This window comes from Drosophila serrata, unplaced genomic scaffold (assembly GCF_035046125.1).
Source record: "Drosophila serrata isolate PLE 108 unplaced genomic scaffold, ASM3504612v1 contig_276, whole genome shotgun sequence".
Taxonomy (NCBI): Eukaryota; Metazoa; Arthropoda; class Insecta; order Diptera; family Drosophilidae; genus Drosophila; species Drosophila serrata.
In genome coordinates, this window is record NW_028257174.1 from 7,567,075 (window position 1) to 7,793,881 (window position 226,807).

The 226,807-nt window shown below is 42.1% G+C and overlaps 26 protein-coding genes, 10 long non-coding RNA genes, 1 other non-coding gene and 13 pseudogenes across 153 annotated transcripts; 39 read left to right on the top strand and 11 right to left on the bottom strand.

Annotated features, from left to right (window-relative positions):
* Positions 1 to 2,676: 2,676 nt before the first annotated feature.
* Positions 2,677 to 3,206, bottom strand: LOC147643290 (uncharacterized). The gene is made up of 2 exons (XR_015272382.1): positions 3,082 to 3,206; positions 2,677 to 3,003 (listed from the first exon to the last, which is right to left on the bottom strand). It is a non-coding gene; the product is annotated as an uncharacterized LOC147643290 (long non-coding RNA).
* A 1,738-nt stretch (positions 3,207 to 4,944) lies between these two features.
* On the top strand, positions 4,945 to 10,241 carry fne (ELAV like RNA binding protein found in neurons). 4 transcript variants are annotated; one of them, XM_086835975.1, is made up of 6 exons: positions 4,945 to 6,386; positions 7,222 to 7,266; positions 7,341 to 7,598; positions 7,675 to 7,918; positions 8,481 to 8,525; positions 9,265 to 10,241. In XM_086835975.1, exons 1-6 carry the CDS (start codon positions 6,188 to 6,190, stop codon positions 9,587 to 9,589), a joined length of 1,116 nt encoding a protein of 371 aa, XP_086692101.1. In that variant the 5' UTR covers positions 4,945 to 6,187; the 3' UTR covers positions 9,590 to 10,241. The 4 variants fall into 4 exon arrangements, with proteins under 4 accessions (XP_086692101.1, XP_086692102.1, XP_020804969.1 ...); XM_086835976.1 differs by having other exon boundaries at positions 4,945 to 6,377; XM_020949310.2 differs by lacking the exon at positions 8,481 to 8,525.
* A 4,949-nt stretch (positions 10,242 to 15,190) lies between these two features.
* On the bottom strand, positions 15,191 to 37,678 carry hec (calcitonin receptor hector). Of its 3 annotated transcripts, none has more exons than XM_086835979.1 (10): positions 37,478 to 37,678; positions 19,795 to 20,061; positions 18,880 to 19,225; positions 17,628 to 17,718; positions 17,470 to 17,561; positions 17,256 to 17,382; positions 16,885 to 16,986; positions 16,560 to 16,678; positions 16,429 to 16,502; positions 15,191 to 16,367 (listed from the first exon to the last, which is right to left on the bottom strand). In XM_086835979.1, exons 2-10 carry the CDS (start codon positions 20,048 to 20,050, stop codon positions 15,988 to 15,990), a joined length of 1,587 nt encoding a protein of 528 aa, XP_086692105.1. In that variant the 5' UTR covers positions 20,051 to 20,061; positions 37,478 to 37,678; the 3' UTR covers positions 15,191 to 15,987. The 3 variants fall into 3 exon arrangements, with proteins under 3 accessions (XP_086692105.1, XP_086692104.1, XP_086692106.1); XM_086835978.1 differs by lacking the exon at positions 37,478 to 37,678 and adding an exon at positions 23,917 to 24,155; XM_086835980.1 differs by lacking the exon at positions 37,478 to 37,678 and adding an exon at positions 24,051 to 24,150.
* LOC110181545 (uncharacterized) lies at positions 26,074 to 27,569 on the top strand. The gene is made up of 3 exons (XM_020949328.2): positions 26,074 to 26,364; positions 26,510 to 27,444; positions 27,507 to 27,569. Exons 1-3 carry the CDS (start codon positions 26,076 to 26,078, stop codon positions 27,513 to 27,515), a joined length of 1,233 nt encoding a protein of 410 aa, XP_020804987.2. The 5' UTR covers positions 26,074 to 26,075; the 3' UTR covers positions 27,516 to 27,569.
* A 1,181-nt stretch (positions 37,679 to 38,859) lies between the features above and the next one.
* Positions 38,860 to 40,891, top strand: LOC110181975 (disheveled-associated activator of morphogenesis 2-like; annotated as a pseudogene). The gene is made up of 7 exons (XR_015272387.1): positions 38,860 to 39,217; positions 39,283 to 39,485; positions 39,553 to 39,697; positions 39,738 to 39,875; positions 39,941 to 40,104; positions 40,168 to 40,539; positions 40,813 to 40,891. The product of XR_015272387.1 is annotated as a disheveled-associated activator of morphogenesis 2-like (transcript).
* LOC110181656 (disheveled-associated activator of morphogenesis 2-like) lies at positions 40,884 to 42,896 on the top strand (annotated as a pseudogene). Its single transcript, XR_015272385.1, has 7 exons — positions 40,884 to 41,165; positions 41,231 to 41,433; positions 41,501 to 41,645; positions 41,686 to 41,838; positions 41,904 to 42,067; positions 42,131 to 42,502; positions 42,777 to 42,896. The product of XR_015272385.1 is annotated as a disheveled-associated activator of morphogenesis 2-like (transcript).
* Positions 42,558 to 44,845, top strand: LOC110181572 (disheveled-associated activator of morphogenesis 2-like; annotated as a pseudogene).
* Positions 44,846 to 45,412: 567 nt separating this feature from the next.
* LOC110181649 (uncharacterized) lies at positions 45,413 to 45,729 on the top strand. Its single transcript, XR_015272388.1, has 2 exons — positions 45,413 to 45,543; positions 45,599 to 45,729. It is a non-coding gene; the product is annotated as an uncharacterized LOC110181649 (long non-coding RNA).
* A 124-nt stretch (positions 45,730 to 45,853) lies between these two features.
* On the top strand, positions 45,854 to 48,365 carry LOC110181636 (disheveled-associated activator of morphogenesis 2-like; annotated as a pseudogene).
* Positions 48,366 to 48,406: 41 nt separating this feature from the next.
* LOC110181973 (disheveled-associated activator of morphogenesis 2-like) lies at positions 48,407 to 51,607 on the top strand (annotated as a pseudogene). Its single transcript, XR_015272209.1, has 11 exons — positions 48,407 to 48,432; positions 48,611 to 48,819; positions 48,915 to 48,992; positions 49,058 to 49,260; positions 49,328 to 49,472; positions 49,513 to 49,665; positions 49,731 to 49,894; positions 49,958 to 50,329; positions 50,604 to 50,956; positions 51,022 to 51,421; positions 51,477 to 51,607. The product of XR_015272209.1 is annotated as a disheveled-associated activator of morphogenesis 2-like (transcript).
* Positions 50,385 to 50,803, top strand: LOC110182102 (uncharacterized; annotated as a pseudogene).
* On the top strand, positions 50,941 to 52,357 carry LOC110176764 (disheveled-associated activator of morphogenesis 2-like; annotated as a pseudogene).
* Positions 52,321 to 55,522, top strand: LOC110181974 (disheveled-associated activator of morphogenesis 2-like; annotated as a pseudogene). Its single transcript, XR_015272210.1, has 11 exons — positions 52,321 to 52,346; positions 52,526 to 52,734; positions 52,830 to 52,907; positions 52,973 to 53,175; positions 53,243 to 53,387; positions 53,428 to 53,580; positions 53,646 to 53,809; positions 53,873 to 54,244; positions 54,519 to 54,871; positions 54,937 to 55,336; positions 55,392 to 55,522. The product of XR_015272210.1 is annotated as a disheveled-associated activator of morphogenesis 2-like (transcript).
* A 238-nt stretch (positions 55,523 to 55,760) lies between these two features.
* Positions 55,761 to 56,288, top strand: LOC147643291 (uncharacterized). Its single transcript, XR_015272389.1, has one exon. It is a non-coding gene; the product is annotated as an uncharacterized LOC147643291 (long non-coding RNA).
* LOC110176765 (disheveled-associated activator of morphogenesis 2-like) lies at positions 56,249 to 58,236 on the top strand (annotated as a pseudogene). Its single transcript, XR_015272211.1, has 8 exons — positions 56,249 to 56,261; positions 56,468 to 56,647; positions 56,743 to 56,820; positions 56,886 to 57,088; positions 57,156 to 57,300; positions 57,341 to 57,493; positions 57,559 to 57,722; positions 57,786 to 58,236. The product of XR_015272211.1 is annotated as a disheveled-associated activator of morphogenesis 2-like (transcript).
* Positions 58,237 to 58,272: 36 nt separating this feature from the next.
* LOC147643292 (disheveled-associated activator of morphogenesis 1-like) lies at positions 58,273 to 59,120 on the top strand. The gene is made up of 2 exons (XM_086835982.1): positions 58,273 to 58,686; positions 58,752 to 59,120. Exons 1-2 carry the CDS (start codon positions 58,614 to 58,616, stop codon positions 58,964 to 58,966), a joined length of 288 nt encoding a protein of 95 aa, XP_086692108.1. The 5' UTR covers positions 58,273 to 58,613; the 3' UTR covers positions 58,967 to 59,120.
* Positions 59,121 to 59,352: 232 nt separating this feature from the next.
* On the top strand, positions 59,353 to 60,080 carry LOC147643293 (uncharacterized). The gene has a single exon (XR_015272391.1). It is a non-coding gene; the product is annotated as an uncharacterized LOC147643293 (long non-coding RNA).
* Positions 60,071 to 62,052, top strand: LOC110176768 (disheveled-associated activator of morphogenesis 2-like; annotated as a pseudogene). The gene is made up of 8 exons (XR_015272212.1): positions 60,071 to 60,076; positions 60,223 to 60,463; positions 60,559 to 60,636; positions 60,702 to 60,904; positions 60,972 to 61,116; positions 61,157 to 61,309; positions 61,375 to 61,538; positions 61,602 to 62,052. The product of XR_015272212.1 is annotated as a disheveled-associated activator of morphogenesis 2-like (transcript).
* A 30-nt stretch (positions 62,053 to 62,082) lies between these two features.
* LOC147643294 (disheveled-associated activator of morphogenesis 1-like) lies at positions 62,083 to 62,936 on the top strand. Its single transcript, XM_086835981.1, has 2 exons — positions 62,083 to 62,502; positions 62,568 to 62,936. Exons 1-2 carry the CDS (start codon positions 62,430 to 62,432, stop codon positions 62,780 to 62,782), a joined length of 288 nt encoding a protein of 95 aa, XP_086692107.1. The 5' UTR covers positions 62,083 to 62,429; the 3' UTR covers positions 62,783 to 62,936.
* Positions 62,937 to 63,168: 232 nt separating this feature from the next.
* Positions 63,169 to 63,896, top strand: LOC147643295 (uncharacterized). Its single transcript, XR_015272390.1, has one exon. It is a non-coding gene; the product is annotated as an uncharacterized LOC147643295 (long non-coding RNA).
* Positions 63,897 to 64,046: 150 nt separating this feature from the next.
* On the top strand, positions 64,047 to 64,732 carry LOC147643296 (disheveled-associated activator of morphogenesis 1-like). Its single transcript, XM_086835217.1, has 2 exons — positions 64,047 to 64,452; positions 64,518 to 64,732. The coding sequence occupies exons 1-2, from the start codon at positions 64,380 to 64,382 to the stop codon at positions 64,730 to 64,732; spliced, it is 288 nt and encodes a 95-aa protein (XP_086691343.1). The 5' UTR covers positions 64,047 to 64,379.
* A 54-nt stretch (positions 64,733 to 64,786) lies between these two features.
* LOC110182081 (uncharacterized) lies at positions 64,787 to 65,103 on the top strand. Its single transcript, XR_015272392.1, has 2 exons — positions 64,787 to 64,917; positions 64,973 to 65,103. It is a non-coding gene; the product is annotated as an uncharacterized LOC110182081 (long non-coding RNA).
* A 124-nt stretch (positions 65,104 to 65,227) lies between these two features.
* Positions 65,228 to 68,028, top strand: LOC110176758 (disheveled-associated activator of morphogenesis 2-like; annotated as a pseudogene).
* A 217-nt stretch (positions 68,029 to 68,245) lies between these two features.
* Positions 68,246 to 70,055, top strand: LOC110176767 (disheveled-associated activator of morphogenesis 2-like; annotated as a pseudogene).
* Positions 70,048 to 72,080, top strand: LOC110176766 (disheveled-associated activator of morphogenesis 1-like; annotated as a pseudogene). Its single transcript, XR_015272213.1, has 7 exons — positions 70,048 to 70,281; positions 70,347 to 70,549; positions 70,617 to 70,761; positions 70,802 to 70,954; positions 71,020 to 71,498; positions 71,578 to 71,677; positions 71,956 to 72,080. The product of XR_015272213.1 is annotated as a disheveled-associated activator of morphogenesis 1-like (transcript).
* LOC110182101 (disheveled-associated activator of morphogenesis 1-like) lies at positions 71,548 to 73,477 on the top strand. The gene is made up of 7 exons (XM_086835218.1): positions 71,548 to 71,682; positions 71,956 to 72,308; positions 72,374 to 72,576; positions 72,644 to 72,744; positions 72,829 to 72,981; positions 73,089 to 73,210; positions 73,293 to 73,477. The coding sequence occupies exons 2-7, from the start codon at positions 72,236 to 72,238 to the stop codon at positions 73,475 to 73,477; spliced, it is 837 nt and encodes a 278-aa protein (XP_086691344.1). The 5' UTR covers positions 71,548 to 71,682; positions 71,956 to 72,235.
* A 1,005-nt stretch (positions 73,478 to 74,482) lies between these two features.
* LOC110182001 (uncharacterized) lies at positions 74,483 to 76,618 on the top strand. 2 transcript variants are annotated; one of them, XM_086836086.1, is made up of 4 exons: positions 74,483 to 74,732; positions 74,805 to 75,333; positions 75,395 to 76,186; positions 76,245 to 76,618. In XM_086836086.1, the coding sequence occupies exons 3-4, from the start codon at positions 75,900 to 75,902 to the stop codon at positions 76,486 to 76,488; spliced, it is 531 nt and encodes a 176-aa protein (XP_086692212.1). In that variant the 5' UTR covers positions 74,483 to 74,732; positions 74,805 to 75,333; positions 75,395 to 75,899; the 3' UTR covers positions 76,489 to 76,618. The 2 variants fall into 2 exon arrangements, with proteins under 2 accessions (XP_086692212.1, XP_086692213.1); XM_086836087.1 differs by having other exon boundaries at positions 74,826 to 75,333.
* A 586-nt stretch (positions 76,619 to 77,204) lies between these two features.
* LOC110181862 (uncharacterized) lies at positions 77,205 to 78,352 on the bottom strand. The gene is made up of 2 exons (XR_015272396.1): positions 78,132 to 78,352; positions 77,205 to 78,047 (listed from the first exon to the last, which is right to left on the bottom strand). It is a non-coding gene; the product is annotated as an uncharacterized LOC110181862 (long non-coding RNA).
* On the top strand, positions 78,206 to 78,682 carry LOC147643297 (uncharacterized). Its single transcript, XR_015272397.1, has 2 exons — positions 78,206 to 78,444; positions 78,512 to 78,682. It is a non-coding gene; the product is annotated as an uncharacterized LOC147643297 (long non-coding RNA).
* A 1,164-nt stretch (positions 78,683 to 79,846) lies between these two features.
* On the top strand, positions 79,847 to 83,181 carry Mur11Da (Mucin related 11Da). Of its 2 annotated transcripts, none has more exons than XM_020949796.2 (5): positions 79,847 to 80,542; positions 80,724 to 81,243; positions 81,329 to 81,775; positions 81,941 to 82,737; positions 82,801 to 83,181. In XM_020949796.2, exons 2-5 carry the CDS (start codon positions 80,994 to 80,996, stop codon positions 83,095 to 83,097), a joined length of 1,791 nt encoding a protein of 596 aa, XP_020805455.2. In that variant the 5' UTR covers positions 79,847 to 80,542; positions 80,724 to 80,993; the 3' UTR covers positions 83,098 to 83,181. The 2 variants fall into 2 exon arrangements, with proteins under 2 accessions (XP_020805455.2, XP_020805457.1); XM_020949798.2 differs by having other exon boundaries at positions 79,945 to 80,542; positions 81,393 to 81,775.
* A 738-nt stretch (positions 83,182 to 83,919) lies between these two features.
* Positions 83,920 to 86,978, top strand: LOC110181726 (uncharacterized). Its single transcript, XM_020949584.2, has 3 exons — positions 83,920 to 84,175; positions 84,241 to 84,399; positions 84,608 to 86,978. Exons 1-3 carry the CDS (start codon positions 83,929 to 83,931, stop codon positions 86,920 to 86,922), a joined length of 2,721 nt encoding a protein of 906 aa, XP_020805243.2. The 5' UTR covers positions 83,920 to 83,928; the 3' UTR covers positions 86,923 to 86,978.
* LOC110181727 (uncharacterized) lies at positions 86,933 to 87,790 on the bottom strand. Its single transcript, XM_020949585.2, has 2 exons — positions 87,654 to 87,790; positions 86,933 to 87,599 (listed from the first exon to the last, which is right to left on the bottom strand). The coding sequence occupies exons 1-2, from the start codon at positions 87,672 to 87,674 to the stop codon at positions 87,099 to 87,101; spliced, it is 522 nt and encodes a 173-aa protein (XP_020805244.2). The 5' UTR covers positions 87,675 to 87,790; the 3' UTR covers positions 86,933 to 87,098.
* Positions 87,791 to 92,567: 4,777 nt separating this feature from the next.
* On the top strand, positions 92,568 to 123,278 carry chas (chascon). 4 transcript variants are annotated; one of them, XM_086835991.1, is made up of 8 exons: positions 92,568 to 92,798; positions 96,353 to 96,521; positions 103,451 to 103,532; positions 108,198 to 108,367; positions 108,539 to 108,817; positions 117,859 to 118,417; positions 119,178 to 121,218; positions 121,281 to 123,278. In XM_086835991.1, exons 2-8 carry the CDS (start codon positions 96,462 to 96,464, stop codon positions 122,383 to 122,385), a joined length of 4,296 nt encoding a protein of 1,431 aa, XP_086692117.1. In that variant the 5' UTR covers positions 92,568 to 92,798; positions 96,353 to 96,461; the 3' UTR covers positions 122,386 to 123,278. The 4 variants fall into 4 exon arrangements, with proteins under 4 accessions (XP_086692117.1, XP_020805495.2, XP_086692118.1 ...); XM_020949836.2 differs by lacking the exons at positions 92,568 to 92,798; positions 96,353 to 96,521 and adding exons at positions 97,236 to 97,296; positions 97,515 to 97,680 and having other exon boundaries at positions 102,522 to 103,532; XM_086835992.1 differs by lacking the exons at positions 92,568 to 92,798; positions 96,353 to 96,521; positions 103,451 to 103,532; positions 108,198 to 108,367; positions 108,539 to 108,817 and adding an exon at positions 110,717 to 111,300.
* Positions 123,279 to 124,508: 1,230 nt separating this feature from the next.
* Positions 124,509 to 128,285, top strand: LOC110182086 (O-acyltransferase like protein). Its single transcript, XM_020950067.2, has 4 exons — positions 124,509 to 125,019; positions 125,938 to 126,661; positions 126,730 to 127,666; positions 127,859 to 128,285. The coding sequence occupies exons 1-4, from the start codon at positions 124,818 to 124,820 to the stop codon at positions 128,045 to 128,047; spliced, it is 2,052 nt and encodes a 683-aa protein (XP_020805726.2). The 5' UTR covers positions 124,509 to 124,817; the 3' UTR covers positions 128,048 to 128,285.
* Positions 128,286 to 128,472: 187 nt separating this feature from the next.
* On the bottom strand, positions 128,473 to 140,915 carry beta-Spec (spectrin beta chain). 8 transcript variants are annotated; one of them, XM_020950064.2, is made up of 8 exons: positions 140,708 to 140,907; positions 130,682 to 136,965; positions 130,420 to 130,616; positions 130,175 to 130,343; positions 129,829 to 129,879; positions 129,551 to 129,657; positions 128,847 to 129,013; positions 128,473 to 128,782 (listed from the first exon to the last, which is right to left on the bottom strand). In XM_020950064.2, exons 2-8 carry the CDS (start codon positions 136,728 to 136,730, stop codon positions 128,596 to 128,598), a joined length of 6,927 nt encoding a protein of 2,308 aa, XP_020805723.1. In that variant the 5' UTR covers positions 136,731 to 136,965; positions 140,708 to 140,907; the 3' UTR covers positions 128,473 to 128,595. The 8 variants fall into 8 exon arrangements, with proteins under 8 accessions (XP_020805723.1, XP_086692110.1, XP_086692111.1 ...); XM_086835984.1 differs by having other exon boundaries at positions 140,303 to 140,812; XM_086835985.1 differs by lacking the exon at positions 140,708 to 140,907 and adding an exon at positions 140,478 to 140,593.
* Positions 140,916 to 141,568: 653 nt separating this feature from the next.
* Positions 141,569 to 145,667, top strand: IntS2 (integrator complex subunit 2). The gene is made up of 3 exons (XM_020949522.2): positions 141,569 to 142,833; positions 142,954 to 144,617; positions 144,681 to 145,667. Exons 1-3 carry the CDS (start codon positions 142,015 to 142,017, stop codon positions 145,537 to 145,539), a joined length of 3,342 nt encoding a protein of 1,113 aa, XP_020805181.1. The 5' UTR covers positions 141,569 to 142,014; the 3' UTR covers positions 145,540 to 145,667.
* A 328-nt stretch (positions 145,668 to 145,995) lies between these two features.
* On the top strand, positions 145,996 to 160,832 carry RhoGAPp190 (Rho GTPase-activating protein 190). Of its 37 annotated transcripts, none has more exons than XM_086835995.1 (16): positions 146,002 to 146,616; positions 148,296 to 149,588; positions 149,714 to 150,405; positions 150,810 to 151,392; positions 151,490 to 151,668; positions 151,739 to 151,981; positions 152,039 to 152,104; positions 152,643 to 152,768; positions 154,035 to 154,079; positions 155,399 to 155,902; positions 156,501 to 156,743; positions 156,941 to 156,996; positions 157,059 to 157,452; positions 157,546 to 157,677; positions 157,745 to 157,889; positions 157,954 to 160,832. In XM_086835995.1, exons 2-16 carry the CDS (start codon positions 148,306 to 148,308, stop codon positions 158,150 to 158,152), a joined length of 4,890 nt encoding a protein of 1,629 aa, XP_086692121.1. In that variant the 5' UTR covers positions 146,002 to 146,616; positions 148,296 to 148,305; the 3' UTR covers positions 158,153 to 160,832. The 37 variants fall into 37 exon arrangements, 36 of the variants coding, with proteins under 36 accessions (XP_020805172.1, XP_020805175.1, XP_086692121.1 ...); XM_086835993.1 differs by having other exon boundaries at positions 146,011 to 146,159; XM_086835998.1 differs by having other exon boundaries at positions 146,011 to 146,159; positions 156,501 to 156,734.
* Positions 160,833 to 160,973: 141 nt separating this feature from the next.
* On the bottom strand, positions 160,974 to 163,851 carry LOC110181739 (putative ATP-dependent RNA helicase DDX10). The gene is made up of 2 exons (XM_020949599.2): positions 163,269 to 163,851; positions 160,974 to 163,208 (listed from the first exon to the last, which is right to left on the bottom strand). The coding sequence occupies exons 1-2, from the start codon at positions 163,692 to 163,694 to the stop codon at positions 161,127 to 161,129; spliced, it is 2,508 nt and encodes an 835-aa protein (XP_020805258.1). The 5' UTR covers positions 163,695 to 163,851; the 3' UTR covers positions 160,974 to 161,126.
* Positions 163,852 to 164,885: 1,034 nt separating this feature from the next.
* On the top strand, positions 164,886 to 172,654 carry sol (calpain 15 small optic lobes). Of its 6 annotated transcripts, none has more exons than XM_020949574.2 (9): positions 164,886 to 165,514; positions 166,648 to 167,336; positions 167,565 to 168,546; positions 168,941 to 169,176; positions 169,240 to 170,822; positions 170,882 to 171,388; positions 171,461 to 171,727; positions 171,794 to 171,936; positions 172,001 to 172,654. In XM_020949574.2, exons 1-9 carry the CDS (start codon positions 165,258 to 165,260, stop codon positions 172,176 to 172,178), a joined length of 4,842 nt encoding a protein of 1,613 aa, XP_020805233.2. In that variant the 5' UTR covers positions 164,886 to 165,257; the 3' UTR covers positions 172,179 to 172,654. The 6 variants fall into 6 exon arrangements, with proteins under 6 accessions (XP_020805233.2, XP_020805232.2, XP_020805234.1 ...); XM_086835988.1 differs by lacking the exon at positions 164,886 to 165,514 and adding an exon at positions 166,152 to 166,368 and having other exon boundaries at positions 166,453 to 167,336; XM_086835989.1 differs by lacking the exon at positions 164,886 to 165,514 and adding an exon at positions 166,164 to 166,411.
* Positions 172,655 to 173,315: 661 nt separating this feature from the next.
* Septin1 (Septin 1) lies at positions 173,316 to 176,308 on the bottom strand. The gene is made up of 5 exons (XM_020949606.2): positions 176,186 to 176,308; positions 175,275 to 175,467; positions 174,947 to 175,205; positions 174,515 to 174,880; positions 173,316 to 174,454 (listed from the first exon to the last, which is right to left on the bottom strand). The coding sequence occupies exons 1-5, from the start codon at positions 176,201 to 176,203 to the stop codon at positions 174,214 to 174,216; spliced, it is 1,077 nt and encodes a 358-aa protein (XP_020805265.1). The 5' UTR covers positions 176,204 to 176,308; the 3' UTR covers positions 173,316 to 174,213.
* On the top strand, positions 175,462 to 184,497 carry waw (Translation factor waclaw). 3 transcript variants are annotated; one of them, XM_086836074.1, is made up of 4 exons: positions 175,462 to 176,390; positions 176,489 to 177,029; positions 177,110 to 178,707; positions 183,563 to 184,497. In XM_086836074.1, the coding sequence occupies exons 2-3, from the start codon at positions 176,589 to 176,591 to the stop codon at positions 178,655 to 178,657; spliced, it is 1,989 nt and encodes a 662-aa protein (XP_086692200.1). In that variant the 5' UTR covers positions 175,462 to 176,390; positions 176,489 to 176,588; the 3' UTR covers positions 178,658 to 178,707; positions 183,563 to 184,497. The 3 variants fall into 3 exon arrangements, with proteins under 3 accessions (XP_086692200.1, XP_020805201.2, XP_020805200.2); XM_020949542.2 differs by lacking the exon at positions 183,563 to 184,497 and adding an exon at positions 178,759 to 179,072; XM_020949541.2 differs by lacking the exon at positions 175,462 to 176,390 and having other exon boundaries at positions 176,473 to 177,029.
* Positions 179,352 to 181,333, bottom strand: LOC147643298 (uncharacterized). Its single transcript, XR_015272400.1, has 2 exons — positions 180,800 to 181,333; positions 179,352 to 180,741 (listed from the first exon to the last, which is right to left on the bottom strand). It is a non-coding gene; the product is annotated as an uncharacterized LOC147643298 (long non-coding RNA).
* bbx (bobby sox) lies at positions 181,573 to 187,209 on the top strand. Its single transcript, XM_020949540.2, has 4 exons — positions 181,573 to 181,960; positions 183,563 to 184,836; positions 184,908 to 184,989; positions 185,052 to 187,209. Exons 2-4 carry the CDS (start codon positions 183,644 to 183,646, stop codon positions 186,429 to 186,431), a joined length of 2,655 nt encoding a protein of 884 aa, XP_020805199.2. The 5' UTR covers positions 181,573 to 181,960; positions 183,563 to 183,643; the 3' UTR covers positions 186,432 to 187,209.
* Positions 187,210 to 188,473: 1,264 nt separating this feature from the next.
* Positions 188,474 to 200,842, top strand: slgA (proline dehydrogenase slgA). Of its 50 annotated transcripts, none has more exons than XM_020949474.2 (13): positions 188,708 to 188,983; positions 189,206 to 189,282; positions 190,712 to 191,340; positions 195,069 to 195,190; positions 196,339 to 196,425; positions 196,498 to 196,688; positions 197,533 to 197,568; positions 198,041 to 198,105; positions 198,181 to 198,359; positions 198,420 to 198,594; positions 198,669 to 199,022; positions 199,090 to 199,267; positions 199,345 to 200,842. In XM_020949474.2, exons 3-13 carry the CDS (start codon positions 190,867 to 190,869, stop codon positions 199,548 to 199,550), a joined length of 2,067 nt encoding a protein of 688 aa, XP_020805133.1. In that variant the 5' UTR covers positions 188,708 to 188,983; positions 189,206 to 189,282; positions 190,712 to 190,866; the 3' UTR covers positions 199,551 to 200,842. The 50 variants fall into 50 exon arrangements, with proteins under 50 accessions (XP_086692180.1, XP_086692167.1, XP_086692179.1 ...); XM_086836030.1 differs by lacking the exon at positions 195,069 to 195,190 and adding an exon at positions 195,466 to 195,587; XM_020949475.2 differs by having other exon boundaries at positions 188,757 to 188,983; positions 189,224 to 189,282.
* On the bottom strand, positions 200,100 to 201,159 carry LOC147643299 (uncharacterized). The gene is made up of 2 exons (XR_015272398.1): positions 200,926 to 201,159; positions 200,100 to 200,768 (listed from the first exon to the last, which is right to left on the bottom strand). It is a non-coding gene; the product is annotated as an uncharacterized LOC147643299 (long non-coding RNA).
* Positions 201,160 to 201,698: 539 nt separating this feature from the next.
* Positions 201,699 to 203,991, bottom strand: Ddx56 (putative ATP-dependent RNA helicase DDX56). Its single transcript, XM_020949609.2, has 4 exons — positions 203,805 to 203,991; positions 202,984 to 203,738; positions 202,344 to 202,778; positions 201,699 to 202,281 (listed from the first exon to the last, which is right to left on the bottom strand). Exons 1-4 carry the CDS (start codon positions 203,868 to 203,870, stop codon positions 201,840 to 201,842), a joined length of 1,698 nt encoding a protein of 565 aa, XP_020805268.2. The 5' UTR covers positions 203,871 to 203,991; the 3' UTR covers positions 201,699 to 201,839.
* LOC147643300 (small nucleolar RNA Z30a) lies at positions 202,852 to 202,943 on the bottom strand. Its single transcript, XR_015272497.1, has one exon. It is a non-coding gene; the product is annotated as a small nucleolar RNA Z30a (small nucleolar RNA).
* Positions 203,992 to 204,024: 33 nt separating the features above from the next.
* LOC110181700 (uncharacterized) lies at positions 204,025 to 207,015 on the top strand. The gene has a single exon (XM_020949543.2). It carries the CDS (start codon positions 204,299 to 204,301, stop codon positions 205,883 to 205,885), a length of 1,587 nt encoding a protein of 528 aa, XP_020805202.2. The 5' UTR covers positions 204,025 to 204,298; the 3' UTR covers positions 205,886 to 207,015.
* mst (misato mitochondrial distribution and morphology regulator) lies at positions 206,319 to 209,289 on the top strand. The gene is made up of 3 exons (XM_020949662.2): positions 206,319 to 207,457; positions 207,513 to 208,242; positions 208,298 to 209,289. Exons 1-3 carry the CDS (start codon positions 207,377 to 207,379, stop codon positions 209,209 to 209,211), a joined length of 1,725 nt encoding a protein of 574 aa, XP_020805321.2. The 5' UTR covers positions 206,319 to 207,376; the 3' UTR covers positions 209,212 to 209,289.
* On the top strand, positions 206,444 to 207,015 carry Mpv17 (Mitochondrial inner membrane protein MPV17). Its single transcript, XM_020949545.2, has one exon. It carries the CDS (start codon positions 206,444 to 206,446, stop codon positions 206,984 to 206,986), a length of 543 nt encoding a protein of 180 aa, XP_020805204.2. The 3' UTR covers positions 206,987 to 207,015.
* Positions 209,290 to 226,807: the final 17,518 nt, after the last annotated feature.

Genomic DNA, 226,807 nt, shown 5'->3' on the forward strand with positions numbered 1-226,807 from the left:
TAGATTTCTGAAAGGCTAAGCCTCGTCCGTTTATGTTTTTAACAAGTTGGCTCTGTTTGTTATTTCTTCATAAAAGTTTTTAATAAACTCTTGGTGGCTAATATCGCTGTAATATCAATTCAATATATTATATTATATATATATTTTTTGTTCATGTTTCCTCTGAACACAAACAAAAACATTGCCTAATTTTTGGGGTAGAGCGAGTCCTTCTCCATTATCTCAGCCTGATATAATTTGCATCACTCACATTGAGTCAAGCTCTCTAGCCCTATCCTTCAGCCTCCACCAAACAAGGAACACTGTAAGAAATTTGGATACTTATGATAAATATTTGTGGTCTTGAAATAAATAATCGATATTTTAAATATTCGGAATTATATTTTTCATAATAATAAATCCTTCTTTGAGTCTAGAGAACATACATACAAAGTCTTGGAAAAATTGGTATAAAATATTACTAAATGGATATGGCTTTAATAATAATTTTTTTTTGTAGTGCAAGGACTCTTCCGTCTCGTTGCCACGTTTTCGTTGCACCCCGCCCGTGTGTGTGGCTCTCTCGCTGCCTTTTCTCTATGTGGGTTGCTCTCGGCTCTTGCTCTCGCTCTCCAAAAGAAAAAGGGTGTGTACCGGCAAGGACTAGCGGTGAAGCGAGATGGTCATATCCGCGAACCTAACGAGAAAGGGAGATAGTGTTTGCCAGGACATTAGGGGTGGCTCTGGATACGGCAGAGCACAGCGGCTAGGCACGGCTCTTTTTTTTTCGTTTCGCCGGATCGCTCCATCTCTGTTGCACGCATCGTCGCTTTTGTGGGGGGAGCCGGCGACAAGGATGCAAGGATATAGCTGCCGCCGCGGCAAAAGAAGGATATATGGCCAAGGCCTGGAATTGTGCGGCCGCACTCGATTCAGTCGTACGTGTTCGTTCGTTGCTTTCGTTCGGTTTTGATTCCATTCGGTTGTGTTTCTCGTTCGAGAACATTCATTTATAATTTTTTACTCCTCTGCACCGGCTTTTGTGTTGTATATATACTTCTATATATGTATGTTCAGTTACGAATTTCGTTGTGTTCTCGGTTGGTTTTTTACCCAAAACTAGCAAAAACTTAAAAACTAACGAACTAACTGACAAGCTAGGAACCAAAACAACAAAGCAATAAACTGTGCAATTTCCCGGGACTTCGACTTCGTCTTCGACCTCGACTTCGTGCAATATCTTTCTTATAGATTTATATTAGAAGAACAATTGAAAAAGTCGGCAAATCAAATCTTGAGTCCTCCTCACTAGTCAAAAGAAAAAACCCAAAGGAACCCATTTTCTTTCGCATTTTTTTCAAGTGTGTGCCACGAGTGTCTGACTATAAGCCATACGCCTCTATATCCTATATAGTTTGGGTATATATATATCTATCTATACATATATATATATATATATATATATATATATATATAGTTGGGAGGTCCTTTTAGACAAAGGAGCGTGCAAGCAGGACAGCAAACAACAGAGAAGGAAAATCAGCAGCAGGAGAAGCAGAAGCGAGAGCGAGAGCCAGCTAGCGAGTCGATGCGAAAGTTTACTTTTTGTGCAATCAATATATACATCTACACATCTACATCTATATAATATATAAAGTACCCGTATCCCTTCCTCCGCTGTATAACAGTGCCACTACTCGACCGATTTTTTGATTCCGTAGCCGCATCCGTAGCCGTATCCAGCGCACGTAAGTTGTAATGCCATGATCTAATCGGTCTTATCACATTGTCTCCCCTCAAGTACAACATTTATTTATTTTTGACTTGGACACCAAGAAAAAAGCCGAATGGCGGAAAGTAAATCGATAAAATTTCCATGACATTTATTTGTTTTTCCTTTGGCTGGCAATTACAAGGACTCCCTCACAAGCTATTTCAGGAATAGAATAAATTGTATGGCGAATAAGCTTTGCAGGCGGTGTTTACTTATATCTAGATATATCTATATAGAAAATCTGCCCAAGAATAGTTCAAAGTTACCTCAAAACTATTTTAAAACCAAAGAAAGCTTGTTTATTTCCCTATGAAGTGTTTCAAACCTCATAATGCAGTTCAGATAAGTTTAAGAACTAAAAAACTGAAGATAAGGGAAGACGATATTTTAGTATTACAAATAGGAAATAAAGTGTTGTAAAAATTTAATCATTTGCAATTTAATGGTATTGGAAAACACCCAATGGGTATGCCAATAAAAATACAAAACACAAGAAAACAAAAACGCATTTGCCGTATGTGCCAGTGGGAACCTCCTCATATCCTGAGATGCACGCGTATCCTGACCCTCCTCAAGGACCTCGACGACACACATTCGCAAATGAGGTCACAGATATCGGCGCAAGAGTGTCAATTACACATTTTTTCTCGCTTCTCCTTTTGGCCGTCTTCGTCTTTTGACACACACACATATATATATATATATATATACATAGGCAGCAGGGGGTTAAGGGAGAGGCCTGGGGCTTAAGGGGGTTGCTGGTGCAATTAAAAGGATGTCCCCGCCGCAGATCCTGCAGCCTTTCGGGCGTGCACTGCCCCACCTCATTGCAATTTCACAACGTTTCCTTTTCTTTTGCGGCACCTTTTGTGCCCAGCAGGTCTTACCTTGGTACACAGTAAGAAAAGAGAAAGCAGTTTGTGTTTCTTTAAGGCATCCCTTAGTGATTCATTAGGGAAAGTATAAAGTATTTGTATTTATGAGTATTTTTTGTGTATCTTTTTCTTCCACAAAAAAATGGCTTTGTATGTGTGGAAAAGGTGGAAGGCATCAGTGGATTTCCTTAGAAGGGACGTCTACTCGACGATGGGCTGCACATCCTCGGGCTGCACCTCTTCGGGCTGAACCTCGACTCCCTCGACCTCCTCCTCTAAATCGTCAAAACTATCCTCTACGACAATAACATACATTTCCAATGGAGCGGAAGAGGTCATCATCTGGTTAGAGGTCAGGTCGTTGATGGTCTGCATCTGTGCTTACAAATATAAAAATATTAATATAAAGTACAACACGAGTACATATTTCAGTTAAATACTAAGCAAACTTACGGCTGACAATGGAGAATAATTATTTTTATTTAAAAGTTAAAACGATTTGTTCGAGAATTGGTAGAGGAAAGAAAATTTTCTTTGACAGTTGGACAAAAACAAAAAGTTTAAGAGTGTGTCTTTAGTAATTTTTTTCAAAATATTAAATACTGTAATTGAGTATTTTTTTTGTCCTTTTTCCAAAAATACAAGATAAGGTCAGTCTTTGCCTTTTTTAAGTTTTAAGTTTTCTAGCAAAAAAAAAAAAAAATTGTTTACAAATAAGTCTCATGTCTGGTTTTGCTAAGTGCATTTGCCTTTACTGGAACTTTTCTGACACCTTTTCCTTCAACTGGGTTCAATGAACGCAGGAACAGCTGTTGGGTAGGGACTAGGACCAAGGACCAAGGACCGCCTTTGACTTGCCATGATCCTGGCATAGGCCACAAAAAGGCAAGCGTAGTGGGAAAATGTGGCAGGGATACGGGCGGAAAACTGGAAAAACCCCAAACGGGAACACAAAACACACATACAGGAGGGTTCAATGACCGAATGGGACAGGACATTATGGCAGGACCGGACGGTTTGTTTGTTTTTCGCGTCAGGTTTTTACCCTATTTTCAATGCAGTCCTTTTCACACACCAACACACAGGGCACAGGATCTAGGAAGTCCTCTTCTTGCCCTTTTGCAACCCCTAAACGAATGAATTTCCAATTAGAAGCATTTCAAAAATTAACACAAGCTTGGAATAGGAGATTCCAAGTCAACAAAAAATGATTTTTTTAAATGTAAAAATAACTTTTTGTATAAAATTCGTATCCTTCTTTTTAAATATACGAAGAAACCTAGCAATTTCTACAGAAAAATCTTTTAAAAAATTTAAAATAACCATTTAAAAGTTATAAGAATTTCGCAAATGTTTGCTTTTATTCTTAAAACCTTCCCTTTTGTTGTTTAGCTAGACATAAGTTACTATTTGACACGTATATTCTTTTTGTTTTGCTTAATGCGATTTGGTTTCTCCGATTTCCTTGCCAATTTCCAGCATTTCCATTGTTAGCAGCAAACGATTCCGAGGGAGGTTGAGGAAGCAGCACTAAATGTCGCTTATGCGGGGTTAGCATCCTTCGATTCATATCATATATCAAGCTATTACACATGGGATTTTGTGTCGTACAGCTATTTAATTAAATTCCAAGTCATTAGGCGACATTGAGAGAATATGTGTGCATATATACATATGTATTTTTTAAAAAGGCTAAGCAAAAAAATACAGCCGGATCCCATTGTTGTTTGATAAACAGATTTTCGGCATTGACTTACCCTTGTATCTGTGTGGGTTTAAGGGGTGCTCCTGCTCCTGTTCCTGTTCCTGTTCCTGTTCCTGTTCCTGCTTCTCCTTTTGCTGCTGAAGGTTTCAATTGTAGCAACTGTGGTGGTGACTGGCGTCATTACTCCGGGGAGCGAATCGTGTGTAAAATGCGCTTATCAAGCATTTTTTCTTTGGTGCTTATCAGAGTTTGTTCTCCATAAGGTGACAATCCTGGATATAGACAAAGTTAACGATATGTCAGCACTATTTAGTTGATTAGTCGATAAAATACATCCTTACTAGCGATAGATTTGCTCAAAAGTATCGTATTTAAAAAATAGAACTACACTTTTGAATTAGATTTAAGTGCGATTTGTCAGATAATTCTATAGTATGAAATAACGCTGAGAATATTGTAATTAAGGAGTTATTATTTTAGTAGCTTTCAATCAATGTTAAAAGGATAAATCCACAAAAATCTGAGAACAAATTTTGTCCAAATTTATAATTTAAATATAAATTAATAATATATTTTAAAAGAAGTATAATTTTTTCTCTTTTCCGTTACAGATTGAGTGAAATAGAGCGAGCAATCGAACAGCCATCATTTATCAGAAAAAGATACGGATCCTTGGAGGACACGAGGGAGATTTTTAAAATTGCAAAGAAATAGAGGAAAACCGAAGACGAGGAAAGAGGTAATGAGTAAAGGAGTTAAGAAGAAGGAGAAGCAAACAAAAAACCAAACACCACCAAATAAAACCAACTACTATTAATTTAAAACAAACATTAACGAATAATCATATTCAAGCGGTATATATACAAGAGGTTAACGGATAACTCAACTAACAATATATATATATGTATATGTATATATATATACGATATATGAATGTATATTGGAAAACCAAAGCTAAGTTCCACTAAAAGAAGTAAACAACCAAAAACAAAAACCATCGCAAATTTAGTAAAAGTATAAAATAAATAAGGAGAAAATTATTGCTAACTTTTTGCATTTTTGCAATTTTATAAAAAAAATTATAAAGAAAACGAAAACAGAAAAAAACAAAACCCAAGAACTACAACTATAAATCTCACAATAAAGATTTACTAAAAACAAAGAAACATTAAACATTCCGAGAAAAGAAACACCCATTTAGCAAAATTTACTCTTTTATCTAAAAAGAAAACAAAAAAGGAAGACAAACACAAAAACAAAAACATAAAATCAAAGAGAAAAATCCTAATTCAAGCATAAATTAAATTTTAAACGTTTTAGACCAGAGAAAACGATCTAAACTTATAACTTAAATAAAAAGCAAATACATTTTTTCGCGATCGTAGTGGATCTAAAACCCAACATAAACAAAAATTAAGAAAGGAATTCGCGAAGGGACTTGTGCAAAGCAACTAGATCCTCATTAAAAAATATTTAAAAATATATAAAAACGATAAGGAGCAGGTCCTTGTAACCAACCGAGCAGTGAGATTAAATACTAAAAAAACATACAAAAGAAAACCCAACCCAACCGACGCGACGGAGCTGTCAGGACCACAACCAGAGCCAGGATCGGTACAGGAGCTGGAGCAGCAGTTAGACCAGGAGCTGGATCGGCAGCTGGAACTGGAGCTGGAGCAGGAACTGCAGCAAGAGCTGGCGCAGGACCAGGACCAGGAGCAGGAGCAGGAGCTGGAGCAGGCGCAAGTGCAGGACCAGGACCAGGACCAAGACCAGGACCAGGACCCTGAGCAGCAGCAGCAGCAGCAGCAACAGCAAGAGCAAGAGCAGGAGCAGGAACAGGACAAGATCAGGATGACCAACGCCATGGATATTGTAAAGAATGGCAGTGCCAATGGGTCCGTCGACGGCAGCAATGATGAGTCGCGCACCAATTTGATTGTCAACTATCTGCCGCAAACCATGACGCAGGAGGAGATGCGATCGCTCTTCTCCAGCATCGGTGAGCTCGAGAGTTGCAAACTGGTGCGTGATAAAGTCTCAGGTAATTTGGGTAAATATTGACCAATTTTATTCCTAGTTACTACTGCCACTACTACTATTTTTTCTTTCTGTACCATATTAATGTTTCTGTTTTCATAGTTGATCGATATTTTAACATTGCATAGCCTTAAAATTGTAGAGTCTATAATAAATTCAATTCTAATAATGATTAAAAGTACAATAGATAAAAATACATAAACTATCAATATTTTACAATTAAATGCAATATTTTTTGTTATTCAAAACAAGCATATATTAAAAATATAATAATATATATTTGATTTATCATATTAAGTGGAATATTCCAAAGTATTATTCTTTTAGTCAAAAGCTTAAAACATAGTGAAGGAGTCATTTTCGATCTATAATAATAATCTATATATATTCTTGATCAGCATTAACAGGCGAATCTTTCTAGGCATGTAGGAAAGAAAAATTGTTTTTTTGCAATTTTTTCGAAAATTTATAAGGGGTTACATCGCTAAAATTGTAAAAAAAATACATTTTTTATGGAGTATGCAGTTTTTTACCCTTGTAAAAAATAACACAGTACAGCTTTCGGTTCTAAATTTAATGCTTTTTTGGCTTAGTTATGAGATTTAAAAAATTGTGATGTGTCGAAAAAATTGAGAATATTTTAAGATTAGTTATGATCAATTTCCCATACGATCTTTTAATTCAATTGCAAACTTAAAGGGCATATAAACTTTAAATTCTTCACTCGCTGTAGATCCTAATTTTTAAATATATCACACAAGATTTATTTGATATTCAATACAAAATCATTAACAAGGTTTGCTTTCTTCACTAATAACCTAAATTTCTTTTTCATCCCTTTATTGCAGTCTTACCAGCATCGCTGACGGCTCTCAATCCGGCACTGCAGCAAGGTAAGAGTAAGCACACAATTCACCCCCCGAAAAACCATTAATTAATTACTAATTATTATAAATAATTAATATAGGCCAGAGCCTGGGCTATGGCTTTGTTAACTACGTGCGGGCCGAGGATGCTGAGAAGGCTGTGAACACCCTGAACGGTTTGCGTTTGCAGAATAAGGTTATTAAAGTATCATACGCCCGTCCAAGCTCAGAATCTATTAAGGGTGCTAATTTATATGTATCGGGTCTTCCGAAAAATCTATCACAACCAGACTTGGAGGGGATGTTTGCATCGTTCGGCAAAATAATAACATCTCGTATACTCTGTGATAATATTTCTGGTGAGCTTGAAAGACTAACATAATTTAATATAATTGTTTCTTATTTAATGTGTACATTTTATATATATTATATTAGGTCTATCGAAGGGCGTCGGCTTTATACGCTTCGATCAGCGCAATGAGGCCGAGCGGGCCATCCAGGAGTTGAATGGCAAGACACCCAAGGGCTATGCCGAGCCGATCACTGTGAAGTTTGCTAATAATCCCAGCAATAGCGCCAAGGCCCAGATAGCCCCGCCCCTGACCGCCTACTTGACTCCGCAGGCGGCGGCGGCCACCAGGAGACTGGCCGGAGCTCTACCCTCCGCCGGTCGCATAAGGTTTGTCTATATATAATTTGGTTAACCCTTTCATGTTTAGAAATAAGAAGTTGTGCGAGCTATAAGGTAGATAATATATCTAATTATATGTCCGTCTGAGAATGTCGAACCTTACTTTGAATTTTAATAATAAATTTTAATTGATTTAATGAGAGAAATTATAATTAAAAGAAAATTTATGACACTCGCTAGCACTAAGATGCTGGAGCGGAGGAAAGTATGCTATGGTTTTGACGAGCTTATACTTGCTCGCTTTGTCGTCCGATTTTATTTTCAATATCTCAGGATTTTTCTTAACTTTTTGTTCTCTTGCTTTGTGAATAAAATTAAATCAGTATTTATATGTATTTATAATAAGTACTAATTTTACTAAAAAGAAATATATAACTTCATCTTCTACTTTGATTCTGTTGGTATGTGTACGTATCCTTTGCTGTTCTGTTTTGACTAATTTAATTGTATTTAATTGTATCCAAACCATATTTTGGTTCTCTTCTTTTTTGTCCTTCTTTTTTGAAAAACAAAAAAACAAACAAAAAACACATTTTGTCATCATTTTTAGCTTTGGAAAGAGTCCCATGTTAGCGATTAACAAGGGCCTAAGAAGGTGAATTTTTCTTTAACTTTAATTATTTGACACGCTCCATATTCTTTGACAACATATTATATATTATATATGCAAACTGTTGTTTTATTCATTTACCATATATTTAATTTGACTGAATTCTGAAGAATATATATATATATATATATATATATATATATATATATATATAAGTGTCTATCGTTAATGTTTAAACATATAACTCACATTTGTGTATAGTTCAATTCCTTAAATTAGTATTTCCAAAACTATTTGGCTTAATGTTGATTTTGTTTGCATGTGAGAGTTATGTATTTAGTATAATTTATTTATTTATTTCTTTTAAGTATCCTTAAAGTATCCTCCTAAATCTTCCCCCATTTTAAATTATTTCATGTATATTTTATATTTATTATCCTTCGATTCTTAGTTTGTTGATTAACACGATTATATGTTTGTCTTGCCTTCAATCTGTTTAACAATTAAATTAAATACTAAATGCATTTTAATTTCTAAATAAAGGAAAGACATTTGTTTTTTTGTTTCTGTGTACTAAGCATGTACCTCATAAATAATACAAACAAATAAAACCCCCAGAGATAATCAAGCTTACCATCTCTAGATAAGTATAAAAAAGGAGGGGACTGTACCTTACCTAAAATGGGGAAAGAGAGTACCCGTTAAAAAATCACATTGATGTAAATAAAGAAAGTGCCCCAAGTACGATTTATTAATTATATTCTTTTGATACATTTCCCAATAGATACTCACCGCTGGCCGGGGATCTGTTGGCCAATTCGATCCTGCCCGGAAACGCAATGACCGGATCCGGATGGTGCATATTCGTGTACAACCTGGCACCGGAAACCGAAGAGAATGTCCTGTGGCAGCTATTCGGTCCCTTCGGGGCCGTGCAATCGGTGAAGGTGATCCGTGATCTGCAGACCAGCAAGTGCAAGGGATTCGGCTTTGTAACCATGACCAATTACGATGAGGCCGTAGTGGCTATCCAGTCCCTCAACGGCTACACCCTGGGCAACCGAGTGCTTCAGGTCAGCTTTAAGACCAACAAGACCAAGACCACTTAGGCACCACCGCCATTCGGGAGGATGGTTCAGCGACCTCTACAATACTCCATGATCTGTATGATTTGATGACACTAGTCTAGTTCTACTACCGACGAAACGAAACGAAACGAAAGACGATACGATACGAGATTGATTTGCTAAACGCGTTGTAGTCAAAATTGCACATTAATTAACGACGAGTGGGAGGAGTTAGCGGGATTTGAAGATCAGGGGTCAGGGATTTTGAATCGCCTGAATAGGCAGCGATTTCTATCTTTTTGAGTAATTCGCTTAATTGGTAATTGATAATATGTGAACTTTAAATGAAACAATCACTGCATATTTATAAACTTCTGCTCAAGCGATTTGAATGACCTTCCAGATTTTTATGCGCTAAATGAAATTATTATGATTGTAATTCTAACGAAATCTTAGTGAAAATTGATTTATGTTTTCCTATACAATTTATTTTTATTAACTTAAACCTAAACCAAAAACAAAGCTTAAATGAGGCAACCAGAAAAACACACACAACTGCAACTAATGGCAAATTTAGAAAAAAAAGAAACAAGACAACTGTCTATAAATTGACAAAAATGAAATGAATATTGAAAACAAAAACAAAACAAAAAACGAAAAACGAATGAATTAAAACAACAAAAAAACGCAAAAATATGAATGAAGATGAAGAGATAGAAGATGAAGAACGAGATAGAAAGAGAAAAGATTAAAAGAAAATGATCTAAGTCGCAATATATAGTAACTATGTTTTTTTTTAACTTATGAATATGTAATTCAATTCCATTATATTCAATTAAACAGAGTATTTAAAGAAGCTAACCAAATGATTTAATGTCTATTGATTTAAGCTAAACCCAAACAATTTACAAAACATTAATATCTCTCTCTCTCAGCTTACCTTAGTACTTATTATAATAAATATGCATAAATATATTGTATTGTATTGTATTTTGTGTTCGTTTTGCAAAGATGACCTAACCATTACCATTACCTTACCTTACATTAATTCTAGTGCTCGAATTTGTATTCAGCTCTTATATTTAATTCGATTCGCATTGATTGCCACTCGAAGACGAATCGAAGCGATGCGAAAAATCGATGTTAAAGCCGCGATACATCCTCCAAAAAAACGCAACAAGATCAAGAGAACAAATGAAACAATGGCACCAAAGCTCACACTCGCAGACAAAGAGATTATCCACATACTTATGTAGTTTATTATACATTTTATTAAACACCTAAACATAAATACATAATTATTAATCCTTCTTTCCGTCGTCTAAGAGGGGGAGGATGAGTGTATACTCAATATTCGTATTCGCATTCGTATTCGTCAAGTGCAAACCAAAGTAATCACGAAAACCAAGAAAACTTATTATATTATATTAAATTATATATTATTATGCCTACTTATTATTCCATTTTTATAATTATTATAACTTATTAAACGCAACCAAGTAAAACCACAAAAAAAGACAAAAAACGACAGTAATAACTACAACTAAAAATATATATTTATTATTAAATAAATGTGTGACTTATTCCAAAAACTATGCAAAAAAAGAAGAAAAAAAAAACACAAAAAACTAAAACACAAAAATTTGTTTTCTTATTTTTCCCTCACTCACACACACACACACATACCCATAGCCACAACCATCTGATAAATTGGCAATATTGCAGGCAAAGCGCTTGCACAGTTGAAGTGAAGCATTATTGGATCGGATCAAAGACATATATCCAAAAATATGGCAAAAACTATGGGAACTTCAGCCTTGAAAGTCATAACAAACACACAAACACACAAACACACCCAGAACACACAACAACAGCACTCGCATTTATACAACAAAAGATATATTTGAGAATACAAACCAAGTTTGAACTAAGTTTTACGCATATATATAACTATACATATATCTAACCAGACGAACTATGTATATCAACTCGAACCAAGAGAGCAGCCTAGTTGCCCTTTTTTATTCGATTTTCCATTTAAATACTCTATAGTTTATGCCCAAGATCATTTTAGTAGCGTCTACTAACTAACAGTCAATGTGTGTGTGTCTGTAGTTTAACTGACGAAAGCCGAAGAATATTTTTTAAAAGCGTAACCCCTTCTTTTTGTTGGCGAATTTAGTGTGCTTATGGGGTCAGGCCACATCTACATGGCAACCATGGCTAAAAGGCTAAAAATACTACTATAAAAAAATATATAAAATAACAAAACAAGAAAATCAATAAACAAAAGTAATACTTTGGATTAGGGAAAACAAGAAGAAAATGTCAAAAACTCAAGCTAAATGTTGAGAGAGTTGCGAGCGCAAATTGAAAACACCAAATTTTTAAATATAAATGATGTAAAATTTTTTAAACAAAGATTTATAGTAAAATTTATTAAAATATATATAAATATATTATATATATATACATATGTGTATGTATAACGATATATACAAGTACACAAGTATAAGAGAATCAAGAAACCACTACGGAATCACAAGAAAAAATTAAATGAATATGAGCAAAGTGAAATGTGAAATACATTAAAAAAATACCTAAAATTTACCTAGAAACGAATTTCAGCGAAATAACGATAGAACCGGAAGTTTCACCAGCTCAAGTCAGCATTAACCGAAGCAGCAACATGCAGTTTCTGTTTCCGGTGGCAAGCAGGTGAAGCAGTAATGATAGTGGCCCAGTATTGAGGCCAATTCAATAGCTGACTCGATAATGATTCGTTTCAATCGACTTCCTGGCGACTAGTTAACCTACTCAATACTCAATATGGTATATGGTATAATCACGTAATCAAGTAATATCCGTAAAATAAACGCCGCAGCGCAGCTGCGCCTGCGCATGTGTGTCTCGTCATTCACAAAAGCAATATGAAAATGTGGCGCGAGTTGGCTGTTTTGGTCCCATATGCTATCTAACCTATATATATATATATGTTTATATATATATGTGTAAAGATCGGAGGGAGGCGAATGCAGTTGTACAAATCGCAACTCAGCGACTCGGTCACATTCACATTCACGGAGCTGGCACGCATAAGTGCCATCACACAAGCTCCGCCACTTACAATTTACAATTTACAAAAAACACAATTTAAGAAAAATATGCAAAAAAAAATACGAAACAAAAAAAAATACCCAAAGAGAATCACCCGTATTACCCAAAGCATATTCGTAACGTCTTTCGTTGCCCTTGAATAGAGTTCAAGCTGAATTAAATAAGAAACTTACAAAGATATCGATCCACAGCACAGCAACACACACACTTTGAAAGCCCACACACCATAATCAAATCTAAACGATCAGTTCAGATCCGAGAGGAGGTTATTCCATAAATGAATGTGCAATATAACAAAAAAAAAAAAAAAAAACATAAAAAACAACTAAAACTCAACCCAGCAATGAAAATCATCAACTACGCATGAAATGCATTTAACAATTAAATACAACAAATACATATTTATATATATATATGTACATATAGGTATATATGTACGTATGTATATATAAATATAGGCAGATATATGTCTACTTATATGGTCAGGATAGCCCCTATAAACAGAGCAACACCAAAAAAAAAAAAAAAATGAAAAATTTGGGCCTAAAGTGCGAGAAAAACGAAGCGAATTAACAACGCCTCCCGAAGCTACACCCCAAAACCAAAAACCGAAAAAAAAACATAAACTTCCAAACATTTTTATCGATATACACTTAAAATCTAGACACGTAAGGCGATTTCATCGATAGCAATATAAGCTGAAGACAAGGGCGAAAGTGCATGCAAATTAGCGAATATATATATATATATATATATATATATATGAAACTTCAATTTAGTTTATAAGCATCGACAAAATGCGACAAAATAATGCAAATTATGAACAAAAATACGAAAAGACAAACGCCAAAAGCGAGATATTGAAGGCAAAGGACACGGTAAGCAGTGAAAGCAGTTGAAGCCACACCGGAAGATGGCCTGCTTCCTTCCAAGCAGTGACAGCAGTCGATAGACTTTTTACAAGCAGTTGACAGCAGCAAGAAAATTTCTTTAAAAAAAAGTGTTGTATAACTTGCTTTTAAAACAAGCAAATAGGTTTAAAAGAATATAAAACTAAAAACTGCAACAATAAGGAGACAAATTAAAAAACCAACAAAACTAATATACGTAGCCGCTTTGTCAGACGGAACGCGCCCAAACCAAACTAAGTAACTAAGTAAACAAAAACAAAACTTTGCAAGAATATTTAAATCATATGCATAACGGCTTATATATATATATATATATACATATATATATAAGCCAACTATATATAGATATATATATATATAGATATATATATATAAATATATATATATATAGATATATATATATAAATATATATATATATATATATATATATGTGAGCGTGTGCAAGATCTCGATGATGTAAAAAAAAAACAAAACAAAAAAAATCATTAAAATCGGAACTCAAACTTTAAACTTAATTAATTAATTATCCATTTGATTGTGTATGCTAATTATGATTGTCTATAGCGTATCGTACAGATATACATACATATATACTTTTTGTGACAAGGTCCAAGGTCAGCACCTAATTATGCATTACCTTGTATTGGTATTTACCCAATTAGTTTAACCATATACCGCATACTTACTTACCTTACTTTAAATGTGCTTACTTACATTTACTCACTTTTCGATATTGTATTCGTAGCCCCCTTGAGTAGAACTATTTAAACTTATTTGTACACCCCAACAAAGGAGAAAATATTAAAATAAACTACATAAAACCTCACACACATCCTCCTACACCCTACACTCCGACAACCAAGAAAATAAAACTCACAACAGCCGCCCAGCAGCTAAACAAAAAATGCTCTAACTTAACATATTCCATACCATATAAGGTATTTATATATTTAAGTTTTCAAATAAATCTACAGAGTGTTTCGATAATTTAATCACATTCGAACTCAACAGGATAGAAAAAGGAACACTCTGTGAATTTATTCAGGACTCGAGTACATATTTATGGACTTGAATGTATTTACCATAAATATAGCTAACAACTAACAAGCACACGAAACAAAAGACACTCACACCCACACACACACCCACACACATACACCCACACAGTGAAGAAACGATACTGAGGTGACACAAATTTAGATGCATATTATTATATAACTTATATTGAAAAAAAAAAAAAAAACCAAAAGCGACAAGCGATGAAAACGTAAATTTTACTATACTCGTACATATAAATTATATAAATGTATGTAAATTATTATTATATTTGTATTTTATTGTACGTATTAGTTTTGTTCTACGCTCTTTTGCTCTTTCATAAATGAAAATCCAAACATAAAAAAAAACGAAATCCAAACGAAAATCGATAACAAAACCAAAAACCAAATAAAATAAAATAAAAAGCCGGCAAGCAATGGTATACAAAATAAAATATGACAAAACGAGACAAACAAACTAAAAAAAATCTACAAAAAAATGAAATAAAATTGAATTAAAAATTTACCAAAAAAATAACCGATTTGTTTTAATTTGGTGAGAGGAAAACACTTTAGATTGCAGTTAACATGGTTTATTTTCTACACAAGTGCATTTAAATATCATAAATATATGTATATCATAATATATTATATGCTTTTATAAGATAGCTAAAAAAAACATCTACTGTTTCAGAACATTTCACATATATTTGGGTATCTTTATCAGTATATATATTTATATATTTTCGAGATAGTTTTTAGTAGACTGGAGTACGTATGTTTGTTGTACTTGGTAAATCTTTTTTCAGTTGGACGCATATTTGGCAAAGACTGAAAGAACACCTGAATTCGGTATCTTTATAATTTTGTTTAAATCTCATCAATTTTTACTCTGGATATGGTGGTATATTTAGGGATAGCTTTTTGAAACCTATCATTTATACAGGTAAATTCTTTGGGCCGCACTTACTGGTTGTACATAAATACGCTTGTAACATTTAATAACCCTTATATATAGACGTTAACTTTATAATATGTTTCGACAGATCCTAACTTCCATAGGTTTTCATCAAGTTTTCTTAAATATTCTTCAGAAGTAGAAATTAAAGAATGCATAGAATTAAATGCATTAAAGCCTTGAAGTTCGGAAGTACTTTTGTTACCTTTAAAGCCATTCTTTGGGAATTATTCAAGCTGAGATGAATGGATTCAATTAACATTTGGGTGAGTATATTTTCACGGGCTTACTTTGCTTATATTTTCAGGAAGTTAACAATACAAAATAAACAATAAAAAAAGAAAAACTCAATAGCTTTTCAAAATCTTTGCTCTGCTATGCGGTCAAGATTTCGATCGATCCTTGAGCGATACACTTTAAACGCCCAGCTCTCGGCTGGGCGTGGTGGTGGCCATCTGTCCAGTATTACTCCCGGCCGGCGGAGGAGCCACCACACTAGGCAACCACTTGTTAAGCAGCGTACGAATGGCAAAAGTCACATCGTGATTAGCGAAACAGAACAGGAAGGATACTACAAAGCCTTGAAGGCTGACCAGAACAACTGAGAGCAGCTGATAGAAGCGATCCAGCTGGGTTCCGGCATCCGGACGATAGGGGAGCAGGAAGTGCTGAAGTCCAAAGAGCGGCACCAAGATGATAGTGGCACGCACTGCCTTCCGGATGGCCAAGGGAGCAGGTTGTGCCGACTGTGGATGAAGTTTACGCACAATCACCCGGAGGACATTGATAAGGAAAACTAAATTTGATAGGGAAATTCAATGTTAAGATCGAAAACCAATGATATTTTTAATACTTACTAAAGCTGGCCAGCAATGAGAGGGTTATTGGCACCGAAAAGATCCACAGGTAGAGGCTATCATTGATCCAGCAGCTAAGTAATTCAATAAGATAATATTAATTAATAATTATCAAAATTGAGGACACTCACTGTTCATTGTCCGAGTCGCTGAAATGTCTGGACAGGCCATAGACAATGGCAAAGTGTATGGGTAAAAACCAACTGATGATGATGAACCAGCGCATCACAATTGTATCCTTGACAAAGACCTAAAGGTAGAAGGAAAACGACAAACGAGTCCTTGACAATATGACGGAAAGCAGTTTGCCAAAGATACGACTGGGCTGGCTCTCACATAAATTGGAGGGCGAGAACAAATCACATCTGCCATGCACAACACTCGGTCGTAAAGTATGCAAAATTGCCACGAGACCAAAAGGAGCGCTACAGGGAACCTTGCCTGCCATCGACTTACCACAACGAGGACCAAATGCAGGTGCAGTCCCTCGCAGAACATCCAGAAATAATTGACCAACATGAAATAGTGCACCACTAGGTGTAATCCGATGCACCAGAGCTGAAAGCATTTCGTAACGTGAACATGAGAAGGTGGTTAGGCAAATGGCATTATCACACCTTGACAAAAAACAGCATGGAAGGTTATTTGGTAAATGCACTTCGCAAAAAAATATATCATTTGGATGGGTTTTCATTACTGTTAATGTAATATAAGAAATTCGTACTCATTTCATATAGGGATTCTCTTCAAATTTGATTTATTTATGAAGTTATTTAAATATTTTTTTAATACTATTGGCCTAGTTTTTTTCTCCCTGCACAACTCACCGGATTGTCGGCTATGATTTCGGGTCGTTCCACAACCAGACGGTACCACAAAATCCAGGCCACACAGGTGAAGGCCAGCGAGGCGAACAAGTGCACATGAATCCGGATGCGGGTGCAGCGCAGAGATCTACAAAATGGAAAGACAGGAAAACCAGTCGCATTTCCAGTTACATTTCCACTTGCAGTGGCATTTTGCAGCTTCCTAAACACTTACTTGAAGCCCAGGAAGATGAGAATCGATACAAGGAGGGCCAGAAGGGAGAGGGCATAGCCCTTTACATACAACTCGTTGATAAACTGACGGAACTGCGGTGGCAACTTTTTTGATTAATGTTCCATTGCAAACCTCTTAGCTGTCAGCAAAGCACTTACCTCGAGGTCCTCGTAATCCACGCAGTTGGTGTAATTGGACCACGTCTGATTGCTCATTGGATGACGGAACCAGGAGCCATTTTCCAGACAGCTGCAGATAAAGAATAAAAGATAATTGTGACTGACTAAGTGCAAGTAAAAACAAGAAAGGAAGCTAACTTCGGCACGCCGAAGTTTATATACCCTTGCAGATAGAACTTCTATGACTTGGAATCCCAACAATATAAATTATATTTATTTGTGTTTAAAAACAATGAAGTAATACCTGCTTTCATTTCATTCACCTATACATATTATATTTGCAGTTTTACATTCGCAGATTTGCATTTTTCCTCTACATCTAACAATCGTTTGTATGGCACCTATATGATATAGTCGTCCGATTTTCATGAAATTTGACACAAAATTTAAGACTAATATAAAATGGCAATACCTCAAATTTGATGAAAATCAGCTGAAAAAGTTATTTAATTGTATTAATTTCCCGATCGTTCCTATGGGAGCTATATGATATAGTAGTCCGATTTTCATAAAATTTTATACAACATTGTAGAGTATAGTAAAATGGCTATATCTATATATAATTATATATATATATATTTGATCAAATTCTGTTGAAAACTGAAATTGTTATAATTTTTTTTGTAAAAATTACCCGATCATTCCTATGGCAGCTATATGATATAGTCGTCCGATCCGGCCCGTTCCGACATATATACGAGTGAGACTATATAGAAGGCTAACTATAAAGTTTCATTCAGATAGCTTCAAAACTGAGAGATTAGTTTGCTTAGAAACGGACAGACGGACAGACGGACAGACGGACAGAAGGACAGACGGACATGGCTAGATCGACTCGGCTGTAGATCCTGATCAAGAATATAAATACTTTATATGGTCGGAGGTGCCTCCTTCACTGCGTTGCAAACTTCTGACTGAAATTATAATACCCTGCAAGGGTATAAAAAGATTCTAAGCCTAACACGAGAGGAGTTAACAAAAACCCAACTAAATTGCCAGAATATCGTTTGCAAAATATATATACAATTTAAGCAGAAATATTAATCATAAAATACATTGAATTAAATAAGCATAATATTTCCGTATGAATGCTTAAATAAATGAATTAATGAATGCTAATCTGAAGCTGAAATGCACTAAATAAATCGTATCTAAAACCTAAAAAATCTCCAGCCTTAGTCAATTCCCTCGAGAGAGGTTAATGCTGTGCCATTTTGGGCATTTAACTCACGTCTTGTGGGCCAGAAATTTGCTGTTGAATCCCTCAACGAAATCGGGACAATATTGACTCAGCACGGTGCCGGCCGGGGTCCTCGGCCAGCAGAGATATCCGTCAAAGTTCAGGGGACAGAAGAGTCGCTCCCCGGCACTGCGATTGTTGGTGGTGGTGACCTCGTGGTGCTCGCTCTCCTGCTGATTTGTGGCCATTGTGACGCTGAGAACGGTGGCCAGCAGCTCCTCCTTCTCCGCCAGCTCCACATCCACATTCCGCATGTCGATGGCACCCTCATTCAACACAGCGTTCTCCAGATATCGCGGCACGGGACTGAAGTTCTCTGGCAATTCTGACTCGTAGTCTGTGCACGTCGAGAAATTACAATATTATTCATAGGGGTTTCTTATGTAATTTGTGAAGCCGGTTTAAGTGCACCCTATTAGTCAGTAATTTAAAGGGCACAATTTTGATGATTTAAAAGGATTATATGTGCTCTGATTGGATCTATTTATTTTCTACAAAACAACTATATTTTAGATTTTAAGCAGACAGGAAGGGTTTTAGTTTTGTTGTAATTATAATGGTTATTCAAATTATTATTACTTTAAAGTGATTACTAATGTTACTTAGTACTACTGTTGTATGTGTCTGAGTTATTGGCAAAATAATAATGTAGCATTATTCATTGTTTAAATAAGTTCCAGAAAAAAACAATTTAAAATATTTGTTATTTAAAATCATTAATTATTTAAAAAGCACACCCCTCTTTTCGATAATCAAATGCATAAATTAGTATCAGATTTGCCAAGTTTTATTAAAACTTCTCCTTTCTGTGCATTGGATGTTTTCATATTTTCTCTATGAACGCTCGTGATATGTGGCATGTGGCATGTGGCAAATCACGTATCCGCCATGGTGGCCGCCACTCACCTGTTGCTGCCGCCCCATCAACTGACACTGACGGGTCGTCGTATGTGTCGTTTTGGTATCGGTACACGCACTCGGCATACAAATGCCTTAAAAATATGCGCAGATTATCCTGCGCCTGGGTCTGCGAGGACGACTGCTGGGATCCCGACGCCTTTGCCATGGCCATTGCCACATTTTCTAAACCCAAACCTGAATCTAAATCCAAGTCTGAAGCGGTTGTCCCCATCGTTGGTGGTGTATCCTCAATGCTCGCCATGGGAGAGTGTACTGCAAAAAATCGGTATGTTTTGCATAAAATATTGTTTACTTTCTATACCCTATGCAGGGTATTATAATTTTACAACGAAGTGAAGAAGTCATTTCCGACCCAATAAATCATATATACTCTTGATCAGCATCAACAGGTAAATAGGGAAAGGACACATGTTATATCGTTAAAATTTTCAAAAATTTATCAATCTTTTAAATTTTAAATTTGTTACGGATATTTTTTAATCTAACAAAAACTAGCGGAGAAATGTGTTCCAAATTAAAATTAATGGATTTATGCCAAAGTTATGAATTGCTTAAGCATTGATGTTTTCAATAAAGTATTCATATTAAATATCTAAACTTTATAAATATAGTAGTCCGATTTTCATAAAATTGTATATTAACATATAATGACTATATTCAATAAAGTATTCATATTAAATATCTAAACTATATAAATATAGTAGTCCGATTTTCATAAAATTGTATATTAACATATAATAACTATATATCAAATTTGATGAAAATCTGTTGATAACTGGAAAAGCTAAAATCTTTTTCTTTAAACTTTCCGATCGTTCCTATGGCAGCTATATATTTATATATACATAGTCCACAGATTCGCCACGCTCCGACTTATATACTAGTTAAATTATATAGAAGAATAACACCGTAGTTTTATTAATTTATTCTTAAATTGGTTCAAAACAAGTCTCGCACATCTGTGCATATGATTCCCAACTAGTTTTAACATCCCCGGAACGAAGTGACTGCTGCTGGCCAAGTATCAGAAATGAGTTGTGTTACAAAATTTGCAAGTCATTGTTTATTAGTGTTCAGAGTTAGTAACTGATCATACATACTTATTGGTCATAGATACCTTCTGATCTTAGTTACTTACTGGGCAAAGATACTTACTGTTCAGAGGTGCTTACTGGTCATAGATACTTACTGCTCAAAGTTACTTAATGGTCATAGATACTTACTGATCACAGTTAATTACTGATTATAGTTACTTAATGTTTAGAGTTATTTACTAATCATAGTTACTTACTGTTAATAGATACTTACTGATCATAGTCATTTAATGATCATACTTACTTACTGCTCATATTTACTTAATGCTTATAGTTACTTCATGTTCATAGTTTCTTTATGTTCATTGATACTTATTGATCATAGTTACTTACTGGGAAAACTCTTCAAGATATAAATATTTTTAAGATGCTATGCAAATTATTCTCGAAACTATGTTCATTTTGGCTCAGTGTTTTGAGCCAGCGGAATAGGGATAGCGATAGGGAATTGAAGTCGCTTGTGGCTGTCCATTCGTGTGTGCATTGCTAATTTGGTTAGGCTTCAAAGAGTTCAGTTTAACTAAGGCGAGCTGCTGCGTGCCTGAGTTTGGTTGATAGCTCGGTAAAAGGTGTAGGGTGTAGGGAGGAAAAAAAAAACTCCGACACAGTCCTTTTTGGAACCCCAAACGTCAAGCACGGTCCACGAATGGGGACCCTATCCTCTCATATATATATATTACATATGTAAGTGCACCTCCACTAGTCATACGTTATAAATCAGTTTATAGTCTAATTAATGGCGGTGCTTAAATGTGGAGGGGAAAACTTAATTGCATTTCGTCACAAAGGGAAAGCAAATGCCACGGGCAAACTGAAATGAAATGCATGGCGCATCGATCGAATATACTATATCCCCTACAGAGGGAAGCACAGAGCGAGGGAGCACATGTGGCACGGGATGAGCTGCAAAGTTCTTGCCTAACTTGGTTATATTTTTAATCAAAACTCATTTCGCTTGATTGAGTTTCAACAAAAGCCCAGAAGCACATACATAATACACAGACAGAGAAGGAGGTGGATTTACCATGCCGTGGAACAAACTTTAATTTGCGGTATTAATCTATTATACGGCATTGGACAGTTTTCATGATGGAAATGTGCGCTGGCTAAAACATCTTGCCTGTTATTTATTTTTGCAAGTGTCTCGGCCAGGCAATTAGTCCAGGTAAGCAGGAAAAACCTTAGAAGGTCAGAGGAAAGCATGAGAATGAAGTTTGTTTTTGTTGGACGTCGCTCGAATGCCAGGATACTCTGGGATAAGTAAATGTTGGATTAGTTTTGGTGTAATTTTAGAGTAGGTTTTGAAATAGCTTTATGAGAGGAGTATTGTTGGAATTCTTTGATAAAAGAGTAGAGCTAATGTTACTTTGGTTTTAGGTAAAAATATTAGTAAAGCCTTGTGAGAATATTATTGAAGAGTTGCCGTATTTTTAAAATGGTTTATTTTGAAATTTTAAAACGGCTGGAAATAATTTTAGTGGTTTTTGATATTAATTTAAATAGTTTATTGCATTACTGTTTTAAATTAAAACCTAATTTCTTTAAAGCTATCAAGGCGTTGTACAATTTCCATGACGAAAATTGCGCTGTCCCAACATGCTTACACGTTATTTATATTTGCAAGTGTCTTGGCCAGGTAATTAGCCCAGGAAAGGAGGCAGGGAAGCACAGGAAGGTGGAAAAAAAGGGAATGTGGGCAAGTTTTGTTGGCCATCAATTCAAAATGCCGCCGGACCCGGACTCCTGTCGTGTCTTCTGCAGCCCTAATGAGCATTAATTGCATTTATATGAGTCCTTTATGGGCGAGTCCTGTGGCCACTGTTAAATTAAATTCATTGCAATGTTTTCCCTTTATCATCTGTCTCCTTCCTCGAGGCGTGCTTTGAGATAATAGATAATACATACAATGGTAATTGAATTTACATTTGCCCGGAGGATTCATGCTTATTCAACTACATATTCCATTTGTCATGTCATCTTTATCAGTGCGTTGCATAATCACAAAATACTGATAATGAAAGGAATCCTTAAAGTCTCAAGTCCTTGTCATAGTTATGCAGATGCTGGGTTAGGGAGGACGATGGTCTGTCTGTCTGTTGTTTGAAGCATCCATAAAACACAAATAATTGGAAAACGTTTGCTTGCATAAATTATGCTTGAAATTGAAATTTATTGTCAACAATTGGGAGAAAGGAACGAGAACTCTGGTCGCAGGACCCCCGCTGCACAGGATACAAATGGCCAATCAATTTGGGGGCGGGGGGAAAGGACCCAGAGGGGATGTGCTGGCGGAGGAATAATTATATGTACACATGCTGAATATTGATGATGAATTGTTTTGTCTGCCGAGCCGAAAAAAAAAAACCCATCAATGCGGTTAATGATGCTGCTCCTGCTGGTGGCAGCTTTTTTGCTCCCAACCGGAAACGGAAATGCCACACACTCACGCCTAATGGAAAATGCCAATGTGTAATACTTGTAATATTGTATTATTTTCGGTTTTTGTTTCGTCTATTTTAGTCCTGCCTCTCTGTGCAATTATCATAATAAATGACAGAGTCGGAGTCCACGCAAATAATGCAATTATGTACGCCGACTGGCCATGAATACCCTCGGAAGCTGGATTATCCCAAAAGTTGCTAGCCTTGCGAAATTATTGCACCCATTTCCTGACAATCACTGTAGTGTTTTGTGCCGTGTACCGCAAAACTTTTCGCATAAACCCCCAGCCCAGTGAGTGAGAGAGAGTACTCGTAATTAGATGGTCATCAACAGAAACAGTAGCAGAGCCAGGAATCTAATTAATTAATTTGTGTTCGCTACGCCACTATATAATTCAGTTGTTTACTTGATTGAATTGCCTGCAAATGAACGGCGGGTCTCGTGCGGCGTCTAAATTATGCGAAAATATTTTCGGAAATATTTTCAGAAATATTTTCCAGAACATAAGTATATATTTTGCACCTGATATTCACATCATTCTGTGATGAGAAGTTCACAACAGATCGCTTACATTGAGTGCCTCGCATTAGGTTCATTCACTCGCTGGCCATTCATTTAAATTGTTCAATTTGAAAAGAATCACGTACTTTAACAAGACCAAAACAATGTATTGAGAACGCACGCAAAAAAGAAACATACGCGTACCGTTATCAAGCGGTAAAAGCTGCCGCTTTTCACTTCTCGCTTTTCACTCCGCTTTTCTGTCCGCTTTTCACTCCGCTCGGCTCTGCGTTCCGCTGCCAAGTGGCCAGGCATCCGGCAAAAAGAGCCTGCCCTTGCTCTCGCATTTTCCCATTTTCCGAAACCCAGCCAGCCACCCATATTACACTGAGAGAATTTCGAGGTTTTACTAAACAAAACAAAGGCATCTCAAGAAATTTAATAAATTATCTTTAAATTACTTTATATGCATATCGCTCTAAAGATACTGTTATGTACCTTTAAACTTTATAAATTTATTTATTTACCTTTGCATATTTATTTATTAAACTATAAATACTTATTTATTTAATATTAAATATTTATTGTAAAAGATTTAAATTATTTGACAGAATACGTTACAATGATAACTATTTGACTTCTAAGTAAAATAAATAACTTTTATAGCTTTATTTGTAGTTTGCAAGTACAAACTGGGTTTGACTTTTTTCTCAGTGCATTCGCACTGCTTGCTATCACTCATGCCCCCCCCCCCCTCTTGTCCAGACACTGCTTGAGCAGCAACAAGTTGTTTGGCTGGCCTGCTTTCCTTTGTGGTGTTCGCTCGTAAATGTTCTATGTGGTGGGCGTATTGTATGTATAACAGTTGGCTTAAGGATGGCGAGGGGGCGTGGCTACGCTTCCACAGATGGGACACAAGAATTGTTTGGTTTCAAATGTAGTTGGTGAAATTACCTTAACCCAAGGCAGAAGCACAGCGAGATTTAAATGTTACATATTTCTGTTGTACAACAATTTAATAGAGTGTATACAAAAGTATAATTATTTTAGATAGAAAAAGGTTTTATTAATATTTATATTAACTAAATTCCCCAAGTATAGTGAATTTCCCATTACTTGGATTTATCTTAAAGGGTTAAGACAAAAAGAGGACCCACAAAGATGCGAGTGTTTTGCTTACTTTGAAACTGAATTTAGGGACATTTGATGCGGTTGCAGGTGAAGTTGATTTTATTATACGCCTTTGCCTTTAAGATCGGCTTTACTGCGTGATATGTACAAATATATAAAGTATGTATATATAATATACATACTTTTCTGTTACTTGTTTCCACTACCCTTCGATTTCTCAATTCATGCAAACTTTCGCCAGCCATCCAATTTCATAAAATTTATTCCTGAATTTCTTATGTCCTGCATAGCGAATGTTTATACGCGTCCAGTTGCGTAACGAGAATAAATATTTTATGCTACACTGGCTCTGGCTCCCGGTTGCCCTATCCCCAGTTTTTCCTGTTTCCTCTCAAGCATTTTCCTCTTCGGAAGAAATTGGCATCGACTTGGCACTTGTGCTGTGTGACTCGGCGAGAATTTAATATAAAATGCATTTTGCAATTAGCAGCGTTTTGAGGTCTCAAATTCCTGGGTATTAAGTCGGAAATTCAAAGCAAAATAAAGGGAAATGCTTTGGTAAAATCCTTTTTAATTTCTTTCGTTGTACTGGGAAATATATTTATTTAAACTCAGGAGAATATTAGTTAGATCCACAATTATAGTTATGTTGCACACATGTGCTTTAATTTTCTTAGACTTATAGTAGCCACTTTTTGAGCCATACTTCAAAGAACCTCCAGTAATCGCAGAGAGACAAGGAAAAGATATAGCCATTATCACCGACTGACTTCTATCTAAATAAAGTTTAAACACAATCTGGCTCCAGAACGTAAAGAGAGCGCTTAAGGTGCTAGTGCAAGTGTTTAGGCCACGGCCAAGACAACAAGTTTTTTATTAGGTAATAGCACAGCGCATGGCACACATCGTCAAGTGCCACGTTTCGGTTTGATAACAGAGAGAGCGGTCTTAAAGAATAAACATATTAAATAATTATGTAGGAAAAAAAATATGAAATAATGATGTAAAGTCCGCTATCACCTGCACGTTCGGCGTGGCCGTTCGCTGACCCATAAAAGCTGGGATCGCTGTGGACAGAGGCATCAGTGCATTGGCAACATGGTTCCCTTCCAGTCTCAGTCACACTCCACCTTCGCTCCGCTCCTGGCTCTTGTCCTGGCCTTGGTCTTTGGAGGAGTTCAGGTCCGCGGCGACTATGACTGGTACGGTGATATTCCGTACTCCAGCTCCGATCTTGATTATATCTACACCGATGTCAACTACGATACAATGTGCGCGCCGAGCGGATATGGGACATGTGCCACCGATGGCTACAGTTATACCCTGTTTTCGAGCAAGTGCCTCCTGGACTCGCAGAATCTCAAGCAGCTGTTTGCCGGCAAGAAGGGTGAGTTCGTAGTAGATTTCAAGTCCTTGGATACATAGCCCCTAGGAAGTAGGTAACAGTTTTTGGTCGGGGTATTCTATGGTCGCTACTAATATTTGTAATTCATTACTTTCTCTATATAATTTGTGTGAATTTATTTTTCTAGAACTAATTGAGGTGGATCTGAAGCACTGCTCCTCGTATTCCTCGCCCTCGTATGGACCTCCTCGAGGCTATGATTCGAAGGGCAGCACCTCAGCCCAAGGATATTATTCTCCTGCAGCTGCTCCTCCTTTTCAGTATTCCTCGCCTTTAGCCCAAAATTCGTATGCCTATGCAGTGGCCAGTGGTCCTTATGGCGCCAAGGCTAGCGCCGAGGCTCCTGGGCCGCAGCCAGTTGCTCCTGCTTCCTATTCGGTGTCTTACTCTGCTCTCTCGTCCTACCCTTCGGCTCCTTCTTCGTATCCTGTTTCTTATCCTTCTGCACCGGCTTCCAATCCTTTGGTTCCTGCTTCATACCCTTCATATCCCTCTGCTCCTTCGGCTCCCTCTTCGTATCCCTCGTATCCCAAACCAGTTCTGGTTTACTCGAGTGGCATAAACGCCTATGCCGCAGCATATAGTCCTTATAGGACCACTACCCAGGCGCCATCTAACGGAACCACAGTATCATCGGCCACCACAGCCACCACAAAGGCCAGAGGATATCCTGCTTATCCTGTATATCCGACGACAACTGCAGCAACTACTGTGTCCACCGCTGCACCAACTACTGCGTCCACCGCTGCACCAACTACTGCGTCCACCGCTGCACCAACTACTGCGTCCACCGCTGCACCAACTACTGCATCCACTCCTGCACCAACTACTGTATCCACCGCTGCACCAACTACTGCATCCACTCCTGCACCAACTACTGTATCCACCGCTGCACCAACTACTGCATCTACACCTGCACCAACTACTCCATCTACCTCTGCTGCAACGACTGAAGCAACATCTGCTGCAACGACTGAAGCAACAACTGCTGCATCAACTGCTGCAACATCAGCTGCAACTACTGATGCAACTACTGCAACAACTACCACAGAAGCACCCACTGTAAGCATACCCCCTTGAAGACCCAACCAAACCCTCACCATAACCTTTCTCTTTTTCCACAGGGCGGTTAAGGAATCCCCAAGATGAACACCTCAACTGGAAAATTTATCAACAACATCACCAGAAATTAGTACAGAAAACTAAAACCTATCCAGAAAAACCACCTTAAAGATCCCGATCCCATAGCTTAAAGACATCACCACAACAAAATCATAATTCCAAATCGAGCAATATGTAGTGTATCACTTGTAGTATCTTTGGCCAACAATAAATAAAGCAATCAGTACAGCACATAAACAAGTTAGGTCGATCGCATCTGGCCCTCCAGTTTTTTTTTTTTTTTTGTTTTCAATTTTTTGCTGCTTCCAGCTATTTAGCTGGGGAAAACCAGGCGGAAAAAGGGAAAGAAAAGTACTAATAAACTGATTTTTCAAGGGCTTCTGGTTTACAAGAAAATTTGCAATCGCTACAAGTTAAACATATATATGTATATATATATTTTTTTTAATGATAACAAAAGAGAACATGATTATGTAGAGTGTAGAAAAGAGGGAACATTGTAGCAGTTCCACAAAAAGTTCAAAGCAAAAAAATATAGTTTGATGATATAGAAATAAAAAATTATTGAGAGATAATAAAAAATAACAAAATACAAGAAAATAAATAATAATATACTTAATTAGAAATATATTTAATTTAAGAACTAGAAAGTATACTTTTTAGAAAGTCAAAGTTTGTATACCTTTGCAGTTAAAAATTTGATATATCATAACTCTGCCAAAAATGCATCAATTTCAATTCGGAAAACAGTTTTGTGCTAGTTTTTATTACCTTAAAAAACTACATATTAAATTTGATATTTAAAAAAATTACGATTTATGAAAATGTTCACGATGTAACCCCTTTGCTTTTGAACATTTTTTTTAACGGAGATATCTCCGTTCCCCTGTTTATGCTGATCAAGAATATATATACTTTATGGGGTCGGAAATGACTTGTTCACCTAAAATTTTGTAAAATGTAAGAAGGAAGGAATAAAATTTATTTAGAGCATGTTTTATATAGAACTAAATGTTATCCCATGTAATTTAACTAATAATAATTACAAAAGGCTTTATTCAAGTATTTTTTACAATAAATTATAGAAATAGCATAAAGAACATATATTTTATATATAAACAAGAAAGGAAGCTAACTTCGGCACGCCGAAGTTTATATACCCTTGCAGATAGAACTTCTATGAATAGGAATCCATACAATATAAATTATATATATTTGTGTTAAAAAACAATGAAGTAATACCTGCATTCATTTCATTCACCTATACATATTATATTTCGATTTTCATGAAATTTGACACAAAATTTAAGACTAATATAAAATGGCTATACCTCAAATTTGATGAAAATCTGTTGAAAACCGAAAAAGTTATAATTTTTAATTTTATTAATTTCTCTATCGTTCCTATGGGAGCTATATGATATAGTAGTCCGATTTTCATAAAATTTTATGCAAATTGTAGAGTATAGTAAAATGGCTATATCTCAAATTTGATCCAATTCTATTGAAAACTGAAAAAGTTAAAATTTGTTTGTAAAAATTTTCCCATCATTCCTATGGCAGCTTTATGATATAGTCGTCCGATCCGGCCCGTTCCGACATATATACGAGTGAGAGTATATAGAAGGTTAACTACAAAGTTTCATTCAGATAGCTTCAAAACTGAGAGACTAGTTTGCGTAGAAACGGACAGACGGACAGACGGACAGACGGACAGAAGGACAGAAGGACAGAAGGACAGACGGACAGACGGACATGGCTAGATCGACTCGGCTGTTGATCCTGATCAAGAATATATATACTTTATATAGTCGGAGGTGCCTCCTTCACTGCGTTGCAAACTTCTGACTGAAATTATAATACCCTGCAAGGGTATAAAATGGACAAATTTAAGCTTCAAGTTCGATATGCAAACAGACTGAAATCCGACATTAATACTGTGATTTTATTGTACAGCAAACAGCTTTAATTTCGGAAATGCGTAACTGTTAGGGATAACATTTATTCCACATGATGTTAGTGTTGTGTGTGTGTGTGTGTGTGTCCCTGGGTGTGTGTACCACTTATCAGCGCCTCTCGAAAAAAACACACACGCGAACAGGTGTTTGGCATTGTTTGCGCGCTGCATAATTTTAGCTGCGGCTTAATAGATTTTTTTCACCCTGTTTTGTTTAAACAGTTTTCCGGTTTTGTGCTCATGCTTATCTGTTGACAATAAAACGGCATTAAAAGCGCTGGAAAAATGGCGGGTCGGAAATCGGGGAAAAACAATGGAGGCCTGGGACTGGGAAGGGGGTTCTCGGGCGAAAGGCGGAGCAGCGGAAACGGAAATTAACAAATGCCCCAGGCAGCACTTGGCATGCCAAACAACAACCGCTTCGGCTAAAATAGCCATTTATATTCAAATTGTCTTAACTTGGCTCAGATTTTTGCCCACAAGCTTACCATATTTTTTTGTGTCTTCTACTCGTTGTCTTTATTTTGACAGTATTCGAAACGAAGGAGAAAAAATATGCCTTAGAGGGCAGCCTTTGCACAGTCAAATGTTTAATGAGGAAATGTGTTTAATTAAATGATAAACATTTAATTTGGGTTTCCCAGTTTGCCCACGAGACTTTGTTTACTTTTTTCACTGGGACTGAAATGAAGGTTGTTTTGTTTGGGAGAATTTTTGAAGGAAAGTTGGTTTAATGAGTTAAGACATTCTATAAACAATTATATAGCATATGTATAGGGCTTAAAGTTGCTGTGACAGTTTCCTGACAGTTTCTTGGCCACATTTGCTTAGAGATATTTTCTTATACATTTTGCTGCTAATCTCTGTCAGACTTTAAAATAAAACTGAGACATACAAAAAGAAAGAAAGACTTCTCCTCAGCATTATCTAATATTTTTCATTTATCACACAGTTTATGGTTAATTTTTTTGTGTAGCTAAATTTACAGGTGTTTTTCGACTGCAACCGGGAGTGATGATAAATCGTCTGGGTCTTATCACTTTAGCATTAATCATGCAAAGGGAAAGCGACAGCTGAAGGGGTCTTTTTTGGAATCTTGAAAACTTTTTGAGGCCACAAGCCGTTCGCCATTCTGCAGCGTGTTCTGCATATTTTGTTTAAAATAATTTGTAAAATTTAATTTATTTGATTTGATTTACACCGCCAGCACCCGGCACTCCTAGAACCCATGAGCAATGTTATTTTTTGCTCCAGCAACTGCTGTTTTTTCGCTTTGCTCATTAAAAGTTCGTTGAATGGTAAATGAGTACGAAAAGTGCTGACCGAGACGTAAGGCAAAAAAAAACTGAAACGAATATAAAAAAAATTTTAAATTAAAAAAAGAAAAAGACGACGTTGAAAAAAGAAGAAACCAGCTCAATTGAATGAACTCTTTTCTTTGGCACGAGGCGCCGTTTGGAAAATTTGCGGATAAAGCTGAAAGTGGAACTTGAAAGACAGCTGTCCCCGGAAAAATTCCTCAATCCCCAGCTCCCTCTCTATCCCATTGGCAGGGGATCCTAAGCCAATTATTGACATTCTATGGCAGCTCGCATAAATCAAAATTTGCACAGGGAACTTTGGAATATAAAGGAGAGCCCGGAACAAGTTGCTGCAAAAGCTGCTGTGAGCTCCTCCTGCTGCCTTCGATTGCCCGTACTTAAGATGGTTTGGCGGATTTTAATACAGGGTGAACGCCAAGAAAGAGAGGGTTTATTCGGTCTTAACTTGAACAATAATATACTAAGTTTAAAATATGTTTAATTTGCATTTTTATTTTACCACAAAATGCAAAATCGAATCATTAATTAATACAATTGCTGACTCAGTATATTTCTTATATTATTTGACAATAATTTTTTTTTTACTGTTTTTTACTGTTGCATACTATTGGTTTATTTTGAATTTAATACAATTTATACACTCCAGAGAATTCAGCAATTAATTAATTAATTGATATTAATCATAATTTCATATTTTTGTGTTATTTAAGTTTTATATTTTGTTATTCAAGTCAGGAAAGGATTCTTCCTACCATTTATAAATTTGGTAAAATGAAAACAAAAGTTTTTAAATAGGTTTTAAGCAAGAAATATATAGTTTGATAAAACTAGCCAGGTAATAATTAAATCCTCTAATCTAAAATCTTAGTTTAAAGTGCAAAAATGTATATTTGACAATAACTATTATTATACTTTTCCCAAAAACAGTATCTTTTTGGTCGTAAATGCCACTTGAATATATGAGGACTCTCCCTTTTACGGGAGTTGCTCCTCTGTTTTTTTTATTATTTTAATAAATTTGAAGCGGGACAAGATTTGTGGTGGCTTAGTCGTGAGCAAATATTTTATTTAGATTTTCGGATGCCACGGTGCCACGCCTACGCGGCATAAATCAAATAGCGCTATGCATGCTTTGATTTTCATCTCCCTTCCAAATATTTTTTGTTGGATTTTTTCTTTCCCTCCCTTTTTTATTTTTTTGTATTTTTTTGTATTTATTCTGTTGCCCCTGGAATTGATATTTATGGCCGTGAAATCGGCTTATAACATTAGCCTACGGGTTGTGTACGGCAAAGGCTATTTATCCATCGAATTGTTTACAATTGATGGAATCGAAAATCGCCACGAAATCAGATCGCACTTAACAGACAAGAACAATGTGTTGGTTATTTTTATTGGATTTAATTGCGGCAATATCTACCTGAACTCTCTGAGATAATGCCTCCATATTCCATGTTATTCTCTCGCCTCTCTGCCGGAAGCCAAAGCTCTAAGGCGTACACAATTAATGCAAAATTTATAGATGTCCGACAGCCCTCAGTCTCTCATCCAATATTCATAGATTTCCTATTAATTAGCCACCTGTCGATTAATCAAGATTAAGCCTGCTTTATTACCTCAGGTGAAATAATCGACTTGTTTTTATAAATAGCTTTCTGAAGCGGTATTTTTATGCACAATTAATTAATTAATTAATTAATTAAGCGGTGGCATCTCTCACATAACTTCATGGCAGTGTATTTGGAAAGGGTATTATGATGAGATATATGCAAGAATTAATAAATTTGTACTTTTTATGGATAATAACAAAAAAGCTTTTACTTATTAGGAAAAATAAATACAAAATTGAATCGCAAAAATTTTTTATTGTTAATTAAAGTTGGATTTGCATTTGCTTTTATTGAGAAATTTCCTTTGTACCGAAGAAAATCTAAAATGTTTGCATTTTTAAACTCATATTAATTAATATTTTAATATGGTAATTTTGTTGGTAAAATCAAAGTTTCAAATATCCATAACTAAGCCAAAAACTCATTTATTTTAATTCGGAAATCAGTTCTGCGTTAGTTTTTATTGGGATAATAAATCTAAATATTAAATTAAGAATTTTAGAAAATTTCGATTTTTGAAAATTTTAACGATGTAACCCCTTTCCTGTTTTTAAAAAATTGCGAAATTAGAACGTTTCCTGATGCTGATCAATAATGTACATATATGGTTTATAGGGTCGGAAATTACTCCTTCACATAGTTTTAAGCTTCTGAATAAAATTATTATACCATTTTTAATCCATTTTAACTATATATTTATGTAACAATTTTGTCGAAAACTCAAAGTTTAAAAAACTCATAACTAGCCCAAAAATGCATTAATTTTAAATCGGAAAGCGTTTCTATGTTAGTTCTTATTAGCTTAACAAGTCAAATAAAAATGTAAACAAATTGAAATTTTTGAACATTTTAAAGATTTAGCCCCTTTCCTTTTTAAAAAAATTTGAACATTTTTGAACATTTTTTTTTCTGCCGGACATGGCTAGTTTGATTCGTCTGATGATGCAGATCAACAATTTATTAATTTTAGGGTCGGAAATGGCCTCTTCACTTCAATTTTGTATAATACCCAGGAAGGGTTAGAAGAGAGAAAATTAATTAAGAGCATATTTTATATAAAACTAGTACTTGATAAAACGCTTACTTGGCACAACTAAATTTAATTAATACTAAAATATATATGAAAAAAAACTTCTGTGTAATTATTTAGCAAATTTATATTCAGTTTTATGATGCCTTTTTGATGTGTCACTTGTGATTATAAAATATATTGTGACAGTCCGCAGTAATATTAGCCGGTGTCCAGCAATTGTTGTTTATTCGCTTCAACGAATATTGGTTATTAATGGCTTGCGATCCCCTCTTGGGGTCCCCTCTCCCCCCATCAGCAATCCAACATTAAAATATACATATATTTTTTAAATGTACAAGGCTAATGGCCAAGGCGAGCGGCCATTGAATATGTTTGCAAAATTAATCAAAAACGTCGCTGACAGCTCAGGGAGCGTCGCCATGAAAATAAATTAAAAATACATAAAGCGCTCAATTACGAAATTTGGTACATTTAATTTGGTACATTTGTGCAGGCGGCACAAAGACCAGACCAGAAAACCAGCAAAAAAATAAAAAATAAAGAAAATATGAACGAGAAATGGCAGTGGCAACATCAGTGGCAACAGTAACACCCGGCAGCAATAGAAGCAGTCTGTCTACACTGGGAATTATTTTGGGCTTTATTATTTAGAAACATTTTTGAAAGTGGCAGCTAACTAACTTATTACCATAATCTACGTATAACAATAAACTTATAAATAAATAAGAGCCAAAAGTCAAGGAAACATGTAATGGAATTAAAAAACACATATAAATACTGGCCGAAAGTATAATAAATAAATAATAATATAATTAATTAAATACTTTCAGACCCATAAAAACGATCTGAAATCCATTTAAATTAATACAATAATGTCGCTTTAAAACACAATGGGTAATTATATTTTTACTGTAAAGTTCTTGATATATATTTCTATTAGTTCACCTTTTCGAGTGAAGCCTGTACATTAGATATATGGTTAATTTATAGCTATTCTAACCTTTGGTACGAGTGTACACTGGACAAAGGAGAATAGTAGTCACTGAAATGGAATCCAATTTCCATGTATATTTTTTCATTCGGTGTCATTTTCTTTTTGTTTTCCGCTGTTTTTTGTTGTTGTTATTTCACTTTTTGGTGTCTACTGTTCTGGGGTCGGCATAAAAATTTAATATGCGCCCCGAAGTCGACTGCAATAAAATGCTGAACTTAGTGTAGTGGCGCAAGTAACTTCAATGTGAATCATAAACCATGATCCAAGGCCTACCCCCAGTCCAAATTATGTTGTAAAAGTGCCGAAAAACAAGCTAATGGCACGACACTTGAGATCCCATTTTCCCGCACATTTTTCTCGACCAAAAACAAAAAATAAAGAACAGAAAACAGAGAACAAACAGAGACACTCGCCGCTTCATTAGTCGAAGCGGTCACTCTAAGAGCCCATGGCTTTTCATAGCTTTTCCATGGGGTTTTCCTCTAGAGAGAGGGATGTTTCCAAAGGCCATATAAGCAGCTTCAGAACAAAAGCATATGCCATATGCAAACTGGTTTTTGGGGCTTGCTTTTCCCACCCAAAATCAGTCATAATTTATTTTTGGGCTTATCGGATGACAACTCCAAAAGGAGAAATTTCAAATTGGGGAAAGCCTTTTGAGGACGATAAAGTCTCCTTAAAGTGTAGATTAAAGTGGATATCAAATGGAATGTTGCCTATTTATTAAAAAAAAAAAATATTTATCAAAAAGTATATTTATACCTTTGCAGGGTATTAAACGAAAAAGTTATTTCCGGCCCTATAAATCATATATATTCTTGATCTGCATCAACAGCTGAATCCATTTAGCCATTTAAAAAAAAAGGAAAGGTGTGTTACATCGTTAAAATTTTTAAAATTTGTGAAAATTTAAAGTTTTTACTGAGTATGCAGACTTATTAGCCTAGCAAAAACTAACATAGGAAAGCTTTCCGAAGTGAAATTAAAGTATTTTTGGCTGAGTAATGATGATTTGATTGATCAATGTTCAAGGGTAAAAAACATTGCTTCCCGAAGTTAGCATCTTTTTCCTTTCTTTTTTATAAGAATTTGTTCTTCGAAAAATTAGAAAATAACAGGGATAATATATAAAAGGTCAAAATAAACTAAATCCGATAGATGTTTCTTGAGACATCGAAAAATTTTGATTAACAATTACAATACAAAATTAAAATGAATCTAAAAGCGGTGAATCAGTCCTGCAGTCCTTGAAACTCTTTAGTATTTATGCTCTTTTAAATTTTTATTTTTTATAAAATTAAGTGTATACCCACCTTCACTTTATCTTAAGTTTATAAAAGATTAATTCCCTTTTCTTTTTTTTTTATCTATACATCATTAATTTCTTTTCTCGATGCATTTCTCTTTCTGTTATTTTCCGAAAATTGTCATTTTACCTTTCGACCACTGCGGTGGCTGGTCATTAGATAAGTGAAAAACAGCAGTTTACATTTTGGCGGTACATGGCGACACTTGTAAGTCCTTTAATGAGAACCTGTCATCGGTGTATTTGCGGTCACAGTCGTTGTTGGGTGTTAGCTGTCATGCACACAAAGTGCTGCCCTGTTTTCCCACCCCTCTTTTGCCCATTTCCCTTTTCCGTTTTCCCCGTTTTCCGACTCGCTACCATTTAGCGCCCTTTGACCCATCGCAAGTCCTGCGATTACTTGTGTGTGTTTATTTTGCAGCAGTGTAAGCACGACCACTAACTAATGAGCTCTTCCCACTGATACCCAGATATTTTGGTGGAAGCGGGGTTATTTAGGATAAAGATATATCAAAGATATATTATAGAGATTCTTAAAGGGTTGAGGAGTAATGACAAAACATTCTTTAAATAATGCATGCTACACTTTGGGAATCTTTAAATAATATAAAAGTTTAGCCAAGGACACTGCAGTATCAATTTAATTGGAGCTTAAGTTGTGCTAGAACGTTGAAATCTTTGAACAATTTTGTATAGTAGGCCACAAATATTTGTATATTCATTAATTTATTTATCTATAGCTAACAATTAGCTCTAATTTAAGATCTTACTGAGGATTAAGGACCATAACAGCATAGGCCCTCGGCTCATGGCTTAAATAAATGAATATATTTATAAAATAACAAAAAAAAAGCACTTGATTTACTTTGTTCTTTAAGTTCTTTAAACTCTTTCAGCGTCTATTTATTATTGAGTCACTCCACAAGACATAAGTCAGATGCAAATACATCTTGAAGTCAGTGAAGGAAATGGGGTGGGCAAAGTGGTGGTTACTTTGTGGCTGCTGCTGCTGCTAGTTGGCTCATTTGTCTTTGGCGATTGCAATTGTTTCGTTACACAATCGCCGGTCGTTGCGGGGAAATATTGTATTGGGGTCTTAGCGTTAAGCTGGGCTGTAACTGTAACATATGCCAGCAGGATGTGCAGACGACAGGACACACAGGACACAGAGGACACAAGGACCACGCAGCAGTTCACAGGACATGCTGAGGCTGCTAATTGAATCAGAAACCGCAGCATGAAATCAACTACAAGGCACAAACAACCGCAGTCCACACGGCGTATACGCAATACGAGGGACAACCCAGAGATGCGACGGACAGCGAAATGTGAAATTAGAAAAGGGACTAGCTATATTTTAGAGCCGTTAGGGGTGGGGTGTGAACAGCGAAAGGATTGACCAGATTCATAAATCCCCACAGGACAGAAGGATGGAGCGACGATGATGCCTTTGACAGCGCCATTGGGGGAGAAGTAATACAAAATATATAAGCAAATCGCCTTGAAATGTGCGGCATAAAAAGCAAGACATACATTTATGAGCTGCCTAAATAAATCATTCGCTCGCATTGACCCCACTCTCACTGTGTCTCTTTGTCGTCTGTGTTTATTTTGGATAAAACAGCGGATAAAACAACGGATATTTTGTCCTTAAGTAAAGAATAACAAAAGTCAAGAAGAAGCTAGAAACAACGCACAGCGGATGCCGAATGATGCTTGCAATTAAGTCTAATTTAATGAACTCTGTTTACCTCAACTGTGTGTGGCACTGACAGTCGTCGGCCATATGCCCAATATTCGTTGTATATACTCGCTTTATATTTAAGGGATCAAAGTTCACCTTCGATAAAGCGGAAGCACAAAAAAATTAGCGATCACTCTCACAAAAACCAGCAGAATTTCCCGAATCTACCGACGATTCGACCGTTCGCCACAGCAACCGGTTGGCAAGTGAAGTGCGTTTCCTAAATTTAAACGAGTCAAGAAGCTTCGTTACTTGGCAGAATTCAAAATGTGTTGTCCTGGCAAGCAGTGCACCACTTATGCTGCATGGCGCACTGCTTGATGGGTTACTTGGCCTACTGCATAGAAAAACTGTTATACAAGCGGGCTATACTGGCCAATATTTTAGTTAATAACAATATAAGTTAAATGCAAATAATTATAAGTTAAAACAGAATGTACTGCACAAACTTTTAGAATAAAATTTATAAATAGCTAGAAAAAGAAGCAATAGTATATACAAAGCCCAGAACATGAAAGCCAAAAAGTTGAATTGAAATTGAAATTATACAATAAAATTTAAAGTAAAGTTAGGCTAGGAATTAAATTAAATTAAAATTTATAAACTTATTCAAATAGATATACAATTGACTTTTTTAAACAAGAACGTTTTCTTGCTTTATTATTAATTATTTATGTATTATTAAAATCATAAAGCATCTTTTCGGCTGAAAAAATTGGCAACAGCGAGTCGGTCGAAAATAAAGCACTCTCTTAGGGCCCCCTATATTGAGCTTTCGACAGTGCTTCCCAAACTGTTTATATTGGTACTAAATCATTAAGCCAGTGTACTCCAAACTATGCTCTTCAGCGTGAGAGTATGCTATGCATTGGCCCTTCCACCTGACAATTAATTCAGCCCAAAAGATGCACCAATATATAAACAGACAATCCAACCACTCCTTCATATTTTTTGCATTGCCCACTTTCGCGTGGCAAAACATTTTGTGTCAATATTAAATCTTAGCATATTGTTTCGGGCTACAGAACGAAGCTGCACTATTTCCACAAAATTACAAAACAAAAATTTATGGTTATTATTATTATAATTGCCATCTTATATTATATTTAAAATTGAACTCAAATTTGCCAGTTCAAATAATATGTTTTATTTATGTTTATGTTGTAAATCATAAATTGTTGTGTTGTATTTGTTGCTGCAGCTGCTACTAATGAGTTGTTGTTTTTGTAGGCAATATCATGGCTTCAACCTAGAATAGCACCTTTGTCAACCTTATCGATTACCTATATTTTTGTGGTGTGACCAACTCACCTTTCCTTACTTATACTTGGAGGTGTGACCATATCAATTATCACAAGATTTTTGTAGTGTGGCCAGCTAATTTTCACTAATACTATCGAAAAGTGAAAGCCATTTTTATAGATCTGTAGCACCGCTTGCTTAGTGAGCAGCAGGAGCCGGCCCGTCTCGAGTATCTGGTCGCCGAGGGCAGGCATACCCGATGCACAGAAGGTGGCCGGTCTGACTGGCTGCAATGGAGCTGTGTAGCCACCGCCGCCGCCGCCGCCGCCCTCGGCCATGGTCAATGCCACACCGCCACCACCACGAAAATGGCGCCGGCCATAATGCCGCCACCACCAAAATGGCGCCGGCCATAATGCCGCCACCGCCAAAATGGCACCGGCCATGATGCCACCACCATCGCCGGGTGCACCGCCTTCGCCACCGTGGATGACGCCAGCAATGGGTGAGTACAGAGTTAAGTCAAGCCAAGGAGCGCCACATAAATTAATTTATATCCTTTGCCTGCAGATCCTGTGTCACCCAAGGTGGAACTGCCAAAGAATAACGTGCCACAGCCCACGAATCCATTAAAGAGCATCAAATGGTCCAAGCTGCCGGATGCCAAGCTCCAGGGCACCGTCGGGAGCGAGCTTGACGAGAGCAAGCTGTATAACATGGATTTGGAGTCGATAAACAAGCTCTTGTCGGCTTATCAAAAGAATGGGGTATCGGTGAGTGTCTAGGGGAGATTCCACTGAAAGACCTTCCTTTATTTAATGCTCTCTTCTCTTTCCACAGGCCACCGATAGCTCCGATGAGGATCTGCGGGCAACTGGCGGCAAGCCAGCCAAGCAGAAGGTGCTCTCAGTGATCGATGGACGCCGGCCCAGAACTGCACCGTCCTGCTCAGCAAGCTGAAGATGAGCGAGTAGGAGTTGCTTTAGTCACGTCCTGGTTCCAAATACTAATCTCTTCTCTTCTAGGGCCATTTTCTCGATGGACAGCAACGAGCAGCTGCTAAAGTTTACGCCCGTGGTGGAGAAACATGCACTGTTGGATGAGCATAAAGAGGATATTGAGTCACTGGCCCGCGCCGATCGCTTCCTTTACGAAATATCAAAGTGGGTTTGAAGGGCATCGAAGAGATTTGGCAGTCACTAAACTATTTGTTCTTTTGTCCTGGCAGGATTCCCCACTACGAGTAAAGGCTGAAGAGTCTCCACTACAGGAAGCGCTTTATGCCGACGGTCAACGATCTTATACACCGCATCGCCAGTGTAATAGAGGCGTACCGCGTAGTGGCTAGTTCCCGACGTCTGCGAAAGCTCCTTGAGCTGATTCTGGCTATGGGTAATCTATGCATTCACTTTTTCATTTATTTCCACTATTTAAGTGCATTCCTAAATACTACAGACAACTACATGAACCGCAGGGCGCGTGGCCGACACCAAGTCCAGTGCCGCCAAGGGCACCACCCTGCTGCAATATCTCGTCCAGGTAATCGAGAGTAAATTCAAGGATCCACTGGAGCTGGAGGATCACATTCCGCATGCCCGTGAGGCTTCCAAGGTGTCGCTGGGCGAGATGGACATGGACATGGACATCCAGATGCTGCTCACCGGCCTGGCGGATGTGGCACGCAAAATCGAGTTCAATCGAACTTTGCCCTTCATGCGGGAGTTCCACGCCTCGGCATCGGTCCACTTTGCGGAGCTGGAGGACAAGTTCCAGGACATGAAGACCCGCTTCGATCACGCCGTGCGTCTGTTCGGCGAGGATGGTTAGGTATGTTAATAATAATAATAATAAGGTCGACGATCAGCTGACATGGAGCCGCCATATGCAGCATGGAGGTGTGACCAGCTAAGGTTCACTACTTTAATATCGAAAAATTAGTGTCGTTTTTCATAACTTTTTTGTAGTGTGACCAGCTAATGTTCACTACTTTAATATCGAAAAATTAGTGTTGTTTTTCATAACTTCTTTGTGCTGTGACCAGCTATTTTTTTTTACTACTATTATCGAAAAGTGACAGTTATTTTTCACAACTTTTTGTAGATCGGTATCATCGGTTGCTTATTGAGCAGCAGAAGCGGGCCCGTCTCGAGCATCTGGTCACCGAGGGCAGCATACCCGATACCCAGAAGGTGGCCGGTCTGACTGGCTGCAATGGAGCTGTGTAGCCGCCGCCGCCGCCGCCGCCCTCGGCCATGGTCATGGCCATATCGCCGCCACCACCAAAGTGGCGCCGGCCATAATGCCGCCATCACCAAAATGGCGCCGGCCATAATGCCGCCACCGCCAAAATGGCGCCGGCCATAATGCCGCCACCGCCAAAATGGCGCCGGCCATGATGCCACCACCACCGCCGGGTGCACTGCCTTCGCCACCGTGGATGACGCCAGCAATGGGTGAGTACAGAGTTAAGTTAAGCCAAGGAGCGCCACATAAATTAATTTATATCCTTTGCCTGCAGATCCTGTGTCACCCAAGGTGGAACTGCCAAAGAATAACGTGCCACAGCCCACGAATCCATTAAAGAGCATCAAATGGTCCAAGCTGCCGGATGCCAAGCTCCAGGGCACCGTCGGGAGCGAGCTTGACGAAAGCAAGCTGTATAACATGGATTTGGAGTCGATAAACAAGCTCTTGTCGGCTTATCAAAAGAATGGGGTATCGGTGAGTGTCTAGGGGAGATTCCACTGAAAGACCTTCATTTATTTAATGCTCTCTTCTCTTTCCACAGGCCACCGATAGCTCCGATGAGGATCTGCGGGCAACTGGCGGCAAGCCAGCCAAGCAGAAGGTGCTCTCAGTGATCGATGGACGCCGGCCCAGAACTGCACCGTCCTGCTCAGCAAGCTGAAGATGAGCGAGTAGGAGTTGCTTTAGTCACGTCCTGGTTCCAAATACTAATCTCTTCTCTTCTAGGGCCATTTTCTCGATGGACAGCAACGAGCAGCTGACACTCGACATCTTGGAGCAGCTTACGCCCGCGGTGGAGGAACATGCACTTTTGGATGAGCATAAAGAGGATATTGAGTCACTGGCCCGCGCCGATCGCTTCCTTTACGAAATATCAAAGTGGGTTTGAAGGGCATCGAAGAGATTTGGCAGTCACTAAACTATTTGTTCTTTTGTCTTGGCAGGATTCCCCACTACGAGTAAAGGCTGAAGAGTCTCCACTACAGGAAGCGCTTTATGCCGACGGTCAACGATCTTATACACCGCATCGCCAGTGTAATAGAGGCGTACCGCGTAGTGGCTAGTTCCCGACGTCTGCGAAAGCTCCTTGAGCTGATTCTGGCTATGGGTAATCTATGCATTCACTTTTTCATTTATTTTCACTATTTAAGTGCATTCTTAAATACTACAGACAACTACATGAACCGCAGGGCGCGTGGCCGACACCAAGTCCAGTGCCGCTAAGGGCACCACCCTGCTGCAATATCTCGTCCAGGTAATCGAGAGTAAATTCAAGGATCCACTGGAGCTGGAGGATCACATTCCGCATGCCCGTGAGGCTTCCAAGGTGTCGCTGGGCGAGATGGACATGGACATGGACATCCAGATGCTGCTCACCGGCCTGGCGGATGTGGCACGCAAAATCGAGTTCAATCGAACTTTGCCCTTCATGCGGGAGTTCCACACCTCGGCATCGGTCCACTTTGCGGAGCTGGAGGACAAGTTCCAGGACATGAAGACCCGCTTCGATCACGCCGTGCGTCTGTTCGGCGAGGATGGTTAGGTATGTTAATAATAATAATAATAAGGTCGACGATCAGCTGACATGGAGCCGCCATATGCAGCATGGAGGTGTGACCAGCTAAGGTTCACTACTTTAATATCGAAAAATTAGTGTCGTTTTTCATATCTTTTTTGTAGTGTGACCAGCTAATGTTCACTACTTTAATATCGAAAAATTAGTGTTGTTTTTCATAACTTTTTTGTGCTGTGACCAGCTATTTTTTTTTTACTACTATTATCGAAAAGTGACAGTTATTTTTCACAACTTTTTGTAGATCGGTATCATCGGTTGCTTATTGAGCAGCAGAAGCGGGCCCGTCTCGAGCATCTGGTCACCGAGGGCAGCATACCCGATGCCCAGAAGGTGGCCGGTCTGACTGGCTCCAATGGAGCTGTGTAGCCACCGCCGCCGCCGCCGCCCTCGGCCATGGTCATGGCCATATCGCCGCCACCACCAAAATGGCGCCGGCCATAATGCCGCCACCACCAAAATGGCGCCGGCCATAATGCCGCCACCGCCAAAATGGCGCCGGCCATAATGCCGCCACCGCCAAAATGGCGCCGGCCATGATGCCACCACCACCGCCGGGTGCACTGCCTTCGCCACCGTAGATGACGCCAGCAATGGGTGAGTACAGAGTTAAGTTAAGCCAAGGAGCGCCACATAAATTAATTTCTATCCTTTGCCTGCAGATCCTGTGTCACCCAAGGTGGAACTGCCAAAGAATAACGTGCCACAGCCCACGAATCCATTAAAGAGCATCAAATGGTCCAAGCTGCCGGATGCCAAGCTCCAGGGCACCGTCGGGAGCGAGCTTGACGAGAGCAAGCTGTATAACATGGATTTGGAGTCGATAAACAAGCTCTTGTCGGCTTATCAAAAGAATGGGGTATCGGTGAGTGTCTAGGGGAGATTCCACTGAAAGACCTTCCTTTATTTAATGCTCTCTTCTCTTTCCACAGGCCACCGATAGCTCCGATGAGGATCTGCGGGCAACTGGCGGCAAGCCAGCCAAGCAGAAGGTGCTCTCAGTGATCGATGGACGCCGGCCCAGAACTGCACCGTCCTGCTCAGCAAGCTGAAGATGAGCGAGTAGGAGTTGCTTTAGTCACGTCCTGGTTCCAAATACTAATCTCTTCTCTTCTAGGGCCATTTTCTCGATGGACAGCAACGAGCAGCTGCTAAAGTTTACGCCCGTGGTGGAGAAACATGCACTGTTGGATGAGCATAAAGAGGATATTGAGTCACTGGCCCGCGCCGATCGCTTCCTTTACGAAATATCAAAGTGGGTTTGAAGGGCATCGAAGAGATTTGGCAGTCACTAAACTATTTGTTCTTTTGTCCTGGCAGGATTCCCCACTACGAGTAAAGGCTGAAGAGTCTCCACTACAGGAAGCGCTTTATGCCGACGGTCAACGATCTTATACACCGCATCGCCAGTGTAATAGAGGCGTACCGCGTAGTGGCTAGTTCCCGACGTCTGCGAAAGCTCCTTGAGCTGATTCTGGCTATGGGTAATCTATGCATTCACTTTTTCATTTATTTTCACTATTTAAGTGCATTCTTAAATACTACAGACAACTACATGAACCGCAGGGCGCGTGGCCGACACCAAGTCCAGTGCCGCTAAGGGCACCACCCTGCTGCAATATCTCGTCCAGGTAATCGAGAGTAAATTCAAGGATCCACTGGAGCTGGAGGATCACATTCCGCATGCCCGTGAGGCTTCCAAGGTGTCGCTGGGCGAGATGGACATGGACATGGACATCCAGATGCTGCTCACCGGCCTGGCGGATGTGGCACGCAAAATCGAGTTCAATCGAACTTTGCCCTTCATGCGGGAGTTCCACACCTCGGCATCGGTCCACTTTGCGGAGCTGGAGGACAAGTTCCAGGACATGAAGACCCGCTTCGATCACGCCGTGCGTCTGTTCGGCGAGGATGGTTAGGTATGTTAATAATAATAATAATAAGGTCGACGATCAGCTGACATGGAGCCGCCATATGCAGCATGGAGGTGTGACCAGCTAAGGTTCACTACTTTAATATCGAAAAATTAGTGTCGTTTTTCATAACTTTTTTGTAGTGTGACCAGCTAATGTTCACTACTTTAATATCGAAAAATTAGTGTTGTTTTTCATAACTTTTTTGTGCTGTGACCAGCTATTTTTTTTTTACTACTATTATCGAAAAGTGACAGTTATTTTTCACAACTTTTTGTAGATCGGTATCATCGGTTGCTTATTGAGCAGCAGAAGCGGGCCCGTCTCGAGCATCTGGTCACCGAGGGCAGCATACCCGATGCCCAGAAGGTGGCCGGTCTGACTGGCTCCAATGGAGCTGTGTAGCCACCGCCGCCGCCGCCGCCCTCGGCCATGGTCATGGCCATATCGCCGCCACCACCAAAATGGCGCCGGCCATAATGCCGCCACCACCAAAATGGCGCCGGCCATAATGCCGCCACCGCCAAAATGGCGCCGGCCATAATGCCGCCACCGCCAAAATGGCGCCGGCCATGATGCCACCACCACCGCCGGGTGCACTGCCTTCGCCACCGTAGATGACGCCAGCAATGGGTGAGTACAGAGTTAAGTTAAGCCAAGGAGCGCCACATAAATTAATTTCTATCCTTTGCCTGCAGATCCTGTGTCACCCAAGGTGGAACTGCCAAAGAATAACGTGCCACAGCCCACGAATCCATTAAAGAGCATCAAATGGTCCAAGCTGCCGGATGCCAAGCTCCAGGGCACCGTCGGGAGCGAGCTTGACGAGAGCAAGCTGTATAACATGGATTTGGAGTCGATAAACAAGCTCTTGTCGGCTTATCAAAAGAATGGGGTATCGGTGAGTGTCTAGGGGAGATTCCACTGAAAGACCTTCCTTTATTTAATGCTCTCTTCTCTTTCCACAGGCCACCGATAGCTCCGATGAGGATCTGCGGGCAACTGGCGGCAAGCCAGCCAAGCAGAAGGTGCTCTCAGTGATCGATGGACGCCGGCCCAGAACTGCACCGTCCTGCTCAGCAAGCTGAAGATGAGCGAGTAGGAGTTGCTTTAGTCACGTCCTGGTTCCAAATACTAATCTCTTCTCTTCTAGGGCCATTTTCTCGATGGACAGCAACGAGCAGCTGCTAAAGTTTACGCCCGTGGTGGAGAAACATGCACTGTTGGATGAGCATAAAGAGGATATTGAGTCACTGGCCCGCGCCGATCGCTTCCTTTACGAAATATCAAAGTGGGTTTGAAGGGCATCGAAGAGATTTGGCAGTCACTAAACTATTTGTTCTTTTGTCCTGGCAGGATTCCCCACTACGAGTAAAGGCTGAAGAGTCTCCACTACAGGAAGCGCTTTATGCCGACGGTCAACGATCTTATACACCGCATCGCCAGTGTAATAGAGGCGTACCGCGTAGTGGCTAGTTCCCGACGTCTGCGAAAGCTCCTTGAGCTGATTCTGGCTATGGGTAATCTATGCATTCACTTTTTCATTTATTTTCACTATTTAAGTGCATTCTTAAATACTACAGACAACTACATGAACCGCAGGGCGCGTGGCCGACACCAAGTCCAGTGCCGCTAAGGGCACCACCCTGCTGCAATATCTCGTCCAGGTAATCGAGAGTAAATTCAAGGATCCACTGGAGCTGGAGGATCACATTCCGCATGCCCGTGAGGCTTCCAAGGTGTCGCTGGGCGAGATGGACATGGACATGGACATCCAGATGCTGCTCACCGGCCTGGCGGATGTGGCACGCAAAATCGAGTTCAATCGAACTTTGCCCTTCATGCGGGAGTTCCACACCTCGGCATCGGTCCACTTTGCGGAGCTGGAGGACAAGTTCCAGGACATGAAGACCCGCTTCGATCACGCCGTGCGTCTGTTCGGCGAGGATGGTTAGGTATGTTAATAATAATAATAATAAGGTCGACGATCAGCTGACATGGAGCCGCCATATGCAGCATGGAGGTGTGACCAGCTAAGGTTCACTACTTTAATATCGAAAAATTAGTGTCGTTTTTCATATCTTTTTTGTAGTGTGACCAGCTAATGTTCACTACTTTAATATCGAAAAATTAGTGTTGTTTTTCATAACTTTTTTGTGCTGTGACCAGCTATTTTTTTTTTACTACTATTATCGAAAAGTGACAGTTATTTTTCACAACTTTTTGTAGATCGGTATCATCGGTTGCTTATTGAGCAGCAGAAGCGGGCCCGTCTCGAGCATCTGGTCACCGAGGGCAGCATACCCGATGCCCAGAAGGTGGCCGGTCTGACTGGCTCCAATGGAGCTGTGTAGCCACCGCCGCCGCCGCCGCCCTCGGCCATGGTCATGGCCATATCGCCGCCACCACCAAAATGGCGCCGGCCATAATGCCGCCACCACCAAAATGGCGCCGGCCATAATGCCGCCACCGCCAAAATGGCGCCGGCCATAATGCCGCCACCGCCAAAATGGCGCCGGCCATGATGCCACCACCACCGCCGGGTGCACTGCCTTCGCCACCGTAGATGACGCCAGCAATGGGTGAGTACAGAGTTAAGTTAAGCCAAGGAGCGCCACATAAATTAATTTCTATCCTTTGCCTGCAGATCCTGTGTCACCCAAGGTGGAACTGCCAAAGAATAACGTGCCACAGCCCACGAATCCATTAAAGAGCATCAAATGGTCCAAGCTGCCGGATGCCAAGCTCCAGGGCACCGTCGGGAGCGAGCTTGACGAGAGCAAGCTGTATAACATGGATTTGGAGTCGATAAACAAGCTCTTGTCGGCTTATCAAAAGAATGGGGTATCGGTGAGTGTCTAGGGGAGATTCCACTGAAAGACCTTCCTTTATTTAATGCTCTCTTCTCTTTCCACAGGCCACCGATAGCTCCGATGAGGATCTGCGGGCAACTGGCGGCAAGCCAGCCAAGCAGAAGGTGCTCTCAGTGATCGATGGACGCCGGCCCAGAACTGCACCGTCCTGCTCAGCAAGCTGAAGATGAGCGAGTAGGAGTTGCTTTAGTCACGTCCTGGTTCCAAATACTAATCTCTTCTCTTCTAGGGCCATTTTCTCGATGGACAGCAACGAGCAGCTGACACTCGACATCTTGGAGCAGCTTACGCCCGCGGTGGAGGAACATGCACTTTTGGATGAGCATAAAGAGGATATTGAGTCACTGGCCCGCGCCGATCGCTTCCTTTACGAAATATCAAAGTGGGTTTGAAGGGCATCGAAGAGATTTGGCAGTCACTAAACTATTTGTTCTTTTGTCTTGGCAGGATTCCCCACTACGAGTAAAGGCTGAAGAGTCTCCACTACAGGAAGCGCTTTATGCCGACGGTCAACGATCTTATACACCGCATCGCCAGTGTAATAGAGGCGTACCGCGTAGTGGCTAGTTCCCGACGTCTGCGAAAGCTCCTTGAGCTGATTCTGGCTATGGGTAATCTATGCATTCACTTTTTCATTTATTTTCACTATTTAAGTGCATTCTTAAATACTACAGACAACTACATGAACCGCAGGGCGCGTGGCCGACACCAAGTCCAGTGCCGCCAAGGGCACCACCCTGCTGCAATATCTCGTCCAGGTAATCGAGAGTAAATTCAAGGATCCACTGGAGCTGGAGGATCACATTCCGCATGCCCGTGAGGCTTCCAAGGTGTCGCTGGGCGAGATGGACATGGACATGGACATCCAGATGCTGCTCACCGGCCTGGCGGATGTGGCACGCAAAATCGAGTTCAATCGAACTTTGCCCTTCATGCGGGAGTTCCACGCCTCGGCATCGGTCCACTTTGCGGAGCTGGAGGACAAGTTCCAGGACATGAAGACCCGCTTCGATCACGCCGTGCGTCTGTTCGGCGAGGATGGTTAGGTATGTTAATAATAATAATAATAAGGTCGACGATCAGCTGACATGGAGCCGCCATATGCAGCATGGAGGTGTGACCAGCTAAGGTTCACTACTTTAATATCGAAAAATTAGTGTCGTTTTTCATAACTTTTTGTAGTGTGACCAGCTAATGTTCACTACTTTAATATCGAAAAATTAGTGTTGTTTTTCATAACTTCTTTGTGCTGTGACCAGCTATTTTTTTTTTTTACTACTATTATCGAAAAGTGACAGTTATTTTTCACAACTTTTTGTAGATCGGTATCATCGGTTGCTTATTGAGCAGCAGAAGCGGGCCCGTCTCGAGCATCTGGTCACCGAGGGCAGCATACCCGATGCCCAGAAGGTGGCCGGTCTGACTGGCTGCAATGGAGCTGTGCAGCCACCGCCGCCGCCGCCGCCCTCGGCCATGGTCATGGCCATATCGCCGCCACCACCAAAATGGCGCCGGCCATAATGCCGCCACCACCAAAATGGCGCCGGCCATAATGCCGCCACCGCCAAAATGGCGCCGGCCATAATGCCGCCACCGCCAAAATGGCGCCGGCCATGATGCCACCACCACCGCCGGGTGCACTGCCTTCGCCACCGTGGATGACGCCAGCAATGGGTGAGTACAGAGTTAAGTTAAGCCAAGGAGCGCCACATAAATTAATTTATATCCTTTGCCTGCAGATCCTGTGTCACCCAAGGTGGAACTGCCAAAGAATAACGTGCCACAGCCCACGAATCCATTAAAGAGCATCAAATGGTCCAAGCTGCCGGATGCCAAGCTCCAGGGCACCGTCGGGAGCGAGCTTGACGAGAGCAAGCTGTATAAAATGGATTTGGAGTCGATAAACAAGCTCTTGTCGGCTTATCAAAAGAATGGGGTATCGGTGAGTGTCTAGGGGAGATTCCACTGAAAGACCTTCCTTTATTTAATGCTCTCTTCTCTTTCCACAGGCCACCGATAGCTCCGATGAGGATCTGCGGGCAACTGGCGGCAAGCCAGCCAAGCAGAAGGTGCTCTCAGTGATCGATGGACGCCGGCCCAGAACTGCACCGTCCTGCTCAGCAAGCTGAAGATGAGCGAGTAGGAGTTGCTTTAGTCACGTCCTGGTTCCAAATACTAATCTCTTCTCTTCTAGGGCCATTTTCTCGATGGACAGCAACGAGCAGCTGACACTCGACATCTTGGAGCAGCTTACGCCCGCGGTGGAGGAACATGCACTTTTGGATGAGCATAAAGAGGATATTGAGTCACTGGCCCGCGCCGATCGCTTCCTTTACGAAATATCAAAGTGGGTTTGAAGGGCATCGAAGAGATTTGGCAGTCACTAAACTATTTGTTCTTTTGTCTTGGCAGGATTCCCCACTACGAGTAAAGGCTGAAGAGTCTCCACTACAGGAAGCGCTTTATGCCGACGGTCAACGATCTTATACACCGCATCGCCAGTGTAATAGAGGCGTACCGCGTAGTGGCTAGTTCCCGACGTCTGCGAAAGCTCCTTGAGCTGATTCTGGCTATGGGTAATCTATGCATTCACTTTTTCATTTATTTTCACTATTTAAGTGCATTCTTAAATACTACAGACAACTACATGAACCGCAGGGCGCGTGGCCGACACCAAGTCCAGTGCCGCCAAGGGCACCACCCTGCTGCAATATCTCGTCCAGGTAATCGAGAGTAAATTCAAGGATCCACTGGAGCTGGAGGATCACATTCCGCATGCCCGTGAGGCTTCCAAGGTGTCGCTGGGCGAGATGGACATGGACATGGACATCCAGATGCTGCTCACCGGCCTGGCGGATGTGGCACGCAAAATCGAGTTCAATCGAACTTTGCCCTTCATGCGGGAGTTCCACGCCTCGGCATCGGTCCACTTTGCGGAGCTGGAGGACAAGTTCCAGGACATGAAGACCCGCTTCGATCACGCCGTGCGTCTGTTCGGCGAGGATGGTTAGGTATGTTAATAATAATAATAATAAGGTCGACGATCAGCTGACATGGAGCCGCCATATGCAGCATGGAGGTGTGACCAGCTAAGGTTCACTACTTTAATATCGAAAAATTAGTGTCGTTTTTCATAACTTTTTTGTAGTGTGACCAGCTAATGTTCACTACTTTAATATCGAAAAATTAGTGTTGTTTTTCATAACTTTTTTGTGCTGTGACCAGCTATTTTTTTTTTACTACTATTATCGAAAAGTGACAGTTATTTTTCACAACTTTTTGTAGATCGGTATCATCGGTTGCTTATTGAGCAGCAGAAGCGGGCCCGTCTCGAGCATCTGGTCACCGAGGGCAGCATACCCGATGCCCAGAAGGTGGCCGGTCTGACTGGCTCCAATGGAGCTGTGTAGCCACCGCCGCCGCCGCCGCCCTCGGCCATGGTCATGGCCATATCGCCGCCACCACCAAAATGGCGCCGGCCATAATGCCGCCACCACCAAAATGGCGCCGGCCATAATGCCGCCACCGCCAAAATGGCGCCGGCCATAATGCCGCCACCGCCAAAATGGCGCCGGCCATGATGCCACCACCACCGCCGGGTGCACTGCCTTCGCCACCGTAGATGACGCCAGCAATGGGTGAGTACAGAGTTAAGTTAAGCCAAGGAGCGCCACATAAATTAATTTCTATCCTTTGCCTGCAGATCCTGTGTCACCCAAGGTGGAACTGCCAAAGAATAACGTGCCACAGCCCACGAATCCATTAAAGAGCATCAAATGGTCCAAGCTGCCGGATGCCAAGCTCCAGGGCACCGTCGGGAGCGAGCTTGACGAGAGCAAGCTGTATAACATGGATTTGGAGTCGATAAACAAGCTCTTGTCGGCTTATCAAAAGAATGGGGTATCGGTGAGTGTCTAGGGGAGATTCCACTGAAAGACCTTCCTTTATTTAATGCTCTCTTCTCTTTCCACAGGCCACCGATAGCTCCGATGAGGATCTGCGGGCAACTGGCGGCAAGCCAGCCAAGCAGAAGGTGCTCTCAGTGATCGATGGACGCCGGCCCAGAACTGCACCGTCCTGCTCAGCAAGCTGAAGATGAGCGAGTAGGAGTTGCTTTAGTCACGTCCTGGTTCCAAATACTAATCTCTTCTCTTCTAGGGCCATTTTCTCGATGGACAGCAACGAGCAGCTGCTAAAGTTTACGCCCGTGGTGGAGAAACATGCACTGTTGGATGAGCATAAAGAGGATATTGAGTCACTGGCCCGCGCCGATCGCTTCCTTTACGAAATATCAAAGTGGGTTTGAAGGGCATCGAAGAGATTTGGCAGTCACTAAACTATTTGTTCTTTTGTCTTGGCAGGATTCCCCACTACGAGTAAAGGCTGAAGAGTCTCCACTACAGGAAGCGCTTTATGCCGACGGTCAACGATCTTATACACCGCATCGCCAGTGTAATAGAGGCGTACCGCGTAGTGGCTAGTTCCCGACGTCTGCGAAAGCTCCTTGAGCTGATTCTGGCTATGGGTAATCTATGCATTCACTTTTTCATTTATTTTCACTATTTAAGTGCATTCTTAAATACTACAGACAACTACATGAACCGCAGGGCGCGTGGCCGACACCAAGTCCAGTGCCGCCAAGGGCACCACCCTGCTGCAATATCTCGTCCAGGTAATCGAGAGTAAATTCAAGGATCCACTGGAGCTGGAGGATCACATTCCGCATGCCCGTGAGGCTTCCAAGGTGTCGCTGGGCGAGATGGACATGGACATGGACATCCAGATGCTGCTCACCGGCCTGGCGGATGTGGCACGCAAAATCGAGTTCAATCGAACTTTGCCCTTCATGCGGGAGTTCCACGCCTCGGCATCGGTCCACTTTGCGGAGCTGGAGGACAAGTTCCAGGACATGAAGACCCGCTTCGATCACGCCGTGCGTCTGTTCGGCGAGGATGGTTAGGTATGTTAATAATAATAATAATAAGGTCGACGATCAGCTGACATGGAGCCGCCATATGCAGCATGGAGGTGTGACCAGCTAAGGTTCACTACTTTAATATCGAAAAATTAGTGTCGTTTTTCATAACTTTTTTGTAGTGTGACCAGCTAATGTTCACTACTTTAATATCGAAAAATTAGTGTTGTTTTTCATAACTTCTTTGTGCTGTGACCAGCTATTTTTTTTTTTTACTACTATTATCGAAAAGTGACAGTTATTTTTCACAACTTTTTGTAGATCGGTATCATCGGTTGCTTATTGAGCAGCAGAAGCGGGCCCGTCTCGAGCATCTGGTCACCGAGGGCAGCATACCCGATGCCCAGAAGGTGGCCGGTCTGACTGGCTGCAATGGAGCTGTGCAGCCACCGCCGCCGCCGCCGCCCTCGGCCATGGTCATGGCCATATCGCCGCCACCACCAAAATGGCGCCGGCCATAATGCCGCCACCACCAAAATGGCGCCGGCCATAATGCCGCCACCGCCAAAATGGCGCCGGCCATAATGCCGCCACCGCCAAAATGGCGCCGGCCATGATGCCACCACCACCGCCGGGTGCACTGCCTTCGCCACCGTGGATGACGCCAGCAATGGGTGAGTACAGAGTTAAGTTAAGCCAAGGAGCGCCACATAAATTAATTTATATCCTTTGCCTGCAGATCCTGTGTCACCCAAGGTGGAACTGCCAAAGAATAACGTGCCACAGCCCACGAATCCATTAAAGAGCATCAAATGGTCCAAGCTGCCGGATGCCAAGCTCCAGGGCACCGTCGGGAGCGAGCTTGACGAGAGCAAGCTGTATAAAATGGATTTGGAGTCGATAAACAAGCTCTTGTCGGCTTATCAAAAGAATGGGGTATCGGTGAGTGTCTAGGGGAGATTCCACTGAAAGACCTTCCTTTATTTAATGCTCTCTTCTCTTTCCACAGGCCACCGATAGCTCCGATGAGGATCTGCGGGCAACTGGCGGCAAGCCAGCCAAGCAGAAGGTGCTCTCAGTGATCGATGGACGCCGGCCCAGAACTGCACCGTCCTGCTCAGCAAGCTGAAGATGAGCGAGTAGGAGTTGCTTTAGTCACGTCCTGGTTCCAAATACTAATCTCTTCTCTTCTAGGGCCATTTTCTCGATGGACAGCAACGAGCAGCTGACACTCGACATCTTGGAGCAGCTTACGCCCGCGGTGGAGGAACATGCACTTTTGGATGAGCATAAAGAGGATATTGAGTCACTGGCCCGCGCCGATCGCTTCCTTTACGAAATATCAAAGTGGGTTTGAAGGGCATCGAAGAGATTTGGCAGTCACTAAACTATTTGTTCTTTTGTCTTGGCAGGATTCCCCACTACGAGTAAAGGCTGAAGAGTCTCCACTACAGGAAGCGCTTTATGCCGACGGTCAACGATCTTATACACCGCATCGCCAGTGTAATAGAGGCGTACCGCGTAGTGGCTAGTTCCCGACGTCTGCGAAAGCTCCTTGAGCTGATTCTGGCTATGGGTAATCTATGCATTCACTTTTTCATTTATTTTCACTATTTAAGTGCATTCTTAAATACTACAGACAACTACATGAACCGCAGGGCGCGTGGCCGACACCAAGTCCAGTGCCGCCAAGGGCACCACCCTGCTGCAATATCTCGTCCAGGTAATCGAGAGTAAATTCAAGGATCCACTGGAGCTGGAGGATCACATTCCGCATGCCCGTGAGGCTTCCAAGGTGTCGCTGGGCGAGATGGACATGGACATGGACATCCAGATGCTGCTCACCGGCCTGGCGGATGTGGCACGCAAAATCGAGTTCAATCGAACTTTGCCCTTCATGCGGGAGTTCCACGCCTCGGCATCGGTCCACTTTGCGGAGCTGGAGGACAAGTTCCAGGACATGAAGACCCGCTTCGATCACGCCGTGCGTCTGTTCGGCGAGGATGGTTAGGTATGTTAATAATAATAATAATAAGGTCGACGATCAGCTGACATGGAGCCGCCATATGCAGCATGGAGGTGTGACCAGCTAAGGTTCACTACTTTAATATCGAAAAATTAGTGTCGTTTTTCATAACTTTTTTGTAGTGTGACCAGCTAATGTTCACTACTTTAATATCGAAAAATTAGTGTTGTTTTTCATAACTTTTTTGTGCTGTGACCAGCTATTTTTTTTTTACTACTATTATCGAAAAGTGACAGTTATTTTTCACAACTTTTTGTAGATCGGTATCATCGGTTGCTTATTGAGCAGCAGAAGCGGGCCCGTCTCGAGCATCTGGTCACCGAGGGCAGCATACCCGATGCCCAGAAGGTGGCCGGTCTGACTGGCTCCAATGGAGCTGTGTAGCCACCGCCGCCGCCGCCGCCCTCGGCCATGGTCATGGCCATATCGCCGCCACCACCAAAATGGCGCCGGCCATAATGCCGCCACCACCAAAATGGCGCCGGCCATAATGCCGCCACCGCCAAAATGGCGCCGGCCATAATGCCGCCACCGCCAAAATGGCGCCGGCCATGATGCCACCACCACCGCCGGGTGCACTGCCTTCGCCACCGTAGATGACGCCAGCAATGGGTGAGTACAGAGTTAAGTTAAGCCAAGGAGCGCCACATAAATTAATTTCTATCCTTTGCCTGCAGATCCTGTGTCACCCAAGGTGGAACTGCCAAAGAATAACGTGCCACAGCCCACGAATCCATTAAAGAGCATCAAATGGTCCAAGCTGCCGGATGCCAAGCTCCAGGGCACCGTCGGGAGCGAGCTTGACGAGAGCAAGCTGTATAACATGGATTTGGAGTCGATAAACAAGCTCTTGTCGGCTTATCAAAAGAATGGGGTATCGGTGAGTGTCTAGGGGAGATTCCACTGAAAGACCTTCCTTTATTTAATGCTCTCTTCTCTTTCCACAGGCCACCGATAGCTCCGATGAGGATCTGCGGGCAACTGGCGGCAAGCCAGCCAAGCAGAAGGTGCTCTCAGTGATCGATGGACGCCGGCCCAGAACTGCACCGTCCTGCTCAGCAAGCTGAAGATGAGCGAGTAGGAGTTGCTTTAGTCACGTCCTGGTTCCAAATACTAATCTCTTCTCTTCTAGGGCCATTTTCTCGATGGACAGCAACGAGCAGCTGCTAAAGTTTACGCCCGTGGTGGAGAAACATGCACTGTTGGATGAGCATAAAGAGGATATTGAGTCACTGGCCCGCGCCGATCGCTTCCTTTACGAAATATCAAAGTGGGTTTGAAGGGCATCGAAGAGATTTGGCAGTCACTAAACTATTTGTTCTTTTGTCCTGGCAGGATTCCCCACTACGAGTAAAGGCTGAAGAGTCTCCACTACAGGAAGCGCTTTATGCCGACGGTCAACGATCTTATACACCGCATCGCCAGTGTAATAGAGGCGTACCGCGTAGTGGCTAGTTCCCGACGTCTGCGAAAGCTCCTTGAGCTGATTCTGGCTATGGGTAATCTATGCATTCACTTTTTCATTTATTTTCACTATTTAAGTGCATTCTTAAATACTACAGACAACTACATGAACCGCAGGGCGCGTGGCCGACACCAAGTCCAGTGCCGCTAAGGGCACCACCCTGCTGCAATATCTCGTCCAGGTAATCGAGAGTAAATTCAAGGATCCACTGGAGCTGGAGGATCACATTCCGCATGCCCGTGAGGCTTCCAAGGTGTCGCTGGGCGAGATGGACATGGACATGGACATCCAGATGCTGCTCACCGGCCTGGCGGATGTGGCACGCAAAATCGAGTTCAATCGAACTTTGCCCTTCATGCGGGAGTTCCACACCTCGGCATCGGTCCACTTTGCGGAGCTGGAGGACAAGTTCCAGGACATGAAGACCCGCTTCGATCACGCCGTGCGTCTGTTCGGCGAGGATGGTTAGGTATGTTAATAATAATAATAATAAGGTCGACGATCAGCTGACATGGAGCCGCCATATGCAGCATGGAGGTGTGACCAGCTAAGGTTCACTACTTTAATATCGAAAAATTAGTGTCGTTTTTCATAACTTTTTTGTAGTGTGACCAGCTAATGTTCACTACTTTAATATCGAAAAATTAGTGTTGTTTTTCATAACTTTTTTGTGCTGTGACCAGCTATTTTTTTTTTACTACTATTATCGAAAAGTGACAGTTATTTTTCACAACTTTTTGTAGATCGGTATCATCGGTTGCTTATTGAGCAGCAGAAGCGGGCCCGTCTCGAGCATCTGGTCACCGAGGGCAGCATACCCGATGCCCAGAAGGTGGCCGGTCTGACTGGCTCCAATGGAGCTGTGTAGCCACCGCCGCCGCCGCCGCCCTCGGCCATGGTCATGGCCATATCGCCGCCACCACCAAAATGGCGCCGGCCATAATGCCGCCACCACCAAAATGGCGCCGGCCATAATGCCGCCACCGCCAAAATGGCGCCGGCCATAATGCCGCCACCGCCAAAATGGCGCCGGCCATGATGCCACCACCACCGCCGGGTGCACTGCCTTCGCCACCGTAGATGACGCCAGCAATGGGTGAGTACAGAGTTAAGTTAAGCCAAGGAGCGCCACATAAATTAATTTCTATCCTTTGCCTGCAGATCCTGTGTCACCCAAGGTGGAACTGCCAAAGAATAACGTGCCACAGCCCACGAATCCATTAAAGAGCATCAAATGGTCCAAGCTGCCGGATGCCAAGCTCCAGGGCACCGTCGGGAGCGAGCTTGACGAGAGCAAGCTGTATAACATGGATTTGGAGTCGATAAACAAGCTCTTGTCGGCTTATCAAAAGAATGGGGTATCGGTGAGTGTCTAGGGGAGATTCCACTGAAAGACCTTCCTTTATTTAATGCTCTCTTCTCTTTCCACAGGCCACCGATAGCTCCGATGAGGATCTGCGGGCAACTGGCGGCAAGCCAGCCAAGCAGAAGGTGCTCTCAGTGATCGATGGACGCCGGCCCAGAACTGCACCGTCCTGCTCAGCAAGCTGAAGATGAGCGAGTAGGAGTTGCTTTAGTCACGTCCTGGTTCCAAATACTAATCTCTTCTCTTCTAGGGCCATTTTCTCGATGGACAGCAACGAGCAGCTGACACTCGACATCTTGGAGCAGCTTACGCCCGCGGTGGAGGAACATGCACTTTTGGATGAGCATAAAGAGGATATTGAGTCACTGGCCCGCGCCGATCGCTTCCTTTACGAAATATCAAAGTGGGTTTGAAGGGCATCGAAGAGATTTGGCAGTCACTAAACTATTTGTTCTTTTGTCTTGGCAGGATTCCCCACTACGAGTAAAGGCTGAAGAGTCTCCACTACAGGAAGCGCTTTATGCCGACGGTCAACGATCTTATACACCGCATCGCCAGTGTAATAGAGGCGTACCGCGTAGTGGCTAGTTCCCGACGTCTGCGAAAGCTCCTTGAGCTGATTCTGGCTATGGGTAATCTATGCATTCACTTTTTCATTTATTTTCACTATTTAAGTGCATTCTTAAATACTACAGACAACTACATGAACCGCAGGGCGCGTGGCCGACACCAAGTCCAGTGCCGCCAAGGGCACCACCCTGCTGCAATATCTCGTCCAGGTAATCGAGAGTAAATTCAAGGATCCACTGGAGCTGGAGGATCACATTCCGCATGCCCGTGAGGCTTCCAAGGTGTCGCTGGGCGAGATGGACATGGACATGGACATCCAGATGCTGCTCACCGGCCTGGCGGATGTGGCACGCAAAATCGAGTTCAATCGAACTTTGCCCTTCATGCGGGAGTTCCACGCCTCGGCATCGGTCCACTTTGCGGAGCTGGAGGACAAGTTCCAGGACATGAAGACCCGCTTCGATCACGCCGTGCGTCTGTTCGGCGAGGATGGTTAGGTATGTTAATAATAATAATAATAAGGTCGACGATCAGCTGACATGGAGCCGCCATATGCAGCATGGAGGTGTGACCAGCTAAGGTTCACTACTTTAATATCGAAAAATTAGTGTTGTTTTTCATAACTTCTTTGTGCTGTGACCAGCTATTTTTTTTTTTTACTACTATTATCGAAAAGTGACAGTTATTTTTCACAACTTTTTGTAGATCGGTATCATCGGTTGCTTATTGAGCAGCAGAAGCGGGCCCGTCTCGAGCATCTGGTCACCGAGGGCAGCATACCCGATGCCCAGAAGGTGGCCGGTCTGACTGGCTGCAATGGAGCTGTGTAGCCACCGCCGCCGCCGCCGCCCTCGGCCATGGTCATGGCCATATCGCCGCCACCACCAAAATGGCGCCGGCCATAATGCCGCCACCGCCAAAATGGCGCCGGCCATAATGCCGCCACCGCCAAAATGGCGCCGGCCATGATGCCACCACCACCGCCGGGTGCACTGCCTTCGCCACCGTGGATGACGCCAGCAATGGGTGAGTACAGAGTTAAGTTAAGCCAAGGAGCGCCACATAAATTAATTTCTATCCTTTGCCTGCAGATCCTGTGTCACCCAAGGTGGAACTGCCAAAGAATAACGTGCCACAGCCCACGAATCCATTAAAGAGCATCAAATGGTCCAAGCTGCCGGATGCCAAGCTCCAGGGCACCGTCGGGAGCGAGCTTGACGAGAGCAAGCTGTATAACATGGATTTGGAGTCGATAAACAAGCTCTTGTCGGCTTATCAAAAGAATGGGGTATCGGTGAGTGTCTAGGGGAGATTCCACTGAAAGACCTTCCTTTATTTAATGCTCTCTTCTCTTTCCACAGGCCACCGATAGCTCCGATGAGGATCTGCGGGCAACTGGCGGCAAGCCAGCCAAGCAGAAGGTGCTCTCAGTGATCGATGGACGCCGGCCCAGAACTGCACCGTCCTGCTCAGCAAGCTGAAGATGAGCGAGTAGGAGTTGCTTTAGTCACGTCCTGGTTCCAAATACTAATCTCTTCTCTTCTAGGGCCATTTTCTCGATGGACAGCAACGAGCAGCTGCTAAAGTTTACGCCCGTGGTCGAGAAACATGCACTGTTGGATGAGCATAAAGAGGATATTGAGTCACTGGCCCGCGCCGATCGCTTCCTTTACGAAATATCAAAGTGGGTTTGAAGGGCATCGAAGAGATTTGGCAGTCACTAAACTATTTGTTCTTTTGTCCTGGCAGGATTCCCCACTACGAGTAAAGGCTGAAGAGTCTCCACTACAGGAAGCGCTTTATGCCGACGGTCAACGATCTTATACACCGCATCGCCAGTGTAATAGAGGCGTACCGCGTAGTGGCTAGTTCCCGACGTCTGCGAAAGCTCCTTGAGCTGATTCTGGCTATGGGTAATCTATGCATTCACTTTTTCATTTATTTTCACTATTTAAGTGCATTCTTAAATACTACAGACAACTACATGAACCGCAGGGCGCGTGGCCGACACCAAGTCCAGTGCCGCTAAGGGCACCACCCTGCTGCAATATCTCGTCCAGGTAATCGAGAGTAAATTCAAGGATCCACTGGAGCTGGAGGATCACATTCCGCATGCCCGTGAGGCTTCCAAGGTGTCGCTGGGCGAGATGGACATGGACATGGACATCCAGATGCTGCTCACCGGCCTGGCGGATGTGGCACGCAAAATCGAGTTCAATCGAACTTTGCCCTTCATGCGGGAGTTCCACGCCTCGGCATCGGTCCACTTTGCGGAGCTGGAGGACAAGTTCCAGGACATGAAGACCCGCTTCGATCACGCCGTGCGTCTGTTCGGCGAGGATGGTTAGGTATGTTAATAATAATAATAATAAGGTCGACGATCAGCTGACATGGAGCCGCCATATGCAGCATGGAGGTGTGACCAGCTAAGGTTCACTACTTTAATATCGAAAAATTAGTGTCGTTTTTCATAACTTTTTTGTAGTGTGACCAGCTAATGTTCACTACTTTAATATCGAAAAATTAGTGTTGTTTTTCATAACTTTTTTGTGCTGTGACCAGCTATGTTTTTTTTTACTACTATTATCGAAAAGTGACAGTTATTTTTCACAACTTTTTGTAGATCGGTATCATCGGTTGCTTATTGAGCAGCAGAAGCGGGCCCGTCTCGAGCATCTGGTCACCGAGGGCAGCATACCCGATGCCCAGAAGGTGGCCGGTCTGACTGGCTCCAATGGAGCTGTGTAGCCACCGCCGCCGCCGCCGCCCTCGGCCATGGTCATGGCCATATCGCCGCCACCACCAAAATGGCGCCGGCCATAATGCCGCCACCACCAAAATGGCGCCGGCCATAATGCCGCCACCGCCAAAATGGCGCCGGCCATAATGCCGCCACCGCCAAAATGGCGCCGGCCATGATGCCACCACCACCGCCGGGTGCACTGCCTTCGCCACCGTGGATGACGGCAGCAATGGGTGAGTACAGAGTTAAGTTAAGCCAAGGAGCGCCACATAAATTAATTTCTATCCTTTGCCTGCAGATCCTGTGTCACCCAAGGTGGAACTGCCAAAGAATAACGTGCCACAGCCCACGAATCCATTAAAGAGCATCAAATGGTCCAAGCTGCCGGATGCCAAGCTCCAGGGCACCGTCGGGAGCGAGCTTGACGAGAGCAAGCTGTATAACATGGATTTGGAGTCGATAAACAAGCTCTTGTCGGCTTATCAAAAGAATGGGGTATCGGTGAGTGTCTAGGGGAGATTCCACTGAAAGACCTTCCTTTATTTAATGCTCTCTTCTCTTTCCACAGGCCACCGATAGCTCCGATGAGGATCTGCGGGCAACTGGCGGCAAGCCAGCCAAGCAGAAGGTGCTCTCAGTGATCGATGGACGCCGGCCCAGAACTGCACCGTCCTGCTCAGCAAGCTGAAGATGAGCGAGTAGGAGTTGCTTTAGTCACGTCCTGGTTCCAAATACTAATCTCTTCTCTTCTAGGGCCATTTTCTCGATGGACAGCAACGAGCAGCTGACACTCGACATCTTGGAGCAGCTTACGCCCGCGGTGGAGGAACATGCACTTTTGGATGAGCATAAAGAGGATATTGAGTCACTGGCCCGCGCCGATCGCTTCCTTTACGAAATATCAAAGTGGGTTTGAAGGGCATCGAAGAGATTTGGCAGTCACTAAACTATTTGTTCTTTTGTCTTGGCAGGATTCCCCACTACGAGTAAAGGCTGAAGAGTCTCCACTACAGGAAGCGCTTTATGCCGACGGTCAACGATCTTATACACCGCATCGCCAGTGTAATAGAGGCGTACCGCGTAGTGGCTAGTTCCCGACGTCTGCGAAAGCTCCTTGAGCTGATTCTGGCTATGGGTAATCTATGCATTCACTTTTTCATTTATTTTCACTATTTAAGTGCATTCTTAAATACTACAGACAACTACATGAACCGCAGGGCGCGTGGCCGACACCAAGTCCAGTGCCGCCAAGGGCACCACCCTGCTGCAATATCTCGTCCAGGTAATCGAGAGTAAATTCAAGGATCCACTGGAGCTGGAGGATCACATTCCGCATGCCCGTGAGGCTTCCAAGGTGTCGCTGGGCGAGATGGACATGGACATGGACATCCAGATGCTGCTCACCGGCCTGGCGGATGTGGCACGCAAAATCGAGTTCAATCGAACTTTGCCCTTCATGCGGGAGTTCCACGCCTCGGCATCGGTCCACTTTGCGGAGCTGGAGGACAAGTTCCAGGACATGAAGACCCGCTTCGATCACGCCGTGCGTCTGTTCGGCGAGGATGGTTAGGTATGTTAATAATAATAATAATAAGGTCGACGATCAGCTGACATGGAGCCGCCATATGCAGCATGGAGGTGTGACCAGCTAAGGTTCACTACTTTAATATCGAAAAATTAGTGTTGTTTTTCATAACTTCTTTGTGCTGTGACCAGCTATTTTTTTTTTTTACTACTATTATCGAAAAGTGACAGTTATTTTTCACAACTTTTTGTAGATCGGTATCATCGGTTGCTTATTGAGCAGCAGAAGCGGGCCCGTCTCGAGCATCTGGTCACCGAGGGCAGCATACCCGATGCCCAGAAGGTGGCCGGTCTGACTGGCTGCAATGGAGCTGTGTAGCCACCGCCGCCGCCGCCGCCCTCGGCCATGGTCATGGCCATATCGCCGCCACCACCAAAATGGCGCCGGCCATAATGCCGCCACCGCCAAAATGGCGCCGGCCATAATGCCGCCACCGCCAAAATGGCGCCGGCCATGATGCCACCACCACCGCCGGGTGCACTGCCTTCGCCACCGTGGATGACGCCAGCAATGGGTGAGTACAGAGTTAAGTTAAGCCAAGGAGCGCCACATAAATTAATTTCTATCCTTTGCCTGCAGATCCTGTGTCACCCAAGGTGGAACTGCCAAAGAATAACGTGCCACAGCCCACGAATCCATTAAAGAGCATCAAATGGTCCAAGCTGCCGGATGCCAAGCTCCAGGGCACCGTCGGGAGCGAGCTTGACGAGAGCAAGCTGTATAACATGGATTTGGAGTCGATAAACAAGCTCTTGTCGGCTTATCAAAAGAATGGGGTATCGGTGAGTGTCTAGGGGAGATTCCACTGAAAGACCTTCCTTTATTTAATGCTCTCTTCTCTTTCCACAGGCCACCGATAGCTCCGATGAGGATCTGCGGGCAACTGGCGGCAAGCCAGCCAAGCAGAAGGTGCTCTCAGTGATCGATGGACGCCGGCCCAGAACTGCACCGTCCTGCTCAGCAAGCTGAAGATGAGCGAGTAGGAGTTGCTTTAGTCACGTCCTGGTTCCAAATACTAATCTCTTCTCTTCTAGGGCCATTTTCTCGATGGACAGCAACGAGCAGCTGCTAAAGTTTACGCCCGTGGTCGAGAAACATGCACTGTTGGATGAGCATAAAGAGGATATTGAGTCACTGGCCCGCGCCGATCGCTTCCTTTACGAAATATCAAAGTGGGTTTGAAGGGCATCGAAGAGATTTGGCAGTCACTAAACTATTTGTTCTTTTGTCCTGGCAGGATTCCCCACTACGAGTAAAGGCTGAAGAGTCTCCACTACAGGAAGCGCTTTATGCCGACGGTCAACGATCTTATACACCGCATCGCCAGTGTAATAGAGGCGTACCGCGTAGTGGCTAGTTCCCGACGTCTGCGAAAGCTCCTTGAGCTGATTCTGGCTATGGGTAATCTATGCATTCACTTTTTCATTTATTTTCACTATTTAAGTGCATTCTTAAATACTACAGACAACTACATGAACCGCAGGGCGCGTGGCCGACACCAAGTCCAGTGCCGCTAAGGGCACCACCCTGCTGCAATATCTCGTCCAGGTAATCGAGAGTAAATTCAAGGATCCACTGGAGCTGGAGGATCACATTCCGCATGCCCGTGAGGCTTCCAAGGTGTCGCTGGGCGAGATGGACATGGACATGGACATCCAGATGCTGCTCACCGGCCTGGCGGATGTGGCACGCAAAATCGAGTTCAATCGAACTTTGCCCTTCATGCGGGAGTTCCACGCCTCGGCATCGGTCCACTTTGCGGAGCTGGAGGACAAGTTCCAGGACATGAAGACCCGCTTCGATCACGCCGTGCGTCTGTTCGGCGAGGATGGTTAGGTATGTTAATAATAATAATAATAAGGTCGACGATCAGCTGACATGGAGCCGCCATATGCAGCATGGAGGTGTGACCAGCTAAGGTTCACTACTTTAATATCGAAAAATTAGTGTCGTTTTTCATAACTTTTTTGTAGTGTGACCAGCTAATGTTCACTACTTTAATATCGAAAAATTAGTGTTGTTTTTCATAACTTTTTTGTGCTGTGACCAGCTATGTTTTTTTTTACTACTATTATCGAAAAGTGACAGTTATTTTTCACAACTTTTTGTAGATCGGTATCATCGGTTGCTTATTGAGCAGCAGAAGCGGGCCCGTCTCGAGCATCTGGTCACCGAGGGCAGCATACCCGATGCCCAGAAGGTGGCCGGTCTGACTGGCTCCAATGGAGCTGTGTAGCCACCGCCGCCGCCGCCGCCCTCGGCCATGGTCATGGCCATATCGCCGCCACCACCAAAATGGCGCCGGCCATAATGCCGCCACCACCAAAATGGCGCCGGCCATAATGCCGCCACCGCCAAAATGGCGCCGGCCATAATGCCGCCACCGCCAAAATGGCGCCGGCCATGATGCCACCACCACCGCCGGGTGCACTGCCTTCGCCACCGTGGATGACGGCAGCAATGGGTGAGTACAGAGTTAAGTTAAGCCAAGGAGCGCCACATAAATTAATTTCTATCCTTTGCCTGCAGATCCTGTGTCACCCAAGGTGGAACTGCCAAAGAATAACGTGCCACAGCCCACGAATCCATTAAAGAGCATCAAATGGTCCAAGCTGCCGGATGCCAAGCTCCAGGGCACCGTCGGGAGCGAGCTTGACGAGAGCAAGCTGTATAACATGGATTTGGAGTCGATAAACAAGCTCTTGTCGGCTTATCAAAAGAATGGGGTATCGGTGAGTGTCTAGGGGAGATTCCACTGAAAGACCTTCCTTTATTTAATGCTCTCTTCTCTTTCCACAGGCCACCGATAGCTCCGATGAGGATCTGCGGGCAACTGGCGGCAAGCCAGCCAAGCAGAAGGTGCTCTCAGTGATCGATGGACGCCGGCCCAGAACTGCACCGTCCTGCTCAGCAAGCTGAAGATGAGCGAGTAGGAGTTGCTTTAGTCACGTCCTGGTTCCAAATACTAATCTCTTCTCTTCTAGGGCCATTTTCTCGATGGACAGCAACGAGCAGCTGCTAAAGTTTACGCCCGTGGTGGAGAAACATGCACTGTTGGATGAGCATAAAGAGGATATTGAGTCACTGGCCCGCGCCGATCGCTTCCTTTACGAAATATCAAAGTGGGTTTGCAGGGCATCGAAGAGATTTGGCAGTCACTAAACTATTTGTTCTTTTGTCCTGGCAGGATTCCCCACTACGAGTAAAGGCTGAAGAGTCTCCACTACAGGAAGCGCTTTATGCCGACGGTCAACGATCTTATACACCGCATCGCCAGTGTAATAGAGGCGTACCGCGTAGTGGCTAGTTCCCGACGTCTGCGAAAGCTCCTTGAGCTGATTCTGGCTATGGGTAATCTATGCATTCACTTTTTCATTTATTTTCACTATTTAAGTGCATTCTTAAATACTACAGACAACTACATGAACCGCAGGGCGCGTGGCCGACACCAAGTCCAGTGCCGCTAAGGGCACCACCCTGCTGCAATATCTCGTCCAGGTAATCGAGAGTAAATTCAAGGATCCACTGGAGCTGGAGGATCACATTCCGCATGCCCGTGAGGCTTCCAAGGTGTCGCTGGGCGAGATGGACATGGACATGGACATCCAGATGCTGCTCACCGGCCTGGCGGATGTGGCACGCAAAATCGAGTTCAATCGAACTTTGCCCTTCATACGGGAGTTCCACGCCTCGGCATCGGTCCACTTTGCGGAGCTGGAGGACAAGTTCCAGGACATGAAGACCCGCTTCGATCACGCCGTGCGTCTGTTCGGCGAGGATGGTTAGGTATGTTAATAATAATAATAATAAGGTCGACGATCAGCTGACATGGAGCCGCCATATGCAGCATGGAGGTGTGACCAGCTAAGGTTCACTACTTTAATATCGAAAAATTAGTGTCGTTTTTCATAACTTTTTTGTAGTGTGACCAGCTAATGTTCACTACTTTAATATCGAAAAATTAGTGTTGTTTTTCATAACTTTTTTGTGCTGTGACCAGCTATGTTTTTTTTTACTACTATTATCGAAAAGTGACAGTTATTTTTCACAACTTTTTGTAGATCGGTATCATCGGTTGCTTATTGAGCAGCAGAAGCGGGCCCGTCTCGAGCATCTGGTCACCGAGGGCAGCATACCCGATGCCCAGAAGGTGGCCGGTCTGACTGGCTCCAATGGAGCTGTGTAGCCACCGCCGCCGCCGCCGCCCTCGGCCATGGTCATGGCCATATCGCCGCCACCACCAAAATGGCGCCGGCCATAATGCCGCCATCACCAAAATGGCGCCGGCCATAATGCCGCCACCGCCAAAATGGCGCCGGCCATGATGCCACCACCACCGCCGGGTGCACTGCCTTCGCCACCGTGGATGACGGCAGCAATGGGTGAGTACAGAGTTAAGTTAAGCCAAGGAGCGCCACATAAATTAATTTCTATCCTTTGCCTGCAGATCCTGTGTCACCCAAGGTGGAACTGCCAAAGAATAACGTGCCACAGCCCACGAATCCATTAAAGAGCATCAAATGGTCCAAGCTGCCGGATGCCAAGCTCCAGGGCACCGTCGGGAGCGAGCTTGACGAGAGCAAGCTGTATAACATGGATTTGGAGTCGATAAACAAGCTCTTGTCGGCTTATCAAAAGAATGGGGTATCGGTGAGTGTCTAGGGGAGATTCCACTGAAAGACCTTCCTTTATTTAATGCTCTCTTCTCTTTCCACAGGCCACCGATAGCTCCGATGAGGATCTGCGGGCAACTGGCGGCAAGCCAGCCAAGCAGAAGGTGCTCTCAGTGATCGATGGACGCCGGCCCAGAACTGCACCGTCCTGCTCAGCAAGCTGAAGATGAGCGAGTAGGAGTTGCTTTAGTCACGTCCTGGTTCCAAATACTAATCTCTTCTCTTCTAGGGCCATTTTCTCGATGGACAGCAACGAGCAGCTGCTAAAGTTTACGCCCGTGGTGGAGGAACATGCACTGTTGGATGAGCATAAAGAGGATATTGAGTCACTGGCCCGCGCCGATCGCTTCCTTTACGAAATATCAAAGTGGGTTTGAAGGGCATCGAAGAGATTTGGCAGTCACTAAACTATTTGTTCTTTTGTCCTGGCAGGATTCCCCACTACGAGTAAAGGCTGAAGAGTCTCCACTACAGGAAGCGCTTTATGCCGACGGTCAATGATCTTATACACCGCATCGCCAGTGTAATAGAGGCGTACCGCGTAGTGGCTAGTTCCCGACGTCTGCGAAAGCTCCTTGAGCTGATTCTGGCTATGGGTAATCTATGCATTCACTTTTTCATTTATTTTCACTATTTAAGTGCATTCTTAAATACTACAGACAACTACATGAACCGCAGGGCGCGTGGCCGACACCAAGTCCAGTGCCGCCAAGGGCACCACCCTGCTGCAATATCTCGTCCAGGTAATCGAGAGTAAATTCAAGGATCCACTGGAGCTGGAGGATCACATTCCGCATGCCCGTGAGGCTTCCAAGGTGTCGCTGGGCGAGATGGACATGGACATGGACATCCAGATGCTGCTCACCGGCCTGGCGGATGTGGCACGCAAAATCGAGTTCAATCGAACTTTGCCCTTCATGCGGGAGTTCCACACCTCGGCATCGGTCCACTTTGCGGAGCTGGAGAACAAGTTCCAAGACATGAAGACCCGCTTCGATCACGCCGTGCGTCTGTTCGGCGAGGATGGTTAGGTATGTTAATAATAATAATAATAAGGTCGACGATCAGCCGACATGGAGCCGCCATATGCAGCATGGAGGTGTGACCAGCTAAGGTTCACTACTTTAATATCGAAAAATTAGTGTCGTTTTTCATAACTTTTTTGTAGTGTGACCAGCTAATGTTCACTACTTTAATATCGAAAAATTAGTGTTGTTTTTCATAACTTCTTTGTGCTGTGACCAGCTATTTTTTTTTACTACTATTATCGAAAAGTGACAGTTATTTTTCACAACTTTTTGTAGATCGGTATCATCGGTTGCTTATTGAGCAGCAGAAGCGGGCCCGTCTCGAGCATCTGGTCACCGAGGGCAGCATACCCGATGCCCAGAAGGTGGCCGGTCTGACTGGCTGCAATGGAGCTGTGTAGCCACCGCCGCCGCCGCCGCCCTCGGCCATGGTCATGGCCATATCGCCGCCACCACCAAAATGGCGCCGGCCATAATGCCGCCATCACCAAAATGGCGCCGGCCATAATGCCGCCACCGCCAAAATGGCGCCGGCCATAATGTCGCCACCGCCAAAATGGCGCCGGCCATGATGCCACCACCACCGCCGGGTGCACTGCCTTCGCCACCGTGGATGACGCCAGCAATGGGTGAGTACAGAGTTAAGTTAAGCCAAGGAGCGCCACATAAATTAATTTCTATCCTTTGCCTGCAGATCCTGTGTCACCCAAGGTGGAACTGCCAAAGAATAACGTGCCACAGCCCACGAATCCATTAAAGAGCATCAAATGGTCCAAGCTGCCGGATGCCAAGCTCCAGGGCACCGTCGGGAGCGAGCTTGACGAGAGCAAGCTGTATAACATGGATTTGGAGTCGATAAACAAGCTCTTGTCGGCTTATCAAAAGAATGGGGTATCGGTGAGTGTCTAGGGGAGATTCCACTGAAAGACCTTCCTTTATTTAATGCTCTCTTCTCTTTCCACAGGCCACCGATAGCTCCGATGAGGATCTGCGGGCAACTGGCGGCAAGCCAGCCAAGCAGAAGGTGCTCTCAGTGATCGATGGACGCCGGCCCAGAACTGCACCGTCCTGCTCAGCAAGCTGAAGATGAGCGAGTAGGAGTTGCTTTAGTCACGTCCTGGTTCCAAATACTAATCTCTTCTCTTCTAGGGCCATTTTCTCGATGGACAGCAACGAGCAGCTGACACTCGACATCTTGGAGCAGCTTACGCCCGCGGTGGAGGAACATGCACTTTTGGATGAGCATAAAGAGGATATTGAGTCACTGGCCCGCGCCGATCGCTTCCTTTACGAAATATCAAAGTGGGTTTGAAGGGCATCGAAGAGATTTGGCAGTCACTAAACTATTTGTTCTTTTGTCCTGGCAGGATTCCCCACTACGAGTAAAGGCTGAAGAGTCTCCACTACAGGAAGCGCTTTATGCCGACGGTCAATGATCTTATACACCGCATCGCCAGTGTAATAGAGGCGTACCGCGTAGTGGCTAGTTCCCGACGTCTGCGAAAGCTCCTTGAGCTGATTCTGGCTATGGGTAATCTATGCATTCACTTTTTCATTTATTTTCACTATTTAAGTGCATTCTTAAATACTACAGACAACTACATGAACCGCAGGGCGCGTGGCCGACACCAAGTCCAGTGCCGCCAAGGGCACCACCCTGCTGCAATATCTCGTCCAGGTAATCGAGAGTAAATTCAAGGATCCACTGGAGCTGGAGGATCACATTCCGCATGCCCGTGAGGCTTCCAAGGTGTCGCTGGGCGAGATGGACATGGACATGGACATCCAGATGCTGCTCACCGGCCTGGCGGATGTGGCACGCAAAATCGAGTTCAATCGAACTTTGCCCTTCATGCGGGAGTTCCACACCTCGGCATCGGTCCACTTTGCGGAGCTGGAGAACAAGTTCCAAGACATGAAGACCCGCTTCGATCACGCCGTGCGTCTGTTCGGCGAGGATGGTTAGGTATGTTAATAATAATAATAATAAGGTCGACGATCAGCCGACATGGAGCCGCCATATGCAGCATGGAGGTGTGACCAGCTAAGGTTCACTACTTTAATATCGAAAAATTAGTGTCGTTTTTCATAACTTTTTTGTAGTGTGACCAGCTAATGTTCACTACTTTAATATCGAAAAATTAGTGTTGTTTTTCATAACTTCTTTGTGCTGTGACCAGCTATTTTTTTTTACTACTATTATCGAAAAGTGACAGTTATTTTTCACAACTTTTTGTAGATCGGTATCATCGGTTGCTTATTGAGCAGCAGAAGCGGGCCCGTCTCGAGCATCTGGTCACCGAGGGCAGCATACCCGATGCCCAGAAGGTGGCCGGTCTGACTGGCTGCAATGGAGCTGTGTAGCCACCGCCGCCGCCGCCGCCCTCGGCCATGGTCATGGCCATATCGCCGCCACCACCAAAATGGCGCCGGCCATAATGCCGCCATCACCAAAATGGCGCCGGCCATAATGCCGCCACCGCCAAAATGGCGCCGGCCATAATGCCGCCACCGCCAAAATGGCGCCGGCCATGATGCCACCACCACCGCCGGGTGCACTGCCTTCGCCACCGTGGATGACGCCAGCAATGGGTGAGTACAGAGTTAAGTTAAGCCAAGGAGCGCCACATAAATTAATTTCTATCCTTTGCCTGCAGATCCTGTGTCACCCAAGGTGGAACTGCCAAAGAATAACGTGCCACAGCCCACGAATCCATTAAAGAGCATCAAATGGTCCAAGCTGCCGGATGCCAAGCTCCAGGGCACCGTCGGGAGCGAGCTTGACGAGAGCAAGCTGTATAACATGGATTTGGAGTCGATAAACAAGCTCTTGTCGGCTTATCAAAAGAATGGGGTATCGGTGAGTGTCTAGGGGAGATTCCACTGAAAGACCTTCCTTTATTTAATGCTCTCTTCTCTTTCCACAGGCCACCGATAGCTCCGATGAGGATCTGCGGGCAACTGGCGGCAAGCCAGCCAAGCAGAAGGTGCTCTCAGTGATCGATGGACGCCGGCCCAGAACTGCACCGTCCTGCTCAGCAAGCTGAAGATGAGCGAGTAGGAGTTGCTTTAGTCACGTCCTGGTTCCAAATACTAATCTCTTCTCTTCTAGGGCCATTTTCTCGATGGACAGCAACGAGCAGCTGACACTCGACATCTTGGAGCAGCTTACGCCCGCGGTGGAGGAACATGCACTTTTGGATGAGCATAAAGAGGATATTGAGTCACTGGCCCGCGCCGATCGCTTCCTTTACGAAATATCAAAGTGGGTTTGAAGGGCATCGAAGAGATTTGGCAGTCACTAAACTATTTGTTCTTTTGTCCTGGCAGGATTCCCCACTACGAGTAAAGGCTGAAGAGTCTCCACTACAGGAAGCGCTTTATGCCGACGGTCAATGATCTTATACACCGCATCGCCAGTGTAATAGAGGCGTACCGCGTAGTGGCTAGTTCCCGACGTCTGCGAAAGCTCCTTGAGCTGATTCTGGCTATGGGTAATCTATGCATTCACTTTTTCATTTATTTTCACTATTTAAGTGCATTCTTAAATACTACAGACAACTACATGAACCGCAGGGCGCGTGGCCGACACCAAGTCCAGTGCCGCCAAGGGCACCACCCTGCTGCAATATCTCGTCCAGGTAATCGAGAGTAAATTCAAGGATCCACTGGAGCTGGAGGATCACATTCCGCATGCCCGTGAGGCTTCCAAGGTGTCGCTGGGCGAGATGGACATGGACATGGACATCCAGATGCTGCTCACCGGCCTGGCGGATGTGGCACGCAAAATCGAGTTCAATCGAACTTTGGTTTATGCGGCTGCTCACCGGCCTGGCGGATGTGGCACGCAAAATCGAGTTCAATCGAACTTTGCCCTTCATGCGGGAGTTCCACGCCTCGGCATCGGTCCACTTTGCGGAGCTGGAGGACAAGTTCCAGGACATGAAGACCCGCTTCGATCACGCCGTGCGTCTGTTCGGCGAGGATGGTTAGGTATGTTAATAATAATAATAATAAGGTCGACGATCAGCCGACATGGAGCCGCCATATGCAGCATGGAGGTGTGACCAGCTAAGGTTCACTACTTTAATATCGAAAAATTAGTGTCGTTTTTCATAACTTTTTTGTAGTGTGACCAGCTAATGTTCACTACTTTAATATCGAAAAATTAGTGTTGTTTTTCATAACTTCTTTGTGCTGTGACCAGCTATTTTTTTTTACTACTATTATCGAAAAGTGACAGTTATTTTTCACAACTTTTTGTAGATCGGTATCATCGGTTGCTTATTGAGCAGCAGAAGCGGGCCCGTCTCGAGCATCTGGTCACCGAGGGCAGCATACCCGATGCCCAGAAGGTGGCCGGTCTGACTGGCTGCAATGGAGCTGTGTAGCCACCGCCGCCGCCGCCGCCCTCGGCCATGGTCATGGCCATATCGCCGCCACCACCAAAATGGCGCCGGCCATAATGCCGCCATCACCAAAATGGCGCCGGCCATAATGCCGCCACCGCCAAAATGGCGCCGGCCATAATGCCGCCACCGCCAAAATGGCGCCGGCCATGATGCCACCACCACCGCCGGGTGCACTGCCTTCGCCACCGTGGATGACGCCAGCAATGGGTGAGTACAGAGTTAAGTTAAGCCAAGGAGCGCCACATAAATTAATTTCTATCCTTTGCCTGCAGATCCTGTGTCACCCAAGGTGGAACTGCCAAAGAATAACGTGCCACAGCCCACGAATCCATTAAAGAGCATCAAATGGTCCAAGCTGCCGGATGCCAAGCTCCAGGGCACCGTCGGGAGCGAGCTTGACGAGAGCAAGCTGTATAACATGGATTTGGAGTCGATAAACAAGCTCTTGTCGGCTTATCAAAAGAATGGGGTATCGGTGAGTGTCTAGGGGAGATTCCACTGAAAGACCTTCCTTTATTTAATGCTCTCTTCTCTTTCCACAGGCCACCGATAGCTCCGATGAGGATCTGCGGGCAACTGGCGGCAAGCCAGCCAAGCAGAAGGTGCTCTCAGTGATCGATGGACGCCGGCCCAGAACTGCACCGTCCTGCTCAGCAAGCTGAAGATGAGCGAGTAGGAGTTGCTTTAGTCACGTCCTGGTTCCAAATACTAATCTCTTCTCTTCTAGGGCCATTTTCTCGATGGACAGCAACGAGCAGCTGACACTCGACATCTTGGAGCAGCTTACGCCCGCGGTGGAGGAACATGCACTTTTGGATGAGCATAAAGAGGATATTGAGTCACTGGCCCGCGCCGATCGCTTCCTTTACGAAATATCAAAGTGGGTTTGAAGGGCATCGAAGAGATTTGGCAGTCACTAAACTATTTGTTCTTTTGTCTTGGCAGGATTCCCCACTACGAGTAAAGGCTGAAGAGTCTCCACTACAGGAAGCGCTTTATGCCGACGGTCAACGATCTTATACACCGCATCGCCAGTGTAATAGAGGCGTACCGCGTAGTGGCTAGTTCCCGACGTCTGCGAAAGCTCCTTGAGCTGATTCTGGCTATGGGTAATCTATGCATTCACTTTTTCATTTATTTTCACTATTTAAGTGCATTCTTAAATACTACAGACAACTACATGAACCGCAGGGCGCGTGGCCGACACCAAGTCCAGTGCCGCCAAGGGCACCACCCTGCTGCAATATCTCGTCCAGGTAATCGAGAGTAAATTTAAGGATCCACTGGAGCTGGAGGATCACATTCCGCATGCCCGTGAGGCTTCCAAGGTGTCGCTGGGCGAGATGGACAAGGATATCCAGATGATGATCAGCTGACATGGAGCCATGTACTGCATTGACGATAAGTTGACATTGAGGCATGTGCAGCATTGACGATCCGGTGACATTGAGCCATGTGCAGCATTGACTATCGATTGCTGGCATGCAAACATTCGCAGCTTTGACTATCGATTGCTGGCATGGAACCACGTGCAGCTTTGACATCCTATGCTTTAGGTTACGGTGAATGCACTTATGAGCAGCTACAGGATCTGGTTGAGCTGGATCATGACCAGGGCGAGCTGGTCACAGCCCGGCCGGCGGCAGTGCAGCAGCCGCCGCTTAAGTTGACCGTGGTCACCCGCCAGGAGCAGCGACCAGCCCCAGAAGCGTCAGCTTGCCTTCGGTGGTGCCCTTGGGCAACATCAGCAGCTCAGGGAGCAATCAAAATGGAAGTCAGCACCAACAACACCCTCAAGCTGCACATGCGCGCGGCTTTGGCCCTCCTGGAGAACGGCAACTCACCAACGGGCATTACCACGGTCACCCCATCACCGGCAGGTGACACCCAATAGTCCCCTGCCGCCCGTCTCGTCATTGGGCATCATCACCAGCTCTGGGAGCAATCTGGAGCACGGAAACTTGCCAACGGACATTACCACGGTCACCCTATTACCGGCAGCCATCGAGCGGGACCCAGAGGGCGGACCGTTGCGTCGAGCAGAAGATCCAGCAGGAGCTGCAGGACCTCAAGCCCTGGAGCGCCTGCACAAGATTAACAGGCAGAACACACTGAAGGTTTCGCTGGAAAAGCTGTGAGTACACGTCAAGGCTTTCAAGAATCCCTCTTATCTTACGTTTTTTCGTTTCCAGCCAGCTCAGCACAGACGAGGCCGATGCGGACGAGGTTGACGATGAGGACTCTGAGATGGAGCACTCCTATGGACCCGGAAAACTGCGCAATGCCGAGTCCACCCAGGAGTTGGATATAAATGGGCAAGTGCTAGATAACCTACTTAAAGGAGTTCGATTCTCATTGAATTTTCATTCTTATATCAACAGCAACAAACCGGAGATCGTACACAAGCCCGCTGTCAATTGCAGCCTGAATGCAGCCGCCTACATATCTAATGGAGTCAGCAATGGCAGCATTAATGGGATGCGTCCGGCCATATCGCTGGCCCAGATCTGTGATCCGACGCCCAAGGAGGCCCCTCATCGTGAGGCCTCTTTGCCCAGTGGCAAAGCCTGATCAAGAAGAATGGCGAAAACGGGATGGTTATTGAGGCGGCCATCACTACTTTTAAAAAAGGTGGGACCATATCCAATATCACAAGCTTTTTGCAGTGTGACCAACTAATGTTTCGCTACTTTTACATGGAAGTGTGACCACTTTTACTTTCAGCTGGTTGCCTGCAGCCATATGCAACAGCGACGATCAGTGACGATATGCAGCATTGACTATCGATTGCTGGCATGGAACCATGTGCAGCTTTGATATCCTACGTTTTTTGGTTATGGTGAATGCACTCAGGAGCAGCCACAGGATCAGGATGAGCTGGATCATGTCCAGGGCGTGCTGGCCACAGCCCGACCGGCGGCAGTGCCGACCACTTTACTTCTGCTGCCCATTGATGAGCTAACCAACACCCCCTCGCTGGCCACTAGCGCGAACAGCGCCAACAAGACCCGCATTCTGCTGACTGTGGCATCTCGGCCTCCTCGCAGAGCAACAACAACCTCCAGGACAAGCAGCTGCAGCAGCACTCGCTCAAGCTGACCGTGGTCTCCCGCCAGGAGCAGCGTTACATTGGACCAACATCTACAACGTGACACCGGAGCCGCCGCGGCAGAAGCTCATCACCAGGACCATTTCCACTTCGCAGCTAAGCAGCCTGCCCCAGAATCGTCATGTATGTATATAATCTTTTTTACAACTTTTTGCAGTGTAAACAGCTAATTTTTCACTATCAGCTGCTGGCACGCAACCAAGTGCAGCTTTGACTTTTTGCATGGAACCATGTGGAGCAGCTTCGATCAACTGCTGTCAGACAACCACGTGCAGCTTTGACATCCTACGTCTTGGGTTATGGTGAATGCACTCAGAAGCAGCCACAGGATCAGGATGAGCTGGATCATGATCAGGGCGTGCTCGTCAAAGCCCAGCCGGCGGCAGTGCAGACCACTTCGCTCCTGCTGCCCATTGATGAGCTATCCCACACCCTCGCTGGCCTCTAGCGTGAACAGCGCTACGGAGGATAGCCAGCATTCGGATGACTCTGGTTCCTCGGCCTCCTCGCAGAGCAACAACAACCTCCAGGACAAGCAGCAGCCGCGCAAGCTGACCGTGGTCACCCGCCAGGAGCAGCGTTACATTGGACCAACTGCTACAACGTGACACCGGAGCCGCCGCAGCAGAAGCTCATCACCAGGACCATTTCCATGCCGCAGCTGACCGGCCTGCCCTACCAAGGGCGTGATGCAGCGGTTTATGGCCTCCCATGGCAAGCTGGTGACACCCAATAGTCCCCTGCCGCCCGTCTCGTCATTGGGCATCATCACCAGCTCTGGGAGCAATCTGGAGCACGGAAACTCGCCAACGGGCATTACCACGGTCACCGTATTACCAGCAGCCATCGAGCGGGACCCAGAGAGCAGCCCGGTGCGTCGAGCAGAAGATCCAGCAGGAGCTGCAGGACCTCAAGCCCTGGAGCGCCTGCACAAGATTAACAGGCAGAACACACTGAAGGTTTCGCTGGAAAAGCTGTGAGTACACGTCAAGGCTTTCAAGAATCCCTCTTATCTTACGTTTTTTCGTTTCCAGCCAGCTCAGCACAGACGAGGCCGATGCGGACGAGGTTGACGATGAAGACTCTGAGGTGGAGCACTGCTATGGACCTGAAAAACTGCGCAATGCAACGAACCGGAGATCGTACACAAGCCCGATGGCAATCGCAGCCGGAATGCAGCCGCCTACACAGCCAATGGAGCCAGCGATGGGCCAGCTCTGTGATCTGACGCACATGGAGGCACATCGCGAGGCCTCATTGTCCAGTGGGAAAGCCTGATCAACAAGAATGCCGAAAATGTGAGGCGGTCAACAAAGAGGGCGAACGGCAAAGGGTAGCAGAAGCTGCTTATCAACGAATAAATTTAAACCACTCAAAAACGTCAAATAAACATATTTAATATAGTCTATTTTTGATTTTGTTTTAATTTAAAATTGTTGTAAAAGCGTTGTTTATTGTTGTTGCAGAAAAAACGCAGCATTCACTTTGATCAGTTTCAGTACTGTTGTTGTTGTAGGCAAAAACCAAGTCTTCGATTCCGTCAAAAATCGGTCTGAGTCCATTTAATTCTCGACCTGAAATACCAGGCGAACAGAATCAGCAGAAAGCTGATTAATTTTAGTGCAAGAGGTGCAAATTAGAGATGTCTGTTTAGCTATATTGTAGCAGAGCTTAAAGCTCAAAGCTTAAAGCTTTCAGCTAGAAAATAGCTACTTTGTCAACCCTATGACAGGAACTTTTTGTACTGTAACCAACTCATTTTTCGCTACTTTCAGATCGAAGTGTGGCCGCTTTGACTTTCCGCAGATTGCTTGCAGCCATGTACAACAGCGACGATCAACTGACATGGAGCCATGTGCAGCAGCGACGTTCAGCTAATGACGTGCAGCTATATGCCACTGTGACGATCGACTGATGACATGCAGCTATCTGAAACCATGGTGATCTCATCACCGAACATCATGTTTAGCAAATAGTGAATAAAGCTGAATGCATTTCCACAGATTTTCAGTGGCCGACGTCGCCGGCTCCGTGTTCAGCGCTTACATTATTTATGTCAATAATTAAGGGTGTTTTTTTAAAATAATAGCAACTACAATTATTCCGATTCCGGTGCAATGTGCGTGACAAACATAAGCGGAAATGTACACATATTACAAGCTTTTTGCAATGTGACCAACTCATTTTGACTACCTTTTCGAAGTGTGACCGCCTTGACTTTCAGCTGGTTGCTTGCAGCCATGTGCAGCAGCGACGTTCAGCTATGTATGTGCCACTGTGACGTTCAGGTGATGACGTGCAGCTTCTGACGCTCGGTTGATGACATGCAGCTATCTGAAACCATGGTGATCTCATCATTGAACGTCATCGGAATAAATTGTTAGCATTTCCACTGATTTTCAGTTGGCCGCCGTCGCCGGCTCTCTGTTCAGTACTTACATTATTTATTTAATTAAGGGTGTTTTTTTTTTAATTAAAAGCACCTGAAATTATTCCGATTCGGGTGCAATGTGCGTGATTAATGCCAGGTGTAAGCATATATAAACACAAGCGGAAATGCACACATCCATTATCACAAGCTTTTTGCAGTAGGACCAACTCCTGTTTCACTACTTATATACCAAAGTGTGACCGCTTTGATTTTCCGCTGATTGCCTGCGCCATGTACAGCAGCGACGTTCGGCTGATGACGTGCAGCTCCGTATGTGCCACTGTGACGTTTAGGTGATGACGTGCAGCTATGTGCCGCTGTGACGCTCGGCTGATGACATGCAGTTATCTGAAACCATGGTGATCTCATCATCGAACGTCATCGGAATACGAGTCTGATGGAATGTCTGGCAAATAATGAGTAATAAATTATTTGCATTTCCACCAATTTTCAGTTGGCCGCCGTCGCCGGCTCCCTGTTCAGTACTTACATTACTTATATGAATAATTAAGGGTGTTTTTTTTTTATTAAGAGCACCTCAAATTATTCCGATTCGGGTGCAATGTGCGTGACTAATGCTAGGTGTAGATATATACAAACACAAGCGGAAATGCACTTTTTGCAGTGTGACCAACTCATGTTTCACTACTTATATTTCGAAGTGTGACCGCTAATGTTCTCTACTTTAATATCGAAATACGACTGTCAAGCTCCAGGGCCCCGTCTGGAGCGAGCTGTATAACAACATGCAATTGGTGTCGATAGACAAGCTCTTTTCGGCTTACCAAAAGAATGGGGTATCGGTGAGTGTCTAGAAGAGATTCCACTGAAAAATCTTCCCTTATTTAATGCTCTCCTCTCTTTTCACAGGCCACCGATGGCTCCTATGAGGAGTTGGCAAGCCAGCCAAGCAGAAGGTGCTTTGCGTCATTTTATGGAATCTGGTATTTTTATTGATTCTAAAATTATGAAAATATTGCCGACTAAATCATCTAATCACCATGTAAACATTAATAAAATTATAGCTTTGTCCTTTTGCAATTATCCTTTTATTCTTATACAAATATTAAAACATCTTTTAGGCTGAAGCAATTGGCTGCTGTCGATTCGGTAGAATGCACTGCCTGCCCTTGGGTCTTCGCTTAATTTACATTTGGCACAGTGGCTGTCAAACTGTGGGCACTTTTGACCACTGCATATAAATGTATGCTATGTTTTACCACTTCAGCTTGTGTGCTTATTAATTTAGCCCAAAAGATGCAACATTTTTCATAGAAAAATAAATCGCTGTTCAATAATAATAGCATACTATTTTGGGCAGAAAAATCCATCCTTTACTGCTTTTAGAAACAGGTCATTCATTTTTTTTGCAAATATAAATATAGAGACTTGCTTTTGAAAAGAAAAACAGCAAAATAATAAATAATAAAAATGATAAATATACAAACATTTCAATAATTCGCATGAGAGCAACGATTTCTTTATCATCGAATAGATTAATTGATTCTTAGCATTATAATTTAATTCTCAAGTGAAAGAATCATTTCTGACCCCATAATATTTATGATTAGCATAAGAGCTGAGTCGATTTAGCTTAGTTTGGGAGGGAACAATCTTGAAAATTGTATACGGGGTTTCATCGTAAAAATTAAAAAAAAAAAAATCAAAATTTTAAATTGTGAATACAATATGCAGATATTTTAGGCTAATTAAAACTAGCATAGAACTGTTTTCCGAATTGAAATTAAGACATTTTGGACTTTTGATTTTTGCAAGATTATACAAAGTTTTCCAAAGTTAGCTTCCTCTCCTTTCTTTTATAATTTTTTGTAATTAATGTAAATAACAGATTTGTATTGAATCTATTGAAATTTGAATTCAAATTTGTCGGTTAATTTAAACACAATTCTCTACTCCACCGATCTTTAGTAAGACCTATTGCATTCAAATGTGGGTTACAGCGTCTAACTCAAACACGTTCAACAGTGCGCCTTGGTATGTGAGAAATTTATAATCCCCCATTTAACCTGAAATATTAGCATACTTTGAATAAATATCTATAAATATCCATATTTAATATATTTTAATATGGTAATATTTTGCGACAAAATAAATGTATAATGGTTTAATTTAGTAATTTTAATTTTTTAATTGGAACAATGGCAGCGGCTAAGTTGAATAGAATTGTTGAAGTAAGCTTTGCTCTATACGCCTTTAACTAGAATTGTTACATTCAGTCAAACCTTTTCACTAAACAAATATTCAGTGTACTCTCTACGTTCCGTAAATAATTTCTAGCTTGTGTGTAAAATTATATAATTTCTTGTGCAAATTTCTAGTTTGGTTTTAAAAATGTATTGTAATTTAAACCAAAATCCAAATTTAAGTTCAGACAGCAGTGATAGTGACGATGAAGACGGAACATCGTCATGCATATGTTTCAACGTCTTCTTCAAGGATTATTGCTTGTGGGACTCGGAGATTTGGGAGGGGCATGGCCAGCTACCAAGGGAAGTACTGTACCAGAGGGCTTCACATATGTGGAAAACCTCTGATGAAACACGACAATCGTATATTAACATTCTCCGGAAGGAGCTGGAAAAGCCTTTGGAAGAACGGTGTTACCGCCTTAAAAACTAAATTTGACCAGTTTTCTCAGACTAACGTCACGACGTTTAGATTTTCATAAATTTAGATTGTTCGTAAAATGAAAAGGATATTTCGGCCGTTATCTAATTTTATGGGATTTTACCATACATTTTTATTGTTCGCAAAATTAAGGTAAACAACGAAATATAGGGTTTACCTTACAAACAAAATTGTAATATAGTTTGCAAAACGAAGAAGATATTTCCATGATTTAGGCCATGGAATAATGGCAACACATATACATATTCAAAGGTGAGTAATATTTTATAGTAAATAGTTTAAATAGAGCACTGCTTTTCAGTATTTCCGACGCAGTGTGTCTCGGTAAGGCAGTTTACCTAACCAAGCATCGCAAGCAGTTCAGTCATTTGAACTTAAAAGATTTCTGTTAATTTTTGTTTTGCTTCTTTTTTCGCTTTTCTTTGTACTCAAGTTGGGGACCCATATCTGAGGAGAACAACGAAGACACCAGATCCGAGACGGAGCTGCTGTTCTGGGTTATGTTCGCTTAGGTTCTTCTTTATGTTCCCTTTCCCGGACAACCTAAAATGGAAACGGGGGTCAAGCACGTATATATAATATAATTCCGATAGCCAGACGCCGTCTGCAGCTCACTGAATATCCATTGTTGTGACGCTCAATGGACTTGGCCTTAACTTCAGTATAAATAGTTTGCCAAGGGCGCCAAGAAGTCATCAGTTGGATGCCGGAAATCATCATGTGGAGACTATTAACCAGCCTTTGCCTGCTTTTGCCGGCCCTTGTGATACCCCAGGATCACCCCAGCTACCGACGACCAGCAATATGGTCTGGATATAATCCGCGAAATAGCTATAATTTCGGCCCTTGTGGTCCCAGGATATGTGGCACCAATGGGCACACTTATCGCGATTTCGAGAGCTCCTGCGCTCTTAATGACCACAATTTGAAGATGATTTTAAGCGGACAAAGAGGTGAGACATATAGATACATAGATTATCACAAATATAGGTATGATATTACAATTCGTTATTATAACTTAAAACATTTGCTTTACAGAATTCGAGCAGACAGACTCCATTTATTGTCATCCAAAACCACCACCACCTCTCCCACCACACAGGTCCAGTAATGTTGGTTATTATTACAATAGCAACTACAGAAGTTTGCTAATGTCCCATTCGCCCAGTTCGACCCACTCAATGTACATTCCGAGACCATGTATTCATCCCGAGCACATTACCTACATTACACCCTACGGCGCTGTTCCGCCTCCAGAGACTTATCGACAACCGGAGATTTATGGCCTCGACTCGGTGCAGCCATATCCATTTTGGACTTTCCATCGACCTGCGCCGCCAACGATGCCGCCCGTGAGTTATAGGCAGCCGTACTGGTATTATCCAACAAGACGTCACCCGCCGACTAAGCAACCTTGCCATCCTGAAGGTCCTACGACGACCGCAAAGTCTTATACAACAACAAGTACCACGACAACTACACCAGGTAGTACAACTACAACAACCGCAGCTATTACAACACCAACAACTGTAGCACCTACAACAACACCAGCTACTACGACAACGACTACAGAAGCATCTATATCAACATCCCCAGCATCTTCCACGAATGCTTCTGCATCAAATTTAAGAGAACCTTTTAATTCTACAGAGCCTTCGACATCAACATCGGCAGAACCTACCTCATCGACTTCCACAGAACCATCCACATCAACATCCACAGAACCTTCTACATCGACTTCCACAGAAGCTTCTACATCAACATCGACAGAACCTACCACATCGACTTCCAGCGAATCTTCCACATCAACATCAACAGAACCTGCAACATCAACAGAACCTTTTACTTCAAAATCCACTCAACCTGCAACTTCAACATCGACAGAATCTACTACATCGACTTCCACCGAACCTTCCACATCAACATCAACAGAACCTGCAACATCAACATCAACAGAACCTTCTACATCAACATCAACAGAACCTGTAACATCACCATCTACAGAAGCTGTTCCATCAACATCGACAGAACCTATCAGATCCACATCTACATCCACAAAAACTTCCACATCAACATCAACAGAACCTGCAACATCAACATCAACAGAACCTGCAACATCAACATCTACAGAAACTTCCACAACAACATCAACAGAACCTGCAACATCAACAGCAACACAACCTGCCACATCAACATGGACAGAACCTACCACATCCACATCCACAAAAACTTCCACATCAAGATCCACGAAACCTTCTACATCAACTTCAACCGAACCTTCTACATCAACATCTACGCAGGCTTCGCCATCAACATCCACAGAGGTTACGACCACTACCACATCTGATCCTACTAATTCAACAACAACAAACGAAGCTGCCACAACATCATCTACTGATGTTGATGGGGCTGTTTCTGCTGGAATTATAATACCTACTGCTATTGCCGTAAGTCATTAATTGTATTTACGATTACGTTATCTAAAAAATACTCAACAAACCTTCTTACAGAACCATGAGGTTACGATTTCCGTCAGAGATGACAATGGTCAAATTACGAGAATTGCATTAGTCGAGGCGGGTATGGATCCGGAAACGAAAGAGCCAAGCTGTTCGCCAGTGACCAATATCCTGGTGACCACAGGGTCGACGGTAGTGTTCCAGATCTCCGGCTGCATTCTGGAGGAGGCAGCAAGCCCCACACCTACTACAACTCAGGCTGGACTCAAAAACATTTATGGCTATGGCACAGAGAAGACACCGTACTATCAGTGGTATGGCTCGTCCTACCATGTTCTCCAATATTAGATTGCGTATTTCATTATATATTTTTTGTCATGTGTGAAATTTGTTATGTACGTAGACCCATAATAAATATCAATTTGGAACCTATCACGCTTAGCACACAAATAAAAACAAACTGAGACCTATATCCGTCAGAGTCCAGAACTGCAATGAGTCCACAATGAAAGAGTTTTAGCCATTTATAAGCTGTTAAAAGGAATTCCTCCTCCTAGAGTCAATCGATCACGTTTTGGTTTATATGCTAAATCGAAATAAAAATAAATAAATAAAAGCATGTAGCCAAGAAGAGTTAGGTTAATCCGAGACTCTGGTATTATGTCATTAGAAACGTGATCTGTGATGCCCCACCAAGTGCTGCATCCAAACAGAATGACTTCAGATATATTTATAAACTGGTCAAAATTAATATCAAGTTCAAGTTCAAACTCAAGCTGAAATTACCCAACATTATCATATTCCGATATGCAGCTGACTCATGTCTTCCAAAGAATTGTCATTCGCAGACGATTTTCCCATGACTCAAGGTTAACCAAGCTACTGCTATATCAGCAAAAAAAAAAAATATATAAATATATACATATATAAATATATAATATTATGTATTTCATAATGAAGTGCAAGAAGCGGCGTCTGGGTCAGCAGTTGATAGGAATTATGGGGCAATATTCATACCATAATAGTATAACTATGATCCAAACAGGGGCCGCGACACGTACGCAAAATGTCAATGGTATGAGCACACCTCGGGAATAGGATCATGGTTAACTATAATGGGGTATAAAAGCTGGAACTGGATCGAGGTCAAGGCATAGTCGGTCTCGCATCGTTCTCAACATGACATCAAGTCTTTCGCTTGGATTTGCATTCGCATTTGTGGTAGCCGTTCAGGGATGGGACTACGGCTTGGAACATTACCATCCAGCACCGAATTACCATCATGGCCAGGGGCAGCAGTACGAGCTGTCGACGTGTCCACCATCGGGTCCTGAAGGCCTCGTTTGTGCTGGAATTACCGGATCGGAACCCTTTACCTTCCCCAATGCCTGTGAGGTGGCTCGTTTTCGTGCTGTCACCGGCAAGGGTAAGCTTCTATATTCCTTGAATTTAATCCTTTTCGAAAGCTCATTCACATTCTATTCGCCGCAGACTGGCAGATCATCCATGAGGGCCGATGCGACAACCTGGAGGTGTGTCCAGGACATTGCCGGAATCAGTATAGTCCCGTTTGCGGCAAGTTCCAGGACGAGAGGCGCAACTTCAACAGTGAGTGCGAACTGCAGCTGGTCAAGTGCCGCACCGGTGACCGTGAGTATTCCCCTTTAATTCCTTAAATCAATTTAAAAACTAATAAAAAACTTGACAACATTGTATTTATAAAATTCAATAACGTCGCGTGGGAAATGCAGCACGTTCTAGTCTAGTATTGATTCACTGCAAAGAAGCTGTCTATAAATTAACTAATTGAAAACTAAATTGTTTTGAAATTTATAAAAATGTATGCTTTATTTTGCAGCTTGGAGGAAGCAGCACGATGGTCCTTGCGAGAGCAGATATCCCGCTGGCCAAACACCTCGCGTTCGAAACTACAATCCCTATGCCGTAAATCCCTACCCATCGCACCATGGATACTCTGGATTGCAACAATCTTATGGAAACCAGGGATCTTATGGATCGCAAGGAGCTTATGGCTCTCAAGGAAGTTATCATAGATCATATGAGTCCCAAAGATCATTTGTAGCCTATGGACCATATAGTCCCTACGCAATCGCATCACAGTCTCAGCCATCGTTCGTCTCACCTCCGCCTCCGTACAAGACGCCCGTTTACTATCCCTATGAGATAACCTGGGAGAACCTGCCAACGGAGTTTGGTATTCATAGCAAAACGTATGAGAACCTGCCCAGCGAGTATCCTGCACCGGGATCCAATGCCGATTCGTATGAGAAACAGCCCACAGATTATGCTACAACCTCTAAGCCATATGAGAAGCCGACCTATGAGAAGCCCAATACTTATGATAATCCTACATATGAGAAGCCTGCCTATAACTCTAACACAACGAGCACGACTTCCACAACAATGACCAGTACCACGGAGAAGACAACTGCAGCACCTACCACCACACCCCAGCCCGAGCCCGGTGCCACCACTCCGGCCTCAAATCTTCGACAGAACATCAAGATTAATGCAGTGGTCGAAGCACCAGTAACTAAATCCACCAATGAGTCCTCTACGACAGCTTCCCCAACTAAAGCTCCAGTTACCGTGAAGATTGCTCCTTTAACAAAATACGCAACGACTGCTTCACCTCAACACGCAACAACCACACCAAGGACGACTTTCGAAAAGGTGATCAAGATAAATGCTGTGCAGGAGAAGAATAATTCCACAACGATGCCAACTACAACGACTAAAGCACAAAAGTTTTATCCAGCCTATAAATCCACTCCCATTGATACAACAAGAAAAACGGTGGCGGAAACAACGAAGGCATCTCTCGACAAACTCATCAAAATAAATGCGGTTCAAGAGACAACTAGTACCACTGAAAAATCTACTACAGTAGAATCATCTACAGAAGAGCCATCGACATATAAATCATATCCAACCTATCAATCGCCTTCCTCCTACAGCTCATACCCAACTTATCAAGTCTCTAAATCCTACTATGATTATTCCCCTACAGTATACACAACAACTGAGAAGCCAAAGTTCACAGAAACAACACAAGCTCCTCTCGATAAACTCATTAAGATAAATGCAGTTCAGGAGACAACATCTACCACTGAAGAACCAACTACAGAAGAACCTACTACAGAAAAACCAACGACTTATAGTTCATATCCAACAGCTTACAATTCCTATCCGAGCTATCAAGAACGATCTTCCTATAAGACCGCCTCTCCTACTTATGAAGCCCCTTCAGTATACACTACTACTGAGAAGCCAAAAGTCACAGAAACAACAAATGCACCTCTTGACAAATTCATTAAGATAAATGCCGTCCAGGAGACAACTAGTACGCCCGAAGAATCAACTGCAGAAGAACCAACGACTTATAAGTCCTACCCAGCATCTTATAAGACATACGATTCCTATCCCAGCTATTCCACTTATAAAGCCCCGTCTACCTATAAAACCACAACAACTGAACAGCCAAAGGTCACCGAAACAACCAAAGCTCCTCTTGACAAAATAATTAAGATAAATGCGGTTCAGGAGACAACATCTACGTCCGAAGAACCAACTACAGACGAATCTACTACAGAAGAACAAACGACTTATAAACCGTACGCAACTTCCTATAAAGCCTACGATGCCTATCCCAGCTATCCCACTTATAAAGCCACAAAAACTGAGACTCCAGAGTTCACAGAGACAACAACGCCAGCTTTCGAGAAAATCATTAAAATAAATGCGGTTACAGAGGAGACATCAGAAGAACCGACAACTTCCACTGAGGAATCAACGACAACAATTTCAACTGAAAAACCAACTACTTATCCTTCGTATCCCACTTATCAAGCCACATCGTATCCAACCTATCAGGCACCATCTATTAATGAAAGCTATACAGAATATAAGGAGTTATCTTACAAGGAAACCTCGCCAGGTTACAAATCGCATGAAACTTACAAGGAGACAAAAACCTACCCAGCCTATTCCGGGGATTCCCCTGTTATCGTAAAGACAGTCAATGGGAGTACATTTACAAGGATGTATGTGGAGGTACCCGGAAAAACCGGAGCCAAAAAGTTCAGCCTGGAGACTTCCTCCGGCGACAATAAAAGCCATCTGCAGCAAGTCTATTTCTTGATGTTCAATTAAGCCACAATAATTGATTTTGATTTAAATTTAATATCTAACAAAAAATCGAAATAATAGCAAATTTGTAAATGTAAATCTTGTAAATGTTCGAAACGTTAATGCGTATTATTGGAAGTGTAAGAATTGATATAATTTTAATATATGTTAAATATTGTTTCTTTGGAAATCCTCTCGACTTAAATTGCGGCGACGATGGACACCATGAAGTCCTCCCCGGTGGTGTTGTTGATGTTGGCAGCCAATTGAGATAGAATATCGGGTTCGGTCAGCAAACGTACTGGAAATGGTCGAACGTGACGGGCGAGTTTGAATGGCGCCATGGGCCTTATGTTCCTGATCCGACGTTGTTTCGCACGCATTCCCACGTTCAATGTGTCCTTCTGGTGACGGCGATGCAACTCACGCAGAATCTCCATATTATTCTCAAAGCGGTTGATTCCCCTCCTCACTTTGGCGACCGTGTACTTGTAGGCCCAATGCATAAAAGTCAGGACCTCCCGCATCTTCTGGTTCAAGGAGAGGCTCATAAGGGTGTACATATCATCGTCTTCCTTATGGAAGGGTACCTTCAAGAACTCTGTAAAGTTGGATACAGCAGTGGTCTCCACCAGAGATTCATTCCCCTTGCGCTTGGGCCCCAGAGTGGCTCCGCCGGACAGGAAGCATACGATGATAGCCTGCGATCAAGGGCATCTAAACAGTGCAGGTGAAGGACAAATGTGGGTACTTACCATTAGAATTGGATACTTCATTTTTTACAGTATTTCTCTTTTTATTTTGTAGGTTTTTATAAAAGTTCTTATTTGCGACTGAATTTATTGAGAAAACAGGTGCCAATTGACATACAGAGCAAAGGCCTACTTTTGTTATCAGAGTAACCATATTTTCCAAAGGGCATACTTTTTTAATATAATTTTATATCGATTTCTCTCAGAGTTTTTTAGAGTTATTCTAGTTGTAAACCATTTTATTTTACTTTTTTGTTTTGTATGTTTAATATTTGTTAACACTTTGCCACTCGTTTTAAAATAAAAGTATTAAGCCAACAAAACATTAATTTATTATTATCATAAGTTAATTCAAATTTAAATTACGAATTGGAATGTATATGCCTGTTGACAATCACGGTTTTTCTTTCAAAAAATATGCCCTCAAGAAGACCTGAAAAATTCACATTTTATACGATTTTTTTTAGGCTAAATCAAAGTTTAAAAATATCATAACTAGGCCAAAAATGCATTAATTTCACTTCAGAAAGCTTTCCTATGCTAGTTTTTGATAGGTTAATAACTCTGCATACTCAGTTTAAATTGTAAACAAATTTCAAATTTTTGGCAATTTTAACGATGTGACCCCTTAAAAAATTGTGCAAATTTTGAAAAAATTTAATTTTCCCGGGACATAGCCAGAAAGATTTGCCTGTTGATGCTGATTAAAAATATATATGATTTATGGCATCGGAAATGATTCCTTCACTGATTTGAAAGCCTCTAACTGAAATTATAATCGTCTTTAAGGGTGTAAAATTGATAAATTAATTACTGACAGAATAATCTCCTTAAACCATATAAAAATGATAAATGAAACTATATTTCAGTTATAAAATAAATTACTGAAAGTAAAACTATTTTAAGATATTGAAAGAAAAGATTTTCCGGGGTCTGGAGTACAATGGTACGTATACGTGATATTCGATGTTGGTTGGAGCAATATTACGTATACGTAATTTTTTGTATTGTATTTGTATTGGGTTTCACAGCTTAAAAAATCCATAGCTAAGCCAAAAATGCATTAATTTCAATTCGAAAAAGTTTTCTGTGTTAGTTTTTAATAGGTTAATAAATCTGCATACTCAAAAAAATACTTTTTTTTCCATTTGTAAAAAATTTAACGATGTAACCCCTTTTCTTTTTTTCGCAAAAATTTAAAATTTTTTAAAAGTTTGTATTTCTGTTGGTGGTGGATAAATCGATTCAGTTTTTTATGCTGATCAAGACTATATATATTTTAAAGGGTCGGAAATTACTCCTTCACTGGGTTTTATGCTTCTGACTGAAATTATAATACAAGGAAAGGGTATATAAAATAAATTATTTATGTAAATTTAACAATTTGAAAAAATTTTTTAAGAATGCAAAATTGAAAATGCAAACAAGAATGGAAACTAACGTCGGGCAACCAAAGTTTATATACCCTTGCAGTTTATAAATGATTAAGGGTAGAATCGGAAATCGATCAAAACTTATCTTAATATAATGGCATTCTGTGAATCAATATTGTATGGCAGCTATAGGATATAGTAGTCCGATTTTTATATCATTTTACACCAAATTCTAGATTAATATATAATGTCTATATATTAAATTTGATGAAAATCTGTTGAAAACTAAAAAAAATTATACTATTCCTCTTAAAATTTTCGGATCGTTTCTATGACAGCTAAATATATGTATAGACATATATACTTCACCGACTCGCCATGCTCCGACTCATATGTTAGTAAAATTATATAGAAGAATTACTCCATAGTTTCATTTAAATAGCTTGCTCTTAAATTGGTCCAAAACAAATATCGCACATCTGTGCATATGATTCCCAACTAGTTCTAACATCCCCGGAACGAAGTGGCTTCTACCGGCCACGTCTCAGACATGTGTTGTGTTAAAAAAGTTGCAAGTCATTGTTTTCTAGTGTTCAAAGTTAGTAACTGATCATACATACTTACTGGTCATAGATACTTACTGATCATAGTTACTCACTGGTCATAGATACTTACTGTTCAGAGTAACTTAATGTTCATAAAAACATACTGATCATAGTTGTTACTGGTCACAGTTAATTACTGAACATAGTTTTATAAATCGTCCGATTGTTCCAATGTCAGCTATATATATGTATATGCATATATAGTCCAACGATTTGGCATGCTCCGATTTATAAACTTGTAAAATTATATAGAAGAATTACTCCATAGTTTCATTTAAATAGCTTGCTCTTAAATTGGTCCAAAACAAATATCGCACATCTGTGCATATGATTCCCAACTAGTTCTAACATCCCCGGAACGAAGTGGCTTCTACCGGCCACGTCTCAGACATGTGTTGTGTTAAAAAAGTTGCAAGTCATTGTTTTCTAGTGTTCAAAGTTAGTAACTGATCATACATACTTACTGGTCATAGATACTTACTGATCATAGTTACTCACTGGTCATAGATACTTACTGTTCAGAGTAACTTAATGTTCATAAAAACATACTGATCATAGTTGTTACTGGTCACAGTTAATTACTGAACATAGTTTTATAAATCGTCCGATTGTTCCAATGTCAGCTATATATATGTATATGCATATATAGTCCAACGATTTGGCATGCTCCGATTTATAAACTTGTAAAATTATATAGAAGAATTACTCCATAGTTTCATTTAAATAGCTTGCTCTTAAATTGGTCCAAAACAAATATCGCACATCTGTGCATATGATTCCCAACTAGTTCTAACATCCCCGGAACGAAGTGGCTTCTACCGGCCACGTCTCAGACATGTGTTGTGTTAAAAAAGTTGCAAGTCATTGTTTTCTAGTGTTCAATGTTAGTAACTGGTCATACATACTTACTAGTCATAGATACTTACTGATCATAGTTACTTACAGTAAGTAACACTGGTCATAGATACTTAATGTTCAGAGTTACTTATTTACTTATTTAATTTTTGTTTATAGTTACTATTTGTTTATTGATACTTACTGATCATAGTTATTTACTGATCATAGTTACTTAATTTTCATTGATGCTTGCTGATCATAGTTACTTACTGGACACAAATACAAACTGATCACAAATGCTATGTGCTTTGCTGTTATTTTATAAATATATATTCTCACAAAGTTGATTCATTTTAGTCACCATTTAAATTTATTTTATTTAAGTTCATCGCTCTTAAGTTATTCATTTATTTAAATTTATAAATCCCTTTTCATATATCGTATGTATATCCAAACAAATGGCAAAATCAAGTTCATTGGAATCATATCGATGGCCACAAATTTTGCTGTGCACAACTTGCAGCAACTACGATTCTTTTTCCTGATCACGTAGCACGTGCCATTGACAGCAGGCATTACTTCCTTGTTCCGTTCCCAGTTCCCTTTCCGCTCCACTTACCAAAGCCACTATACTGCCCCCACCGGCCACCGGAAGGGGTTATCTCTCTCTCTCTGTGGCGATTCCCGCGGTTCTGCGAAATGTTATGAGACAGCACACACACACACATCGAAAAACAAACATTCTAGAACGGTGACTATTAGTCTGAGTAGGTGTGTTTGGCTCTCCCGCTTATGGCCCAGTTTATGCATCCATTTTTCTGTAATTTTTAAAATGTGAAATTAATTGAATTTAAAATTGTATATTTATCATTTTAAGCTATAAAAATATCTAAGAGTTGCTTGAGATACATTCATTGAAGTTGCCACAGCTTGTACTAAAGTATTAGTTGTCAGAGGTTTTTTAAATACATGTTATGCTAGCAGAACTTTACGATTTGATGTTATAAGTTGGCCAACACATAAACGAGTATATAAAGCTCTTGCACTCCCACTCGCTTAGCCTTACTCTCTCGCTCTGGCTTTGTCTAACCGCCAACGCTTTTGAGCCGGCCAACATTCCAATATCGGGTTGGAATGAATCGGGTCTACTTCTAACCTTCAGGCAACTTGTCGCTCCAACCAAATATTGTCGCGCACACAGTCGGGCTTAGGATTTCCCACGGACACAACGAATTCTAGATACCCTTAATCAGTATAAGAAACTATGCATATTAGCTGGTACAATGATATAACAATAAATGTATGAAAAAACTGAAATATATGTTTGTTATACATATATAATTTTTTTCCAATTTGTATTTATATTTATATATCTAGATAACATATATTTATTATATCCATATGTGTAAGCAATATAATTAATTATTTTAGTTTTTTTTGGTTCCCTTATTCTACCTTAGCAGGGTATTATAGTTTTAGTCAGAAGCTTGTAACGTAAAAACGAAACATTTGTGACCCTATAAATCATATATATTCTTGATTAGCATTAAAAAGCTAATCTTTCCAGCCAAGTCTGGGTTAACAATTTTATAAGGGGTTACATCGTTAAAAAAAAAAAAATTGACAAAAATTTTCATTTTTAATTGATTATGCAGTTTTATTGCCATAATAAAAACTAGCATGGGAATGCTTTTCGAATTAAATTGAATGCCTTTTTGGCTGGGTTATGCGATTTTTAGACTTTAAATTGGCAACAAATGTTTCCTATAAAAATATATCTATAAATATCGATTTGATTTTTCTAAGCCATCAATATTATCAATTTCACTTGCTTTGGGATAGGGTATTAGCCCAGCTTCTCTCCACCTCCTGTTGTCTCGCTCTGCCACACTCATCGATTGCGCTCCATTCGGGCCGAGTTCGATTGTCCGCTCTCATTTGGGGGGATCTCTCCCCAACTCTCCAGCTCCAGCTCAATCTCTCTCTCTATCGCTCTCTGTTAGCCAAGTCGGAATTGAATGAATTTGCCCCAAGTAGCCAGCAGTGTGAGCGCGAGAGAGAACGGCAATTGCCAATTTGAGCTAAGGCAAAAAAAACCAAACAGAAACAACAGGCCCGAATGAATAACAAACGGCAAAAGGTATGCCAATACAGCAGGTAGATCAGTTGTGAATCTGGCAACAAACCATTTGGCTGGGGCTGCTGCTCCAAAAAAAAAGAATATATATATAAAAATAAAAAAAGAACAAACACACAAACAAAACGCGCTTCTTTGAGTCCTCCTCTGTCCCTCTTGGCGGTACGGTGCGGTGTGGTGCGGTGTGGTTGCTTGTGTGAGTGGCTAAGTGCATATTGCATATTGTGTTTATTGTTTTTGTGGTTTTACGGAGAACAACATTTGAAATATCCATCCGTGGTGGTATCAAATCAAAGTCCGCCATCGACCGCAACAATCGTTTATCGATAATATCAAAGAAAAAGGACACAAGCATGCGCGCCAAATTCCAAGGATCCGATATTCATGTTCGATAACAACAAAAGCCCGCGTTCCGGCTGCCTTTAAGCGGTCAATCTGGTGCCCTATTGGCCTTTTTAAAAACATCTGTTTGCCCAGCTGCCCATGTGTATTTATTTGTTGGCTAATTGGTCAATTCCCCACCATCCCCCTTATCGATCTTCATACATCACTCCATCTCCCTTACACTTCGATCTTCCAAGCTTGGCCTGTTTGTTTTTGTTAATTTTAGTGTTTTTTGTTTTTGTTTATGGCGTTTTTTTTATGTTTTTGTTAAGTGATCTTCGGTGATGACCAGTGTTAAGTGCCCTGAAAAAACAGATCATTTTGAAAATCGTCTTTTGAATGGATTCTTAACAGCTTTCTATGGCTAGCAAACCCAATGACAAGCAATTAAGTTAAAATAATACTTAATTTTTAGTTATTCCAATGAAAAGATTGATAGTTTCGTATAAATTATAAATGTTTTATGATTAACTTAGTAAGAGTTATAGTAAATAATTAAATAATGCAGCGAAAATTAACTAAATCTTGGCAAGAACCAAAGCTTACGATGTTGACCTTTTAAATTAAATTTAAAGACATAAAATCTGCATAAAATATTATAATAAAATCTCTGTAAATAATACATTATGTAAGATTATACAGATACAAATTAATAATTAAATTAGCTTTAATGAAAGTCCTTCTTATTTTTTTCTGTGTCCTCAAGTGACCTTGTGTCGCATCCTCATCGTGAGTTAAGATCAAAGTAGAACATATCCGTATAAGTGTACGTCATAAAGTTTATAGATTTATATGTATATATAGGCAACGTACGTGGGCTGCACAAATCTGAACGAATCTGAGTTGGATATCCAAGCGAATCGATTCAAATGGAATGCAATCAAATCAAGTTGAATCCAATGACTTAAAGCAGACCGATGACGATGGATCTGTTAGCCCTGTTTAGCAGTTTATCCGAGTATATAGTATCTTTATTTATTTTCTTATCTCAAAAATCCATAGGAAAAACACTTGACATGGTAATGAAACTAGCAATTATCATACAAGAAAGTTGTAAACAAATGAGCTTTATAAAGTTTCTTAAAGTAAACTGTCTCAAATACTTTTGAAATCAGCTGTAAACAAGAAGTTTATCCATTTAATCATAAGTTACTACCCTTATTTTTTGATTTCTTAATTCATTCATTAATTCAAATTTAGTTTATACTTTGAATATATGATAGTATTCATATTTATTGGTAGTTTCTTAATTCATTCACATATCATGCCATCCGTTAGAGCTAATTGATTTACCAACTAATTAATAGATTTCTTATGAGATGGAGCTAACAAATTTAGCAATTAAAACGCGTTTATTAGTTTGCCAATGGATTCATTCACCTATCAACCGCCTATCTATAAGTTTTACTCAATGAAATCGAATCGAGTTCACTTCATTCAAGGCGAGGATCGTGTTAGGAATGCTGCACTGTGGTTACAAACACGACAAACTGACAACCATCCACTACAGAGACACAAAGCCAGCGAGTCGCAGGCCCAGACTTCGAGTCAAGCTCAGACAGATCATGGTTCTATAATATGTACGGGGAATATACTAACAATATTATTGGCTTTTTCGATCCGTGTGGGACGAAGAAAGAAAGAAAACGGCAACAAGAATAAGTTGAGTTAAGTTAAAGTCGCGCAAATAACTCGCTCATTTCGTCATTTCGAGCAGCTATCAATATTTGATATATGTCCAAAATACACAGGTATACAAACGACAGGTATGTTTATATGTAATATGTACGTATGCAAATTGATTTCAAGATCCAACACCCAGAGAAAAACATTTGTGAAAGAAGTAAATGTTGCGAGTAACTTTTTTTGTCCAGTTTAAAATCAAAATTAATTGTATTGTATTGTATTGTATAATACATATTAGTACCCCTTTAAAATTAATTATATTATAGTAAATACATTAAATTAATCATTAGAATAAATATCTTTTCATTAAATTTTCCTTGTATAGTACTATTTACAAAATACATTTTTAAATTGATAAACAGCCTAATCTATAAATGATAAAAAAAATTATAATTTGTATGTAGAATTTTAAAGTTACATCTTTTGCATTTTTCTCGGTGTCTTTAGATGATTTGCCTTGGCGGCCATCATTGAGCATCGTAAAAATCCTCCGATTTCGTAGATATTGTTGACTCCAAAACCCCGTTTTGTGTGTCAACAATATTATTGTGTTTAAATCTGTCCGCTTCGGTTTCGTTTCTTTTTAGTTCTTTTTTTAATTTAACGTATATTTTCTGTGTTTTTTTTTTTGTTTGTTTCGAGAACGCTTAAGTTGAACGTTTCATTAACAGGCGGGGGCGGGTCGCCCGGCGAAGGCGTTCCAAATGCTTCGGCCATTGGAGCTCGAATGCCAAAAATGAAAACTAAAACTCATTTTGACCAAATGCGTTCATAGTTGTTCGCTTGTTGGCTTGTTCAAGAGCAGCAATTATCCAAATGAAGCTGGCTAAAAAGCTAAAGATCGCCGAATGCATGGGGAATCGGTCAAATCAGAGAGATCACTGATCGGAGAAGTGGAGGAAAACTTCAAATCCAAGTCAAGGAGAGAAGTAACTGAAAGTTATGGGATTTTCCTTTAGCCAACATATTTTGGACAAAGACCGTTAGGAAAAATTATAATTAAAGCCCCTTCACAATTTTGTAATGTGTGTTCGGTTTGTAAATTAATAAATCTTTCCATGACACATATTCCAGCAAAGTTCCCTCTACAAAGAACTTAATGAACATATGTAGAGTTAATCTATAACAAATTTAGGCTTTTAAGGAAAACCCTACAGTCACAACCATTAAAAGCGACAAATACTAGATATGACAAGTTCACGAGTCATTGTGAAAAGTGCCTCAATAATAAACCATTTAACATCTGTTTATTGTGTTGCAACCCAACGCAGCTTTACTTACTCAAGTTTGCCCCTTGAATTAATTATAGATCAAACAGTTAACATTTCCCATCTCGATTTAGAGCAAGATTATTATATAAACTAACACATTTTTCAGTTTCAATCACATGAATTAAGTTTAATTTCTGCGGGTCTACTTTTAGGCTGAAATAAAACTAACAAAAGAGGTTCGGAAATAAGCTAAGCTAGAAAAGCAACAGAAAGCCTTTTTATTTAAAGCAAAATAACTGAAATTTACAACTTTATGCAGAAAAATCAATTTGAATTAAATTTAAGATATCTTAGTTATATTTCTTGAACTGTATTTTAAGTAATTTATAATTGATTACACACTTTTAATGCGTTTTGGAGAACTCTTCTTATACTAAAATATTCAAAACCCCTCTTTATCGCCACGCAGACATTAAACGCATCAATTTAAGGAAACCTCTTTTATCTCCACAATATATTTGAATATATTTATGTGGAAAATCTAAAAAATATAAAAGAAAAAGCCCCCTGCAGCGGCCATGGCTCTAAGCAAGACCATCAAATCAAAAGCTGGCGCCAAAGACAAGCAAAGCGAACTGGTGAGTCTTAACCCCTAATTCACTTGCCCCCAACCCCACCGCACTTCACATATACACACACATGCCATATTGCGCGATAGTGCTGTCATTAAAACTATATCGGAAACTATTTTAAAATAGCTGTAAAAATAAATAAATTTCAATATCCTTGCAGATAAAATATATATTAACTCGGTCAAAAATGCATTAAAATCCAAATCCGGAAAGCTGTTCTGTGGTAGCTTTTGTTAGGTTTATAAATCTGCATTTAACATTTTATCAAATTCAATTTTTTGCCAATTTTTTAACCCCTTTTCCTTTTTTTGCAAAATGCAAAAATTAAAAAAATTATAAAGATACTTCTATATGATATAGTTGTAAAGGATTCTATATAGAAAAGATAATGTGCATTCATTGGACATTTGAGAACAAAAAACTCAACAAAAGCCGAGCATTTTGGCAGCACTAAGCGGAGCACTCATATACCCATATATATCCTCATATACACACTCACCTGAAAACGTACTCACATTCGGGCCAAGATAATCGCGTATGGTGGCTCAGGTAAAGCTCGCCGTTGCGGGCAAAAACAATGAATGGCTGGCAGCGACGTTAACTACGACGGCGGCAGCGGCATCAGCAGCGACTGCAGCAACAACAAATAAAAAACAGAAGGTAAAAAAAGCGTTTTCAGCTCAGGTGTAACAAACTAACGGTGCAGCTCAGCTCAGCCCAGCAGTCGCAGACGCGCCATCGAACACGCCGCTCGCGGATCGCGCGCGCTCTCTTTTCGGTGGTCGGCTTTCCGTTTTTCCAGCTTTTCAGTTTTTCCGTTCTTTTTTTTCGTCGCAGTTTTTCCAAGCTTCGCGCAGTATTTTAATTTTTTTTTTGCTTCGTTTTCCTCGTCGGTTTCCATTTCGTTTGGCGCTTCATTTAGCACGACCGCTTAAATGAAAACAAATACCCGAAATTAAATATTGAAACGAATTAACTTAGTGTTGTTTTGTTTTATAGTTATCAATTTAAATTTGTAACTTTTTGCGCGCTGCACTTGATTTGTTCATATTTTTTTCGCGTGGGTTTTTTTAACGCTAATTGCCTAAATGGCAAAGGCAAAGTGCAAAGTGTGACAGTGCAAGAGATTGAGAGCGAGAGTGGCAGGGAGCACGGGGTTAGAAGGGTAAATACACTTGGAGAAAAAGATAACTTTACTATAAGGAAATATTATAAAAAATATAATAGAAAAAGAGCTTGGGTTGATATTATAAACTATAGTTTTTAGAAAAGTTTCAAGTGATTCATTTCATAGAGTTGATTGTATTTTTCAATATAGGGTATAATATATACACTAAAAACATGTTATGTTTTAAAAAATGTTTACACACATTAATTTTAAATAAAATCGTTAAATATAGGCTTTAAAATTTGATTCATGGGTATAATTCACTGCCTAAATTCTAAAATAGTAAATAAATACACAAAAATTAACTAAGAACCTCGAATTCTTGTTGATAACGTACCCCAACATGACATGTTCTAGGTAAAATAATAAATTATTAATTAAAGTATGTTTTAAGACAAACTTTGCCCAAACTCTTGGCTCTGCAATTTCTTAACAATTGCACTAACTACTTTTGTGCTGTTCAGAATTAGAGATATATAAGCATGAGATATATATATATATATATATATATTTTTTTTTTATATCTATATATATATTTATATATTTCTGCGATCCATTCCCGTTGCCAGATCGTTGTGAATACGTGCAAAAAATTAATCATTAACTCTGGGGCTGTTTTTTTGTTTCACTTCACTCAGCTCTCTTGCCCTGAGTCTCTCGTATTGTATCTGTTTTCTTCTCTACTTATTATTGCTCCATTCGTTGTCGTGACATTTGTTGTTGTTGTTTTTCTGCATATTTGTTTTGTGTGCAATTTAAGTTTTGTACCTGCATTTGTTGCTATTTTGTTTGATCTTCGTCGTCGTAGTTGCTCGTGTTGCATCATCCGCACACATAAACCCACATTGGGCATCACGTCGCGTATACGCAATGTTGGCCCAGCAAATTAGTTCTACCATTGACGCAATATTTATTGCAATTCCCTGCTTCCCCCTCGGAAAAGTTTATACACACATACATACATAGCCTGCAAGTTGGAAAAACTCGCAACTCCCCCGGCATTTTGGACAGGCCACGAAAATATTTTCCCACCATTAAGAGGCCCCTTAAAAGTCCGAGAGATCAGGCAATATAACAACAAGGCCTGAGAAACACTCACATATAGCACAAATCATAGCCTGCACACAAAGTGTGTTTGGACATTGATGCACTGTGACAAATAAGGGACTATATTGTAAATTATATTTGACTATATATACAGATATATACAGATATAAAGTAAAGGATGAAATTGTGATCAATAGATATCAAGATAATAATGTATGATATATATCAAGTTTTTCCCCATTAAAAATGTAACTAAAATATTATGTCTTACAAAAACTTGTATTAGTTTTTATTTTCTATTTATATAATGCAAAATTCTTATCGAGATTAATTAATTTAGTATTTTTGAAAGATTTCTTGTCTAAAAGAACTTAAATCTCTCAGTGTCTACAGGAGTGAGGGGGTTTCTTTAGCAGCAGCACCCACAACTAATGCAGTTGTTGTTTCTATTTTGCTGGTATTATTATTATGATTATTATTATTATTATTTTTTATTATTGTTACTGTTGCTGTGATTATGTGTGGCTGAATTTTTTGAAAAAAAAAAAACCAGAAAGGAAGTTAACTTCGGCACGCCGAAGTTGGTATACCCTTGCAGATTGAAATTCGATCACTAGGAATTAATATAATATAAATTATATATATTTATGTTAAGAAACAATAAAGTAATGCCTGCTTTCATTTCATTCATTTCTATTTTTAACTATCGTTTGTATGGCAGCAGTACTCCGATTTTCAAAAAAGTGTTACACAAAATTCTAAATTAATATATTTCGGCTATAAATCAAATTTGATGAAAATCTGTTGAAAACTGGGAAAAAAAACCGGCACTTCTCGTGTACATATGATTCCCAACTGGTTCTAACATCCCCGGAACGAAGTGACTTCTACCGGCCACTTCTCAGACATGTGTTGTGTTACAAAAGTTGCAAGTCATTGTTTACTAGTGTTCAAAGTTAGTAACTGATCATACATACTTACTAGTCATAGATACTTACTGACCATAGTAAGTTAGTGGCCATAGATTATTACTGTTCAAAATTACTTTTTGGTTATAGTTAATTAATGCTTATAGTTACTTACTGGTCATAGATACTTACTATTCATAATTACTTACTGGTCATAGATACTTACTGTTCAGACTTACTTACTGCTCATATTTACTTATTGATCATAGTTACTTAATGTTCATTGATACTTACTAATCTTTACTGATGTTGATGCTGATCAAGAATATATGTGTATACCTTAGATGGTAGGAGATGGCTCCTTCACTGTGTTGCAAACTTTAGAATAAAATGATAATACCATTCAAGGGTACGAAAAGAGTATTGTTGGTTCGGTCGCTTCGCTGTTTATTGTTGTCTTTAACTTGTGTCCAACTTGTTTGCTCTGCCGCTGCTGCAGAGTGTGTGTGTGTGTGTGAGTGTGTGTGTTTGTTGTGGGTGAACTATTTAAGATTTTTTTACGTCTTCTAAAAGGAAAACCTCTTTTTGGCCTGTCTCGCGCGCTCTTTTTGGACAGCGGCCACAATTCAATGTCTTTGTATGGCCAAAAGGCGTGAATTAAATGCAACTACAACATGCCACTGAATGTGGCGGGGGTATTGTATGGTAGGTATGATAGGGGGGAATCTTGGGGAGGGGATTGGCTGGGAGTTGTTTTGGATATCCATTCGTCGCCGCCGCTGACCAAGTGCGTGACTTGTGGGCTCGGCTCGGCCCCACTGCAACTTTGCCGAAAGCCTCCATGTGAAGGCACACACTGGGAAAAATGTATCTTTAATAATAAAAGTGCAAGTGAGAGTTATTTTAAATCAAATAAAAGATCTATATTTCCTGCTGATGTTGCTCAACATGTTCTTAGCCATGTTAGATTAAAGTTTTTCTAGCCCTTAAACCATAGTATCATAACCAAGCCTAGGCATTGTTTCCAGTTCATTTCAATTACTAAATTCTTGTACTTAATATGATATTGTCACCTAATTTTTTATTATATTTTTCTCTTTGTGCACTGCTGCCGTTTACTTTTGGGTCAAGTAAAAGGCATTGCGATTGCATTAGGAATTGTCAAAGTTTGCCACAAAAAAACGGCTTAGCAAGACTCCACCAAGAGCTCCAATCCGTGGCCTAACTGAAAATTCAAGCAAGATTTTTCCAAGGGGTGGTGACTCACATTTTATTATTTTGGGCGTGACCACCCCACTCCCCACAACCTATTATCCCACTATGTATTCTCTTTTATTTTCCTGCGACAAAAGAGGAGGCATCGCCTTAAGAAGAACCACAACTCAAGAAGCTTCTCTCTCATATATGTATTATATAGATATATAATTCTTCTCCCCTTTTTCTGATTGTGGCTTCTGCCAATACCTTTTACAAACATAAATCATCGATTTGACCGGAAGCAATTACAAAAATGGCCAAATTGCAATCACAATTAATTCTGATTGTTGTCCCTCTTTTTCTCTCTCTTTGCTGCTGCTGTTGTTAGTGTGACTATGTTGTTGTTGGTGTTTTTATATTGCTGTTGTTGTATTGTTGTGGCGGTCTGACGTCAGTTAGACCGACAGTCCAAAAATCGATCGGCAAAAAACCGAAAATAGCAAAAACCCGGCAGCACCACAACCCAATGGAGATTTATTGTTCGATCGCCTAATTATTGATTCAAGATTCGTTTTTCCCGCTGGTGACTGGTTAATGGTGGGGAAGGGAAGATGAGTCTTCATTCTGTGTCAGCATATCCGTAGAGGAAGCATCTGGGCCAGGAAACATTGCTCAAAAGATTTGCCAAGATTTGTGCGGTTAAAACAGTTAAAAATTGAGGCCAAAGTTAGAGATTTAACATAATGAGTGAGTAGAGAAAATACAAACACCAAGATTATATTTGTTTATGTATTTAGCCGGAGTTTAAAGCTATAAAAAAATGTAACTTAAAGGTGTTTAAAGCAGAGAGAATATTAATAATATAATAGAATAAAATGTGATTAAAGCTAGTAAGCTATTACATTTCCTGTTTTAACTAGTATTTGCTTATCTCTACATTTGTTTATATGTGTTATTTTTGTTTATAGGTAATGCTGTTTATTTTCGAATTTTCCCTCATAAGTATAGAAGCCGGGTTCAGGGTTCAAACCCAAAAAAAGGGCTCTGCCTCGTGGTCCACTGATCATCTGACCTTTGGCCGCTTTTTTTTTAAGCCCAGTTTTAGTTTGAAGTTTGAGAGCTTTTGTTTGTTTTCGAATTTCCATTGCCCTTTTTGTAGGGTTCACTCTGGATTTTAGTTTCCACGAAAAAAAGCCACGACCAGGCCAAGCCAGTGGGTGGGCGTCAGTGTCTGGGCGGGATTTCCGCAAGTCAAAAAAAAATAAAAAGAAAGAAAATAACACATAGTCTGATCCATTTATGACCCTCAGCCGTAGCTTTCGGCTTAATGAGCTTGCAGAGAACCGTTCTGGACTTAACGCTTCGCGGATTTAACGCCCACAAAAGTGGGCTAGGTAGTTACTATCATTAAACATTAAATTATATACAACATTTTTAATGGAACTTTATGAAGAAATAAAACAATTCTGACATATAGACATATAGAAATCTAAAAGTGAGTTCGTTTAATTTTATGGTTTGAGGTTGAAAAGAAACATGTTTTTTGTGAGCAGCTTTATGTAAAACTTTATTTAATATAAAAGTTTAAAGTTTTAGTAAAACGTTTTTATAGGATTTGTGTTTTTGTTCCCTGCTCTCAACCTCTTTTTGTCGTGTCACTTAACTTCGTTCGATTTCTTGGCTTAGAATCTGGGTCTGATCCTCACAAACTGGAGGCGTACATCGCGCTCTGCGATGTGGTGCGAGCTCTGGAATTGCCGCCGAGCCACACCACAAACGGGAGCTGGAAGGGAGACCAAAACTAGGATTGCAATTGGAACTCAAACTGAAACTGGAAGGAGTAGAAATCGGACTGGGACTGAGGTTGACGGGCAGAAAGCAAATGTAGTCGGCAGTTAGAGCAGGAGCCACCGTTGCCACCGTTGCCACCGCCAGATGAGCCAGATGATCGAATGGTGGTGATCCTCCTACTGTCGCCATGCACATGCAGCAGCAGCAGCAGCAGCAGCCACGCCGCCCACATCCTCGATCCCATCCATCAGCAGCAGCAGCACGTCCTTGTCCCAGCATCAGCACCAGCACCAGCACCCGCACCCTCCAAGTCTGGGGATTCACGGAGCAGCAATGAGTCCTCATCGGCATCCACTGGCGACACAGCCATTCCGGCTGGATACCTGCAGCTGCACCATCAGAAGCAACAGGAGCAGCAGCAGCAGCTCCAACGAAATCAATCCAATAATCCCCACCAGCCTAGTCATAGTCATAGCCCAGCATTATTACTGCCCGCAGGCAGGTGGCTCCCGCTGCCATTGCCGCTGCCCCTGCCCCTGCTCCAGCCGGCAAATCCTGTGCCCAAGCCACCGCGCACCCATGGCATCCATTGGCATACATCGCCGTATCCCATTTATGCTGGCTATACCACCTATCAGCCGCATCCTGTCGCCTCCGATCTACCGCCGCCACAGCCGCCGCTGCCACCGCCACCAGCAATCGTCTTTCGAGTGCAATCATCACTGCCCAACGGTGGTTTCACCAATGCCACCACCACCACAACCACCACCACTGACTATGTACGTCACGTGACCCGCGTTAACTTCTACGACATTACTTCGCAGGTCGAATTCGAGCCCAAAGATGACGAGGAGAGCAACGAGGCCACGGCAAGCAATTGCGATACAGAAGCTATTACCAAAGAAGGTGAGTGACAGTTATCTAATCACTATCTATATACATATTATTTAACCACAAATAGTTTATACTAAAAGATAAATCCTAGCTACCAATTATTCTTAAGCTGAGAGATAATACACTATCAGCATTTAGCAAATCATTTGAAAACAACAAGTTTTCGCTCAGTATTATTATGATCGTAGACAATGCCTAACTATCAGTGACGATGTGGAAACGACAGATCTTGTCAAGACACTGCTGCTGATCAATCGGAACATTCTCAACTTGATTGCCCATGCATCGATCGTGGGTGAGCCAATCGAAGTGACATCATCATTGAGAACGGCATGTCCAAGCCTTCAAACATTGGCGAACCAAATTGCCTCCAGCGTGAGATCACAGCGAGATCTTGATGGATCGATATGTCAATGGGGATCGACTGGCATTGTCACTCGATTACTCACTCGATTATCGATTGCGAACGGATCATTTGATGGGCAATCGGTCGAAACGGAACCAAAAGAATAAAATCATGAAGAGATCTATGGGATAATTAACTGGATGTCACATTGCAGAATTATATATATTTTATGTATATATGTATATTCTTATATACCTTCAAAGTGTATATTTTTATTGCTTAACATTCATTTAATCATCGAAAAGATATACATTTAACACCGCTGTAAGGAAAATTTTCACATCCTGATTTCCGCACATTACGCATACGACCTGGTGGTCGTTCCTGGGCTAAGTTTTAGGGATTTTGTATGAATTTATACTTTTATATAACTTAAGAGAACATTTTCTAGACTAAATATCCATTTCATTTTCAAAAAAATTAATTTCTAACGACGCGCAGCCTGTCTTGATATTCGCACATTACGTATACGACCTGGTGGTTAAGTTTCAGAGTTTTATTTTCAAAATAAATATTCTTATAAGCCTTTGAAGTGTATGTTTTTATAACTTAACATCCACTTAATCATCATAAAGATATATATTTAATACAGCTGTGAGGCTTTTCGAACATTACGTATACGACCCGGTGATCGTAACTGGAAGTCAAGTTTCGTAGAATTTGTTTAATTTTATATTTTTAAACACCTTAAGTGAATATTTCTTGACTTTACATCAATTGCATCGTAAAAAATATATATTTTTAATGCCGCACAGCCAGATTAGATTTTCACACATTACGCATACGACCTGTTGGTAAAGTTTCAGATTTTTGTTTTCAAAATGTATATTCTTATATGGTTTCAAAGTGTATATTTTCATGATTGAATACACATTTTATCAACAATATATATTTTAATTAATTAATTTCGCATCCTGAGTACATTTTCGCACATTACGCATACGACCCGGTGGCCCGGCAAAGATGAGAAATGAAAGTAAGGCTGGGAAGAAATTCCATTTCCATTTCCATAGTCATATTCATAATTCAACTAATCCTACCAGCTCTCCCAGCTATTGCCAATTATATATAGTTTTATTTATACTTACATGCTTGCCATACAACTGCATCTTGCGGAAATCATAGAAAGTTTTGATTTAATTATGTGATTAACATAACACAAAGGCGCCACAGCTAGCAACTTGCAACTTGCAACTTGCAACAATAAGTCGATTACTACTTGCTGTAATCTGAAAAAAAATGTATGCACAGCACACCAGTAAAAAACGTGTAAAAATTAGAAATAACAAGCGGCCAAACGGCAAGCAGCAAAATGCAAAATGCAAATGCATGGAAAAAAAAATGGCAAGCGAAAAGCACAAAATGATCCAAGGAAAATGTGCACAGATTTCCCACGTTAGCGAATCATTAAAAATCAACTCGAGACGCGACTTGACAAGCTATATGCAAAAATCCAAGCGGGGGGGATGAGCTGGAAAAGCAGCGGGAAAATTATAATAATTGGTGCACCACCTAGCGACACCACCTCGCGGCGGCCCGCTGCCTCCCTCCAGAGGAAGAAACTTAAGTGATTTGCGTTTAGGAAATTTACAAGAAAATATATACATACATCTTGTGGGAATTATTACAAGCATAGGAATTACATATATGAATGGGTTTCATTTACTAGTGATAATTGCTGAAATAAATATTAAAAACTTAAACCTCAACATTATTAGCCATTCAACAAATATTAACACTTCTTATTTAAATACACGCAAGGCCGTTTTAATTGTGAGAATTTTACAAGTACATGAGTGGGTTTCAACACATAAATACTACAATTTGTTTAGTCCAAATTTGTATTGATTTTGGTTTTAAATAAAAGTGAAATACAAGCAGGCCTTAAGAGAAAGAAATAGTAAAGAATGGGGAAACCCTTGGATATATATAATTCAAATATTCAATAATAGAAATATTATTTGATATCATATTTGATTAAACATTACAAGGCACTACAAATTGTATTATATTTCCCACTGTGCAGTTTTTCTTTTGCTGCCTTTTTTCGAGGGGTGTGGCAAGTGACAAGTGACTGGGGGCCACTAAATAACGAGGCGGGAGATGGAAATCGATGACGTTCGGGGGGAATTCAATTGACGGGCCATAATCGATACCACAATTAGTTCAAGTGCCGATCGGAGTCAAAGATGTAATGTAATATAGTATCTGGGCAAAGTTGTGGAAAGACTTAATAGAAAAATGCTGGCAACAGATCGAAGAAAATCTAAAAGTAAATCGTATTGAAATCAAATGGAAATCCATGGAAATCACAAAAGAAGTTGAAATCAAGACAGAAATCAACTCAGAAATCGAGGCTTGTTAAGTGGGCGTGGCCAGGTAACATAAATTCACATTAGCGTCGTCGCGATCGATTGGATCGGTTTCGGTTTCGGTTTCGGATCGAACAATTGCACCCGCCGATATATATACTTATAACCCAACCTGCTCCCTTTTTGTTTTCCACTTGGCCATTTTCCGCAGGTTTTTTCGCTACAGTTTTCCTTCGTTTCGTTTGCTTAATTGTGATTGTTGTTGGCGATGTTGTTGCCCATTTATGAAGTGGTTCGTTGGTTGTTTGGTTGGTTGGTTGACTGCCCTGATGCAAGGGAACCCCACCAGGTAGGGGTAAAAATGCTAAAGGGGGGAGAGGGAACCAAGGGAACCGGCAGCAGCACCAGTTGCAACAATGCGGATATCTAGGTATATGTCTGTGTGTGTAGTATGAGCCAATGATAAAGATAAACAGTCTGGTCAGGCAAATATATATAGTCGAACAATAGACAGAGGAGGCCTTGTGACAGTCTAGCCTCCAGAGCAATGAACTAGATTTAGAATGCAACTTTAAATAAAACTTTTTAAATCAAATAAAAGAAAAGCAAAGGTTTAAGCAAGTAGTAGTTTTCTTATACTTTAAAAAAGTTGGAAAAACCAATTGAATTCTGAAATCAACTACTTCTTCAACTGCTTCATTATCTGTATACGATATATGATACAAAATTCCCTTCTTTGGCTTTTCCTCTATAGCCACTCCTTACTGTAGTTCGATCGACTGCCCAACGGACTGTAATTGCAGTCTCGAATTCACTGCAAGTCGCGGATTTGGACTCAGATTCAGATTCAGACAGACGCCAGACAACGCGACGTCTCGTTTCTGTGTTCCTCGGTTTCGGTTTTCTGGCGATGCTGCCTGCAAATGCAGATATATATGTATATAAAGCGATTATATAAGCGACCTTTAATGGTCCAGCGATCCCGATGCAGCCGCCGGAGCCAAGATTTCACAGATGGAGATGGAGAAAAGCCAAAGAGATGCGGACGTGGATGTGGACATACAGATGGAGCAGGGTATGCAGGCCAGACACCAGGCTTCATTTTCACGAAAAAAAAAATACTTGATATATATATAGATAGATGAGGCAAAAAGTTGCAAGAAAAATCACGGATGTCCGTGCTCAAGTCTTAGACTTCCACAACAGAGCTCTTGGACTCACCAATTTCTAATAGTAACATTAAATAAATACATTTCTCACAACCTTTTCAATTATTATTAAATTGAAAAGAGTTAGAACATACTTTGTACTATTTTTTATTTAATATATCTTTTGTTATTGGACCAGCATCACTGCCAGAGGTAAAGAAGAGTATACAAAGTACAGTTAGCTTGGGAAGCGGAGCGACCATACCAACTTGGACTTGGTTACGTAATTTGGCGCAATCGCTGGAGCGCTTCACGCCCCTCCAATGCTCACCAAGTCCCGAGTCCAAGTCCGAGTCTGAGTATGAGTCCGAGTCCGCATCCGACTAATTCTTTTGATAGAAGCGGAGGAGCGGGAGGAGCTGCCGCTCTCAAAATGGGCATTAGCCACATGCAAATGAGGCATCTTGGCCTGGCTTTGTGTGTTGCAACGGTGTGTTGGGAAGTAGTTGGTGCCAAAAACTAAATGCATTCCATTGACCAACATCTCCTGTCTTGTCTGCTGATCATTTGACCGAAAAGTTTGGCAGCAAAAAGCTTCCGGCCAAGAGCTTTGATTTTGGCCAAAAACCTCACAAAAGCAATTAACACGCAGGAGCTTAGCCACTTTGTAGTCGGCTTTTGGGAGGCAACCGAAAAATATGGCCAAAAGCTGCCCATTTCAATACGAACTACTTGTTAATTTAATCTTGCTTTCCTAAATTTATAAATATATATTTCTTAAATGTGCAATATTTTTATATATATTTCTCAGAGGAGTGGATAACGAAGCGCAAGACAGAACTCACAACCACCAGACAGATCGAAACGAGGGTAAAACGACAGGTGAAGCTGCAGGATGGCAAGGTTATCGAGGATTCGGGCCCCATTGTCTCCACCAACACCACTGAGGACACCGATAAACAGGAAACGGAAACCACCGAGGTGAGTATCTTACAGATTAAATTCAATCAATCAATCAATAATCAATTTATTAAAAAAACATTTGTAAACAATGCATAATTATTCTAAGCATACATTCATAAATGTTTTATTACTATGTATTCGAATTAATTAATTAATTTATTAATATATTGTAATAACTACCACCCACAGAAACGTGACCTTGACCTGCCTGACGACCTTGATGGCAACGCCCAGCTGATCGATGTGGCTGCCTTACAGGCGGGCGCTGTAAATGAAACGCAATTGGCCCAAATCCAGGAAGTATTTGGACCCGCCGAAGGAGCTGGAAAGCTGGTCAAACGGATTGTTCCCCGGCCAACGGATGGTCTGGTGCGTCAGGTGGATGATAAACGGGTCATCTCCCATGAGGAGATTAAAAACTACCACGAAACGGAGGATGTTAAGCATCTGGGTGATTTTACAGACCAGGTAAGTCCTGTACATACATATATTATTATAGAGTATTATAATTTTAGTCAGAAGCTTCCAATCAGGTGAAGCAATCGTTTCCGACCCCATAAATCATATAAATTCTTGATCAACATCAACAGGGAAATCTTTCTAGCCATCTCCGGCAGAAAAATAAATTTTTCAAAAATTTTTAATTTTTGCAAAAAAAAGGAAAGGGGTTACATCATTAAAATTGGCTAAAATTGGCCAAAATTTTACATTTTACCTGAGTATGCAGATTTATTAAACTATCAAAAACTAACATAGGAAAGCTTTCCGATGTAAAATTAATACATTTTTGGCTGAGTTATGATATTTTCACCTTTGATTTGTCGAATAAATTGTCATATAAAAAAATATCAATAACTATTGATTCAGAAAATATTTTATGCAGATTTATTAACCTATCAAAAACTAACATAGAACAGCTTTCCGAATTAATTTCAAAGCGTTTTTTACTTAGTTATGAGCTTTTTTGTAATATTAATGTAAATATTGTAATATTAATGTACAAATGCATTTATTACTCTATTTATTTTTTCTTGATTACCAAATTAAAAGAAGCTCTCAAACAATTTTTTTTTCAAAACTACGATTATTTAAGAAGCTTTATTGTATAGTTTTATTTTCTTTTTATCTGTTTTCAACTTCTTTTGTATGTCTTACTTATATTTCCGTGCCAGATAATGCTATCAAAATGAGTAGAAATGATCTTAAATTGTCATGTTTCTATTTGATTTTATAGTTGTGTTTAAAACAAAAAGAATACATTAAGTAGTAATTATTACTTTATATATAAATAACATATATATAATACGTATCATAATACATATTTAACTCACTGAAAGATGCTAGTAAAACGATGGCCGTTAAAAGGGGGAAATACTTGAAGTTACTCACATTTTCCTATTAGAAGATAGCTGATGGGTTTAACCTCCACTTGGTCGTGGAGCTGGCTGTCTTGGTGCCACTCCCACTCGCGATCCCCCACTGGGCCACAACATTATTCATCTACAGCCGAGTCTTTATGTTCATCTCCATATCCATCACAAACCATGGGCCTAAGCTCTGCTCCAAAGAAGTGGAAGACCTGAGACCGGTTGGCCGCGAAACTCAGGAGCGGTTCTTGATCCAATAAGGTGGCTTCTTGCCTTTTTCTGTTACCAGCACTGAAAAAATATTATAACTAAAAAACAAGAATCTTATTTGGGATCTAATTAAATATTAACAGCAAATTTAGTATGATTTATTTTGAATACTTAAGATGGGCCTAATAGATGATTTTGAATTCCCTGAGATTGAAAAGTATCCAACTTTTTAAGTGGTTTATAATAATTTGAATCCTTTGATAATTAAAGTAATAATAAATAATTTTTCAATAACATAAATATTTAACAATTATTTATATTATTGAGTGTATATTGAAATAAAGTATTTTTAGAATTAAATTTTTTTAGGCTTGTTTGTTATATTTGGTAAATTTATATATAAATATCTTGATAATTTTTAGATTTACGCTTTCCTTTTTCGATTAATTTTTGCAAGTGATTATCGATCAATATGATGTGTAATCGGAGACGCTGCAGTGCGGACAGGCTGAACCGAAAATTGGCGTAAATAACTGAAAATTAATTCGGCGTGAAAAGCAACAATGTTTTGTAGCCAGGCAGCCCTGCCTTTTGGCCATGTTGTTGTGTTTTCCCCACTTCTCCTTCTTCTGGTTGTTGTTGCTTTTTCTCTTTGGTTTTGCTTTTAAGCTCATTCGAAAGTTATTGGTGTTGTTGCTGTTGCCGTTGGAGCTGCATCCCGCTCAGCTGGCGTCGACGCTTGCGCACGCTCCAGCCGCCAAGCTGGAAGCCATGCTAACCGCTTTGGCGATCAGTTGCCGTTGAGCGAGCGAAGAGCGTACAACTACGATTCGGTTTGCATTCCATTTTGTTTCGCTTCGTTCCGTTTGGCTTTAATTTACTGTTATTTTGTATGCTTATCTGCCATTTATCTGCACTGCTTCTTCGGCCAGAAGACAATCGGGTTGAAACAAAAAAAAAGACGTGAATGGTTAATCGGCGGCGATCGTTAATCGGTATCGATACTCTCTCCACGGCTGTGTTAGTGTTTGTTTTTATTTTTGTTTACAACACCAACCAGAGTTGCTCTTTCTCTCACTCACTCTCTGTATCTGTCTCTGTTCCCCCCACACACTATTTAAAATAGTTAATTGTGTTTTGTTGTGTTCGTGTGGCTTAGTTTTGGTTTTAATTTAGTTGTTAATGCTAATGCTCAATGCGTGGGCTTTTAGCCAAGAGGCATATGGTGCAACCGATTAGAGTGTTGCCAAATTTGTGAAACAAAAAATAATAACAGAAAATCAAAATCAACGAGGACAGCACTAGGAGAAAGAGGAGGAAGTGAAAACAGAAGAAGGAAACTAAAAACCTGCTCCAATTCGCATAATTATCAAGGTGCGATATGTTCCAAAAGTTATCAGACCTAAATATATAACCATCTTCAAAAAAGTATTGCATTAATTTCATCTTATATATCAATATTATTAATATTTATATTACAATACATTTATTTATTATTTATTATTATTTGTTTTTTATAATTATCTTTAAAATCAATGATATGATATTATGATATTATAATTCCTGGGTCTGAGAAACCAACTTCACTTAAGCCGGTAGTTGGCAATTAACCAAGCCAAAAAGGTAATGATATTGAAGATGTGTGGTGGTCGTATGGACACTTAAAGAGTTCTTTATACAAGTTCAATTCTACAATTGATTAATACGTTTTTATTCCCTGAATTTGATGAATTTTAATAAGCAATTATCTGGTTCTATCCCTATGAGTTAATTATTCTATTTTATTATATATATTTTTATTTATGGTCAACACTGCAAGGCATACACACTGAGAGACGGCCAAGAGAGAGAGAGAGAAAGATGGATGGCAAGGTAGCTGGGTGTGCACACTCTCCCGGAGGCGAAAGAAACCGCAGTCCAGCTGCTTTGGGTTTTGGGAGCCCCGGGGGCGAACCAGAGGTGACCAGAGGTGGCCAAGAGGTACTGAGGTACAGAGGCAGACCTGTTCTGAGCCAGGTTTAATCAATAGTCAAAGTGCGGCTACTGTGGCTGCGCGCGGATCGCTCCTGCCGCGGATCTCTCGGATTCTAGGCGTGTCTCCAGCAGGTCCATGAACCTAAACAGCACACACTCTCGCGGACACCGCAGGTACTACAGATACAGATACAAAGATACACACAGGTACACTTCGGGGAATGGCATAGGGAGTGAGGTTTTAGGGAACGGTAGCGGGAGCGGTAGACACAAGCACATTTAATTCGTCCAGAGAAGTTTTTTGGTGGAAAGCGACCACAAAAAGTGTTTGGAATTTGAATTTAAATGTGGTATCTTGCTTGGCACTTCTTTGTCTCAACGGTGGCTTCTACTTGGGTTATATACAAAGTATATGTATCTGTAACTGTGTCTATGTGTGTGTGTGGGTACTTGGCTGCGGTACTTGGCCGAAAACTCGTTTTGGAGTCAGTCTAGGTGCCCCCACATGCTAAACCAATCCAATCCCCAGCCCAAACAACTCTAATCAGCAAATGCCAATCAGCAAAAGCAGCTGGGCGTTGGGAGGCTTCAGGGGGAGACTTTTCTGGGTTTTTAATATTTTTAGTGGAGGTCTTTTTTGGTTTTCCTAGAGGGTAAGGGGGGGATTACAACCTGGTCCAGAGCCAAAGCAATTCACGCAACGGAAACGATAAACCAAAAGCCAGGCTCACGGCCCACAGAAACTACCAAACTCCAACCCAAAGCCAAGCTTAGACCAAGTTTGCTGGCCATTTCGACTTTGGTTTTAACTTCCAACCTTAGAGTATGAATTTGAGATTTCCAAAAACAATTTACACTTCAGACAACATTTATAAACAAGCCGGAAGAATTAATTGTTAAGATTTCACTACATTTACTGACATTGTTCTATTTAATTGAAATATTATTATATTTTTATTTATATATATAAATAAATATACCCTTGCCTCCTTCTTCATTGTTTAGTATATTAATCTCTTTACATACCTTCTTCCCTATTTACCTTACTATTATAAGCTCAAAATGAAAAACAAGTTAAAAACCAACAATAAATTTTGACTTGAAGCTGTTTCACTTTATTGTTCCAACTTCTTATCACTTAACGATCGTGATATATGTATATTTTAATACCCACATAAAGATGACCTCCTGATATTACTGATGCTATCTGATGGAACTGGTGAATCTGGCATAAAAGGGAGATATACATAATATGGTCTCTTGCTGCCGGTATAGTTATCATTATCATATGCAGCCGCGTTGGCGTTGGTCGCACACTAACTGAATTACAATAATAATAATCGATCGAGAGCTTCAACCCGCTCCAAGATACCTAGCTCCCAGTTACCAACTCCCAGTTACCAGTTCCATTCCGCTCCGCTTCGCCCGGCTATGCTCATGTTCAGTTCAGTTTGAGTTCGGTTCAGTATAGTTCGACTTGGCTCGAAGAGGTTGAGCAACTCCCAAGGCAAACTGGTCTTCCACCGATACCAAGCTATCCCCTCCGTCACAGTTGCCTTAAAAATTTGCTCATTTCTCTTTTTTATTTTGTATATTTTTTCTTTTTTTTTTTTGCCATGTCAATTTTGTTGTTTTTTTTTTGTATTTGTATTTATTTTCTGGTGGCTGTTGGCTGCTGGCCACTTGGCATGCCAGGCAAAACATGGCCAAGCGAAATGTCCATTTGAATATATGCAGGCCGGGTGTGTGTGCATACGAAAAAAAAAGGTTCCAGTTCGAGTACTCAGTACTCAGTACTCGGTATTCACATTCACAAGTCCCCTTTCCCCGTCCTGGGAAATCCTCTTTTTGCGGCTTTTTTTGGGATTTGGCCAGGTGAAGGCAATAAAACAAATCAAGATAAATCACAACAACATGCGGGGAAAAGTTGTCAACGCACAGAGAGTGGGTTGCGCTGCTACCATTACACTGCACAGAAAGTGAGTTTATTTATTGGATCATTACGTGCTTTCATTCAATTTTTTATTGCCTTATTTATTGCCTTGAGTAATAGTTGGTGAATTACTATTATTTTCTATGATTTGGTTGGAATTAAAAATAAGCTTTAAACATTCGATAAAGGAGTTGTCATTAGAAGGTTTTCTAAACTTTGTGTACATAATTTTAAATAAATATAATGTAGAATTACTATCTCTACTATTTTGATACTCGACCAAGAGTATTGTAATTTCAGTCCGAAGCATGTAATAATGTGAAGGCGTCATTTCCGACCCAATAAATCATATATATTCTTGATCAGGCGAATCTTTCTAGCCATCTCCTGCATAATAATAATTTTTTTTTTAATTTTCAATTTTTTTGCAAAAAAAGGAAAGGGGTTACATCGTTAAAATATTCAAAAATCGGCCAAACTTTTACATTTTAAACTGAGTATGCAGATTTGTTAACCTATCAAAAAATAACATAGAAAATCTTTCCGAAGTGAAATTAATGAATTTTTGGCATAGTTATGATTTTTATAAATGATGATTTATCGAAAAAATTGTCATATTAAAAATCGATAAAATCAAGTCAGCTTCTCGAAGTTTGATTCCTTTCCTTTTATATAGTTATTTTTGTTTCCTTGTTAATAAATATTCATATAAATTTATGTACTAATTTGACTAAAATAAAATATTTTAAATCTTAACAAATGCCTTGTTTAAAAAACCGATTTAATGACAATAAAAACAAGAAAGGAAGCTAACTTCGGAACGCCTAAGTTTGTATGGTAGCTATATGATATACATAGTTGTCCGATTTTCATATCATTTTACACCAAAATTCGCCATGCTCCGACTCATATATTAGTAAAATTATATAGATGAATACTCCATAGGTTCATTTAAATAGCTTGCTCTTAAATTGGTCCAAAACAAATCTCGCACATCTGTGCATATGATTCTCAACTAGTTCTAACATCCCCGGAACCAAGTGGCTTCTACCGGCCACGTCAGACATGTGTTGTGTTACAAAAGTTGCAAGTCATTGTTTTCTAGTGTTCAAAGTTAGTAACTGATCATACATACTTACTCGTCATAGATACTTACTGATCATAGTTACTTACTGGCCATAGAATCTTACTGTTTAGCGTTACTTACTGCTCATAGATACTTACTGTTCAGAGTTACTTACTGATAATATTTACTTATTATAGTACTGATCAATAATAATCAATAGCAAGATAAATTTCAAGATTGTTAACCCTCTCAAGGTAATAACTGTACTCTTGGCCAATGACAAATAACTTGGGTTAAAGGTAAAGCGTTAAAAGCTCAAAAGCCAAGTGACCAAAGAGGGACAAAAGTGATTTATCCACGACTCAAAGGTTCGAACTCTGCGTCATCATCGATTGATTTAAATCACCGATCAAAGTTCCGTCCTCCTCCAACTTCTTCTCCAACTCTTCTCTCTATCTTCTCCATCTCTTCTCCTTCCCTTTTTTTTACTTCTTCTCCTTCTTTTTATGGTTCCATTATTGAAAACTATATGTAACTTGAATAACTTTAAATCATTTGCATAAATGCTTGGAAATTTCGTGTTCAATGGGTTTTTCGAAAAGCAAAAAAAAAAAGAAAGATTAGTGGGAGATGTGGGGAATGCGCTTGCATATTGGCATTTGTTGGTTTTAAAAAAAATATATATATATACTAAATAATATGGCCAAGAGGCTGACTGACCATCAAGTTTCAGGCCGAAAGAGCGGAGTGAACAAAAAAACAAAACCAACTGGCTGAGCAACAACAAAACACTTTCTACGCGCGTTACCGTTAACGCAAGGTCGTCGACAAAAAATTAAAAAACAAAAACACCAAACAAAACAAAAAAACCGAAATCTAAAAATAAAAAAACAAATAAAACGAATAACAACAACAGGTTCAGAGGCGTATCTTTGAATGGCGAAGAGATATGGCCAACTCGTCATCTTCATCCGCTGACCAGCGTCTTCGTCGTCGTCATCACCCAGGCGTGCCATCTGCTCGTCATCCAAGAAATCCAAGATGCGATACCCCCAAGCAATTCGACCTTGAGCTGTCCATTCCATTCCACAGTTAACACCAGCGAACCCTTCTGCCATCCTCCTCCTAACACGGCAAGAAAATGGAGAACAGATGAAGCTACCTTCTGCACTGGAAAATAGAGAAAATCAAAAAGAACATTCAGTCATGTTGAAGTATTATAATATATATTTATAGAAGATGTTTAGAGATATTATAATTTTAATCAGAAGTTAGCAATGCATTATAGAAGGTATTTCGCCTCTATGCCAACGTTCTCTGTCCGTTTCTACGCAAACAAATCTCTTAAGCCTGAAACTATTTAAAATCTTATAAATAACAGTGCCACAATTTTAACTGCAAACTAAACTAATTTCCTACACATTTTTTTACAAATAGAATCAGATATATAATACAAAAACTATATAACTTCTGTTATTTTTATACCCTTGCAGAGTAATATAATTTCAGTCAGAAGATTCCAATCAGGTGAAGGCGTCATTTCCGACCCAATAAATCATATATATTCTTGATCAGCATCAACAGGAGAATCTTTTCCGGCAGAAAAAAAATGTTTTCAAAAATTTTCAATTTTTTGAAAAAAAATGAAAGGGGTGACATCGTTAAAATTTGCAAAAATTGGCAAAAAATTTAATTTTTTAAAATATAAAATTTAGTATGCAGATGTATTACCCTGCTAAAAACTAACACAGAACTGATTTCCGAATCAAAATTAAAGAATTTTTGGCTTAGCTATGATCGATTTTGTAATACATATTATAAGAAAAATTAACGTAACTATTATATTATCTCACATCTAATGTATTTACTTTATAACACCTGAATTACATATTAATTTAAAAAAAAAAACAAAAAGGAAATAGATTTCAAGCATAAAACAATTCATAGTTAATTAATTTAAGAGTATTAATTATGAAATTAGTTCTTAGATTGTTTTTATTATTTTTTATGGTGTATTCTTGAAATGCATTCTTGACTTTTACCGTTATCTCAATGACGTTGCCCCATCCAAAAAGTAAATGGATTCGTTTTGTGGTTGTTTTTTTACTGTCTTGCTCTGAATACCTGAGAGGTGTAAAGAGGAGGGAGAAGGAGGAGGAGCAGCTGGAGCTGGACTTGGGAGCCAACCCACACCATGTGCAGTGATTGCATCGGTGGAAAAGTGAAGCAACCTTCCAGAGGGGCTGGAGTGGAAATTTGAATTCAAAGTGAATTGTTAATTGAATAAGGGATCAAATGGGAGAGATAGAAAGGAAATCAAATATAATATCTTATATATATAAAATTGATTTAGTTATTAATCTAGTGTTTTGTTGCTTATTTTATTTATTTATAATTATGTGAAGTGCTTTGGTTTTGAGCTCATGTCATGGTCATTTGCTTTGCAATTTAAAAGGCCATCAATTATGTGCTCAGATCTGTAAGTCACGAATATTGAAGTTTAATTGGTAATTGAATCGAGCAAACAAGCTTCACATATTTATACTATTTGCAAAAAAAAAGTAATAATAATAACACAAAGAAATAATAAATGGAAGTGGGACAAAAAAATGCCAAGAAACATAGTTTAAATTGTATTTCTGATTTTTGCATTTCCTGTATGGTTATGAAACTTACATGAACAATTTTTACCTAATTTTTAAAATAATTAAAAAACATTTATTTTATACTTGTTATTCATACTTCACAGTATTGAAGTATTCAATTTATTAAATGAACTTAAAACAGTGTTTTTCTTTTAACTGACGTGTCTTTTATGTCTTTATCTTCAAATCACAATTAATTAATATATATTTCTTAATAAAATTTAAACCAATATATATGAAAATAAAGTATTTTCTTACTTTAAAGTTAAAATTAAATAAACTTATAATCTTATAATTCCTTCTATACCTTTCAGACCTACGTGAACGCTGTACGTGACGGTGTCGAGGATCTCGAAGCCGTACTGTGTTCACCGGAGAGTCAGCGGCAACTAGCACCTCTCGGTCCTCAGGTGGTGGCCAGTCGAAGCAAGTCCCGGAAGACAATCGACTCGGAGGATACACGTAAACGGTGTCTGGCCCAGGAGGACGGTACTTTGGTCACCGAAAGTCGACGAACCACCGAGCACGAGCTAATCGTTGACGACGAACTGCCGCCGGACGACACCGATCCCAAGACTAGTACCACCAATAATCTCTCCCATCGGGATGAACGCAACCTCCAGCAGTTGGTGGGGGCCAATAGGGAGCAGGTGACCACCACGGCGTCCAATCAGCGCTTTTTCCGGCAGCGCGACGAGCAGCATGTGGATGTGCTAGCCAACGGAAGGCTCCACTCCACCGAGATGCGCTACGCCGCCGAGACGACGCAAATGGACAAGGACGGGCCCGCGGAGCTGGAGCGACCGGGCGATTGGGATAGCCTCTCCGATCGGATGCGAAAGCTCCGTCGATCCCAGCAGCAGCAGCAGAAGGGTAAGTATCCACCAATAATATATTTCATATCCAATCAATAAATCTTAAATGAAAATCGGTATAGTTTCTATGCTCTTGCTTGGGCTAAAATTAGATCACTTTGTATAAGTAGATCTTTTTTCAACAGTGTGTTAATCGATGACATCAGGTTTGGCGCTGATTCAGCGGCAAAACATGTTTTCATTTCAATAAAATTATTGCATAACTGGCTTTAATATCATACATTTGGCCTAACAATCAGATTTTGCTGCTAGAAATTTAATCAAGCTTGAATTTGGGAACATTCTTTGGAAATGACAATGAAATCCTGAGAAACCCTTATTAATTATAAATATGTATTTAAATTTATTATATTATTGGGTAAAATTATGTTTATTAAACAGTTAAGGAGTCATTTCCGACCACATAAATTTATATTCTTGATCAGCATCAACAGGCGAATCTTTCTAGACATGTTTAAGTAAAAAAAAAAATGTTGCCATTTTTTGAAAATTTTATAAGGGGTTAGTTACATCATTCAAATTTCCAAAAATTATATTTAGTATGCAGATTCATTAACCTAATTAAAACTAACACTGAGACGTTGTCCGATTGAAACTTAATGCATTTTTAACTCAGTTATGATGCATTTTCTGTGCAAGGGGTTTTCCAAATTATGCTTCTTTTCTTGTTTTGATTTATTCTTGTTTTTATGAATATTTAAAACATAATTTTATGCATCGATCGAAGGCATTTTAATATATTTATTGTTATCCTCCAGAAGTGGCCCTGCTGGCGGATCGTAAGGATGCCCTGACCAAGCGGCCTCTGGACTTCGATCGCGAGGAGGAGACACGCAAGGGTGAGACCATGAAGTGGCTTGAGTCACACTTTGGCAGCGAATCCACTGCCTCCAACGATTCCCGCGATGACGAGGCCGAGGCCGAGGTGGAGCCCACCAAGAAGAGCTACTTCAATGTGACCATCAAGTCACAGAGCCAGCCACAGTCGGCCCACATCCATGCCCAGTCCCACCTGGCGGCCAGCACTCAGCATAGCCAGCATATCCAGCACATGCATGCCCAGCATCATCCCCAGACGCTGCCCAGGAGCGCAGAGCGTGAAAGGGAGCGGGAAAGGGAGAGAGAGCGAGAGCGAGATCGTCATCCGCCGGCCATGGTCACCACATCCGCTACGCTGGAGCGAAAACCAGTGGCGACCAATGCCACAGCAGTTGGTGGTGGTCGCTCCAAGTACTTCCAGGGCATCTCCAATTGGTCAGAGCGTAAGGATCCCACGGGTCCGCCTGTCAATCACTTCTCCTCGCAGGCCTTTCGCGAGGATCTGCAGGAGACCATACGGCGCAATGGACTCAAGAAGAAGGTGAGTGGTGGCCCCGGATCGAGTCACAGCTCCGTTCTGCCATCGCCAGGCCATCAGGATATCAGCATCAGGCAGCAGTCACAGTCCAAGGACAGCTATGTCAGTCGCGAGGACATACTGCAGCAGAAGCGTCAGAGTTTGTCCTCACAGTTCCTGGCCCGCTCCATGCGTGGCTCTCGTGATGCCCTCGATGATCTAGAGGCAATTCCAGGACCGGGACCAGGACCAGGTCCCTCCATGCTATCCGGCCGTGCCGAAGAGCCATCGCACAAGAGAGTGGCCTATGGTCATCGCAGTGGAAGTAACACCACCACCACCAGCACCAGTGGACACCATATCAACGGGCATGGGCATCCGGTCAATGGACATGGACCTGTCCTGGTGAATGGACGCGGCAAGAGCTATGAGCCAGCCCCTCCTCCACCGCTGCCGGCATCATCGGTGGGTCCACCCATGGAGAGCAGCAGTAGTAGCTTGGGTCTTAATTCGCGACCCACTGTCCCGCAGCGACGACGTGCCATCGAGAAAAAGCTGGGCGAGCACAGCCACACATCTCACGTCTCACATAGCCACAGCCACAGTCAGGGTCATCTGCCGATGGTCAAGTCGCAGGCCCCGTTGCCGGGCCAATTGAATCAACTGGAGCCGCCGCCGGACTACTCACCACCTCCAAGGAGTCGCAGTCGCTCCTCCTCGCCCCAGGTGGACTATCTAATGACCAGGGAGAGAGAGGTGCCCTCTAGCACCATGACCCTAAGCAGGAAGCAACAGCAACGGACCAGATTTGCACCCACATCCAGTTACCCGCCGGCATCAGGAGCAGCCGGTGGTAATCTACGAATGCCAACGGGTGCCACCTCTGCCTCCACCTCGAATCTATCGGCCATGAGTGCAGGCCCAGGAGGAGGCGGCGGTAGTACCTCCAAGTCAAGTCGCATGGGTCGGGTTATAGGCAACTCTCTAAGGAAGCTGGTCAGCAAGATTCGATCAGCCAGTGCCGAGCGCAAATTCCGCATGAAATCAGCGGCCAGCAAGTCGCGTGAACAGTCTCCCAGTCCGGGCCATGAAATCCGAGGAGGAATCGGTGGTCCACCGCCAGTGACTACCTATCAGCAATATAATGTCATTGATGGTCACATAGGCCATGGCCATAGTCATGATTCCGAGGACTCTAATAGTGATAATCAGCGGCGCAGAGAGCGCGAGAGAGAACGGGAAAGGGAGAGGGAACGGGAACGGGATCGAGATCGAGAAAGGGATCCTTTGAAGCAGGAGACCCAGTCCCGGCAGAATTTCAAGCGCGCCGAGTCTGCAGATCCCCAGTTGCAGCACCTGGAGCAGGCTATCAGTCCCAGACAGCGTTATTATCTGGGCGAGGATCCTTATTCCAGCACGCTCTATGGCAAGGAGAATCTCTACGAGCGACGTCCACGACAGCGGTAAGTTATCCTTACACTCTGATAACCATAATGCTATTTTATATATTCAATTCTCTTTCTAGGAATGTCCCGGAGCGTCCAGAGGAGCGTATGGAACGTCTAGAGCGACTGGAGCGGGAGGATGACTACTACGAATCGAGGGCTCCACCGCCGCCGGTAACAGCTGCTCATACCCTGGGACGCTATCAGAAGCATGGTCAGCGTTTCAGCGGTTCCACACCCAATCTCCACCAGCAGCAGCAGGACTATCGATCGGCCCAAACGTTGCCACGGAAGCTGCATGAGCAGCGGACTCAGAGATTTGGAAATGCGCCACCGCCACCGGCAGCTCCACCACAGGGCAGAGCCAGCAGCTATCTGGGACAACAGCAATCGTCAAGAGGAATGCCAAATGCAAATCAGAATTCCAACCAGATCCCCAATCCATCGCAGCCACAGCCCCTGGGACCGGCAAAGCCGGCTCGCACCTATGCCAAGGTCCTAAATCGCAGCAAGAGCTTCAATGTCCATGGCATGAATGGCAGCAATGATCCTAGTCCCATCTACATTGAGAAACTCACACGGAATAATTACCACCAGCAGCCCACCACCAGGCAGGAGCCAAGCTTTGGCTATGGTCTGGGCCAGGGACCCAACTCCAATTACAAATCCAACCCACATCTCTTTTCCGGCAAGGATAACTCCCTTAAGAGCGGTCTCAAGAGTCCATCGATTGTTAATCTGATCAGTCGCAGCCAAAAGGATCTGACCAAGATAGCTGGAAATGAGGAGGATGAGTTGAGTTACCCAGGCCAGGGGCAGGACCAGGATAAGAAGCAGCTGTATCTACGGGGCTTACATCAGCAGGCACCGGATCTTTATCGTGTGATTCACGGCGACGAGGAATATGCTGCTGCTGCTCCTCCTCCTCCAGTACAGCAACGCAGCAATGGCAAGTATCCGCTGCAGACCAAGTACTCCCTCGACTCTCGATCACCGCCATCCGTGGAGCTCAACAAGGACACGGCCAGCATTGTGCGACGCAGCAGTGAGGTGGATCATCATCATCAGCACCAGCAGCATCAGCAGCTCCTCCATGTCCAGAGCCATCAAACGCAGAACATGCGTCGCGGCTCTGGTGCCACCATCATTGAGCTGCGCACCGCCGCCGGTGGACATCGGAAGTAATTCTCAGCCAGAGATCCCGCCAGAGAAACTCCTTCACAGTCGAACTTATTTCTGTTTTTTAATTAATGCATTATCTATGTTTTTTACAAGATCAACCTTCTGTATAACTTTAGTTTTTATACAAGTTTCTGTTATGCCAACAACAGTCCTATTTTTTCTCCTTTAAATTTTGATAGAAGGAGGAATCCTGTGAAATTATAAAAACAAGTTCTTATTTGACCTTTAATTGAAAAACAACAATACTTTTGAGATCCCAGAAATGTTTAATAAGAACCAGAAACTCCTTTTATTTTTTTTTTAACGAATGCCTTAAATTCCCTTAAAATATTTCAAACAACTTGATCAATCTATATTTCAAAAAGAAGTTCGACTGAATATTTAGATATATCCCCCCTGCCAGGACCCTTAATCATCCATAACCATTTGCTAACAAAGGCTCGAACCTTGGGCTTTAGTTTCATTTGTCAAGCAGCAAATAAAAGTAAAAGGCCAAAATTGAATGTTAAATAAAAAGGCAACAAGATATATATAAAACAAAATCGAAAATATATAGTACATACATATATGCAACGCGGAATTGGGATATACCCATAGGTGTAGCCCCACTGTCTGTCCTGTCCTGCCGCCACGCCTCTTCCAATCGTAATAATTTGATAATACTATAATGCCTATTGTCTAATTACACATTCATCTACTATATCATTTTTGTTTTTTTTTTTTGTTCTTACTATATTTACTACTAATATTAACGATTTGTTATATAGATACCGTTTTAATGCATAAAAACTAACTAATATAACTAATATTAATGCGATAATTATTGTACAATTTCTGATTAATAAACAAATTGCAATTAAAATTAAAAAATAAAGTGCCAAAATAAACAAAAAAAATATAGAACCTCTTTAATTTATTATGAATATTTTTAGATGAAGAGTAATTTATAAGCTTTTACCTTATTTTATTTTATATATTTGTAATACCCTTGCCTGGTATTATAATTTCAGTCAGAAGTATAAAACTTAGTGAAGGAGTCATTTCTGACCCCATAAATCATATATATTCTTGATCAGCATTAACAGGGGAATCTTTCTAGACATATCCGGAAAGAAAACAATTTTTTTTTAATTTTCCATTTTTTTTAAAGGAAAGGGGTTACATCGTTAAAATTCGCAAAAATTTAATTTTTTTACATTTTAAGCTGAGTATGCAGATTAATTTACAAATCAAATACTAACATAAGCAAGCTTTCCGAATTGAAATTAATGCATTTTTGGCTTAGTTATGATCGATTGGAGATAATGATGATCCTTTGGCTAATTGCCATCCCGAAGCTTCCCATTTTGTTTTTGGCTTTGTTTTTTATTTTTTGTTTTGTTTTCAATGCGCATTTATAAATTGAATATTTGTTTCAAATATTAAACCGTTAAGACATTATTTTGTTCTATATTTTTAGAGGCCTTCTCTGGGCTTATGTAAAACGAATTCATTCTCAATTTTCGCTCACTGTCACAGATATTTTAGGTTTATGACTCCTTTTATTACTGCACATAAAATTGATTACAAATATATTATATATTTTGAACTTGGTTATTTTACAAATACACTGTAAATATATACAAATACACTGTAAGTATATATAGATATACCAATATTTAATTGTATTATTTAATATCATATAATACTAGAACAGGACAAAGTCCGGTTGTAAAACAATAACCAGGGTTCAAGGGGCTGTACAGAACTTATTACTATTTAATTTATTTATATTGCGTTAAGACCTAAAAATATATTTGAAATATAATTAGGAATTTAATTAACTAATTGTGCCGTAGTATATATTTCTATAACTATTTCGTAGAGAAAGGTGTGGAGAATACTTGAGAATAAACTCCTCGGTTAGGGAAAGAAATAGAATGTGTAAATAATAGCATGGATCCACCATTTGGTATATATAAATTATATATATTTTTATTTATTTATATTTATATTTTTTTATATTGTTCATGCAAAGACTTAGAAGACAGAAAAACTTATCACTTGCCTTTGATCCTATGTTATCAGGTACTGGTAAGTAGAATATATTATTTCGATAAATATTTTATCAATATATATATTTTTAGGATTTCCTTGTTATTTTCCTCCGAAACTATAAAACTGTCTACCAGGGGGTAATCCTCAGTCGAGTTGGGCTGCTCCAAGTTGTCATCATAAAACTATTGCTGGGATCTTGGAGAGCGTCACGGATCACTTCCGACTGAGATTATATGGGTCATCTAGACTTTGCTTCATCCCAGCCCCATTTGGCCAGTTGTGCGACGTCTGTCGTGGAGTGTTGAGGTGATCTACCCAATCCTAATCCAATCCAATCCAATCCAATCCAATCTAATCCAGTCCAGTCTCCCCAAGTAATCCTTCCGAGTCCCCAAGCCATGCTCTTCGCTGTGCTGCTCCTTGTCCAAATACTCGCCGCTCAGGGCGATGGCGAAACATGTGCCGCATCCAAGTCCCTGCTGATGGATCTATTGGAAGTGGTTCCAACCAAGGGTAACCATACCGCGATGTCCCAATGCGAGGGGCAGCTAGAGCAGCTGAGAGATGCCGTCCAGAAGGAGCGATTTTGGGCATTAAGAGGTGAGTGAGCTCCTGTCTGTATTATATATATTTTAATTTACTTACTTTTTGTTAATTTATTTAATACTTAGGGTATTTGCATAAATTCAAGATTTTAAAATCTTCATGAGCTATTTATTTTAATCAATTTTTAAAAGGGAATCATTTATAATTATAAAATTTATCAGATAATGATTTCGAGCTATATGTGTAATTGGATCGTACGCACATATAGCTGGGAATCATTATCTGATAAAGTACATGATACGATTATTGTTATGATATCATATGTGTATTTCGTCATATTTCGACATGATTTTTGCTTCATCTTGAGTTTTATTAATATAAAACAATAAAAAAAAGCTACCCTTGAAGATTGTAATTAAATCAGGGACGCAATATTTAAAATTGGTTAAAAATTTATTGATTTCTTAATAATAAGCAATACAAAATTTAAATGGTGAATCGAAATTTATGGATAGTTTTATATGATTTTTTTTTGCAAAAAATCAATTATTAAAAAATCCATAACTCAGTTAAAAAATCATCAATTTTAAATCGGAAAGCTTTCCCATGTTAGTTTTTATAAGGTTAATTTTTGCCAATTTTTGACAATTTTAACGATGTAACCCCATTGCTTTTTTTGAAAATTTTTTTTCTGCCGAAGATTGCTAGAAAGATTCCCATTTTAATGCTCATCAAGAATATATATGATTTATAGGGTCGGAAATGACTGCTTCACTGCGTTTTAAGCTTTTGATTGAAATTATAATACCCTAAAAAGGTGTAACCTTAAACTTATCTTTTTTTTAATACAATTATTAAATCATATATATATATATATATATATATGCCAGAATAATAAAATAATTAATCTAAAATTAAACTTTAAATGTTGTTTTCTATAATATAATAATAATAATAATATATAATAAACAGCTGTTGATGCCTCCGGCGAAGGCATTTCCGATTTTATAATTGGCAAGCGCCAGTGGCTGGGTAACCAATTTGCCTGCCGTTCCGTCAACAAACTGGTTCACCTGGATTTGATCAGAGACCATCCGCTACCAATCGTGGATATTTCACCCTTCACCCTCGACTATATGGTGGCCTACGTTGAGGCCAATTACCCATACCGCGTGGTGCCGCACTTCCGGCCGGATCCTATGCTGCACATTGCGCTCTGTCTGCCCCAGACTTGTGGCATCGCCGAGGTGGAATCCCTGATCCGTCAGGCACTGGTCAAGGGCACTAGCTTCCGGCGCTGGGAGATGCAACCACAGCTGGCGTATGTCAAGCGACCGGAACTTAAGCCAGACTTCTACAAGAGCCCCACGGTGCGAATGCTAGCGATATTGCTGAGTATTACCTTGCTTTTGGCAGTGCTGGCCACCAGTGGGATGCACAGATACTCCCGGTACCTGGCCTGCTTCGACCTGGCTAGCAACTGGGTGAGAGTATGGAAGCCGGTGGATCCACGGCAGGAGAATACAGCCATCAATGGGATAAGGGTCATCACAGCATTCGCTTTGGTCGGTGTCCATGTTATCTGGTACAAGTATTTCACGGTGGATCCATCCTTGGAGATGCTTGACAAGATCGGAAGGATAACCCTGCATCACAACTACTGGCCAAATATGGTGGATTTCTTCTTTGTGATCAGGTAAAAGAACAGGCAAGAGATCAGCTTTGGTCAGATGTTAAATAAAGGTTTTATTTGTTTCCTTCCAGTGGCTACTTGATGGTGACCAAGTTCTTGGGTGATGAGCAGCTGCAGCAAGACATCGCTGGCGATGGACTGTGGGGCAATGTACGTCGCTTCCTGCGACTGGTGATGCATCGCTTCTGGCGACTGGCACCGATGCAGTTCTTGGTGGTGTTGGCGGGCGTGGTGGCCGTGGAATATCAGCGACAGGTGTCCGTATTAGAAATCACAGAGCCGACGGACTTGAGGTGCAAGCGCCATTGGCTTCGCAACATGCTCTTCATCCAGAATCTCTTTTCTGTGACGGAGTTGTGCGGCTCGTGGACATGGTCGCTGGCCTGCGACATGCAACTCCATATCCTGGCCCTCCTGCTCCTCTTTGCCCATACACGGCATCCGAAGGCGGTTAGGGGTATCTCCTGCATCCTGGTGGTTCTTAGCATGACCCTTCCCCTAATTATGATGCATCTGGTCGAGGTGGGGCCCACCTTTGAGGACTTCTTCTATACCGCCGAGTGGTCCTATGTGTGTCCGATACCCCGTCTGCTGGGCTATGTAACGGGCGGTGCCTATGCTTATACGCGACTCAAGGGTCTGGATACACCCTTCGAGATAATTGTGCCCAGCGGCTGGCCTAGGCTCGTCCTTGGCGGAGGCCTCCTGTGGTTCATCCAACTGATTATATCGGAACAGCTGATAGGGGTTGGCATCCGGTTTGGCATCATGTCTATTTTGCGAGCCCTGGTGGCCTCCTATGCTAGCCACCTGATTGTGTGTGCCACCAAGAAGGACACTAGCGATGACTTGTATGCGCCCAACCGCTGGTTGCTGGCGTTGCTGCAGTCCGAACACGTTCAGCGAATGAGTCGTTTCACCTATGCCATTTACCTGTTAAATCCAGCGGTGATCTCATGGTTCTATCACTCCTTCACCGCCAGCGTTAATTCAGACACATCCATGTTGGTAGGTTTTCATTGAAGATGCTTTTTAGATGCATAAAGCGGGGCGCCTCAAAATATAAGGGATCCAGATCCAAAGATCCTTTCTTTAGCTTTCGAAGAACCTATTCCTAGAGAATCGTGGGGCGTTATGCATCTAAAAGGCATTGATTGACATAAGATAATGATTAATCCCTTTTCTCAATATCCTTTTCAGATCCTTTTATTCATTGCCGAATCGGTAGTCATCTATATACTAGCTATAGGAATCACGTTGTTTTTCGAGATGCCATGCAATCGGTTGATAAGTCTGGTGATCAACCCGAGGCCATTGGAGAGTAAAGGAGAAATCAAGGAAAACGGGAAGGATAAGAAAAAACAAAAGGAGAAGAAGGATAAGATCTAGGAGGAGACCACCCTGTAGTAGGAAGTGCGAACCCAGTCTGTGCTGGCATTTGGTGTACTTTAAAGGAATATTTTTCGTTTATTTATCGAATACATTGAAATGCATACACGAGTTGGTTTTCCTCAAATGTTTTTTTTGCTTGTTTTTTGTATTTTTTTCCGTTTGTTTTTGTTTTGTTTATCTTTATATTACTTTGTATTTTGTTTAAATAAATAAGATACATACGTTTTAATCATAATAGCAGTATTTATCGTGCAAATTTGATAAGCATAATAATTGTTTACGTTTTGCTCGTTCTCTTGCAAGTTTTTGTCGGGGTTTTTTTACCTTTTTTGTTTCTCATTACGAAATAAGTTTAAATATATGAAAAAAAATATATATATATTTGCTTCTTTCCGTCGTCATCTTTCTTTCCTCTTGTATAATTTTTGTCGTTTTACTTTCCCTTCTTTTCTTTGCTGTATTATATTATATATTATTTTTTTGTTTTAATTAGCTGCTCTTGCTTAATGGTTGCGTTTAGCGTTTTAGCGTTTAGGCTTTTTAGTTTACTTTTTCTTTAAAGTAAAAAACGATCGGCGCTTTGGTTCATCCTTTTGTGAGGTGGCAGGCAGAGTCTGGGATCTGCTGGCGGCCACCGCTGCCGAATCGCTCTGGGCTTTCAGGGATGACACCCACTGGGACATCTCGTTGTCATCATGGGCCTGCAGCAAGAACTCGGCACCATTGGCGAGCCTGTAAATGGAAATACGAAATGTAAGTTAGGAGATTCGTATAAATAATCTTCCAGTACACTCACTTCACTCGCAGCACATGCTTCTTCTTGGTGTAATCAGTGGCAACATCGATGGCAGCTCCTTGCAGATCGTAGCTGGGCTCACCGCGGAAGGTCAATTCGGGATTACTCTTGTAACCCTTCTGATCTTTGAAGAACGAAATGCGTCCGGCACGGGCAGCCATGTAAACCTAAAATGGGAAAGATTTTAAGGTGATGAGTAGGAGAAGCAAAAGCTGTCAAAATCTAGGCACAAATCAGTGTTGAATCGAGGCGCAGCAAGTGAGCGGGAAAACAGCAACTAAATCGAGGCGTTCTCTGCGTTTAAAATACGACCAGGAGGCAGTGAATCTCTTCAAGCTGCAGGAGATTACATGGCAGAGCAAGTACAACACGAAGGTTATGTAGTACGAGACGAAGCAGCCACAGGAATAAGCCTAGTATAAGGACCAGGACTCTACTGCGAGTACAAGGAAAATCAGGTGCAGCGACGGAGGATTATGCGGCGCAAGACCATCGATTATGAAAAGTGACTCAAGCTCCTTGAGCATAAGCTGCGAAAGAATAGCAACAATAGGCCCAAGAACACCGCACCGCCTTATTGGAAGGCATCAAAACACAGCTCCCTAAGCCACAGAGCTTTTAAAAACAGCTTGTTGATTAATGCAACCGGATTCCTCTTCAATTCCACGCTTAAATATCAATTAAATATCAAGTTCTACAATTACCTTATCCCAAGATCGGTTTGAGGCCTTCTTGGTGGTCGAATCCCATTCGTGCTTCCTTGTCACATAGCCCTCCTGGCCTTCGCCAGCGGCTGGTGTAGCGCCTCGTTCTGTGAATTATAGAATTTTGGTTAGTTTAAAGAGTTCCCAAGCTTCCGGTTTGCATTCCGGTTTCAGTAAATAGATAATTGCAAAACACAAAACGTTATGAATAACTGCATGCTGGCTTATATATTAGAGAAATGCTATGGATCTGCGGCTAGCTAAGGGTTGTTTTATACCTGTTTGGATCTCGACAACGCGCTCAAATTCGACGGCCGTGTCTTTGCCGGCTTCACCGGGGTTAAAGTTGATTGGTTAGTTGGTTAATCCATGTCAGGGTGAGGTTGGTTTCATTTTTATTTTATTTTTATTTTTTTTTAGTAAGCATGAGTGAATGACAGAGAACACGTTTAAAGTTAAGTTTTGGCGCTTGTTTAGGTTGGACGAGCGTGCGGGGATCTTGATAGTACGCCTGGGAGGGATGTGGATATGGATATGGAAATGGAAATGGATATATGGTGGAGGGATGGTTGGATGGTTGGATGTACCATGAGTTAGAGAAGAAAGGCGGACATTATTCAATACCTGAATCATCGTGCGATGCTCCAACGTCGACGTCGTCGCGTCGCTCAGCCTCTCGTTTGGCCAATTCCGCCGCCTCCGAGGCGGCCTTGGCCTCCTGCTCCTCCTTGATGCGCTGTCGCTCGGCCTCCTCTGCCAGCTCCTGGCGCCTCTTCATTTCCTTAAGCTCAAACTGCAAAATAATATTAAATGAAATGTTAATATTAAATATACCTAAGGGGGGAGAGGAAAGGAAAAACGACACTCACTGTTGTCAAACGCTCAAGAGCACTGAAGCGCTCCTCCTGAGCGGCGGCAGACTTTTCAAAGGCCTCGTGCTTCTTAATCAGATTCTCCACCTCATCGATGGTGTGGCCCAGCTCCGAGGAGAGCAGGTAAGGCTCTTGGGCAATAAGCCAGGCCTCGGCCACGGCAGCGTCTCTGGCGAACTGGTAGACCTCCAGGACTGCAAGTTAAGACAAATGATTAGTTTGCGGAATATCTCATGAGAGCTGCCACGTTGACACTCACTCAGCTGAAGATTCTCCCAGCGCTCCTCCCAGCGTCGAAGCAGGGCATTCCGGCTATTGCTTAGCTGCAGCAGTCGATCCTTGATCTCCGCGGTGGCATAATGATTCCGGGTGAGTAGCTCCTTGCCCAGCGAGATGCACGCCGCAAAGTTATCCTCGCGCGTATCGATCTCTGCCTTTAGGCTCTGGTGGTTGTTCATCAGCAGCTCCACGCCGGAGACATCGCGCGGCTTCTCCGAGGTGTTCATCTGGCGGACGAGGTCCTCCATCCAGATCATCAGGATGCGCACCATGTTAAAGAAGCGGAACAGGTCACCCGTGTCGGCCAGCTTCTGTTTGCGCGCATCGCACATCGCCTGCAGATTGTCCCAGGCATGGAGCACCTCCTGTTCCCGATTGGTGATCTCCTTTGCCTTGTCGCCGGCATAGGCATCCTGCAGCTTGGCGGACTCCTCCTGGATCTGCTGCACCTGCGAGTACAGTGTGGTGAGGTCCTGCAAGAAGTTGTAGTGCTTGCGCTGCAGCGTCGACACGGAACCGGCATCGCGTCCCAGCTCATCGGAAACGCCGTGCTGCTTCTCGAGGATGCGTCCAAGAACATCCTTGCAGTCGTGGAAGAATTTGTGCAGCTCCCGTGATGCGGCAAGCATCTGGGTTCGGGTGTCGATCAGTTCCAGCAGATCCTGCCACGACTCGTTCAGGTTGTCCTTCCATTCGGCAATGGTGGCAGAGTCCGAGTGTCCGGCCTGGATGAGATTGTCGGCAATGCCGTTCACCTTGGCCACCCGCTCGCCGCCCACAGCCTCTGTGTCGCGGGCGAACTCATTGAAGCGCTCCGACAGCAGCGTCACATGATCAAAGTCCTGGCCCAGCTCCTGTGAACCGGCAACGACCTCCCGATCCGTGATCCATTGCTCCAGATCGTCCACTTCGCGGCTAAGCATGAACAGCTGCAGGGCCTCGTTGAGGCGTGCTCTCCTCTCACCGGCTAGATCCTTGAGTCCGGCATAGAGCTTGTCCAGCTGCGATTGCTTGACGGCAACAGCGTCGCCGGAGGAGACATCGTCACCACTGAATTGTCGAGCCACCTCGCCCAGCTGGCGAATGGTGTTGGCATAGTCCTCCACCGATTGCTCCAGATTCTCGTGCTTCTTCATCAGATTCTGGGCACTGATCTCGTCCTTGCCGCGGTCCTCGACCATCATGTAGAGTTCCTGTTCGCTCATCCACGACTCAGCCTCCTGGGCATCAAAGAAGTACTGCTGCACCTTCTCGGACTCCAGCAGATGCTTGCGCCTGTTCTCAATGGCGTCCTTGAGCTCCTGCCACTTCTGGGTAAGATCACTGATCAGCGCCTCGAACTTCTTGGCATCCTCGTGACCCTCATCGATCAGCTTGCGGCCATTGTTGCAGATGGCATTGATGCGTGGCTCATGGTTATCGATTTCGGTGGCCAGCGATTGGTTCTTCTTCTTAAGAACATGGACATTGAACAGGGAGTTGCCATAGTCGGAGCTACTCGCCACCGGCAGCTTCTCATCGATCCAGAGCTTCTCATCCTCGACATCGCGACAGAACTGGAAGGCCTCCTTCTTCTTCTCGAGCGCCTTCTGTCGCTCCAACAGCGGCGCCTTGATCTTCTCGAAACGCTCCAGCACGGCGGTCTTCTTCACCACAATCGGTTCGATCTTCTCCTCCGGAACGGTCTTTTGCAGATATTCGGTCTGCTTGTCGATCTCCTCCACTTGACGGGCCTTCACCGCCATCTGCGTTTGGATGACTTGTTGCTTCTGCATCAGAATGTTGACCGATGTCAGATCGTTAGCAGTGTCGCCGCTAACGATCTGCTTCTCCAGATCGGTAATGTATGAGTCAATGTCGTCGCAGGTCTGCTGGACGAGCACTTCACGGTTGGCATCGAAGAGCATGGCGCCCTTTTCCTTGGTGTGCACCTCCAAGTCATCGAACTGCTTGGCCAACTCCTTCAGCTTCGGCTCGATCACGTCCTTGAATTCGGGCTTCTCCTTAGACAGCTCCTGGGCGGACTTTTCGGCCTCGAAGAGGCGCTCCTTATTGGCGGCTATCTCCGCCTCGAAGGCCTGGTGGCGCGTCCACTTCGAGTGGATGGTCTTGGCGCTCCTGTATGATTCATCCTGCGACGTGGCATACTTCTCCTGCACCCACTCGGCAAGCTCCTCAAGATCCTGCAGGAACTCGTGCAGCTTCACCTGGTTCTTTAGCTTCTCGTGCTGATCCAACGCGCGCTGGCGGTTATCATCACGTCGTCCAGTGATATTCTCCGCCCGCTTGCCAATCTTATCGGCATCGAAGTGATCCTTCTCCACCAGGGTGTCGGCCACCTGGAGCAGTGTATTGATCTTGTCATCGTTGGCCTCCATGGTGGTGAGGAAGGCTTCGTGACGCTTCAGTTGGTTCTCGGCCTGTTCCAGATTAACCGGCGTATCGTCCTTGCTGAGGAAGTGCTCCTGCTGGCTCAACAGCACCTCGGTCTGGCGGGCATCTCGATTGAAGAGCTGCTGGTCGAGGCTCTGCGACAGCAACACCTGTCGGTTCTCCCACATCTGATGCAGCTCCTCCCAGCCGTCCTTCAGGGCGTTGAGGCGCTCGCGCAGGAACATGTACTGCGGGTCGTCCGAAGTGCTGCCCTCGGAGGTCAGACGCTCACCGTACTCCATCATGTTCTTGTAGTCCTCGGTGTAATTGTCGATCTCCTCGCGGATGGACTGGTGCTGGTTGAGCAGCTTCTCGGCCTCTGGCAGCGATGTGGGCGTATCCTCGGAAGCAACGTCCGTCTGCGTCTTGGTCAGCCACGTCTGGAAGTGATCGAGGTCGCGCAGGAAACGATGCAGATCACCGGCCTCCTCCAATTTCGAGTCGCGCTCCTTGAGCATCTGCGTGAGCTGCTCCCAAATCAATTCGATCTGGGCAATGCGTTCACGGATGATCTGCGCCTCCTCGGGATGCTCATCCTCGATGCTGTTCGCCTCCCGCTCCAAGCTAGACAGTTTGGCCTGGATGGCGGCCAAGTCACGGTCCATGCCGCTGAGGCGACGCTGCAGGGTCATCACACCGGTCAAGTCCATCTCGAGGCTATCGGTTTCGGTGAGGATGCGCTTCTTGTCCTCAATCCACGAGATCGTTTCGCGGCACTCAATGTAGAAGGTCTGAACGCCATGGGCAGACTTCAGATCATCCATCTTGGCCTCGGCCTTCTCGCGCAGCGTCGACCACTCCTGATTGAGATGATTCTGACGCTCCAAGATCTCATCCGAGTTGGGATGCTCGACGTGCAGGAGCTGGCGGGCCAACTGGTTGACAACAGCGACACGAGAGGCATTGGCGTTCATTTCCTTGTCAAAGCCCTCGAAACGATGCTTCATAATTTCCACATCCTCGATATCCTTGCCGGGCGTCATTGTGTCCAGCATCTTGGTCTTCTCCTTGATCCATTGCTCGACTCCATCGGCCTCCGACATCAGCTTGTAAAGGCTGAGGGCATCAAGGAGACGCTGCTTGCGCAGCTTGGCCAGCTCGGTAAGCTCCTTGTAGCGGTTGTCGATGGCTTCTAAGCGCTTGTCTACATTAGCCTTCTCTGCCTCATTGAGCTTCAGGCTCTCGGCCTGCTTGTGCAGAGCATCGATAACCTCGGCGTAGTTCTTTAGCTCGTCAGCTACATCCTTGTGTTTCTTCAGCAGGGACTGAACATTGGCCTCATCGCGGCCCACATCTTCGCTGGAAACGATGCGCAGCGTATCCAGCATCCAGTTGTCAACATCGTCGGCATCGGCGAATAGCTGGAAGTACTCGACGGCGTTCTCCAGACGCTGGCGCCGATATTTGGTCAGATCGAGCAGGTGGTCCCACTTGGAGAGGATCTCCTTCAAGCGGTCCTTGATGCGATCAGCACCAAAGTGACCCTCGGTGATCAGCTCGGCGCCAACCTTGGCCACATTCTGCAGCTGGGGATCGTGCGATGTGATCTCCGACTCGAGGGCCTTATGCTTGCTCAGCAACAGGTTGACGGTGGTCAGGTCGTGACCCACCTCATCGGTGGAGACAATCTGCTCCTTCTCCTTGATCCAGTTCTCCTCATCGGCGGTATCCCAATAGAATTGCCAGAGCTTGCGGCTCTCCTCCAGCCGGCTGCGGCGCTCAACGGCCAAGCGCACCAGCTCGGCGTAGGCATCCTCCAGCTGTTGGACACGCGACACAATGATCTCGGGATCGCAGGGCTTGTACGATTCGGGGTCGTCGCTGAGGAACTTCTGTGAGTTCTGCACCACGACCTTGACGCGCTCGCCAAGGATATTGATGTCGGCCTCCACGAGGGAGTGCTTCTGCAGCAGGTCCTCGACGCCCATCAAATGCTTGCCATAGTCGTCGGTCATCAGCAGCTGCTTGATCTCCTCCATGTTATCCAGAATGTAGAGCATCTCCTGGAAGTTCTGCTGCAGCTGCAACGAGATCTCCAGACGCATGCGGCGTGCGCGCAGCAACTCGAGCAGGTATGTCCACAGACGCATCACATTGTCCTTGCGCAACAGGATGCGCTTCACGTCGTGATAGCGCTCTGACTCCAGCTCATCGCAGACGGCAACAACGGCCTGGACACGTTCCTCGTATGCAAAGATATCGGTCTCGATGGCCTCATGCTTCTTGGCCGCCGCCTCAACGGCTGCCAGATCGAAACCAAAGTTATCCTGGCTAACCAAACGCTGATTCTCCGACAGCCACGTCTCCCGCATGGATGCCTTGCGATCGAAACGAGCGGCAAGCTGCTCCAGCTTCTCCTGACGGATCAGCTCCTCGCGCAATGCCAGCTCACGTTCGTGTTCGGCCTTCTCCAGACGCTCCCAGGCCTTGTTAATATCGGAAATCATCTTACCCTCCTTGGGAGTGTACGGCTTCTGGTTATTCGCCCGCATCTTGGACTGCAGCGTGAAGAGGAGCACCTCCAGGTTTCCTTTCTCCACAAACTTGGGCGGCTTCTCGATGGTGCGGTAGTTGGAGAATTGCGCCAACTGTCCTTGGACACCGGCCAGGGAGTTCTCGAACTCTCGCTCACCCAGCGACTGAATGGTAGTCTCAATCCACTTGAGCAGATCGCTGGTGAAGTGCTCGTAGTCATGGACCATCTTGTCGTTCTCCATGGCAATGCCAACGACCTTGCCAATACGCTTGCCCTGCACCGTTTCCTGCTTGAGCTTGCTAAAGTAATGGTAATAGGTGACCACATAGGTAATGATCGATTTCTCATCTGGATGCTCGACGAACACATCCTCGGCGTCGAGGAGCTTGGCCAGGCCCAGCTTGTCCTCGGCAACGTCAAAGGCATTGTTCAGATTGTGGATGGCGTTCGTCTTTGAGAGCTTCTCGAACTGCACCAGATCCGGACGGTGTTTGTGGATGATGGCATTGAAGGCCAGGCCGTCGCGCCACGATGTCGTAAAGTTGCGGACATTGACGTTGTGATAGCCGGCGGTCTTCATCTGGCACCACAGCAGTAGGGCATCCTTGGCCGATTTGGTCTCCTTGTTGTCCACCTCTTCAATGGTGATGTCCTGAATTTGAAAGCGCAGGATGATGGTCCAAATCAGGCCCAAATTGAGGGAAGCATTGCCATCAACAATATCGTGCGATCCAATATTTTCCAAATGGACACGCTGCTCGCGAAGGAACTGCAAGGCCTTGTCGACATTCTCCAGACAATGGATACGCATCTTGCCCTTTGTGGGCTTGGGCAATCGCTCACCGGAGAGCACCTCCAGCAGCTTGATCAGATGCTTGCCATCGCGCATATCCACATAGAGATCGGCGATGCGGCAGTTGACACGGCACAGATGCGAGTTTACCCATTTGGTGAAGGTTTTCTTTTGCACACTCTCACGCTCCTCGGCCAACGCCTTGATCCTGGAGCGTTCGAACAGGCGGGAGCTGCTGTTACCGCCATCGTACTCGTACTCATCGATGTACTCGTTGCCGGGACCCTGGCTGGGATCCCAGCGAACAATCGAGATGTCCGTCGTCATGGTTGCGCTTCCTCGAGTTCAGTTTCCACAATGGATTCGTTTGAGTTGAAGTTGAAGTTGAGTTCTTAGCTTAGGTATTTAGGTTAGTTAGTAGTGGCTAGTGTTCGTTCTCGTTCGTAATTTTAAATCCTCCGGGAGCTCGCCTCTCCACGCCTCTGTTCTTCGTTCGTTCAACTGAAATCCTTTCAAGTCCAAACCGCGTTGTGTTGTCGTCGTCGCCTTCACAAGAGAATCACTGAAATGGGGGAAAAGTCGAGGAGTTGGCGGTGAGAAAATAGCTTAGATAATTGATGATTCATTGTCGGCCTCTCTCTAGGTATAGTTTTTTTTTTTTTTTTTGTTTCTTTTGTTTTCCCCCTTATTTATTATTATTATTTTTTTTTGGATGGCGTCACATGGGGTCATCGTTGCCACAATGTCCGATCGCAATTGTCCAACTTGAATGCGATTACATCATACAACCATCACCGGGTCATACCAGAGCAGTGGAGCCGGCAGAGTGGCTGGTGCCCCAACCGAAACCATCAAATTGCAGGAAATTCAATTCACAAAATCGAGGGATTGTGGGGACAGAATCGTATATAGAACTGTGTGTATGTGTGCATCGAGTAGTAGCTAATTACCCCGAGTAGTTCGCAGAGAAGCAGAGAGGTTATCACATTTAAATTGATAGTTAATTGCTAATTAATTGATAAATACTGTATGTGTGTGTGTGGGAAAATCCAAGGCAAAAATCTATATCAAAATTTAAACATATTGTAAATGCAGGATACAGGATTGGCATTTTTAAATTAAATTCTTATAAATATAAATCTAATTTAATCAAATTTTTTTCTTTTATAAATTGTATTTAATTTTAAAAATCCAGAATGAACTCTACTCTTTCAGTTTGAATACTTTTTTCGCAAAAAAAAAAGTTTAAAAGCTTTATCTCATGATGTCATGTTTAACCTAATAAAAAAAATGATAAGCAAGTTGAATTGAAGGTTTCACCTTGTCATACAAATATACAAATGTATATACAGCTTTATTCTTAATAATTATTATAGAAAAGTATATGCATTTTTTAAAAGTAAATTGTTTTAAATAATCAATAAATCAAAATTAGAGGTAGAGGGTGAGACCTTTCCCTGCCATATATGTACATATGTATCTTCTTTAGATGATTTATTTTTGCAGCTAAACCAAACATTTCACTCGGGTCTATTTTTTTTATATTCACTAAATGTTTAGAAATATATAGAGATATGCATGGGATATTCACTTGTCTATTAAATGGCAAGGCCTTGTCACTTTTTAGTGCTATTTTTATGACCTCAACTATGATGGGTACTCAGCACAGACTGACTGAGCCCAGTTTCCATTTTCATTTGCCAGCTTTTCGCTTTTTTTATGCGCCTGTTATTTGAATTTTGTTGTTTTTTTTACACATTGACACACACACGCACACACTGTATTGATGTAGCTGTGCAATTATGACCTATTCACATACGAGTGCGGCCCTCGAACATCCCATTTTCATTCCGAAACTGAATCTGAGTCCGAATCTCAGTCTGAATCTACATACATACATGTTTGAACATCACAGCATTTTGCATTTCCATTTTCACACCTCTTTTTCGCCGTGGAAATTGCTCTAAAAAGCCCTAGTGTACTTTGTAGCTGTACTTTGGTTTGTTTTGTTCGTTGCTTGGTACTTTCTCCGCGGCGGCTTTCACATTTCGGCTTCCGGCGCGCAATGTTTAGTTTTTATTATAATTTTTTATTCTTATGCTGGAGTTTCCTTTTTCGGTTTTGTTTTAATTAAATATTGGATTTTGTTCGCTATTAATTTGAAAAAGTCACGAGGTTAAAAGCGAACCTAGGTCAAAAAGGAAAATGGTAAAACAGGAAGACAAATGGAGCGAAATACCGCTAGCTGTGTGTATAACAGCTAGTGAATCCGTTTTTGTGTGCTAATGTCCTTTGACCTTTATTCCCCTTTTTTCGCATGAACACAGGTTCCCGCTCTGGGGTCATTCGCTTCTACGCCTACTCATACTTTTCACTTCCCTTATGCTGCTGCTCCCCTTATTCTTCTGCTGCTCCCCTTTCTTTTACTGCTCCCACTCTGACCTCCCACTCATTATCCGCCTGTTCTTTTTTCCCTCTTCTTTTTCCTCGCTCGCCTGGGATTCCTGAAGAATTACCTAAGCTGCTGATTTAATTTGTACTAATTTTATGACAACACCAATAGTAACAACAGCACGCATAACGAGAATTGTTAAAACAAACAAAAACAGCAAATCGGCACACTCACACACACAAGCAGCTTCTATCTTTGTATTACGTAATATTTTTATTAAAACGAAGCTTAAAACTCAACAGAGACAGAGAGAGTGAGCGATAGAACGACAGGGCGGGCACGCACAATTGGAGCGACAGAGCGCGCGTGATTGTGTATCTGAAGAAGGTGGTGGTGCAAAGAGAGCGAGAGCGAGTGGGAGTGAGGGTTGAAACTGCATAAGTCGCTCTCTCAAGCTTTCTCGCTCCTTCTTTTTTGAGACTTAATTATGGCACACTTTTCTTTTAACGGGCCGATCCTCTTGTTTTGAGTGAGTTCATCACACACTTTTCATGAGGGAGTCCCCCAAAGAGAGTGATTGAGCGAGAGAGCGGGGCGTGGAGTCGTTCAGTTGTAGTTGTAGTTGTGCAACTGTAACTGTGAGTTCAATTAAACAGGCCAAGAGTTCAACTTGGAAACTTGGAAATGAAACCACCACCAAAAAGCGACTATAATTTGCTAAGGAAAAACCAGTTTTCCATTACCATTTATGTGGTATGAGCCCAGTTAATTTGTTTCGTTTGCTTGTTGTTTCTGTGTTGTGTTTACAACACGGCTCCAATATGTGTGTGCGGGCTGGTGTGTATGAGTGAGGTTTGCCATAAACAACAACAAACAAGTGCAAGTGCAGGCTAGAAGATATGCATTGTACACACAGCCTCGGTGCATTTGTATTTCTATTTTACAAAAGAAACTTCAACTCGTGACCTCTTCAAAAAGAAAAAAGGGGGAGTGCCTTAGTGAGGGGGGGTGTTGGTGGTGGTGGCGGCGGCGGCGGCGGTGATGGAGTGGAGTGTTTCCTATTTTTACACAGCCCGAGTGCGTGCGTGTCTGTGTGAGTGTGTTGGTAGGCACGTAACTGTATTTCAGCCAAGTGCATAGGTGTATCTATGAGGAAGCAAAAAAAAAATGAGCGGACGAATCATAAACACACACGCACACATTCATATATGTATATATGTCCGATTAGGCGATTGGCTCGGTTTATTTCTTTTTCATTTTTAATTTTTTTTATCACCAACTGACGCAAATGTTACTTAAGTTCTTGTCCTGCTTCCTCATGTTGCGGCTTTGCCCACAGGCTTGCGTTTTGTTTTGAAACACTCTCATGTTTTTTCTTACACTCAGTTTAAAGTTAAATTCATAGTTGTTAGGCCGACGGGCAACGGACGGAACATAAAAATAAAACGAATGCTAGGAAAACGCACACACACGTCCAATTCGATTACTGTAATAAGACAACACTCACACAAGCACACGCACGCTCTCACCGAAAACCGAATGATGTCATCAACGGCACGGCGGCAGAGGCGGCAGCAGCAGCAGCTACTATGGGCAGCGGCAAAATAAATGAGCCAGCGGACAATTTATAATCCATGATATGTTTGTGATTTTATGGCGAAAAAAAAACAAAAAACACACACTTTTCGCATCCCGATCAATTGTCCCACTTCGAATCCGAAAGATACTTTTGCACTTCGCCGCTCTCTCGGCGCTGCTGCTGCCTCTTCTTCTTGCATTTTTTTTGGTTTCGCTGCTTGCTCTGCGGAACGGGACTCCTTGGGCGTTGGTCTATTAATCCACACACACTTTTTCCGCCTTTTTGCGGCTTTTTCACATCGCTACACACTGCACGGCGGCGACTTGCACTTACCTACAGTTTAATTTTGCAGACTTTGCACTAGTCGAGTCGTAAAACGTTGTTAATTTCATAGATTTTTATGTCTAAAAATCTTCGGTCTGGGGTGAACGGCGAGAATGGAAAAAAGTGTGTATTCAAAACATCGGAGGAGTGCGGCGCTGCCAACGCGTTGCGAACGATTGATATGGCAAGCTAGATGGCGCTAAAAAAAACGCCAATTGCGCAGTGTGGCAGTGCTGTTTTTTTTGCGCACGGTCTCGTCCCACCAGATCTGGCTAGAAAAAGTGTACCATGATCGCCCAGCGAACTCGTAACTCTTTAAATTTAATAAAATAACTTTAAATGCTACTTGTAAAGCTTTTCATTTAATTTAATTTTATCATTTACTTTCTCCCAAATCTTTTTAAAACGTAGATTACACATTTCAAGAGGCTTGCTTTGCTGCGAACTTTTTCAAATACAAAATTTGACAAATATGACTAGCATGTATATTTACGTTACAATAACTATGGAATTTCTTGCAGAAATTAGATAGTTAATTAGCATTGTCCCCTTTTTATCAATTTATTTATTTATCAATAAAAAGAATACATTTCGGTTAATTTTATATATAAGTAAAACATTGTTGAATTGTAAATAGGTTTGGTATATATTCTCATCACAGTTAGAATTTTCAAAATATTTCAACTGTGGAATTTCTGGCAAAAATTTGATAGTTAATGAGCATAGTTTTTTTTTTATAAATGTATTTATTTATAATTAAAAAGGATATATTTTGTTTAATTTTATATATAAATAATTGGTGTTTTGTAAATAGTTTTGGTATATATTCCCATCACAGCTAGTATTTTCAGTTAGTGCTGCAAAACAAACAGTTTTTGTTTTAAAAATAGCTAGAAATGCACAAATGTTTGTTTGTTTTTTTTTAATTACCCAATAATCCTTGCATACAGTTTAATATAAAAAATGTATATCCCTTATTTTTAGAAGACTTGACGTTGATTAATTCGGTTTCCTCGTTGTTTGCCTGTGTATAACAGTTTATACGTATGTTTTCATGCCCTTTCATCGTTATCCCACACTGGTGGTTGCTGGACATTATTTTTTCACTGTTTATGTGGATTTTAATTTTTCCGGTTCATCGAAACTAGCAGAGACCAACGCAGCCACCTGTGCTGGCAACCAAAGGCCCAGGTATCCGGCCAGCTAGAATCAAAGAAACAGTGAATCCCCCCGCAGCGGCGACGGCGGGCGACAAGCAACAAGTTGGGCAGGAGGAGGCGACGACGACGGCCAAGGCGAAGGGGAGGCCCGTCAAGATGCCGGTTAAGATGTACGATGTGACGGCGCGGGTGTTTAGTGCGATGCAGAACCTGGACATAACGCTGCTGGCCAGCTATCCGGAGACGGAGATACGGCCGGTGCTGCCTTCGCTGGTCCGCATGAGCCTGCTGTCGCCGCTGGACAACACCGAGTCGTCGATGGAGTCTCGCAAACAAATCCTTGCGGTTCTCATTGGCATCGAGGTGGTGAACAGCATTGTCTCCTATCTACAAGTTAACTACCACGAGCTGGAGAATGAGCTGAAAAAGGAACTGCAGACACGCCAGAAGGCAGCCTACTTTGAGGGCCAGCAGCAGCACGAATATGGCCTGCAATCGGGCATTGCTCTGGGCTTTGAGCGAGCGGATGTGGCGCGCAAGGTTCGAGTAGTGCTCTCCGAGATCTTCAATCTGCAGCAGCAGGTCCAGGAGCAGAAGCCGGCGGCCCATTCCGAAATGCTGGACGATGGCATCTATTTGGAGGAAGTTGTCGACATTCTATGCATCGCCCTGGCCGAGTTGCCTTCGCTGCTTAACATCCTGGAGCTAACTGATGCCCTGGTGCATGTGCCCAACGGTCATCGCATCATTTGTGCTCTGGTGGCCAACTTTCCCGACTGCTATCGCGATGTGGTTTCGCATGTGATTGCCAACTGCGATGAGGAGGGCAGCGATGGCAAGCATCGGTTGACTCTGCTAATGGCTCTCAGCGAGATGAACCCTTCGCAGGCGCTGGCTAATCGCTCTATGTGCGTGGAGATGCTCAAGGTGCCGTCGTTTATGCTCAAGCTAACGCTTAAGCATCCCGAGGATCTGGTGAGTGTGTGCTCTTAGATTTGAAATGAACAGAGATGGCTAATCCAGCTATAGCTGTCGCATTCCATTTGAGAGGAAGACATGGACACTACCTATAATAGTTTTTCTGTTCTCCACCAGATTGCCTTTCTCACCGGTCTGCTGCTGGGCAACGATCAAAACCTGCGGTCCTGGTTTGCCGTCTACATCCGTTCCAGCCAGAAGCGGAAGGGGGATGCCCTAAATCTGGTGCGTGTGGAGCTCCTGCAGAAGGTGATACAGACGACGAGCAGGGCGGCTGAGCTGCCCGACTTTAATTTACAGGGAGCGGTGCTGTTGCGCTTGTACTGTGCGCTCCGTGGCATTGGCGGTCTCAAGTTCAACGATGACGAGATCAATGCACTGTCCCAGCTCGTGACCAGCTGTCCAAAGGCTACGCCTTCGGGCGTGAGATTTGTTACACTGGCCCTATGCATGCTCATTGCCTGCCCCTCGCTGGTGTCCACCATACCGCTGGAGAACAAGGCTGTGGAGTGGCTGCAGTGGTTGATACGCGAGGATGCCTTCTTTTGCAAACGCTCCGGTACCAGCACCTCGCTAGGTGAGATGCTCCTCCTGCTGGCCATCCATTTCCATAGCAATCAGATTGCCAATATCAGTGAAATGGTCTGCTCCACGCTGGCCATGAAAATACCCATACGACCGAACAGCACCAATCGAATTAAGCAGCTATTCACGCAGGATCTCTTCACCGAGCAGGTGGTGGCCCTGCATGCAGTCCGGGTGCCGGTGACGTCAAACTTGAATGGCACTTTGCCGGGCTATTTGCCAGTTCACTGCATCCATCAGCTGCTCAAGTCGCGGACATTTCTCAAGCACAAAGTACCGATCAAGTCGTGGATCTTCAAGCAGATCTGCAGCTCGGTGCGTCCTGTGCATCCGGTGATGCCAGCCATGGTCGAGGTGTTTGTGAATACGTTAATTATACCAAATCCCACTGGCAAGGTAAACATCGATCATATGCACCGGCCCTTCACTGAGGCGGAGATTCTGCATGTCTTCCGCACCTCCCAGCTGACGTTCTTTGCCGAGGAACTGCCACCGATGGCGGAGAGCGAGGAGCTGGCCCAGATTGAGGTGAGTTGCCCGCTTACCGCTCAGCTGCTAATGATCTACTATCTGATGCTGTACGAGGACACGCGCCTGATGAATCTGAGCGCTCTGGGTGGGCGCAAGCAGAAGGAGTACTCCAACAACTTCCTGGGCGGCCTTCCGCTCAAGTATCTGCTGCAAAAGGCACACCATTATCATCACGACTACCTCTCGCTCTTCCATCCGCTGCTACGTCTCATCATCTCCAACTATCCGCATCTCAGCATGGTCGATGACTGGCTGGAGCAGGAGCACAGTCAGGCGCAAGGCGGCAGCGCAGCAATCACCACCACCATCTCCACCGTAACCAAGCAGCAACGCGAACTGAAGCCACACCAGCTGGATCGCGCCCTGGCCGCCATCCAAACGAAACCACATCTGGCTATTCGGGTGTTTAAGCAGCTGCTGCTTCTTCCACCGGAATCTCTGGCCCAGTATGGCCAGCAGTTGGTGCAGCATCTGCCTCTGGTGTTTGCCAAACCTGTGCCGCGTTACATTAAGGACCTGTACAATGATATTTGGCTGCGTCTAAACGCTGTCCTGCCCACCACCCTGTGGATAATGTCGCTGCGAGCGATCACCAACGGCTCGGATTCGCTGACAAGGCGGACATTTGCCAACGAGAGCCTGCTGGAGCCAATGGAGGTGCTCAGGTGAGTTTCGTGTAAAAGAAGTACTATTGAGAGATGCAAATAATCCTCAAATTCTCTTAACAGCTGTCCCCGCCAAGTCTTTTGCTCACCCTACCTGCTGATGATCCTGCTGCGCATCCTCAAGGGCAGCCTGGCCGCCTCGAAGACATACCTCAATGTACACATGCAGCAAAAGCAGGTGGTGGACAAGAATGGCCTAGTGCAGACCGATGCCGATCGGGAGGAGCTAAAGACCACTTTGATTGCCTCGCAGGAAAGCGCCGCAGTTCACATTCTGCTCGAGGTGCTGGAATATATGGCCAGCAAGGCCAACGATCGTGTGTCGCATCTGGAATTACGTGAAATTCAGGGCATTATCGGAACGTATGTGCATCAGGCCTTCATTTCGGAACCCTCCCTGGCCAAGCTGGTGCATTTTCAGACTTACCCCAAGTCGGTCATCCCTATGATTGTGGCCAGTGTGCCGTCGATGCACATATGCATTGATTTTGTTCACGAATTCCTCAATGTCACCGAAATGGATAAGCAGATCTTCACCATCGAACTAACGTCGCATCTGGTTCTTAATTACTCCATTCCCAAGAGTCTCGGTGTGTCCAAGTTCTGCCTGAATGTGATCCAGACGACGTTGTCGCTGCTCACCGCCTCCACCAAGTGCAAGTTCCTGCGGAACGTATTGCCGGCAATGGTGCGATTTGTCGAGACGTTCCCCATTCTAGCCGATGACTGTGTTAACATCCTGATGACCACCGGTCGGAGTCTGCACTCGCAGTCGTCGCTTGGCGTGACCACCATGCAGATGCCGCTCACAGAGAGCGCCAAGCTGTGTTCGTATAGGGATGCCCAACTGCATATTATCATGATCGAGGATGCATTCAAGGCGCTGGTCACCGCAGTCATGCAGAAATCTGAGTTGTATTAGTCTAACCCCAATCCCTGTAAGAATCCCCCCTTCCTGCTCATTTCTCCAGCTAAATATAATAGTGTTTTGTACAATTGATAAATGAAAACAGTAAGATTTGACCAAAATAAAAACATTTATTTGTAAAACTGTGCGGTTCTTGAATATATTTAAGTAAATTTTTTAAAGTTTTAATAGTTTGTCTTTATTTTTGTATTTTTCAAATATTGCGGACTTATTCTTATATCAAGTGAAGTTGGCCGCGCTTCATCTAGACCTGTTATCGATGACAAGCCTTCAATTAGAGTCGAGCTTCATTTTGCCCACAAAAAATAAAATCAATTTATATCAAATACTTACCAGATTCTATAATATTGCAATATGTTTACAGTTATAGCATTACTCATTGACGGTTAAAGCATATTTCTCAGATTTTCTTTATTTCGATGAATTTCAATTTCGAAAGGCAGTCGAAACAGATAACTGGGTATCGATAAGTTTCTCGAATACGGCCACACTGGCTTGTGCGCTGGTGCATTTTTGTTGTTGTTCAATTAAAGCTCGGATGTGAATTACTCGTACTTATTTAACCAACGTTCGATTACGATCCCCCCCGCATTTGGAGTGCAAGTGCATTAATTGTGAGTAGTGAGTGTTGCGATATTCGCAATTCGCGTTTTGTTGCCCTCGCGGAGTTAGTTTTTCCGGAGTTTTTCGCCTTTTTTTATGTGTGCGTTTTACGATGCTGATTCGTCTTTTGTATACGTTGTTGTGTACGGCTCTCTCTCTTTGCTCCCGCTCCCTCTGCCGCTCTCCTGCTCAGTCTCTCCCGCTCCCATTTCCACTCCCCGTGCGTGCGTGCCTTTGCGTGTGTTTGTGTGAGTGAGTTTGCGAACGAGTGAGAGTTTCTGCTGCTCTGCCGAAGTTGGCCAAGAAAAATAATTAAAGCAAATACGAATGGAATTTGTTGATATTGATATCGTCTTGTTGATGCTGCACTAGCTACCGGCTGGCAGCGAGAGGAATATAATTGAAGAAAACTACTCCGCCTGCTGAAATTGAACAGCACACGCGAGTCTTCTTTGTGCGCAACTGCAGGTAATTGTTCAGCGCGAGCGGGAGGCACCAATGGGTAAAGTGCGCGTGCCAAAGCGAGATGGCTAGACGGATGCGGCAACAGTGTTTTTCTTTTCTGCAGCGAATCTGAATTTCGGCTTAATGGAGCGACTACGGCTCTGCACCCGCTCTCTCTCTCATTGCTACTGCCACTGCCGCCGCCGCCGCCCCACCCCGTTCCGTTTCCTTTTTACCGCTGCACTTGCAGCAATGACACTGCCCTCTCACTCTCGCTATAACAACTTCCACTCCACCTCCCTTTCGATCCGAGAACAACAATAACCGTGGGCCGTTCTTTTTGTATTTTGTATTTTTTTTTTTTTCTTTTTTGGCCTTCCCCAGCTTGCCTGTGTCGTTGTTGTTATCACTGTCGCCGTTCTGCCCGACGCCCTCTCCCTCGTTCCTGTAGATTGTACAGGAAATCTGTTGCAGCTCCAATTTCGCTTCTGTGCTGCTGGCTGCACTTGCTGCACACACAGCCACACCACGTGTGTGTGCTGCTCCCGGAAAAATTCAATTAATGCCCAGTGGGGCTGCTGCCGCTTGTTTATTCTTTCCACTCTCCCACGCACAAAAAAAAGCTTCAATAAATTCCTAGGATAAAACAGCAACAAATTGGGCATGAGAAAAGTGCAGCACTAGCAGCAGCAGCAACAACAACAACCATCCACCCACGATTTTGCTCTCTCTCTCTCGCGCTCTCTCTCTCGTTCTCTGTCTCCACGGCACACTCTCTTTTCCTTTCTCTCCAACTGTCTTGCGCCGTTGTTTGCAACAGAAGCAGAAGCAGAAACAGTTAGTTTGGAAAAAGGATTTGTTGCAGACCGATTTCCCTATTTTCCCGAAAAATGTTGTCAAAAATCGCATAAATACAAGCCAGGTAACACGAAAAATGGAAACAACGAGGAAACATTGCATTGTATGACGAAATCAAGTGGAATCAGTTGAAACGAGGACTACGAAATCACATGGGCAGATTTTTCGCTTAGCGCCGGCATAAGAAAATCGCGTTTCCCCCCTTCCTCCTGCCTTGCTTACGTCCTTCCTTCGTTTGTCACCGCAGCAGCCAATCTCACTGGCTCTCTGTCGCTCTCGCTCGCGCCCTGAGAGATGTGTTTTCGAAGCTTCCAATCCGTGGATGTATCCGTAACTGCGTAGTTGTGGGCAGCAGCAGCATCCGCCGCAAAACCCCAATCCGAGTCCTAGACTGTGCGAAAAGTCGTCCGCGGTGTGCGAATATGTGAAGGTCCCTGGGACCGAATTCCCACAAAGGACAAAGGAAGCAGTTACATATACTGTCATCCGTCGTACAAGGTTATATTCTCGGTCGGTTAATCCGATGTGTGTGCGTGTGTCTGTGTGTGCGAAGTGTACTGGTTTTTGGGAGTCTGTCTGGATTGAACTTGGATGTTAGAAAGAGATCGGTCGCTCCAGGGTTGCAGTAAGAATTCCAGTTGAGGATAGAAAACCACAGTGAACCGCTTGGAATATGACTTCCATTGTTATAGAACCCTAAAGTCTAGACTTTTTTGACTGCCACAGATGAGGATTAATTTGTAGTTGTTTAAATCAAGTTTTATATGAAGCAACTAGCTTCCCATAATCCTTACCAAACTTACAACAAACTGACTCCAAAGCCTAATATTCTCAATACCCGGCAGGTACGTCAAGATGCGTCAGTTTAACATATCGGTCATTGGACTATCCGGGACCGAAAAGGACCGCGGCCAGGTGGGCGTGGGCAAGTCATGTTTGTGCAACAGATTTATGCGGCCAATGGCCGACGACTACTTCATCGATCACATATCAGTGCTCAGCCAGAGCGACTTCAGCGGCCGGATCGTAAACAATGATCACTTCCTCTATTGGGGTGATGTCCGCAAGACGACGGACGAGGGCGTGGAGTACCAGTTCAATATTATTGAGCAGACCGAGTTCATGGACGACTCCACCTTTCAGGCCTTTAAGGTGGGCAAGATGGATCCATACTCGAAGCGCTGCACCGCCACCAAGGTCTTCTCCGCGGAGAAACTAATGTATATATGCAAGAATCAGTTGGGCATCGAGAAGGAGTACGAGCAAAAGGTGATGCCCGATGGCCGACTTAGTATCGATGGCTTTGTGGTTGTCTTCGACGTCAGTCCCGTCCCCAATCGCAGTGTGGAGAAGCAGGTGGAGTTTGTGCAGAATGTCATTGCCAGCATCCTCAAGAACAAGAAGCCCCTGGTGCTGGTGACCACAAAGAATGACGATGCCTACGAGCTGTATGTTCGTGAGGCGGAGAAGATTAGCCAGCGGAAGGACTACAAGAGCACCGTGCAACTCATAGAGACGTCGGCCCATGAGAGCATCAACATCGATCTGGCCTTCCTCCTGCTCGCCCAGATGATTGACAAGGTTAAGAACCGGGTTAAGATCATCTCCTATCAGGAATCGGCCAAGTCACGCAAGGAACTGCTTGACACACGTTCCGAGGCGGTGACGCGACTGATCCGCAATCAGATCACCGACTACCATGTGCTCTGGTCGCAAGGCTCCAAGATGCTGTCGCAGTATCGTGAATGGAACGAGTTCCTCAACATCTTTGGTCACGAGGCCGGCCAGAAGCTCTTCCGCCGCCACATGAAGAAGCTGCGCGACGATCATCTCAACAAGAAGCTGCTGCAGTATCTGGACAAGTTTGCATTGGCATTGGAATACCTGCTGCCGGACATTGGTGCGCTCAATATCAGCGATGACGATGCGTGGGAATGTGCCCGCAACTATCTTCAAAATCACATTGAGTTCGAGCAGTACTTCTTCGAGTGCCCGCAGGCCTCATGGACAGAGCTGGTGGACATGGACGAGGCCGAGGATGAGGCGCGCATTCCGTTTGACGTGCTGGAGACATCCGAGGCGGAGACAGTCTTCCGTAACTATTTGAATTCGGTGCAACAGGACAAGAAAAAGATTGGGTGAGTTTCTGTTCCATTTTGTAACTAAAAACAAATCTTTTGTGAGAGGTACTAGTTAAGAAGGGTATCATTTAATGCATCTCCTAAAAACCCGTTGCTTTTCTTTGCATATTCCTTTATTCAAGATGGAAGCAGCAGTTCAAGATGCTTCTTGAGGAATCGGGTTTCGTGACGCCCGGCAAGCAACTGTCCGAAGTTCGAGTCCTGTTCATGGGTCGAGAGTGCTTCGAGGCTCTGTCGGAGCATGACTGCCAGCAGATCTATGACATCCATCAAGATGAGATTATTGAGAAGAGCAAACAGAACTTTGTAGAGCTGCTGCTTGAGCATGCCCAGTACTTTCTGCAATTCAAGAATGTGGACAACATCACGCAGGAGGATGTGCGTCAGATAACCGAAGTCATTCAAGAGGATTCGCGCTATAAGATGCTCGATCGTTTGGATCAAGAGCGGCGTCTTATGCTCGTTCAGCACCTGCGCTTCATCCACTGCCCCGTCCGCGATCACTGTCCATTCTTCTACAACTGCGTCGATGGTTTGATAGAGGAGGTTCTCTCTGATAAATCGACCAGCAACCACAAGACACCGAGTGTCGGTGGCGGCTGGAAGAGCTCATCCTCTGGCAGCGGCACTGATCGCACGCTCAATCTATTGATTGTTGGCTCGGAGCATCTGGCCAGCGATCTGCTTAACGACATACGCATCTGCACTGGCAGCAAGGGCGAGTATATCTACGAGAACCAGACGTATTATCTCAATTATCGCATTGCCAATGGCGACATGGAGGCCTTCAAGGCCATCGATGTGTATTCAAGTGGTAAGACTTTCCCTACGAACTATAAATTAAAGAGTGAATCTATTAATCCTATTGTTCAATGATTTAATATTTGGAATGTTAAAACAGACACCGAATACCAAGCTATTAAATGATATCATAGGGCTTAGTCACAGCGCATTGGGAATACTAATAAATGATGAAAATAGCTGAATGAGAGAGAATGAGGCTTTATTTATGATTGAAAATGTAACCAAGTTAATCAAGAAATATATAAATAGTAAGTTTTTGCAATATAAAAACAGATAAACAACTTTATCAAGGAGAAACACTGGTAGTTAACGTTGAAATTGATGAATTCCCCAAGTCAGAATTAAATAATTACATACAGTTTCGCGATATATCAATATATTCTGCCATATCTAAAGTTTAATCATATTCCACAGGTTTGATCTGCGTCTACTCCAACCAGCAGTCTTTTGAGACGCTCAAGGATAACCTGGAGCGTACGCTGCTTTGCAATCTGGAGCTGGAGGATAAATTTGAGAACCTGCCAATTGTGTTGGTCTATCAGCCGCAGGATCTCAAGGAGAACGAGGTGGAGTACCTGCGTAATGAGGGCATCCGCCTGTCGGAGATGCTGCACTGTGACTTTATCGATCACACGCAGAATCATCAGAAGTACGTCTACGATATACTCAACATTGTCATCCTGTCGCTGAAGCTGACCGAGATGAAAAGCTACGAACCGTATCCCTCCAATCACACAGACTTGCGCATATTGTGCTGTATCTTCTGCGGCGATCAGTATGACATTGAGAACATTGTCCAGCCGCTGGTGGCAGAATCGACGCTGGTCAAGGCCAGCGAGCATTCCATTATTGTGGACGTTTTCATTGGCGATGCGAAGCGGCGAGTGGAGTTCATACTGTCGTCATATCATGGCACTAGCCAGTATCGCGATGAGCTAATCCATGGCTACATTTACTTTTATTCGGCCAAGCGCCGCTCATCGCTGGCCAATCTAAGGTAAGTTGCGACGCGCATATTGTTAGCTTTCTTTGTGATTAATTATGTTTTGCTTGATATTAAATTGCTTATTTACTTATTTTTGTGTCATTTTCAGCCTTTTGGCAGCGCAGAATGCCAACATTCCATTGCAAATAATTGCAGTGACGGAAAGCGGGGGTGTTAATGCGTTCTTCAACAGCGATATTTGCCAATTTCTGATCACCGAGGGCAATGCGGTGGCCGATCGCTTCAAGGGCAGCTTCATGACCTTCTCGGCGGATCAGTATGTCAAGTGTAAGTTTGATATTTGAGTTAATTAAGGAATAAACACGAACTAATTGTCATCAACCATTCTTCCAAACAGTTGCCTTTTACAATCCATTCCTGAAGACCGCCTGGGATAACAAGTATGAGGTGGAGAATTTGCATGTGGAGGAGTCAATTACATTGGATTCGGGTGAGGGAACGCTAGAGAACTCGGTTAACCAGATGCCACGCCCGCCGCCGCGCCACGAAAGCTATATGCTATCGAATACTCTCGGAACGGATGGTTCCGGCAGTGAGAATTATGAAATGCTTCCTACACGATCTCTCAACTCATTAAATGGTGCGTAACACAAGTCAATATAGATAATATATGCTATATATATATTGAACTTTGCAGAAGAAAGAGATATATCATTAGATGAAATCTACGATGACAACGAAAAGCCGAAGCATCTGCATCAAAGTAAGTTCCATGCTGACCATTGAACCCTAAAAAGACCCCCCGCCCCTAAAGCTAAATTAAAAGCTATAACATAAAGCCCAAAAAGAAAACTAGAAACCAAAAACCAAACTCATTCAGAATTCGTGCCCAAATAATAGCCAATTTAACTATATATATAATATATCTACCATATACATTCTATACCCATCATATATATACTATATGAATAATGTCTCATATCCCATTTCATCATGAAAACCAACCATTCATTCATTCATTCATTCATCCATTCATTGCCATCGGAGATAGTTCCTCCATACCATATATACTTATACATATCATATATATATATATATATATATATATATATATATATAAATACTCTTATATAATGATTATTATTAATTAACGAATTAACCTTAACCATTTTTTTGTATCGATTTATCTCTGTGTGTGTATTCGTTGTTGTCGTTTTTTGCCTAATTGCAAATCAAACAAATTATTTGCTCTAAAAAAAAAAAAAAAAAAAATACTCGAAAAAAAAACGAAAATATATAAGGATTCCAGATATTCCCTCCTCCAACAACTCCTCCAGAGCCAGCCCCTCCAGATCATCAGCTCATTACATGCACATATAAGAGTCAATTCGTTTCGGCTTCAGAATCAAGTTTGGAAGAAATAACATGTAATCTAACTATTTGAATATACATATTTCTCCTATATTCTCGTTTTATCTCTTATCTCCTCCTATATATCTTGTACCTTTCTCTCTCTGTCTCTTTTTATATGTTATCTCATCCTTTAGAGCCTTATGTTTGTTTCATTTCCGTTTTTAATTGATTTCGATTTCGTTCCTTATCGTAATCACTCGAAAAAAATACCACCAGCGATACTTCACCTTCGTCCTTAGCTCACATGGCCTTTTCGCCACTTCTCCCCTTCCCACCCCCTTGCAAATCCCACCCTTTTGTTCTTTTGGTCAAAATCTGGGACAAACATATATATCCTTTTGAGAATAGAGCGTTATTTCGTTGTATATTCTGGGTTGTGTGCGCTTGTTCAGGAGAAGCGAATAGACTCGAATTATATGATATTGATCTTTAAAAATTGGTATTCCATATTTCATATATATATATATTAAACAATTGTGTAAATAGCTTGTGTAATTATTAAAACCCTATGAGAAAGATTTTTCAAATGGGTTTCTTAAAGTCTTTTAATGAAGTCTTAAATATTGCCAATTTTAAAGGATAACTTGAGTTCTGCATCTAAAAGTTTGTAAATATATTTGTTTAATTTCAATATGCAAATAAAAAAAGTATATCAAATATTTCTTTATCAGTTTCTCCCGATATCCTGTTGAATTAAAAGCAAATGTACCTTCGAAACGGTGCGCAGAAATATTTCGTTTAATGTTTTTCAGCACCTCTTCTAAATCTTTAAGATATAATTAAATTAAATGAATACTAAAATATTAACCATATAATCCCATTGTCTCTGCAAGGATATTGCCCCCAGTTTTGAGCTCAGACAACGAGAGGGACGTATCAGAGAAAATCCAAGACCAATTTCAACACTTTCACCAATTGAATGCCTTCCTCCTTTTTTCTGTGGTGTGGATTATTAATATCTCTTTTTCGGTTTGTCTGCCAGTTAAGCTGCATATGTAACATACCCATATTGTCCCACGCCGAACCCACAAGATACAAATCCAATCCCAGGATTGGATGCGCGACTGTACAAATGTTCTTTCGTTCGTTTGCTGTGTTCCTTTCCCAACAAGTTCTTGCTCCTCCGTTCTCAGTTCTCCATTTTTTTTTTGCGTTGCTATCTCTGGTTACTTTTTTTTTAAAGCTTTGTCGGTTTCACAGAGTCCTGGCCAAACTGATGAGTCTTGTGTGTGTTTACTCTCGTTTTTCTATATATATATATATCGTTTTTTAACAAGCAGCGGATGTTAGCGGGTCCAAGGATTCACTGGCCACCCACGATGCAGGTTAATCTCATTCTCGATCCAATCAAGTTGTTGTAGAGCCTAGAGCTTTAGAGCTTTAGATCCCTTATTATTTTTATAGCAACCTTAAAAATCCTTATAATCCCGGCACGAATCCCCTGCCTGTGCTCCTGCATCTCTGCCCCCTTTTTAAGTTTCGGTGGATATCGGTCACAGATGCACAATCATATATGCAGGTATTGCTTATAAACTGGTTAGAAAGTTTTATTTCAAAATAAACCTGATATGAATTCGGATATATTAAAATTATAAATGAAAAATGTCTTCCAAATTATAAATAAGATTTATTGTAGTAATATAGGGTATAAAGAGATTATTAAAAAAAAAGGAAAATTATCCAAAAGACTAAATATACCAATTATCTAATTGTCGTTAATAAATGTATGTCATTATTATTATATTGGATTGATTGTTAATCATAAACACGAAAGGGAAGCAGAAGTTTATAACCTTGTAGTTACCAACTGAATTTTAGGAGCGTATCGGATATCGATCATAAAATATTCGCATTCTTTAATGACAATTTTGTAAACAAATCGAATTTTAAAAGTATCATAACTCAATCAAAAAAACATTAATTTTAATTCGGAAAGCTGTTCTACGCTAGTTTTTATTGCGTTAAAAAATCTCCATACTCAATTTAAAGTTTTAGGTAATTAAAAATTTTGGCCAATATTTCACAATTTTCATGATGTAACCCCTTATAAAATTACCAAAAAAAAATTGCAAAAAATTTTTTTGTTCGACATGGCTAAAATGATTCGCCTATTAATGCTGATCAAGAATATATATGATTTATAGGGTCGGAAATGACTTCTTCACTAATTTAATGTATAAAACCCTCCGCAAAGATATAAAAATAAATTATTATTATGGTCGTTAGTTACATTATATAAATTATAATTGGTTTACAAAAAAGTTGAAATGGAAATCTTTTTATAATTTACTCATTTTATTATTTATCATATCCTCAAAAGTCACTGCAAAATACATAGAATATATATCAATATATCCATAAAATGTAGATTTCATTTTTTGTATTGCTCGTGGCACACAAAAAAAAGAACGTTAATTGTATATTTTAACAAATATCACTAGAAAAAGTACAAAATAAAACCCTTGTAGCTTTGAATGTAACGCAAAAGATTACCGTACATGATGAGGTGTGCTCTGCTGCCTATTATCCCGATATCACCTGTCTAGTAGGAATCCCTGCACCGGAATGTATCTCCACCTGATTGGGCTAATTGTGAACATTTCTCTCGTCTTCTTCCCCCCTCTTCGTGTGGCTGACTTTTCAGAGTGGCTGGAGGACAAGAGTGACGGACGACGCAACATGAACAAGAACTCCATATGGAACAACTTTAGTGGCTCGACGCATGCTTACACCACCGGCCGGCGGCACATCGATTCCAATTTAAACAAGATCCGGCCGAAGGGACCGAGCCAAACGTTAAAAGTGGGCGAGGCGCCAAGCCGCAATTGCCCGGCGATGAGCTCATCAACTTTTACACTGCCCACCCAGCAGCCGGGCAAGCTCAATATGAAGAACTTCCAATTGGTCAGCGATGCGGTGGCCAAGATGAACTTTACAGGCTCAGGATCTGGCTCTGGATCGGGCTCCGGCTCCGGTAGCACTGGCCTAGGCCTGGGTCTGGGCAGTGGCAGCATGGTAGACTCGTATCTGGGCGCCTGTGAGCCGGGCGATGGCAAGGATGGCAAGCGATATGATCATGCCCAGCTGGATGGCGAGGATGAGGACTCCGAGGAGCTGGCCGAGTACGAGCAGATCTACGAGAACGAAGGTACCAGTAGTAGAGATAGGCTGTGGGACTGGATAGAAAATAGGATCACCAGACTAACACCCCCTCACCTCAAAATACTCGCCCGAATCACACACTACACTGCACTAACCCACCCAGAAAACAAGGGGCAACATACATTTTGAGCTTGATATTAACATGTTAAGATGTATCTTCAAGATTCGGAAATTTATATTTTGCAGTATTTATAATTTAAACTTGCTTGCATTGCAATCTACTCAGAGAAGGACTTGTTGTCTGTCCAAAAATGTAAAATTTGCCAAACCTAAGGACTCAGACTTGTGAATAAATTATATAATAACGATTTAATATAACTATTAAATGAAGGATGTGTTACAGTTTCAAAATATATCTGTAAAACAATGACCAAGTATTCGATATACACAAATATGTTAAGATCAAGTTCATTTTGATATGAAACCAAAGAGAACCATTGAATCGATTCAACCAAAGCATTGTCTTCTGTGTCCCTCGCCACCCCCTGCCTCTCTCTCACTTCTTCCTCTCCCAAATATAAATCCCTCGAGGCCCCAAATCCATCATCTGACTCCTAATCTTTATCATTTAACCATTTCTGTAGACTGCACCGAATCAGACAGCTGTGCCAGTTCTACGGAGCGACGAGTGCGTCAACAGAATGCCGCTTATTACAACAAGGCCAGCAGCAAGAAGCCAGTGGCTGCCAAGAAACAAAAGAAAAAGAAGGTGGCCATACCTGTGCAGACACCGCGTGTTCCTCCATTTGGCTCCTATGTGAGTCCACCGGAGATTCCGCTACACTATCAGCGGATGGCCGTGGGCGGCGGTGGTCCAGGTGAGAGAAGTATGTGTCGTGTTTGCAATTATTATTTCAAGTCTTCTGGAAGCTGGGAAACTATTCTGTCTATTTAAGAAATTACCAAGGGTCTGCAAAAGGTTATAACATTGTCTTCCTTACTATCTATAATTTCTTATTCTTTTACTTGTAAATTTACAATATTTAATATTTTAGCTAATCACAATTTATATTATTATCCACAGAGAAACCCGATGGCGTAGGCGTGCCCGAGTTTTTGAAGAGCGACAAGTCGCCAGAGGTGAGTTTGGGTTTCACTGAAGATTAAGCCTCTTCCTAACACTCTTTCATTTACACTTACAGTACTCCATGGTTCCAGAGCTGGCGGCAGCTGGAATCTTTGGGGCTGAGAATATGCCCGAGTACAACATGAATGCCAAGTGCTTGAAGGATTTTGAGAAGCTGGAAAAGCGACGCATCAAGGAGGAGACGGCACGATTGCGCAAGCTTCAGGAGAAGGAGAAGGAGCAGGAGAAGAAGCTCAAGCGTAAGCTCAAACAGAATGCCAAGGGTCAGACCGAATCGGCGGAGGCGCAATTTGGCAAGCTGATGATTAGCTCCGACAAAGACGAGACTCCCATTTTCCTTAACAAGTGCGTTGAGTTCATCGAGAAGGAGGGTCTCGACTCCGAGGGCATTTATCGGGTGCCCGGTAGCAGGGCGCACGTCGATATGCTCTTCCAGCGCTTTGAAGAGGGTAAGTTTTGAGCTTGCTTAAGATATTCTAGATGGAGAGGTATTTGAGAGTCGGGTAATGAGCATATTAATTGTAATTTAACATTAAACACAGATGCCAACACTGAGATTGATTCTCTGGACATTCCCGTCAATGCAGTGGCCACCGCTTTGAAGGATTTCTTTTCGAAGCGACTGCCGCCGCTGTTCAGTAAGGATATCATCAAGGAACTGGAAGAGATTGCCGGTATGGGATTAGCACATATAAAGGATATAAATAGATAGATACTGAACTAAAACCTATTTTGCTATAGGTTCCCGTGGCGTTGGCAATTCAAAGCTTAATGTGGAGGTCAAAACCGATCGGAGTTGCCGCTTGATAGCTTTAAAATCGCTGCTCCAGAAGCTGCCGCACATTAACTTTGCCATACTCAAATATATATTCCAGCATTTTGTGCAGTAAGTGTCCTTTGGTTTTAGAATTATGGCTTTATTTATTATTTATGAATCTTCTCGCTCTCAGCGTCTCGGATAACTCAAAGCTCAACAGCATGGACAGCAAGAATTTGGCCATTTGCTGGTGGCCCACACTCATACCCATCGACTTCACCGATATGGGCCACTTTGAGCAGCTGCGTCCGTATCTGGAGGACATTGTGCAGACAATGATCGATCAGTTTCCGTATCTGTTCTGTGGCAAAGATGCATTTGTCATGGTCTAGAATTAGAATGCCACCTGGAGCCAAAACGAGATAGCTAGATTCAATGTGCATGTGTGTGTGCCAGCATTAGTGTGTGTGTGTAGGCGTGTGTGAGTGTCATTGCCAAGTGTAGGTGCGAGTGTCCATGAATGCGTAAGTGGGGCGAAAAGAGAGGATCAGCGAGGCGGGTCTCGTTAGCAATAGAATTGAGTATTGAGTAAACAGTAACGAGTAAAGAGTAAGGAGTGACGAGTAAGGAGAGGATTCATTCAAGAGCTAGAAGCGAAAGCAACGTGTAGTGAGAGGAAGTGAAGGTAGCCCATCGATCGATCGATTCATTCAAATGAGGATCAGCAGCCAGGCATACATATATACATATTAATATTTAATAATAGTACATAGATTTGGGAGTTATGTGTGTGTGCGTGAGTATCTGTGAACAACTTGGCTAAGTAGGGTATTTATTTTTTATATAATTACTTACATACATATGTATATCGCTTATATATAAATATATATATATATGTATGGTAAATGTCTGTGTGTGTCTGCGTCGGCGTCTGCGTGTACGAATTACATACGATATATAAATATATATCTTCTATATACATAAACACACACACATATAATATATATATATATATATTTTGTATCGATGGCTTTGTTGTGTTTCCGTGATAAATGTAAACGCGTCAAGTATTTATATTTTTTTTTGTGTGTCCTTGTCGTTGTTTTCATTGAGTGAGACCTCCCCTCGCCGCAACCCGTGTCCCCGCTGCCAACCTCCGTCACCGCTCAGAGACTCGCGCCTCCATTGATTCATCCAAATATAAATCCCCACCAGAAACAACAACAAAAAGGAGCGGGGCCGGGTGGCGCCAACGACAACGCACAGAAAAAAAAACTAAAACAAGAAATGAGAAAAACAAAACTAAAAAGAGTTGAAAGCGAGGGAGATTATCTAGGATCAAGAATGGTTAAATAAAATTTACTGTGTATCTGTGTATGTTATATAACTGTAACTGTAATTGTACTGTAACTGTAACTGTAATTGTATGTTAAAATTAATGCGAAATCAGCAACAACAAAAATTCCCCATATTAAAAAAAAAAAATAAAACAAAACAATAGCTATAAAGCTAGGCTATACAATATATATATTTAAACAAAAGAAAAAACAACTAAATGTCTGTGTGTCTAGAATAGGAGAAAAGATAAATTCGAAGGAACGAGTAGGTCAGGCTAGGAACGAATAGGAGAAGGAGCAGTAGGCGTAGGAAGAGCCGGAGGCCCAGGAGCAACAACAAACCACGATTTAAAATCCACTTTCAAGCTATAATACTAAATGTGCATCCCTCAGTATGTGTGTGTGAGTGTGAATGCAGCAGAATAACAAAATGTATTCAAAATATACCTACAATTTAAGCAAAAAATTATAATTATCTTGGAACGGCTAAAAAGAAATCTCCATGAACACAAATAAAACTAAAAAACAACTTTCCAAACCGAAACAAAACAAAAAATCAATTTCCAGAGTCTCCCAGTCTCCGACCTTCGAATCTCCAGTCTCTCTCGGTCTCCACTGATTGTCTATTCGATATAATTGATATGTAATCCCCAACGTAATACTCTCTCTTTCTCTCTCTCTCAATCTCTCTGTCTCTGTAAACAATTGTGTGTGTGTTAGCAAAGCAACAAATACAATTTCTACAATATATACATATATTTTAACTAAAAAGGAGAAAGCAGAAGAATAACGAACAAAAAGCATCATCAATATGAGGAGAAGGAAGCTTAGCAGGAGAGTTTAACGAGAGGCATTAATGGAACCGAACAAATAACAACATTTATATTTAGACAACAACATAAGCCTAAGTGTTATTTCTTGCAATTAAAGCATTGATTTTTTATATATAATTGTGTGTTCTTGTGCGTGTGCATCTGTGTGTGTGTATCTTGTGTCTGAAACGGACCTCAAACTTAAAAGAAAGTAACGAGTAGGAGAAAGGAGATCGAGAACGAGTAAGAGAACGAGATCTGTTGCCAAAAGCAGAAACAGAACAGAAGCACATGCTAAAATAAACTCAATATGAAAATTACAAAAACAAAAACGAGAGAAAAAGAAAAGAGAAACACTTAACCATTATATAGTATAATTTGTATAGATGTGTGTCTATTGCATTATTTGTACACGTGCATATATATACCGTCTATATATTACCGTATATATGTGTATGCATTTATTTATATACATACGCTAAACGAAAGAAAAACATTAAACAAAAAATCCCAACCAGCAAAATATGTCTAACAAAAACAAAACTAAAACAAAAAAAAAAAAAAAAGAAAAACAAAAGCAAGAAGCAAAAACAAAAAAAAATTGTAATTGACGTGATGTGTAATGATATTTTTAAAAGCAAATTTTATGCCACGCCCAATGCCAAGCAGCCACCACCACAGCCCCCATCCCCCAAGGGATTCCCGTCTCAGCCCAGCCCAGCCCAGGGTTCCCCTACTCGTAGCCACATTTCCGGTCGAAAAGCACCGGAAATAGAATCTCGGTTGGGGGGCGCCTTGCAATGCAACGCGGGGGGCGTTGGGGGAAAATATTTAACAAAAAACCAAGAGAGAAAAAACGATGAATTGAATCAAACAAAAAGCAAAAATAAATTTGTGGGCATTTTCCAAATATTTGTGAAGCATTTGCCAATAGATTTTTTACTGGGCGGTTTTGGGTTATCCTCGGAAATAAGTATATTCAATAACTCTTGCTTGAACAGACTGTACTTTCACATGTGTCAAATTTAAAATTAATTCGTAAACTTCTTCGGCAGATCAGTTAATTATTTTTAAAAGATTTGAGTTGATTATTCAGTTAAATAAATTACAACTTTGATATTTAATAAAAACAATCTATTAAATTACAAATTATGAATTACTGAATTACTGCTTAATTAGCATTCATTTATTCACACAGTCGAGTTGTCCCTTAACCTTTAGCTACCCAAAAGACTGGCCGCTATGGCCTCCGTGTCCATCAGTGTCATCTTATTCGTAAGCTTGGACCTTTTGTAGGCGGGCTCGTCCTCCTCTTCTTCCTTATCATCATCATCAGACGCCTCAGCCTCGGTCTCGGATTCAGATGGCTCTTCCTCGTTGCTGGTCTTAGTTTTGTACACCTTGTCGGGATCTGGCAGCCAGGAGAGGTCCACAGAGTGGTCACTCTCGCTGGCTTCATCGTCATCACCGCCCTCCTCCTCATCCTCCTCCTCTTCGTCACTGCCCTTGGCCTGCTCCGCCTTCTTACGCAGCTTATCTCTCTGCAGCTTGTGGCGCTTCTTAACAAGTTCGCGGAATCGCTGTTTATCATACTGATCCTCCTCGGTGAGCAGAGCCTTGGATAGCACCAGATCAATGCCACCATCGTCGTCCTTGTCGCCCGAACGTTGCCTGGCACTCAGGGCCTTCATCTGGCTGCGATCGTCTGCCACCGTTTCGCCCTCGTCATCAAACTTCAGTTTGGAGTTGACCTGAAGGTTCTTCTTCAGTGCCTTTTTGGCCAGCGAGGCCTTGGTGACGAGCTTCTCACGCTTGGGTACCATTAGGGACTCCTCTGGCTCGCCCACATCTCCACCGACGTCCAGTTGAAGATCCACCGGTTCTCCCTCAACGTCGTGATCCTTTCGCTTGACCTTGATAAAGTCCTCATCATCCGAATCATCTTCGCTTTCGCTTGCCCTACCAAAGGTCTGCTGTTTGCTGAGCTTGGGTAGAACTGGAGCGGCAGTCGTCGTTGCAGCAGCGGCATCAGGTCCTTCGCCCTTCTCCTTCTGCTGCTGGAGCTGCTTTTGGCGCCACAGGAATTTCTCGAGGAATGGTACGCGCGGCGTAACTGCCAAGCCCAGCGATTGAGCGAACGCATCCAGATCCAAGCTGAACACATTGAAGAGGCGCTTGTTGCGCATGAGGAACACAGATTTCAAGTACGAGAGGAAGGCACGCTGGGCGGTGGCTCGCAGCTCGGGGAATTGGGCCAGGAAGGCCTCAATCTTGACGCGTGGCGAGAAGAGCTTCTTGGAATCGATCTGTACACACCGAATGTTCAGGTTCAGTTGGTCCTTTAACGCACCGATCATGTACTCCTCCTCGCTGGGCGTCAGCACCAGGAGGCATTCACCACGCGTCTTGTTGCGTGCGGAGCGACCCGCTCGATGGATATACTGGGAGACATCCTCGGGACAATCCAACTGCACCACCCAGTTGACAGCGGGAAAGTCAAGACCGCGTGATGCTACGTCTGTGGAAAACATGACGACGTGGCTTTTGCGCAAGAAGTCCTCGTAGATGGCAATGCGACGATCCTGATGAAGGGTACCGTACAGGGCCAGCAGGGGACTGCCCGGACGCAGCTTGCAGAATATCTCGTACAGATACTTGGCCTGCTTGCAGCTGGCAACGAACACAATAATCTTCTGCTTCATATGGTTCTTGATGAACGACCACAGCATAGTGATTTTATCCTCTAGATTGAGCACTACATAGCTCTGTTGCAGCAGCTCGGGAACGGCCAGAACAGCCGCCTTCAATGTGGAAGCAGTCGTTCCTTCTTCTCCCCCACCGGCGGCTCCATAGCCCACATAGACAGGTTCCTTTAGATTCAGCCTGGCCAGATCCTGTACCGTATTCGTTTGTGTCGCCGAAAACAAAAGGGTCTGTCGTTCTGGTGGAAAGTTCTCAATAATCGAGTTCAGTGTCTTTTGGAAACCCATGTCCAGGCAACGATCTGCCTCGTCCAGGACCAGCATCTCCATGGTACTTGTGTTGAACAGCGGATTCTCGTCCATGTGCTGCAGCAGGCGACCGGGAGTGCAGATCAGAATGTTGCACTGATCCATTCGAGTGCGCTCGAACTTTAGGTTCTTGCCGCCGATAATGAGACCGGCGGAGAAGTCGTGGTGCTTGCCCACCTTCTTTAGTGTTTCGAAGATTTGGTAGGCCAGCTCGCGTGTGGGTGAGATAATGATCGCTCCAACGCCATCGGTGCGAGACCATTTGTTCATGAACAGATGCTCCAGGACCTAAAAGAAAGAAGGAACTTTAGGAATTTGAACAAGTATCAGAAGATGTATTTAACTAACGGGTATGAGAAAGGCCAGTGTCTTCCCACTGCCCGTGACCGCCGCTCCCAGCACATCCTTGCCCAGCAGCGCCGGGCCGATGCTCTCGCGCTGCACCTGTGTGGGATGTACGAACTTGGACTCCGTCAGGGCCTTCAGCGTCTTGCGCGACAGCGGGAACTGTGCAAACTTCTTGATGGCCTCGGCATCGATCTCGGCATACTTGGCCCGCAGTTCTTGGATCTCTGTGTCGGTGGCGGCCAGTTTCGATTTCTTGATGTCCTCCCGCGGCCGCTTTAGCTGCCTGTTGTTGCCGCTTTGCTTTTGGTTGCCTTGTCCCCTGTTACGCCTGCCATTGGGGTATTCCGTCTTGCCCTTCTCTTCTCCTGATCTCGGCTTAAAACGCGGACCCGGCTTGCCCGGTCTCTTGTGTTTCTGTCGCTGCATTCCCTGTTAACTTTGCCAAAATTGGATATTTAATCTGAAGAATAATTGAAACTCGCACGCGGCTGGGAATTAGAGATGAAAGTAATCGTTGGAACCATCGACAATATCGATATCTGGTACTACCGATCAATACTATCGCCACATTTAGAATTTATTAAAAAAATGTATGATATGATTAAACTTATGTTTCTATATTGTTTCTAAATCTAAAATTCTTAGGTGTTTAAAATTTAAAATAATATTTGCAGAAAACGAAAACCAAGTTGGCAGCCCCAAGACCAGCCCATCGAACAGACCTCGCGAAGCGTTGACAGCCCTAGCTGCAACAGTTAAGCAAAACTTAACAATCTAGCTATTTCTTAGCTACATATATATGCATATATAACTAACTATATATATACATATATAAATATATATGTATATATATATATATATACACATAAATAAAATATGTATACATTAACATAAAACATTATTGTTTTTTGCCTGTTTTTTGGGTTCGATTCTGCTACATTTTTTATGTATTATTTGTATACGTGTAAACGGGTATTATAATTTTATTTAGTGAAGGAGTCATTTCCGACCCTATAAATTATATATATTCTTGATCAGCATCAACAGGCGAATCTTTCTAGCCATATCGGAACGCAAATTTTTTTTTTTAATTTTTTCAAATTTTCATAAGGGGTTCCATGGACAAAATTGTCAAAAATTGGTGGAAAAAATTTTAATTTTTTAAAATTTATTTATTAATTAAATTGAGTATGCAGATTTATTAAGCTATTAAAAACTAACTTAGAAAAGCTTTCAGAATTAAAATTAATGCGTATTTGCCTTAGTTATGAGTTTTTTAAATATAAATTTGAGGAAACTATTTTTATAAATGGAAAATATTGATTAAAAAAATATTTTAAGCTTAGTTATGATCGATTTCCGATTCGATCCTATAATTCAATTGCAAACTGCAAAACTTCTCGAAGTTAATTTCCGTTCTTATTATAATTTTTTTATTTTTGACAACAGCGAATAAAATTCCTTATTGCAATGAATGGAGCCAGGGCGTCTGCGGCCTTCAGGCATGCTACTAATTTCAATTTGAATTAATTTAATTTTCTATTTTTTAAATATATTTTAACAAATCCCATATTATTATAATCTGTAAAATTTTCTTAGCTATCGTTATAATTTGGCTTTTTTTTATCCATTTTCAAGAGCTAGATAAGCTTTTAACGACCCGACGAGTTGGCACCACTGACTGAGACGGAGAACGCTCTTGGACTGGAATCCAATTGGAATTCGCCTCGGTGCTCGTTTCGGTCCCGGGCTGTGATCGATCTCCTCGATCTCCGCACCCCGCACCAACAACATCAGCATCAACATCAACATTACACCTCCTGAGCCACCAGTTCCACCAGCCATTCAGTCAGCCAGCCAACAACAACCACCTACACCACACACGACATTCACATATATACATATACAAAGCACACACACACATCACAGTAACAGCAACAGAAGCAGCAACAACAACAACAACGAAAACAAAAGTTGGAGCTCCTTGAAATGGGCACCATCTCATCCGTGCTACAATGGTCATGCACCAAGTGCAACACGATCAATCCCACGGAATCGCTCAAGTGCTTCAACTGCGGCACCGTGCGCAAGGTCTTCCCTAATCCCATCCAGCAGCATCAGACGCAGCAGCAGCGGCGAATAGCAGGAGGAGGAGGAGGTGGCGGAGAAGCTGCTGGAACTGGAGCCTGGCCAGCTGATGGAGTCGAGCAGACAGCGGATAAGGAGAAGGGTAGAGCGGTTGCCAGGTAAGCAAGAGAACGAGACGCTAGGAGGGGCCTGGAAGCAGATAAAGGAGCACCAGAGAGAGTGGGAGCGGGAACGGGAGCACCAGCGGTCGCCACAAAAACAAACAGCCTGTTCCTGCTCCTCTGTCTCTGACTGTGTAGGTGTTCGTGTGTGTGTGCGTTTTGTGTTTGTGTGCGAGAGCAGGGTCCAGTGCTGTCCGATTTCTTTTTCTGAGCCAAACGAAAGGATAGCTAAAGGATTTTTGTATTATTAGATTTTTGATTAGAAATTAATAATTAGGATTATTAGTGAACAGGACATACTTTTTTTATTCGACTTATTATTTTGTAATATTTGTTTTTTATAAATGGAGATCAAACGCTTTTTCAGTTCATTCCATTATAGGCGCTGTGAGGGACAATAAGAAAAGCATCACGTCCTGTCCAATAAGATATCCCAATATGTCCAATAGTTAAATAGGTAATTAATTTCACTGTTAAATTAATTACCAAAGCACATTTGTGAAAGAAATTAGAATCATTAAGAAGCTTTCTCGGTCTCAGTTAATCCTTTAGCCAATTTCTTGGCTTGAAAAATGAAAGCTAAAAGTCCTCAAGCCAGCACTGACGATTGTCCCTGAGCGTGTGTGTGTCGAGTGTGTGTATGTGTGCATGTATACACAGCAGCAGCGGCAGAAGCAACAACAAAACGGGCGAGGAGAGCAGCGAGAATTGGGGAAAATCGATTTGGATAAAGAGGCATTGTTTACAAGTTTATCGATTGGCGGACGAGCAGAGACTGACGACGAAAGGAAACTGGCGAGCAGTGTTGCCAACTTTAAACAGTTAAAACGCTTAATTCGAGGAGTTAGATGGTGAAAAACAACTGACAATGTCGAAGAAACAGGCAAACTAATGGTTAATAATTTGTTTCACACTTTAAACTTGACATATAATAGGCAAACTAAAGTTTAATGAAAAGAGACAGAAAGCCAGACTCGATGGGAAAAGCTGAAGTGACAACACTGGTCATTGAGTTAACTTTAGCCGAGGAGGAACTGGCGAAACGAGTCCTGAAGGAAAATAATCCAAAACCCGCTCATCCAAATCCCAGATCCAAATCCAAAAAGCGAAACCCTTTTCCCTTATTTCAGGAGCGAGTACAAGCATGTGTACAAGTCGCTGCTGCGCGGATGCTTGAAGCGGCCGCAGAGGAACAGCCAGAACCTGCCTGCCAACTGTGTGGACTGCGAGGATACGCGCAAGTACATCAAGAGCTCCATCGAGCTCTATCGTCACTTCTCCAATCCGGCACTGAACCGGCGCTGGGTGTGCCACGCCTGCACCACCGACAACAGCTCCGTCACCTGGCATTGTCTCATCTGTGACACGGTTAGCTATCTGGCGCCCATCTACAAGGACGGCATTAGTGGCGCCAGCTGTGGTGACCGTGGCCAGGAGCTAGCCGGCAGCCTTGGCAATCGAGGCGAGCTGCTGGCCGATAGCCATCATCATCACCAACAGCAACCACAGCAGCATCAGCTACACCATCACAATCACAATCAGGAGGAAGAGGAACAGCACCACCCGCACCAGCTACAGTCACATTCCCAGCACTCGCACAAGCGACTACTCAAAAGCAGCAGCAGATCGGGATCGGGATCTGGCTCCGGTTCAGCTTCAGGATTGACGGCATCAGGTGCATTGAGGCGCACCCAGAGCCTGAGCACCGCCATCGATAAGAGCGCCTCTGGGCGCAGCTGCCACATCTGCTATGCGAATAACCAGAGCAAGGACATCTTCAACCTGCCGCAGGTCAAGCCATCGCCACAGCTGACGACAGGTGAGTTTGATATCCATTTATGCAGCTTATTTGAAAGTTATTTAATTATTTTATACTTTATAATGTAAGAGAGTTCAAAGGACACGAGAGGTTCTCCCAGTTTGAGGCCTGGCTTCTTGTCTTTGACAAGATCTTTGTCCTTTAGCAACAAAAATAGCTTTAAAAATAAAGTATTATTATTTACTTTCCCATAAAGCTTACATTAGTTTTAAATAATTTTTCCCGCAGGCATTCCACCCGTCGTGGCCGCTTGCAGCAACTCGCGGTTCGCCATTGCCAACGATACGTTTTGCCGGCGCAAGCAGAATAACAACAATAAGAACCAGAACCACAAGGTGGTGCGCGAGAGCGGGGCCAAGCGGAAGTACAACTTCACCATTACCACGCTCTCGCGGTCAGCGACCAAGGATGTCCAAAATCCGGCTAAACCTCCCCGCCAGCCTCTGAATCTTCATCAGCAGCTGCAGCAGCAGCAGAAGCACCAGAACCAAAGCCAGACCCAGAATCAGAGCCAGAGCCCCAGCCAGGGCCAGCAAGTGCAACGGAAGGTGCAGCGAGAGCCAGCAGCAGTGAGTATGAATCCATCGCAGTTCACCATTCCGCGGAACGGCGTCTTCATAGCCGTCAATGAGTGGTCAGAGCCAGCGGCAGCCAGCTCCAGCTCCAGCTCCAGTTCCAATCATCAACATCACCATAGCAACTGCATCAACAACAACAACAATAACAATAACATCAGCGACAGCGGCAACACCAGCAGCAGCAACAGCAACAGCAATGGCGGTGGTGGTGGCAATGGAAACAGCAACAAGTTGTATGAGAACGAATGCGTAGCTTTGGCCCAACAGCAGTTAAGAGCAGCTGCCTCCCAGGCAGCCCAGGCAGCTGCCACAGCGGTGGCCATTGCCAGTTCGGATACCCCAGGCAGCGGTGGGCTAGTGCCCATTTATGCGCAAGTCAACAAGCAGCACAAGCTCAAGAAAAAGCAGCAGCAGCAACAGATCGTCGAATGTTCGCAGGCGAATAACAATGGCAGCGGCAGCGGGGAGATTACTGATTTGACCAGCAGCGAATCCCTGACCGGGCTAGGAGCCAGCACCGATGGCAGCGGTGGTGCCAGCGGTGAGGCCAGCGAGTCCGAGTCGCAAATTGAAGAGCATTCCATCTACGCCAAGGTGTGGAAGGGACCGCGGAAGGCGACCGAATCGAAAATGTAATGCCAGCCAGACGGCTAGAGGAGAGATTAAGACCCCCTTCGGTTTCTCCAGTTCTTTTTTGTAGCCTTTGTTCCCGCTTATCAGTTATAATTAGGTTTTTTGCCTATATTTTTTGTTTTTGTTTGCTGCTGCCGATTATTTATTTGCGCTGGCGCTTAGTCATGCTCCCAGCGAGCATATTCTGTTTATATTTCGTATTCGTTGGTTTACTGCAGTTCCTTACCAGCTTTATATTTATTAATTATTATTTGTTTGATTAATTGCCAAGAGTGTGTTTTTTATTAACAATATAATTGGCAAGTTAATAATTTTTGATAATTGGCTTGGCCTTCCGCCTTGAGATTATCTGCGAGCATGATTTATGATCAATTCTAATATTTCACCTCGCAGCACTCATGATCCATCGGGGGGCAGCGGTCGCCTGATAGTAGCCAGCGGAAGATCCGCAGCACCAGTACGTCACGACAATAAAGCACAGCTGGGGAATAGCAACGGCAGCCGCAGCAAGATGTGGACATGCATCAAATGTTCCTATGCCTACAATCGACTCTGGCTGAAGACGTGCGAGATGTGTGAGGCCAAGCTAGATCAGCAGCAACAGCAGCTCCAGCAGCAGCAGCAGGCAGGTAGGTTATCCTCCTTAGATAAGCTATATATCAAACCATTTAACCAACCTTTAACTCTTCCAGAAAAACCCCGCGATGAGCCGTGGACGTGCAAAAAGTGCACACTGGTGAACTACTCAACGGCAATGGCCTGTATAGTATGTGGCGGCTCTAAGCTGAAGAGCATCTCCTCCATTGAGGACATGACGCTGCGCAAGGGCGAGTTCTGGACCTGCAGTCACTGTACTCTAAAGAACTCGCTGCATTTGCCGGTGTGCAGTGCCTGCAAGTCACTTCGCCAGCCGCAGCTATCCATGGCCATGGAAGCAGTACGCGAACGACCCGATGGCCAGTCGTACGAAGAGCAGGATGCCAGTGCAACCTCTGGAGGCTCAGGCGGCGGTGGTGGAGGTAATAGCGAGGTGAAAACACCCACAGCTTTGAATCTTCCTCTGCCGCCAGTTTCGCTGCCTATGCCTTTGCTGCAGATACCAGCGGCTTCGGCGCCAAGTCATCGTGGCTCGCGCAGTCCCTCGCCCAGGATGCAGCAGCTGCCGCCGCTTCAGCAACAGCAGCTGCCACCACAGCAGCGCAGCTCTTCGGGTGCCATTCCCAAGCGTCACAGCACTGGCGGCTCCATTGTTCCCAGGAATATCTCAATCGCTGGCCTGGCCAGCTATAATATTCAGCAGGGTCAGGGCGTGGCCTCCGCCTCTGTGGTCGCGCCAGGAGCTGGCTCCAGTGCCATCTCCAGCACTGCCAAAAAGTGGCAATGCCCGGCTTGCACGTACGAGAACTGTGCTGCTTCTGTTGTCTGTGACATCTGCTCCAGTCCGCGTGGACTTGCGACCGCTGTATTGGGTGAAGCGCTGGCCAGAAAGTCTATTCGCGTAGCCCTCACTCCGGCGGACATTCGGCAGGAAAGCAAGCTGATGGAGAACCTGAGACAACTGGAAGAAACCGAGGCGCTGACCAAGTGGCAGAACATCATTCAGTATTGTCGCGACAACAACGAGCTCTTCGTCGATGACTCATTTCCGCCGGCCCCGAAGAGCCTCTACTACAATCCGGCTGGAGGAGCGGCCGAGGGTAATCCCGTGGTACAATGGCGTCGTCCGCACGAGATCAACTGCGATGGCGGTGCGTATCCGCCATGGGCGGTCTTTCGAACGCCACTGCCCTCGGATATATGTCAGGGCGTCCTCGGGAACTGTTGGCTGCTCAGCGCTCTGGCCGTGCTGGCAGAACGGGAAGATCTTGTGAAGGAGGTGCTGGTCACAAAGGAGATATGCGGCCAGGGTGCCTATCAGGTGCGTCTCTGCAAGGATGGCAAGTGGACGACGGTGCTGGTGGATGATCTGCTCCCGTGCGACAAGCGCGGTCATCTGGTCTACTCACAAGCAAAGCGTAAGCAGCTGTGGGTGCCGCTCATCGAGAAGGCGGTGGCCAAGATCCATGGCTGCTACGAGGCGCTCGTATCGGGGCGAGCGATCGAGGGACTGGCCACGCTGACGGGAGCGCCCTGCGAGAGCATACCGCTGCAGGCAAGCAGCCTGCCCATGCCCAGCGAGGATGAGCTGGACAAGGACCTGATCTGGGCCCAGCTGCTGAGCTCGCGCTGTGTGCGTTTCCTTATGGGGGCCAGCTGTGGAGGCGGTAACATGAAGGTGAGTTCCGTCCCTCTTATAACCACCACATTCACATTCTGTCGATATCCTACTAATAGGTGGACGAGGAGGAGTACCAGCAGAAGGGACTGCGACCGCGACACGCCTACTCCGTTCTGGACGTGAAGGACATCCAGGGCCATCGGCTACTGAAGCTGCGGAATCCATGGGGACATTATTCGTGGCGTGGCGACTGGTCGGATGACTCCTCGCTGTGGACGGATGACCTGCGCGATGCCCTAATGCCGCATGGTGCCAGTGAGGGCGTCTTCTGGATCTCGTTTGAGGATGTGCTCAATTACTTTGACTGCATTGATATCTGCAAGGTGCGTTCCGGCTGGAACGAGGTCCGGCTGCAGGGTACCCTACAGCCGCTATGCTCCATTTCGTGTGTGCTGCTGACGGTGCTGGAGCCAACGGAAGCGGAGTTTACGCTCTTCCAGGAGGGGCAGCGTAACTCGGAGAAATCGCAGCGGTCGCAGCTGGACCTGTGCGTTGTGATATTCCGCACCAGATCGCCGGCGGCCCCGGAAATAGGTCGATTAGTGGAGCACAGCAAGCGGCAGGTAACTAGGATTCATCTTTGATTACCAAAAAGCCTTTCCACTTAATCAAATATTCTTCATAATCACCTACAGGTTCGCGGCTTTGTTGGCTGCCACAAGATGCTGGAGCGTGACATCTATTTACTCGTCTGCCTAGCCTTCAACCACTGGCACACGGGCATCGAGGACCCACACCAGTATCCGCAATGCATTCTGGCCATCCACAGCTCCAAGCGGCTGCTTGTCGAGCAGATTAGCCCCTCGCCGCACCTCCTAGCCGATGCTATTATCAGCCTCACCCTAACCAAGGGCCAGCGGCATGAGGGACGCGAGGGCATGACTGCTTATTACCTGACCAAGGCGAGTAACAAAGTCCGTTTATTAGCTCCTGGAGAATCACCTAACTTATGGGGTAATTTATTGCAGGGCTGGGCAGGTCTGGTTGTGATGGTGGAGAACCGGCATGAGAACAAGTGGATACACGTCAAGTGCGACTGCCAGGAGAGCTACAATGTGGTGTCCACACGCGGTGAGCTCAAGACGGTGGACTCGGTGCCGCCGCTTCAAAGGTTTGTGGTCCTTACAATGTCCGCATATATCCGCTTTAAATCTAATACCAAATTTTTCACACAGACAAGTGATCATTGTGCTAACGCAGCTGGAGGGCAGCGGCGGATTCAGCATTGCCCACCGGCTAACCCATCGTCTGGCCAATTCGCGCGGTCTCCATGATTGGGGGCCGCCGGGAGCGACTCACTGTCCGCCCATTGAGAATGTCCATGGTCTGCATGCGCCGCGGCTGATCACCTAGGAAGGCTGCAGACTGCTGATCTCCAGGCATCAGGCTGTGTCTCCTTGTGCTTGTGTGCATCCATCCCCCGCTTATTTCTCAGTCCCTACTCTAGTCGATGTTTTTTTGTAAACGTATCATGCAAGCAAGCCACTGAATAATCAGCGAGAAACCAAAACCAAAACAAGCAAACCAATCGTATAATGTATATGTGTATAGATCCGAGAGCCGGATCGAATTAAATTGAATTGGATTGGATGGAAAGGCGAATGGAGATCACAATCGAGGTTGATATTGAGATGCGGCTCAGTCCGAACTACGGAGAGCGGTGAACTCGGCTAGATTCCCTCGAGATCAATGAACGATATAGGTTTTTGATGTGTGCGCCGACGATTATGGATTATGGATATATATAGATATGTATTATGAATTTAAGTGCATCCAATATTAATATGTGTATTGTTTTAAAAATAAAGACTACAAGTTATAAAATCAAAGCTGCAAGCATAAGTTGGTCATATTTTGTTGGGTTAAGGTTGACGAATTAGCTTTTATACAAATATATATACATATATCAAATCCGAACGATTGCTTTGAACATGCATAGAGATTTGGTAATTTATAACAATTTATACCATTTAAGAAACAAATATCTGTGCACGTTAAAAATATGAGTCAAAGAAAAGAGAAACTGGACAAATCAAGTAAAATATTTAAATCAATTTTTGTAGACTTTGGTACGATAAAATGTTCCATTACCTTAATTAAAAATGAGGCCAAGACGACTGAAAATTAATAAAAGAGGGACAAAATAAGTAAAGGTGTTCTCCCAATGGCAGATTACCGACTACGGTGAGCCCCTATCCTAAGCGCTCTATTAATAGGTGCCTGAAATGGCATTTAAATTGTATGACCAATTAAGTTTTATGAATTTTCAGTTACTTTTCGAATTTTTTTGAAAATACTTAGGAACCCCATTAATGCCAAGCAGCAAATTACAATGCGACCGACCCATGGAGTCGGGGCTCTGGGCAAGTAACTTAAATCCGTAATTTTATGCCTGAAATATAAAAGTTAGTTAAAATAATATGCTATATGACTAAAATCATTCACTTATATCCCAGCCAAGTTTAAAATAAAATGCATAAGATGGGATGGTTTCTTTTTCTTACAAAATGTATAAAAAGCATATACATATACATGTTTATATGTATTCATAAAGGATTATATTGGGGATAAAAAATGTTTCATTTACATAATAAAATAGAGATTTCACATTTTGGTTTTGTTTTTGTTGTTTGCTTTGTTCAATCCGTTCCTCCCCCAATCCGAATCCAAAACTCTGAAGCAAACACACGGTATCAGAACGTGTGCCTTAGGAGTTGTGGCCAGGATTTGGATTCAGATTTGAATGGGATTGATTGGATTGGATCATGAAATACATATCGAGTTAAAAGTAACCTAAATACAGAGACGATAGTAGTAGGTAAGGTAAACAGACAAAGAAAGGAATCAACATACAATATAATAGGTATATATATATAAATCGGCTTGGATTCGCTTAACCTAAATAAGAATGGATTAATCCATTGCCAATCGCGTCTAAATACAATAGTAGGAATACAGTAGTTATCGTGTTTCGCTTTTAGGATTGATATGAAGTGAGGGTCCGAGTTCGAGTTCGCTTTCGCGTTGACGTTCGAGTGTTTTGATGAAGCAATTGCATTGCCGACACATTTTGCATACGCGGCAGGTGTTACGTGTTACGTTATGTTGTGTGAGTGTGTTTTTGTGTATATTTCTAAATCCTACGAATATATATATAATTGAGTGTATATATGGAGAATGCGAAATTAATACAGAGAATACTTAGCGCCCGTCGTTTTCACAAAATTGAGAGTTGAATTAAAGCGCGATCGCAACCTAATAAATCTGCGTACAAAATATATATGTATATATGCGTGTATATATCTAAATATACGATTTTTTCATTTTTGTGTGTATATAACTATCGATTGCCGCCTCCGCCTGCTGCCGCCACCCACTGACCCACTGTTCACTGCTGGGCCTGCATGCGCGCCTGCATTTGGGCCAGCATTTCCTGCATTCGGCGCAGCTCCGCCTCCTTCTCCTGTAAAATGCGGTCCTTTTCGCCCAGCACCTGCGAAGGTACGCCGCTATCGCGTTCCTGCTTAACACCATTCTCCTTGCCCTTGATGCCCTTGGCCAGGCGATCGCTGCGATAGTTCTCATAGTGCACCTCCTGCGTCACTTCTTGCAGGTCCTGCATGTGGGTGCTGTTGAAAATAGAGACACGGTTATCGACACTCAAAGGGGTAGCCATCCTTCAACCTTACATCAGCATCGTGCGCAGTTTGATAAAGTCGCAGTGATCGGGATTCTCCACCTCGACCACGCCCCACGGATAAAGGCGACCACGCACCTTCTTGCCCTTGACCTCAAGCAGAGTGTTGGCGCCGCAAACGGCGAAAGGCACAGCTTCCTTCAGTTGCTTCACCTGCTCCTTGTAGTCCTCATCCTCATCGGAATCACAGTCGGGCAGTGGATAGATCTTGATGCCATGGCTCTCGATCTCCTGCATGATGCGGCACTTGAGGCGAAGGATCTCCTTTTTGGTTAGGCAATCGGCCTTGGCAATGACCGGCACAATGTTAACCTTGGAGTGCAGCTTCTTCATGAACTCCACATCCAAGGGTTTTAGACTGCAGCCAACAAGGGAATCGAATCAGAGATGTAATTGAATGATGGCTTTCAAGGACAGTACTTACCCATGGCCAAAGGGCGATATAAAGTAGAAACAGCAGTGAATCCGATTGTCAACAATGTTGCGTCTGTTGAGGCCACTCTCGTCGCGCAGAAAGCGCTCATATTGCTCATCGATGTACTCGAGTATGGCACTAAAGCTGTTTGAATTATCGATGGCATCGCCGAAACCGGGTGTGTCCACCACCGTTAATCGCAACTTGACGCCCCGCTCCTCGATCTCCACCGTTGAGGCCTCCAGTTTCACAGTCTGCTTCTGTTTTTCTACAAAGCAAAGAAAGGAAAAGGAGTGTTATCGGTGTCATGATGATGAAACTTATTATGACGACTCACCTATGGCATCCGGAATGATTCGTTCGGGATAGAGATCGGTGAGAAAGAGACTGTTGACCAGCGTGGACTTGCCCAAACCAGACTCGCCCACCACCATCAGTGTGAATTCGAAGCCCTTCTTCACGGACTTGCGATGCACCTGGTTGGGCAAATTGGCAAAGCCCACGTAGCCGGGCGTCTCGATGCTGGAAAACTGCAAAGAGGAAGGGCGGATTAGTATGCATTAAGAGATTACAGAATAATTTTTGCCTTCCGATGGGATTTACAGGCTTTAAGACGAACACTGAACATATATTAAATATTATTTCGAAAACAGAATAGCCTGTACTTGCTATAAAAAACTATCTTATCACTGGAAGGAAGGATTCCTTTCATTTAAACAATGTATAAAATATAAAATTATATTTTCTAAGCTGGAAAGTGTCTTCTAAGTGAAAGAAAGGCGCCTCCAATTTGTTTTGGGTCTTAGAAAGTTACATAGCAGCCATTTATCAAGTTGATTAGCATGCCCGGCACGCGCCTGTCTTTGGAGGAGGTTTCACTTGGCTTTGGACCCACAAAAACAAATATAAGAATAGCAGAAAACAATTAGTGGCACTGCCCTGGGAAGTCAGTGTGTTATGTGGGTCACAGGAGATGGGAGATTCAGCCACCGCCAGCGCCGCCCCTGCCAGAAAGAAGACAAAGGAGACGGATGAGCGGCCCGACGAAGAATGCCGACGCCGCCGGCATGTGCCTGTGTGCGTGTGTCCATGTGAATCACTTGAACTCAAACGTAGCGAAGAAGGTAGGGGGAAGAAAAAGAGAACGAGGAGGCTCCAAATTGTGAAACTATACACTTGTTGACCACCGAAAGGTCCTCGGAGCTGCCACGATTATTCAATTAACAATAATCAATAATTGCTACTCACGCCCTTTGTATCGGCCATTTTAAAATAAAAAACACAGAACAAAACTTCGAAAAATGACGAACAAAATAGCAGTGCAGTGTGACCAGAGTGGACATGCCAGAAAAATACTATTATCGATGCTATGGCTACTATCGATGTTCTTAAAACCAGGGCGATACATCGATTTCAACATTGATATTGACTTTATTGAGAGGCTAAAAATAAGGTACATTCACCAGGAATATAACAAAATGTAGCTTTTATAAGATCGGAGAAAGCAATATAAAGTAAACCACAACTTATCGGTATATTTATCGATTACAGAGATGTTTTTCCAGCCCTAGCACATGGCGTGCGGTAACATTGCCGGCTTTGCAAAGACTGAAAAAAATGTGTAAATTTTGATAAAAACCAAAAACAGAGCATGATCCGGACGCTCTCCATCCGCTGGCTGCTTCAGCGGACGGGTGGCACGTCGCCCGCAGCCTGGCTGGTGTCGCGTGCCCGCCACCTGGCCGCCACAACTTCGGTCAAGGCCGAGACGAAATCCAGCACTAAAGAAGAACCTTCACAGGCGGAGCTCTTGCACGAGTTCGCCCGGATGCCAGTGGAGCGTATACGCAACTTCAGCATCATTGCTCACGTGGATCATGGAAAGAGCACACTGGCGGACCGCCTGTTGGAGCTAACCGGCGCCATTGCCCGGAATGGAGGCCAACATCAGGTGCTGGACAGCCTGCAGGTGGAGCGGGAGCGCGGCATTACGGTTAAGGCGCAGACTGCCTCCATTTTCCATCGCCACAAGGGCGAGCTGTATCTGCTGAACCTAATCGACACTCCTGGTCACGTGGACTTCTCCAATGAGGTGGGCTTTAAAAACAGGAATGAGAGCTGGGCTTTTAACAGTTTCCTAGTATTTCTTCACTAATTGATATCTATTTGCAGGTTTCTCGCTCACTGGCCGCTTGCGATGGCGTTGTTCTATTAGTGGACGCCTGTCACGGCGTCCAGGCTCAGACCGTGGCTAACTATCATCTTGCCAAGCAGCGACAACTAGCTGTGGTGCCGGTACTCAATAAGATAGACATCAAACACGCCAATCCCGATCAGGTGTGCCAGGATATGAAGCTGCTGTTTGATATAGACCCCGCTCAAGTGCTGCGTGTGTCCGCCAAACTGGGCACTGGCGTTTCCAAGGTGCTGGAGCGCGTTATCGAGGTGGTGCCGCCGCCACAGGTGCAGCGAGAGAGTGACTTTCGAGCCCTGATCTTCGACAGCTGGTTCGACAAGTATCGCGGTGCTTTGAACTTGATTTACGTGTTGAATGGACGTCTGGAGCAGAACCAAGACATTCAGTCGCTTGCAACCAAGAAGGTGTATCCGGTAAAGAGCATCTCCGTGCTTCGGCCCGCAGAGTGTTCCATTCCAGATCTATCCGCTGGCCAGGTCGGTCTGATTGCCTGCAACATGCGCAACAGCAAGGAGTCGATTGTGGGCGACACTATACATCTGAAGAATCAAGCTGTAAGCGCTGCGGGAAGCTATCGGCCACAGCAACCGCTCGTCTTTGCTGGAGTTTTTCCGGCAGATCAATCCAAGCACGTGGCTCTTCGCAGTGCCATCGATAAGATGGTGCTGAACGACTCGGCAGTCACGGTAAAAGTGGACTCCAGCCCCGCCCTCGGCCAGGGTTGGCGCCTAGGCTTTCTCGGCCTGCTTCACATGGAAGTGTTTTGCCAACGACTGGAGCAGGAGCATGGCGCTGAGCCCATCATTACGGCGCCCTCGGTGACTTATAGATTGATGCTGAGTAACCCAAAGTTGATACGGCAGCAGGGACGCGACACCATGGACATATCGAATGCAGCTCTCTTTCCGGAACCGAACAGCGTCAAGGAGTACTACGAACCGCTCGTTCTGGGCACTATTATCACGCCCACGGAATATGTTGGCCAGGTGATCGGGCTATGCGTAGAACGACGCGGGCTGCAACAGAGCTCCGTGAACATTGACGAGACGCGAGTACTGATGAAGTACGTGCTGCCGCTAAGCGAGATTATCTTAGACTTTCACGACCGCCTCAAGTCGCTCAGCTCGGGATATGCCAGCTTTAGCTATGAGGATCACGGCTACCATCCATCGCATCTGGTGCGTTTGGATATCCACCTGAATGGCAAGCCCGTGGAGGAGCTGTGCCGGATTGTCCATACCTCGAAGGCTGTGGGCGTAGCCCGGCAAATGGTGCTCAAGCTGCGTGACCTCATACCCAAGCAGATGGTTCAGATTGCCATCCAGGCGTGCGTTGGCAGCAAGGTCCTTGCCCGGGAGACGATCAAGGCCTATCGCAAGGATGTGACCGCCAAGCTCTATGGCGGTGATGTAACCCGCCGAATGAAGCTCCTAAAGCAGCAGGCCGAGGGCAAAAAGAAGATGCGGATGTTCGCCAATATCCGAGTGCCGCACGAGACCTTCATCAATGTCTTAAAGCGTTAGCTGTTTGCTGCTGATTTCCTCGAGCGTGATAATTGCTGCTGTCAAAATGGGTGAGTTAAATATAAAAAAATAATGCAAATCTTGATTGGAAACTGTTTCAGGATCTTGTTATATATCATCTCTGAGTTTTAAAAATGGAAAGGGCCTAATTCGACCACAATTTTCAAGAAATTTCGCTGTTGTAAGAAATATATATATACATAGAGACTATTAAGCTGTTATCCGATCCAAAAAGGAAATATATACCCCACATACTTTGTATATGGCTTATTTAAAGCCTTAAGATAATGTACATGCGGATAATAATTGATATTGCAACTATTTAAGTTGAAAGGAATCATAAAATAGGTGGATAATTATTGCAATAATCTTTGAAAATGAAATTAAAAATGAATAAAACAACAGATTAGACGCATGTATTATTGAGTTCATAAATATGTATCATTATTGCACTTAAAGTTGAGGCAGGAAAACAGCTTGATATATTTATACCCTTGCACGGTGTTCTAATTTTAGTCGGAAGCTTGTAACAATGTGACCGAGTCATTTCCGACCCTATAAATCATATATGTTCTTGATCAGGATCAACAGCCGAATCGAACTAGACAACACCGGCAGAAAAAAATTGTACCAATTTTTTCAAAATTTTATTAGGGGTTTCATCGTCAGCATATTTGAAAAAAAAAAAGTTTAATTTTTTTTAATTTTAAAAAAGTATACAGATTTATTTAACTGATAAAAACTAGCATATGACAGTTTTTCGAATTAAGATTAATGCTTTTTTGGCTTAGTTATAGTTTTTTTTACTTTAATTTGTTTATAAAATATAGATATGTAAATTTTGATTTAAAGAATGCGAATATTTTAAGCTTAGCAATGATCGATTTTCAATTCGGTCGTATAATTCGATTGCAAACTACAAAGGGATATAAACTTCGGCTCCCCGTAGTTAGGTTCTATTTTTGTTTTAATATAAGGTTAAATATTGTCTTATTAGACTAAAATATATCTTGGCTAGTATGCAATATATATATTCTTTGTTATCGGCTTAGTCTGCTCCCCGCCCCGTATTTTGACTCTCCAGTTTCCATAGTTGTTTGTGCGATAAGTCTTATCATTGTTTGGCTCTCTTTGAGAGACTGAGAATATAATGGAACAGAATATTATGGATCTGCGGAAATGGGCGTGGTCGTGGTCCCTGCCTCTTTTTAAAGTTCATTAACATCGGTGGAGAGACACTGAAAGCTTTTTGCTTTTACTTTTACTGAACTATATAAAAGAAAAGTATAACCAAAATTTTAATTTTAATTTATTTATATTAGCAATCGTATGTGTGCCATAAATATTATTAAAGTTTAATGAGAAAATGGTCTAATTTTAGAAGCTTCTTAATAAACATTTTCATAAATAAGATAAGACTCCCATATAAAATTCAACCATTTTAATAACAAATAATGCATACATTAATTAATTTCCTTAAATTATATTTCGCGTCCTTTCGCCGTATCGGCATAAATACTTGTCATTTTAGAGAAAAAGTATTAAGTTCTCAGTGCTGCCCCAATATTCCCCATTTTTCAATGGGGTTCTTCACTTCTTAATTTTAGCCTTGACAATGTTTGTTGTTGCGTTTGTTAGAGGGCAAAAGGAAAGCCGCTCGGAAGAAGCGGAGAATGATGAATGAAAAGAAGCAGAGAGAGGCAGACATACAAAAATCGAATTTCCCTGACCCTGAAAACTGGCACACAAACAACTATTGCAGATAGAGAGAGTCAGATATAGTGCATAAAGGTATCCTCCCGCCTCTGTCGCCCCCAAAAAATGGCACACACTGGCTATGTGTAGGTGTAGGTTAGGCGGGCCGTGTGTGTGTGTGTGTGTATGTGATAGCCAGTTTGCTTGCAAGCTTGTGTCGCTCTCTCGCCGAAAGAAAGAGGCAGAGCAAACGAGAGGAGCAGAGAGCCGAAGAGCCACGAACTGAAGTGAACCTCCAAACCTGAACCGTTTGTCGGCGATTAACGGTGCACGGTGGGCGGTGGGTGGTGGTGTTGTTCATCTCTGGGTCGTTCGCTGGTGTGCGTGACCTTGAAAAACAATAACATTGTTGTTGTGCTTCGGCAAAAATGCAAATTGCAAACAAACCGAATCGGCAACCGTTCGAGCAAAACTGTTAAATGTGGTTATGCAATAAAAAAACAAAACGCACGGCAATGGTTTGTTTGGTTTCTTTGAGTGGGGTGTATATTAATTCACACACACACAGTTATAACTGAAAATTGTCGATCAACTTGTTGGAAGAAAATGTATAGTACAAGAGAGCTAAAGATGGAAAGGGGAAGACTTTGATATATTTTTCCGCAAGTTTAAAAGTTCTTTTTAAAGAACTTTCATTGCTAACCCTTTTATATTTATTTCAAAAACTTAACCACTAACAGTTTTCCTTTTTTTTTAACGTTGTAAACCCTTAATTGATAATTTTTCCTATGTTCACATATTTGAAATCTGGTTTCTTAGGGATCATAACCCATTGTTTACATGATTTATTTGAGTATCCATTGAATATCGTTCTCAAATTCACCCTTTCTGATTATTGTTATTATTCTCCAAAAGATATCAGCTGCACTCCTCGCAATTCTCCCGTTAACAACACAAATAGAAAACAGCTGAGCGAGCACTGCTAATGAGCTCTGCACGCAAGTGCAAAAGAGACAAGCAGCGCAGTCAGGTTCTCTCGCTCGGTAAACGGTTATTTTGTTATTGTTTTTGGAGAGAGGTGTGGATGCGCCGCTGCGAATGCGAATGTGGGGGGAGCTGCCCCATGCACATACACACAAAGGCGCCTGCAGAAAGAAAAAGTAAAATAAAATTCATTTCACTGTATGCGGTTGTTGTTGCTGTTGCCGTTGCTGCTGCGCGCAGTTGAACGTCAGCAGCGGCGCAACCGAACAGTGGGCTACATTGCGAATTTAATTTTTCCCTGAAATGCTAGCGTTAACAGGTGAAATCCTGTATTTCCAAAAACAAATAGTTTTTATCTCTTACATTGACATTATACTAAATATAATGTCTGTTGCTGTTATCCACCCTCTCCCAATTTGGCCCACTGTGCGGGGCTTCGCCGTCTCCCAATCGTCGTGTCGTCTACGCTGCCACAGTCGCTGCTGACGTCGCCGCCGCTAGTCGCTGCAGAAAAACACAAAAACAGAAAACACAGTCAGTTTTCATTCTCATTTGACATCATCAACATTGAAATTTAATTAAACGAGAGCAGATACAATTATTCCTTCGACAGCGGATTGTCAAGTAATTCGCTTTGATTGTTTCGATTTAAACGTAGCTTTATTTATGCTTAAACTCAGTGCAGTGCTTTTCATTAAAGATTTCTGTTTTGTTCGAAAAAATCTTTAAAATAAGCGACGCGCACAAAATAACAAACGTCATCAGCTGTTGGCTGCTTGTGTGCGTATGTGTTTATGTGTGTGTGTGGGTGAACTTTATTTGCGGGAGAATTTTTTTCATAACTTTGTATGTGTGCGTATTGTTTTTTTTTCGTTTCTTAATTTATAAATGAAAGGCTAAAGATTGCATTTCAAGGCAGTAGAAAACCTAACCTAGAAAACGAGGACTAAACGTTTGAAGGTTATGGCTGCCAGCCCCTCCCCTCACTCACAGCCACCTACCGACCCTTTGTCGTCCCAATATCTTGGCCTTGACCGTGTGCACTTGTGTGCGTGTGCGAGAACGAGAGAGATAGTAGCTGGGCAGCACGAAAACAGCAAGAAGAAGAAACGGTAACCAACAGCTGACAGCTGCGCTTTACTTTAGGTAAAGTGGCAACGCTGGCGATCCTCCCGCTCCCGCTCACCCACTCCAATACCATTAAACCATCTATCCCTGCGAATCATCGCAAAAATTAACAAAAATAAAGCACAAAACAAACAAAGGCAGTGCGTTGCTCGCACAAACAAAAACGGAACAATAAGAATAATAAAAGCAACAAGGCGGCGTAATCAAGTTCAAAGCGAACTGTGCGAAAAAGAGAGAAGGCAACGCACTCACTGTCACTCACTCTCTTTTTCTCTCTCTGCCTGTCACTCTTTCTCTCTCTCACACACTCATACACAGGCTTGCGCTCAGCTGTACACGTAGCCAGTAGTTTGATTGTTTTCGTTTTCGTTGTTTTTCCCATTTGTTATTTATTTTTCTCTTTTTTCTTTGTTGTTGTCAGATAATTGTGCAACAGCGGGCCAAAAACAAGTTGTCTGTTAAATTATTAAAACCCAATCGATCGGAACGAAGAACGTTCGAATAAAAATGCGTGTGTGTATGTGCAAACTCAGTGTTGCAAAATCTGACTGAATTAAAGAAGCCATGACTTTTGTTTTCCGTTATCCCCTTTTCCCTTATGTATTTTTCTTCCCAATATCTGTTTTTGCAATTAAAGAAAGCTTGTGATCGTACGTATATAAATATACACTTATTTACTTATTGCCTTAAATAGCTCATAAAATGTCATAACAATTAAAAATTAAAAATAAAAAAACAGCTCAAGCTTTGGTTGTGTGCGTGTGCATGTTGTTTAAGGAAACTTTCAGGAGGTTGAAAAGAGAGAGCAGCAGAACAAACACACACAGCTGATAGCGCACTGTTTAGCCTTCTCTGTCTCTCTTTCCAACTGCTCAGAAATTTTTGTAAACAACTCAATATCGCAAAAGGGGGCTGCCAATTGTTTTTTTTTTTTTTTTTTTTCTCTCTTCTCTTCGCTTCTTCTGTTTCTTTCTTGCCTTTTTCCAGCCACATTGGCAGCCCCGTTCGTTTTCTGTATTTGTGAAATTCGGCCAATAAACTAAAGTGGAAATATTGTTTTTATAAGGAAATTGCAACGTTTTCTCTTCTCTTTTGCAGCGTAATATGTGTGCAAGGATCGACGTTTGGATGCGTAGAGATAAGCGACAGCAACAGTGAGAGCAACAACGAGAGAGAGCGATGATCAACGCTGCTGCTGGTCAGCAGGTGACGCCAGTAGGTGCTGGAATTAAATTGCACTTTGCCTGCAATAATAACAACAATAGTAGCAACAATTCGAGCAGCAACTACAGTGGCCTTAAAACAATGGAGCACAAAATGAGCAACAACAATAATAATAGGTGGCAAAAAATCGAGTTAATACGACGAAAATTATCAGATGAAGCTGCTGCTGCTGCTCCCACTCCTGTTCCACCCATGCCTATGCAGCCAATGGGCTTCTACAAGCCCACTCTAAGCGAGGAGAGCGATGATCATCTGCCCAATTCAATTGCAGCAGCACCGCCGCCATCATCGGCACCAGCAGCATCAGAGGAAGTGCCAGCACGACGCGTTGCTTGCCGTGGGCTAAGCCCCATGCCGCCAGGATCAGGACCTGTCCTGTGGGGATTCGAAGATACTATTCTACCCTTTCGCGTATCTGCATATTCAACAGCGAACGCCTTTCAGGGTGCTTTTCAAGGGATTACAGGAGCTACAGTGGAGGCCACAAAACGGCTCTCGCCAGGAGCGGGAGTAGGAGCTGCTGGCCCCGCAAAGGTTACAGCCACAGCCACAAGTCTTCGCTGGCTGTCGATGCCTGTGACCAGGAAGAAACCATCACTGGCCAAAGCTGCAGCAGCTACTATAACAGCTGGCCAGCTAAAGTCTCCCGGAGGAGCAGCAGTCCGGAGTGCCTTAGTAAACCCTCAGCCGCAGCGCACCGAGGACCAAGAAAATGCCTTTCGACGCATCGAAGATGTGCACAACTATGCCAAGCTGCAGGATTGCAGCAGCGACGATGCCGATGACGACGATGATGACGTCGATGACGATGAAGAGGAGGAAGAGGAGCAGGAGCAGGAACAAGAACTGGGCGAGGATGAAGAGGAAGACGAAGAGAAGGGGATCCAGGTGCAGTTACCTGTGCAGCAAGTGGTAACCCGCATTCGACGAGAGGACACTGAGGAGCATGTGGACGTGGATGTGGTGACTGTGCCGCCCCAGGAGCAGGAGCATCCATCGCAGCAGACTCAGCAGCAGCAGCAGGATCAGGCATTGGCGGACAGCATCCGACCCGAACACCATGCCCGCCGCCCAATGAACGCGTTCCTTATCTTCTGCAAGCGCCATCGCGCCATAGTCAAGGAGCGCTACAAAACCCTGGAGAATCGGTGAGTTCCTCCGGCCCTTAATAAAGTTTATAGATCAGGAGATGAACTATTCTCCGTTCTCATCTTTGCAGAGCTATCACCAAGATACTGGGCGATTGGTGGGCCGCACTCGAGGAGAAGGAGAAGCAGTGCTTCACAGATCTGGCACAGCAGGTAAGTTCCCTATTGTTTTTCTTCCTCGCTTTCATCCTCTAACACGTTTCAATACTTTGCAGAACAAGGACGCCTTTTTCAATGCAAATCCCAACTTCAAGTGGTACAAATTGCCGGCGCCGCCGCTGCGAACGCTGGCCACCCGTCCCAGCAATGCGGCAACCGGTGGAGTCCTCCATTCTTGCGATGATCAGGTCCAGCAGCAGGCACCTCCTCCTACTTCGGCCCAACAGCTGCAGCTGCAGTGGGCAGGAGCAGAGCGCGGCGCAAACGGCGTACCACTGGCCTTGTTGCGACGCAACTACTTTAAGCTTGCGGACGAGACCCAGATGGGTGACCTGAGCTCCCTGCTCCAGGTTCAGGTGCCGGAGAAAGATTACGCCTTGCAGCAGGTGCTCAGCGAGACCAGCCAGTTTCTATCCGCCCATATGCCACCTGCTGGTGCTACCAAAACCGGAAGCGGGGCCAAGCGCTCCTTACCGGATAGTACCTCTAGTAACTCTAGTGAGGAGGAGGCGGTGGCAGCAGCGGCGGCTGGTATATCGCCCAGCAAGAAGGCAAAGTCGTCGCGCTCCTGCAAGGGCAAGATATATCAGGAACTGGTCAACTCCGGCCAACTTTCGGCCATAGCCAAAAGCAAGAGTAAGACTCTTCGCACCCCGTCTGCTAATTTAATGATCCTTGGAGGCGGCGGCGGTGGCGGTGGCAACTTTGTGGATATCTCATTGCACGCAGCACCTAATACGCCACCAGTGTCGCCGCCAGAATGCCACAAGGACACAAGCAGTCCAGTGCATCTAAGGAGTGTGTCCGAGTCGAGCAGCAGTGGTTTCTTTGATCTGGAGGAGAAGATTAAGGAGCTGCCGGCTTTGAGCCTGGATGCCTATCTGCAGCGCAAGCGTAGCACCAAAAAGAAGAAGAAGTTTAGCGGCAGCAAGAAGCAAAGAAACTCGAACAGCACCAGTGGAGTGGGAGCGGCTGAAGCAGGGACAGCGACTACCCCAGTGCCAGCCTCCGGCAAGGGAGCAGCATCCGTGGCAGTCAACAGTGATCTGGTACGGATGAAGCAACAGCAGGCTGCTGCCGCTGTGGGCAGTCAGCGACGCAAGGCACGTAAGGAAAGCATCACGCGGCGCGATGTTAGCGCCATCGAGCAGGAGGTGGCCTCCATTCTGCCACTGACCATCAACGGCTGCTACTACTTTGACCAGAGCGATGCGCCCAGGGCGTTAAGCAACAATGTCAATTTTAATGCCACCTCTTTATCATCATCGCCATCGTCGTCGTCGCCGCCACTCTCCTCAAACTCCTCATCGTCGTCGTCATCGCTGTCGCTCTCCTCACCGGCGGCCTACGACGTGATGACCTCCTCTACCTCAGATCTACTCATTCTGGCCGAAGTGGCCGCCAATCGCACTGAGCTGAACAGCAAGTTTAACTAGCGCCAGCAGCATCACTAACACAACAACAGCAGCAACAGCAGCAACACCGCAACACACCACCAGCACCAAGTCGCTCCCTCTAGGACGGCCTCACTGTCCCCGAGGTAATCTTTATGCTTTTGCTTACTGTTATTGGAAGATATGCTCTCTCCACCCTAGGCACGTTCTAATTATTAACGTTTTTTGATTGATTTATGAATTTCTGAAGCAGAAATTCTACAAAAACTTGCAGATATATTACAAATATATTCTGCTTTTCAAATTTGTTAACCAAAAATGGAAGAGTAGAAGCAAATGCATAGCATATTATATTTTTTTCATGATCAAAATCAATTTGAAATCGAAATCTGGTGGCGACATGGACACGGAGGGAATTGGAGAAACAGACAGACAGAGACATTCGTTGATCTACAATTTAGTCAATAATATTATGTAAAAAGCAGCGAATTATGTTTTTTTTTTACTTTATTGTTATGATGGATAGTGGGGACTACCTCTTCCTACTCCTCCATCAATTTCACACCCATATATGCATATATATATTTTTTTATTTAGATATCTTGTTCTGTTTTTTGTTTTCTTGTTAAGTTTCTCCTTTGAAATTGGGCCAGCGTTCAACAATAACAACTTTAGCAGCCACAATAACAAAAACAGCCGAACGCTCATTAAATGTTAATTATTATAATAATATTATTTCTAATATGTAGTCGTAATTTATTGCTATATTTGTCAAAACGCAAACAATTTGCAAACAAAAATAAATTATTTTAAAGTCAAATGCAACATGGTTATTTCAATATTTAAAATTTCAGTAAATTGAATAAAAAAAAATATAAATAAATAATATAAGAGGTATATATTTTTTTAACAGGTAACCAAGGGTTTATACCTGGCGTAAATATATAAATGTTAATTCATATACTGTATTGAAATGATTTTTCTTTCCTTTTTATTTTTATACCCTTGCAGGGTATTATAATTTCAGTCAGAAGTTTGCAACGCAGTGAAGGAGGCACCTCCGACTATATAAAGTATATATATTCTTGATCAGGATCAACAGCCGAGTCGATCTAGCCATGTCCGTCTGTCCTTCTGTCCGTCTATCCGTCTGTCCGTTTCTACGCAAACTAGTCTCTCAGTTTTGAAGCTATCTGAATGAAACTTTGTAGTTAGCCTTCTATATACTCTCACTCGTAAATATGTATGTCGGAACGGGCCGGATCGGACGACTATATCATATAGCTGCCATAGGAATAATCGGAAAATTTTTACAAAAAAAATTTAAACTTTTTCAGTTTTCAATAGAATTGGATCAAAGTTGAGATATAGCCATTTTTCTATACTCTTCAATTTTCTACAAAATTTTATGAAAATCGGAATACTATATCATATAGCTCCCATAGGAACGATCGAGAAATTAATACAATTAAATTTATAACTTTTTTAGTTTTCAGCTGATTTTCATCAAATTTGAGGTATAGTCATTTTATATAAGTCTTAAAATTTGTGGCAAATTTCATAAAAATCGGACGACTATATCATATAGATGCCATACAAACGATCGTTTGATGTGGAGGAAAAATGCAAATCAGTGAATGTAAAACTACAAATATAATATGTATAGGTGAATGAAATGAAAGCAGGTATTACTTCATTGTTTTTTAAAACAAATATATATAATTTATATTGTATGGATTCCTATTCATAGAAGTTCTATCTGCAAGGGTATATAAACTTCGGCGTGCCGAAGTTAGCTTCCTTTCTTGTTAATCACAAAATATTCAATAAGACATTTGGTGGTAAAGCTATACACCACTTAAGTTGTTTTTTTTTTTTAATTCGAATATGGAATATAATTTAAAAAAATGAACACTATTAATGACAATTGACAGTTTTTGGGTTTGACACGGCTTTTAAGTGAAAATATTATGTTCAATTACATTCAATTCAATTATTACACCAAGTCTTCGAATACGCTGCAATTGTTATCGATAAATATAATGAATGACACGAGCGTTACCAGATGCCGCCAAATTTAAACTACAAATTACGAATTTTAGCCAGTACAGAAGCAAGTGCACAAGAAAAACGCGTGATAAATAGCTTGGGCAAGGGAGCAAAAGGAGGAGCCCGAGAGCCCGATGATAAGAGTCAGTTTTCCGGGCCAACCGCCAGTCGCGTAGATAAGCCGCTGCCCTCCAATTGGGCGTTACAGACAAGATGGCGCCGATTGATATTTTCCTTTCCCAAATTCGATTCCGATTCGATTTCTCAATTTCGCGATTTCTAGTGATTTCGCCAGGCGCAGCGACGCCGCCAAATGTTGGCCTAATGAAATCGTTTCGTTTCGTGTCGCTTTTTCAGCTTTCAGTCGGTTCGCGCATTCAGACTCTTTCAGTACTCTCTATCTCGCTCCCCTCCGCGTGCGTTGTGCCACACGCTCGCTCTGCCGCTCTCTCGTCGCGCAGCAAAAAAAAGTAAAAACCCTCGTAACCAAAAACGAAGTAAAAGAATTTAACGAATATTACTTTCTGTGTGTGCGCGTGTGTGAGGTGAGAAAAATAATAATACAAATTATTAAAAACAATAATAATTAAACAGCAAAGCAGGCTGCCAAGAAACGTTTGTCAAAAAACAGCAAAAAATCGCCGTTTTTCCCCTCCCGGAAAAACAGTGGAAGGGATTCGATAAAATTACAACCCCAAAAACCCCCAAGGGTTTTCCCGGTCCAAGCTCTAATTGTTTTAAGTATTTTCTTCGATTCTAATGCTCAGTAAATGCTTGATTTTAAGCACTAAAGAAGAGAACCTTTTAAGTGGAGACCGGAGATAGCGAGAGGTCAATTAAAAAGGTAGGTTTTTTTTGGCATAAAAGGATTTCTAAAAAACCAGAGAGACACGAATAGAGAGTGTCAGAGAGAGAGAGAGAGCGGTGTTATATAATAGGTACGGTACCTAATATTCGCCGCATAGCAACAACAAACAAAATAATAAAATAAATAAAAAAAAAGATATTCTGATGAATTTGCAATTTGGTGTCGCTTCGTCTTGGTCTATCGGCAGACGCTAGAGCGAGAGGGGGCACACAGCCCACACATTATACAGCCATAGAGCATAATGAACTGTAATGAAATCTGTGCAATGAAACCCGCCAAGTTTTGTTTGATTGCAGCTTCTCCGCTCCTCTCCGCTCTGCTCTGCTCGTCGGGCGATTATTTAGCGGACCGCTAATTAATTGAAGCAGGATTAGGGGGAGGCGGGAGCAGCAGGAGGCGCACTTAACACCAATTAACGTATTGCCGTCGCATTTCAATTAAATAAAATCAAATTAAATCAAAACAAAAAGGGCAACAATAAAAAAATAACGCCAGTTGCAAGTCCTAATTCCTCTCGCTGTGCGTGTGACGTCACAGGCGGCAACGTTACAGTTATGTAAACGCGGCGACAGCCGAACAGGATTTTCGCAGACCTCGGGTCTCCTTCGTGACACCCTTCGTGGATTCGCCGCGCCAATTCGCCCCTTTCGCTTCGCCCTAGTTTTCATTTCATTTCGTCACATTGTGTTTTGTGCTTTTGCGGCGTGCAAAAGCGTAATAGCGTAAATAAAACCGAACCGAAAAAAAAGGCCAAAGAACCTGAGGCACCGCAGAGAACGAGCCAAAAGACATATGTACATAGTCACAGCAGCAGCAAGAAGGCTGGCCAGAGCATAGCGCAGAAATTGAAATTTCTTTTTAATTGAATATTTTCGGAGGTGTACTCGTGTACGTGTGTTTCGTGTTGTTACGTTTTCTGTTTCTGTTTTTTTTTTTCGTTCAGCTTCTCGCGTGCTCTCGCTCTCTCGTTCCCCTTTTTGCAATTGTTGTATAACATCTAAGCGGTAGAGGGAGCGGTAGCGGGAGCAGCTGGAGAGAGCAAGAGAGGGAGAGCGGTCGAAAAGCTGTAGATAAATCTAGCTAAAATCAGCTGTGATAAATCTGAGATTATATGGCGATTTACAGTGTTCTTTTCGCGAGATATTTGTAAATGTTAATGATTTTGATTCAACTTTAATTTGTTTTCTAAAAAACACCAAGCTAAAGTAGCCGTAATTGGTTCGATTGTTTTTTAATTGATTCAATTCGGATTGATTTGATTTGATTTATAAGTATTTTATATTATTTTCTTCAATTTTAGTATGCAAACAAGGCAAAATTAGCTGTAATTAATAATATTCTTTGGTAATTTTTAGAGACCTAACCTTTTAACTATGCTGTTTAAACAAAATTTTTGTTCTAGCAGCTGCAGCTAAGGTCTTGAAGATAAACCGCTCAGAGGCAGTCAGGAGAGAAATACCGGAGGGCAGAGGGAGCAGCATCCATCCACATCATCAACAACAACAGCATCTCAGCCGATAATCGAAGAAGCCACACCGCTGTTGGAAGCATCCCATTGTAATGGCTTTACTCCGTTCGCTGAGCGCCCAACGAACAGCCATCAGTTTGGTCTACGGCAAGTCCAACGGATCCGTGGCCGTTGCCGCCTGTCGCAGCTTTCAACGGGACAGGCGGAGCGGTTCAGAGGCGGCAGCTCCTCCAGTAGCAGCAGCAGCAGCAGCAGTAGCAGCGAGAGGAGGAGATGGAGGCGGCAGCGTTCGCTACCTGCATTCGGGCGATCGTCCTATGCAGGCATCGACCGTGGTGCAGCCGGAGCTGGTAACAAGCACCGATGCGCTGAAGCGGAGCCCTCATCAGAATAAGCCACCACCGTCTGCGGGAACACCAGCCGGATCACCGCAACGTGATCCGCTGGACGTAAGCTTCAATGATCCGATAGCCGCCTTCAAGAGCAAGACCACATGGGAACTGATGCGAGCCTATTTGGTCTACATGATCTGTTCCAGCGAGAAGCTAGTCGAGCACAACATGACGGTGAGTTCTCCGCCATTATATGATATACTTGTCTGTTACGAGTCCCCCCGTTCCAGTTCCAGTCCCAGTCCTCTTTGCTCTGTTCTTTCTAAGCTTTTATTTTTCGTCTAACTGAGTGCACTATCTCTGTCTCTCATATCTTTCTGCTAATTTTTCACAAATTTTCCTGGAATTTAAGGCCTTTAGAAAGCGAAAGTACCGAAAAGGAAAAGGTTCTGAAGAAGATCAGATTCATCTTTCGATTTCGAAAATCGATTTCCAAATCGATTTAATTGCAAACTGCAAGGGTATATTAATTTCGGTTTCCCCAAACAAGCTTCCTTTCCTGTTAAATGTTTATTTCAATTTTTATTTATTTATTCATTGCCATTAAAACTTTAAATCTGTTCAAAAAACGAACTAACTTAATCTAACACTATAAGAGTGTATTAATCAATAAATACCAAATGTTTCTCTGTTTTTTATTTGCTTATAAAGACTTTAGTTTCTGTTTATAATTAATGGAAACATTCTCTGGACTTGCGAAACACATTTGTTGATTTAAAAACAAATTACGTGAGTTATAACTTTAAAGTTTAACAATGTTGTCACTAGATTAATTTGCCAGATTGTTCTTGAAGCAACTGTTTGTTGGTCACTTTTTAAGGAATTCATAAGCTTTATCCACGATCTGTTCGTTTATCAGCTGCTAGTTTCGAAATTTTCACCTGCTTTTTCTCTAAAGGGAAAAGCATGTCAGGTGCTTGCATTTCCTTCCGCTTTTTGCGGCTACTTCGAAGGGGGGTTTCTCGTTACCATTTCTTAACCCCCCCCCCCCTTTATTTTCTTTTGTTTTTGGGATGAATTCACGGCTAATTGACTCGTGTGTAGGGTTGTTGCTATTCTCTAGCAGGTGGCTGCAGTCGCATGATTCAAAGACTGACTCATTGATGGCAGGAAAAAGGAAAACTTGGCCATGCAAATTACAAATTTAAGCAGAATGTGGGGGATATGGGGGCTGTGAGGTGAGCTGACCTTCTCTGTGGTTGCCGTGTGCCTCCTAAACTCGTGCGTATTTGCTTAAAGACCACAAACCATATAGTATAGGTATAGGTATAGCTATGAGTATAGCTATATGTATAGTATAGTAGCCCATTATATAGTCAGGCCCCCAAAAGTAGCGCCAATCAAAATGCGTTGCTATATTATAGTTGGGAAACCCCACTTGGCTCACTCTCTCAATTTAATTACGTTGGCATTGTTATCGCATGACAATAGTTTTGATTGCTTATCGATTACTAAAAGTGCATGCGTCGGTTCTCCGTTTTACCAGTTTTTTTTATTTTTATTTTTGCTTGGCTCCAAGCGCAATTTGTATAAATGGATAATGGTTGGGGAGTATATTCCACACAGCTACCTGAGCACTGACAACGGAGACCCGAGAACCGAGACATCACATGTGGTATTAGTCAGCCGGTATATGCCATGATACACAGCTCAAAAAATGCATTAATTTCAGGAACAATTGGATTCATTTAAAAACGAATAAACTATTTAAATAATTTACAAAAATTAGAATAAACTTTAGGGAAGAAAATGGTAAGGCCAGCTCCCAAAGGTTATTTTATTTGTATATTAATTTTTAAGGCTATTAAATTTAGGAAATATAGCTAACTAGAAATCAGCTTTAATATATTTTAGCTTCAAGTGTATTCTATAGTTTTTTAAGTTGCTTTTTTTCGCTAGTTCTATTTACAGTATCGCGTCGATTGCTTTTGGCGACCGGCAAGGGTCTCGTGATGTGAGAAAATGGGCATTAATGTGAGAGTTTTCGACTGTGTGCCGGGTGTGTGTGTGTGTGTGTGTGTGGAGGGGGTGGTACAAAGAAGCGGGCGATGATGATAATCGGGGAATGAGTGGCAGTTGCCAGTTGTGCCAGGTTTTTGGGGCCAGAGCTCAACGACAAACACCTGTCCTCGGTTGCGATTACTTTGCCTCAAATTCTCGAATTGTTTGCCAAAAAGAAAGCAAAAGAGAAAAAGCCGAAAAACCCAGAATAACTGAAGAGAAATAGAATGTGAAACGAGAATATATACATATTTTATGTAACCAGTTTTGGTTGATGTCGTTGTCTTTATATATATATTGTATATACTATATATATTTGTCTGCCCCGCTTTGTACTCAATTAATTACTTTGATGCTGTTGGCTGTCAGCGAAACCGGTTTCTTCTCCTCCTCCCATTCCTCCGTTTTGTCATTCATCTGATGGCTCGCGCACCAGACGGAGTTTACCACACGTGCCCGGCGAGGGTGAGGAGGAGGAGCAGCAGCAGCAGCAGCAGCAGCAGCAGCAATTACTTGAATCAAAGGGCAATGCCTTGATTTTTTTTTATTTTTTATTTTTCCCTTTTCCTGGAAATCTTCCGGTTCACTTAATGGCTCTTAAATATACAGGAAGAAACTGAGAAGACACTCTGCAAATGTCAGTTTAATTTTTAATTGTTTCATTCATTAAGGACAGGTGTTTGAGATTTTCTTGGTTAGATGAATGGAATTTCCCATAGAGAGCTCTTTGAGCTTAGCTTGCTAAGGAAACCTTTTTTTGAAAGCATTTGTTCTGTTCCTATAACTATTTTGATGCTGAAGAGCTGCTTATAAAGTTTGAAATATCCAAAAGCAATCCACAAATATACAAATATTAAATTGACCTAAAATTTAAAAAATTTATATTAAATAGGCTCTTTTTAATAATTAAGCATCTCTTTAAGAGGAACCTCTTTAACTTTGATGTGTTGCCTTAACCCAAAAGTGTTGCTCAACATGTTTCTGGCAACATGCGTCCAGCTGCATTTTCTTATGCATTTTGCTGGGATAATAATAGGTTTCCTAGCTTTAACTTCATAAATTAAAGCATAGAGTATAATTAGAGTGTTAATATACAATCAGTATTAATATACATTCAGTATCATACAGAGGCTGGTCCGCTGAGTCAAAGCTTTTGCTAGTCAGCCAAAAAGTGGATGTAAATATAAAATATTATAGATACTTGAGCCTTTATAATGCCTAAGATATCGGGCTTCTTACTCCTATTCTGTTTGCCATCTCCCCTAGCAATGGTTTATTTTCGTTTTGGACTTTTGTTCAGGTTAATGGACTCCGTCTGGCCCTGATTTGGAAAAACAAGTGCTGAAATAATTAAATGATAATATTTTAGCCCCCGCAAAAGAGCATATTTGTCGCATTTTCCCCAGCATCTTTACTCCTCTCTGCTTCCGCTGCAAAACAATATGTATTTTTTGGACTTTGGCAGCCTTCTTGGCCTTGACTCTTTCACGTTTTTTGTTTTTTTTTTGTTTTTTTTTTTTGGCCAAATTCCAAAATGATTTATGTGGGATCGGAATCGGAAACGAGGCAAAAACCATCGCAGAAATGAAGGAGAGACAGAGAGAAGACTTAGCTAGGAGCAGCAACTATTACCAATGTATTTTCTGTGCTTTCTTTTAACCCTAAATGCCTCCTACTCTCTTTTATATCTAAAACAATAATACTAAAAAACAAAAATGCAATAAACTAAATAAATTAAAAATTATTTCAAATTCAATTCAATATACAATTTTGCTGCCAAAACAAACACACCTGCAATAACTATATGTATTATAATAACCGAAAATGAAAAAACAAAATGTACTAAAACCTTAAAAAACAAAAACGCATAAAAACGATCAAAACAAACGAAAATTTCGCAGCTTATGAAATGGTCAAAGCAAGTATTGGGTCAACGGTTATTTACAGCATTGATGAAGGCGACCTTCTATGGCCACTTTGTCGCCGGCGAGGATCAGATCAAGATCATACCCACATTGGAAAGGTAATTGCCCAACACGACACTCCCACTCACTTATCGCCTTTTCTTTTTTTCTTTTCTTTTCTTTTTTTCTTTATCTTTTACTTTTTGCTTATCGCCGCTCGTTTGGTTTTGTGTTTACTTCACGTTTTCATTTTGCAATTTGCGAAATGGTTATGCGAAACCCGCTTAAAATGCCCACACTTGTATGTAACGGAAATCCTATACAAATAAATCGAAAAAATGCCGATTACCAACTACCGATTACCGATAACCGACAACGGATTGCCGTTAAGCAGCTACTGAAACTGGCTCGTAACCTGCTCGGCCAGAAACTCTTCGTCCTGTTAATGAAGTCCAGCTTCTACGGACACTTTGTAGCCGGCGAGAATCGGCACACCATTGTGCCAGCCCTAGAGAGGTTAACCCACCTCCCCACCAACTCTATTCCTATGCACAGCAACCCCCAAGTCCTTGATGCATCCCCTTAATAATATCAATATATCCCATAACATGTAGAGTCATACATTTGTGGTCAGTAAATAGTGGCTTTATTATTGATGATTATCATTATTATTATGATTTATTATTATGATGATTAAAAGTGCTAAATGCCTTTAAGTTTATTAAGATGATAATTATACATATATGACTGTGTTAGGTAAAATCTTGTTATTGGCTTAATCAGTAAAGTAAAATATTCATCAAGAGGTGCCATAAAATATACGAAAATTATAAATATTATATATTTCAAAGGCTTGCACAATTAAGCTTAATTAAAATAGATTTTATTATTTCGATTGGCACATAAAGTTGTTAATTGTTAATTTTGATATTTATGTAATTTATGTCACTTTCTGACTGTATTTGTATAGCTCAAATTAATATATATGTAAAGATGCACACATGTTGCTAAACTAATTTATATAAAGTTCTATCAAAGGACATCCCAAAGCCCGCCAGCATGTGTATGATCCAAGTACAATCAGATCAAAATACATCCAACAATCGAAGATAAATGCATCCCAGCTGCACTCAAAATTAATATTCCCATTCGAAACGCTAACAAAACCATACTCAAAATTCTTTTTATTTTACTAATACTTTTGTGTGTGTATATATTGAAAGTATTTTGTGAGATCTGTTTTAATGAGAAATTAAAATATTTACAGACTACGATCGTTTGGTGTCAAGCCGATCCTTGACTATTCCGTTGAAGAGGATATCTCCCAGGAGGAGGCTGAGAAACGTGAAGTTGAGTGAGTTTTTAAACCTAAATTTCACTTCAATTAAGAGTGTTGTCATTAATGCTTATACCTTCCATTCTTTAGATCTTCCGTTTCCAGTGCTGGCGATAATAAGGATAACAAGGAGGAGGACAGCATGCCACAGTATCATGTGGACAAGTCCTTTGCCGATCGCCGCTACAAGGTGAGCAGTGCTCGCACTTACTTCTATCTGAACGAGGCCACCTGCGAGCGCAATATGGAGACTTTCATCAAGTGTCTGGAGGCAGTTTCGGGTATGTCCTTACAGATTTCCAGTTTCGCCTTTGCCTCTTCCTACAGTATTGTTGTACCGTCACCTTGTCACCTTCTTGTTACCTTTATATATTTGTTATAGCATGACCTACAATTCTCTGTTTTTTGTTTGTTTTTAAGTAAGAAGCTTGGTGAATGGTTTTGAGAATGCCTTTTTTTATATTCCACGTTCTTATTTTACCTCTTATTAATTTTGCACTTAAGGAAAAGCGTTTTGATAGCCAAAATAAAAAGATTGGATCTTGATTTGAATTTAAATTTAAACAAAAATTGTTTTGGAATTGCAAGAATCCGAATTTAAATAATTTATTTTATATTAAGTTAATAAATGGCTTCAAAATCTCTTTAGAAGTTATAGTTTAAGGTTCTAGGAGTTTGTCTCACTTCACTTACAAATATGCTTTCCTATTCTATTCTATTATATATATTGTCTATTTTGCTTACACCAAATACTCAACTTTTTACCTGAAAGCAAAGATTAATTGTTAATGTTAAATAGGAATTTATATATGAAAAGGGTTAATAATAGTCCCCCAGGAGCTGTGAAAGGCATGTAGAGTTCAGTGGCCTGATCTAATCCCTGCTAGACTTTCTCATTTACATTCTCCCTTCTATCTATCTCTTGCTATTCACACTTTTGATTGAGTTATTAATGAATTCTTTCTTCTGCCCCGCTATCCCGATATCAAAATCGAAATGAAAACCGCAAACTATCCCGAAAAACAAATGGCACGATATCCATACGAATCCGAATCCAATACCGAAATCCTCAAATGAAATCCGAATAAACCTAATCAAAAATGATATATATATTTAAATAAAAAGTTGACGATCAGAAGGTGCCCCGGGCAGTGGCCACGGGTAAGCCGAGTAACCAAGGAGAAACACACACCACACCAAAAAAAAAAGAAAACGTATAAAACCTAAACAATTAGTAAATATTCGAATATCCAATTAATGGACAACTCCTGCTCCTGCTCCTATACCATAAAATGGATCAGAGCAAGGCCAACGAGTTGGCCTTTTTTGGTCAAGTTAGTGTGTGTTGTAGTTAGCATTTGGTGTTGTTGTCGTCATCGTCGTCGTAGCTATTATGTGTATCTGTATCTGTATCTTGATCGTTTATATATCAGTAGTTAGCTAGATATATGTAAATGTATATATGCTAGTTCCTTATTATTTAGTTGCATGCTCCCTCACCACCTCAGCTTAAGGATCTCCTCTGCCTTGAGACCGCATCTAGCATTCATCACAATCTGTCTCTCTCTATCTCTGGCTCTTTTTCCAATGCTTTGCCATATCCAAAAAAATCAATTTGAAAAATGTACCACAGGCGCTACCTTTGGAACTGGCATTACGGCTATCAAACTCACCGCCCTTGGCCGTCCACAATTGCTGGTAAGTATTTGGAATAGAACTTTCTAACAGTCCAAGACAGGCTTTATTAATAACCTTCTATTTCCATTTTGTTAGCTGCAACTGTCCGAGGTAATTATGCGCACACGCAAGTACATGGAGGCGATGGTAGGCGGTGAGGGCAATGTGCTGACCCACCACAAGACCATCAAGGATCTGGAAAAGTATTATGCCTCGCTGGGCGACAATAAGAATGTGAAGGATTTCTTGAAGAATGTGACATCCGATAAGGAAGGGTAAGTCGTTAACTAAATTGTTTAGTTATATTCATAATCCATTCATTATATCCTTTGTAGTATCCTGCATCTGTTTCCCTGGTCGGGTATCGTGGACGAGGACTCACAGCTGAGTGACACTTTCCGTGTGCCCGATCCCCAGACAGGCCAGATGCGTCGACTGATCTCACAAATACCGCCCAAAGAGGAGGAGATGTTCAGGAACATGATCCGTCGCCTCAACACGATTGTCAAGGTATCATATTAATCGGTAGTTTAGCTCTGGCATCTCTGATGACTTTCGTTTTTTGCTTTTTCTCTGTGTCCTAGGCTGCTGCCGATCTGGATGTTCGTATTATGGTAGATGCAGAGCAGACATACTTCCAGCCGGCTATTTCACGTATCACCCTGGAAATGATGCGCAAATATAACAAGGACAAGGCCATCGTTTTCAATACGTACCAGTGCTATCTGCGTGAAGCTTTCAGGGAGGTCAACACCGATATGGAGCAGGCAAAGCGACAAAATTTCTATTTTGGTGCCAAGCTGGTGCGCGGCGCTTACATGGATCAGGAGCGAGCACGTGCGCAGGCGCTGGGCTATCCCGATCCAGTCAATCCAACGTTCGAGGCCACCACGGCCATGTACCACAAGACGCTCTCCGAATGCTTGCGACGCATCAAGGTGGGTTTGTCAAATTTTATTTTAAATCGAAATATAAACTAATTCTGTTACTTTCACCTACTCTCAGGTAATGAAGGACTCGTCTGAGGATGCCAGAAAGATTGGCATCATGGTGGCCTCGCATAACGAAGACACTGTGCGCTTTGCCATTGAACAGATGAAGGAGATTGGCATTTCGCCGGAGGACAAGGTCATTTGCTTTGGCCAATTGCTGGGCATGTGCGACTACATCACCTTCCCGTTGGGTGCGTTGCAAACCAATTCTGCCCCTGATGACTAATAATTAATTACTAATTTTTCTGTGAAATCCTCCCACTTGCAGGTCAAGCGGGCTACTCGGCATACAAGTACATACCATATGGTCCTGTGGAGGAAGTGCTGCCATACTTGTCGCGTCGCGCCCAAGAGAACAAGGGTGTGCTCAAGAAGATCAAGAAGGAGAAGCGACTGCTCATGTCCGAGATTCGGCGCCGTCTTATGCGCGGCCAGTGGTTCTACAAGCCCAAGGGCAACTATGTGCCCATATAAGAAGCCTGCCTGCCGCCTCTGCTCGGAATCGAAATCGGAGGGAATCGCCAACTCACCCAGTCACACACGTATCCTCCGCCCGAAACACCTACACACCTACACACACACATCGCAAGGACACGCATGGAATCCCCAAAGAACATTGATCGCTTTGAGGCTAATTGTTATGTGTGATTTGTGGTCATTCTTCAAACATTTTACGAAATTCGCGTTTATATATATATATATATATCTATATATGAAGACTTGTGATCCGGCAAACGAGGATCTTCACAACCAAAAAAAAAGAAACCACTAAAAATCGATTCAATTAACTGAGAAGACAACGCCGGTCATTTTTTAAATGAAATTATGTACATTTTTACGTCTTGTTGCAAATAATAATCTATAAAACGAGTTCTCTTTGTATGTGTGTTATAAAAAATATAAAAACGAAAACATAAACATAAACAAAACAAGAAAAAGAGCAAAACTATATGGAAAGGAAGCCATCGGAAACGGAGGGAAACCAACAACGATTTCGAGGATGGAGTACTGATAGAAAAAAGGGATTGAGAATTGTTGAGTCAAACTTCTCTTTTTTTAGTAAACGCATCAATCGATATACATATATATATATATATAAATACATATATAATGAGAGCGAAAATCGTTTATAGATCTATATATATACATATACATAGAGATACATTGTATGGCTGCATTTTAGATTCTAGATTCATTCGTGTCATTCGTATTCCTTCTCAGCATCTACAGCACCTTTGAGTATCATCTGCATCGATCAGTTTTACTCCGATTTTATGTTGGTTTTCGCCTTAAGTTTGCCGGAGAGAGCCAGTCAGTCAGTCCAGGGCATTTGTTCCTCCAGTCGGAGCAGTAGGATCCCGGGGATAACCGCGCATACCTATAACTATAACCTAAATAAACATAAACATAATGTGTTTAACGTACGATAACGCGATTCGTTTCGTTTCTACCTATATATATATATATAGATATATATTTATGTGTATTATGTTTAATTTAGCGATTAACGAAGCGATATTATAAAAGTCATTACTACAATAGTTGTCTGTCCTTGGTTCCCATTTCCATATCCGCTTCGATCGGATCTCTAAGCTGGGAGGATTCACTCTGCCGATCCAGCGATGAAGCGTTCGATTTTTTATTATTATTATTATCCTGATTATTATTATTATTATTGTATTGCATAAAACGCTATAAATAAATGAATAAATAATTGTATGAATGTTAACTATTTCAATGACAATAATAAAATGTTAAAAACTAAATTATCAAGGCATGCGGTTTCAATTCTATTCAAGTTCTTGATGAGGTCTCTGGATAATGACAAAAATTTAAGGTAATTTATTACCTGTATTCCCTGACAGAGGCGGAGGAGGAGACATTTCCTCTAATGGGCTGATCTATTGCTGCCTGTATATTGAGCTTAAATGGCTTCCAGCTGTTGTGGCAATCATCGCAATGAATGGAATGACTGGCTACAGCAATTTGTTTAATGACCAAATTTTCCACACTCATCTGGCATTAGATCAGAGAAGGACAGGCATAGCGAGGGCATGTCTTCTTTGTCTGTCTGAATGCCTTCTCACTTGCTAAATTTATTTTTATAAAACAATAAAGGTTAACAAATCAGACTACCTCGGTTGAAAATGGGAGAAAACATCTAATATAACTACAAATTTGTAATTTTTAATAAACAAAAAAAGAAAACCAAATTCGATTTATCTGAAATTAAAAATAAAAATAATTAGGATTTAGCTTGTGGCTTGAAATCTATATATTTTTATATGATACTTTTTTTTTTTGCATTATCAAAGTTTAAAAATGTCATAACTTAACCAAAAATCTATTAATTTCATTTCGGAAAACGTTTCTATGCTAGTTTTTATTAGGTTAACAAAACTGCATATGAAATTTAAAATTATACAAAGTTAAAATTTTTCTTTAAATTTTCAAAAGTTTTTTAATTTATAAAATTAAACAAAAAACATAGCCGGATCGATCCGGCTGTTGATGCTGATCAAGAATATATTTGATTTATAGGGTCGGAAATGACTCCTTCGATGCGTTTTAAGCATTTGATAAAAATTATAATACCCTTGGAAGGGTACAAAAATACAAGAATTGTGCATTAAAATCGGTATTTGTATTTCTCAAAGCACACACTCACATACAAATAGTTCCAAAAGCTTTGAATAAAGCCTTAAGGCTAGACTATATATAGACTAAGATTGACCCCAGCCCCCCCAAAAAACGGTGATTCCATCAAAACGCCTTATTTTTTCGCCTCCGCGGGGCCGGTCGCCTCTTGCCAAAATCCACTTGGCTGACCATCAGCGGATCGTTGCTTTGCCGCTCGAAGGCTGTCGTGGCAGGTGACTGTCTTTGCTGTTTGGTTGCCGAAGCTCCTCCGCTGGCTGTGGCCGTGGACCTAACCACTCGCTTCAACGCCTTGGGCACAATGTACTCGGGCATGTCGGTCAAGTGACTGTGCACCTTTATGGAGCGCGTGGGCTTGTCGTGTCTCAGAGCCTGCAGATCTCTCTTGTTCTCCTCGAAGAAGGCCTTTAGCTTTTCGCAATTTAGGATCTCTGTTTTGATTTCGCGAATGCGAGTGTCGTGGACGGCGACACGTGTGGCAGCACGCCAACAATCTTGGGCACGGTAGCGAAAGGACTCAACCTCTTCCAGCTTAAACTGATAATTTCTGTCAAAGATCAAATGAATGACAATAAATAAACATAATTACCAAATACAATATAAACTTACTTGATAACCTGCTCGCCCTCCTGGGTGGCAAAGCTGGAGCACAGCTTCTCCTCCACGGCATTGTTAACTGGCGCCTCCTTAATGCTGACAAAGGACAGAACCGATCCCTTGTTGTTCCCTCTGGCCGTCCTGCCAGCCCGATGGATATATGAGGTGACATCGCGAGGAAAATCAAAGTTGATCACATTGTTCACGCACTGAAAATCAATGCCACGCGAGGCACTGGACTCGTAGTCACCGGTGCGAGAGGATTTCCGACTAGATGGAGCTGAGGTCTTGCCGCCCGGCTGTTCGAGAAAGTGTTCGTCAGCGGCGATGATGATGTCGTAGGTGCCCTTATTGAACTGACTAATTGTGTGAATGCGTATGTTGGCTGGCAGTTCAGAGTTCAGAACGCAAGAACGGATGCCAAACTGTTCCAAGAACAAGCGAACCCTGCAAGTGAAAGTTAAGCTGTGATTAGGAAGGGATTTGTCGAGGGCTTTATGGATTTCTTTGGAAAGCCAGAGCCATCAGCGAGAAGATTAGTTGTTAGTCATGCGTGCGCCAACTGTTGCCAGCTGCACACTCCTTGCATTCGTTTGGTTTATCATCATTGGTTTAATTCTAGCGGAGATTAGCCACTCCCATATATACTCACTTGTAACAGCGATCGATGTTGTTCACAAAGATGATGCTTTTGCCTCGTATAAGTCGTAGCTTTAGCAGGGCATACAAAATCGCCGGCTTGTCGTTTTCTTCGGCTAGGATCCGCTGGTGCGTTAGCTGATCCTGCGGCACCAACTCCGGCTCCTCGAGCTTTAGCGTCACGGGATTGTGGAGGCACAGACCCTTCATCCGGACCACGTCGTCGGTGAGCGTGGCAGAGACAAGGATAGCCTGATAGATAGGAGGGAAATGCTTGATCAGCCGCTTGAAGTCCTTCTCATAGCCGAAGGCAAATACTAGATCTGCCTCATCCACCACCAGTGTCTCCACATGCTTTAGGTCCACCACGCCACTACCGGCCTCGGCATGGGCCAGCAACTTGGCGGGTGTAGCCACCACGATGTCGGGTCTCTCGGCCAACGCATGCCGCTGTGTCACCGCATCGCTAGAGCTGCCGGCAATATCTGCCACACGAACAACCTTGCCGCACGACTCAACCAGCTGTTCGATCACGGCACGCGACTGCCGGCACAGTTCTTTGGTGGGACACAGGACCACAGCGCTCACACACTGTTCGCTGGCATTGAGCTTGGAGTTCAGAATCTTTTGGATTAGCGGCAGGGCGTACGTCGCTGTTTTTCCGGATCCAGTGCGGGCACGCACCACCACATCTTTGCCTTCTAGGAGCAAGGGAATCGCCGTCGACTGGATGAGCGTGGGGTGCTGCCAACCCAGCTGGGCCACCGCCTGAAAAGTGTAAAAGAAAACTTAACTTTGTCATGTTTTCCCATAGAATGCTTTGCATGTGTTCACCTTGAGGATTCGCTGGTCCAGCTCCAGTTCGTGGAACTGTATCGTTTTTTGGGGTTTCTGGCTCATTTTCGGAAGATTTTTGAACAATTTTCTGAAAATACGCAGCGGGAACCCACGCGCTACCAAAACCAACAACAAAAAGAACAAACAAGAAAATCACATTGACGTCGCTTTCGATCTATCGATACGCATAAAGTCGATACTTCGATGATTAGCCTTCGAAGAGAGACCATTGCATATTTTATTCACCATGTATTACTTAATTTATTATTATTAGATATTATTATTAACGAAGTCAACTTTATGAGACAAGATCTTCCGACAAAAGCGAATGCAGCTGCCTCTTATATATAACATATTTTTCACATTTCACAACATTATAATCGAACTATCGATGACTGAACAGCTGTCCCGTCCGTATGCGCTTTCCATCACTGGGTGTCACAGCACGTGCAGCCCTGCACCTGGAATTTAATGTAATTTTTTAACTATCCATGGAGGATAAGGAAGCCAGGAAACTTGCCCGCAAGAGGGCCAAGGAGTTGCGAAATGAGTTTATAGAGGAAAACGATTTGGAGAAACTGAATCCGAAAAATTCGTTGCGACATTGCTGTTCCGATGCCCTCCACGACTTCGATAGCGAAACCCACGATGTCTGGCTGATGCAGTGCCCCAAGGGAACGGATCTCCAGAAGCTAGCCGGAAAGCGGATCAAGCTGCCCGGCCGGCGTTACAAAGGGGATGTCAAGTTGAGGGCCAGCAAATACTCGACGCCTGTAAACGAAACCGTCGGCTATGTGAACTACAAAGGAAAGTACTCTCAACGCCAATTGCCTCTCAGCGGGTACATGGTGGTCAGTAAGCGCCGAAAATCAGCTAAGCGTGTAGCACAACACGATTCCGGTTCCGAATTTCCGGTCGCTCTGCCGCCACCAAAGTTCAAACTTCCCGTTCGTCATCCATTCTTCGGTCGGAACTATAAGAAACACATCGAGTTGCCAGCGGCGATCAACAACGTCCTTAAAAACGCCGCTAGGAAGGACGCGAAGACGACGGCCGAATTGCGACGCACTGCTAATTACTACGCAATCAAAAGCAGGATGCTGAAGTCCACACAAACGCTGGAGGAAAAGGAGAGCGAGGTGCGTGAATCTGTGCTTACTGGTATCAAGCCCAAGTTCATGGACAGCACACCTGTTATGCGCAACGACAACGAACCTACCGTGATCAAGCTGGAACCCGAAGAGACCAATGGTGTTGTCCCAATGAACGGACATTGTGCGGTGACAATCAAGGAGGAACCCACCACACCAAAAAAGCGAAAGAAGCGTTCATTACCTGCAGAAAGCCTGATAAATGGAACTAATGGCCTTCAAGACTTCATGGTTACCATCAAAGAGGAGCCCGAGTCCGAGCCGCAACCCAAAAAGCGCAAAAAGCATAAAGCGAAAGAAGGAGATGCCGTGATTATTGACGGAAATGCTGTGGTCAATCTAGAAGATTCTTTGGTTGCCATCAAAGAGGAGTCCGAGGCCGAGCCGCAACCCAAAAAGCAAAAGAAACATAAAGCAAAAGGAGAAGTTACCTTGACCATTAACGAAAATAATTTGGTTCAGATTGAAGACTCTTTGGTTACCATTAAAGAGGAGCTCGAGCCGCAACCCAAAAAGCAAAAGAAACATAAGGCAAAAGGAGGAGTTACCTTGACCATTGACGAAAATAATGTGGTCCAGATTGAAGACCCTTTGGTTACCATCAAAGAGGAGCCCGTGGCCGAGCCGCAACCCAATAAGCAAAAGAAACATAAAGTAAACGGAGGAGTTCCTTTGACTGTTGGCGAAAATGATGTGGTCCAGATCGAAGACTCTTTGGTTACCATCAAAGAGGAGTTCGAGGTCGAGCCGCAACCGAAAAAACGAAGGAAACATAAAGCAAAAGAAGGAGTTACCTTGACCATTGACGAAAATGTGGGGAATACCGTCATAGTGGATTCCGTGCCGCAACGCAAACCGGAAGAGGAGGATATTGTTCCGGAAGCCACGCCGCGCAAGCGCAAGAAGCTGAAGAAGGCGAGCGCATAGATATACATGTAACAGCCTTAAGTAATTTTAAACTAGGTTTTAACTTTATCTGGCCGAATAAAAAAGGCTTCCAACGGAGCAAAAACCCTGTTTGTTTGCCTTGTAAGAAATATTTTTTTTCCTTTAATTTAATAAAGAAACTGTTAATACCATTGAATATTTTAAATAAATTGATGGCAATTGAGTCTCTTCGGGTCCTTTTAGGATTCAAAAGTGACGGATGAGGTGGGGTCTCCCAAGTTCTTGCTCGTTATCTTTATCTGCATAATATTGATATTGTATTGTATTAATATATTGAACGAAAGGGTATTAACAATAAAACTGTTACCTAATAAATGGTATTCTCTATCCCCTTTGATGACAGTGTTGCTTTCAACACTTTTTAATTTGCTTTGGGAAATCCTAAATATTTGAAGACACTAGGCAACCCTTTGCTCAGAGCCCAAAACTTGCCAAAAACACACGTGAAAATGCTAATTTGCGGCAAGAAAACGAAAAGTTTAAGATTAAATAACAATTAATTTAAACACTAAAGGAAAAGTGAATCATATAAAAACGATGGCACTGAGGGCATACCTTCGGGAGGGCTTTAACGTGGCGGCCATAATGGGACTGGGGGACACAGTGGCCCAGCTTTTCATCGAGAATAAGCGAATAAATGACTGGGATGCCGGTCGTACGCTGAGATTCAGTGCCTTGGGGTTCATCTTCGTCGCACCAGTGGTACGGCGCTGGTACCTCTTTCTGGAGAGCAAGGTGCCCAAGGAGTTGCCGGCGATGCAGCGCGGCATACGTAAGATGCTGACAGATCAGGTCCTCTTTGCGCCGCCCTTCACATTGGCCATGTCCTGTTTGGTGCCACTAATCAACGGGGAGTCCACGGAGCAAGTGAAGAGTCGCATTCAGGACAGTTACTTCACCATTCTCGGACGCAACTACATGCTCTGGCCGTTGGCGCAAGTTATTAACTTCTCCTACGTGCCGATCTCCTACCAGGTGTTGTATGTCCAGGTCATTGCGCTCTTCTGGAACAGCTACGTGTCCATGATGCTCAACAAGAAGCAGCTGGAGCACATGGATCAGAAGCCGCACACGCCATAACTTTGAATAAAATCGTAATAATAGTCTTACATGTGACTTTTGTTTTGATTATCGCTTCATGAAGGGTATGCTCGTGGGGTTTGATGGACAGCACGTGGGTGTGCAACAGGTTTAAGTTATTGGCGAAACCTCAAATTCTTGAAGAAATGTGATATTAACATTACGTAATTCTAATAAATATTTAAGTGGAACTTAAAAACTTGTTGTATATGATGCTTGCTTTTATATAGAACAAGGCGTTGACAGACATTATAGGGCATCAACAAGGCAATACTTAAGCTTAATACCATTACAGGTATCGATAACTCAAACGATAGTCGAGATGCCATCGATAGCTCGGCGCGGCTCAAACAATTGCATCCGAATTAGTCACTTTCGCCGGCTGCTGCTATGGACCATACACGTGAGATACTGACCTTCCAATTTGGAACCTATGCCAACTATGTGGGCGCCCACTTCTGGAACCAGCAGGTGAGTCGATCCGCCCGCCTGGCATATTGATAATCACACAAAATCCGTCTTTCAGGAGGCAAACTTCAGGTACGGCGACGAAACCAACCAGGTGGCCGAGGAACAGCTGCCTCATAATGATATACTTTATCGGGAGGGCTTGAATGACTACAATCGTACCACCTACACGCCGCGACTACTGTCTGTGGACTTGGCTGGGACTCTGTCGCACCTTCCGGTCGCAGGCGAGCTGTATGGGAATTTTGTGCAGCGGGATGAGGAGCTGCTGCCTTTAGGCACCGGCGAGGGGCTACAGAGGGCTCGTCAGCGGGCCGAGGAGAGCAATGTGTCCGCCTCCCAACAACTAGATGTGGTGGAGCAGCCACAGGCAGCAATTTCCGAGTACCAGCGAGATTTGCTGAAGAACGCTGTGGCGCCTGAGAAGAACTATCAGCTGGCGGAGTCGGCGAACAGTTGGGCAGATTTCCTGTACGCCCGCTACCATCCACGCACTCTTAATATACTGCCGGGACTGGTTAGAGATCAGGCTGTGCAAACCTTGGGAACATATACCTCTGGCACGGAACTCTGGCAGGAAGCCGCCTTCAACGACGAGTTTTGCGATCGCATTCGCCTGTATGTGGAGGAGTGTGACGGCCTACAGGGCTTCCATGTGCTGCACGACATCGATGACGGCTTCGCAGGACTGGCCGGAAAGTGTGTGGAACACCTGAATGATGAGTACGGACGTGCCAGCTTTGTTCTGCCGCTGCACTATCCCCGAATGACGTCCTACGCCCAAGCAGGTGGGTTTCTAGTCGCGAAAATGTATGTTAACCATGTCTAACCACCTTATTGCAGATCCTAGGCTGGCTCACGGCATTAGGGTGGTAAACAGTGTGCTGAGCTATTATCATCTCAGTGAGCAGGCCACCATGTTTACGCCGCTGTCCACGCTGGAGACTATTTGGCGCAACAATGATCTCAAGTCGCGGCAACTGGAGGGTCTGCATTGGCAGGCTGATAATCTCTACCAGACGTCAGCCCTACTGGCCACCTTCATGGACACAGCCACTTTAGGCTATCGGCTGCGTGGCACGCCCCAGTCGCTACGCCTCTTCTGCGGATCGGTGTCGCCCGCGGGCAGGAAGATGACTGCCGCAGGAATGGCACTACCTTTCGGGCTGAGAGAGGGCCAGGATCTTATCGAGTTCCTTGATCAAAGTGGCGGTCAAGCGCTGCTCACCCAACTGACGCCGGGCTGTGATCCAGGCGATTCGTATGTAGTTCAATCGGTGACAGCTCGCGGCATTCCCGACGAACGATTGAAACGGCCGCGAGAGCTGGCCGGTGAACAGCTTCGAATGGCTGCCTATGGGTGCGACAGTGTCTCCCAAATGCTACAGCTCTACTATCAGTGCACCTATCACGGAAGTGTCACCAATGCAGCAGCCACTCCCCTGCCATTAAAGACACAGCTACCGTTTCCCTATGAGGTGTTTGGTGCTAACATTAGCGGCAATGGCTTAAAGCTATCTGGTAAAGCGGAACGCGAGGCGGGTACTCGTGTGGATTGTGTCCCCGTGCTGGCCGCGTTGCAGAACTCTACTCGTTTGGGCGAGCACTTGGACAATCTGCATGCCCAAACGCATCGCGTGCAGCTGGCCAAGCTACAGGCCTACTCAAATTCCGGCTTGGAGCGTGATGAGTACGAGACAGCGTTGGATCAACTGCTGGAATTCCGTGACCTGTACGCGGACTCACAGTTTCTGTAGAAATTGTAGAGACGTGAGGAATCTACTGTGATTTGTGGCTAAGCAATAGCAATAAACACTCATACATACGCCATTCAATTTCTCATATAAACCCTATCATTAATGTCATTAATTTTATAAGCAGGATACTTAACGGAATTGAAGCCTAAAGTCTACTGTATACTGGAAGGTGCCAAGTATTGTTTAGGCTTTCCTCCGACCCAGAAACGGATGTTGTTGCCCGCGCGTGCCTCCTTCACCTGCGGCAACTCCCTGATTGGCAGCTGCGGAAGCGGCTTTGATATTTTCCGCGATGCCAGCCGGAAAAAAAGGAAGGAGAATAGGAAACGAGGCGGGAGCAAAGAGGTTAAGGAAAGCCAAAAACAAAAACAATTCCTGTCTGGGCAGAGATTTAAAGAGACGTCAAGTGGATTTCCCCATCCAAAACAACGATGATGACGACATGGACGTGTCCAAGTAAATCGTTGTATTTTTATTTGCATGCCAATCAATTTTTATTCATCCTATCCTGGGAAATCCAAGGAAGCATATAGGTTTATAAGCAAATTAGCTTAGAACATGATTAGAATATTGATATTAAATACGATATAGATATGGACCAAAATGTGAGTGAGGGTATATATAAAATAATGTGTGTGCTCTTGATGAAATTTTATATTAAAAACTAAGAGAGTCGACAATAATATATGTTTCATATATTTTCAATATAAAAAATACTTGTTAAATCAATTCAATTCAATACAAATACAATAAGCATTGCTTATTTTTGGATCGATTTTTAAATTGATTTTAAATCAAAACCGATAGATATTTATCCCAAATCGCTCTATTGTTTAATATCGCCACGTTGTGGGGTATTCACAAGTCGTATATCATTTGGCTGAACCTTTTCTGGTTTTATTTACAGTCTTTGCTGTTCACCAAAGAAAAGAAAAAAGAAAGGGGGCGGAAAAAATAAGGACCTCTTCTGGCCAGTTTCACCTTTTCCAATGCGGGCTACGTGCGGCTACTTGCCGCTTTGTTTAACCTTAACCCTTGCGGAACCCAGGAGAGGTCGGGCCTCTGCCTAATTTATACGGAAATTTATTGCCAATAAAGCGGCAGTAATTGAAATCTCAACGGGAGTAAATCACAATTTTATGGACTGCCACGGAGAGGCGCTGCTCACGGGGTTAATAATTCGGGTTACCGGCCACGGGCCATGGGCTCCGGTCAAGTGGTTTGGTTCCCCCTCGCGTCTGCATTGTTGTGCAAATTAAATTTCAATTTGATTGGAAGCCGTTCCTTTAATATTTTTCGGCCTTTGGGTTCTTTATTTGGTCCATATCCCGGACCTTTAAAGCAGCTGCTGGTTCTCTCTAATCCTGCTGCTGCTGTCGCTGCTTCCGGGTAAAAAGGACCAAATCCGAAATTAAAATTACGCCAACGACTTTAATGGAATATGTGCGTGGAATTTCAAATGCCAAATTGAATCGCCTAGCAGGCTAGTGTGTATATATACATATATATATATTCTTTCCATTTTGTATATTGTTTTTTGGCACTTTTAATTTCGTTTTCATTCTCGTTGCGAACTACATTCGAATTGGATTAGATCCTTGCATTAGCATGCAGTCCAGCCACCGGATGGATTTCCTAGTTCCAGTTGACCTTCTTCTTATGTTTTAAGACATTTTTAGCTTCGTTTATATTTGATTAATAACAATTTGGCAGGCTTAAATTGCTTAGAGCTGTTCTGACACTTCAAAACTGGCCCAGATTGGTAAGAGATTTAATTTAAATTGATTCGGAACAAGCACAAAAAGTCATAGAAGTTGGGGGTTTTTAGACAAAACTTGTTTAAATAAAAGCAGAATTAATATTGATAGTTAAGAAAGCACAAAAAAGAATACTAGGTAAATAGGTAGATTATGTTCGGCAATATATATTAAATATTAAATTATGTGTATATATTTAATTAATATAGCAAGACAGTCAAAAAAGGTAAGGTAATAAGTATCTTTGTCAATATACATACATATCTTAATATATCATTTAGAATATATATACTTCAGGTTTTCTTGGCCAAAACTTGATTGATTGTCAAAAGTCATATATTTATATTATATATTATATTATATTATATTATATTTATAAGACTTACCCCAGTGGAGGACACATGGTTATCCTTTGTCGTCATTGCTCAATTCCTTCCAGTGCAAAGTTATATTCCCGGTGACTCCAAGTCAAGCTTCTTCCTAGTCATCCAGTTGATGTGGGTTGGCCACGTCATATCTTTCGAGTCGCAAGGCAATCACTATCACTATAACTTTCACCATAGATGTTAACAGGGGGGCGGCCCGGACAGAATGAGGCCGGCAAGGCGGCAGGGCCCGCTATTTATAGTCTCCGAGTCAAGAGAGCAGAGAAAGTGAGAGCGAGAGTGAAAGGGATCACGCTTGAGGTGGGCTGAGAGTAATAGAGAGTAAGAGATGCCTCTAGAGGTATACAGAGGGAGATAGACATACCAAATAAGAAAGAGAGCGCCAGAGCGAGGCAGGGAGTTAGTTATGATATTTAAAAAATTATGATTTAACCAAACAATTGGCGTATAAATATATTGATTTAATATACCTAGAATAAACATATTTTAGGGATTCTTGGCGAAAACTTAATTAATTTTTGTTTTTAAATGATAAATTTACAGTTTTTAACATATTTTTATCTAATTTGATTCAAAGCTATCTTTTATTATTATAGAATTTCGTTTTTAGTTTTATGAAATTGGAGTACTATATAACATAACTTCCAGAGAAACGGTTCTTAAATGTAGAGGATCATTAAGTATTTTTCAACATTAAGTATCAATGAACATTAAGTAACTATGATCAGTAAGTAACTCTGAACTGTAATTATCTATGGCCAGTAAGTAACTATGGTCAGTAAGTATCTAAGACCAGTAAGTATGTATGATCAGTTACTAACTTTGAACACTAATAAACAATGACTTGCAACTTTTGTAACACGACACATTTCTAAGACGTGGCCGGCAGAAGTCACTTCGTTTCTGGGACGTTAGAACAAGTTGGAAATCATATGCACAGATGTGCGAGATTTGTCTTAATACAAATTTAAGAGCAAGCTATTTAAATGAAACTATGGAGTTATTTTTCTATATAATTTTACTAGTATATAAGTCGGAGCGGGACAAATCGATGGACTATATAGATGTATACATATTTATAACTTCTATAGGAACGATCGGAGAATTTTAAGAAAAAAAATGTAACTTTTCGAGTTTTCGACAGACTTTCAAATTTAATGTATAGCCATTATATATTAATATAGAATTTTGTGTAAAATTTTATGAGAATAGGACTACTATATCATGTACATATGTAGCTGCCATACAAACGATCGTTAAAAATATAATGAAATGAAAGCAGGCATAACTTAATTTTTTTTATGTAAATATATATGATTTATATTGATTTAATTCCTAGTGATCGAATTTCAATTTGCAAGGGTATACAAACTTCGGCGTGCCGAACTAAATATCCTTTTATTTAACCCCAAAGATATTTACCAAATGGTCTTAACATTTTGCTCTCTGTTACTTCAGCCTTTTCGTTCCTTTTTGATTCGAAGCCAAAACCATCCTTCGTTTCCAATTAGTTCCTTCAATTACTCAGTTGGTCAGCTACTTAAGGGCTTGGCTTGGTTCTCTCCCACGCGGCAGTTGATTTTTAATTTCTGCACATTCTGCACAGGCTCCCCCCTTACCAGAAGCCCCCACTCTACGCTTGGCTATCTATCTATGTATATCTGTGGCTCCATCGCCGTCTGGGCACTTCATCATCCAATGGGGGTAGGAACCCCTTTGGATGCGGCCAGCATTCAACTCCCACGGCCAAAACAAACTTAACAAAGTTAGCTAAATTTGGCCGAAGGCGTCATTTTAACTGCCGCTTACTACCACCACCCATCCACCTACTACTCATCATCATGAACCTTCCCTTTGCTCCTCCTGCGGCTGCCTGCGTGCCTGCCTTTCTGCTGCTGCTCCACGTCCTTGTCGACATTTCAATGCCTTTTTAATCTAGAACAAAAGCAAACTTAATTTGCCACAACATCTGAGACGGCACGGGGCGAAAAGGCGACAGGCAACAGTCCAGGATACACTTCTCGTACACGAGAAGGGCTAGAGCAGGATTGCACTCAAAGAGATAAGGCACTTTTTGTAATATATTGAAAAATATATATGGAACAATGGAATGGAAGCTAATTTACATAACATATATGTACATAACATTGTATAACATTGAAGTAAGCCATAGGATCATGGGTGTGGGTTCGAAATGAAAGTGAAATTGATTATAACTAACCCGAAATTATATTAAATTGATATGTATATTTGCTAATTTTTTGGTTGAATCCAAGTTTTTCAAAATATCATAACTTAGTCGAAAATGTGTTAATTTTCAGTGCTAGTTTTTAATCGGTTAACTTATCTGCATACTAAGTTTTAAAATTAAATTTTATTACATTTACAATACAATACCAAATTATAGAACCAAAGTCTGGGTCAGTTTTAAAAGTATCATAAGGATAAGAAATCAATATTTGTGAATTAGTTAATATTATAATAAAGTTAGGCTGCTATTACAATTTGCTGCATCACTTTAAATTAAAATAAAACGATTCATTCTACAGCATCTATATATGATATAATTTTCATGATTAAGACTTACCCCAGTGGAGGACACATGGTTATCCTTTGTCGTCATTGCTCAATTCCTTCCAGTGCAAAGTTATATTCCCGGTGACTCCAAGTCAAGCTTCTTCCTAGTCATCCAGTTGATGTGCGTTGGCCACGTCATATCTTTCGGGTCGCAAGGCAATCACTATCACTATCACTTTCACCATAGATGTTAACAGGGGGGCGGCCCCGGACAGAATGAGGCCGGCAAGGCGGCAGTGCCCGCTATTTATAGTCTCCGAGTCAAGAGAGCAGAGAAAGTGAGAGCGAGCGTGAAAGGGATCGCGCTTGAGGTGGGTTGAGAGTAATAGAGAGCAAGAGGCATCTCTCTCTAGAGGTAAAGAGCGATGTGTTTAGCTGTATTTAAATTTATTTAATTAAATATCAAGAAATTATTTATTATACAAAATTATTATACATAAACAATAGCAATAAAAATATGTTTATATGTAAGTAGAAGATAATTAAATAAATCTGAATTTTAATTAATCATATTTAATATTGGGACATATTATTATTAAATCAATTTATTTGTACACATTTTTCTCGAGTGTACCGTGTAATGGGTCTGGGGACAATTCCGAGAACGTCACTTGGCACATAATTTAATTACAACAACACTTTTTGGGAGGGGGAATTGGGTGTCCAGTGGGTGGGTGCTACTTTGAAGTTAACCACCCGCCATTGCCAATCCCCGATCCTTAACCAAGAGGTCCTGCCCCCGTGGAAGCCAGCAGCACTCATCGCTTGGAGTCGAGTGTTGAATGAGCAACAACTTTCGAGTGCAACGCGTCCTGAATTGTAATTAGTGCTCCGAGGAGCTAACGGTGGAGTGAGCCGGGAACTGGGAGCTCCTGACCGGTTCATTTCCGCGCTCTGATCTCTCTCTCCCTCTCTCTCTCCCTCTCTGTCTCTGTCTCTGTCTCTGTCTCTATCTCTGTCTCTGAAAAAAGAAGGATAAGAGTGAGTGGATGGATGTGTCCAGAGAGATGGCTTCGCTTGATTTATGGAGCGCGCGCGCATTTGTAATTGTTATTACGTGTAAATGCTCCACTCCACTTGGCGCCACTCCAAAACAATCCACACCACTTCAGCTTGAGTTTCAGCTTCGGGACTCCAGCCAAAGCTTCCCTGACTCCCTTTCCTGTGGCTGTCCGCATCCTAGATGCGGCATCCTGACCATAAATTAGTTATCGGTGCTAATTGTTAAACGGATGAAGCGTGATTTGATAAGGACGTGGCTAATGGGCTCGCGGCCAGACCCAAACGGCGCTGACCCACTGACATTGACCCCACTCCACAACGAAATAAGATAAATTGCCTAAACTACTTATAGCCGAGATAATAATTGTTTATATTTAACAATTATATATTTATATAATAAATACATACATGAAATTGATTTTAAAATAAATACAAGAATGTAGCTTTGAAGATTTTTAGATATTTGTATAAAATATAAATATAGAGAAATGAGTTAAACGTCCTAAAATATTTTTGTAAAATAAATACAAGAAATAAGCTTAACTGTCGTAAATATGTTTATAAAATAAGTCAAAGAAATAAGCTTTTCATGTCGTCTCAAAAGAAACCAATAATTTGTTAGTCAACAAATAATTAGTCCGGGTATTGGCTTTGGTAGCGGGGAAGTTACTTTCTTTTCCCCTCATTAGAGTGGAAGAAAGTTTTTCCGGCCGGCTGGATTATGGATGGCAGGATTATTGCTATTTAGGGCAGGGTATATTTCGGATAAAGTACTTTAGTATAAAACCTATAAAACCATTAAATAGTTTCAATATAAAATAAAACAATAAAATCTATAAAATATATCATAGAAATACCGAGATAACTTTAAATGAATATTTTAAAAAGAAAGCCTTTAATGATGCTTATAGATATAATCTACTTATGTGTTATTAATCACTATTGTTTAAAGTAATTTAAATGCATTTATAATCCTTCAAATATATGTAATAAAATGACAAACTAAAAGCATTTGTAATGTAAAAATTTACTCAAATAAAAAAAAAACCAGTTTGAGTGTGTTTGTTGGTTGTGTTTTTGTTAGATCAACGCCATAATCCTGTTGTTCCATAACTTTTAATGCCACCTAATACTGTTGCTCCTTGCTCATCTCGTCTCTCTGTGGGGGACGGTTTGAGTCGTTTTTTTTTGAAAACAAGTTAACAAGTGCTGTGCTCCGTTTTGGTTTTGCCGGAAATTGACCAAATACAATTAAATAGTAAACCGGTGATGGGTCCGGGGCTAGACTTTATACCCAATTAGGCGGACAACGACGGACGCTATAACAATCAAACTTTATATATATATATAATCAAACATTTATATATTATAATTAAATGTTATATTGAAAAATAAAAAAATACATAATCTAGTAATAAGATCTGAGTAAAGAAATGTTTTAAGTGGGAGTTTTAAGTGAGTTACGTAGTGCAGAAAGAATTTGGTCAATTGTCATTTGTTTTATATAACATTTATATATGCTTTTTAAGTTCTTAAATTTTAATTTATAATTTTTTTAATACACATTTTGTTAATATGGATTTTAAATTACAAAGCAAATACCCCAAATAGTATGCTACAAAAGCTGTGCAACATCTATGTGTTGCCAGCAGCAGTAAGTGTTGCAAAGCATGCTCTTCTCAACATTTGCCCAGCTATATCTCAATATAAATTTTACCTTATTACATTTCAGTTTTTATATTAATTATTCCATAAATTAAAACATAATTTCTTGTCTTATATTAAATGTTAATAATGTTATTTTGTAAATAAAATGTAAATAAATTCAAAGAAACACTATACGATAGGTAATTTAAAGAAAACCAGAAAGGAAGCTAACTTCGGCACTCCGATGTTTGTATACCTTTGCAGATGGAAATTCAATCACTAGGAAATAAAACAAAATAAATTCAAAATTCAAAAACAATTAAGTAAGGAATAAATTCATTTCATTCTATTTTTAACGATCGTTTGTATGGCAGCTATATGATATAGCTATATATAATGGCTATATATTAAATTTGAAAATGTGTTGAAAACTGGAAAAGTTTTTTTTTTGTCTTAAAGTTTTTCTATCGTTTCTATGGCAAATATATACATGTATATAGTCCACCGATTTGCCATGCTCCGACCTATATACTAATAAAATTATATAGAAGAATAGTTTCATTTCAATACCTTGCTCTTAAATTTGTTCCAAGACAAATCTCTCACATCTGTGCATATGATTCCCAACTGGTTCTAACGTCCCCGGAACGAAGTGACTTCTACCGGCCAAGAGTCTGAAATGTGTTGTGTTACAAATGTTGCAAGTCATTGTTTATTAGTGTTCAAAGTTAGTAGCTGATCATACATACTTACTGGTCTTAGATACTTACTGATCAGAGTTACTTACTGGTTATAGATACTTACTGATCATAGTTATTTTCTGATCAAGTTACTTAATGTTTATTGATACATACTGTTGAAAGATACTTACTGATACTTAACATTGGCAGTTACATTATATAGTATTCCGATTTTCATAAAACTAAAATCGAAATTCTATAATAATAAAATATAGCTTTAAATCAAATTAGATAAAAAAGACTATTTTTATCTTTGTGTATTGGTCTTTGTCTTGCATTATTCCGTTTTACGTAAAAAAAATAACTGATGATTTGGACTTGGTTTCTAAGTCAACATAATGTGGAAAATATTTACACAACAGCCCAGATATAGTAAAGTGCCGAACGATGATTATTTAATGCAATGTTTTACTGGACAAATAAACTGGTCACTGGACTTATTAGTTGCTGGGCATCAATAATAAATATAAGTGAAACAATGATTATTTCTTCATAATCGCCTTTGCTATTCGATGGTGATGTTTGGACAACTGTTTTGATTGTAAATAATGTTAGGCCACGTTCTTTAAACACGTGAATTTTGAAGATTCAAAGGGTTTGAAAATCTTATAATAATAATATTTGTAGTTTGTGTTTATTATTATTAAATTTACAAACGCTTTTCCAGTCTTGTTTTATTTTACTTTAAATGAATTCAATTACATGTATACTGTTGTCTTTTCCCAAAATAAACCATTCATTAAAAATTTATTATTTGTTCGTTGCATATTTTTTGTTTACTAAATTCTTAATTAAACCACATTTACTTTCAATTACATATTTAGAGTTTTCCTATCTACCACACTATCTATCTCTTTTCCTCTTACTCTCCTCCTGGAAGACTTTTGGGTCGAAATTTTTGCCCAACTGTCATTTGCAGTGTTGGAAAGTGTTTTTGTTCAATTATTTCCATCTGATGCCTGCAGCATTCCATCCCTTTTTGCTAAATGTGTATGCACATATCGTCATCTTGCTCACGCATATATGCATTCTCCGAGGATGTTGTTGTTGTTGTTTTTGTTAATTGGAATAAATTGCTTCGGTGCTTTATTTAAAGAGGAATTTGTTTTGTTTCAGCCTCGCCTCCGTCTCCGTATAACAAAATGCTTAATTAAGTTTTTGCTCATCCTGTTTGTTGTCTGTTGTTTGTCTGCACGTCTTCTTCTCTTTCTAACAACAGCCGCCGGCTGCGTGTGCGTGGGAGTGTGAGTGTGAGGGAGCGAGTGAGTGTCGAACGATGGTAATGGACAGTTAGTAAAATGCAATGGCCGCCACGAAGGGAGCGAGCGAGAGGGGAGACGACGACACATGCAACATGTTGAACAAATTTGTAATTATAATTAATAATTAATATATTTGTGCAATTACATTGTATTTAAAGTGTATGGAATTAATTAAACTTTATGAAATATCACTTAATTTATAGTCTGAACTAAGTGCTTTTACACACTTTCTATTGAATTAATAAATAAAAAAAGAAAGAATAGAAATAGTATTTGTTTTATTAATATTATTATCAGAATGTTGTTAACTTCTTGCCTTACATGTATTATTTAAAAAACAAAATTCAACAAATATTAAGAAGACAATGCTGTATTTTTTCTAAAATATTTACGAAATATATTTTAAAATATCTAAAAACGTTCAACAGACCTTGTCCAATTTACTATTAGTTTAAGGATTTAATTTAACTATTTACGTATAAATATTAGCAATTAAGCCAAAGCTTTAACATATATTTTCTTTCAGCATTTGCTGGCACTTTAATTGCAAACGATTTTCCTGGCATTTTGGGTGAAATAAAAATTGCCACATTTTGTACTCTAGTTTTTTATCGTTTGTTATTATTTTTCTCTCTTTTGAGGGTTGCAAGTTAGAAGGGTTAAGCTGCTAAAACCACGGATAAAAAAGCCAAAGGCAAATAAAAAAAAAGAAAAAAAAATATATATGTATAAAACGAAAACAAAAGACCAACAACGAAAAGTTTTATTTGCATTTCTCTGGCATTTCGCTGCCAAAAAGAAAGTGAAGCGAAAGAAGTCTGCAGGTATGCGATGCGGCATGTCCTGCCCCAGAATCCGATCCTGGATCCTGCTGGCCGCCCTTGGGGAGGGAGTTGCGTTCGCCAGAGCCACGTGGAACTTGTTTCATCTTGGAAAGTACAACAGCGATGCAAAAAAAAAAGACGAAGGAAACCCAGAAACAAAAAAAAAAAAATAAGAAAGAACACAAAAAAAAGCAGCAAACTCATTTTACACAGATTCTTCGTCGTTGCCACTTTTCAACTCCCTTCTTAGCCCCCTTTTAGAGCCACTCAACCCATTTCTCTACATATAAACAATTGAAATGAATTTGTATCCTGCAGACACACACACACGAACACACGCATACAACAACAACGACAGCAACAAGGACGAAAAAGTCGAAAACTTTGCCGACCAACTTTGACTTTGGTTATTGTTACAGTTTAACTTTGTTGCCTTTGGTCTTTCTCGTTTTTCTCTTATTTTGTTACTCCAATTGTTGCTGTTGCTGTTGTTGTTTATTTCTTGACAGGATGTGCACTTTGTGTTTACCCATTGAAATTTAAGGATATCATAAATAGATTCACGGCAAATGGTAAATAATTCAATTGTTAGAGTAATATATAAAAAATACCTATGAAAAGGATAGAGGGTATGACTTATTTGTTTATTAGTATTTTATATTGTTTATTTATATTAGTTTAACTTATAACCTTGAGGTGCGTGATTTTAACAATTGGAAATTTTTTTTTTAATGAGAAAACTTTATTGTAACAGAAGAAATATTTTAATTTATTTAAATAAAATTTAATGAGGAATGTTTTAGGACGAAAATTACCAAAAAAAACTTATTAAAAATGTAATTTTTTTTTTATAAAATTAAGAGAGAGATTAAATACGTATATTTATATATATTGTATTCGTATTTTATGTTTTGACATTAAAACGTAAAATTTTAATATTAATACGTTTCATCTGCAGGGTTATCTTCCCAAAAAAATTAGTACATTATAGCTATATATATTATACATAAATTAATTAATTTGTGCTTGCAATTTTTTTAATAGATATGTTTTTTTATAGACAAGTTTTTAATTGAATTTCCTAGTTTTCCTTCCCAAATTTTTGGCTGTAAATAATAGGTGAGAGGTATTAACAAGTCCTTAACCTTCATAGTTGCTGGATGTGCTCTTGTTTTTTTCTTTATTTGTTTTTTGTTCCTGATGTCGCAGACGTCACCGTCTTTTTTGGTGGAACGGGCGGAAAGAAGGCAGGCGTGCCAAAAGGAAACTTTTCAAATAAAATGATTTCTTATTTAGGCAGCCGATTTGAGACACGCCCCTTCGCTCCTTGCGGCAGGACTCTGACATTACTTTCCAAGGGTTTTTTTTGTCTTTAGGGGCGAAAGCGTCGATCTGAAAATGCAAATTTCGATGTCTAATGGAATCGAGACAGACCAAGGGTTGGGTTTTTCTTTTTCTTTTTTGAAATATACGGAATATATTTATATATATCTATGTACATATGTATATCTTTCAACAAATTGTGGAGACTTGGATCTAGGGGAGGGACGATGATCGTATTGGTTTCGTCTTTAGGCGGATGAGTCACTGGAGCTCTCCTCAGAGGAGGCTGCGGAGGACTCGGCGGAAGACTCGGAGGAGCTGGAATTGCCGCCTTGTGGTGGCCCCTGACCACCCTGACCACCTGGTCCACCCTGTGGAGGTTTTCCTGGTCCGCCCTGAGGAGGTCCTCCTGGTCCGCCCTGAGGAGGTCCTCCTGGTCCGCCTGGACCTCCATGAGGAGGACCACGTGGTGGACCGCCAGGACGTCCCTGGGCCGCAGCCATGGCCACCAGGGCGAGCAGAGCAACAAGGAAGAAGACGCGCATGTTGATTGATTTCTGTAGTTTTATTTTTTGCTTAGTTGACTGGACTGAGCTAGTTGAACTAATGAAAAGCATTTCTCCAGTTGGCTCTATATGTACTATAATCCCAACCAGCGATCAAGGTCAAGGGCAGCAGCAGCTGTTTATCACATTCAATATTTTCACTGGACAAACAGAAAAACTTGAATGCAAACAAATTGATATCGTTAATGTTGTCTTTACTGCCTCAACTGGGAGTTGTGTAAGCCCTTTCACAGATGTGAACGGAAATGACTTGTAAATATATATATAATCATATTTATATTTACATTATATAGTTGAGATGTAAGAGATTTTTAAAATAAGGTATAAAACAAAAAAAATTAATCATCAGTAAAATAGCTAAATTAGAATCAGGTTACAGCCTCAGGTTAACTACAAATAAAAGTAATATTAATATTTAATTTATCATTATTAATATATCAAATTTAATGAAAATCTGTTGAAAACTGGAAAAGTTATAATATTTCTTCTTAAAATTTTCCGATCGTTCCTATGGAAGCTATATATATGTATATATAAAGTCCACCGATTCGCAATGCTCCGACTTATATACTAGTAAAATTATATAGAAGAATATAGTTCCATTCAAATACCTTACTCTTAAATTTTTTCCAAAACATATCTCGCACATCTGTACATATGATTCCCAACTTGTTCTAACATCTCCGGAACGAAGTGACAGCTGCCGGCCAAGTCTCGGAAATGTGTTGTGTTACAAAAGTTGCAAGTCATTGTTTATTAGTGTTCAAAGTTAGTAGCTGATCATACATACATACTTACTGGTCATAGATACTTACTGATCAGAGTTGCTTACTGCTCACAGATACTTACTGTTCAGAGTTACTTACTGGTTATAGATACTTACTGATCATACATAATTACTGGTTATAGATACTTACTGATCATAGTTAATTACTGACTAAAATTAGAATACCCCGCAAAGGTATGTTTATTATAAAAATCTTTGTTATGATTGAAACCTACATTATATAGAACCTTTTCATATTTATAACCAACACAAAGAGGTTAAAGTATGCAGTTTTATTAACTTAAAGAAAACTATTATAGGAAAGTTTTCCGATGGGAAAATAATTCATTTTGGCTTAGTTATGGATTTTTTAAGCTGAGAAACCCAATACAAATAAAAAATTACGTATACGTAATATTACCCCAACCAAAATAGAATATCACGTATACGTACCATTGCCCTCTAGAAAGGGAATCAAATTTTGGTTTCCCGAAATTAACTTCCTCTCTTGTTACATATGTACGTATAAGTTACAGACAGATTTTCTCATATTAAACTCTCAAATCCATAGTAAAAATTATATTTATTTTTATAAAGTATATAATTATATAGATTTTTATGTCAGCAAAGACTTTTTTATCTTTCGTTTTGAATAAGTTTAACAGAATTTCTCAATCAATAATACGCACTTGGATTCACTTTAAGACTCTTTTTCTACAAAAAAAAACGTGGCCAAAAAACTCCGGGAAATATAAGAAGAGCAATAAAATAAAGTCGAGGGGAGAAAAAAAAACAATTGAGCTGAAACCTTAAGCTCCTTGCCAGGATTTGGACAAAAAAGAAAGTGGCAAGTGCTCCAACTCACTCTTGGTGAGGACTTTGCTTGGTCTGGGATCCTTGATAATACACCCAACTTATAAAAATTTCTACACATGATTTCGCTTTATTGGTTTATGATTGCCAACGAGATGTGTGTGTTTGTGTATATTTTTTGGGTGTGAAATATTTAAGGTGTAGTGTGATATATTTATAAATAAATTATTTAAAGTTTTGGAATTATATGAAAATAGAAAACGTGTTTTAATATTGTTTATTTTGGACCATTTAAAAGGATTTTTTCATTTTCTAGCTATGTAGGCCAGAAAAAAATAATTTAAATAAATAAAAGGGAGTATATATATATTTTAAAATATAATTTGTCTAATTTCTTTATCAGTTTCTTTATCAGTGTAAATACTTATGAATATTTCAAAGAGCTGCCAGGCTTAAACTTTGACATTCAGACTGAAGAAATTACCTTGGTATATATGAATATCCTTCTATCCTTGTATCCTTCATGAAGTCGAGTACAACACTTTCACTTGTCGGTCTATACTTTTCTTTGTATTTGATTATATTTTTCGGTTTTTTTGGCTGTAGTTTTATTTATGAATCTATTTACAACAGCAACAAGAGCCGACGAAGGAGCCCGTGGACCGTAATAACCTTTGATGATCTGTTTGCACGGTGCGTGCTGTGAATTGTCAATAAATAGACAATTCCAACGCTCGAAAACCCGCTGCACGGAATGGGTTTTCCCCCATAGAGACCCCGCAATCTCGATTCCTCCCCATGTGGCAGCAGCCATTATGGGGCACCCATGCTGTGAGTTTTGTGTGTTTTTTCCAGGGTTTTCCAGCGCTTTTCTTCACCACCCCTCTTTATTTTTATTTTTTTTATGTTTGATTTCGGGTTAAACGGGGGCAATCATTTTTTTAATGTAGAGTGCGGTTAGAATATGCCACACCAAAATGATGTGTGTGAAAGTTGAGTGTGGTACATACAGTGTTTTGAGTTGATTTTAAATGTTTACAGATTATTTGGAGACTTCAATTCTATGATCGGTATATTTTTTAGCTAAAGAAATATTAATAGAAAATATAGAACAAATTATTAATAGTATAAAAATTATTAAAACAGTGATGTATCCACCAGAGCCTTTTGCAGTTCCACTCAAAGATGGATTTATCATGGGTAAATAATGTAAGCTTAAGCTAAGTCAATTACAATGGTGGTTATTAATTGGTAAATTATGAACTATATAAATATTTCTTTTAACTTTGATTATTATATCAACAAAATATAGATTTATTTACAAGAACATTAAGAAATTCAACTCGGAATAGTTGCTGATCTTCTTTATAATATTGATCATAATAAATTGATTAACTAGGAGTTATTTTTATACATTTAAAATATTTACACAACATAAAACATAAAAATGATAAAAAACCATATTGAAAATATTATTCCACATGTTTACACATGTTTCACATTGTTACATTCAACTCAAAAATTAGGTTCAGCATCGATAATTTATATTACTTCTATCGATTAAAATGAATCAGTTAACTAAGTATCGATCTCAAAGATTTTAAACTTCCCAATATATATATATATATATATATATATATATATAAGTATATGTATATAAATATATAGAAAAATTTCCCCTGTAATTTGACAGGTAACAGTGATAAGGTGGACATGTTTATTGGGTTAATGTGGCGGACAGCCGGAAGCAGCGTTGATTTGTGGTCACTCCTGTCCTTGCCATCGGTCGCATTTCGATTAACCCAAACGAAAATCCACTCACACACTCAGCTAAACACTGGCACACCACTGCCACACATTGGAATGCTGATTTGGCAGTTAGTGTGTGGTGTCTATATATGTGTGTGTGGGGAGGGAGTCCTGGGTCCAGGGTCCTGGGTTTCATACTAATTTCCATCTCCATTCCCTTCCCATTTCCGTATCCTTTTGCGCATCCAGCTAATGCGCTGAACGGCATCTAATAGGCCTCATTCGATTGCACAATTGGCCAAGTTACCATTTTTGGTCGAAATACACCCCTATCCCCCACAAGTTCCTGGCCACGAAAATCAACAGACTGCGAAAAAGGGTAACGGAAAATGTTATTATGCTAAATAATAACAACGCATCGCACTATGAAATTAAATTGTGAATTCCAGCAGCAGTGAGTGAACTTAAAATACAAGTTATTGCAACACCAGAAACCATGTGTATGTGTGTGTCTTGCCACATGACTGCCTTTGACTACGACGACTCCAACTTTGCGGATGAGAAGGATGTGAATATGGATAAGGATCCTTCCCTTGATGCCCTATATAAAGCGAGACTTGTACTCCATGAAAGGAAGCTTAATATTATTTGTTTTTAATAATTCCTAAAGTCCAAGCTACTTTTAGAAAGGGTTCAGCAGAGCTGAAGTTTATGGCTTAATAATGATAAGAAATTAATTATTGAAATTAAGTAGTTTCACAAAATAGGGTAACCCTCTTAATATTTAATAGGTTATTTGCTCAGAAATGTGATTTGCTTGAAAGGTTCTCTTACTAAGATTTTTATATTAAACAAATATCTAAGTTAAATTTGAACACCCGAGAGATCCAAGTAATTTTAAATCCTCTTTTTCGATTTTTACACTCCTTTTTCATAGGGTGTGGCTTATTCGATTCGTTTCGATCTTGGGGGAATTGCAGCTGTTGTCCCGCAGCAGTTTTGCTGGCTGCTTTCATTTCGTTTTTCGTTTTAGGGCCGTGGCTCTGGTGGGGTTCCCCCAAAATTGTGTGTGTGTGTGTTGCTGCCGCTGCTGTTGCATTTTGCCGGGTTTTTGGCTCGTTTTCGTTTTGCGTGGGAGTTTGGAAGACAAATTGATTTCATGTCTGAAACTTCTTAAGCGCCTGCATCGGGGGAATCCTTGGCGTTTTGCCCACCTTCTTGCCCCCCTTCACAGTGTCTGTGCCCCTGTCTGTGTCTGCGGCCATCCTTTTCGTGTTTTGGGTTGTTGGGTTTTTCCAAATTTGATATTGCACACATGAAGCGCAGTTCTACTATATTTGGGAGCGGGTGTTTCCTTCAACCTTTTTGGGTGTGGGTGTGGATGTGTGTGTTGAATTTGTCTAGAAATTGATGCGCTTCGCGTCGAAACAATATAGCGAGACAACGGAGCAAAGGCAACATGTTGCAATGCCCGATCTCCCTGCTCTTTGTTTTATTTTCTATATATTTTTTTGGGTTTTTTTCTTTTTCTTTTTTTGGAGCAAAGAAATGCTCGCCCCCTTTTGTATGTTGCATGCTTTTGGCGCATATTTTGCGGCACGTCGCTGCGGCTTCGCCTCCGCTGTCATAGACATGAGCAATAGACAGATACAGACCAGCGAGCACAAGGGCACTCTAGCCACGCGTACACTGTTCAAAAAATATTTATGATTGATTTTGAGAATTAAAAAGTAGTGAAAACTATTTTTGATTATGTCAAAACAATGTTTAGCTAGTAAAGAAATTCCTAAAATATATACTTGTTGACAAAACATGAACTTTTTGCGTACCAATTGTTAGTTTGATACAAAAGTCAACTATAAATAAATATAATATTAAAATTATCATGAAATATATTAATAAATGGCAGTTTTGTTTGTATTTATTACTAATATTTGAAATAATAATACTAATATAATTAAATGTTTACTATACATGTCTTCTATACTTCTTTTTTGATGCTAGTTTAAAATTCTTTAAATTATCCTTTTTGTTCTGTAAACTTTATAATTTATAAATAGTATTTTAAGACATAATCTATACATGATTTTTGATAGGTAATTTAAACAAATTTTTTTATTTTTAAAATACTAATCACATTTTCTTCAACTGTTCATATATCTGCGTGTGCTTCGGTATAAGTAT

What these genes read in the sequence shown, in the direction of transcription:
- fne (XM_086835975.1), top strand. Translation starts at nt 6,188, where the DNA reads ATGACCAACGCCATGGATATTGTAAAGAATGGCAGTGCCAATGGGTCC. An exon ending in CAATCCGGCACTGCAGCAAG is followed by an intron (nt 7,267 to 7,340) that starts GTAAGAGTAAGC and finishes TAATTAATATAG; the next exon opens with GCCAGAGCCTGGGCTATGGC. An exon ending in CCCTCCGCCGGTCGCATAAG is followed by an intron (nt 7,919 to 8,480) that starts GTTTGTCTATAT and finishes CATCATTTTTAG; the next exon opens with CTTTGGAAAGAGTCCCATGT.
- hec (XM_086835978.1), bottom strand. Translation starts at nt 23,941, where the DNA reads ATGAACCTAATGCGAGGCACTCAAT. An exon ending in AAATTTCTGGCCCACAAGAC is followed by an intron (nt 17,719 to 18,879) that starts GTGAGTTAAATG and finishes CTTTATCTGCAG; the next exon opens with CTGTCTGGAAAATGGCTCCT. An exon ending in AGCGACTCGGACAATGAACA is followed by an intron (nt 16,503 to 16,559) that starts GTGAGTGTCCTC and finishes TGAATTACTTAG; the next exon opens with CTGCTGGATCAATGATAGCC.
- LOC110181545 (XM_020949328.2), top strand. Translation starts at nt 26,076, where the DNA reads ATGGTTCCCTTCCAGTCTCAGTCACACTCCACCTTCGCTCCGCTCCTG. An exon ending in GCTGTTTGCCGGCAAGAAGG is followed by an intron (nt 26,365 to 26,509) that starts GTGAGTTCGTAG and finishes TTATTTTTCTAG; the next exon opens with AACTAATTGAGGTGGATCTG.
- LOC147643292 (XM_086835982.1), top strand. Translation starts at nt 58,614, where the DNA reads ATGGCGCCGGCCATGATGCCACCACCACCGCCGGGTGCACTGCCTTCG. An exon ending in GTGGATGACGCCAGCAATGG is followed by an intron (nt 58,687 to 58,751) that starts GTGAGTACAGAG and finishes CTTTGCCTGCAG; the next exon opens with ATCCTGTGTCACCCAAGGTG.
- LOC147643294 (XM_086835981.1), top strand. Translation starts at nt 62,430, where the DNA reads ATGGCGCCGGCCATGATGCCACCACCACCGCCGGGTGCACTGCCTTCG. An exon ending in GTGGATGACGCCAGCAATGG is followed by an intron (nt 62,503 to 62,567) that starts GTGAGTACAGAG and finishes CTTTGCCTGCAG; the next exon opens with ATCCTGTGTCACCCAAGGTG.
- LOC147643296 (XM_086835217.1), top strand. Translation starts at nt 64,380, where the DNA reads ATGGCGCCGGCCATGATGCCACCACCACCGCCGGGTGCACTGCCTTCG. An exon ending in GTGGATGACGGCAGCAATGG is followed by an intron (nt 64,453 to 64,517) that starts GTGAGTACAGAG and finishes CTTTGCCTGCAG; the next exon opens with ATCCTGTGTCACCCAAGGTG.
- LOC110182101 (XM_086835218.1), top strand. Translation starts at nt 72,236, where the DNA reads ATGGCGCCGGCCATGATGCCACCACCACCGCCGGGTGCACTGCCTTCG. An exon ending in CGCCGGCCCAGAACTGCACC is followed by an intron (nt 72,745 to 72,828) that starts GTCCTGCTCAGC and finishes CTTCTCTTCTAG; the next exon opens with GGCCATTTTCTCGATGGACA. An exon ending in TGAGCTGATTCTGGCTATGG is followed by an intron (nt 73,211 to 73,292) that starts GTAATCTATGCA and finishes CATGAACCGCAG; the next exon opens with GGCGCGTGGCCGACACCAAG.
- LOC110182001 (XM_086836086.1), top strand. Translation starts at nt 75,900, where the DNA reads ATGCAGCGGTTTATGGCCTCCCATGGCAAGCTGGTGACACCCAATAGT. An exon ending in AAGGTTTCGCTGGAAAAGCT is followed by an intron (nt 76,187 to 76,244) that starts GTGAGTACACGT and finishes TTTCGTTTCCAG; the next exon opens with CCAGCTCAGCACAGACGAGG.
- Mur11Da (XM_020949796.2), top strand. Translation starts at nt 80,994, where the DNA reads ATGCCGGAAATCATCATGTGGAGACTATTAACCAGCCTTTGCCTGCTT. An exon ending in GATTTTAAGCGGACAAAGAG is followed by an intron (nt 81,244 to 81,328) that starts GTGAGACATATA and finishes TTTGCTTTACAG; the next exon opens with AATTCGAGCAGACAGACTCC. An exon ending in TACCACGACAACTACACCAG is followed by an intron (nt 81,776 to 81,940) that starts GTAGTACAACTA and finishes TTAATTCTACAG; the next exon opens with AGCCTTCGACATCAACATCG.
- LOC110181726 (XM_020949584.2), top strand. Translation starts at nt 83,929, where the DNA reads ATGACATCAAGTCTTTCGCTTGGATTTGCATTCGCATTTGTGGTAGCC. An exon ending in TCGTGCTGTCACCGGCAAGG is followed by an intron (nt 84,176 to 84,240) that starts GTAAGCTTCTAT and finishes TATTCGCCGCAG; the next exon opens with ACTGGCAGATCATCCATGAG. An exon ending in CAAGTGCCGCACCGGTGACC is followed by an intron (nt 84,400 to 84,607) that starts GTGAGTATTCCC and finishes TTTATTTTGCAG; the next exon opens with CTTGGAGGAAGCAGCACGAT.
- LOC110181727 (XM_020949585.2), bottom strand. Translation starts at nt 87,674, where the DNA reads ATGAAGTATCCAATTCTAATG. An exon ending in TGAAGTATCCAATTCTAATG is followed by an intron (nt 87,600 to 87,653) that starts GTAAGTACCCAC and finishes CCTTGATCGCAG; the next exon opens with GCTATCATCGTATGCTTCCT.
- chas (XM_020949836.2), top strand. Translation starts at nt 102,788, where the DNA reads ATGGTGGTGATCCTCCTACTGTCGCCATGCACATGCAGCAGCAGCAGC. An exon ending in AGGAAACGGAAACCACCGAG is followed by an intron (nt 108,368 to 108,538) that starts GTGAGTATCTTA and finishes TACCACCCACAG; the next exon opens with AAACGTGACCTTGACCTGCC. An exon ending in CCAGCAGCAGCAGCAGAAGG is followed by an intron (nt 118,418 to 119,177) that starts GTAAGTATCCAC and finishes GTTATCCTCCAG; the next exon opens with AAGTGGCCCTGCTGGCGGAT.
- LOC110182086 (XM_020950067.2), top strand. Translation starts at nt 124,818, where the DNA reads ATGCTCTTCGCTGTGCTGCTCCTTGTCCAAATACTCGCCGCTCAGGGC. An exon ending in GATTTCTTCTTTGTGATCAG is followed by an intron (nt 126,662 to 126,729) that starts GTAAAAGAACAG and finishes GTTTCCTTCCAG; the next exon opens with TGGCTACTTGATGGTGACCA. An exon ending in ATTCAGACACATCCATGTTG is followed by an intron (nt 127,667 to 127,858) that starts GTAGGTTTTCAT and finishes TATCCTTTTCAG; the next exon opens with ATCCTTTTATTCATTGCCGA.
- beta-Spec (XM_020950064.2), bottom strand. Translation starts at nt 136,730, where the DNA reads ATGACGACGGACATCTCGATTGTTCGCTGGGATCCCAGCCAGGGTCCC. An exon ending in CTCTTGAGCGTTTGACAACA is followed by an intron (nt 130,344 to 130,419) that starts GTGAGTGTCGTT and finishes ATTATTTTGCAG; the next exon opens with TTTGAGCTTAAGGAAATGAA. An exon ending in AGCATCGCACGATGATTCAG is followed by an intron (nt 129,880 to 130,174) that starts GTATTGAATAAT and finishes ACCCCGGTGAAG; the next exon opens with CCGGCAAAGACACGGCCGTC.
- IntS2 (XM_020949522.2), top strand. Translation starts at nt 142,015, where the DNA reads ATGCCGGTTAAGATGTACGATGTGACGGCGCGGGTGTTTAGTGCGATG. An exon ending in TTAAGCATCCCGAGGATCTG is followed by an intron (nt 142,834 to 142,953) that starts GTGAGTGTGTGC and finishes GTTCTCCACCAG; the next exon opens with ATTGCCTTTCTCACCGGTCT. An exon ending in GAGCCAATGGAGGTGCTCAG is followed by an intron (nt 144,618 to 144,680) that starts GTGAGTTTCGTG and finishes TTCTCTTAACAG; the next exon opens with CTGTCCCCGCCAAGTCTTTT.
- RhoGAPp190 (XM_086835995.1), top strand. Translation starts at nt 148,306, where the DNA reads ATGCGTCAGTTTAACATATCGGTCATTGGACTATCCGGGACCGAAAAG. An exon ending in CTTCCAGCGCTTTGAAGAGG is followed by an intron (nt 157,453 to 157,545) that starts GTAAGTTTTGAG and finishes CATTAAACACAG; the next exon opens with ATGCCAACACTGAGATTGAT. An exon ending in GGAACTGGAAGAGATTGCCG is followed by an intron (nt 157,678 to 157,744) that starts GTATGGGATTAG and finishes ATTTTGCTATAG; the next exon opens with GTTCCCGTGGCGTTGGCAAT.
- LOC110181739 (XM_020949599.2), bottom strand. Translation starts at nt 163,694, where the DNA reads ATGCAGCGACAGAAACACAAGAGACCGGGCAAGCCGGGTCCGCGTTTT. An exon ending in CACTGGCCTTTCTCATACCC is followed by an intron (nt 163,209 to 163,268) that starts GTTAGTTAAATA and finishes TCTTTCTTTTAG; the next exon opens with GTCCTGGAGCATCTGTTCAT.
- sol (XM_020949573.2), top strand. Translation starts at nt 165,258, where the DNA reads ATGGGCACCATCTCATCCGTGCTACAATGGTCATGCACCAAGTGCAAC. An exon ending in AAGGCGACCGAATCGAAAAT is followed by an intron (nt 168,547 to 168,940) that starts GTAATGCCAGCC and finishes TTCACCTCGCAG; the next exon opens with CACTCATGATCCATCGGGGG. An exon ending in CTGCTTATTACCTGACCAAG is followed by an intron (nt 171,728 to 171,793) that starts GCGAGTAACAAA and finishes AATTTATTGCAG; the next exon opens with GGCTGGGCAGGTCTGGTTGT.
- Septin1 (XM_020949606.2), bottom strand. An exon ending in AATCATTCCGGATGCCATAG is followed by an intron (nt 175,206 to 175,274) that starts GTGAGTCGTCAT and finishes TTTGCTTTGTAG; the next exon opens with AAAAACAGAAGCAGACTGTG. An exon ending in AAACTGCGCACGATGCTGAT is followed by an intron (nt 174,455 to 174,514) that starts GTAAGGTTGAAG and finishes TATTTTCAACAG; the next exon opens with CACCCACATGCAGGACCTGC.
- waw (XM_086836074.1), top strand. Translation starts at nt 176,589, where the DNA reads ATGATCCGGACGCTCTCCATCCGCTGGCTGCTTCAGCGGACGGGTGGC. An exon ending in ACGTGGACTTCTCCAATGAG is followed by an intron (nt 177,030 to 177,109) that starts GTGGGCTTTAAA and finishes ATCTATTTGCAG; the next exon opens with GTTTCTCGCTCACTGGCCGC.
- bbx (XM_020949540.2), top strand. Translation starts at nt 183,644, where the DNA reads ATGATCAACGCTGCTGCTGGTCAGCAGGTGACGCCAGTAGGTGCTGGA. An exon ending in TACAAAACCCTGGAGAATCG is followed by an intron (nt 184,837 to 184,907) that starts GTGAGTTCCTCC and finishes TCATCTTTGCAG; the next exon opens with AGCTATCACCAAGATACTGG. An exon ending in TCACAGATCTGGCACAGCAG is followed by an intron (nt 184,990 to 185,051) that starts GTAAGTTCCCTA and finishes AATACTTTGCAG; the next exon opens with AACAAGGACGCCTTTTTCAA.
- slgA (XM_020949474.2), top strand. Translation starts at nt 190,867, where the DNA reads ATGGCTTTACTCCGTTCGCTGAGCGCCCAACGAACAGCCATCAGTTTG. An exon ending in GCTGAGAAACGTGAAGTTGA is followed by an intron (nt 196,426 to 196,497) that starts GTGAGTTTTTAA and finishes TCCATTCTTTAG; the next exon opens with ATCTTCCGTTTCCAGTGCTG. An exon ending in GCCTCAACACGATTGTCAAG is followed by an intron (nt 198,595 to 198,668) that starts GTATCATATTAA and finishes TCTGTGTCCTAG; the next exon opens with GCTGCTGCCGATCTGGATGT.
- Ddx56 (XM_020949609.2), bottom strand. Translation starts at nt 203,870, where the DNA reads ATGAGCCAGAAACCCCAAAAAACGATACAGTTCCACGAACTGGAGCTG. An exon ending in TGGACCAGCGAATCCTCAAG is followed by an intron (nt 203,739 to 203,804) that starts GTGAACACATGC and finishes TACACTTTTCAG; the next exon opens with GCGGTGGCCCAGCTGGGTTG. An exon ending in GAGGGCGAGCAGGTTATCAA is followed by an intron (nt 202,282 to 202,343) that starts GTAAGTTTATAT and finishes GATCTTTGACAG; the next exon opens with AAATTATCAGTTTAAGCTGG.
- LOC110181700 (XM_020949543.2), top strand. Translation starts at nt 204,299, where the DNA reads ATGGAGGATAAGGAAGCCAGGAAACTTGCCCGCAAGAGGGCCAAGGAG.
- Mpv17 (XM_020949545.2), top strand. Translation starts at nt 206,444, where the DNA reads ATGGCACTGAGGGCATACCTTCGGGAGGGCTTTAACGTGGCGGCCATA.
- mst (XM_020949662.2), top strand. Translation starts at nt 207,377, where the DNA reads ATGGACCATACACGTGAGATACTGACCTTCCAATTTGGAACCTATGCC. An exon ending in CCCACTTCTGGAACCAGCAG is followed by an intron (nt 207,458 to 207,512) that starts GTGAGTCGATCC and finishes TCCGTCTTTCAG; the next exon opens with GAGGCAAACTTCAGGTACGG. An exon ending in GACGTCCTACGCCCAAGCAG is followed by an intron (nt 208,243 to 208,297) that starts GTGGGTTTCTAG and finishes ACCTTATTGCAG; the next exon opens with ATCCTAGGCTGGCTCACGGC.